This window comes from Achroia grisella, unplaced genomic scaffold, assembly GCF_030625045.1.
Source record: "Achroia grisella isolate CSIRO2021 unplaced genomic scaffold, CSIRO_AGI_Agris_v1 utg149, whole genome shotgun sequence".
Lineage (NCBI taxonomy): Eukaryota > Metazoa > Arthropoda > Insecta > Lepidoptera > Pyralidae > Achroia > Achroia grisella.
Genome location: NW_026712644.1, coordinates 2866416 through 3110294, shown reverse-complemented (window position 1 = coordinate 3110294; position 243879 = coordinate 2866416). Strand labels below are relative to the sequence as shown.

At 34.5% G+C, this 243879-nt stretch overlaps 13 protein-coding genes across 15 annotated transcripts; 6 read left to right on the top strand and 7 right to left on the bottom strand.

Moving 5' to 3' along the window:
• Nucleotides 1-6728: 6728 nt before the first annotated feature.
• Nucleotides 6729-90291, bottom strand: LOC131840700 (uncharacterized). Of its 2 annotated transcripts, XM_059188890.1 has the most exons (10): nt 90080-90291; nt 87822-87871; nt 86977-87150; nt 82640-82711; nt 82243-82377; nt 79909-80064; nt 78020-78141; nt 77238-77336; nt 10181-10234; nt 6729-9356 (listed from the first exon to the last, which is right to left on the bottom strand). In XM_059188890.1, exons 1-10 carry the CDS (start codon nt 90085-90087, stop codon nt 8406-8408), a joined length of 1821 nt encoding a protein of 606 aa, XP_059044873.1. In that variant the 5' UTR covers nt 90088-90291; the 3' UTR covers nt 6729-8405. The 2 variants fall into 2 exon arrangements, with proteins under 2 accessions (XP_059044873.1, XP_059044872.1); XM_059188889.1 differs by lacking the exon at nt 90080-90291 and having other exon boundaries at nt 6730-9356; nt 87822-88230.
• Nucleotides 59316-62329, top strand: LOC131840701 (balbiani ring protein 3-like). Its single transcript, XM_059188891.1, has 2 exons — nt 59316-59378; nt 60248-62329. Exon 2 carries the CDS (start codon nt 60258-60260, stop codon nt 61974-61976), a length of 1719 nt encoding a protein of 572 aa, XP_059044874.1. The 5' UTR covers nt 59316-59378; nt 60248-60257; the 3' UTR covers nt 61977-62329.
• Nucleotides 90292-91936: 1645 nt separating the features above from the next.
• On the bottom strand, nt 91937-105488 carry LOC131840658 (uncharacterized). The gene is made up of 4 exons (XM_059188834.1): nt 105332-105488; nt 102427-102577; nt 93933-94105; nt 91937-92268 (listed from the first exon to the last, which is right to left on the bottom strand). The coding sequence occupies exons 2-4, from the start codon at nt 102528-102530 to the stop codon at nt 92102-92104; spliced, it is 444 nt and encodes a 147-aa protein (XP_059044817.1). The 5' UTR covers nt 102531-102577; nt 105332-105488; the 3' UTR covers nt 91937-92101.
• Nucleotides 105489-106299: 811 nt separating this feature from the next.
• Nucleotides 106300-116061, top strand: LOC131840735 (uncharacterized). The gene is made up of 5 exons (XM_059188927.1): nt 106300-106588; nt 109001-109408; nt 111236-111277; nt 113174-113351; nt 114075-116061. Exons 1-4 carry the CDS (start codon nt 106410-106412, stop codon nt 113340-113342), a joined length of 798 nt encoding a protein of 265 aa, XP_059044910.1. The 5' UTR covers nt 106300-106409; the 3' UTR covers nt 113343-113351; nt 114075-116061.
• Nucleotides 116062-121333: 5272 nt separating this feature from the next.
• LOC131840746 (uncharacterized) lies at nt 121334-124204 on the top strand. Its single transcript, XM_059188937.1, has 3 exons — nt 121334-121399; nt 122666-122846; nt 124003-124204. Exons 1-3 carry the CDS (start codon nt 121356-121358, stop codon nt 124156-124158), a joined length of 381 nt encoding a protein of 126 aa, XP_059044920.1. The 5' UTR covers nt 121334-121355; the 3' UTR covers nt 124159-124204.
• A 3252-nt stretch (nt 124205-127456) lies between these two features.
• LOC131840744 (uncharacterized) lies at nt 127457-129474 on the top strand. Its single transcript, XM_059188936.1, has 2 exons — nt 127457-127522; nt 128211-129474. The coding sequence occupies exons 1-2, from the start codon at nt 127487-127489 to the stop codon at nt 128859-128861; spliced, it is 687 nt and encodes a 228-aa protein (XP_059044919.1). The 5' UTR covers nt 127457-127486; the 3' UTR covers nt 128862-129474.
• A 229-nt stretch (nt 129475-129703) lies between these two features.
• LOC131840740 (gastrula zinc finger protein XlCGF57.1-like) lies at nt 129704-132045 on the top strand. Its single transcript, XM_059188932.1, has one exon. It carries the CDS (start codon nt 129942-129944, stop codon nt 131694-131696), a length of 1755 nt encoding a protein of 584 aa, XP_059044915.1. The 5' UTR covers nt 129704-129941; the 3' UTR covers nt 131697-132045.
• A 3194-nt stretch (nt 132046-135239) lies between these two features.
• Nucleotides 135240-154968, bottom strand: LOC131840739 (uncharacterized). 2 transcript variants are annotated; one of them, XM_059188930.1, is made up of 10 exons: nt 154673-154968; nt 147249-147394; nt 145509-146349; nt 144626-144813; nt 143502-143638; nt 142564-142679; nt 140312-140430; nt 139771-139897; nt 138515-138673; nt 135240-137611 (listed from the first exon to the last, which is right to left on the bottom strand). In XM_059188930.1, the coding sequence occupies exons 1-10, from the start codon at nt 154734-154736 to the stop codon at nt 137499-137501; spliced, it is 2010 nt and encodes a 669-aa protein (XP_059044913.1). In that variant the 5' UTR covers nt 154737-154968; the 3' UTR covers nt 135240-137498. The 2 variants fall into 2 exon arrangements, with proteins under 2 accessions (XP_059044913.1, XP_059044914.1); XM_059188931.1 differs by having other exon boundaries at nt 135240-137608.
• A 1150-nt stretch (nt 154969-156118) lies between these two features.
• On the top strand, nt 156119-166204 carry LOC131840742 (zinc finger protein Xfin-like). The gene is made up of 11 exons (XM_059188934.1): nt 156119-156247; nt 156922-157033; nt 157880-157972; nt 158729-158927; nt 159641-159753; nt 161674-161801; nt 162217-162352; nt 163052-163185; nt 163870-164002; nt 164313-164524; nt 166066-166204. The coding sequence occupies exons 1-11, from the start codon at nt 156119-156121 to the stop codon at nt 166135-166137; spliced, it is 1461 nt and encodes a 486-aa protein (XP_059044917.1). The 3' UTR covers nt 166138-166204.
• A 5268-nt stretch (nt 166205-171472) lies between these two features.
• On the bottom strand, nt 171473-186985 carry LOC131840743 (uncharacterized). Its single transcript, XM_059188935.1, has 5 exons — nt 186697-186985; nt 185966-186155; nt 173820-173954; nt 173377-173448; nt 171473-172812 (listed from the first exon to the last, which is right to left on the bottom strand). The coding sequence occupies exons 1-5, from the start codon at nt 186771-186773 to the stop codon at nt 172261-172263; spliced, it is 1026 nt and encodes a 341-aa protein (XP_059044918.1). The 5' UTR covers nt 186774-186985; the 3' UTR covers nt 171473-172260.
• A 793-nt stretch (nt 186986-187778) lies between these two features.
• LOC131840741 (piggyBac transposable element-derived protein 4-like) lies at nt 187779-190655 on the bottom strand. Its single transcript, XM_059188933.1, has 3 exons — nt 190585-190655; nt 189494-189614; nt 187779-189416 (listed from the first exon to the last, which is right to left on the bottom strand). The coding sequence occupies exons 2-3, from the start codon at nt 189542-189544 to the stop codon at nt 187782-187784; spliced, it is 1686 nt and encodes a 561-aa protein (XP_059044916.1). The 5' UTR covers nt 189545-189614; nt 190585-190655; the 3' UTR covers nt 187779-187781.
• Nucleotides 190656-192887: 2232 nt separating this feature from the next.
• LOC131840828 (endocuticle structural glycoprotein ABD-4-like) lies at nt 192888-200038 on the bottom strand. Its single transcript, XM_059189023.1, has 4 exons — nt 200006-200038; nt 196017-196128; nt 194405-194505; nt 192888-193102 (listed from the first exon to the last, which is right to left on the bottom strand). The coding sequence occupies exons 1-4, from the start codon at nt 200036-200038 to the stop codon at nt 192953-192955; spliced, it is 396 nt and encodes a 131-aa protein (XP_059045006.1). The 3' UTR covers nt 192888-192952.
• A 30164-nt stretch (nt 200039-230202) lies between these two features.
• LOC131840652 (charged multivesicular body protein 7) lies at nt 230203-242734 on the bottom strand. The gene is made up of 11 exons (XM_059188827.1): nt 242371-242734; nt 240858-241077; nt 239410-239584; nt 238525-238691; nt 237637-237773; nt 236365-236452; nt 235395-235542; nt 234506-234676; nt 233120-233242; nt 231390-231540; nt 230203-230462 (listed from the first exon to the last, which is right to left on the bottom strand). The coding sequence occupies exons 1-11, from the start codon at nt 242640-242642 to the stop codon at nt 230312-230314; spliced, it is 1803 nt and encodes a 600-aa protein (XP_059044810.1). The 5' UTR covers nt 242643-242734; the 3' UTR covers nt 230203-230311.
• Nucleotides 242735-243879: the final 1145 nt, after the last annotated feature.

Below are 243879 nucleotides of genomic sequence, written 5' to 3'. Positions count from 1 at the left end.
CGTCACACATGGGGCGAGGAGGGGATCGATAGTGTGACATAGTGTGACAAAGTATGGGAGTTATAAGTTTCAAAATCTATATTTTAGTGTTAAAACTAGCAAAAAAAATTTTTTTAACGTAGGATGCGTTAACAATTTTTTTTTTTGCCAGCTACATTTTTTTTATTTCTAACCCTAATGTGTAATGGCCAGTTCGTCTAGCTACTTCAGTAGAGAAGAACTGGCAACAATTTTGTCGAATATTTTTCTATAGCTCGAACAGCGATTAAATAGTGTATACATATGTTCAATATATAAAAATAAATATGTCTAACATATTTAGAAATGAGATTAGTAACAATCCTCTTCCGCCCCAAATAAAGAGTTTACTAATGGTTTTGTCGGAACCCTGAGTTATTGAGCACTATTTTGCTTAGACCTTTATATATCTTCACGCCATGGCTCTTAGAAAATGTACCCGTAATACGTAGCAATAGGCGGGTGCAATGGGGTTTCCAAAATACCACAACGCAGGGCACGTACTCATACTACGTAACCCAGTCGGGGGGTCAAAAGGAGGGTGTTGAAAATGGCAATTTGGGTTTTTTTTTTTTTGGATGATAATGGAATGGTGGACCCGGCGGGTCACCAGTGGAAGATGATAAGATGAGCATGAGGTCAGGTCAGTTAGCCCATCGTGACAAGCTCACCAGGAATTTGTTGCGATGGTTTCCAAGGGGAACCGCGTGGAGGTCGACCTGACATTGTACATTGCTAGCAATGGGGTTATCAATCCACATTACAATCAATCCCCTTTCCCCCCTGGCAATTTGGGTTATAACCCTTATTGATATAATAAAAATCCCCCTCGAGCAGGGAAGGAGATTACGTATACTAGGGATGGTCAGTGATACGGGGGTAAAAAATGTAAATTTTTTTATGTTGTATAGGTGCGCCCCCTTACGAGGTAAATAGAGATCTACATTGGAGACCTCGTTAAAGTCAGTATCACTCAGTTTTCAGCCTACTGTCTACCCAATAACCGACCTGGCGTGAAGGTTGTTAAGTAAAATAGCTTGAACAGTAGAATATCCTAATAATTGGTAACATGATCGATGTATTATATTTGTAATATGCATTCGACTGCGTATTTTCTATTTTAACAAAGGTTAGAGTCTAACAATCTGTTCGTCAGGATGCTTTAGAAGTTACACACATTACAATTAACATGCACGATTTTACCGTGACGTGTATGAGAGATATTTGGTCGTGTATGGACCGCTTTATATGCATATGTTCTTCGGCTATAACGGGGTCCTATTCTGAAATGTTGTTCTCTAAATTTTATATCTAAAAGTTAAATTTTAATTTTGATATTTTAGCAGTTGTGCACACCGCTTTAATTACTACTGCGAGTTCGATTCCTCGCACGGTACAAACGTTTGTATTCATGAGTATGATTGTTTGTATCGGTTTAGGTGTTTTCTATGTGCAAAAATCTAAGTATTTATATACGTTGATTGTCACAAGCTCTGCTTACATTAGGACTAGATGGCGTTATGTGAATTGTCCACGGGTGTTAATATTATAAATGCTTTTAAGAATTGTACTTAATTTGTTTTTAATTGCCTCTCCTACGCTCTTCTCATAGTCATGATATTCAATATCATGACTATGAGAAGAGCGCGGGAACATACAATAAAATCTTTTGTATTTAATAATATTAGTAGAAATAAACCGGTAAATATTATTCTATAATGCCGACTAGAACAGAAAGGAAATTATTTAACACGTTAAAAACCTATGAATAAAAACCAACACTGGATTATATTTAGTTTGTTATGTGTATCCATAGCCCACTATTTTCACTTTAAGTATCAAATTAAAATTTCAGTTTTAAATAAAAAATGTAGAGAATGCCATCTCAGAATCGACCCTTAAGTCTGTGACGCGTGAGACATCCACCGTATTTTTTATATTATAGAAAAAAAAAAATGGCTTTTTGAATTGATGTCTTCACTATTAAGTTTTTTTTTAAGAAGCCAATTCAAAAGACCATACTTTTTTTTTTCGCTAACAAATTTATATATCTTAAGTTGTGTATTCGAACACTGTTTATCAGGCGTTGATATTTTTTTTAGTGGACGTTTAGTGACGTCATAGATTAGGTGTTTTTTTTTCTGATTTTTATATCTGTGAACGCTGGGAGTTGCAGCGTGGTTGTGTAAGCATGCTGTCTCTCTTTTATTGTATACATTTATATATAGTCGTCTCGTTCTAATCAGTTTGAATTATATATAGCAAGACTGAATTTAATTGAATAAGATTATGTTGTTTTGGATTAAAAATAATATTTAAATTATGACTCTGCGGTCCCATTTTGCTAGAAAAGCTTCTTTCAGTGTCAGGGCAAGTTAAAACCATGCCCCGTTACGGCTTTTTTTCGAATTTTTTAAAGTTAATACAGAACATTTTATAAACCAGATAATTTTTAGGCAGGGACGGCTTCTCCCTTGCTTCACAAACCTTCCCCTTCTGGGCACGCAGATGCCCTTTTCTTTTAGTTTTGTAATCAATATGTATTTTTTTTTTCAAAGCGTGCATCTAGTCTATGCGATAATTTCAACGAAACGTTTTCATAACTGCAACTCCTTGCAGGCAGTAATGGCGAGAGGTTCGATACCAAATTGAGTATCTACTGTTTGATTGAAGTGAATATTAATTCTCATACTTCGAGATGTCCTCTGTCTCACTCACACTACAACTTAGAAAGAGAAAGAAAATTATAGGGCCAATAATGAGAATTCTCATTAAGTGGCATCGATAATGAGAATTAAGTATTGTGTAACAGCAAGAATTTAAATGCTTCAATTATGAGAATTAAATTGCATTCGGTGGCGAGAATTTATTGATGTGGAATGGCGAGAATATAAAGACATCAGTTATGAGAATTAAATTGCGTGCAACGGAGAATGAAATGGGGTTAATGGCGAGAATTAAGGATCGTCTTCAATGTTGATTAGTTTCAATTTTAGTTACGATACAAACTCCATTTGGTTTTAAACATCTCGGCATTAACGCTGCCAGTGTGTGGTATGGATGCGGCCTTTCTGTAATTTTGTACAAACGAATTGTCATGCGGTTTTTTAATAAAAAAGACAAATCAGAAATTCCGTATGCTTTTTTTTTATTATTTATCTGTGGCCTAAATTACACGGAACTGAGATTTTATTATTATTTTATTAATGTGTAAGAACATTTTCATTTGAAAACACCAACTTTATAAAGTGCACAGTTTTGCAATATGTAATCTAATAACAGGGCAATATCGATAAATATAATTAAACAAAAATTAAAATTTAATATGATCTCGTTCCGTGGGTACCAATATTTTTTAGTTTATGTATCAGTATCAATGCTAGTTTCCGCTACCATTGACCGAGGTGTTTTTTAACTGGAATGGTAAGTTGCTATGCTACGTCATGGTAAGTAGTAACAGCAAATTAATACTAATCCATTAACTAGTGAAAATAACTTCCGCAAACATCTTATTTAGTAAACCACCAAGTTTTTTTAGAAGTTTATCGGTGCCCGTTTAGAGTAGCAATTACAAAATTCTCGAATTGTAAACAAAATGGCTAATTTTTTTTAATTATATTTTACCCCGCATTTGTACGTGACAATGAAAGTAATAATCATAGTATGGAATTAATTACGGAGGTATTATATAGATCTAGTCCGCAGTAATGGTAAAGCATGTATATCACGAGTGTGACATGATAACGTGATGGACGCGGTACGTTTATTTGTCATTTTATTTACTTTAAAAAGTTGATCATAAAAAAGAATTACGGCGTAAATATTTATCTAATTAATCAACATATTTATTGACTGTAATTGTAATAAAAAAGCAGTTTTATTCATTTCAGTAGTTCACTAAAATTACGAATAAAATACGATTACAATTTTTCGGCCATTTTGTTTACAATGTGTCAATTCAAAATGGCGCCATTAATTTTCGAACTAGAATTCTGGATCCGTCCGGAACGGTTTAAATAAGCAATACATTATTTATACTTCAAATGCAACGTCTCATTATGTATTATGATCATGACATTGTTTATTTATGTAGTTTATTCAGAATGGGCCCTCCGTAAATTATGTCATACATTAAGGGTTGATTTATTTGCATTAAGATGGCCTGATTTTACATAAAATTTGTGACAATGTCACACTTCCCGATAAAGTGTGACATTGTCACAAAGTTTATGTAAAATCAGGAAATCTAGGTCGTAACGAAACATTTCATTTTGAATGTTAAAGTCACGGGGAATTAGTGAAATGTGAAATGTGACATAATTTACTACTGGCCCCACATAAAGTATTTGTGTCGTGAAACATTTTGTAATAAGCATAAATAAAGAGCATTTTTCTGTAATGGTTTACATAAAAATGGACCGTATTTTCTTATATACACGATTTATATTTATACATGCACGATAATTAATAATAATAATCAAAGAAGTGTAACTGATAGAAAGAGATGCAAAACAACGATGAGTTATTTCCTGTCTATGCCTGCAGTTTAGCGTGTTTGAAGATTTATCTTTTTAGCTTCTATTTGTATTTATATATCTCGCATTTGGTTTTAAACTTTTTGTCTAAATATATTAAGGTGTATTATCGAATGCTGAAACGGTTGCAATAAAAAGTACAATGTAAAAGACAATGTTATAATGTGTCAAACAAATGTATTATTAATGTTTTAGTTGGAAAATTTACGGCGAATTTTGGAAATGATTGTAAAGCTCTCAAGGTTTTTGACGAATTGCCAAATTATAGTAAGTGTGGTGTTATGATCAGTGTTGCTAGATTACAAAATAAGATAAAATGTCAAAACATTTTATCCTATTTTGTAATCTAGCAACAGTTATAGCAGTCATTTAAATTCCTAATCGATATATATGTATTCAAATCTTAAACCGACCTAACAAAGTTATAAATTTTGTAGAAATATATAAGGATTTTCAGTTGTATCTAGTAACACTGTTCATTATTTTTTGACATAAATTAGAAATAAAACAAATTATGTAGCCGATTTCAATAATCGTTTGGCATGGCGCCATTTTTAAAAAAGGTTTGATATTTGAATTTCGAAATGGAACGTTCGGAAACTATCTAGTCATTCAAATATAGCTGTCATAAACAATGCAGTAACTAGCTATTAGGTTTTCATCTACAACATCATTACCTAATAAAATAAACATTACGAATCTTGAGAGCTCTTACAATCAAGTTATAATAAAATTGTACCCTATTGACAATTACTTTTAAGTCCATATTGCCATTTTAATTTGGAAGTGCATTTTTATTTGTCGCATAGTGTGTAAGGTTTATTTTTAATTTGCCTAGGTTATACCGCGGAGATTGTTTCGTACGATCATTATGTAAATATACTCTTGAAGGCAGAATATATTATTAGAATGTTCACTTTATGTTGTAGTTTTATTTTCAACCGACTCCAGAAATGGTAAAGTAATAATTCGACTGCATATTTTTTTCTTATCTCCTTTTTTCTACGTGAATCGAAATTGAGATTGTTAAATAATAATTTTTTTAAAAGCAGTTATTTAATATCCATTAGTAAATATTAGTGTCCATATAAATGTTATCCATAGCATAGTGAAGTTAACAATCTGACTGTATATTTTTTCGTATCTCCTTGAACTGATTTAAATAGTTATATTTTTGAGAGCTTTACTTCACGAAGGGTGTCATATAAACTTGATCAATAGCTGGCCAGTTTCTGCGGTATTCTTGAGGAAACATGGGTTTTTTAATACAAAGTTCTTCCCCTAACCAATGATATTGTATTATACTCAAAAATAAAATCCGTTCAATTTTAAGGAGAAAACGGGAATCACTATTTCTGCTATTCTCAGGATGTAGCTGCAGTTGTCTCATTTGCAATCGGATAAGTATGGAGTGTGAGAGGGATATGTAATATACATATATATATATATATATATATAATTGTCAATATAGGAGGAAGGAGATTGTTAGTAATGTGGATTGATAACCCCATTGCTAGCAATGTACCATGTCATGTCGACCTCCACGCGGTTCCCCCTGGAAACCATCGTGTTAAATTCCTGGTGAATTTGTCACGATGGGCTAACTGGCCTGACCTCACTCTCATCTTATCATCCTCCACTGGTGCCCCGCCAGCGTAAACCGTTAGCGCAGGCGGGTGCACCATTCCATTATCATCCACAAAAAAAATTGTCAATATATTTTTTTATGACTAGAACACGGTTTATTTTAATAAGCCTGAGGGGGCGTTAAATTAGTAATTTATGGATAACTGCCTCCTATATAAATAGCGAAAAATGTATGTTTCTCCATCCCCTCCAATCAATGCCCCGTCCAATTCAAACGGGAATCGAAATCAAGACTGCCTGAGAGGTTGGAACCCCTAGCGGTGCCCTCACACTAAAGTCGTATCCAGGCAAGAGTCGAGCTTCAGCCGCTACATAAGTCCTTTATTTAGTTTGGAGTGCCATCTTCACTCGCCCCTATCATGCGATGAAGCTGTAAAGGCCAGCTGTTGCATTGGAGTAATACGAAAAAAATATCTCCGTTAAAATTCTGAATGAAACTTGTTTTAGATAAAATACAATTCATACAGTGACAGTTTCACGGCCCTGGATAATAAAACAAAAGCTTTGTTAATATTGTATTTATTTTTAAATATATCCTATAATTAGAATAATATTTTGTTGGATATATTACGCATGTGGATGATAATGATCATTATGATGGATGATCACTTCCACGCTAATAGCAATCGCCGACACCAATATAAACAAATAAATAACATTGAAGTGTCCATTTGTAATTTCAAATTAACTACTATTCACTAAATATATATAAAAGTATATACAGTACTTACATAGAAAAATTAATTAAAAAAAAATTGCCTATGTTTGTCCTTGCGAATCAGTGAAATGGCTTGGCCGATTTCGACGGGTCTTTCACTCGCAGATGGCTAATGTTATAAGGAGTAATTTAGGCTACTTTGTTTTAGTAACCTTATTTATTTGAATAGAGTAAAAACGCAGACAAAGTCGCGAGTAACAGCTAGTAAAGATTTAAACAGATCGCTACGATTTATTAATGATTTTCAGAAACTGTAAATTGATATTAGTATTGAAGCCACTAATACTTATATATAACAATATCCTTCCCTCTATAATTTTTTGTATGTATACGGGAATGTTGCAACTGCCTGCGCTAACTATACAGACTGACTGGCCACCAGTGGAGGATTATAATAAACTAGGACTATTCACACAGCGCCATCTAGTCCAGAGCTTGTATTATAGGTACTAGACTACTGATATAAAAGCTATACACCGATATACATATATCGATAACACCCAGACTGATACAAACCTTTGTACTGTGCGAGGAATCGAACTCGCGATCACGAAGTGACGTGATTGATCACCAAGGCCGTCAGAGGCCGGAGGATGATAAGATGAACATGAACTGATCGGATAGCTCATCATGATGAATTCCCCAGGAATTGACTACGATGGTTTCTAAGGAAAGTATGTAGATATAGTCTTGATCAAATACTACTGGTATACTATATATATTGAATCTATATACTTGAGGTAGTCATGTTCGCTATAAAGTTTATACTTGTTGAAAGTGTTCTCTGTCGTGTGTGTCAGTTCATTCGTCATACTCGAGAACGGGTGCTGTTTGTGGGGACTGGTCTGTTCGGGTTACGAACACATTAAACTATTTGATTTTTACAAAATTGCTGTAACATATACTGATGGCCACTCTATTCTCCCAAATTTGAATTTAAAAATGAATCTTTATTATTGTAATCATATACAACATTTATTTGACAAGATTACGAGCTGAGTTTCTTGTCAGTTGTTCTCATCTCGAAATCATTACGAACTGACGGTAGATTTGACATATCATAAGAATCTGTAATAGATCTACATGAATAAAAATATTTTGATTGTTATTAGCATTGCTATTTCTATGTATTATTTAAACCGCATTTCTTGATTCATTGTCTTTCTCGTTTAGTCCAACTTCTTTTCTTGTCCGTGACAAATTAAATATGGTTGCATCTTTTGCATTAGTTACGGTAAATATCTCAGAACTATCTCCTTCCACAAATTCTGTTTTAATATGTATATTTTCTTCTAATGTCACTGATACATTAACCTTGCATTCTCCAACTTATTCCTTCCTTTCTATACCACTTCTTGTTTCTCCTCTTTCCTCAACTTCTTCATTTTTTCGTTGGTACATTACGCTGGTGTTTTAATTCTTAATCTTCTTCAAATCATGCTGGTACATTTAACGCATTTATATTCTTGTTTGCATTATCTTACCCATTATCTCATTCCTACTGCGTACCTTATGTCATCTTCTTCTTCTTCTTCTGCTTCATTCTCCTCAACTTCTGTTTTTATCTGTGATGAATTAATAAATATTGGTGTATCTTTAGTAGTAGGTGCAGCATGTGACTCAGGATTATCATCTTCTTCTATAACTTCGGTTTTAATTCGTATATTCTCATCAAATGTTACAGGTACAACTATAGTGCTTATATTCTTGCTTGCAAAGCCTTCGTTATGTTCGACATCCATATTATTAATTGGCAATACTTGAGTAGCAGTTCTAGAAATTTCTACATTTGTTTCAGAATCTTCAGGATCTTGTATTTCTGTTTTTATTTGAATACTCTCATTAACAACTTGTCTTTTCTCTTTAATATTTTTACTTGTCAATTCTTCAGCATTTGTAGAAGTTGAATCTCCTGCATCTACTTCTGTTTTTATTCTTATATTGAGATCCTTTGTGGTTTTTTCTGGGGTTTTCGATCCCTTTTTATGAACTTTTTGTTGCCGTTTTGTCTTTTTACGAGGTACGGTTTCATCATTCGAATCTGATACATCTTCTGCATATTTGATCGTATTAGCTAATCTTCTTGGTCTTGTGCTTCGTTGATTAGTACTTGCACCTTCTGAGTTATCATCTTCACTAATTTTACTTTTTTGCCTTTTTCTTACATTTGTCTCTGTCTCACTATTACTCTGCTGTTCTATGTTGTCCGTCGAAGTGTCTTGATCTTGTTCTGGGGTATTCTTACGACTCTTTATTCGCAGTTTCAATTGAGCGACTGACTGTTTCAATCTTGCGTTCCTTTTCTCCAAGATACAAACTTGTTCCCTTAATGTAATTATTTCGCGGTTTTTGTCTCTCATCATGCCATTGCACATCATCAGCAACTGGTCCAGCCTCCTCATCACCGGTCGAGTTGGATCAGTAATGTTGTCTTCCACCTGGAAAATATTTAATATCATGCTATTAGAATGGCAAGGCTATTCTAGGATACGTTCTATTAATATTGTTTTAATTATTATCATTAATATTTTAAATAGTGCCCTCTCTCTTCCCCTTTTTTACGTATATATATATATTTTTCCACGTTTTGGTGCCACTAAATGTTCACATAGGACATACAATAAAGCTGAGTGGAACCATTTCAGTGCCTATATGGATGTAAAAAATGATTATTTTATGTTTATTTTTAATTATCTACATGGTAAATTAAGTTTAATTATATATACATTTTATATAATCTTTTTTTTTCGTTTGTTTGTTTTTTATATTGTAATATTATTGAATAGCACTGAATAAATATTTTCTTTCTTTCTATTTATTGTATGTTTAGTTCTATTTAATATATTATTATTTTTATTTATACTCTTTATTGCGTCAATTACAGAACAAAAAAAATACAATAGAAAATAAACTGATACAGAAAACCTCTTCCAGACTACCTTTGGGTGGACAAAGAAATAAAAATAGGAAAAGAGTAAATTAGTCAGAAATCAAAATCTAAATAAAACTGGAGTATCTTTTTGTAATATTGAAATAACCGTTTTTTACTACATGCATATGAATTTAAATACGGTATATACACCAAAATATTTTTGTAACAATTCTGTCTGTTTGTTCTGACTTATCTCTGAAATGGCTGGACCGATTTTGACGGGACTTTTTTGGCAGACTTAGGCTATTTTTATTTTAGAAAAATTAAATTAAATTTCAAGCGGACGAGATCGCGTGTACAGCTAGTAAAGAATAAGTTTTCTATACTTACCATGGTCGACATAACATCAGTGGTTGCGCGTGGGTTACTCGATCCCGGCTGCGCCTGTTAACAATAATAGAGTTATAATAATAATAATCTCAGGACAATTCACACAGCGCCATCTAGACCCAAGTTAAGCTACCTAAAGCGTGTGTTATGGGTACTAGATAATTCAAATTCAAATTCAAATTCAAAAATCATTTATTCATGTAGGACATTTTAGCCGCTTATGAACGTCAAATTTTTACATTATAATTTTATTTTTTTCCCTACCGTCCAGTTCGGTATATAGATCCAATTGAGAAGAACTGGCAAGAAACTCAATTGAATTACTTTTTTTTTTAAAGCCAGTTTATTTACAATGTATATTTATATAGGTGTCTATGTCTAACATTAAATGAAAATTCAGTGCATGAACAACTATTGCCATGCACACTCGTCATTCAAGTAATCGTTTAGTGAGTAATAGGCTTTGCTCAGTAAATATGATTTAACAGATGTTTTGAATTTATTTAAGGGTAATTCCAACATATCCTTTGGTATCTTATTGTAAATTTTTATACCTATTCCCATAAAAGACCTATTAACTTTTTCTAAACGATACTTGGGGACAGCAAGTTTGTCTTTAAATCTAGTATTAATATTATGAATATTGCTGTTTTTTGGAAATAAGTCAAGATTTTTATGAACATATAGGATATTTGAATATATAAATTGAGAAGCAACGGTGAGAATATTTGCCTCTTTGAATTTCTCTCTTAATGAGTCACGACTCTTCATACAGTAGATCGCTCGAACGGCACGTTTTTGTAATATGAATATATTTTTAATATCTGCCGCTTTTCCCCATAGTAATATTCCATAAGAGAGTAAACTATGAAAATAACTAAAATAGACTAATCTAGCAGTATCAGTATCAGTGTACTGTCTAACCTTACGCACGGCAAAAGCTGCTGAACTTAGTTTCGCTGCAAGGCTTTGAATTTGTGCACCCCATTGTGTTTTATTATCTAGTGTGATTCCTAGAAAGACAGTAGATTCTATAAATTCGAGAGATTCGTCATTTAATTTAATATTGCAATTAGTATTAAAACTTTTAGACAGAGAGAAATTAACACATTTTGTTTTTTTAGCGTTTAACATAAGATTGTTAGTTGTAAACCAGTTGTAAACCAGCACTATTTACATCGTCATAATTATTAGTCATTCTATTAACTTTAAAAATCAATGAAGTATCGTCTGCAAATAATACTATGCCGCATCTATCCTGCATGGCATATGGGAGATCATTAATGTAAACTAGGAATAAAAATGGACCGAGAATAGATCCTTGAGGTACACCCATTTGCACAAGTGACCCGTCAGACGTAGCGTTGCTAACCTTCACTTTCTGTATTCTATCAGATAGATAAGATTTTATTAAATTTAAAGCATTGTCTTTGACGCCATAAAAAGCAAGTTTTTTTAGCAATGTATTATGATCAACGCAATCAAAAGCCTTAGAAAGGTCACAAAAAACACCTATCGCATCCATTTTAGTTTCCCATGCAGCAAATACGTGTCTAAGCAACTCTGCACCTGCGTCTGTAGTTGAACGACCTTTGGAAAAACCGAATTGACTATTGTGGATTAAATTATTTAAATTGAAATAACTGACAAGTTGCATAAGGATTATTTTTTCAAAAATTTTACTGAGTGCTGGGAGTATAGATATAGGTCTATAATTTATTGGGTCACTCCTATCTCCAGATTTAAAAAGCGGTATGATTTTACTAATTTTCATTATGTTAGGAAATTTACCTTCATCTATACATTTATTGAAAATAAAAGCAAGAGAGGGCGCAATAATTTCCATTATACTATCCAGTATTTTAACAGATATACCCCATAGATCCTCTGTTTTTTTATTATTAAGCTGTTTGAATATTTTCATTATTTCTACTGATGATGTATGTCTAAAGTTAAATACAGCTGATGACTTGCTAACATTGTCTGTTAGTAAAGTTTCAGCAGCAGACGGGGAAGATTTTAGAGCCTGTGTCGTAATTAATGGAATATTAGTAAAATAAGATTCGAATGTATGCGCGACCTCTGTGTCGGAATTTACCAATTTGTTATTAATATTTAAAGCTATTTTGCTATTTTGAAAATTAACTTTTCCAGTTTCGCTATTTATTACTTTCCAAGTGGCTTTTATTTTATCTTTAGATTTAGTTATTATTTTACCTAAATAGAGAGACTTAGCTGTATGACAAACCTTTTTAAATATTTTCGAATAAGATTTTACATGTTCATGAAATAAGGGATCGGATATATAGCTTCGTTTTTCGTAAAGTTCGTAAAGATTAGCCCTAGACTTATAAATACCAAACGTGGCCCAGTCACAAAACTTTGATTTTACACTAGTTGAAAATGTTTTTGTTTTAAATTCACTGCTAGCTTCATGTTCAATTAAATTAAAAATATGTTCACATACAATGTCCGGGTCATATTGAGGTACTATGACACTAGATATTTTATGTTCAATTTTATTTTTAAAACGTGCCAAATTCTTTTGTGTTATTTGTCTGCATGTAATTGTTTGAGTCCCTTTGGATCCCTTAGTTTCAATTATAACTTTTTGTCCGTAATGATCAGATCCAAGACAGTCGAAATTCATTTTCACCTTTACTTCACAATTACAAAAAACATTATCTATACAAGTGGCAGAATTTCCTGCGACCCTAGTGGGTTCTAAAAAAAGATTGTGCAAATTAAATGATTTAAATAAGTTAATCAATCTTAAGCTTATTGAGCATTCCGATAATAAATCAACATTAAAATCGCCACATACAAATAATGTTTTATTCCGCCGTGCGACTCGTCTCAATGCTTCCTCCATAGCCAGTTCAAAAGAATCAAAACAAGCCGATGGCGGACGATAAACGCAAATTATTATACAAGTAACTAATTCTACGCAAGATAGTTCAATTGTTTGCTCAATAGAAATATTTACAATGTCTTGACGGTTTTTATATTCTACATCATTTTTTAAAATAATAATTGACCCGCCATGAATGGCATTGTTCCTAGCAAAAAAACTAGCTATATTATAATGTTCAAAAGGACAAATTATTTCATATTGTTTAAGCCAATGTTCTGTCAGACATAACACCCGTACATTGTTAGATTCTAAGAAAAGACTTAATTCTAATTCTTTGCTGGAGAAGCCACGAATATTTTGATGAATAATGACCATATCCTGTGGCTTAACCAATGTCGTAGATGTTAGTTTAAATTAACACATGTCACATTATTAGTATAATTACTAATATTACTAATTAAATCCGTTATACTACTTATAATGGGATCATAAATGTTATACGCTAGTAAACTAGCAATAGTCTTTTTTTGTTTTTTAGGAAGATAAAAATTACCTCCCGTCATATAATAATTTGTAACAAATTTGTTACTTTCAAAATAAAATATATCATTACAATGATATGTCATCGAATAAATTAAATTATTTATACTATAAATGAACTTATTCTGTTCATTAGTCAGGGATTGAGAGTAGGGAAATGCACATAATAATATTTTACCTATACCAAGCTCCACTATATTATATAATGATTTTATTAAATTAACTATATCAGATTTACGCATATGCAAACAATTCCCTAACGCTATTACTAGGGTCGTGTGAATATCATATTTTTCATTTACTATATTTTTTATAATCTTATATATACCTGATCCCGGAAAACAATTATTTATTACTTGTTGCGAGAGGCAGTTCGATAATAAACTACCTAAATCCTTGCCAAATTCATCTGAATAAATAATTGTTCTCCTGATGGTTTCATGTACAGTGCTGCATTTATTTACTTTTGTACTGTTTCGTGTGGGTAAACATGAAACGTCTGGCTCCGTGACGGATGAGATATCAATGTTCAACTGATTATGGTGGGACGGTTGGATATAGTTATCAGACTCTGGTGAATTACCGTGACATCTATCCGTAAGAGAAACAAACCGCTCCATGTTGTAGTTACCTAATTTTATTAAATTATCCAACTGATCAGAATATTCATGTATTTCATTCTTAGCTGATTCGTATTTCAAAGATAAATTGGACAACGAGTTCTCTAATAGTTTAATTGATACAAATACACAGATATTTTTTTTGTAAATACGTACATTACAGCCAGACTGATCATATTCATGAATACAAATGTTTGTGAAGTGCGAGGAATCGAACCCGCGACCATCGGAAGTAAGGTGTGCTAAACGACTAGACGACTGAGGCCGTTAATAAATCATTATGTAGTATATAAAACTTAATATGCTATCGTTGTTGTCGATCTCACATTGTATTTTACTGATAAAGGCTATAACAGAATAGCAGAGAGGGTGGACTCACTGCCCTCACTGAGTTATAGACCGTTTTGTCTCATTCATTAGTTTTTAAATTATATTATTGTATGGGCAATAGTTGTATTGTGTAAAATGTTTCTGTTTGTGACAAATAAAGACTATTATTATGATTATATTCTCTTTTTCGCAGCTTAAGTTGGTTATTTTTTTTATATATATATATAACGAGGGTAGTTCCTCTATTTGGGATACCTCGTCATCAGAACCCATGTTGGGCATGGTGTAGGCACGAAATAATAGTCTTGATTTAAAGTATAATAGTCTATTAACTCACTCCCGATAACAAAATAATAAATTTAACAACGATCAGCCAGATGCAAACGGATTAGTCAGGGAAACGCGGCAAGTTCGGTACAGAGTGCAGAACAACCTCTCGCGCTCGCCCCCAATTCAAAAGTGCCGTTTCGTAATTGCCGTTAAAACTGCTTTACCCTGTACCGACCTCACCCAAGCAAACCGCTTGACGTTTCCAACAACGATAATAGATGGCGCTATTCTAGTAGAAACTAATCAATTGAGCCTCTTTGTTGATTCTGCGACACGGCCATCTTGACATTTCACACGTCCTCGTGTGAAGCATCTGAAACAAGAATTCACGGAAAGTAAAACGTCCTTTGCTCGGCCTCCCTGACCGACATGTAATGATGATGAAAACAAAGTCACACAATTTTATTTTGATTCACACAGTCTCTCTAAATCTTATAAAGGGAATCTCAATATCGCAAATAATCACCACAGTGTGATAATTTCGCATAAGGTTCATAATCATAATCAATATTCAGAACAATACGTGAAACATTCCAACCAAATCCAGTATGCAATGCTCTGTTAGGTACCAAGTCTCTGTAACACAATGCCTCCATCTGGCAATTCAACGGGACCTCCATCCGGTACCCGATCACAACACAATACATTGCCTCCATCCGGCAATTCAACGGGACCTCCATCCGGTACCCGATCACAACACAATACATTGCCTCCATCCGGCAATTCAACGGGACCTCCATCCGGTACCCGATCACAACACATCACATTGCCTCCATCCGGCAACTCAACGGGACCTCCATCCGGTACCCGATCACAACACACTACACCTACTTGGCACCCCAGCAGTTACTTACATCACCATGCCGACGTTGGCCACCAACCTTAAGTAAACACTTAGGCTCGCAGCCACGGACAACATCGAAATGCACGCAATCCGAGTCACTTGCATACTGTATTTGCTTCTTCCCATTCCTCACATAAGGTCACCATCATTGTCAGCCGGTCCTGTCTCGTCAGTCGGAATTGTCTCGTCAGTTTTGCTACAGTCATGGTCAGAGTCAGTGTCAGAGTCCTTGTCGTCAAAATTATCACTATCAGGCATTTTTCGAAGACGGTCGTGCGCATACTTATACGTCCGATTCGAATTGAGAGCTTTGAGTACATACCGGTCTCCTTCCAGTAACTCTACAACTTTAAAAGGCCCTTTGTATTTAGGATCGAGCTTTGTCTGATTTCGTTCTTCATTTTGCAGGAGTACAAAGTCACCAATAGTAAATGGTTGTAATTTAGCTTTGGTAGAATCAAAACGTACCTTATCATAAGCTGAGCCGTTCTCCATATTCTCCACAGCCTGTGACCTTACCTGCTCGATATCGACTACGTGGTCGTCATCCAATACTGATAGGACATCTAAAGGCCTCGCAACCCTCCCAATGAGAAGTTCTAAGGGGCTGGCTTGTGTGACTCGATTCATCGTGCAGTTGAGAGCCAGCTGCACGTCAGGCAAAGCATCTTGCCACGAGCGACTACTTGTTTCTATTGCAGTAAGCATGTTTTTCAATGTGCTCATGACGCGCTCCACCTGGCCGTTGGCCCTCGAACTACCTGTCGCTATTAGGTGAAGCTTAATGTTAACAGACTCGCAATAGTCCTTGAAGTCTTTGCTGGAGAAGCACCTACCTTGGTCGGCGATTACACGGTTGGGCGCACCAAATAGTGAAACACTAGATTTCAAAGCCCTAATACTACTAGCTGTGTCAATGTTTAGCGTATGGTGAAGTAATACGTACTTGGTGAAGGCATCTACAAGCACAAACACATACTCCTTCCTGTCATTCTTGCCGCTTAGTTTTCCCGTAGCGTCAATATGTACGGTGTGCCAGGGTATAGCTACCTTAGGAATGGGGTGCATTTTTGCCTGTACTTTGCCAGAATGTGACTTAGAAATTTTGCACGTAGCACAGCTGTCTACAAACTTTCGTACAAACCTCGTCATTTTGTCAAACCAGTAAAGTTCGTAAACCTTTTCTAAGGTTTTTTCCCATCCCAAATGCAGCAAGCCTTCGTGTACATTGTTTATAATAGACCACCGAAACGTCCTTGGAATTATTGGAAGGCACAGAGTCTTACCACGTCGTTGAATTTTACGATGCAAAACGCCTGATCGAAGCTCATAGGTCTTAGCTACATCAGGAGGAAGTTTTCCGTCCTTCAAGTCGGATAGGAGCTTCGAAAGCTCCCCATCTTTCTGTTGTTCTGCAATCAGCCAGTTGTCGTTCAGTTCGGCTAAATTAATTTGTTTACAGCTTACCTTCTCGAAAGGATCGCTCTCTCCGTCATCTGGTAATGGATTCCTTGAAAAGAAATCTGCATGAGACATTCGCTTACCACTACGATGAACAACGTCGAAGTCAAAGGCTTGCAAGAAGGCCCACCATCTGTGAACACGTGGCGTTAGGTCGGTTTTCTTACGAGTCGACTGCAACGAACTGCAATCTGTGACCACGTCAAATTTGCGACCATGCAGATAATGTCGGAAATGCTTAACTGCGTTGACTACAGCGAGGGTCTCCAATTCGTATGAGTGATACTTAGACTCTGCAGCTGTAGTGCGCTTACTGAAATAAGCAACAGCATGTGTCTTACCTTCTTTTACCTGGACAAGAACGGCTCCATATCCAATCGCACTCGCATCCGTATGCAACTCTGTCTTTAGTACTGGATCATAAATCGATAACACTGGCTGACTAGTTAGAATAGAAATTACCTGTTGTCTTATGGTCTCATACTCGGGTTTCCATTCGATCCGACCATTACCGGAGGTCAAAGTATACAGCGGGGCCATAACTTGAGAAAACTTTGCTATGAACTGACGAAAGTATGAGGCTAAACCAATAAATTGGCGCAATTGCGTCACCGTCTGGGGTGGTGGTAATAAAGTCAAACAACTCACCTTGCGAGGATTAGGTCGTATCTGCCCTTGACTGACTTCAAATCCGAGGTACTCCACTTTCTGTTTTAGGAAGGCACATTTCTTATGATTAAGCGAGAATCCCTTATCTGAAAGGACCCCAAGCACTATCTGAAGTCGCTCAAGAGCCTCGTCAACGTTTTCTGCGACAATGAGCACGTCGTCCATGTAGACTACAACATAAGTATTCACCAAATCCCCAAGCGCATGAATGAGAGCTCGCTGGAACACCGAGGGAGCGTTTCGAAGTCCGAACGGCATGGTCAAATATTCAAATTGTCCGTCGGGTGTCACGAAAGCTGTTCGCTCTATAGATTCATTTGAAATGCGGATTTGGTGAAATCCTGACGCCAAGTCTAAAATGGTGAAGAAATGGCCTCCACGCAACCTGGCTATTTGGTCAGAGATAAGCGGTAATGGGAATCGATCAGGTACCGTATTGTCATTCAGTTCGCGGTAGTCCACACACATTCTATCCGTGCCATCCTTCTTTTTAACGAGAAGAATAGGACTCGCAAACGGTGATGAACTACAGCGAATTATATTGGCCTTAAGCAATTCATCGATTTTGCTACGTACAACCTGTCGTTCCTCGGGGCTCAACCTATAGGGACGTCGATTAACAGTCTTATGGGAGTCTATAAGGCGAATTTGCATGGGTTCAGTATCTGCAGGGGATGTAGGTACACCGGAAATAAAACAATTTTTGAAAGATAGCAAAATATCCAATAATTCAGATTTTCTTTCAAGAGGAACGTCAGTGTCTATCGTGTCAAAGTCTTTATAGTCAACTACCAGGTCACATGTCTGAACTGTCCGTATTTTCTCAAATCGTATCTTATCTGATGATATATGAACTATTAGACCAATTGATAATACCTCACGTCCAATCATAATTCCATATCGCAAAAAAATGTCAGGTAAAACGTGTAAAAGAATTTCAAAAATAATTCCGTCAATCTCAACAGTAGTCAAAATTTGTACAGTTGACCTAATAGAAGTCTGTCCAATACCAGTCAATGTCACATTTTCATAAATTCGTTTACCACTAAATTTACAGGACATTCTTTAACAAGCGAACACTCAGCACCAGAGTCATAATAAAAATAAAATTGCTCACCAGAATGCCATAAGGATCCAGTAGGTGTCTCCACAAGACACACATCAACTCGCTTCTCCTTGGCGGGATCAACCGTGGTGCTCCTCTTAGGACAGTTGGAGGCGTAGTGTCCTTGTTCGCGGCAATTGAAGCAGGTGATCCAATCGGCTCTCCCTGGTGTCTGGTTACTTCTGCCGCTGCTAGACGCCGACGTCCTCGATTGCTCTTCATGTGCCTTTGGGTCTCTTCTCGAGCGACATTGCGCCAATCTGTGTCCTGGTTTCCCACAGTTGAAACACTTGGGCACAGCGTTGGGCCAATTCGGTGGGTTCCTTTTCGCGTCAGGACCTTCACGTTCATCACCACCAGATGGGGCGCTCCTCTTCAGAAACGAAACAGCCTTCAGTTCTCGGTGTAGATCGTTGCGGGTTTTGATGTCGGTAGTAAAAGACAATCGCTGAACCCGTGTATCATTCTTCGCGATATGAGCCAGCACCGTCGCGATAGCAATCTGCTCCATCGTGAGGCCGTTCCATTTCGACATGATGGTTGTCATGAGGGTAGCTGCATATGCAGCCAAACACTCGTTCTCCTTAGGTTTGTTTCCATGTAGATTGATTAGAAAGGAAGCAGTAGTCTCAGGACAATCATACCTGGCTATAAACAGTTCCTTGAAATCGTTCCATTTCATCCCAGGGTAAGATATGGACGACAACCATGATGAGGCTTCTCCCTTGAGTGCGCGGCTCAAGGCAATCATTAATGACGCACCTTGACTACTCGGATCGGACACACACATGTCTGCTGTTGCCAGCTAAGCACGCGGTTCAACATTCCGTTTTTCAGGGTCAAAATCCGGTAGCCGAACATCTACAGTCGCAGAAGGAGTTTTCATGGCCTGCACGATAGCCATAAAGTTTCTGTTTTGCTGCTCTAACAGAAAACGCCATTTTTCCGTCTCTGTGTTACCTTCAAGCACGTGCGCACTGTCTTTGCACTTTTCTTGGTTAGCACTGTCACTTACACCACGTGGGGCGTTTGAGTTGCATCCCACTTCTGATAACGAGGGTAGTTCCTCTATTTGGGATACCTCGTCATCAGAACCCATGTTGGGCATGGTGTAGGCACGAAATAATAGTCTTGATTTAAAGTATAATAGTCTATTAACTCACTCCCGATAACAAAATAATAAATTTAACAACGATCAGCCAGATGCAAACGGATTAGTCAGGGAAACGCGGCAAGTTCGGTACAGAGTGCAGAACAACCTTTCGCGCTCGCCCCCAATTCAAAAGTGCCGTTTCGTAATTGCCGTTAAAACTGCTTTACCCTGTACCGACCTCACCCAAGCAAACCGCTTGACGTTTCCAACAACGATAATAGATGGCGCTATTCTAGTAGAAACTAATCAATTGAGCCTCTTTGTTGATTCTGCGACATATATATATATATATATATATAAACACCTCTTTGGGCACTTTGTTGATCACGCCACAACCTAAACACTTGCTGATTCCACCTTTTGCACTGAATAACTTGACTCCTATCGCGTATATCTCAGGCGGTATGGCAACGTCGCATTCTATTTTGCGATGTGGCCATATATATTCATCGATAGTACGATATACTCGACACATTTTTTACTAATAATTCGTGCATGACTGGCTCCGAACGGCTAAATTTTTGGTATACACAAAGACTTTTTGGCTCTGAATATATTTCAAAAATCAATTAATTATGTTGATCACTTTATATACTCGTCCTTACTGCGATACTTATTTTCATCCGAATATATATAGATACCGTAACGGTCTATCAATTATGAATTTATTAATTTACTAATCTAGATATTTTATATTCGCAATGCTCCATACATAGTAACTCCACCGTTGCAGGGGGGTGCACCGTACACCGCACCCCGCGCACACAAACAAATTAGATATTTTTTGAATACACAAAGACTTTTTGGCTCTGTATATATATTTCAAAAATCAATTAATTGTGTTGATCACTTTATATACTGGTCCTTACTGCGATACTTATTTTAATCCGAATATATATAGATACCGTAACGGTCTATCAATTATTAATTTATTAATTTCCTAATCTAGATATTTTATATTCGCAATGCTCCGTACATGCAAGCTCCAGCAACGGTGGAGACAGGGTCCCCCCTGCACAGTACACCACACCCCGCGCACACAAACAAATTAGAATAAATTAAATTCATAAGATTATTTATATATTTCGACTGCCTCGGTGGTCACACCGCTTTACATCCGATGGTCGTGGGTTCGATTTCTCGCACGGTGCAAACAATTGTACTCATCGGTCATCGATTGTTTTCATCGGTCTGGGTGTTTTATATGTATATTATATATGTATTTACAAAATAAAAATATCTATTTATATCAGTTCAGTATCAGTCTGTGTTAATTGTCCAGGGCTATTTATTATATTTTTATAAACGGTTATCTTTTTCCATCGCACCGCTCGCTATCGACAGTGAATTCATAGAAATGTCACTCTAAAAACAAAAATAGTTTTGTGTTTTGTATTTCAAATACTAAATGCAAAATAGGTATTTTCAAAATACTTTTTCAAAATAAAGTACCTTTTAAATTTTTGTCCAAACCTCAGATATTTTATTTATTTTAGGTATATCAATCATTACATAGTGTAGTATAAAACAAAGTCGCTGTCGCATCTAACAGTACATAAACAAAGAAGGAAGACTTTTTGGCTCTGATACCGTAACGGCCTATCAATTATGAATTTATTATACCTAATCTAGATATTTTATATTCGCAATGCTACATACATTGTAATATCCGCCTCCATTCATTGAAACGGTGGAGGGACTAAATAGTTGAATAAAACTGAATAAGCAGTTGCTCCACTCTATAGGTACTGCGTCGTCGTCGTATGCTGTTCATTTTTTCACTCGTTTTGGCGCCAAGAGAGGGTCACATAGTCGTGGTCAAGTTAAGAACTTATAATTTAATTTTGATAACAATAGATACAAGTAAAAAGTAGGTATTATATTAATGTACGTAAGTACTGTACTTAAAAATATTTATTCTTTATTGTACATTTGAAAAACTTAACACTTAAGGACTTGTACATATACACGTACATACTGCCATTTTCTCTTAAAGACATCCAGAGAAGCACTATTTATCAAATACGCGGGGTGCACCGACCTTTGACCTTATAACAGCTGATTCGCGCGTAACGGATTACATTGCTACTTTTTGGTATTTTATAGTGGATATATCACTATAAAATATTATTATTTCTTTAGATTATGACATAATAACATAGTTTACATGATTTTAAGGGAAACATACGATAAAAAAAAATCCCGTATAATGTAAAAGATAACAAATGGTTATTTTTGGTTATCCTTAAGAGATAGACATATACCATCACGGACTTTTTTGTTGACCTTATTTTGATACATCTCAAAGCACTAGACAATACGCATTTTCATTAAACAGTATTGTATTTTTTTTATTTCTTTAACTTTAATGCACAAAAAAATTTGTACATGTGGCGGACTTAATATTTTGCCGCGTTATTTACCAGGCAACCATGAGTGGTGCAGCGAAAGATTATTGGCGGTGCACTAATATAAATAAGAAATGTCAAAAAAAGATTTATAAAGATAATAAAGATAAGCAAAATATACATTTCTATAAAAAAATAACAATATACATACATAAATATATATGTAAATATAACCCATAAATGTATAAATAAATACATAATGATCCGATAATCAAATTATAAGTACAGCCTCAAATTGAAAGTAAGTAAAACAGAAAATATAGAGAGAACTATAGGGATATAAAAGAAAGATGTGAAAAAAGGAGAAGGACAGTAAAAAAGTTACAAATTTAAATAATGTTGCCGCAATTTCTGTTTAAATGAATTTATTACATTATTATATATATTAGGCATACGACTATCCTTATGACTGTTACTTTTTTTTTAATCTATACATCTATACATGTAAATAAAATTGGAGTGTCTGTTTGTAATATTGAAATAACCGTTTTTTACTACTTGCATATGAATTAAATACGGTACATACACCAAAATAACATATTTTACAAGTTTTGTCTGTCTGTCTGTCTGTCTGTTTGTTCCGGCTAATCTCTGAAATAGCTGGACCGATTTTGACGGGACTTTTTTTGGCAAGTAGCTGATGTAATAAGGAGTAACTTACGCTACTGTTATTTTAGAAAAATAAAATAAAATTTCACGCGGACGAAGTCGCTAGGGCCAGCTAGTCTATAGATATACCGAGATTTAATGTTTAAGTTACTATTATGTTGTTGACAAAATTTTACTGTAATGTTACTATTACGTTATCCTACACAATTTGTATTATTTTGGATGAATAAATAAATAAATAAATAATAATCTATACATCTATACATATAAATAAAATTGGAGCGTCTGTTTGTAATATTGAAATAACCGTTTTTTACTACATGCATATGAATATATATAAGGTACATATACCAAATTAACAATTTTTATATTTTTTGTCTGTCTGTCTGTCGGTCTGTTTGTTCCGGCTAATATCTGAAATGGCTGGACCGATTTATAAGGAGTAACTTAGGCTACTTTTATTTTAGAAAAATAAAGTTAAAAACTACGCGGACGAAGTCGCGGGAATAGCTAGTGTATAATATATTAGAGATACCTACGTGTTTTTTTTATTGATGAGTAGCTGTACACGGGATTTCGTCCATGTGGAATTTAAATTTATTTTTCTAAAATAAAAGTAGCCTAAGTTACTCCTTATTACATCAGCTACCTGTCAAAAAAGGTCCCATCAAAATCGGTCCAGCCATTTCAGAGATTAGCCGGAACAAACAGACAGACAGACAGACAAAAATTGTATAAAAATAAATTTTTGTATATGTACCGTATTTCTATTCATATGCTCGTAGTCAAAAACTATTATTTAAGAAGTTACATTCCACGCGAACGAAGTCGCGTGTACAGCTAGTTGTCGGTAGTCTAGCGATTTAGCTAGCACACCGCTTTGATTCCTGCTTGGTGGTCGAGGGTTCGATTCCTCGCACGCTGCAAACATTTGTATTCATGAGTATGATTGTTTGTAACGGTCTGGGTGTTTTCTACGTATAGATAATATATATTAATTTACGAAAAAAATCTTTGTATTTGTATCAGTTGTCTGGTACCCATAACACAATGTTCAGCTAGCTTAACTTGTGTCTAGATGAAGCTGTGTGAATTGTCCTGAGATTACTATTATTACTATAATAAATCTTTTCAAATCAGCCGATGTTTATTTTTGCCATAATACGTGCTGTTACCATGTGATAATATTACGTACTTACTGTTTGATAATGTGATAATATTACGTACTTATTACTGTTTTAAATGTGATGCGTTCATTATTTATATTTCCTTTGAATTAAAGACAAGTGTATATATATATATACGCGCACTTAGTTGCACACTTATGTTGATCCAGCCACGACCCGTAGATACATTTGCTGATTCCACTGTCTCTCTCTTTCTACCTCTATAACGGTATCGTGGCGGAACGGCAACATGTTGCCGTTCCGCGTTCCCGCGTGTTCCCTAGATAAAGTATTCGTCGATAGTACCTGTACTCGATATATATTTTTTCAACAATTTCCTGCAATAGTGACTCCGTATCAGCAAAATTTTTTTAATGCACAAAAACTTTTTGGCTCTGAATATATTTAAAAAATCATTTACTTGTGTGTTGATGAATTTATATACTAGTACATGAAGTACCTGAAATACTTGTTTTGATCCGAATAGGTAGCGATATTATGAATTTATTATACGTAATCTAAAGATTTTGACGAAATAAGAGTAATTAGTTATCTGTTAACCTTGACTTCATACTGGCACCAGTATTATCAGATGATGAACATACTCTTCGAAAACTTACAGCAGAAATATCGTGTTTGGACTCATTAGATTGGTCTCGATGAATAGAGTTTAAAAAACTTAAAATAAATGGTAAATTAGAAATGACGTATAAAAACACTCTACGCAAAATTCAACCACTTTAAAACTTAATAATAATAATAAGGAAAAGATCAAAACTATAAGTGCACTGAAAGTAATTGATGGATGGATTGATTGATTGATATCCACATAATATTTTCAGTACTAAACAACTCTGTTTGTTCAGTAAAAGTGTAAATACACTGGTAACCTTTAATCATATTTTATATGCAAACATTACATATGCAAACCCTGAAGTTTTATTTCAGAATGGCCAGTAGTTTTGAAGAAATAAGCCTTTGAAATTGTACGTGTAACTTATATGTATACTAGTTTTTTCACAAGAATGAACAAAAGTAGAATGGCCTAGTTGGTAGTGTACCTATGTACCAATTTACACACCCCGGGTTCGATTCCCACCATTGACTATTGTTATTTATTTCTTTTTGTTTTTTTAATTTAATATTTTAATAATTAAATTAATTTATACGAGAAAAACGTAGTTAAGTATTAAATTAATTTTACTAGTTAGGAGTGTACCTGTGTACCAACTTACCACACAGACACCCCGGGTTCGATTCCCACCATTGACTATTGTTATTTACTTCTTTTTGTTTTTTAATTTAATATTTTAATAATTAAATTAATTTATACGAGAAAAACGTAGTTAAGTATTAAATTAATTTTACTAGTTAGGAGTGTACCTGTGTACCAACTTACCACACAGACATCCCGGGTTCGATTCCCACCATTGACTATTGTTATTTATTTCTTTTTGTTTTTTTTTAATTTAATATTTTAATAATTAAATTAATTTTTACGAGAAGAACGTAGTTAACTATTAAATTAATTTTACTAGTTAGGTGTGTACCTGTGTTCCAACTTACCACACAGACACCCCGGGTTCGATTCCCACCATTGACTTTTTTTTTGTTTTTTTTTTAAAGTAATATTTAAAATTAACTATTTTAATAATTAAATGAATTTAATCGATAAAAACGTTGTTAAATATTAAATAAATTTTAAGTGACATTAACTATTATAGCATGCACAAAAAATATTTTGTAATAATAAAGAAAATACATTTGAAATGTTGTTGTGTTAATTATTTATAAGATCTTACTATAATTGTTAGCTGCTTTACAATTTAGAAAGTATAATAGTTAATGTAAATTAAAATTAATTTAATACTTGACAACTTTTTGTTCGATTAAATTCATTTAATTATTAAAATAGTTAATTTAAATTATAAAATTAGTCAAAACAAAAAAAAATAATAAAAAAAGTCTATGGCGGGAATCGAACCTTGAGCGTCCGTTTGGTAAGTTGATTTGAAATTCAAAGGCTTATTTCTTCGAAATTACTGGTCATTTTGAAATAATACTTAGGGTTCGCATACCCTTATCGGATACTACTACTACACGGAGTTTCGTCAAAATAAAATATCTAGGTTAGGTATAATAAATTCATAATTAATAGACCGTTACGGTATTTGTATATATTCGGATCAAAACAAGTACTATGAAATAAGAACGAGTATATAAATTGATTAACACAAGTAATTGATTTTTGAAATATATTCAGAGCCAAAAAGTCTTCTTTCTTTATTTATGTACTTGTTAGATGCGACAGCGACTTTGTTTTATACTATACTATACTATGTAATGATTGATATACCTAAAATAAATAAAATATCTGAGGTTTGGACAAAAACTCAAAGGGTAATTTATTTTGAAAAAGTATTTTGAAAATACTTATTTTGCTTTTAGTGTTATAGTACTTTAAGTGTTATATTTTAAGTAACAATGTTTAATTATAATTAATACCACTGCACCAACACTCCGATCGTGCAAAAAATTTAGCTGTTTCATTATTTTTTAGTTCAATTAGTGGTCTACCTAAGTCCTGGGCTAAAGGGGGGGAGAGTCATGACCCCCCATGACTCCCAAGACCTCCATGACGCTCCCCCCTGGATCCGCCGTTACGTCTTTTCTTCATTCGCTCAGTACGTTGTTACAAAAGGAAAAATTCCCGTCCAAAAAATAACAAGTATTGAGTTTTGATCTGGAGTCACGTTACTCCAGACTGATTTCAATAAATATTTAGATTAGATAGACTATTATTCTTGAAATACTAGCTAGACATTATTAAGTTACTGTAGCCATAATGTAGTAGCCCAAATGTGCCAATGAGGAAGCCCTTGGCAAATGCTGCACCCTGATTGGCCCGTTTGAATTGGATCAAGAACTGCTCGTATGCCAAAAAGGTGGATTTGTATAAAATCGTGTATAAATCGCTTAATTATTATTATTACTCGTCGTGACAGTTGTGGCTCAAAACGGATCAACATTTACATATGGTCAGCCGGCATTAGATCAACAAAAGGCCTCCGGATCAACAAGTGAAAATGGATCAACAAAAAACTACCTATACGGCACGTCTGAGCCACAAAGTGCCCAAGGGGATATTTATATATATATATATATATATATATGTATATATATATATATATATATATAAACATTTTCATCTCCTCAGTGTGACCACAAAATAGTATCTACTAATATCTACTATAATTTTATTTTAAACGTTTACGACACGTAACCGACGATATTACCGCCGAATACTTTTTTTAGCAAATAACTTCCGCGTATTAAATTACTACGAGTATAGTCAACAAAGAATATTTGTATTTATTGTAATATAAAACTAATCGACTACCTTGTTTTCCGGTCTGAGGTCATGTATAATAATAACGTAAAAATGTGTAAAATGCAGCTTTTATCGTAAAATCAGGTAATTATGAAAATAGTTTACTTATATTACAGGTTTTGATTTACTGAGTAGTAAAAATATTATAATCATATTAATATAATTTATAAATATATTAGCATATGTTAAATTTGTACTATACAGCGTTAGAGTATTACTATGATTCATCTCGGTACTCGTAGGTTGATACATAAAAATATTACCACGTATTTTTGGTTTCTTGACATCAGTAATAACAGTTCAGTAGAATATAGTTAACAGTTTTATTACTCATTGAGGTATCTCAACCACAAATGTCACTCTGTCATAGCAATAGGGTGCTACCGAATTATCTGTATTTATTTCTACATAGCATAGTATTATAAAATTTCATGTTTATTTAAAAATAGTCGTTGCTGTCTCAGTCACTTCGGTAAATGCATGACTTGGTGCAAAAGGCTTTGTTTAGGTAATAAATAAGCTAGAGTATTGAAATTTGTCGTATCTAAATAAAGGACTCTGGAAATTTTTGTATAAAATATATATATATATATATATAAATATCCCCTTGGGCACTTTGTGGCTCAGACGTGCCGTATAGGTAGTTTTTTGTTGATCCATTTTCACTTGTTGATCCGGAGGCCTTTTGTTGATCTAATGCCAGCTGACCATATATAAATGTTGATCCGTTTTGAGCCACAACTGTCACGACGAGTAATAATAATAATTAAGCGATTTATACACGATTTTATACAAATCCACCTTTTTGGCATACGACCACTTCTTGATCCAATTCAAACGGGCCAATCAGGGTGCAGCATTTGCCAAGGGCTTCCTCATTGGCACGTTTGGGCTACTACATTGTGGCTACAGTAACTTAATAATGTCTAGCTAGTATTTCAAGAATAATAGTCTATCTAATCTAAATATTTATAGAAATCAGTCTGGAGTAACGTGACTCCAGATCAAACCTCAATACTTGTTATTTTTTGGACGGGAATTTTTCCTTTTGTAACAACGTTACTGAGCGAATGAAGAGAAGACGCAACGGCGGATCCAGGGGGGAGCGTCATGGAGGTCTTAGGAGTCATGGGGGGTCATGACTCTCCCCCCCCCTTAGCCCAGGATTTAGGTAGACTACTAATTGAACTAAAAAATAATGAAACAGCTAAATTTTTTGCACGATCGGAGTGTTGGTGCAGTGGTATTAATTATAATTAAACATTGTTACTTAAAATATAACGCTTAAAGTACTATAACACTAAAAGCAAAATAAGTATTTTCAAAATACCTTTACAAAACAAATTACTTTTTGAGTTTTTGTCCAAACCTCAGATATTTTATTTATTTTAGGTATATCAATCATTACATATTATAGTATAGTATAAAACAAAGTCGCTGTCGCATATAACAAGTACATAAATAAAGAAAGAAGACTTTTTGGCTCTGAATATATTTCAAAAATCAATTACTTGTGTTAATCAATTTATATACTCGTTCTTATTTCATAGTACTTGTTTTGATCCGAATATATACAGATACCGTAACGGTCTATTAATTATGAATTTATTATACCTAACCTAGATATTTTATTTTGACGAAACTCCGTGTAGTAGTAGTATCCGATAAGGGTATGCGAACCCTAAGTATTATTACAAAATGACCAGTAATTTCGAAGAAATAAGCCTTTGAATTTCAAATCAACTTACCAAACGGACGCTCAAGGTTCGATTCCCGCCATAGAATTTTTTTTGTTTTGACTTTATGTTATATTTTAAATTAACTATTTTAATAATTAAATGAATTTAATCGAACAAAAAGTTGTCAAGTATTAAATTAATTTTAATTTACATTAACTATTATACTTTCTAAATTGTAAAGCAGCTAACAATTATAGTAAGATCTTATAAATAATTAACACAACAACATTTCAAATGTATTTTCTTTATTATTACAAAATATTTTTTGTGCATGCTATAATAGTTAATGTCACTTAAAATTTATTTAATATTAAACAACGTTTTTATCGATTAAATTCATTTAATTATTAAAATAGTTAATTTTAAATATTACTTTAAAAAAAAAAAAAAAAAAAAGTCAATGGTGGGAATCGAACCCGGGGTGTCTGTGTGGTAAGTTGGTACACAGGTACACTCCTAACTAGTAAAATTAATTTAATACTTAACTACGTTTTTCTCGTATAAATTAATTTAATTATTAAAATAATAAATTAAATAAAAACAAAAAGAAGTAAATAACAATAGTCAATGGTGGGAATCGAACCCGGGATGTCTGTGTGGTAAGTTGGTACACAGGTACACTCCTAACTAGTAAAATTAATTTAATACTTAACTACGTTTTTCTCGTATAAATTAATTTAATTATTAAAATATTAAATTGAAAAAAAACAAAAAGAAGTAAATAACAATAGTCAATGGTGGGAATCGAACCCGGGGTGTCTGTGTGGTAAATTGGTAAACAGGTACACTACTAACTAGGCCATATTGGTGTTGTTTGCTGTGGTGAAAAAACTAGTATATATATAAGTTACACGTACAATTTCAAAGACTTATTTCTTGAAAACTACTGGCCATTCTGAAATAGAAATAGAAATAGAAAATCATTTATTCAAATAAACTTACATTGAAGCACTTTTGAATAGTCATTACATTTTTTAATCTACCGCTCGTTCGGAAAGCTGTCTCATCACAAGAAGAACGAGCAAGAAACTTGCGTGTTGCTCTTTTAAATAATTTTATTATTACTTTACATTTTTAAGTTTAAGTGTGTGAATACAAACCAACAATTAGCACTAATTCAATTAAATACTCAAATAGAAAAAATATTGAATATATAACCAACTGGTTAAACAATTAATAAGAGAAAATCAGTCATAGTGATTAGAGCAGACCAGTCCCTACAAGCAGCACCCGTTCACGAGTATGACGGATGAGCCAGCCATCACTGCGCTCGACCATATTTTAGGGAGCCCAATGACCCGGCCCACCACGCCGCCACAAGTCTGGACATTTTAGTGAGCATGACTACTCAAAACACTAGACTACGTCAAAGCTACTTACAATTGCCATCTGATAGTTATAGTATTCACATTTTACATAAGAATGCATGCGGCAATCAATACAAAAACCGCTACGCTTTCATGTTTCTAAAATCAATCAATCAAGAAAGCAATGAGAAAATTAAATTATAACGTTGTATGCTAATAAACTAGTTATTTACTTGAAATAAAACTTTAGGGTTTGTATATGTAATGTTTGCATATAAAATATGATTAAAGGTTACCAGTGTATTTACACTTTTACTGAACAAACAGAGTTGTTTAGTACTGAAAATATTGTGTGGAAGCCATCAATTACTTTCAGTGCACTTATAGCTTTGATCTTTTCCTAATTATTATTATTAAGTTTTAAAGTGGTTGAATTTTGCGTAGAGTGTTTTTATACGTTATTTCTAATTTACCATTTATTTTAAGTTTTTTAAACTCTATTCATCGAGACCAATCTAATGAGTCCAAACACGATATTTCTGCTGTAAGTTTTCGAAGAGTATGTTCATCATCTGATAATACTGGTGCCAGTATGAAGTCAAGGTTAACAGATAGATAGATAACTAATTACTCTTATTTCGTCAAAATCTTTAGATTACGTATAATAAATTCATAATATCGCTACCTATTCGAATCAAAACAAGTATTTTAGGTACTTCATGTACTAGTATATAAATTCATCAACACACAAGTAAATGATTTTTTAAATATATTCAGAGCCAAAAAGTTTTTGTGCATTTAAAAAATTTTGCTGATACGGAGTCACTATTGCAGGAAATTGTTGAAAAAATATATATCGAGTACAGGTACTATCGACGAATACTTTATCTAGGGAACACGCGGGAACGCGGAACGGCAACATGTTGCCGTTCCGCCACGATACCGTTATAGTGGTAGAAAGAGAGAGACAGTGGAACCAGCAAATGTATCTACGGGTCGTGGCTGGATCAACAAAGTGTACAACTAAGTGCGCATATATATATATATATATACACTTGTCTTTAATTCAAAGGAAATATAAATAATGAACACATCACATTTAAAACAGTAATAAGTACGTAATATTATCACATTATCAAACAGTAACTACGTAATATTATCACATGGTAACAGCACGTATTATGGCAAAAATAAACATCGGCTGATTTGAAAAGATTTATTATAGTAATAATAGTAATCTCAGGACAATTCACACAGCTTCATCTAGACCCAAGTTAAGCTAGCTGAACATTGTGTTATGGGTACCAGATAACTGATACAAATACAAAGATTTTTTTCGTAAATTAATATATATTATCTATACATAGAAAACACCCAGACCGTTACAAACAATCATACTCATGAATACAAATGTTTGCAGCGTGCGAGGAATCGAACCCTCGACCACCAAGCAGGAATCAAAGCGGTGTGCTAGCTAAATCGCTAGACTACCGACAACTAGCTGTACACGCGACTTCGTTCGCGTGGAATGTAACTTCTTATATTTTAGTAAAATAAAGTTAAATTACACACGGACGAAATCCCGTGTACAGCTAGTCATCAATAAAAAAAAAACACGTAGGTATCTCTAATATATTATACACTAGCTATTCCCGCGACTTCGTCCGCGTGGTTTTTAACTTTATTTTTCTAAAATAAAAGTAGCCTAAGTTACTCCTTATTACATCAGCTACCTGTCAAAAAAGGTCCCATCAAAATCGGTCCAGCTATTTCAGAGATTAGCCGGAACAAACAGACAGACAGACAGACAAAAATTGTATAAAAATAAATTTTAGTATATGTACCGTATTTATATTCATATGCAAGTAGTAAAAAACGGTTATTTCAATATTACAAACAACAGGCTTCAACATTCTCAAGTACCACAAAAAACATGTTTTTTCTATCGAATAAACCGTTTTTATTAAAAACAAGCTGGGAACAGCGACTTCGTCCGCGTGGAATTTAACTTTATTTTTCTAAAATAAAAGTAGCCTAAGTTACTCCTTATAAATCAGCTACCTGCCAAAAAAAGTACCGTCAAAATCGGTCCAGCCATTTCAGAGATTAGCCGGAACAAAGAGACCGACAGACAGACAGACAAAAATTATAAAAATTGTTATTTTGGTATATGTACCTTATATATATTCATATGCATGTAGTAAAAAACGGTTATTTCAATATTACAAACAGACACTCCAATTTTTATTAAATGTATAGATGTATAGATTATTATTTATTTATTTATTTATTCATCCAAAATAATACAAATTGTGTAGGATAACGTAATAGTAACATTACAGTAAAATTTTGTCAACAACATAATAGCAACTTAAATATTAAATCTCGGTATATCTATAGACTAGCTGGCCCCAGCGACTTCGTCCGCGTGAAATTTTATTTTATTTTTCTAAAATAACAGTAGCGTAAGTTACTCCTTATTACATCAGCTACTTGCCAAAAAAAGTCCCGTCAAAATCGGTCCAGCTATTTCAGAGATTAGCCGGAACAAACAGACAGACAGACAGACATATGCAAGTAGTAAAAAACGGTTATTTCAATATTACAAACAGACACTCCAATTTTATTTACATGTATAGATGTATAGATTAAAAAAAAAGTAACAGTCATAAGGCTAGTCGTATGCCTAATATATATAATAATGTAATAAATTCATTTAAACAGAAATTGCGGGAACATTATTTAAATTTGTAACTTTTTTACTGTCCTTCTCCTTTTTTCACATCTTTCTGTTATATCCCTATAGTTCTCTCTATATTTTCTGTTTTTCTTACTTTCAATTTGAGACTGTACTTATAATTTGATTATCGGATCATTATGTATTTATTTATACATTTATGGGTTATATATTTATGTATGTATATTGTTATTTTTTTATAGAAATGTATATTTTGCTTTGTATGTATATATCTTTTATTGACATTTCTTATTTATATTAGTGCACCGCCAATAATCTTTCGCTGCACCACTCATGGTTGCCTGGTAAATAACGCGGCAAAATATTAAGTCCGCCACATGTACAAATTTGTTTGTGCATTAAAGTTAAAGAAATAAAAAAAATACAATACTGTTTAATGAAAATGCGTATTGTCTAGTGCTTAGAGATGTATCAAAATAAGGTCAACAAAAAAGTCCATGATGGTATATGTCTATCTCTTAAGGATAACCAACAATAACCATTTTTTATCTTTTACATTTTACGGGAATTTTTTTTATCGTATGTTTCCCTTAAAATCATGTAAACTATGTTATTATGTCATAATCTAAAGAAATAATAATATTTTATAGTGACATATCCACTATAAAATACCAAAAAGTAGCAATGTACATAATTCGTTACGCGCGAATCAGCTGTTATAAGGTCAAAGGTCGGTGCACCCCGCGTATTTGATAAATAGTGCTTCTCTGGATGTCTTTAAGAGAAAATGGCAGTATGTACGTGTATATGTACAAGTCCTTAAGTGTTAAGTTTTTCAAATGTACAATAAAGAATAAATATTTTTAAGTACAGTACTTACGTACATTAATATAATACCTACTTTTTACTTGTATCTATTGTTATCAAAATTAAATTATAAGTTCTTAACTTGACCACGACTATGTGACCCTCTCTTGGCGCCAAAACGAGTGAAAAAATGAACAGCATACGACGACGACGCAGTACCTATAGAGTGGAGCAAGTGCTTATTCAGTTTTATTCAACTATTTAGTCCCTCCACCGTTACAATGAATGGAGGCGGATATTACAATGTATGTAGCATTGCGAATATAAAATATCTAGATTAGGTATAATAAATTCATAATTGATAGACCGTTACGGTATCAGAGCCAAAAAGTCTTATTTCTTTGTTTATGTACTGTTAGATGCGACAGCGACTTTGTTTTATACTACACTATGTAATGATTGATATACCTAAAATAAATAAAATATCTGAGGTTTAGACAAAAATTCAAAAGGTACTTTATTTTGAAAAAGTATTCTGAAAATACCTATTTTGCATTTAGTATTTGAAATACAAAACACAAAACTATTTTTGTTTTTAGAGTGACATTTCTATGAATTCACTGTCGATAGCGAGCGGTGCGATGGAAAAAGATAACCGTTTATAAAAATATAATAAATAGCCCTGGACAATTAACACAGACTGATACTGAACTGATATAAATAGATATTTTTATTTTGTAAATACATATAAAACACCCAGACCGATGAAAGCAATCGATGACCGATGAGTACAAATGTTTGCACCGTGCGAGAAATCGAACCCGCGACCATCGGATGTAAAGCGGTGTGACCACCGAGGCAGTCGAAATATATAAATAATCTTATGAATTTAATTTATTCTAATTTGTTTGTGTGCGCGGGGTGCGGTGTACGGTGCTCCCCCTGCCTCCACCGTTGCTGGAGCTTGCATGTATGGAGCATTGCGAATATAAAATATCTAGATTAGTAAATTCATAATTGATAGACCGTTACGGTATCTATATATATTCGGATTAAAATAAGTATCGCAGTAAGGACCAGTATATAAAGTGATCAACACAATTAATTGATTTTTGAAATATATATACAGAGCCAAAAAGTCTTTGTGTATTCAAAAAATATCTAATTTGTTTGTGTGCGCGGGGTGCGGTGTACGGTGCTCCCCCCTGCAACGGTGGAGTTACTATGTATGGAGCATTGTGAATATAAAATATCTACATTAGTAAATTAATAAAGTCATAATTGATAGACCGTTACGGTATCTATATATATTCGGATGAAAATAAGTATCGCAGTAAGGACGAGTATATAAAGTGATCAACATAATTAATTGATTTTTGGAATATATTTAGAGCCAAAAAGTCTTTGTGTATACCAAAAATTTAGCCGTTCGGAGCCATTCAGTCACGAATTATTAGTAAAAAAAGTGTCGAGTATATCGTACTATCGACGAATATATATGGCCGCATCGCAAAATAGAATGCGACGTTGCCATACCGCCTGAGATATACGCGATAGGAGTCAAGTTATTCAGTGCAAAAGGTGGAATCAGCAAGTGTTTAGGTTGTGGCGTGATCAACAAAGTGCCCAAAGAGGTGTTTATATATATATATATATATACCGCCGATTCCACCTTTTGCACTGAATAACTTGACTCCTATCGCGTATATCTCAGGCGGTATGGCAACGTCGCATTCTATTTTGCGATGTGGCCATATATATTCGTCGATAGTACGATATACTCGACACATTTTTTACTAATAATTCGTGCATGACTGGCTCCGAACGGCTAAATTTTTGGTATACACAAAGACTTTTTGGCTCTGAATATATTCCAAAAATCAATTAATTATGTTGATCACTTTATATACTCGTCCTTACTGCGATACTTATTTTCATCCGAATATATATAGATACCGTAACGGTCTATCAATTATGAATTTATTAATTTACTAATGTAGATATTTTATATTCGCAATGCTCCATACATAGTAACTCCACCGTTGCAAGGGGGAGCACCGTACATCGCACCCCGCGCACACAAACAAATTAGATATTTTTTGAATACACAAAGACTTTTTGGCTCTGTATATATATTTCAAAAATCAATTAATTGTGTTGATCACTTTATATACTGGTCCTTACTGCGATACTTATTTTAATCAGAATATATATAGATACCGTAACGGTCTATCAATTATGAATTTACTAATCTAGATATTTTATATTCGCAATGCTCCATACATGCAAGCTCCAGCAACGGTGGAGGCAGGGGGGAGCACCGTACACCGCATCCCGCGCACACCAACAAATTAGAATAAATTAAATTCATAAGATTATTTATATATTTCGACTGCCTCGGTGGTCACACCGCTTTACATCCGATGGTCGCGGGTTCGATTTCTCGCACGGTGCAAACAATTGTACTCATCGGTCATCGATTGTTTTCATCGGTCTGGGTGTTTTATATGGATATTATATATGTATTTACAAAATAAAAATATCTATTTATATCAGTTTAGTACCAGTCTGTGTTAATTGTCCAGGGCTATTTATTATATTTTTATAAACGGTTATCTTTTTCCATCGCACCGCTCGCTATCGACAGTGAATTCATAGAAATGTTACTCTAAAAACAAAAACAGTTTTGTGTTTTGTGTTTCAAATACTAAATGCAAAATAGGTATTTTCAAAATACTTTTTCAAAATAAAGTACCTTTTGAATTTTTGTCCAAACCTCAGATATTTTACTTATTTTAGGTATATCAATCATTACATAGTGTAGTATAAAACAAAGTCGCTGTCGCATCTAACAGTACATAAACAAAGAAAGAAGACTTTTTGGCTCTGATACCGTAACGGTCTATCAATTATGAATTTATTATACCTAATCTTTTATATTCGCAATGCTACGTACATTGTAATATCCGCCTCCATTCATTGTAACGGTGGAGGGACTAAATAGTTGAATAAAACTGAATAAGCAGTTGCTCCACTCTATAGGTACTGCGTCGTCATCGTATGCTGTTCATTTTTTCACTCGTTTTGGCGCCAAGAGAGGGTCACATAGTCGTGGTCAAGTTAAGAACTTATAATTTAATTTTGATGACAATAGATACAAGTAAAAAGTAGGTATTATATTAATGTACGTAAGTACTGTGCTTAAAAATATTTATTCTTTTTTGTACATTTGAAAAACTTAACACTTAAGGACTTGTACATATACACGTACATACTGCCATTTTCTCTTAAAGACATCCAGAGAAGCACTATTTATCAAATACGCGGGGTGCACCGACCTTTGACCTTATAACACCTGATTCGCGCGTAACGAATTACACTGCTACTTTTTTTTTGGTATTTTATAGTGGATATTTCACTATAAAATATTATTATTTCTTTAGATTATGACATAATAACATAGTTTACATGATTTTAAGGGAAACATACGATAAAAAAATTCCCGTAAAATCTAAAAGATAAAAAATGGTTATTGTTGGTTATCCTTAAGAGATAGACATATACCATCACGGACTTTTTTGTTGACCTTATTTTGATACATCTCAAAGCACTAGACAATACGCATTTTCATTAAACAGTATTGTATTTTTTTTATTTCTTTAACTTTAATGCACAAAAAATATTTGTACATGTGGCGGACTTAATATTTTGCCGCGTTATTTACCAGGCAACCATGAGTGGTGCAGCGAAAGATTATTGGCGGTGGACTAATATAAATAAGAAATGTCAAAAAAAGATTTATAAAGATAATAAAGATAAGCAAAATATACATTTCTATAAAAAAATAACAATATACATACATAAATATATATGTAAATATAACCCATAAATGTATAAATAAATACATAATGATCCGATAATCAAATTATAAGTACAGTCTCAAATTGAAAGTAAGTAAAACAGAAAATATAGAGAGAACAGAATATAGGGATATAACAGAAAGATGTGAAAAAAGGAGAAGGACAGTAAAAAAGTTACAAATTTAAATAATGTTGCCGCAATTTCTGTTTAAATGAATTTATTACATTATTATATATATTAGGCATACGACTAGCCTTATGACTGTTACTTTTTTTTAATCTATACATCTATACATGTAAATAAAATTGGAGTGTCTGTTTGTAATATTGAAATAACCGTTTTTTACTACTTGCATATGAATATAAATACGGTACATACACCAAAATAACATATTTTACAAGTTTTGTCTGTCTGTCTGTCTGTTTGTTCCGGCTAATCTCTGAAATAGCTGGACCGATTTTGACGGGACTTTTTTTGGCAAGTCGCTGATGTAATAAGGAGTAACTTACGCTACTGTTATTTTAGAAAAATAAAATAAAATTTCACGCGGACGAAGTCGCTGGGGCCAGCTAGTCTATAGATATACCGAGATTTAATGTTTAAGTTACTATTATGTTGTTGACAAAATTTTACTGTAATGTTACTATTACGTTATCCTACACAATTTGTATTATTTTGGATGAATAAATAAATAAATAAATAAATAGTAATCTATACATCTATACATATAAATAAAATTGGAGTGTCTGTTTGTAATATTGAAATAACCGTTTTTTACTACATGCATATGAATATATATAAGGTACATATACCAAATTAACAATTTTTATAATTTTTGTCTGTCTGTCTGTCGGTCTGTTTGTTCCGGTTAATATCTGAAATGGCTGGACCGATTTATAAGGAGTAACTTAGGCTACTTTTATTTTAGAAAAATAAAGTTAAAAACCACGCGGACGAAGTCGCGGGAATAGCTAGTGTTATACACTAGCTATTCCCACATATAAAAAAACACGTAGGTATCTCTAATATATTATAATATATTAGAGATACCTACGTGTTTTTTTTATTGATGAGTAGCTGTACTCGAGATTTCGTCCGTGTGGAATTTAAATTTATTTTTCTAAAATAAAAGTAGCCTAAGTTACTCCTTATTACATCAGCTACCTGTCAAAAAAGGTCCCATCAAAATCGGTCCAGCCATTTCAGAGATTAGCCGGAACAAACAGACAGACAGACAGACAAAAATTGTATAAAAATAAATTTTAGTATATGTACCGTATTTATATTCATATGCTCGTAGTCAAAAACTATTATAAACATTTGTATTCATGAGTATGATTGTTTGTAACGGTCTGGGTGTTTTCTATGTATAGATAATATATATTAATTTACGAATAAAATCTTTGTATTTGTATCAGTTGTCTGGTACCCATAACACAATGTTCAGCTAGCTTAACTTGGGTCTAGATGAAGCTGTGTGAATTGTCCTGAGATTACTATTATTACTATAATAAATCTTTTCAAATCAGCCGATGTTTATTTTTGCCATAATACGTGCTGTTACCATGTGATAATATTACGTAGTTACTGTTTGATAATGTGATAATATTACGTACTTATTGCTGTTTTAAATGTGATGCGTTCATTATTTATATTTCCTTTGAATTAAAGACAAGTATATATATATATATACGCGCACTTAGTTGCACACGATGTTGATCCAGCCACGACCCGTAGATACATTTGCTGATTCCGCTGTCTCTCTCTTTCTACCACTATAACGGTATCGTGGCGGAACGGCAACATGTTGCCGTTCCGCGTTCCCGCGTGTTCCCTAGATAAAGTATTCGTCGATAGTACCTGTACTCGATATATATTTTTTCAACAATTTCCTGCAATAGTGACTCCGTATTAGCAAATTTTTTTAAATGCACAAAAACTTTTTGGCTCTGAATATATTTAAAAAATCATTTACTTGTGTGTTGATGAATTTATATACTAGTACATGAAGTACCTAAAATACTTGTTTTGATCCGAATAGGTAGCGATATTATGAATTTATTATACGTAATCTAAAGATTTTGACGAAATAAGAGTAATTAGTTATCTGTTAACCTTGACTTCATGCTGGCACCAGTATTATCAGATGATGAACATACTCTTCGAAAACTTACAGCAGAAATATCGTGTTTGGACTCATTAGATTGGTCTCGATGAATAGAGTTTAAAAAACTTAAAATAAATGGTAAATTAGAAATAACGTATAAAAACACTCTACGCAAAATTCAACCACTTTAAAACTTAATAATAATAATTAGGAAAAGATCAAAGCTATAAGTGCACTGAAAGTAATTGATGGCTTCCACACAATATTTTCAGTACTAAACAACTCTGTTTGTTCAGTAAAAGTGTAAATACACTGGTAACCTTTAATCATATTTTATATGCAAACATTACATATGCAAACCCTAAAGTTTTATTTCAGAATGGTCAGTAGTTTTAAAGAAATAAGCCTTTGAAATTGTACGTGTAACTTATATGTATACTAGTTTTTTCACAAGAATGAACGAAAGTAGAATGGCCTAGTTGGTAGTGTACTTATGTACCAACTTACACACCCCGGGTTCGATTCCCACCATTGACTATTGTTATTTATTTCTTTTTGTTTTTTTTTTTAATTTAATATTTTAATAATTAAATTAATTTATACGAGAAAAACGTAGTTAAGTATTAAATTAATTTTACTAGTTAGGAGTGTACCTGTGTACCAACTTACCACACAGACACCCCGGGTTCGATTCCCACCATTGACTATTGTTATTTACTTCTTTTTGTTTTTTTTTAATTTAATATTTTATTAATTAAATTAATTTATACGAGAAAAACGTAGTTAAGTATTAAATTAATTTTACTAGTTAGGAGTGTACCTGTGTACCAACTTACCACACAGACACCCCGGGTTCGATTCCCACCATTGACTATTGTTATTTACTTCTTTTTGTTTTTTTTTAATTTAATATTTTAATAATTAAATTAATTTATACGAGAAAAACGTAGTTAAGTATTAAATTAATTTTACTAGTTAGGAGTGTACCTGTGTACCAACTTACCACACAGACACCCCGGGTTCGATTCCCACCATTGACTATTGTTATTTACTTCTTTTTGTTTTTTTTTTTAATTTAATATTTTAATAATTAAATTAATTTATACGAGAAAAACGTAGTTAAGTATTAAATTAATTTTACTAGTTAGGAGTGTACCTGTGTACCAACTTACCACACAGACACCGCGGGTTCGATTCCCACCATTAACTATTGTTATTTACTTCTTTTGTTTTTTTTTTAATTTAATATTTTAATAATTAAATTAATTTATACGAGAAAAACGTAGTTAAGTATTAAATTAATTTTACTAGTTAGGAGTGTACCTGTGTACCAACTTACCACACAGACACCCCGGGTTCGATTCCCGCCATTGACTTTTTTTTTGTTTTTTTTTTAGAGTAATATTTAAAATTAACTATTTTAATAATTAAATGAATTTAATCGATAAAAACGTTTTTAAATATTAAATAAATTTTAAGTGACATTAACTATTATAGCATGCACAAAAAATATTTTGTAATAATAAAGAAAATACATTTGAAATGTTGTTGTGTTAATTATTTATAAGATCTTACTATAATTGTTAGCTGCTTTACAATTTAGAAAGTATAATAGTTAATGTAAATTAAAATTAATTTAATACTTGACAACTTTTTGTTCGATTAAATTCATTTAATTATTAAAATAGTTAATTTAAAATATAAAATAAAGTCAAAACAAAAAAAAAAAATAAAAAAAATTCTATGGCGGGAATCGAACCTTGAGCGTCCGTTTGTTAAGTTGATTTGAAATTCAAAGGCTTATTTCTTCGAAATTACTGGCCATTTTGAAATAATACTTAGGGTTCGCATACCCTTATCGGATACTACTACTACACGGAGTTTCGTCAAAATAAAATATCTAGGTTAGGTATAATAAATTCATAATTAATAGACCGTTACGGTATCTGTATATATTCGGATCAAAACAAGTACTATGAAATAAGAACGAGTATATAAATTGATTAACACAAGTAATTGATTTTTGAAATATATTCAGAGCCAAAAAGTCTTCTTTCTTTATTTATGTACTTGTTAGATGCGACAGCGACTTTGTTTTATACTATACTATACTATGTAATGATTGATATACCTAAAATAAATAAAATATCTGAGGTTTGGACAAAAACTCAAAGGGTAATTTATTTTGAAAAAGTATTTTGAAAATACCTATTTTGCTTTTAGTGTTATAGTACTTTAACTGTTATATTTTAAGTAACAATGTTTAATTATAATTAATACTACTGCACCAACACCCCAATCGTGCAAAAAAAATTGCTTTTTCATTATTTTTTAGTTCAATTAGTGGTCTACCTAAGTCCTGGGCTAAGGGGGGGGACGGAGGAGTCATGACGCCCCCATGACTCCCATGATCTCCATGACGCTCCCCCCTGGATCCGCCGTTGCGTCTTCTCTTTATTCGCTCAGTAACGTTGTTACAAAAGAAAAGATTCCCGTCCAAAAAATAACAAGTATTGAGGTTTGATCTGGAGTCACGTTACTCCAGACTGATTTCTATAAATATTTAGATTAGATAGACTATTATTCTTGAAATACTAGCTAGACATTATTAAGTTACTGTAGCCATAATGTAGTAGCCCAAACGTGCCAATGAGGAAGCCCTTGGCAAATGCTGCACCCTGATTGGCCCGTTTGAATTGGATCAAGAAGTGGTCGTATGCCAAAAAGGTGGATTTGTATAAAATCGTGTATAAATCGCTTAATTATTATTATTACTCGTCGTGACAGTTGTGGCTCAAAACGGAGCAACATTTACATATGGTCATCTGGCATTAGATCAACAAAAGGCCTCCGGATCAACAAGTGAAAAAGGATCAACAAAAAACTACCTATACGGCACGTCTGAGCCACAAAGTGCCCAAGGGGATATTTATATATATATATATATATATATATATATAAGACAATAGTGAATACAATATTTGTGACTATATCGGTGCCTCTTTTTGTTCTCATGGCATTACATATTAGTCTTGGATCTCCTTCCTTTATAACTATTTATAATGAAGCAGTGCTTTCATTGTTTAGAAACGTTTAAAGATAATTTTATATTTCGAGAATTATATAATAAGAAATGTAGAGATAATATAATTTTAAAGAGATATATAAGTTACTATGTAAGACATAATATGTTTATAAGTGTATCGACCAATGGCTCAGTCGGTATACGTGGGCGACTGTATTACCGGTTTCAATAATGCAATCGACTTCTAGGAATTAAGATTATAGTAATTAACATTTGAAGAATTAATTAAAATAATAAAATCTAGGACAATTAACTCATCCCTATCTAATCCCAAACTGAGCAGAGCTTGTACTATGGGCATTAAAAAACTAACTAAAGAAATACTTGAATTCATATTGTATGTATTTACATAAAATATTTTGAATACCTCGATGTTCTAGCGGTTTAGCTCGGTCCCCGCGACCGAGCTAAACCGCTAGAACATCGATTGCTCTCAAGGTACAAAAATTTGTATTCATGAGCATGATTGCTTGTATCGGTTTGAGTGTTTACTATGTAATTATATTATGTATGTATTTACGAAAAAAAATGGATCTACTTATCTATCAGTTGTCTAGTATCCATAACACAAGATCTGATTAGATTGAGATTAGATGGCGTTGTGTGAACTGTCTGAAGATATTATTTTATATTAATATAATATACCTAGAATATACATAGACTAACAAAAATACTACTGAATACAAATGTTTATATCGAGCGAGAATCGAACCAGTTACCATAGAAAGTAAGGCGATTGTGGCGAAGGCTGCTAAACCGCTAGACTACTGGCATAAGTATACATTGTAATAATTAATAGTGCAGTATTAGTACATCTTATTATATATATTGAACTAGAATACACACCATGGCTTGCACCATACTCGCTTTTACAACTGCAGACATTAATAATGTGTGTGCTAAGTTGCGTGTGCGTCGGATTCCCAGGAAAATGCACTTGGTTTTCACATAAATAACATTACGATACACTGAACTAGTTTTCAACCAAATGAGAAAACTTTTTTAACGGTATTGTATTTGGTATTTTGCTAGGCACTCCGTAAAGGGTACGCTAAAACTGAAGGTTTATTCAAGATTTCTTTCTCTAGTCCATAAGGCAATGTATACGTTTAGGTAATGGATGATACATACGCATACATACATACAAACTAAAAGCTTTTCATTACACATTCACGAATATTCAACTTCAATCGTGAATATACTACATGCATAGAGCTAAAGAGTTTGTTTGTTTGGTTGGTTGAACGCTCTTAGGAACTAATAGAGAGAATTTTAAAATTCTTTTAATATTGGATAGCTCATTTATCGGTTAAGAATATGAGCTATATAACATCACGCTACAACTAACAGAGGCGGAGCAAGAATGAAAAATGTTGGATAAATGGGAAAATAATTTTGAGAATTTCCGTTGCTTCTTCCTCACGTGATGCAGACAAGTTAGCGCAGGTCATCTAGCATTAATATTGATTTAGAATTTGCAAGATATCGATATCTTAATATACACATTAAAAAAAACAATAGAGTTTCGAATCCTTTACTGTTGAAAGTCAGACTAAAAGTTCAATTCGAACGTCATTAATCATATCATTCTTCGGCGTCACGCTTTCAAATGGAATCAATTACACAGGTTAAATATTCCCGGGAATACTCATAGACTTATAGTCCAGTTATGTCAAGGGCCACAACACCAAATGTCAATCGTCAAAACTGGGTCGGGTTCACACTGACAGGGATGGGAACCTCACAATCTTACTTTCATCGCCTGACCTCACGATGTGACCTGGAGTATTAGCTTTGCCTTCGTTACGACACAGACTTTAGGATACAACCTTAAATATTCTATTGTTGTGGTACCGAAGAGGGTCGTTCGTTTTAAAAAGTCGACAGGACTGTGGTTAATTGTGTAGATATTCATATTCCCGCGCTTGTGTTACTATTTCTAATCGAATGATGACGCTCGGTCGATTATAAACTAAACATTTAAATATCGCCATTAGTTGTTAGTATTATAAAAAAAATAACTAATTAAATAAATTGGAAAATGAGTATTTCATGACGGTGTATTTGTGTATTAGTGTACAAACAATATGTTTGTGATACTGATGGTTTAGCACACCGCTTTACTTACTTACTTGATCACGGGGATCGATTCCATGCATGATACAAACATTTGTATTCATGGTTACGTTGTTTTCTATATAAGATCACGCTACGACTAACAGAGGCGGAGCAAGAATGAAAAATGTTGGATAAACGGGAAAATAATTTTGAGAATTTCCGTTGTTATGTCAAAGGCCACAACACCAAATGTCAATCGTCAAAAATTACGTCGTTTTCTATATGAATGTATTTACAAAAAAAATTGTGAGACTACTTTTTTAGTGTTTTTTGTCATCACCTATACCCATTAGTACAAGCTCTGGTAGTATCGGAATAGATGGTGCTGTATGAATTGTCCTGGGTTATAAAGTTTTATTCCCATATATCAAGATACAACTCCATGAGATTATATGAATATTTATTATATGTAGTTTAATTTTATATTTTATTTATATGTAATCCATAAACTTATATATTTTATATTGGTTTATTAGTATTTTTATATATTTGCATATGTATATATATAATATTTTTCTGTATCTATCCGTTATAATAATTGATTTTTTTTTCTTTTAATTAATTATTAAAGTGCACCGCCTTGTTATCTCTGATCAACGCGACGGTTGACTGGTAGAGAATGCCATCAGGCATTAAGTTATGTATACATTTTTGTGCAAAAGAATAAATAAATAAATATATTCATATAAATAAGGATGTATACATCCAGATATATACATTCTCATTTAGTATTTATAAAAACAGCGTTTTGTTACACAAATTGTGTATATACGGCATTGGAATGAGTGAACTAAGTATGCGTGGGTTTTACTGAAGCAATAAAACCTTAAACAAAATCTTGTACAATATTTTAAGGAATATAGTTCTTGGCTTTCAATGCAATTGGAAAGGTGTTGTTTGTGGTTTTGTCCATATTTTAATTCTGTTCTTTTTATTTATTTAAGAGTTTTAATTAAAGTTGATTTAGTTTTATTTCTTGTCTGTTTCTGTATCTTTTCTAATTTTATATCTATACTAACTAAAACTACCTCGCTTTAAACCCAAGAGGTTTTTGGTTCTGGCCGGCACCTAAAAACTTTGAGAAGAATATAAATTCTCGATTTCTTTAAGTTACGTTATCGTCGTTCTCTCTCTAATAGAAGAATTCCTAAGGAATTTTCGAGTTAACAAGATGGTAGGCTTCTCTTTAAGGAAAGGAGTCGGGAAAAAAGTCTACATATACGTGACTGTGCTCTGAAACTTTACTCCGGTGGACTCGTTCTCTGCTACGTTGCAATTAAATACATATACTCAGTGAAATGTGGGCAAGAGTTAAGTTATCTACAATATAGACAGTTGACAATGCCTCTAACTACCCATGTTTTTTTATAGATAATAAAATATCCCTAAGTATCTTTACAACCTGTTCAAATATATTGACCGTGGATCTATGGTTAAATATTCTAAACTGACAACACTGTATTATTAAAAACAGACCAGAAATGTTCGCCATTTCCACATGTTTAAGATTCTATACGTATACATAAAGAATTTACTTACGATTGTATTCGTAAGGTGACTGCCCCCAACAAGTACCTGGAAAAAAACATAAAAGGTTAAGTTACAAATTTAATCACGTTTTTGTAACAATTTGTATGTACCCAACGTGCGTAGGTTCACATTAAAATAATTAATAATGTATAACTTTTATATCGTGACTTTTATATTAAAATTCGCACAGGTGCAGTAACGAAGAAAATATATTTTTTTTCGGACTACTCTAATGCTGTTGGCCGCAGCTGGGCTTTACAGCTCCACCGGACGATAGTGGGCGAGTGCAGATGGCACTCTAACCCGCGGAAGGACTTATGAAGCGGCATAAGGCCAACTCCCACCTGACGGATACGACTTTAGTCTGAGGGCACCGCTAGTGGTTCGAACCTCAGCTCAGGCCGTCGTATTTTAGATCCACGTTTGAATTGGACGGGGATCGAACGAAGGGGAAGAAAATGAAAACAAATGTTCCCTTTATATTACTATGAATTGAGATTTTCTATAGGTACCAATCTTTTTTGCCGTTCTGAATTTAGCATTTGATTTAACAATTATAGGTTGAAACAATATTAAATAAAGATGTTGAGGATCCTCGCAACCGATGTATGAATGTAGTCGGATCAAAATATTCATGTAAGGTAAGAATAAAGGCCTTTGGTTTTTTTAACTTGCACAGGCGACAATAGCTTTATTTGCAAGTTCCGTCCCGGCTTGAAGCGTTATATACGAGTATTATATAGATACGACGGTATAAATAGGTCTATTGATATGGCAACAAATAAAAGGTAAAGCCCTTAAATATCTTGTGTATTATGTACATTAAATGTGGCAGTAGATTGGTATGAAAGTATAACGTCTTAGTTCTTTGGGATGGCAACGCATTAATATCATGAGGTTATAGTGTATTTGACCCAAAATTGTGTTCGAGTGCCACGGCTTTTGCATACTCGTATAGGCGATGGTAACCCTTTGTATCTTTTCTCAAGACCATCAGCTTCCAAATGCATAAAAAATTAAACATTTCACAGTATTTCTGAGTCATTAAAAACGCCAACGTAATAAAAAACCACCTACCTTTCTTAACTAAGGACGAGAACAACAAAAAAAAAGACAAATAAGCAAGAACTGTATAAATAATCAATAGCCATTATATTCCTTATTACAAACTCAATACAACCAAATGAATACATTGAAACTCATTCCCAAACAGCGCCATGAATGAATGCCTACGTCACGGATGAATATGGTCACAGAAGGTCTTATAAGTGTGCCGAGGTTGTGCTGAGTAACGTCTAGAATATTAATACAAGTTTAAACTTTATTGCTATCGATTCATTTACTTACGCATTGTAAATATATATCAGCATATACAAGCGAGATGAAGTTCAGAAGTAATTGTGATAGAGATTGGTTTAGTTAATTGGAATAGCAAACAAGCTGACAGCTCATTTGAATGAATGAATGGATGATTTATTTAACGTGGAAATGCGGTAAATACGTATATATTTTTGCAAAGAACAATCGTGCGCAAAAATCTGACATGCAAAATTAACGGTCTTGATTGATTCTCCGTCCAATTCAAACGGGGATCGAAATTACGACGGCTTGAGCCAAGGTTCGAACTCCTAGCGGTGCTCTCAGACTAAAGTCGTATCCGTCAGGCGGAATTGGCCTTTAGTCGCTTTTTAAGTGATTCCGCGGTTTTGAGCGCCATCTGTTCTCGCCCCCTATCGTCCGTTGAGGCGAAAAGCGTTAGAATAAACCGAAAAAAAAAGAATGACAGCTGTCGGTTAATACCTACATAAATAACATCACGGAAATTAAGTCATTATGTGATCAAAAAAGTACTTTTTAGTGATGAAAATATTATGCAATGTAATTTAAAATGCTATTTAAGCGAACGTCTTCATCATAGTAGCTCCAATCTTTAGTTTCAGTTCAATCAGTCGAAAATCTTAAAGATTTATGAGTGTAGGTATAGGGTGGAATTTATCAAAATCCTTTCTTAGGGGATGCCTACGTCATAGCAGCTTTATGTATGCACAGTCTCAGCCCGATCGGTTTAAAATTGACAAAGTTTCATACAAACTTTCATCCCCCATTTTATCCCCTTGGGGGTAGAATTAATCAAAATCCTTTCTTAGTGGATGCCTACGTCATAACATCTACCTGCATACCAAATTTCAGCCTGATCCGTCCAGTGGTTTGGGCTGTGCTTTGATAGATCACTATGTCAGTCACCTTTGAGTTATATATATTTAGATATGAATGTCTTCGTGAAATTTTTAAATGAAGTATAAATTTATCTTCCTATACCGTCTTCTCTGTATTTAAAATTAACATAGGTTATCGTTTATCTCATAAAAACAGGAAAAGTCGCGGCAAATAGTTATACAAAAACGAAGTAAATTATACGTAGTTACGTATAATGAAGTTTTATATTACACGAGAAGATACAAGTCACACAATATAACAATCAGGAACAGCAATTGCGGCACAGCCTAGTTGGTTATCCTTTTGCGGTCGTCGACGCACTGGCGTTACGCAATAGCGTTTCGCATGCAAATTTTTTACGTACCTACCTATCCGCACTTTCTCCGTACACCTAATTTCTCTTTCGACTGTACACTATTGCAATGTTTCTGTTATTCATTATACGCATATACTTTCTGTAATATACTTCATACTAATACTGTTAGAGCACAAAACTCTACTGCAAAAATGTATCTATTTATTTATTATTTTTGCACAATTTAATTGTAGTGAATTTTTCGTGTCGTTTCGTCTATGTTTACACTATTTATTATTATTATTTATTAATACAATCAGTGTTAATTATAATCTCAAGACAATTCACACAGCGCCATCTAGACCCAAGTTAAGCTAGCTAAAGCTTGTGTTATTGGGGTACTAGACAACTGATACAAATACATAGATATATATTTTTTTTCGTAAATACATCCATATTATACATAGAAAACACCCAGACCGACACAAACAATCATACTCATGAATACAAATGTTTGTGCCGTGCGAGGAATCGAACCCACTACCATCGGACGTAAAGCGGTGTGCTAAACCACTAGACCACCGAGGTCGTCAAAAAGTGTTAGTTGCCATACTTCTCCAAAACCGCTTTCTCTCTTTACTTTACTCTCGGTAGGACCGAGAATAGGTTGTTATCTATTGTTTATACCTCTAAATGATAACGGTGGCCCAATCCAATATATATCTTTTTTTTTTGGCGGGTAGTTGCACTGTGCAGTCAATAAAATATTCCATCCTCATTATTAATTTATATTATTATCAAAATTTACATATTATTACTTTTATATCAATAATTCCTGTATATTATACACTGAATTTCACCTACCAGCGTTTGTAGCCACCTACATGCATTTATAGTTAAATTATTTTGCACTAACCCGCCTGCCACTGCAACTTATTTCTCAAATTCACTACTTTGGAACAATTCACAAGTTATTCACCATACCACCGGATACAATGGCCAGTGTTGCTGATGTAGCTTCCATTCAGAAGTCCATGGAGGCTGTCTTACTCAAGAAGATGTCAGAGCTCGAGAGTCAGCTGAAGATTGCATCATCTCCGAGTCCAACCATCACTCAGATGCAGCAACAGTTCAGTGAGTTTAAGGAGCTCATGCTCACTATTTTCACTCTACTAAGACAACAAATCACTGAACTCATTATTTCCAATGATGACATTGAGATGCGTCACCGTCGCAAACACCTTATTCTGAGTGGTGTTCCTGAGAGCAATGATGTCAAGCTAACCACTGCTGTAACTAAAATACTACAGGATCATATTGGTGTTACAGTCAGTGAAGCTGATATAGTTGACTGTTATCGGATGGGAGCCATCACGGAGGGGCGATATAGGCCAATTGTTTTTAGACCCTGCAATCCCACTCTTAAGCAAGACATATGGTCGAAAAAATCTCAGTTGAAGGGTACCCAGTTTGTTCTTGCCGAGTTTTTGACCAGACGCAGACAACTCTTATTTATTGAAGCTCGAAGACGGCTTGGTATTACAAAGGTTTGGACATTCAACGGTAGCATTTATGCCAAGACTGCTTCTGGAGGACGTCAGCGTATCTCAAGTTTTGAGAATCTCGAAGCCATTTCAACAGTGTCAAGTTTGCCTGCATCGGTAGTTGCTGATACTGTCAAGCCAGCACACGCAGCTAATGCGCGCTCTAAGCGCACCGTGAGGTCAAAACAGTAGTTTTACTCTGTTATTACGGTGATTATTAATCTTTTATTTTGTTTTTGTCTCACCCACTTTATTTTTGTTTTGTATTCACATAAAAGTAGTTAATTTAAATATTTTATGTCATGAAGACAATGACCACAGATCAGTGACAGTGACGCTTAGTTACAACTTGTCATTTTATGTCAGCAGCACGCTGTCACTTGTGATTGATACCCAATAATGTCGTAATTCTTTTGGTGTTTGGATACCCACACTTTTGAGACTCACTGACTGTATTTTATTAATTTATTATTATTTAAATTTTAGTGTAATGTAGCTTAAAGTTTTCTATGAATATTTAATTCATGTGGGCTTTCTGTATGTAATTTTTAAGACGTTTCTCAGTTATTGTAAATTGTTTTTTATATTGCAGTTGGCCGGCGGTTAGTGCAAGGTATGAGTGTTGGTGCAACGCGTTCTTTTTATCTTTACTTATTTTTGTTTTATATAGTGTAATAATATTATTTTTATTTTATTAAGTATTTATATATATATACATATATTTCTAATTTATTTACATTTACATATTTTAATGTCTGACAATGAATCCTTTTACTCGGCCCACAGTTCTAATGAATCTTTTGAGTCTCTTGATATGTCCCTGTTAGATGCATCTCTTTCTACAAATATTTGCAATGAATTAGTAAACACACACCGTAATCTAAACATTTGTCATATTAATGCTCAAAGTTTACCCCAACATCATAGTGAATTGATGAATACCTTTAATATGAATACTGTCGACGCGATCTTGGTTTCTGAAACGTGGTTAAAACCCTCTGTGATGTCCACTTCTATTAGTCTACCGGGGTATTTCCTTATACGGAACGATCGTATTGACAGGCGAGGTGGAGGGGTTGCTATTTACTTACGCAGTGGCTTCTCTTATAAAACTTTAGCTACCTCTGCCGCGCCCGGTGGTGCTGAATATTTATTCGTGGCGGTTGATGTTAGGGGAAGTAAGATTGTTCTCGGTGTTATATATTGTCCCCTTCCACTGATTACTTCCATGACGTCGAGTCTATTTTCGAGAACATTATGGCGGAGCACGCACATCATGTTATCATGGGTGACTTCAACACTGATTTGCTCAAAGACACTCACAGATCTCGTAAGCTACGCGATATTGTGCAGTCGGTGGGCCTTTCAGTGTTACCCCTTAGTGCTACCCACACTAACAATGACTCCCATGACACCTGGCTTGATCATATTTATGTGTCCTCACCTGAGTTCATATTAAAACATGGTCAATTTCCTGCTCCTGGATTCTCCAGACACGATCTCATTTACATCTCCTACAACATAAAAACCTTCAAGCCCAAGCCTACCGTCGTTCGTCTGCGTAGTTTTGCTAAAGTTGACACGGTTAGGGAAGGAAGTGACTGATTTAGATTGGTCATGCGTACTGTCCGCCTCTTCAATAAACGATAAGGTGTTCGTTTTTAACCAATATATACTCCAAATCTTTGACAAGCATGCTCCGGTTCACCTTGTCAGAGCTAAAAAACAGCCAGCTCCCTGGATAACTACGGGAGTGCGCATGGCTTTGAGAAAGCGTAATCGTGCATTTAGAGTTTACAAAAGGGATCGTTGTGAAGAGAACTGGAAGGCTTTCAAAATTGCGCGCAATCGTTGCAACTATATGGTAAGAGCTGCTAAACGCCGTCATATCCACTCGAACATTCTAAATACCTCTTCGGCCAATACCTGGAAGTTTCTAAAGTCACTTGGGCTGTGCAAACAGTCTGATGATTTTTCCTCATCTATCTCATTAAATGACCTAAATAGGCACTTTTCCTCAGTTCCCACATTGAATGATTTTCAGAAATCTATTTCTTTAGCTGAAATAACTTCATGGCCTAAACGTCCTATTGATGAATTTTTATTTTCGCCAGTTACTGATGATGAAGTCCACAAGATAATCTCCTCAATTAAATCCAATTGTATTGGTTTTGATGATGTGAGTAGGATTATGATTATTCTCTTACTCGAACATTTGTTACCTATCATTACTCACATCATCAATTCTTCTCTACATTCCTCCGAATTTCCTACATCCTGGCTTAAAGCATTTGTGCTTCCCCTTCCTAAAGTTTCCTCCCCACAACTCCCTAAGGACTTTAGACCTATTTCAATCCTGCCCTTCCTCTCAAAAATTTTAGAAGCTGTTGTCCACAAACAATTATCTGCTTTTGTATTGACTAACAAACTGTTGAGTCCTTACCAATCAGGTTTTCGTCCTGGACACAGCACTACTACTGCTCTACTGAAAATCACTGAGGATGTGAGGGAGGGCATGGAACAATCCAAATTAACTGTTCTGGTCTTGGTTGATTTTTCCAACGCATTTAACACGGTTGATCACGACATCCTACTCGCCATCCTTGCACATCTTGGGATTTCATCATCAGTCGTGAAATGGTTTGCCTCTTATCTTCGTGGTCGTCAGCAAGCAGTCCGTGTAAACCAGTCTTTTTCTGACTGGTGCGAGCTTGTCGCTGGCGTTCCGCAAGGCGGAATTTTGTCTCCTTTACTTTTTTCTATCTTTATTGATTTTATCACTACAAATCTCAAATGCTCTTACCATCTATATGCGGATGATCTTCAGGTATACTCTCAAGCTGTAGCTTCTGAGCTTGGTGAGGCCATCGATCATCTGAATATTGATCTCGATCATATTCTCAAATGGTCCAAAAAGTTTGGTGTTTCTATTAATCCTTCCAAGTGTCAGGCTATAATCCTTGGAAGCAAACAACAACTTAGCAAAATTGAGTTTGGCACTTTGCCTCCAGTTCTCTTCGGCAATCAAACTATTACCTACAATGCGCATGTTAAAAATCTAGGATTGTTGATGGACAGTACTCTTAGCTGGAACAAACAAGTTAACGAGATCAGTCGTAAAACTACAGTGATACTACGTAACTTATACAGGCTTAAAAATTTCCTCCCCATAAGTACCAAAATCCTGCTTATCCAATCCTTAGTCCTTCCCACCATTGATTACGCCGATGTGTGTTGCTCTGACATGAATGTAGATCTTTTAAACAAATTGGATCGTCTTATCAACAACTCTATCCGGTTTATTTTTAATCTCCGCAAATTCGATCATATCTCTTCTTATCGTTCTCAGCTTAAATGGCTACCTATCCGCTATCGTAGGAATGTCCGTATGCTTTGTACCCTCTATTCCATTCTATACGATCCAAATTCTCCTGATTATATTAAGAATAAATTTCATTTCCATGGGGACAACACCAATCACTGTATTCGTACATCCAGAAAATTTTTACTTCATATCCCGGCTCATTTGTCCGGTTTCGTCCACTATTCTTTCGCCATTCAGGCAATCAAACTTTGGAATGACTTACCTCCTGATATCAAAACTGCTACGAATAAATTGTCTTTTAAACGTAAACTACGGGAATATTATTTGAATATATAACTTTCTCTCTTCTCTGAATTCACTTTTTTTTCCATTTAACTCTCTTTAGTTCTGTGACTGTCAGACTTTTGGTATATATTTAAGTTTATTGCATATATATGTATGTATTTATGTGTATATAGGTATCATATTTGTATATATTTATGTTATTATATATATTATTGTATCTCTTAAGTAATATATATATATATATATATATTGTATATATATATATATTTTGTTGCTTTTTGTTTATGTTTATAATTTTGCACCGCCAACAATTATTCTCTGCACCACCGATGGTTGACTGGTAGAAAATGCCGCATGGTGTTAAGTCCGCCAAATGTACTATACTATATATTATATTGTGTGCATTAAAGTTAAATAAATAAATAAATAAATATATATATATATTTGTATATATTATACAAAACAAGCTATGAAAGCGGGTGGACAGACTTATATTCTCGGAATAATCGTTTATAATTCTGTTAGTCAACCCTTAACCAACGGAATATCGGGAGCTTATTAATAACCTAATCGCGATAAATAACCTATTTATATAACATTTACAATTGTATTTTCTAATTGGTTTTACCTAAATCTCAGAGGATCGGTTACTGTTGAGTCTAGAAATTGTAGTACTTTCTAGGTAGACAAAAGACTGCATAAGTTGGCAGTAACGGGCAAAAACTTGTACATGAAGCTGGGATGTGCCCTCAGGTATTTCATTGTCTAGTTTCTTATACAGTACAGGATAGCCTACTTAGAGTGTTACAAGATCGGTGAGATTAAATGGTATATATTTATATGTATAGAAATTCTATAAGCAGTATAATGGTAGTAAAGTAGGTGAAGAGATTGTTAGTATGAAGTCCTTATTGACTCCAATGTACTATTATAGGTCGAAATCCACGCGGCCCCCTGGAGCCATTAGCAATTAAGTTCACCAGGATTGACCTTGTGCTCGTCCTATTATCTTCCACTGGCCAGCGTATATCCAGGTGTATTATTTATTAACGCAGGTTTCATATTAATTTTTAATTTTATATCATCTCTAGCTGTCCCGGCAAACGTTGTTTTGCCTTAAAATAAAAAAGAAAATTTAGGGATGGACTACCCCTAACATTTAGGGGGATGAAAAATAGATGTTGGCCGATTCTCAGACGTACTCAATACGCTCACAAAATTTCATGAGAATCGGTCAAGCCTTTTCGGAGGAGTATGGGAACGAAAACTGTGACACGAGAATTTTATATATAAAATATATGTATATAATACATGTACACCCGTGCGTAGCCGCGGCGAGTCGTCTATAAATGAAATAAATGATCACTTATTCATATAGGACATTTTAGTCGCTTATGAACGTCAAGTTTTTTGTATTAATATTTTTTCCCTATAATCCAGTTTAGAATACACAATAGAAACAGACTCAATTGAGAAGAACTAGCAAAAAACTGAGCTGAATTTCTTTTTTTTATAGCCAGTTTTTAACATTGTTTAGGTACTTATGTAGGCATCGATGACTATCACATCACGTGCATGAACAACTACTGCCTTGTCATTTTGTTTGTTAAATTGTTAAACTATTAACATTTATCAAGTATTTTCAGAGTTAAGTTATAAACCGATACGATATTGAAACCTTCAAGAAAAGAGCTTATTCCTTTTTAAAAGGCCGACAACGTACTTGCAATTCCCTGGTGTTGCGGGTGCTCATGGGCGGCGGTAATCACTTACCATCAGGTGAGCCGCATGCTCGTTTGTCCCCCGTGTTATAAAAAAAAAATTAAGTTGATAAGCTTGTGTTCATGCCGTCGAAATATTTCACTCTCTCACTACCCAACTGAGATAACTCAGCGAAGGTATATCATTATGTTACTAAAGTGCCAGTTTATCCATTTATTCATTGTAAAGTTGGAACTAGTCAGAATGCAATTAATAATATTACGAGTATACAGACGGACAGATTGCAAATATTCCGGAAAGCGTGGGTGTTGTTGCCTTGAGATTTTAAACTTATATGGGTGGGAGAGTAGCGTGTATAATAAACTACTTAAATGTCATACAATAAATAACATAATTTGTTATATATATGAAACAATTAATAGCTTTATAGGAGCTGTGATATTTTTTTTCAATACTAGCTGACCCGGCACACGTTGTCTTGCCATATATATCGCTATTAAGAAATAGGCGTTGATCGTAGAATGGTATGAATTTTAGGTTGAATTTGTTAATGCATAATCGAAAAATACAAAAATAATTACCCTTATCACTTCGAGGTATGAAAAATAGTTTATGTCCTATGCTCAGACACAACACAAAATTTCAAGGTATCGGTCAAGGCGTTTCAAAGCAGTTTTGTTGTAAACAATATTTGCATTTATTTCTATGTACAGTAAAGAATAAGTGTTCAAGAACATTTTACGTTTAATATATTATTAAAATTTTAAAGCTTATTTTGATAAATATTCTTGATCGAGTAAAGACTGGATTCAAACCACTTACGGTAAGTATATTTCTTAAATAAATACCTTCAGCGTATTTGATATGACCAATTGGAATTATATCGATATTGAGAATAGATTCCAAAGTGCATTTGCCGGTTAGGAAGGTACTTTAAACTACAATTACACTACGAAGTTGCAAATGCCGCCCGTCCAATTCAACGGGGATCGATGTTACGTTGGCCTGAGCCGAGGTTCGAACCCCTAGTGGTGCCCTCAGACTAAAGTCGTATCCGTCAGGCGAGAGTTGGCCTTCAGCCGCTCCTTAAGTCCTTCCGCGGGTTTGGAGTGCCATCTGCACTTGCCTCTATCGTCCGGTGAAGCTGTAAAGGCCATCTGCGGCCAACAGTATTAGAGCACTCCGAAAAAAAAAACTGTATGTCACAGCACGAGTACAAACTGACTTATCTAATTCCTTCCACACGATACTAAACCAACGACGCGACGCGACGTGTAAAGATATTATACTAACCATGTTATCTTATATATAAAATGCTCGTGTCACAATGTTAGTTACCATGATGTTCCGAAACGGCTTGACCTATTTTTATGAAATTTTATCTCCAAATCGGGTATATCTGAGAATCGGCCAACATCCATTTTTCATACTCCTCAATGATAAAGCTGACCCACCCCTAAATATAAAAAAAATAGCAAATTTTATTTTATTATCATTTAGCATTGAAATATACATACAACTTCAAATTTTCAAACTTTTACGATCAATCCCTGTTTTTTATAGGGATATTAGTTTTTCAATTTTTATGGCAAAACAGCGACGGTCAGGTAATCTTTTTATAATTTAAATATTTTCGAATTCCTATTCACATGTTATCCTCTAGAAATTTCGATTTTTAAATGCACTATGAAGTTTTTCCATACAAATAGTTCGGGTTCTATCGTGTGCATGTACTATTTGCAAAATGACTCACGTAATTCCTTCCGCACGACACTAACCAACGCGTCACCGTGTGACATTAGGTTATACATCGGATTTCTAGAATTATTGATTTTTTCTGGAATTAAGATTATGGGTTGTTTGCAAATATTAGGATAAAATGTATGATCTAGCTAGATAGCTATCTATCTATAGATAGATACGATAGATAGATCTAGTAGATACGAGTACCAAGTTTCATCCGTATTATCTAGTTCCTTCTGTGTGTTAAAATAATTAACATTTAAACGTCTCTTCAATTTTTACTCTCTACTAGAGTCTTATCAATAATGGGCTGGACATGCAAGTCCAGTTTCATTTCCAACACAATACCACTCATGCGAAGACTTGATATTCCGGAGGTCTAAGATGTCACAGCGACAGCGACTTTGTTTTATACTATGTAATGCCTCTTCATTACATAGTATAAAACAAAGTCGCTGTCGCTGTGACATCTTAGACCTCCGGAATGTCTGTCCCTATGTATGATTAAATTTTTAAAACTACGCAACAGATTCTGAATCTTTTTTTTAATAGATAACCTGTGACGATAATTTCATAGAGTTTACATAGCTTGTTATTTAATAAAGTTTGTCTTTATACAGTTATTACTAATATATTATACTTCACGCCTGAGTGATTCAACAGGAAGGTTTATATATACATAATACACGTACACCCGTGCGAAGCCGGGGCGAGTACCTATAATATCACCTTTCAACCGAAATACAGTTTACAAAGCAAAGAGATTGGCGGAGGTCTCTACGATGATTTTATTAATATTATAAACACGAAAATTTGTGATGCTGGATGTTTATTACTCTTTCAGTCTTTCACGCAAAAACTACTGAACGGATTTTGATGAAACCTTACAAAAATGTAGCTTATATATCAGAGTAACACATAATTTAATGATAAATATCAAGTAAGTGTGATGCAGACAAAGTTTCGCGAGTCAGCTAGTATTTTATAAAATTGACTTCAACAATAATCTTCTAGAATATGGAAGACTAGGATGTAGTGCAATGCATTAAATAGTACATTCTAGAAAATTCGATTTCACGTCATTTATAGAAATAAACTGTAAATAAAATATTACATTCTAGAAATTTCTAGTGACATTCAACTGACATCGAATTCACACGCTACTAGTGACGTCATATGAGTCATTCACGCGGCCCTTGCACACGACACGGGCGGAGCGCAATTGTTTTGCGCACGGTATCATTATCAAATGAATATAAACGGCCCCGGGCATTATCACTATCAGTGTACAACCTGCTTATCATTCGAACGACACGGACCAGCGTATCAGAATACGTAAGTAATTGTTATACTATGTTTAGATTTTGTGTTGTTAGCGCTTATCTCTTATAGATTTGTTTATTTTATTTACTCAATTCAGGCGATGTTATCGGTCTGATTGTGTTTTTTGTATTACGTTATTAGGGGATTTCTCTGTTTTTTTTTTTAGATAAAATAGTACATGTTTCTTTTGCTGTTACAGTTTCATTTCAAGTCAAATATCATTAAGATTCGTTTAAGTCGTGTAAGGGTACAAACAGACACACTTTCGCTTCTATAATAACTCTTGAACCCTTCTTCACAAACTTCACATGATTATTTTTAAATAAAAATATAGCCCATATCCGTGCTCATTGTTTAATCTATCATTATGTCAAATTTAATTAAGATCCGTTTAGTCGTTTAGACTTGAAAAGGTATCAGAGTTTATCAGACTGACAGCCACCCTTTGCATTTATAATACTACTATGTTCATTTTTGTATGTTATGTATATACTATACATTAGATAGTATAATAGCCTCTCTCGATAAATGATTTTAGTGTGAATAACACTAAAATAACTTTCATAATCGGTTCAATACATCCAGACATTACCTCCTACAACATCACAAATTCTTACTTTACCTCTTTATAATGGCACAGATGGCTCGAATGTTTAAGTTTTTATTATTTACCATTTGATAAATCAATAGTAACGATTTGTAGATATATAACTTACAATATAAATTACTATATACGTATGTATTGTATTTTTATTCTTTTTTTTAATTTAGGGAGTTTTGTACTGTACTTGTATACATATAGTAATTTATATTGCAAAGATACTTGTAAGTATATGGTAACAATAATAAGTTATGAGCAAATATTTTATTATTGTCAACAGATTCTTCAAGATGCCGTGCTGCAACGTAACTGTCGAAAAGAACCGTCTCTGTGACATGAAGTGTGACAAGGCTGGATGCGTCTGCATTCCCACTGATGGGAGATCTTGCATCTGTGTGTGCCAAAATGAAGAAGGGAAGTTCATTCGCTGCGATGACTGTAAATGCACAAAGAGTCAAGATTGTAATTGCAAATGTGACAACTCTAATTGCGTTTGCATTACAACCAAAGGAGCTGCCTGCATTTGTGTTTGCCGCGACGAGAAAGGAAACATAACATCCTGTGATGACTGCACTTGTTACTCTGAGAAGAGTGACATAGCTACGGGTTGTGACAAGAAGTGTGACAAGGCTGGATGCGTCTGTATTTCGACAGGTGGAAAATCCTGTATTTGCGTATGCCAAAATGAAGAGGGTAAGTTTATTCGCTGCGATGACTGTAAATGCACAAAGACTCAAGACTGTAATTGCGAATGTGATAACTCGAAGTGCGTTTGCATTGCAACCAAAGGAGCTGCCTGCATTTGTGTTTGCCGCGACGAGAAAGGAAACATAACATCCTGTGATGACTGCACCTGTTACACTGAGAAGAGTGACGTAGCTACGGGTTGTGACAAGAAATGTGACAAGGCTGGGTGCGTCTGCATTCCGACAGGTGGAAAATCCTGTATTTGCGTGTGCCAAAATGAAGAAGGGAAGTTCATTCGCTGCGATAACTGTAAATGCACAAAGAGTCAAGACTGTAATTGCGAATGTGATAACTCGAAGTGCGGTTGCATTGCAACCAAAGGAGCTGCCTGCATTTGCGTTTGTCGCGATGAAAAAGGAAACATAATATCCTGTGATGACTGCACTTGTTACTCTGAGAAGAGTGACATAGCTACGGGTTGTGACAAGAAGTGTGACAAGGCTGGATGCGTCTGTATTCCGACAGGTGAAAAATCCTGTATTTGCGTATGCCAAAATGAAGAGGGTAAGTTTATTCGCTGCGATGACTGTAAATGCACAAAGACTCAAGACTGTAATTGCAAATGTGATAACTCGAAGTGCGTTTGCATTGCAACCAAAGGAGCTACCTGCATTTGTGTTTGCCGCGACGAGAAAGGAAACATAACATCCTGTGATGACTGCACTTGTTACTCTGAGAAGAGTGACATAGCTACGGGTTGTGACAAGAAATGTGACAAGGCTGGGTGCGTCTGCATTCCGACAGGTGGAAAATCCTGTATTTGCGTGTGCCAAAATGAAGAAGGGAAGTTCATTCGCTGCGATGACTGTAAATGCACAAAGAATCAAGACTGTAATTGCAAATGTGACAACTCGAAGTGTGTTTGCATTGCAACCAAAGGAGCTGCTTGCATTTGTGTTTGCCGCGATGATAAAGGTAATATAATATCCTGCGATGACTGTACTTGTTACTCTGATAAGAGAGACGCAGCTACATGCTGTGACAAGAAATGTGACAAGGCTGGATGCGTTTGTATTCCAACAGATGGAAAGTCTTGTATCTGTGTGTGCCAAAATGAAGAAGGGAAGTTCATTCGCTGCGATGACTGTAAATGCACAAAGACTCAAGACTGTAATTGCAAATGTGACAACTCGAAGTGCGTTTGCATTGCAACTGGTGGGAAATCATGTGTTTGCATCTGCAAGAATGAGAAAGGAGATATTGTAAGTTGTGCTGACTGCAACTGTGCCAGCGCTGCCTGCGCAAGCACATCGAAAAATTAAAAAATATATCAACTAATATGTAATTTTTCAATAAATGTAATGCAAACTATGCAAACATTATTAGTAATATAAATAATACAATATGTTATATTATTAATAATGTATGCATAATTGTATTTTCAGTTTTGACATAACAAAATATAATATTGTAATATTTAATGGAACTTTTGGATCGGGTAGGAATAAGATTTTTCTTCAAACTAGCACACTGTTAATTGTATTTATTATTATAACTATTCATATTCTTCAACTTATATAATTTAATGTAAAACTATAAGGAAGAAACTATATATTGTTTATTTAATAATAGAACATCCACATTGTTTAATTTACGTTTTTTGTAATTTATATCACCAATTATATAGCAATAAAGTTATTCACAATATTCCTCTTGTATAATTTCACAACCTACACACTGGGAAGTTGGAGTAAACTTTTCAACACTTATATTTCCGAATGGATTTACCGAGTTTCCCAAGATGGCGGAAATAATAAGTACCGCTCGGAAAAAAAACCAGGGAATCAGTTACGGCTTGAACAGTATAAAATATACGATTGAATGATTTCATATTAGTTTCACTGTCAATTACTTATTTTTACAGCATAATTGTATGTGTTTATGTTAGTGTTATATATATATATATATATATATATATATATATAAATATCCCCTTGGGCACTTTGTGGCTCAGACGTGCCGTATAGGTAGTTTTTTGTTGATCCATTTTCACTTGTTGATCCGGAGGCCTTTTGTTGATCTAATGCCAGCTGACCATATATAAATGTTGATCCGTTTTGAGCCACAACTGTCACGACGAGTAATAATAATAATTAAGCGATTTATACACGATTTTATACAAATCCACCTTTTTGGCATACGAGCAGTTCTTGATCCAATTCAAACGGGCCAATCAGGGTGCAGCATTTGCCAAGGGCTTCCTCATTGGCACGTTTGGGCTACTACATTATGACTACAGTAACTTAATAATGTCTAGCTAGTATTTCAAGAATAATAGTCTATCTAATCTAAATATTTATAGAAATCAGTCTGGAGTAACGTGACTCCAGATCAAACCTCAATACTTGTTATTTTTTGGACGGGAATTTTTCCTTTTGTAACAACGTTACTGAGCGAATGAAGAAAAGACGTAACGGCGGATCCAGGGGGGAGCGTCATGGAGGTCTTGGGAGTCATGGGGGGTCATGACTCTCCCCCCCTTAGCCCAGGACTTAGGTAGACCACTAATTGAACTAAAAAATAATGAAACAGCTAAATTTTTTGCACGATCGGAGTGTTGGTGCAGTGGTATTAATTATAATTAAACATTGTTACTTAAAATATAACACTTAAAGTACTATAACACTAAAAGCAAAATAAGTATTTTCAAAATACTTTTTCAAAATAAATTACCCTTTGAGTTTTTGTCCAAACCTCAGATATTTTATTTATTTTAGGTATATCAATCATTACATAGTATAGCATAGTATAGTCTGTCTGTCTGTCTGTTTGTTCCGGCTAATCTCTGAAATAGCTGGACCGATTTTGACGGGACTTTTTTTGGCAAGTAGCTGATGTAATAAGGAGTAACTTACGCTACTGTTATTTTAGAAAAATAAAATAAAATTTTCACGCGGACGAAGTCGCTGGGGCCAGCAAGTCTATAGATATACCGAGATTTAATATTTAAGTTGCTATTATGTTGTTGACAAAATTTTACTGTAATGTTACTATTACGTTATCCTACACAATTTGTATTATTTTGGATGAATAAATAAATAAATAAATAATAATCTATACATATAAATAAAATTGGAGTGTCTGTTTGTAATATTGAAATAACCGTTTTTTACTACATGCATATGAATATATATAAGGTACATATACCAAAATAACTATTTTTATAATTTTAGTCTGTCTGTCTGTCTGTCTGTTTGTTCCGGCTAATCTCTGAAATGGCTGGACCGATTTTGACGGTACTTTTTTTTGGCAGGTAGCTGATTTATAAGGAGTAACTTAGGTTACTTTTATTTTAGAAAAATAAAGTTAAATTCCACGCGGACGAAGTCGCGGGAACAGCTTGTTTTTAATAAAAACGGTTTATTTGATAGAAAAAACATCTTTTTTGTGGTACTTGAGAATGTTGAAGCCTGTTGTTTGTAATATTGAAATAACCGTTTTTTACTACTTGCAGATGAATATAAATACGGTACATACACCAAAATAACATATTTTACAATTTTTGTCCGTCTGTCTGTTTGTTCCGGCTAATCTCTGAAATGGCTGGACTGATTTTGACGGGACTTTTTTTGGCAGGTATCTGATGTAATAAGGAGTAACTTAGGCTACTTTTATTTTAGAAAAATAAAGTTAAAAACCACGTGGACGAAGTCGCGGGAACAGCTAGTGTATAATATATTAGAGATACCTACGTGTTTTTTTATTGATGACTAGCTGTACACGCGATTTCGTCCGTGTTGAATTTAACTTTATTTTTCTAAAATATAAGAAGTTAAATTCCACGCGGACGAAGTCGCGTGTACAGCTAGTTGTCGGTAGTCTAGCGATTTAGCTAGCACACTGCTTTGATTCCTGCTTGGTGGTCGAGGGTTCGATTCCTCGCACGCTGCAAACATTTGTATTCATGAGTATGATTGTTTGTAACGGTCTGGGTGTTTTCTATGTATAGATAATATATATGTATTTACGAAAAAAAATCTTTGTATTTATATCAGTACCCATAACATAATCTTCAGCTAGCTTAACTTGGGTCTAGATGAAGCTGTGTGAATTGTCCTGAGATTACTATTATTACTATAATAAATCTTTTCAAATCAGCCGATGTTTATTTTTGCCATAATACGTGCTGTTACCATGTGATAACATTACGTACGTACTTATTACTGTTTTAAATGTGATGCGTTCATTATTTATATTTCCTTTGAATTAAAGACAAATGTATATATATATATATATATATACACTTGCTCACTTAGTTGATCCAGCCACGATCCGTAGATATTGCTGATTCCACTATCTCTCTCTTTCTACCACTATAACGGTAGCGTGGCGGAACGGCAACATGTTGCCGTTCCGCGTTCTACCACTATCTTTGTATTCTAATATGCGATGTTGCCGTTCCGACCGAGACCATGCATTGTTGCCAAATGTATTCGTCGATAGTAGTAGATACCTATACTCGATATATATTTTTTCAACAATTTACTGCAATAGTGAATCCGTATCGGCAAAATTTTTTAAATGCACAAAGATTTTTTGGCTCTGAATATATTTAAAAATCATTTACTTGTGTGTTGATGAATTTATATACTAGTACATGAAGTACCTAATACTTGTTTTGATTTGAATAGGTAGCGATATTATGAATTTATTATACGTAATCTAAAGATTTTGACGAAATAAAAGTAATTAGTTATCTGTTAACCTTGACTTCATGCTGGCACCAGTATTATCAGATGATGAACATACTCTTCGAAAACTTACAGCAGAAATATCGTGTTTGGACTCATTAGATAGGTCTCGATGAATAGAGTTTAAAAAACTTAAAATAAATGGTAAATTAGAAATAATGTATAAATACTCCTTACGTAAAATTCAACCACTTTAAACTTAATAATAATAATAATTAGGAAAAGAGAAAAGCTATACATGCACTGAAAGTAATTGATGCCTTCCACACAATATTTTCAGTATTAAACAACTCTGTTTGTTCAGTAAAAGTGTAAATACACTGGTAACCTTTAATCATATTTTATATGCAAACATTACATATGCAAACCCTAAAGTTTTATTTCAGAATAGCCAGTAGTTTTCAAGAAATAAGTCTTTGAAATTGTACGTGTAACTTATATATATACTAGTTTTTTCACCATAACAAACAACACCAATATGGCCTAGTTAGTAGTTTACCTGTGTACCAATTAATAATAATAGTAATCTCAGGACAATTCACACAGCTTCATCTAGACCCAAGTTAAGCTAGCTGAAGATTATGTTATGGGTACTAGACAACTGATATAAATACAAAGATTTTTTTCGTAAATACATATATATTATCTATACATAGAAAACACCCAGACCGTTACAAACAATTTAATAATAAGTTAATAGTTTAATAAGTACGTACGTAATATTATCACATGGTAACAGCACGTATTATGGCAAAAATAAACATCGGCTGATTTGAAAAGATTTATTATAGTAATAATAGTAATCTCAGGACAATTCACACAGCTTCATCTAGACCCAAGTTAAGCTAGCTGAAGATTATGTTATGGGTACTGATATAAATACAAAGATTTTTTTTCGTAAATACATATATATTATCTATACATAGATAACACCCAGACCGTTACAAACAATCATACTCATGAATACAAATGTTTGCAGCGTGCGAGGAATCGAACCCTCGACCACCAAGCAGGAATCAAAGCAGTGTGCTAGCTAAATCGCTAGACTACCGACAACTAGCTGTACACGCGACTTCGTCCGCGTGGAATTTAACTTCTTATATTTTAGAAAAATAAAGTTAAATTCAACACGGACGAAATCGCGTGTACAGCTAGTCATCAATAAAAAAACACGTAGGTATCTCTAATATATTATACACTAGCTGTTCCCGCGACTTCGTCCACGTGGTTTTTAACTTTATTTTTCTAAAATAAAAGTAGCCTAAGTTACTCCTTATTACATCAGATACCTGCCAAAAAAAGTCCCGTCAAAATCAGTCCAGCCATTTCAGAGATTAGCCGGAACAAACAGACAGACGGACAAAAATTGTAAAATATGTTATTTTGGTGTATGTACCGTATTTATATTCATCTGCAAGTAGTAAAAAACGGTTATTTCAATATTACAAACAACATGCTTCAACATTCTCAAGTACCACAAAAAAGATGTTTTTTCTATCAAATAAACCGTTTTTATTAAAAACAAGCTGTTCCCGCGACTTCGTCCGCGTGGAATTTAACTTTATTTTTCTAAAATAAAAGTAACCTAAGTTACTCCTTATAAATCAGCTACCTGCCAAAAAAAAGTACCGTCAAAATCGGTCCAGCCATTTCAGAGATTAGCCGGAACAAACAGACCGACAGACAGACAGACAAAATTTATATCTAGAATTATTTATTTATTCATCCAAAATAATACAAATTGTGTAGGATAACGTAATAGTAACATTACAGTAAAATTTTGTCAACAACATAATAGCAACTTAAATATTAAATCTCGGTATATCTATAGACTAGCTGGCCCCAGCGACTTCGTCCGCGTGAAATTTTATTTTATTTTTCTAAAATAACAGTAGCGTAAGTTACTCCTTATTACATCAGCTACTTGCCAAAAAAAGTCCCGTCAAAATCGGTCCAGCTATTTCAGAGATTAGCCGGAACAAACAGACAGACAGACAAAACTTGTAAAATATGTTATTTTGGTGTATGTACCGTATTTATATTCATATGCAAGTAGTAAAAAACGGTTATTTCAATATTACAAACAGACACTCCAATTTTATTTACATGTATAGATGTATAGATTAAAAAAAAAGTAACAGTCACAAGGCTAGTCGTATGCCTAATATATATAATAATGTAATAAATTCATTTAAACAGAAATTGCGGGAACATTATTTAAATTTCTAACTTTTTTACTGTCCTTCTCCTTTTTTCACATCTTTCTGTTATATCCCTATAGTGCTCTCTATATTTTCTGTTTTTCTTACTTTCAATTTGAGACTGTACTTATAATTTGATTATCGGATCATTATGTATTTATTTATACATTTATGGGTTATATTTACATATATATTTATGTATGTATATTGTTATTTTTTTATAGAAATGTATATTTTGCTTATCTTTATTATCTTTATAAATCTTTTTTTGACATTTCTTATTTATATTAGTGCACCGCCAATAATCTTTCGCTGCACCACTCATGGTTGCCTGGTAAATAACGCGGCAAAATATTAAGTCCGCCACATGTACAAATTTTTTTGTGCATTAAAGTTAAAGAAATAAAAAAAATACAATACTGTTTAATGAAAATGCGTATTGTCTAGTGCTTTGAGATGTATCAAAATAAGGTCAACAAAAAAGTCCGTGATGGTATATGTCTATCTCTTAAGGATAACCAACAATAACCATTTTTTATCTTTTACATTTTACGGGAATTTTTTTATCGTATGTTTCCCTTAAAATCATGTAAACTATGTTATTATGTCATAATCTAAAGAAATAATAATATTTTATAGTGAAATATCCACTATAAAATACCAAAAAGTAGCAATGTAATTCGTTACGCGCGAATCAGGTGTTATAAGGTCAAAGGTCGGTGCACCCCGCGTATTTGATAAATAGTGCTTCTCTGGATGTCTTTAAGAGAAAATGGCAGTATGTACGTGTATATGTCACACACAAGTCCTTAAGTGTTAAGTTTTTCAAATGTACAATAAAGAATAAATATTTTTAAGTACAGTACTTACGTACATTAATATAATACCTACTTTTTACTTGTATCTATTGTTATCAAAATTAAATTATAAGTTCTTAACTTGACCACGACTATGTGACCCTCTCTTGGCGCCAAAACGAGTGAAAAAATGAACAGCATACGACGACGACGCAGTACCTATAGAGTGGAGCAACTGCTTATTCAGTTTTATTCAACTATTTAGTCCCTCCACCGTTACAATGAATGGAGGCGGATATTACAATGTACGTAGCATTGCGAATATAAAATATCTAGATTAGGTATAATAAATTCATAATTGATAGGCCGTTACGGTATCAGAGCCAAAGTCTTCTTTCTTTGTTTATGTACTATTAGATGCGACAGCGACTTTGTTTTTATATTACTATGTAATGATTGATATACCTAAAATAAATAAAATATCTGAGGTTTGGACAAAAATTCAAAAGGTACTTTATTTTGAAAAAGTATTTTGAAAATACCTATTTTGCATTTAGTATTTGAAATACAAAACACAAAACTATTTTTGTTTTTAGAGTGACATTTCTATGAATTCACTGTCGATAGCGAGCGGTGCGATGGAAAAAGATAACCGTTTATAAAAATATAATAAATAGCCCTGGACAATTAACACAGACTGATACTGAACTGATATAAATAGATATTTTTATTTTGTAAATACATATATAATATACATAGAAAACACCCAGACCGATGAAAACAATCGATGACCGATGAGTACAATTGTTTGCACCGTGCGAGAAATCGAACCCGCGACCATCGGATGTAAAGCGGTGTGACCACCGAGGCAGTCGAAATATATAAATAATCTTATGAATTTAATTTATTCTAATTTGTTTGTGTGCGCGGGGTGAGGTGTACGGTGCTCCCCCTGCCTCCACCGTTGCTGGAGCTTGCATGTATGGAGCATTGCGAATATAAAATATCTAGATTAGTAAATTCATAATTGATAGACCGTTACGGTATCTATATATATTCGGATTAAAATAAGTATCGCAGTAAGGACCAGTATATAAAGTGATCAACACAATTAATTGATTTTTGAAATATATATACAGAGCCAAAAAGTCTTTGTGTATTCAAAAAATATCTAATTTGTTTGTGTGCGCGGGGTGCGGTGTACGGTGCAGGGGGGACCCTGCCTCCACCGTTGCTGGAGCTTGCATGTATGGAGCATTGCGAATATAAAATATCTACATTAGTAAATTAATAAATTCATAATTGATAGACCGTTACGGTATCTATATATATTCGGATGAAAATAAGTATCGCAGTAAGGACGAGTATATAAAGTGATCAACATAATTAATTGATTTTTGGAATATATTCAGAGCCAAAAAGTCTTTGTGTATACCAAAAATTTAGCCGTTCGGAGCCAGTCATGCACGAATTTTTAGTAAAAAATGTGTCGAGTATATCGTACTATCGACGAATATATATGGCCACATCGCAAAATAGAATGCGACGTTGCCATACCGCCTGAGATATACGCGATAGGAGTCAAGTTATTCAGTGCAAAAGGTGGAATCAGCAAGTGTTTAGGTTGTGGCGTGATCAACAAAGTGCCCAAAGAGGTGTTTATATATATATTATATATATAAACACCTCTTTGGACACATTTTTTACTAAAAATTCGTGCATGACTGGCTCCGAACGGCTAAATTTTTGGTATACACAAAGACTTTTTGGCTCTGAATATATTTCAAAAATCAATTAATTATGTTGATCACTTTATATACTCGTCCTTACTGCGATACTTATTTTCATCCGAATATATATAGATACCGTAACGGTCTATCAATTATGAATTTATTCATTTACTAATCTAGATATTTTATATTCGCAATGCTCCATACATAGTAACTCCACCGTTGCAGGGGGGAGCACCGTACACCGCACCCCGCGCACACAAACAAATTAGATATTTTTTGAATACACAAAGACTTTTTGGCTCTGTATATATATTTCAAAAATCAATTAATTGTGTTGATCACTTTATATACTGGTCCTTACTGCGATACTTATTTTAATCCGAATATATATAGATACCGTAACGGTCTATCAATTATGAATTTATGAATTTACTAATCTAGATATTTTATATTCGCAATGCTCCATACATGCAAGCTCCAGCAACGGTGGAGGCAGGGGGGAGCACCGTACACCGCACCCCGCGCACGCAAACAAATTAGAATAAATTAAATTCATAAGATTATTTATATATTTCGACTGCCTCGGTGGTCACACCGCTTTACATCCGATGGTCGCGGGTTCGATTTCTCGCACGGTGCAAACAATTGTACTCATCGGTCATCGATTGTTTTCATCGGTCTGGGTGTTTTATATGTATATTATATATGTATTTACAAAATAAAAATATCTATTTATATCAGTTCAGTATCAGTCTGTGTTAATTGTCCAGGGCTATTTATTATATTTTTTATAAACAGTTATCTTTTTCCATCGCACCGCTCGCTATCGACAGTGAATTCATAGAAATGTCACTCTAAAAACAAAAATAGTTTTGTGTTTTGTATTTCAAATACTAAATGCAAAATAGGTATTTTCAAAATACTTTTTCAAAATAAAGTACCTTTTGAATTTTTGTCCAAACCTCAGATATTTTAGGTATATCAATCATTACATTGTGTAGTATAAAACAAAGTCGCTGTCGCATCTAACAGTACATAAATAAAGAAAGAAGACTTTTTGGCTCTGATACCGTAACGGTCTATCAATTATGAACTAAATAGTTGAATAAAACTGAATAAGCAGTTGCTCCACTCTATAGGTACTGCGTCGTCGTCGTATGCTGTTCATTTTTTCACTCGTTTTGGCGCCAAGAGAGGGTCACATAGTCGTGGTCAAGTTAAGAACTTATAATTTAATTTTGATAACAATAGATACAAGTAAAAAGTAGGTATTATATTAATGTACGTAAGTACTGTACTTAAAAATATTTATTCTTTATTGTACATTTGAAAAACTTAACACTTAAGGACTTGTACATATACACGTACATACTGCCATTTTCTCTTAAAGACATCCAGAGAAGCACTATTTATCAAATACGCGGGGTGCACCGACCTTTGACCTTATAACAGCTGATTCGCGCGTAACGAATTACATTGCTATTTTTTGGTATTTTATAGTGGATATTTCACTATAAAATATTATTATTTCTTTAGATTATGACGTAATAACATAGTTTACATGATTTTAAGGGAAACATACGATAAAAAAAATTCCCGTAAAATGTAAAAGATAAAAAATGGTTATTGTTGGTTATCCTTAAGAGATAGACATATACCATCACGGACTTTTTTGTTGACCTTATATTGATACATCTCAAAGCACTAGACAATACGCATTTTCATTAAACAGTAGTGTATTTTTATTTATTTATTTAACTTTAATGCACAAAAAAATTTGTACATGTGGTGGACGTAATATCTTGCCGCGTTAATTACCAGGCAACTATGAGTGGTGCAGAAAAAGATTATTGGCGGTGCACTAATATAAATAAGAAATGTCAAAAAAAGATATATAAATACAAAGCAAAATATAAATTTTTATAAAAAAATAACAATATACATACATAAATATATATGTAAATATAACCCATAAATGTATAAATATTCTATATAAATAAATACATAATGATCCGATAATCAAATTATAAGTACAGTCTCAAATTGAAAGTAAGAAAAACAGAAAATATAGACAGAACTATAGGGATATATCAGAAAGACGTGAAAAAAGGAGAAGGACAGTAAAAAAGTTAGAAATTTAAATAATGTTCCCGCATTTCTGTTTAAATGAATTTATTACATTATTATATATATTAGGCATACGACTAGCCTTGTGACTGTTACTTTTTTTTTTAATCTATACATCTATACATGTAAATAAAATTGGAGTGTCTGTTTGTAATATTGAAATAACCGTTTTTTACTACTTGCATATGAATATAAATACGGTACATACACCAAAATAACATATTTTACAAGTTTTGTCTGTCTGTCTGTCTGTCTGTTTGTTCCGGCTAATCTCTGAAATAGCAGGACCGATTTTGACGGGACTTTTTTTGCCAAGTAGCTGATATAATAAGGAGTAACTTACGCTACTATTATTTTAGAAAAATAAAATAAAATTTCACGCGGACGAAGTCGCTGGGGCCAACTAGTCTATAGATATACCGAGATTTAATGTTTAAGTTGCTATTATGTTGTTGACAAAATTTTACTGTAATGTTACTATTACGTTATCCTACACAATTTGTATTATTTTGGATGAATAAATAAATAAATAAATAATAATCTATACATATAAATAAAATTGGAGTGTCTGTTTGTAATATTGAAATAACCGTTTTTTACTACATGCATATGAATATAAATACGGTACATACACCAAAATAACATATTTTACAATTTTTGTCTGTCTGTCTGTTTGTTCCGGCTAATCTCTGAAATGGCTGGACCGATTTTGACGGGACTTTTTTTGGCAGGTAGCTGATGTAACAAGGAGTAACTTAGGCTACTTTTATTTTAGAAAAATAAAGTTAAAAACCATGTGGACGAAGTCGCGGGAACAGCTAGTGTATAATATATTAGAGATACCTACGTGTTTTTTTATTGATGATTAGCTGTACACGGGATTTCGTCCGTGTGGAATTTCACTTTATTTTTCTAAAATATAAGAAGTTAAATTCCACGCGGACGAAGTCGCGTGTACAGCTAGTTGTCGGTAGTCTAGCGATTTATCTAGCACACCGCTTTGATTCCTGCTTGGTGGTCGAGGGTTCGATTCCTCGCACGCTGCAAACATTTGTATTCATGAGTATGATTGTTTGTAACGGTCTGGGTGTTTTCTATGTATAGATAATATATATGTATTTACGAAAAAAAATCTTTGTATTTATATCAGTTGTCTAGTACCCATAACATAATCTTCAGCTAGCTTAACTTGGGTCTAGATGAAGCTGTGTGAATTGTCCTGAGATTACTATTATTACTATAATAAATCTTTTCAAATCAGCCGATGTTTATTTTTGCCATAATACGTGCTGTTACCATGTGATAATATTACGTACGTACTTATTACTGTTTTAAATGTGATGCGTTCATTATTTATATTTCCTTTGAATTAAAGACAAATGTATATATATATATATATATATATACACTTGCTCACTTAGTTGATCCAGCCACGATCCGTAGATATTGCTGATTCCACTATCTCTCTCTTTCTACCACTATAACGGTAGCGTGGCGGAACGGCAACATGTTGCCGTTCCGCGTTCTACCACTATCTTTGTATTCTAATATGCGATGTTGCCGTTCCGACCGAGACCATGCGTTGTTGCCAAATGTATTCGTCGATAGTAGTAGATACCTATACTCGATATATATTTTTTCAACAATTTCCTGCAATAGTGAATCCGTATCGGCAAATTTTTTTAAATGCACAAAGATTTTTTGGCTCTGAATATATTTAAAAATCATTTACTTGTGTGTTGATGAATTTATATACTAGTACATGAAGTACCTAATACTTGTTTTGATTTGAATAGGTAGCGATATTATGAATTTATTATACGTAATCTAAAAATTTTGACGAAATAAAAGTAATTAGTTATCTGTTAACCTTGACTTCATGCTGGCACCAGTATTATCAGATGATGAACATACTCTTCGAAAACTTACAGCAGAAATATCGTGTTTGGACTCATTAGATAGGTCTCGATGAATAGAGTTTAAAAAACTTAAAATAAATGGTAAATTAGAAATAACGTATAAAAACACTCTACGTAAAATTCAACCACTTTAAAACTTAATAATAATAATTAGGAAAAGAGCAAAGCTATAAATGCACTGAAAGTAATTGATGCCTTCCACACAATATTTTCAGTATTAAACAACTCTGTTTGTTCAGTAAAAGTGTAAATACACTGGTAGGGGGGAAATGGGATTGTTAGTAATGTGGACTAATGATTACTAGCAATGTACCATATCAGGTTGACCTCCACGCGGTTCCCCCTGGAAACCATCGTGTTAAATTCCTGGTGAATTTGTCACGATGGGCTAACTGACCTGACCTCATGCTCATATTATCACCCTCCACTGGTGCCCCGCCAGCGTAAACCGTTAGCGCAGGCGGATGCACCATTCCATTATCATATACAAAAAAAAAAAATACACTGGTAACCTTTAATCCTATTTTATATGCAAACATTACATATGCAAACCCTAAAGTTTTATTTCAGAATGGCCAGTAGTTTTGAAGAAATAAGTCTTTGAAATTGTACGTGTAACTTATATATATACTAGTTTTTTCACCATAACAAGCAACACCAATATGGCCTAGTTAGTAGTGTACCTGTGTACCAATACCACATTACCACACAGACACTCCGAGTTCGAATTGCTTTCCGTCCGTTTACTTTTATTATTTATTTTTTTGTTTTTTTTTTAATTTAATATTTTAATAATCAATTTAATTTATACGACTATTAATTTATAATAAAAACGTAGTTAAGCATTAAATTAATTTTACTAGTTAGGAATGTACCTGTGTACCAACTTACCACACAGCCATCCCGGGTTCGATTCCTACCATTGGCTTTTTTTTGTTTTTTTTTTAAAGTAATATTTAAAATTAACTACTTTAATAATTAAATGAATTTAATCGATAAAAACGTCGTTAAGTATTAAATTAATTTTAAGTGATATTAACTATTATATTATGCATAAAAAATATTTTGTGATAATAAAGAAAATACATTTAAAATGTTTTACTTGTTGTGTTAATTATTTATAAGATCTTACTATAATTGTTAGCTGCTTTACAATTTAGAAAGTATAATAGGTAATGTAAATTAAAATTAATTTAATACTTAATAACGTTTTGTTCGATTAAATTCATTTCATTATTAAAATAGTTAATTTAAAATATAAAATAAAGACAAAACAAAAAAAAAATAACAAAAAAAAAATCGGTGGCGGGAATCGAACCTTGAGCGTCCGTTTGGTAAGTTGATTTGAAATTCAAAGGCTTATTTCTTCGAAATTACTGGTCATTTTGAAATAATACTTAGGGTTCGCATACCCTTATCGGATACTACTACTACACGGAGTCTCGTCAAAATAAAATATCTAGGTTAGGTATAATAAATTCATAATTAATAGACCGTTACGGTATCTGTATACATTCGGATCAAAACAAGTACTATGAAATAAGAACGAGTATATAAATTGATTAACACAAGTAATTGATTTTTGAAATATATTCAGAGCCAAAAAGTCTTCTTTCTTTATTTATGTACTTGTTAGATGCGACAGCGACTTTGTTTTATACTATACGATGTAATGATTGATATACCTAAAATAAATAAAATATGTGAGGTTTGGACAAAAACTCAAAAGGTAATTTATTCTGTAAAAGTATTTTGAAAATACTTATTTTGCTTTTAGTGTTATAGTACTTTAAGTGTTATATTTTAAGTAACAATGTTTAATTATAATTAATACTACTGCACCAACACTCCGATCGTGCAAAAAATTTTGCTGTTTCATTATTTTTTAGTTCAATTAGTGGTCTACCTAAGTCCTGGGCTAAGCGGGGGGAGAGTCATGACCCCCCATGACTCCCAAGACCTCCATGACGCTCCCCCCTAGATCCGCTGTTGCGTCTTCTCTTCATTCGCTCAGTACGTTGTTACAAAAGGAAAAATTCCCGTCCAAAAAATAACAAGTATTGAGTTTTGATCTGGAGTCACGTTACTCCAGACTGATTTCTATAAATATTTAGATTAGATAGACTATTATTCTTGAAATACTAGCTAGACATTATTAAGTTACTGTAGCCATAATGTAGTAGCCCAAACGTGCCAATGAGGAAGCCCTTGGCAAATGCTGCACCCTGATTGGCCCGTTTGAATTGGATCAAGAAGTGGTCGTATGCCAAAAAGGTGGATTTGTATAAAATCGTGTATAAATCGCTTAATTATTATTATTACTCGTCGTGACAGTTGTGGCTCAAAACGGATCAACATTTATATATGGTCAGCTGGCATTAGATCAACAAAAGGCCTCCGGATCAACAAGTGAAAATGGATCAACAAAAAACTACCTATACGGCACGTCTGAGCCACAAAGTGCCCAAGGGGATATTTATATATATATATATATATATTTATATATATATATATATTATATATATAAATATATGATCAGTCTATTACCCCTTTTATGGGGTAATAGACTGATCATTGCGGGTAAAAATCACCAAACAATGATAGTATAAATTATGAATGATGAGGATGGATAATTTTTAAGTGGAAGACAAAAATTTGCGGACTATTCTACAAGTGTTTAATATTACAGCTTTTTGGAGAAGGATGAAAGTAAGTGGGTGAAGTTGTAATATCTTGAGGCTAGTGTGTAGGGATGTTGGGATGACACCTGTGGACGAGATAATAATTGGGAGAGTGTTCATTGTTTCTACCTGCCATTGTATTTTTAGTTCTATTGCTACTTAGTAATTTTTTCTGTATGTGTTGATAGAAGATTATGTGTATTTGGTATTGCAATATCTATAAGGTAAACTATTTTATTATTATTATAAAACAAAGTCGCGGTCGCTGTCTGTCCGTCCCTTAAATCTTTAAAACTACGCAACGAATTCTACCTTAGGACTAGATGGCTCTGTGTGAATTGTTCTGAGATATATTATTACATTATATTACTTACAAGCTGAGATTTCTTTCCTATGGCGCGATGGGAGATCCCTTCACTAGATTCTCCGCCTCCTTCAGTGTCAGAATCGGGCTCCGAGGTTGACATGTAGCCCTGTTTAATAGAACATATAATATTATATATAAAATTCTCGTGTCACGATGTTAGTTACCATACTCCTCCGAAACGGTTTCACCGATTTTTATGAAGTTTTATACGCATATTCAGTAGGTCTGAGAATCGAATACTTTCTATTTTATATAACCCTAAGTGATAACGGTTGTCCACATATAACATATTTTTTGTTTTTTGGACAGTTGAAATACCTTGAGGTCCTAAGGGTACATAATAAACCAAACACTTGTGTTTTATTGGTTTATTGCTCATTCACAAATACAGGTACACTTAGGTCGATAGAACCGTACAAAATTCTCGAACATTCTACGATTGAATACAAAACCTGGCAACACCTCAACTGATTTTGCACAAAACGAAACGATGGCGCGTTTTACTTTTCTGACAGCGCCATCTAGTAACATTTGTGAGAATTAAACTTGCTTTATATTTCTAACAACAGTTTTCATTCATATTATTTAATAATGAGGCATTAAAAATACATACAACCCTAAATTTTCACCAATCACTATTTTTAATAGGGATTTTAATTTTATTTGATTTGAATTGAATTATTACATACATACAACCCTAAATTTTCACTATTTTTAATAGCGATTTTAATTTCATTTGATTTGAATTGAATAATTACATAAAAAACCATTAATGACAAAAAATCATACTTCGAATTTAAAGTGCGAGACAGGCGTCGAATTCTGTTCCTGTAATTTCGGAACAATCTTCTTTGGCACGTAACACTTGACGGGCGGTTTCACTTTCAATGTTTCTCGCATTTCCGATACTTCTGAAACGGTCAAGAATTGAAAAATACAATACAAACTTATTTACATATATCACGACTATTATACTAGACTAGCTTTTGCCCGCGGCTTCGCTCGCGTTAATTTATCCCCTTGAGGGGTGGAATTTATCAAAATCCTTTCTTAGGGGATGTCTACGTCACAGTAGCTTTAGGCATGTAAAGTCTCAGCCCGATCGGTTTAAAATTGACCAAGTTTCATACAAACTTTCATCCCCTATTTTATCCCCTTGGGGGTAGAATTAATCAAAATCCTTTCTTAGCGGATGCCTACGTCATAACATCTACCTGCATGCCAAATTTCAGCACGATCCGTCCAGTGGTTTGGGCTGTGCGTTGATAGATCACTATGTCAGTCACCTTTGAGTTATATATATTTAGATGGGGGGTAGCGAGTGGAATCGACTGGTTGCGAAACAGCAGGAACAAAATCGAAAATTAATCGTAGAGATAGTTATTCCTGCACCGGATATTAAGTTAGGAATCTAAATTTGTAACGGCTAAATTTAAACTCATCTTAGTATTTCAGATGCTCCAATTTACCAAAACGCCGTAGCCCTGGAAAACATCGCTGTTAATTCCTGATGAATCTGCCACAATTCACTCACTAACCTGACATGCTCATCCTATCATCCTCCACTGGTGCCCCGACTGTATATAGCATTAGCGGAGACGGGTGCACCATTCTATTATGGAAGACCTTCGGTTCTATAATATATAGAGTCCCAACCGTACCCGTACATGAACAGTAGCAAACACATCACCCAACTGCCTGTAACTTCATGTTATCCTGGTACTTTCACTGTATCACGCTCATTATACTATAAGAGCATGGCACAGGCCTGACCCCATTCTCATCTAGTCATACTCCATTGGTGCCCCGCCAGCACCTGTGTCTGTTTCTATATTTCTATCGGTCCAAGTGTTTTCCCTTCGGTTCTATATTATATAGACAGTGTCAACCGTCGCCTATATACATGAACCAAAGGCATCATCCAACTGCCTGTAACTTCATGTTATCCTGGTATTTTCACTGTATCACGCTCATTATGTTATAAGAGCATGGAGCAGACCTGACCCCATATAGTTCTCATATAGTCATCCTCCATTGGTGCCTCGTCAGCATCTACCTGTGTCTGTCTGTATATTTCTATCGGTCTAAGTGTTTTCCCTTCTGTTCTATAATATATAGACAGTGTCAACCGTCGCCTATATACATGAACCAAAGACGTCATCCAACTGCCTGTAACTTCATGTTATCCTGGTACTTTCACTGTATCACACTCATTATTTTATAAGATTATGTAACTGATCTGACCTCATTCTCATCTTATCATCCTCCATTGGTGCCCCGCCAGCACCTACCTGTGTCTGTTTCTGGTTCTATATTTCTATCAGTCTAGGTGTTTTGTATTTAAAAAAAATATCTATATATTTATATCAGTTGTCTAGTACCCATAAAACTCTGCTTATCTTGAGACTAGATGGCGCTGTATGAATTGTCCTGAAATATTATTATTAATACTAGTAGACCCGACCACATGTTGCTGTGGCTGAGGTTCTTGAATAAAATAATATTGCGACTATAAATTGAGATGTAAGCTATCCTATCTTTCAAGTTGGATCAAATTGCACACAATGTGCAAATCAAATTTGCAATCGATTCAATAGTTTAAGAGTCCATCGCGGACAAACAACGTGACACATAATTTTTATATATAAAGATATTTACTTTGACCAATATTTTCTTACCTTCCCCGGCTAGTTCAGAGCAGGGATGAGGTATCGCTACCCCCAATAGACGGGGGCGGCTGCCCGCAAAATGTATCAACTCTGAATCGAAGTGGTCAGTACATAGGAAACGTTTGTACAGAATCTCTTTTGGCAAAGCTGCGAATTCACAATTTCCTGAAAGAAAAAAACAATATAATTTTATATAATTTAAATTTAAATTAAGTGGCCAGTCTGTCGGTGTTTTATAGGATACACTTTGGCGAGTGCTCACAGGACCTGCATAATTTGATCTTGCCTTCTTTTTTTACCTCCCAACTACACGACGAACACTGAGACTTCATCAGTACGTCGTGGAAATTCCGCACAATCGCACTGAGCGGTTCGCATCGTCCTTCCTAATACGCACTGCCAAAGAGTGGAACACACTTCCAGCTTTTGTGTTCCCGGAGAAATACAACCCCGGATTCTTCAAGTCTATAGTGAATAGATATCTTCTGGGTAAGAGCGCTACATCCTAGGTCTTGCCATCATTTACCATCAGATGAGGTAATACCAAGCGCAAACCCATTATTAATAAAAAAAAATACTAATATCCTTATTAAAAAATAGAAGTTGGTGGTGGAAGGGTGAAAATTTAGGGTTTTTTTTTTGTTAGAAACCAACAGCGTTACAATTTAATTTACATTAACGTATGTTGTAATATTAAAGCTACTATAGGTTTCACTGAATTAACACAAAGTATGTAGTATTGGCTTGCGCTAAAACAAAATAACAAAATAGGAAATCAACGAATTAAACTGAATACATAAAAAAAATGAATTAAATAAATGATTGAATGAATGAGTGTGGAAGCTATACATCTCCATATAATATATACTACACACTGATGCCGGTAATTTGTCCATACAATGCAGTGTGCATATTATATAGATACTAGACTATCGCTTCGTAACTGTCACTTATATATTTAACAACGTGCTTTTTAAATGTACCTTTTGTGTGAAAAAACAAGTCCACGTCATGAAATTCGTTATTGTATACACGAGGAATTCTAGCGAGGGGTGAGTTAGTTGCATAGTTTGAGGCACGGCGAGGTACTGCCAAAAGCGGGGTGTGCCGTGTGCGGCGCGACGGTGTACGGTAAGACACGGCAGCTACCAGCTCCTCGCAGTCAAAACGACCCCGTACGATATAGGGTTGTGTGTAGGTTTATTAAAATGTTAGAAGTGAACAACCCTTATCGCTTAGGGGTATGAAAAATAGATCAGACCTACTGAATATGCATATATCATCATCATCACATAGTATAAAACAAAGTCGCTGTCGCTCTCTGTCCGTCCCTATGTATGCTTAAATCTTTAAAACTACGCAACGGATTCTGAAGCGGTTTTTTTTAAATAGATAGAATGATTCAAGAGGAAGTTTTATATATATAATACATGTACAGTGTACACCCGTGCGAAGCCGGGGCGAGTAGTAATTTCATAAAAATCTGACAATGAAATATCTTCCAAATTTCTTTTGTTTTAAATTCTTAATAATATTATGGAATGCAAGGATTATTGAGTATTGAGAATAGAATAGAAAATCATTTATTCAAATAAACTTACATTGAAGCACTTTTGAATAGTCATAACATTTTTTTAATCTACCGCTCATTCGGAAAGCTGTCTCATCACAAGAAGAACGAGTAAGTAACTTGCATGTTGCTCTTTTAAATAATTTTATTATTACTTTACGTTTTTAAGTTTAAGTGTGTGAATACAAACCACTAATTAGCACTAATTCAATTAAATACTCAAATAGAAAAAATATTGAATACATAACCAACTGGTTAAACAATTAGTAAGAGGAAATCAGTCATAGTGATTAGAGCAGACCAGTCCCTACGAGCAGCACCCGTTCACGAGTATGACGGATGAGCCAGCCATCACTGCACTCGACCATATTTTAGGGAGCCCAATGATCCGGCCCACCACGCCGCTACAAGTCTGGACATTTTAGTGAGCATGACTACTCAAAACACTAGACCACGTCAAAGCTACTTACAATTGCCATCTGATAGTTATAGTATTCATATGTCGTCACATAAGAATGCATGCGGCAATCAATACAAAAACCGCTACGCTTTCATATTTCTAAAATAATTAAATCAAGAAAGCAATGAGAAAATTAAATTATAACGTTGTATGCTAATAAACTAATTATTTACTTGATATGTTGTCTTCTATGAATTCGTCTATCCTGTAATAGGCTTTCTTACACAAAAATTGTTTAATATAAGATTTGAATTGCCTCTCTGTCAGATTTAGTGCACATTCTGGCAGTTTATTATTATTGAGTTAAACTTACCAGAGTTTAAAATCCACGCGTCTGCTCTATCTGGATCCTTCACGGGGAATCTGAACATGGAATGTGTTTCCGTTGTGTTCTTACATTTTTGGTATGAACATTTTGTATAATACACTTTCGGCGGAGCCGTTGTAGCTGTAACAAAGGTTTTTTTTTAATTTCAGGTATAATAATTACTAATTTTAAATCGCGGCTTCGCTCGCATTGAATCAAACATTTCTTTTTTAAATAAAAAGTATCCTATGTTCATTCTAATACGTCCAAGAGCATGTGTACAAAATTTCATGATGATCGGTTCGGTAGTTTTTGCGTACTTACGGGCCGAAACCAAGTAACTGCAGTGTGTGTGTGTGTGTATGTGTGAGTGTGTACGTGTACTTATTATTATGATACCGACCTGTCGGCATATCCGTCGGAGATTCTATAACAGCACCACAAACTTTCTGTTCGGCAGCCATCGTAGATTGCGCTGCAAAAATAACAATTCTTAATATTTGACGGTCTCTGTGGTCTAGCGGTTTATCACACCGCTTTAAAAGTCGCGGGTTCGATTCCTCGCACGATGCAAACATTTGTATTCATGAGTATGATTGTTTGTATCGGTCTGGGTGTATTCTATGTATATTATGTATGTATGGATCTATGTAAGTCGTAGTGTTACAGGTCTTAGCACCTAACAATACTCCAAAACCCTCGATAAATAAAAGGCAAGTTGTGGGTAACTGCTAATTTGTGATAAAGGGATTGAACAAAAGTAAATAAAACAATATTAGTGTTGAAAATTGTATTTATTTCACATATTTTTGTGTTCTTAAAATTATTTCATATATAGTACGACCTCCATGGATTAGCGGTTTAGCAAATCTTGACTTACAGGTCACAAGTTTGATTCTATGCATGACACAAACATTTGTATTCATGGCTATAATTGTTTGGATCAGTCTCGACTTTTTTTTTTATTTATTTAATTGAGGCTACTAATGGCCAATATTATAAATACCTTACAGACTAACATACATATAAATTATATTATAATTAATCTATAAGCTATCAAACAGTCTGTTTGTAATATTGAAATAACAGTTTTTTACTACATGCATATGAATATAAATATGGTACATACACCAAAATAACATTTTCTACAATTTTTGTCTGTCTGTTTGTTCTGGCTAATCTCTGAAATGACTGGACCAATTTTGACGGGACTTTTTTTGGCAGGTAGCTGATGTAATAAGAAGTAACTTAGGCTAGTTTTATTTTAGAAAAATAAAGTTAAATTCCATGTGGGTGAAGACGCGAGTGCATCTAGTATCTCTCTAAAAAAAATGGCTGAATTCCGTTATAATTAATTAAAAAAACAATACATGACACTATCTGTCTCTAAAAAAATTGTAATATTCTTTTATACCTGGCATATAAGTATATGGGTGACTTAAATCCTCGGAGATCTTATATGAATTTGGTACAGCATTTTTCCGGAGCCTCTTCCTATGTCCACTTTCATTTGATATATATTTCTTGTCAAAATGGTCTATACACAAATATCTTGACCGCAAACGTTTCTCTGTCATATGGCTGATAGTCATATTACCTAAAGCCATAAAAATTTGCAAACTCAATAAAAAAAAATTTGTAGTAATAAAAAAAAAGTTGTAAGACAAATGTTCTAATTTTCATGGATTTGTTATCTATTTATTAAATGAAGTAACTACTAATTTATTTAATTACTGTTGTAAATTGTTTCTATTTTAAACAAAATATAAAAAATATTTGAACTACTAAACCTGAATATCATTGTTTAAAAGAACAACAGGAATATTTTTTGTTAATTCTTCTTGTACTGATTCTGAAATGGCGGCAAATTAAAAAAAAATAGTACTATTTAAAACTGTACAATATTAAGTTTTAATATTTAAATAAGATTATTAATATATGAATTAAAAATTATTACGTGAACATCCTTCTATATTTACATAAATTAATATATATTAAAATTAATATGGACATATAAATATAAACTAATAAATACATCGTTTCAACAGAATTTATTGTTTTTGTTGTTTATAATAATCGCCAAATGCATAAGCAAAGGTTTCTACACTACACAGTCAATTAAACTAAAATAGAATGTAATAAAAGTTACAAGTTTCTCGAATTAAAAAAAATATATTACCGGGCTTATTTTTTAATAAATTCTATTGGAACTGTGTTCTAAATTTAAACTATAAATAAATGTAATCGCTTACCGCAATTATTCAGCCACACTTTCAAGCGATTCGCCTGATTCCAAGGAAAACGAAACATTGATTTCGTGTCCGATGTATTTGAGCACATAAAATAGGAACAAGAGTGTGAAGGCATTATGTTTTTCACAAATATCACGCGTAAAACTTAATTTGAGTTGCAAAACAACTCGAAAAACGTACTGAAAAATGTATAATCACTGACAGCATCCACAGATAATAACCACAACAAAAACCAATGTTGCCAGGTAACCGTTTCGTTTTCGCCCAAAATATTGCTTAAATATCTCCGAAATTCCAAAGTCGATTGTTTCACAAAAATGAATGTAAAACTTATTTTTTTACCACGTCACTTTTGTTTCGTTTTTAGGTCATAAAATATAAATACTATAGTTCTATTTCGAAGCAAACATGACTGCTCCGTCATGATTGCTTAGGTTCATTTATTAGTCCTAAAAAGCAAAGGCCTTTCTGGTGTAACAGTTTAGCACACTGCTTTATTTCTGGTTGTAGCTGGTTCTATTCCTTCAAATTCCAAATTTATCGTAAATTTGTATTCATGTCTAATTGTTTGTTTGTTTGTAATACTTTATTGTACAATAATATTATAAATAAAAGGACACAATTGACTTAGAAAAAAAAAAACATGCGTACAATGGCGGACTTATCCCAGAAGAGGGATTTCTTCCAGTCAACCTTTGAGTTACTGAGAGGAACTTGAGTTATTGTTTGTATCGGTCTAGGTGTTTTATGTATTTATTTAAAAAAAAAGTATCCATGTATTTATATTACTTGTCTAGTACCCTTCCCGATCCCGATCGATCCCCCGTCCAATTCAAACGGGGATCGATATTACGACGGACTGAGCCGAGGTTCGAACACCTAGGTGCCCTCAGACTAGTCATATCCGTCAGGCGGGAGTTGGCCTTCAGCCGCTCCATAAGTCCTTCCTTTGGTTTGGAGTGCCATCTCCACTTCGCCCCCTATCGTCCGGTGAAGCTGTAAAGGCCAGCTGCGGCCAACAGCATTAGAGTAGTCCGAAAAAAATCCTATAACACAAGCTCTGCATAGATTTGGACTAGATGATGCTGTGTGAATTGTCCAGGTGGCCAAAATTACCATATAATTATTATTACTAGTTTTCTCGAGTGGTTGAAATTCGACCATAATTAATTTAACATTCATTAAGAGTACAGAGAAATAATATTAAAGACAATATTAACCCATTCTCAATTTAATCACAAAAAAAAAGGGTACATATGCATGTGTGTCAAATACATGGTAATATTTTTATATTGATTTGAAGTATTTTTTAAACATAATATTAATGTTTTTTTTATGAATGATAAAAGAATCGAGGATGCTCTCGCCTGCGCTGGCAGAGCATCAGTGGAGGATGACAAAATGAGCATGATGTAAATTCAGGTACCCCATCTTGACACACTAACCTGTCTGCCTGTTGCCTGCGCTAACGGTTTACGCTGGCAGGGCACCAGTGGAGAATGATAAGATGAGCATGAGGTTAGCCCATCGTGACAAGCTCACCAGGAATTTGTCACGATGGTTTCCAGGGGGAGCCGCGTGGAGGTCGACCTGACATGGTACATTGCTAGCAATGGGGTCAACAGTCCACATTACTAACAATCCACTTTCCTCTTTAAAGAAATATTAGCATTCTGCACTCCTTCTCTATATAAACTATAAGTGTAAGTAATTACTCTTCTGTCTGGGGGGAAAGGGGATTATTAGTAACGTGGATTGATAATATATACAGTACATATACCAAAATAACATTTTTTATTATTTTTGTCTGTCTGTCTGTCGATTTGTTTGTTCCGGCTAATCTCTGAAATGGCTATATCGATTTTGACGGGACTTTTTTTGGGAGGTATCTGATATAATAAGGAGTAACTTAGGCTACTTTTACTTTAGAAAAATAAAGTTAAATTCCACGCAGACGAAGTCGCGGGTCCAGATAGTATTAATATAATGACAATAAACAATAAGCAAGACCCACACAGTAAACTATTACTTGAAATACAAGGTGAAGGCCTCGGTGGCCTAGCGGTTTGGCACATCGCCTTACTTTCGATGGTTGCGGGTTCGATTCCTCTCACGGCGCAAACATTTGTATTCATGAATATGATTGTTTGTATCAGTCTGGGTGTTTACTATATATGGTATGTGTGTATTTACGAAAATATCTATGTGTTTATCAGCTGTCTAGTACCCATAACACAAGCTTTAGCTAGCTTAACTTGGGACTAGATGGCGCTGTGTGAATTGTCCTGAGATTATTACCTACATGGATAAAGATATTTTGATTAGACCTTCATAAGCAGCTAAAACATATTACATCCACAAATGTTTTTAATTTGACTGGATGGTAGGGAAAAAATTAAAATTATAATGTAAAATATTTGACGTTCATTAGCGACTAAAGTGGCTAACATGAATAAATAAATAAATGATTTTTTAATTTGATACTTACAAGATTCTACATTAGGTTCATCAGGTTGTACGTCCTGACATTCAATGGGCACTGCTCGTCCAATAAGTCTATTCCGTTCAGCTCCCTTATGTATACTATCCTCTGTGAAATGTCGACTGCAAATATATCTTGTTTTCAATTGAGAAATTGTACAGGACAACAGTTTTTTGTTTCCTAAAAACAATGACACAAGTTTTCAATCACCATTTAAGAGAAGAACTCAACCAATTATTTAATTTAATATTTTGACTCAGATAATTCCTGATAGTTTGGTGGTCTGTATTAAAATATAATATCTTAACATAATATAAAATGAATTTGCTTCTGCTGACTCTTTGCTTAGATCTATTAAACTATGCAAGGGATTTTAATGCCGATTTTGGCAATTGATAGTGACTTAAGAGAAAAGTTTATATGTATAATAAATGACCACCCATGCAAAGCTGGGGCGGGTAGTTAGTATATTATATAAGCTTTTATTGAAAAAATACAAATTTTTTCCTTTATATTATAAAATCCTTTGTACACATTTACACACGCTAGCTATGTTTGGTTTGTATTCACAGAGTCTTAAAAATGCAAAGTTCAACAAGATTTGTTTAAAAAAGGAACAAGCTAGTCTCTCGTTGATTCATATAGTGAAAATGATTTCCAAACGAGAGACAGATTAAAAAATATGTAACAATTAAATAAAGAACATTGCTATTCTATAGAAGCTCGACTGATATTCGAATTTAAATGAAAACAAACATTTTATTACAATACTAAAAAAAAATTAAAAAATAAAACTCAGGATCCCAGCAATATAGTAATTACAGATTATAAAAAAAATTATTGAAACTGACCTGAATTCTTTATCCAAGTTTGAAGCCGTTCTTCATCATATATTGGAAACCTAAACATTGAATCAGTACTATTGTATTTACAGTTGTAGTAAGAACATTTTTGCCTTGATTTCACGGGGCAATATGTAGAAGAGCAATCATAGCAAAAACGATGATTTTTCAAAGACATTTTAATATTTTTTTAATTAAATTGGATCAACAAGCTAAAATTGAACAATTCCTAGATTCCTCACAGAAAAGAGTAGAGGAGTAATTTGATTTCTTTTTTTGCTTGAAGTTTTATACCGTTTTAATAGAAGAAGCGAAACAGAAACAAACAAGTATAATATATTGTCTATACAAAAATGTACATATATGAGTTTTATTAAAATCAATAAACATTTCGAAGTAATATTTGTTTGCAGCTGAATTGAATGAATTGAACGAAGTTCATGGAAGGAAGAGAAATCATAGTTTCATTCTTTGTTATGTCAATTGCAATGTCATTCACTGTTTTTTTTTTATTTATTCTTTAATGCACAAAAAAAACTTGTACAAAGGCGAGCTTAATGCCATATGGCATTCTCCACCAGCTAACCTTTAGGTATACAGAAAGCGTTGTGGGGCAGTTATGTCAAAAACAAACACAAAGTTACTAATAAATATTATATAATACATATGAAATGCAAATAAATATACACAAATAATAATATATATAGTATACCTGATATTATATAATGTCATACATTAATGTTAAATATAGATAAATATAATACTAATACAATGCAATACAGTTATAACTCATTTTTCAGAAGAAAATTAAATAATTTATTTTTAAAAATGGGCTTACTCGATGCTTTTCGCAGGTTTACAGGTATTCTATTCCAGAGGCTAATAGCAGTGACGGTAAACGAATTAGACATAAAACCTGAGTGATGGGAAGGGGTTGAGAGAAGGAGATTATGGGATGAACGAAGAATACGGGAATGAGAGTCACTGATGAACTGAAATCTATTTTTCAGATAAGAGGGAGACGAAGGATCAAAAAGTATGGAGAAGAGAGTACACAGGATACGCAAATCTCTGCGATTTCGGATAGACAACCATTTAAGTTGAGAACGAAAATTAGATACGTGGTCAAACTTCCGCAGCCCAAAGATGAACCGAATACAGTTGTTGAGCAGACGGTCCAACTTATTCAGCTGATCCTGAGAGAGGTTAGAAAGACACACGTCAGCATAGTCAAAGTGCGGAAGTATTAGAGATTGGACGAGGAGCAATTTAGTGGAAGAAGGAAGGAAGAATTTAAAGCGATATAGTATACGGAGAATACCTGTAACCCTGCGACACACCTCAGCCACTTGCAAGTGCCATCGAAGAGTCGGATCGATTAATAGGCCTAGGTTTTTAACACTGGAACAAAAAGGGATAATATTATTCTCAAAACGTACGTTTAGATTTGCCGAGTTGAATTTTGAGAGAAGTTTTGAGCTCCCTATAATTATTGCCTGGCATTTATTCGGATTTACCGATATACCAAAACGATGGGACCAGCGGGCTATGTTTTCGAGGTCTACATTCAGACGACCCAAGGCTGCAGTGACGTCGTTAACCTCCGATTGAACATACAGTTGTAAATCGTCTGCATATAGATGGTAAGAGCAACTAAGATGGGAGACAACAAGATTAATAAATAGAGAAAACAGAAGAGGAGAGAGAATACCGCCTTGTGGAACACCTGCGACCAAATCACTCCAGTTAGACAAGTCCTGCCCAGAGCGAACAGCCTGCTGGCGACCACGAAGATAAGAAGAGAACCAATGCAGTGCTGACGGCGAGAAGTTGAGGTGAGAAAGTAACATCAAGATCAGGTCATGATCGACACAGTTGAAGGCATTGGAGAAATCTATTAGAACTAAAATAGTAATTCGAGTGTTCTCCATGCCCTCACGGATGTCTTCAGTTACATTAAGAAGTGCGGTGGTGGTACTATGACCAGCCCGAAAACCAGACTGATAGGGTGTTAAAAAGTTACAATTGGCTATAAAGTACGAAACTTGTTTATTTACAATCATTTCAAGAACTTTCGAGAGAAAAGGCAAGATAGAGATGGGTCTGAAATGATTGGGAAGAGTTGGATTGGAGATTTTGGCAAGAGGAATAACGAAAGCTTTTAGCCATAATTTAGGGTAATTACCAGAAGATAAAGAGAAATTGAAAATGTGAGTAAGAATTGGAAGAAATGTATCTAATAAGAAAAGGATCATAGTCTTACTCACTTCGTCATAACCCTTAGCGTTTGATTTGATGGAAAGAACTGCTTTGCGTATGTCGTCGTCAGTTACTGGAGAAAACTTGAAAAGGTCAGATGAAAGTGCAGGCATGGATGAAATTTCCTGTAAGGTGGATTGTTTAGTGATTGCGTCGAGTGGTGTCACAGAGGAAAAGTGCTTGTTGAGATCATTTATTGGGACGTTAGAGTTGGAGATGATTGGGGACTTTCCAAAACCAAGAGCATTAAGGAATTTCCAAACATCTTGTACGACTTGTTTTTTTGCATCCTTTTTAACTGTTCAGGGTGCAAGTTCCAAACTCAGCGGATGCTAATTTCTGAAAAGATGGATTGATTTGTTAGCGACGTTAATAATTATTAGTTATCGTCAGTAATCCTCCACAACCTCTGGAAAGCGTCGTGGTTAATTCCTAGTGAATCCGTCTCGGTAGGGTAACTAACATTATGAGGATCATCTTCCGTTGGAGCTCTGCCAGCGTACATCATTAACACAGGCAGGTGTTAACGGTGTACGCTAACATTATTGAAATAAAATACTATTAAGATCTATCACTTCCTACAACTACATCCAGCACTTCGTACAACAAACTTTGAGTATTATACTTTTAGCGAATACGTTTTTTTTCTTTCGAAGTACTCTAATGCTGTTGGCAGCAGCTGGCCTTTACAGCTTCACCGGACGTTAGGGGGCGAGTGCAGATGGCACTCCATACCCGCGGAAGGTCTTATGGAGCGGCTGAAGGCCAACTCCATTTTTTTTTCCTTTTTATGGCTTGGCACGTTGGTGCATTTGCCAAAGACAAAATTAAGAAAACTTGTTTACTTTTTATGAATTAAATAAATTTAGGATAGGAGAATTTGGTAGTTAATAAAAAAAAAGTAATAGATAATTCGCCACATACTCGGTAATAACAGATGCAATAATATCATATCTTACTACTCTAGCGCCATCTTGGACAGCCTGTCGTTTAAAAATAAGAGGTGGATATTCCACTCATTCCACTCACCATATACCAACCTTATGATCATTCTCGTACAAGTGATTTTTAGACGAGGATTTTTTCATTGTCGTACAAGTTTGTATGAAAGTTTTGTTAAAATACATATTTTGACTTTCGTAGGACAAAATTAGGCAGATTGTTAATGTACTTGTCCAATTTGAAAACATGCCCGTAAACCTTGCACTATAAAGCAATTCACGATATTATTTTAAATACGCATCTGAGCGCGTTATTTCAAATCTTAAACCATGTATGTCATTCATAAGAAAACAATGGCCGAGTACGCGTCTCCAAAACTATCAAACTCTTCGCTCTCCGTGCGGCTGTAGATGCCCTCGCTCCGCAGTCACCAGCCTTTCGCTCACAACGCCATATTCGTTAGAAAGAGAATGGCTGGTGTACTCTTACATTCTTACATACTTAACTAGCTACTCGCCCCGTCTTGGAACGGGTGTACATGTATTATACATATAAACCTTCCTCAGGAATCACTCTATCTATTTAAAAAAAACACTTCAAAATCCGTTGGTAGTTTTAAAGATTTATACATAGGTACATAGGGACGGACAAACGGCAACAGTGGCTTTGTTTTATACTATGTAATAACGCATATCGCGTCGTGAGAGAAAGAGAAAGTTTGGTGTATATATAATCTATCCCTTTCACGCGACGGTAACACTTTCTCGTGACTCCGAAAACACAACTCACTCCGTCCATACAGAAGTTTCACTTCATAAAAAATCTGCTCCATCCTAGAACATTGGGTTACAAGTAAATGAAACTAATATTTCAAATATAACAAGCTTTAATGGCTTTAAAACTAGTGTATAACAATTATATAGTAACAATAATATCAATTTTAAAAAAGAATATAAACAAAATCATATTATTAAATTATATATTAAATTAATTACTTAACAATAAAAGACCAATTTTTATGTATGTAACATTATATAATTTTTACATATAATAAAATCTTAAAATCAATGCTATAAACCCGAGTATGGTTAGGTTTTAAGTAAAAACGAGAAGAGAGAGCTCTCAAAGAAAAAAAATAAAGCATAATAATAATAATAACACACACAATCACGCATACATACACGCGCACACACACATACACACACTCTGCATTTACTTGGTTTCGGCCCGTAAGTGTGGAGAAAACCAGCAAAAGCTGAAAAAATAAAGAATAATAATAATAATCTTTACTTGTCTCAAACAAAAACTAATATAATTGTTGCCCATACAATAATATAATTTAAAACTAATGAAGGAGACAAAACGGTCTATAACTCAGTGAGGGCAGTGAGTCCACTCTCTCTGCTATTCTGTTATAGCCTTTATCAGTAAAATTCAAATTCGGAGTATCTTTATTCATGTAAGTCTATTACAGATGCTTATGACCAATCCAATGAACGATTTATTTATTTATTTATTTAAACTTATTGACCATGTGACGTCTTGACGTAGAAGCAAAAAAACAATGAAGAAGGTAGATCAAAAATAGAAAAAAGGAAATGTGAATGATTGTGTCTGTTGAATAGAATATAATGTATGTGATACAAAAAAAACTTGACGTTCATAAGCGGCTGAAATGTCCTACATGAATCAATGATTTTTTATTACGTGCAGGTTGGAAATCGTGGGGGTGGTATCGGTAAAATCATTAAAAAATATCACGCGCAGGTGGGGTGTTCTTTGTTTAGTCAAGGTCACTATTTCACGCGGACGATGTCGCGTGTGCAGCTAGTTCACGATAGGTTATATATACCTGTTAAAACCCATTTTAACTATGTATCGATACTACTAGTAAATGTATGATACGCAGTTAAGAGAAATGTAATGTTTATTTATAAATATTACGTATCACGTTGTTTGTCCGCGATAGACTCTTAAACTTCTGAACCGATTGCAAATTTGATTTGCACATTGTGTGCAATTTGATCCAATTTGAAAGATAGGATAGCTTACATCTCAATTTATAGTCGCAATATTATTTTATTCTAGAACCTTAGCCACAGCAACGTGTGGCCAGGTCTGCTATTCATTACATTGTATAAAACAAAGTCGCTGTCGCTGTCTGTCCGTCCCTATATATGCTTAAATCTTTGAAACTATGCAATGTAAAATACATCACTTTTTTTTTAATAGATAGAGTGATTCAAGAGGAAGGTTTATATGTATAATACATGTACATACGGACATGTGCAGCCGGGGCGAGTAATTGGTTATTGATATAATGTTATATGCATAATTTAAAAAATATATTATATTTCTGCACTCCTTCTCTATATAAACTATGTGTGTGAAATTTCATAGCCCTTATTCACACAATTTTTGTAATAAGGAGTACAAAGTTTTTGCTTCATGTATTAATATATATTGTAGATACTGTATTCAGGCAATTTGTAGTTTTTTTAATAGATGATAATGAAATGTTGCCTCTCCATGCACTAATGATATATGCTGGCGGAACACCAATGGAGGATGATACAATGACTGTGAGGTCAGAGCAGTTAGCTCAATATGACAAATTAATAATACCAAATAACTGATACAAATACATAGATTTTTTTTCTTAAATACATACATAAAAAACTCCCAGACAGATACAAACAATCATAGTCATAAATACAAATGTTTGTACCATGCAAGGGATCGAACCTGCAACCATTGGAAGGCTGTGTGCTAAACCATTACATGTACATGTACACACGGGCGAAGCCGGGGCCAGTAGCTAGTAGTTTATAAAAGGAATAACTGTAACTACGTTAAAATATATATAGTTATATACCATGTATTGTAATTTTAAGTATTTTGCATTCAGATGTACTGTACCTAGTCGGTCTTTGGTCTTCTCTGTCCATATGCAGAGTATGGTTCGTTTGGTACGTTCCGATGACTCCACCAGTCCTTGCTGAACAACGCTGCCACAACTGCCACTATCACTGCAGTCACTGTCACCACAGTTTTGACCACAGTTGATGGCATTTTGTTTATGCGAAGACAACCTGAAATGTTAGGGGAAACGAAATTGTTAGTAAGGTGAACTACTAACTTAATTGTTAGCAATGTACCGTGTCAGGTCGACCTCCACGCGGTTCCCCCTGGAAACCATCGTCATAAGTTCTTGGTGAATTTGTCACGATGGGCTAACTGGCCTGACCTCATGCTCGTCTTATCATCTTCCACTGGTGCCCCAGTGTAAACCGTTAGCGCAGGCGGGTGCACCTTTCCTTTATCATCCATAAAAAAACCTGAAATTTTAGGGGAAACGAGATTGTTAATAATGTGGACTAATAACTTAATGGCTAGCAATGTACCATATCAGGTTGACCTTCACAGGGTTCCTCTGAAAAACTGTATAAATTCTTGGTGAATTTGTCACGATGGGTTAAGTGACTTGACTTCATGCTCATCTTATCATCTTCCACTGGTACCCACGCTTAGCCGAGCCCTATATTTTGAACTTGTGCTAACAAGACCCTCTTGTACTGTCAAAAATTAGTAAAAAAAAAAGTAATACTAGCTGACCCAGCAAATATTGTTTTGTCATATATATTAGTGTAATTGAATAACAGGTGGTAGAAGGGTGAATATTTAAGATCCTATGTATTTTTAATGCCCAATCATAAAACATTTTATCAACAAAAACAATATAGTTTTGGGGTCACATTATGACTTAGTGGTTTGAAAAACAGTTGATGTCCTATTCTTAGTCATACTGAATATAAACACAAAATTTTATAACAATCGGTCAAGCCGTTATGGAGAAGTTTTGTTACAAACACTGTGATAGGAGACATATCTTAGAACAGTGATTCCCAAAGTGGTCTATATCAACCCCCAGGGGTCTATGACAAACTGCAAGGGGTCTACGACAGTGGTCATCTTGTTTTTACTTTATGTTTTTAACACTAAACTTTACTACAGTTAGAAATTTACAAAAAATCAATACCAGGTAAGAATGGGGTGTCTACCCAAAACCGGAAAATATGGCAAGGGGTCTACGACACAAAAAAGTTTGGGAACCTCTGTATTACAAGATTATAAAGACATAAGTTTGGGGTAACCCCCAAAATGGCAACCTTAGCCTACATAGTTATTTTTAAACTTTCCTGTATCCTAATAATAAATATATAGCCTATATATAAATAGCATCACTATTATGTGTTGCCAGTGCTATTCCTGCATTGCCATTCCAAAGAACTAATATATTATAAGATAGATGACAATAATATCTAGCAAGAATAAGTTTATTTGCGGGCAACATTATAATTTTTCTTACTACTTTCTTGAAATATGATAGTGTAGCGGTTTTGTATTTTTTTTAATATGGTATGATAAAGGAAAGGTGCACTTACCTGCGCTAACGGTTTACGCTGGGCACCAGTGGAGGACGATAAGATGAACATGAGGTCAGGTCAGTTAGCCCATCGTGACAAATTCACCGGGAATTTATCACGATGGTTTCCAGGGGAACCGCGTGGAGGTCAACCTGACATGGTGCATTGCTAGCAGTAAGATCACCAGTCCACATTACTAACAATCCCCTTTCGTCCCCCCAGCGGTTTTGTATTTTTTTTTTATAGATGATAATGGAATGGTGCACCCGCCTGCGCTAATGGTTTACGCTGGCGGGACATCAGTGGAGGATGATAAGATGAGCATGAGGTCAGGTTAGTTAGCCCATCATGACAAATTCAAGAATTTATCACGATGGTTTCCAGGGGGAACCGCGTGGAGGTCAACCTGACATGGTACATTACTAGCAATAAGATCATTGATTGCATGCATCCTTATGTAAAGTGCGAAAACCTACAACTACCATATGGTAATTTTAAGTAGCTATGATGTGGTCGAGTGGACTGAGTAGTCATGCTCACTAAAATGTTCAAGCATGTGGCGGCGTGGTGGGTCGGGTCATGGAGGTCCCTAAAATATTGTTGAGAACAGTGATGGCTGGCTCATCATGGCCGTCATACTAGTGAACTGGTCTGCTCTAATCAGTACAACTAATTTAGTCTTATTGTATATTTATATTTGACCCTAATAAATTAATGCTAGTTGGTAGTTTGTATTCACACATTTCCTCTTAAACATGTAAAATCACAATGATTATTTAAAATTGCAACACACAAGTTTCTTGCTCATTCTTCTTGTGATGAGACAATTTTCCGAATGAGTGGTAGATTAAAAAAATTACGATTACTATTCCAAAGTGTTTAAATTGAATTTATTTTAATAAAGGATTTTCTATTCTATTCTATTCTATTACAACTCTGTACCCTGTACTTTCACTCTCAAAACTGCCAAAAACATATGTATTAACATTTAAACTGAGACAATTATGTACTTTTTATGGCAACACTAGACTATTACTAGTCTATGGTTGGGTAATAACTTGTTTACTTTTTAAAAATTTTTGGTAATGGAGTACAGTACATTCTTTGCACATGTATACACAAATTATGAATAAATTAAGTAGCTACACCTCATCACATTACAAATAATGCTTCAGAAGTGAAATCATCTCCATTACACTATAGAATAAATATAAAATAAACACTTGAAAAATCTGTTTTTTTTTCTGTTCCGTATTTTGACAAATAATTCACAAACAGTTTGCGGTAGTTATTACCTCACCACTGTAGCGTTATATATGATGTGATGAGGTGGCACTACATAATATATTGTCTATTGTAGTATATAGGTAGTGAGTATACAGGTGTAATAATTGTACTATTTATTGTCCATTAGCAGCTTTGTATGGTAGTGTGCTACATGACTTATTAATAACGCGTACATTCGACGCGGAGGCGGGACGTAGACTGATTTTACATTTAACTTAAATCTATGTTAGTGTAGACGTAAACTAATGGAAGGGTTTCAAGTGTTGACAGAAATATTACAAGGGTAATCTTTTTATTCTGTTGTGCCTACGCACAACAGAAAAAAAAGATTGTATAATTGTTTGGTAACAATTATATAACCTTTACTTTTTACATATCCCAATAATAAGAAAGATCAAATAGCATAAATATATAAGAGATAGTAATAGATAGACATAATGGTGTGATGGTTGTCGTCAGGCCCCTCTTCCCAACTGGGCACATGGGCATGTGCCCAGGGCCCCATAGTGATTTGGGTAGTCCCTACTCCCTTACTACCAAAACAATAACTGATAACTACTCTACTATCACCTGAAAATCAGTCATAACAAATGCTTACCGACTATGGTCAAATTGTCTGTTTTTGTTACTCTTTTTATAAATCTCTAGCAAGAACTTAAACCCCTCATCACATAACAACTTATTAAAAATATTTTTGCCTGGTTTGTTTTGAAGTTCATTCTTCTTCTTCTTCTTTCAGCATATATTTGTCCACTGCTGGACGTATGCATCATGGCATCCCCATATACATCCAAAACAGGCATGTTCAATAACGACTTTGTCTAATCTAACAAAATTGTGCTTTATTACCATAATCATAGGTCTATATAACTATAATGTAGGTATAAGTAAAGTCGTCGTAAATATGCTTTGCCATTCCGAAGGTCTAAGGTATCACGCATGGATATCGTTTTATTTTACGACCCTTAAAGCAAATCACATCGCACAAAGCAACGTTCGAAATAGATACTAAGGGGCGCAAAATCTTGATAACGTAGAAGCATATGAAATGTAAAAATTAACGATAATTTACCAATTAATAAAGAGCTTGAAACGTTGATACCAGGAGGTATATTACACGTAGCTTTTAAACGATCCCGTATCTGCCTTGTTGAATAAATATTGAATAGAAAAATGAGAAACAAAAATTAATACAACAATACCAAAAATGTACACAAACAGTACTGAGCACAGAGCATTTAGGATATTGGATATTGGTGTTCTGTGGCACAGAGCAATTAATAATATTACGTAGTAGTAGTGGTATATTTTATCCACAAGTGGATAGGCAAAGGTACGAGACCATACAGCCTAATCTTCAGTAGTATTTCCATGAAATTCAAAAATTCTTCAAGGCGATATCGCCAAATCTTTTCATTAATTATAAGTTTGTGTTAAGTCCTTGTATGTGTCCATAATTGAAATGTTTATAATTCTCCGATAGTTGCTATGATAAAGTCGTAAATTGGTTTAAAAGTTGCAGTGCATTTGAATAGTTCTTGAAGCGATGGCGGAATAATCTTATATAGTTCTTGAAGCTTGGCAATGAGCAAAATTCTGTTTAAATTGAAGGCCGGGCAATAAAAAAATATATGTTCTAATGTTTGATTTTCGTTACTAGAGCATAAAAGACAAATCGGAGAATTAATGATCTTCATTCGGTGTAAATGTGCATTGAATTTACAATGTCCAAATCGCAGTCGACAAATTTGAGTATAAAATCTTCTCTCTAAAAATATTTTTCCCTGAATAAACCAGGGTTTTTTGCCAATAGTACTGTTTATACCTGCATACCAAGTACCTTTATCTTTGGTAGTACGTTTCCAATCTTCTTCCCAATTTTTTAATAAGTTTTTCCTAATTTCAGGAATTAAATCTTGCCAAGGTAAGAAAATTTTTTTAGACTCGCCACCCAATCTATTGACAGTTTTGACAAGGTAATCTACTTCTTCATTACCTGTCACACCTTTGTGTGCCGGTATCCAAGTAAATATAATTTCTTTTCCTTTATTAAACAAAACAGTCCATAGTTCTTTAATTTGGTAAATAATATAGCTTGTTTTGGCACTAAATGAATGATTTTGCAACGCTGATAAGACTGACATGTTGTCACTAATAATAAGCCACTGATTATGAGGTTTAGCGCATACGTCTTCGTTAATAGCTTGCAAAATAGCCAAGGCTTCGGCAGTGAATATACTAGTAATGGTAGGTAATCGAAATCCATAACCAGTTTTTATGTCGCTATGGTAAAAACCTAATGACACACCTTGGTCATTTTTTGAACCATCTGTATATATTGTGTTAAATGAAGGCCATTGAGAAAGATGTTCATAAACTTCTTCTTTACATTTTAAGTTCTTATCTGTTTCTATTGTCATATTGCAAAATTTACTGTCATATGTCCCTTCATAACATGCCCACTTATTATTTGCCACATGAATATTATTTTGCTCAATTATAGTTTTCATTGCAGAGAAATCAAGGAGAATGTATGGGAATTTTATGGAATTAGAAGAAGAAGCAATGGTTTGAGAATCTGTAATTTTTTGTAACAGTGAATTATTGGAAAAGCTATGTAATTTTAGCAAGAATTTAAATTTAAGAAATTTGAATCTTAATGACAGAGATGGAATGTTGCATTCTACTTGGAGAGAGACTATTGGAGTTGTTTTCATTGCACCAGTGATTAGATGCAAATTATTATTTTGGATTGTCTCTAATTTTTTTAAGAGTGTGGGGTTGGAAGCAAAGCAAAGGTAACTGTACTCAAAGTGAGAACGGACTATGGATTTGTACAACATAAGTAAAATCTTTGGATCAGCCCCCAAAATGTTTTGGAAAGGCATTTTAAAATATTAAAAGCTCTAGAAGCTTTATCAGATATATTACAGACATGCTTATTCCAAGATAGATTTTTTGTTAATGTTACACCAAGAAACTTGGCTTCAGCTACTACAGGCAGTATGCTACCATTATAATTAATATTAGCATGCAAAGTTCTTGATCTACTGAATATAACAACTTTAGTTTTATCTAAACTAATATCTAATTGTAAATATTTAAAATAAACATTTAATTTCTTTAGAGCTTTGTTTATTTTATTTTCTACTATATGAATATTTGAGCCTGAACAGTAAACTGCTAAATCATCAGCAAACTGTAAATTGCTGACTTCATTACCAAGAATAATATTAATTTTATGAATATACAAAATAAATAACAGTGGACTCAATATTCCCCCTTGACATACACCTATATATGAAGATTGTGGACCATATAAATTATTATTGTACTTAACATAGACTTGTCTATTATGTAGGAAATTAAAAATCCAGTTAATCAACTTATCTGGTATTCCTAGTGTTTGCAGTTCATTAGTTAGAATATGATGATTAACATTGTTAAAAGCACCAACTATATCAAAGAAGACAGAAACCAGTATATTGTTACTAGAAAAAGCACGATGAATATCTAGGTTTAAATGATTTAAGCTCTCTGTAGCTGAAAAACCTTTCCTGAAGCCAAACTGATTTGAAGGTAATAACTTATTTGATTCTATATAAAATTCTAACCTTTGTTTAATCATTTGTTCGAAAAGTTTACTCATACAAGATGTTAATGCTATAGGTCTATAGGAGTCTGAATGATTTATCAATTTGCCTGGTTTAAGAATAGGAATCAGACAATCTGTTTTCCAATCGGGTGGTATTTCTGAAGTATTCCAAAGAGAGTTAAGTAACATTAACAAAGTGTTTTTAGAATTGGGTGATAATGTCTTTAACATTTTGTAAGAGATATTCTCAAGACCGAAAGCTGTGTTACGTCTGCTGTTTAAGGCACTGTAAAATTCTGTTATAGTAAAAGGGTTTATAATGAAGCTGTTATTATTATTTAATGATACCTGTATGTTGGGTCTACTTTTAGCTGACGGTTTGGATGTAAATTTACTTAAGAAAGGAGAAATCCAATCAGTGTCTGAAGATATAAGTGAACAGTTGTTATTAAATGTTTTATTAAATTTTTTCATTTTATTCCAGATAACTGATAGAGGAGTTTGCCGATTGATCGACTCACAGAATTTTAACCAGCTGGCATTTCTATCGTTTTTGAGAGTAAGTTTTTTGATTGCCTGTTGTCTTTTAAATCTTATGTAATTTTCTTGATTGGGATTATTTTTAAAATCTATGTAAGTTTTCTTACATAATTCTATTGCTTGAGAACAAGTATTGTTCCACCATGGCAAAGAAAGTCTTGTCTTGTGATTACAGACTAAAGAATGTTTTAAATTTCCATGTGAATTATTAGCTGTGTTAATGCTTTCTATTAAAATATTGCACATTTGTTTATAGGAGTCTAAAGGGGTGGAAGGATCGTAATTAAATTCATTACATAATTTATTATCAACAGTCTCTTGGTATACAAGCCAGTTTACATTATTGTAATTTGGCCTAAAAAAATTACTATGATTAATGGAATTGTTATTTGTATTTACAGTGTTACATAAAAGGTGGGTGATGGTTGGAAGATGATAGCTCCCTAAAGGATTATCATGTACAGACCAATTGCATCGGAGTGACAGAGAGGCAGAAACAATTGTAAGATCCAGAGCACTTGGACTCCATATATCAGAGCCTACAGTAGTGGGTTGACCATTATTAATTATACAAAGATCATTGTCTTCAATAGTATTAAGAAGAATAGTGCCTCTAGAATCGGTTCTAGAGCAACCCCAAGTGGTATTGTGGGCGTTAAAGTCACCCGCTATTATCATAGGTGACGGGATAGATTTAAATAAGTTATCTAAATGTAAATGTGTAAAGTTACGTGACGTTGCGGATGTAGGGCTGTAAAAACTAACAAAAGAAATTGTTTCATTTTTCAAATATAATTTTAAAGCGATATTTTGCAAAGAATCATCGTGATATGTATTTAATCTGTCATAATTCAATTTGTTTTATATTAGAATGGCTACACCATTATGATTATTACCAATGTCTAATCTTTCTATATTGTAACCTTTGATATTAAAGTTTTTGAAAGGCTTTAGCCAAGTTTCAGAAAGAAGGGCGATATGTATATTGTTGTTATATAAAAAATAAGTAAAAGCAAGTCTATTATTTATCAAGCTCTGGGCATTCCACTCGATAATATTTAAAATATTATCCATTAAAGAGATACTATTAATTAGTGTTAGTACTGGAAATCTTAAAAGTATCTAAAATTATGTTTTTTATGCCTTCTGAGTTTAAGGGAGAGTCATCTGTTTTATTAACAGAAATAATTTTAATAACTGATGCAATGATTAGTTTTAAAAAGTCATCATTTTGCAATAATGTGTTAATATTGTCAGTAGGTTTAGTTTTAGTGTTTAAAGATGGAAAAGATTTTTCAATTAATAAACTAGAGAAAGGAACAGTCTTGTGTTTTATTTTGTTTTCTTGTATTTTCTTCTTTTTAATTGGGCATTCAGCTGAGATAGCTATATGGTTACCATTACAGTGAAGACATACAGCTTCTGTGCTATTTTTAGTGCAATCTTTAAAATGATGGTTTTCTCCACATATTGAGCAACGTTGAGTATTTTTGCAAAATTTACCAATGTGGCCATATCTCAGGCACTTTAAACATTGTGTTACTGGTGGGGTGTAAGCGCTTACCTCGAAATACCATGAGTTGATATCGACATTCGTAGGGAGTGTGGGACAGGCAAAGGTAATGGCGACTGATTGGGTGGGCAGAAAACTTGTGTTACCATCTTCATCACGACTTCTTCGCATAAACCGGCGCACCGAGACGACGTCTCTGGAGCTGGAAATACCATTGTAAATACTTTTGTTTGACATGTATATAGGTACGTTTTTTATGACCCCTGTTATTTCTGTTAATGTTGCAGGTATTGTGGCTTTAACATGTAAATCTTTTTGTACTTTGGTGTTATTTAATGCTATGTTGGCTAAACCTGGCCTTTCAAAAATGGCTCCAACTTTATATTTATTAATTCTCTTGAAACGTTTTATACCCTTGCTTTGGCGCTTAAGACAGGCGCCAAGGGACATAAGGTCTCTGTCGCCTAAAGGCCTCGTATCGGTACTTTCATAAATAACTATATATTCAAAATTTCCTCCATCCTCAGGATATTGGCGACAGTAATTATCGATTTTAAAAACTTTATACTTATCCTCATCCATTGAGGAGTCAGAATCTGGACTGTCGACATCCCTCGAATTTTCTGGGGAGCAATTATCATCGGCTTTGCGCTTTTTGCGCTTACTTCCCATTTTAGGACTGTAATTAACTACAAATTATGTTAGTTGTACCTATATATACAAATTATTGAATATAAATAAAATATAAAATAAAGGAAAAATATTTAAAACACCCGCTCTATTTGACTTCCCGCCAAAAAGTCCTTACGTAAATAAATACTATATACCTATGTTTTCTAATTGTCAACTGCCAGTATCTAGACACGCGGCAGCGTGTCAAGCCGAGTTTCAAGTAAACTGGCTTGCAGCACCGTGTGTATATTTACACGAACCATTTGGAGCCACTTTTGACCCCCTCATAACTCAAAAACTCTATCACACAAACCTGTCAAATTTGGTTCATATATTGAGACTTGCGAGATAAATATGTGTTCCAAATTTCATAAACATATCTCAAACGGTTATTTAGATATTAATGTCCAAAAATCGTCATTTTTATCACTGATCAACTATAGATCAAAATTATAACCCACTTCCAGATGACCTAGGAAGTTCAAATTTGGCATGCAGATAGGTAATTAGGTGAATATAAAGGAAAAAATCTGAAACTGGTAAATTGTTATCATTTTACTACAATTTTTCACTTTAATTGATTATATTTCAACTTATACTGGACGAATACTAAAATTCTATGAAAACGTCGATAGCCACCAATTGACATTGATCCCTGGCGAAAAATTTCATCTTGTACTGGACGGAAAGTAATATTGTATGAAAACGTCGATCTATACCAATTTACGTTGACCCCTTCACATCAGTGTCGATAACTAGCAAACTTCAAATATTGCATTGAGCGGTAAACACTAGTTGCTATAATTTAGATTCTGTCTGAAATATATACTCGTACTTATAACTAGGAGTATAGTCGAATTTCGTATTTATTATGTTATTAACTGAGATTTGGTATTAATTATTATTTCAATATTTAGCGCACATCGATGGTGTAAAATCATTATTTTTATAAATAATTATTAAATAATAGACATTTCGGTATAGGGCGCCGCGGCGGCGCCGTGTGGGAGCGGTGCGATAAAACGTTGACGCGAACCTGTCCGAGCGAATGGCAGCCGCCCTCATGTCTCAATGTTTTGTTTCTCGATATCTAACCTATAAGGTTGCGATTTATGCTACGAAATTTATAGCTTTCTTAAATTATACTTATATATTTGTGGTTATATTATTATTACATTATTTTAGTAAATACGTATGGTATAGACAATAGTTTAAACCAAAAATTAATAACAATTTTAGTATAGTTATAAGTAGGAATGTATAGTTAACTCGAGAATGAGAACTCATTGGTAACAAATTGTTTTCTTGAGAATTCAATAGATAACAGTCAATTTGTTACATAATCGTCTTTACGAACTATAACGTGTCAATACGAAGTTTCAGATATTAAATAATGTATATGTTGAAAGAGAACAATTCCGTATTTGCTTAACATATGCTATTACTATCCACAAATCACAAGGCCTTAGTTTTGGCAGTCCTCTTCTCAACATTGGCTCCTCCATATTTAATAAAGGGCAGGTTTACGTTGGACTCTCCAGAGTTAAAACCTTAGATGGGGTACGTCTTAACAATTTAGATCCAAGTCACGAGAGCTCTATTGTAGAGTACAACCATCTGTGGACGTTATACCGCCCCGATTTGCCCAAAAATTCCTGATACTGAATTGGCTTTGGACTTCAACATTTAAAAGTTACAAGAAAATATAGAAAATAACACAAAAAAAAGACAATTATACCCCGTAAATATACGAAAATACAGTAATTTATCAAAAATAATTTGGTATTAATTTAGTTATAAATATGTACCTAGTATAATTTATGTACAAAAAGTAATGATATCCCATCAAAAACATAAATGTGAAATGATAGCCGAGTTTAATATTATGATATATGCCTTGATTGTTGACTTCTACGACAAAAGAGATGAGATCTAAATGGGTGCCAAGTTCAATGGTCTGTCCTGAAATGTATTTATAACAATATAAAATATCATTTCTTCTTATAACTTAGGATAAAGGTCTAACTTGGCTAGTTTTCATATACGAAATATACTGTAGCCTTCGCAAGTTCTAAACATGTTACTTGTCGGTTCCTATTTTAATATTAATAGTAACTAGCAATCGAAAGTAATAATTGGTATATGAGAACTGGCCAAGTTAGACCTTAGGCTACAGTATATTATCCTAAGTTATAAGAAGAAATGATATTTTATATTGTTATAAATACATTTCAGGACAGATTTTTTTTTAAATAATTAAAATAATCTTGGGCAGAAGACTTACGTAACAAATTAGTTCGAAATAACACTCCCAAAAACAAACTACGCGAACCAACTCGCAGCGCTTCTGGTATATAAGTCGTTAGTTTATTTAAAAAATACCAAAGAGGCCACGCAGGAAATTTAACGAAATAAGTAAAATAAGAACATTCTTGTACGTATAAACTGTATTAGTAACTTTGCTCTGACTCGAGAGTTTATTTAAAGTATTTAATGACGAGCAGCTGATAACCCATTAGATGATAAGTGGTAATCGTCGTCACATTATTATTATAACGCCCGTGATATCATATCATTCATGTGTTGCCTGTTGCCATTCCGGAAGACAAACATGTTATATTCTGTATCCTGTAATTTCATTGCTTTGTTTCGGTTGAGGGCATTCAACCAAAATATAGCTTACCACGTTAAGTAACGGCTGAAGTAGATAAAACAAAAAAGTTCCACAGTGTTTCTTTACGCTAAAAAGGACCGTGACTATAACGGTTTTTGGTATCGTTTGTATACCAGCCTTGTTTTATCAGTTGTTATATTTTAAGGCCGCAGAAATCTGCTAATTCTTTATAATAAGTAAGAAATCCCCACTTTTTTCCTTGTCTTTCGCCGCAAATTCCCCCAAACATTTTCCATTTAATTATGGTATAATTGCCACTATTTCAATCTCTATGGGGAAATTCCCAAATATAATCTGGCGCCACTGAATAAATTGTATTGCACCGGCCAGTGTTGCTACATGCTTTCTACTTGCTTACCTCAAAATTCGGCAAAATACTCCCTAACGAGATTAGTAATCCTAACTGTTTTTTAGTAGTAGACATTAGTTAGTCCTAAAAATATCACGATATGTGTAGTTCTCGTATGAAAACGACGTGTCTAGAGACAAATGGAGCCAACTGACAATTTTTTTACTCCTATATATGTGGGAAAAAGATCTAAGGTTGGTAACTTTCTGTCAGTCCATCAGTTCACAAAATCACAGCATCACAGATTAGATTACGTATATAAGAATTCGACAAAACAAATTTTTACATTCCGTTACGTGTTCTGTCAGATGTTTATTATTGCGTTTTAATTTTATCAAAATGAATTTTAGTAAAGATCGTAAAAAAAATACTAGCACAAGCAGCGGCCTCGGGCTGGCAGCTGCAGCTATAGGTGTAGGAGTAGGGGCTGCTTTGTACTACTTCTGTACCAGGCAATCAGAAAACCCTAACGGCCAAGGATCAACCAGCAATTGGACATGCGAGCAACCTAGGACCTTGTGAGTAATATCATACAGCTCATTTTAATATAACAGCGCATACGTTTTCTCTTTATTTTTTAAAATAAAAATGTCGTAATTTCTTTGCATCTTTACATACGGGTACGTTTTTTTTATGTGGGTACCCTAAATCGTAAAATGTTGAGGATATTTTTTAATCAATAGCAATGGGTAGCTGCACTAAAAATATATAGATGACCGTGAAGTCAAGTCTTTCAGTCCATCATGACTAATGCAACATTTTAGTTTCGACAGAGCTGATCGATCGAATCCCCACCCCTTCTATTGAGAGTATTGTATTTATAAATATAGATTGGAAATTTTCTTAAATAATTACAATACATACTATTGGGGGAAGGAAATTATTAGTAATGTGGAGTAATAATCACATGCTCCCTGGAAGCCATCATGTTAAATTCCTGGTGAACTGCGATGGTCTCAGTGGTCTAATGGTTTAGCACACAGCCTTCCAATGGTTGCAGGTTCGATCCCTTGCATGGTACAAACATTAGTATTTATGAGTATGATTGTTTGTATCTGTCTGGGTGTTTTATATTTATGTATTTAAGAAAAAAATCTATGTGTTTGTATCAGCTATTTAGTATTATTAATTTGACATAATGAGCTAACTGCTCTGACCTCACACTCATTGTATCATCCTCCATTGGTGTCCCGCCAGCATATATCATTAGTGCATGGAGAGGCACCATTTCATTATCATCTATTAAAAAATCTACAAATTGCCTGAATACAGTATCTACAATATATATTAATACATGAAGCAACAACTTTGTACTCCTTATTACAAAAATTGTGTGAATGAGGACTATAAAATTTCACGAACATACTTTACATAGAGAAGGAGAAGGAGCGCAGAAATATAATATATTTTTTAAATTATGCATATAACATTATATCAATAACCAGTTACTCACCCCAGCTTTGCCTGGATGTACATGTATTATATATATAAACCTTCCTCTTCAATCACTCTATCTATGAAATAAACCGCTTCAAAATCCATTGCATAGTTTTAAAGATTTAACCATACATAGGTAGAGACAGTGACAGCTTATTTGACAATTTATTTTATACTAGTTTTTGCCGGCGGCTTCGCTCGCGTTTATTTATCCCCTTAGGGGTGGAATTTATCAAAATCCTTTCTTAGGGGATGCCTACGTCATAGTAACTTTATGCATGCAAAGTCTCAGCCCGATCGGTTTAAAATTGACAAAGTACATACAAACTTTCATCTCCTATTTTATCCCCTTGGGGGTAGATTTAATTAAAATCTTTTCTTAGCGGATGCCTGCATCATAACATCTACCTACATGCCAAATTTCTGCCCGATCTGTCCAGTGGTTTGGGCTGTACATTGATAGATCACTATGTCAGTCACCTTTAAATTATATATATTTATAATATGTAATAAAGAAACAATTACCCACACTACTATGTATTTGACACACACATAGAAGTAGTAGTCTTTGACAAAATCCTTAATAATGTTCAAACTTGGAATATAAAATTAATCATGGTTGAATTTTGACTATTGGGGGACAACTAGATATATTAATTTGCCAATTTATGAATTAAATTCAATGAGCGGTAGAATCAAAAAACTTCACTATTCAAAAGTGCTTATATTAAGTTTATTTGAATAAAGATTATTTCTTTAATTTCTTTCTTTAAGAATTTGTACTTCATCCTTACTTATTTCTGCCATCTAGTAGTGGGGTGTGATTTGGTGAAATTACAAAATGGCAGGAATGTCATCTTAGTCTTCTGAAATGGCACACACCACATTATCAGGATGTTACCTTATACTGTGATATACCCATAATGCTATTCTCATAAATAGCATTATGGACATCCCAGTATGAGATATTGATCATAGTTATTGCTTACAATGATGTGGCCTAAACTGAGGAAAAAAAATCGTTAAGGGGTGTCACCCCCATTATACCCTTACTGTAGGGGTTAGGGGTGTGAGATTGAGTGTATGGCAATTTTAGATAAAATACAATAAATAGAAGGTAAAAACCTTTCATCAGATGCGAGTGCAGTTTTCATATGCTTAATCTGCTAGATCCTTTATCATCTTCCTTACTTAATGGATTTGGATTATTTTATTTAATTCCGCTACTAGCTACAATTAACATGTGATGTGAGACCACAAACATTCAATGCGGAAAAGTGACTACCAGATACCGGAAACATTAGGACCTTCCCACTAGTGATTAAACTCCGACCACTATCGGATCTACACCCATATTGCGACAAATGTTTTAGGCGCAATAGGCAATTTGGATACAGTTTCAAAGCCTAGTGTTGATTGTTCAGCGACCAGACTACGACTCTGACCATCCTCCTTCCGCTATCTCATATTGCTTTGCATGTATCTCTCTCCAGACCATTGCACGACTTCAATTCATCTTACACCACCATATCCGAACATAGTACTACAGACACCAGCATGGATACCACCGACCAATCAGATTCCGAAGAAACCGATGAATCGAATGAATCTGAGTCAGAAAGCGAGACAGACTTTGATACAACAGAGTCCAGTAATAACTCGAGTCATTCCTTTGATAGATCCAATGAGAGTTCGGAAGAAATATCAGATGTTGATTACTTGTACCTACCTGCAGTTAATGTTAGCTCTGATTCAGAAGTGAATGATGAGTGGGATGTCACGCATTCGTCCGCGGATATACCTATGAACGTGTCCGGAGCGTCAAGTGAACAGGGTCTAGCATTGTCCCCATTTATTTCACAAATTTCGGGCATAATCATTAACAAAATACATAGAAAACCGTAAGTTTGTTCATACATTTCATTATTTCATCTCATTGTTCCGATGTTACCAGAGGTAGACAATAAAAAGTCGTCTGCGTGTACCTTAGTCTCACCTATTTCAGCCGACCAGCAGCTTGTATTGTAAGCTGTGTTTCGGTTGTAGAGTGCAAATTAGTTAGTGAAATTACTGGATAAGAAGCATAACGTAGAAAATGTATACCTAAATTTCACTTATTTTTACCATCTTGCAGCACCCTTTATCAGATGTTTAATGTTTATCTGTTGTAGAGTGTGATTAGGTGAGGTTACAACACGGCAAGCATAATATCGTTGCCCTCTGGAATGACAACGTATGAGTGGTATCATAGGTGTCACATGATAAGTGCTGTTTATGTACCTATATAGGTTACCACTTACCATCAGGTGGTCAGCTTGTTTGCCATTCCACTTGCATAAAATGTTTTAATATCCTTTACCATGAGAAACTTTAATAAGAAGTTATACATGAGCGTATTCAGCTTCTGGCCCAGTGATGGGTAAGATTTGCCTCTGAACCAAAGAGTAACGTGATTTTTTTAAACTTAATATATGAAGGAGGACGGGAAGGCAAATCTGAGTCTTCCTTTGTTCTACTGCGAAGGAAATTTGTTATAAGCGACTTTGTATTAGATCATAAATATTTACAAGACCTTGACAATATATTTGGCGCGAATTCGTAATGTCGTCATATTATTCGTATGAGAACATATTATTAGTTTGACTACGTGCGTAAACTTATATTATATTATATACTTAGTATTATAAATGCAAAAGTATCTGTCTGGCACTTACCTTTTCACGGCTAAACGGCTCAACTTCACGTGAATACGTAAAAAAACTTATCAAATCATGGGTTGTTATATAGACGTTTCAGCATAAGTACCTTATATGAGAAATTATTGACTCCTTATACGGACTTTCAAATAAAATTTCTCGGCGATGAAATGGTAGATCCCTTTCACCTCCTTGAAGTTTTATTTGCGCGACAGAAATTAGACTATGCCCAAATTCCATTGTACCAATACTGAAATTAATTAAAACTCCCAGTAGTTATAGGCGTAGCTTTAATCTATTATTTCATCCCTTCAAGATTATGCTGACTTCATATGCCGAGGTTTACTCAATAGACCAGAACATGGGGTTTTTCAAGAAGAGTTTATTAAGGTTTCTTAAGAGTCGGCAACGCGCACTTGCACACGTGTTTCAGGCGGTAACCATTTACCATCAGATGGGCCGTGTGCTTGTTTACCACCACCGTAGTATATAAAAAAATACAATCTACTTGACATCGAATTTTAGTAATTCGTTCAGCCGTTTAGTAATAAATAGGATTGTCATTTCATGACGAACAAATAGACATACTTATGCATTAATAATATTAATTCGAATACGAGATTCTCTCGTATACTCTCTACTACTATAGAGAGTATACGAGAGTAATTGGAAAATAGGGTCATTGAAGCCAAAGAAACGTCAGCTCGCGTAATCCTGGACTGCGTAGCAGTGGCTACATAACGTATTCAAATCCTCGAAATGGTGAGATCGCTCTATGAAGCCTGTGAGGACTCCAGGAGGCTTCTGCGCATTTGGGAAGAGCTAGGAGCTTTACTTTAATAGTCTCGTCTCTAAACGCATAAGGGCCTAAATGAAAGACAAAACGCGGAACACAGACTCCAACATACAATACAATATATGCGACGGTTACCTTCTACAGCCAACTACTTGTTCGTTTAGTAATGGCTCTAAATAAAAAAAATATACATAAAAAATTCTAGAAGAGTCTACAATAGTCTATTAATATTTCAGAACTGAGGAAGATCGAATAAGAAAGCTCAGAGAGCAAGCGTTGTAAGCCAATTTTATTTCAGTTTTGTGTTGTTTCAAATTAATAAACACTAGTTACTATTAATACTAACCGTATGTAGAGTATACCAAGCCGAGCTGCCAAACTTTTGAATTCATGTAATTGAACCATTTCCCAGTAGTAAAGTTGATATGATTTTTTTAACCAAAAATAGTATGAAAGGTTTTAATTTTTTTTTCAGACTATTTGTTTCCCCGGGAAAATATTTTTCCCCGTATTTCAAAACTTTTTCTATTTGATTCTTCTCTGAGGACGATATCCGGGACAGGATTAAGTAGCGGAGTAAATAAGGAAAGGTGACACCACCATCTTGTGAGATATATAGCTAGGAAGATAGAGATTTCAACCCCTTTTTAATAAATATATGGAAGCCAACGTCAGTTCCCCGTGATATAGTCTAACTTCAAGTCTTTCTTAAAGATTCGTTCAGCCGATTCGTAACGAAAATGTAATAAGTAGCCAGATAAGTTTTCGCATATAAATTTTATAAATTATTTCTTGGTGAAAGTGGTTCAGTTTTATAAGTATTTCATCTAGCTATTCGGTTTGGTATACCATTTACAACTAACCTAGTAGTGTAACAAGACTTTGTGTATTTTAGTCTAGTAGCTAGTTGCGTTTGGTTTATACTGGTCTAAGATACAGCATGACAAATAATATAATAACATGTATGCACGTAATAAGATGTTTTACTGCGGAAAAATGTGCCAATATATTATGACTGGACTCTAGGATTTTTCCTCAAACTATATATAGCGAGACAGACGGCCTAAAAGCAGATCTGTTCCACCCAAAGTGGGATGGATGCTTACATTAACCATCATTACAACCCTTATAGTACGGACTGATGCATCGGAGGTCTGTTCGAGTTACGGACTATTTGCTTTTGACGAAATTGCAATATCATATGCTGGTGATAACTCTGTTCTCCCACATTTGAATTTAAAAATGAATCTGTATTATTGTAAATATCTACAACCTTATTTGAAAAGAATACGAGCTGAGTTTCTTGTCAGTTTTCTCAGCTCGAAAGCATTCCGAATTGACGGTAGATTTGACATATCACAAGAGTCTGTAATAGACTTATATGAATAAACATTTTTTTATTTGATTTGCATTGAGAGATGGATTATAGCAAATGGTGATCCATAGAACCACCAGCAAGGTAAGGCAGAATTGGTGCGGTCCTGGCTAAAGTACTGCTTTACTGAGCAGGGAACGACCTCGACTTGTAGTGATTGACGTTTTTCGGACTACTCTAATACTGTTGGCTGCAGCTGGCCTTTACAGCTTCACCGGACAATAGGGGGCGAGTGCAGATGGCACTTCAAACCAAAGGAAGGACTTATGGAGCGGCTGATGGCTGTCTATACGAATATATGCCTAGTTAAATATTAATCTAGGAATCCCTTGATATGTTACCCATTGAATCCACAGATTGTAACAGGTATACCTCCAGTCATATGGAAAACTGAAGTGGACTTTGTACAGTTGTCTACGTGTGTACATCAGTCTCACCTATTTCAGCCGCCAAATAGCTTGCTTTGTTTCGGTTATAGGGTGCAGATTAGGCAGTGAAATTACAGGATAAGAATGTTTTTTAAGGTTTCTTAACCGCTGGTGTTTCATAGGCTATGGTAACCGTTTACCATTAGATGTGTGTTTGATGACCACCATCGCAGTAGGTATAAAAAAATAAAGAAATAAATATATGGAAGGATCCTTAATGTGACGCCGTTTAAAATTTGTCGCCCCCTTGTGTGGTCCCTATGTGACATCTCCTTGTGCGATATTCCCTACGTGACGCCCTTTAACATGTGTCACCCCCTTGTGTGACTTAATATATTGATGGTTCCTGACATAAAAAAACTTTTTTCCAGCCGCGAACGTTCATGGAGCCTGGAGCAATGTTCCATCTGCTTCGAAGTGATGCTCATGGATCAGAATTTGATCACATTGGCATGCACCCATAACTTCCACTCGGCCTGCATCGAGCCCTGGTTGCAGGAGCAGAAAACATGCCCCTACTGCCGGAAGCCCACTGAATGATGATTAAGCGTAAGTGTTTTTATTGACGACCTTGGTGTTTAGCACACCGCTGTACTTCCGATGGGCGCGGGTTCGATTCCTCGCACGGTGCAAACATTTGTATTTATGAGTATGATATGTATATTTAGTAATCTAAGAGTCTAAAAATGACTAAGGCACCATTGAGTATTTCTGAACTTCCCAAAGGTTGACTGGTAGAGAATGCTTATAGCTTTAAGCTTATAGCTTTAAGCCATATTTTATTGGTTAATATTTAAAAAAAAATGTTTCAAAAATGACGTATTTCCATACAAACTTTTTATTCCCTTTAAGGTACAATTTTTACAAACTTTGAATGTCATAATTATTTATATTTAATCGACAGCCTAAGATATAAGTTTCAAGCTTCCAACTTTAAAAATGGTTTTGCTTCCGTACAACCTTCCATCTCCCATTTGAACCCGTATGAAGAAGGAGGAAGGAAGGAATATTGCTATGTTTAAGTTGTTATAATATTGAAATAAAAAAAGGTTATTGTACACTGAATGTAGTAGTGACGCCACGGAATGTTCTAGAAGAATTGAAGAAATGTTATGAGTAACACAAAACAACATCGACGTTCCATGCGTGACATTCCAAATTTGAATTTTATAATTTTATTTCTAAATGTATTATATGTCTATTTGCGATCGCAAACACGAGATACAAAATATACCTTACCGTCTAGTGCTTTAGATTTATATTTCTTTACAGATGTGAACACCAGTTTAAGAGGCTCAAGAGACGCTGGATAGGCTGGACCAGTACTGCAACTCTTCATAGCTGATGGAATCTGAAGGCGATCCTAATTAGATTAAGCACTAGATGACAGCTAATAGATAATAATATAAATATCTTTATTTAAAATGTAATAATATATTCTTTAATTCTTTAGACTTTGGCGACCCGCTAAGTTGTGATAGTTATTCATAAATAATAATTTGTTTTATAAAAAAAATATTTTAATTTGTTACTCTGTGGCGAGAAGTCAATTAAGAACCAATTGTAGATAATATCAAAACTTCTAAATTCAACCACAGGCTAAGCAGGACACAAAAAAAAGATAAAAAAATTATAATCTGTGTTTGGTATTGTCTTATCATTTTAGGCTGAGTGAAAACCAAATATTTGTTTATGATATCAGCACTTTGTGGTTATTGATTAGTACTATTTATTATCTACGTAGTTCTTTAAAGGTTTTTTTTCAATGTTTAGATACTTAAAGCATCTTTCTATTTAAAACAAACTGTAAATATTATGTATAACAATAATTTTATAATTTGTTTATTATAGCATGTATATAACTTGGTCTAGTCTTACTCAAAGTCACTAGAAACATAATAAATAATATCTTTAAATTTTAGATTTATGTGTAGTCAATTAAAAAAATAATAAAGAAATGGCGCCAAAATCATTCTTGTATCTGTCAGTTACTACTCTGCTATTTAAATAGAAAACGATATTGTATACAGAAAGTTTGTGTTACTAAATATACGGTTACAGTTCCTTCATTAGCACACTATATATTTTATTAATAATATATAACAGCGATGCAACTGAAGACTAAAGCTGTATACGGTGAGATATTTTGCCTGGTGACAGGTAATGGATCAAAAAAAAATTTAACAGCTGTCACTTTACGCACTTTTGATTTTCATCAGCCACGACTCGCCTATTATAATATCAAATGTTAGTTATATATGTATGTACCTAGGTTAAATCTCATGACGAACAATTTGACCAAATCTGTACGCAATAAAAGCTCTATAAACGTTTTTATATGTAAAGAAATTAATGTATAAATGACATAGTGATAATATACTCAAGTTGGGTCTGGATTAACCATGACGGGGTCCCTAGACAAAGCAAAAAATGCATACTCTACCTTTTTTGTCTATAAATTGATAGATTTTTTTTTAAACAAGACTTGAATATGATGAAGGAATTTGAGTAAAATTTAAGATTCTACCATCTGTATTATTTATTTTATTACTTGCTGGGTTCCATTTTGTTTGACATATAAAGTAGTTCATTAACAGACAAGATGTGTGGAAAAAAAAATATCTACTGTCATTGAAGATATAAATTTTCTATTCAATTTTCACTCTATGGAACGTTTTTATTTTTTTTTATACATGAATGTGTGCAAGGCACTAAGCATGATGGTTAATCCGGCCCTGGTTATCTAAAGATAAAAAAAAATTGAAAATATATATGTAGTTAATAATAAATATAATTATGTAATATAATGTATATATTATTAATCTAACATATTTGAATCCAAACGCGCTTTAATAAATATACTACATTTTTTTTTAACTAGTGTTCGGTGGATCAGCTGTTTAGCACACTGCCGTACTATCCGACGGTCGCTGGTTCGATCCCCATACAATACAAACATTTGTATTCATGACTGTTTGTATTGCTCTGGGTGATTTCTTATGTATTTATAAATATATATTTAAGTATTTCAATCAGTTATTTAGTACCCATAGTAAACTCTGTTTAGTTTGGGACTACATGGCGTTGTGTGAATTTGGGTTATTATTATAAATACATATTTTTTATTATTAAAAAAATTACACAGCGTCATTTAGTCCCAATTCGATTTTCTAATGTTTATACTTTCCTAAACTAGAAACTCAACAAATGAAAATTATTGGAAAATCAACTTTATTTATAGTCACTTTAAAGACGATTTAAAATGCATTGTTTCACAATGAAGAATTTGGAAAATCTACTTTACTTATCTTAGCTTTAAAGTTCGTTTTCCAATGTGTAAACTTTCCTAAACTACTATTTAAAAACCGAAAATTTTTAATTACGTAAAATCTGCTCTCTACTTTATATACATAGATTTTAATATTGACATAAAGAAAAATTAATAAAGTAAATTAAAAGGCATAAAATATACGTAGATTTTAGTATTGACATAAAAAAATATTAATAAAATTAAAGGGCAAAAATGTATATTAAATAATAATTAATTATGACACTTTTTTAAATAGCAGGTACAGCAATTATTTCTAAAAAAATCTTTATATAACAAATATTATTAACAAATCGTACTTAAAGATACTAGGTCTACACAGGTCGCAGTGTTACAGGTCTTAGCACCTGACAATAGTCAAAACCTTCCAATACATAAAGTTAAATAAACTTGTAAGTTTCTTAAGAAGTTAATATAAATTTAACCATCACTTTATAAAAATTGTAGGTATATCAAATGTCTATTAGAGTATTGTAAAACATAGACAATATATTTTTTTTCATAAATTGGTTGTATTATTGTTAATCATAGATAAAGTAGGAATGGATAACATAGTATATTTGAATTTGTAAATTATATGTGATAAAATCTGAAATTAAAGAGTTAATTATGGAATCAACTGGTTTTATTCATAACTAGCTGTTCCCGCGACTTCGTCCGCGCGGAATTTAACTTTATTTTTCTAAAAAAAAAGATTTTTTCTAAAGTAAAAGTAGCTTAAGTTACTGCTTATTTAATCAGCTACCTGCCAAAAAAAGTCCCCTCAAAATCAGTCCAGCCATTTCAGAGATTAGCCGGAACAAACAGACAGACAGACAAAAAATGTTATTTTGGTGAATGTACCGTATTTATATTGATAAGTATTTAGTAAAAACGGTCATTTTAATATTACAAACAAACACTTCAATTTTATTTATATATATATAGATTTTTCAAAATCTACATACATAATATCTTAGTAATATTATAAATGCGAAAGTTTGTAAGTATGGATGTTTGGTACTCTCACACAAAAACTACTGAACGGATTTTGTTGAAACTTTACAGTAATATAGCTTATGCATTAGATTAACATACAGGCTACATTTTTAATTAAAAAAAAACGCTATAGAAACCGCGGGCACAGGTAGTAAGCAATATTTCTAAAATATGTAGTGGTACACCCGCCTACGCTAGCGGGGCACCAGTGGAGGATGATAAGATGAACATGAGGTCAGGTCAGTTAGCACATTATGACAATTTCACCGAGAATTTATCATGGTCGCTTCCAGGGAAACTACACGGAGGTCAACCTAACATATGTGGCGAAATACTATCATTGTGCGGCAACACCGTTGCCTAGTTACGATGGGGCAAGAAGAATCAAACTTTTCATTCGAGACCGAATCGCTTTCTTGTACATAAATTTTTTTTTTTTTAATATAGATGATAATGGAATGGTGCACCCGTCTGCGCTAACGGTTTACGCTGGCGGGGCACCAGTGGAGGATGATAAGATGAGCATGAGGTCAGGTCAGTTAGCACATTATGACAATTTCACCAAGAATTTATCATGGTCGCTTCCAGGGAAACTACACTACTACTTTTTTTTTTTCGGACTACTGTAATGCTGTTGGCCGTAGCTGGCCTTTACAGCTTCACCGGACGTTATGGGGCGAGTGCAGATGGCACTCCAAACCCGCGGAAGGACTTATGGAGCGGCTGAAGGCCAACTCCTGCCCGACGGATACGACTTTAGTCTGAGGGCACCACTAGGGGTTCGAACCTCGGCTCAGGCCGTTGTAATTTCGATCCCCGTTTGAATTGGACGGGGGATCGATCGGAGGGGCGCCCGGGGGCGCCGGTGTGGAGCGCCCGGGTGAATGCGCGATATTGTGTGTACTCCACATTATTAACGATCCCCCTCCCCTATAAATATTATTATTACGGCTATTTCATTCCAAACTAGCCATACACGCGTCTTCAGCTGCTTTTTTTAAAGATGACAGATAAGCTTTGTTCGACATCATTCCATTAAGATCTTTAGCTGTTTAGCCTTAAACAATTAAATTAAAGTGTGTTTTCATATATATTTTATGTTTTTTTATTATTGCTTATTGTTGCTTGTATCGAAAATACATATTTTCTTTCTTCCTTTTCGCTATAGTTACCTGATTGATTTGGAAACAGCTAATTATCTAATACTTTCTAATTCAAAATATAAAAATATAATCGTGTGGGAATAAGACACTTATGAAATTCATATTTTTATTATTATTATTTCAACTGTCCAGTTCGGCTAGCTACTTCAGTTGAGAAGAACTGGCAAGAAACACAAACGAGACATCTCACATGGCTACGCAGCGGCTTTCTCCCTATGATCGCATCGAGCATATGCGGCAGACTTTCTGGAACCGCTGGTGCAAGGAATACATTTCGGAGCTTCAAAAGAGAACTAAATGGCAGACAAATAAGGATACTATACTTCCAAATACTGTAGCTCTAATAAAGGAAGACAATCTGTCTCCATTGAAATGGCATTTTGGGAATTTCACGTGTTGCCATCATTCGAACAGCGACCGGCAAGATTCAAGGAGCTTTTCCACGAATATATCCACTACCTCTACTCAATGAAGCGGACCGTTCCAGCTGATGTCAAGCAGGCTGCGACTACATGTTCCTGTTAGAAACGGTGTTTCCAAGGCCGGGGGCATGTCTACTCATCAATCGAACGTTAATTAATCGGCCAATCGCGGGTAACCTGGGAGCAAGAGGCGGGGATGGATGATCGTTGAGTCATTCCAATTCAACAATCAGATTCGACGTCACGTAGCCTCACCTATTATTTCACAATTTAAAATATCAATGTTATACTTCTATTCGCACAATATTTTTTTTTTTGTAATATTTAAAATATAAAATTAATTGAAGAGAACCTAAAATTCCTGTGGAACACCTGACCAGAGCTAACATCACGATCAACCAGTAACCCTGTAAATTTTAATTATTAGTCAAATACCGTTCGCTCAGTATACAAATAATAATAATAATAATCTCAGTACAATTCACACAGCGCCCAAATCTATTCATCTAGTCCCAAGTTAAGCTACCTAAAGCTTGTATTATGGGTACTAGATAACTGATACGAATACATAGATGTTTTTTTTTGTTAATACATAAATATTATACATAGAAAACACCCAGACCGATACGAACAATCATACTCATGAATACAAATGTTTGTGCCGTGCGAGGAATCGAACCCGCGACCATTGGAAGTATGGCGGTGTGGTAGATCGCTAGACCACCGAGGCCGTCAAAATCTTAATATAATAAGAAAGTTGTGTAGCAGAATTATTTAATTGAACACACAATTATTTAATTGAAAACAAACTAATAATGTTCCAACTTATAATCCTTACTCCTTACTAATATTATCAATGCGAAAGTAACTCTGTCTGTCTGTCTGTCTGTCTCGCTTTCACCCCAAAACTACTAAACCGATTTATATGAAATTTGATATACGGATAGTCTAGACCCTGAGAAAGGACATAGGCTACTTTTTATTGCTAAAAAAGGGTTGTAAGGAGATTGAAAGAGGGGATGAAAGGTCGTATGGTAGAATCGTCGTTTTTGAAGCTAGAAGCTTGCAATTTATTTTTTAAGGCTATTGATTGAAATGTATGGAATTCTGTATCGTCATTTTTTAAACTAAAACGATGAAACTTTTTTATTTGGCTTTTATTGGATTAGGTAATTAATATTCTTTCATTATTTGGTCAAGGTCACTATTTTACGGACGAAGTCGTGGGTACAGCTAGTTTAAAATATTTGTGTTCAAATTTCGACCATTGGGCGACCACTACGCAGTTTTTATGGTTAGAGAAGGCGCCGCAATTACTGGCTTTCGTCGCCGCACTTGAAGCAGTATCTCGCGACACGCTCATAAGCACGGTCGCTTGTTTTATTATTAATAAAAATAATAAAATATTTATACAAAATATGCCAGGTTGTGCATTAAGATACTGTGTAAATAATTCGAGGAATGTCAACAAGTGCAAAGGAATCACATTTCATCGGTAAGCAAGTGAAATAATAATATTAAATGATTTTATTACGTCAGTTGTCGAGACGCCATTTTGTATCATTGACATAGATTAGGAAACGGATCAGATAAGCCGTGTTACGTTTGTTACAATGAGTATGTATTTAGATATTGTTAGTTGACATGCTTGAAGTGTAATTTATCTATATAGATAAAAAAAAATTGAAGTGTCTGTCTGAAATTTCATATTAATAGGCTTATACTAAATGCATATGAAAGTATATATAAATAGTATTATAAGTATATATCGTATAAGTAATACCGTATATATATATAGTATATACGGTACTTACATCAAATAAATATATAATAAAAAATTGTCGCTCTGTCTGTTTGTTAGTGATAGTCTCGGAAGCGGCTGAGCCGATTTTGACTGGACTTCCACTCACAGATAGCTAACGTTATAACACTAATGTAATGTTAATTAAATGTGTGTGAATTAATTCATTGTAAACCATAATTGTGTAAAGCAACGTAAATAAATAAATAACCAAAAATAAACAGTTTTACAACCTTATAAGGAGTTAAATAGGCTATTATTATTTTTAAAATTGTATAAATAATTCACATGGACGAAGTCGCGGGAGCCAGCTACTGTTTATTTATATTTTTAGTTTGATAATATTTCATTTATGTCATTTTCTTAGTCATCTTATGTTAAATGGGCATTCCGAATGAGTGGTTGAATAAAAACTAATATAACTATTTCCTACTTGTCTATATAAATATGTATAAAATATTATAAAAAGATGGATTTTAATTTATTATCTGTAATGGTTGAACTGTATAATAATATAGATAGATAGAAATACTTAGATGCATTTTTTAAATACGCAACAGATAACACTCAACTCAATCCAAACAATCAAAATGTGTGCGAGGAATCGAACCCGCGACCATCGAAACTAAATAGGTGTGTTAAACTGCTAGATCACGGAGGCCGTCAATATTATACTCGTAAGTATAAAGAATAATACCAACTGATATTTTTTCTAAAGGTTTCCACGACAGAACCACGCAAATAGGGCAAAATGGATTAAATTCGTACAAAAGAACCGGAGTGAAAACAGCTGGTTGCCGTCCGACCATACATACATATGTTCGTTGCATTTTCGCGACAAAGACAAATACACCACAAAGAATGGAAGGTGGTTTCTCAAAAAGACTGCGGTGCCGTGTGACGATGTAAGTAATACATTACTATCTCCTTCCAGCAACGGTATTTCCGAACCGATACGATATTGAAACCTTCAACAAAAGTGCTTATTCCTTCTTAAAAGGCCGACGACGCACTTGCAACTCCACTGGTGCTACGGGTGCTCACGAGCGTTAATCAGTTACCATCAGATGAGCAGCAAGCTCATTTGTCCTTAATACTATAAAAATAAAATATGATTTTGTACCTACATCCTTACTAATACCACCAGTACCACAGAATAAATAATATTAGTAGTCGGCCAGTGCTCGAAATTCGACCTTAATTAATTTAATATTCAGTAAGACTATAGAGTATAGAGATCTTTGGGAGAGGCCTATGTCCAGCAGTGGACGACTTCCGGGCTGCGATGATGATGATGATGATGATGAAGACTATAGACAAATAATATTAAAGACAAACTATATTAATAGATTCTCAATTTGACCACAGACTTTAACAATAAAAAAGTGTATATATGCGTGTAGTGCAATACGAAAACTTATCCGAGTCAAGGGGTCCTAAAATTAGGTTTATATAATAACTATTTTTTAATTATTAATAAATCGATTTTTTAAATCGATTATTAAATAATAATGGATTAATTTATACAGACTGACGTCTGTAATAAGGACTAGGTAATAATGAAGGACGTAGTTACATCGATTCGTCGTCTTATTCTATATTGATGTTCTTTCATGTCGCTCAATGTGGTTAAAGCAGGCAAGCAATACATCGAATATCATGAGTGCGAAAGAGATGGCACGTTTTCTACTACGGTCAATAAAGCTTCGGCGAATAACGCCTCACGAAGGATGAGTTCTTATTCTATTTTAGTTCGCTTACGGTAGCCCAATGGTGTTGTTATAATGCCTCAATGTGCGTTTAAAACATGCAAAAGAAACTATCGAAACGAGAATGTATCGAATGGAATATCATATTTTCGGCGAGTAAATTTCATATTAGAAATCATCTTAAGTAATTATAAAATTGTATTTTATTGTGATATGAGTAAAGTAGTTTTTTAATCAACCGATGAGTTCATATTACCAATATTTGATCAAATGTTTGATTATAGTACAGAGCACATTGCACTTTTAAAAATACAGTGCATTAACTTAAAAATTTATAACATTATTCGAAATACGACTTTATAATTCAATTCTTATTGTCTATTTCACTTTGTAGTTTTTGAGTGGAGTGTTTTATGTATTATTCTTTTTTCAAAAATTCTAATCTTGTCCTATGATTTATAGATTTCCCGCCAATCCAATTTATCGTGCGCAATGGATTTCTATAGTCTCTAAAGAAAGACGAGAGATATTATTTAAACCGCGTAAAAATTCTGTTCTATGTTCAATACATTTCGACAAAATCGATATTGTAGGGAAAGCACAGAGACGACGACTGCGTAGAACTGCTGTTCCTAAGTTTCAGGTAAAAATTAGCTAAATTTAGGTACGTTCCGATACAAGCAACTGTAAGATTTTAATGTTGTAGTTTCAATACTAGGGAGCTATCTAGAAATGACGTCACACCAATGTCAATAAGACTTGCTTAATAATCTTAATAAATATGTATACATATAAATAAAATTGGAGTGTCTGTATGTAATATTGAAATAATTGTTTTTTACTACATGCATGTGATTATAAATACGGTACATACACCAAAATATTTTTTTACAATTTTTGTCTGTCTGTCTGTCTGTTTGTTCTGGCTAAGCTGGTGTAATAAGGAGTAACTTAGGCTACTTTTATTTTAGAAAAAATGTTTTATTTAAAAAAAAAGATAAACTCCACGCGGACGTAGTCGCGGGTACAGCTAGTTTTAATAGAAATAGAAATAATCTTTATTGAAATAAACTCATTACAAGCACTTTTGAATAGTCATATTTTGATTGTACCACTCATTCGGAACGCAGATTCATCACAAGAAGAATGAGCAAGAAACTTTGAAAAGAAATTAAATAAACATATTTGCGTTCGCAAATAGAATAATGTATTTATAAATAAAAATGTAAAATTTGAAAACAGAACATCACGTAAATACCAATGTTCTATACATTGGTATTGATTTGTTTATTTTAAGAAATTTTTCACTTCTCGAACATTCCGCGGCGTCACAATTGAATCCAGTGTACAAACAACTATATTTTTTTATTTTACTATTATCTAAATATATATAACTCAAAGGTGACTGACGTAGTGATCTATCAACGCACAGCCCAAACCACTGGACGGATCGGGCTGAAATTTGGCATGCAGGTAGATGTTATGACGTAGGCATCCGCTAAGAAAAGATTTTGATTAATTCTACCCCCAAAGGGGTAAAATAGGGGATGAAAGTTTATATGAAACTTTGATAATTTTAAACCGATCGGGCTGAGACTTTGCATGCATAAAGCTACTATGACGTAGGCATCCCCTAAGAAAGGATTTTGATAAATTCCACCCCTAAAGGGCTAAAGCTAAAAGCTTGTTATAATATAAACACAGGAATATTTCTCCATCAAACACAGTATATGATCACACAATCGTCTTAGGGGTAAGCATTGTAAATATGGTGTAATAATATGAAGTTTTTGTTTTAGATCGCAAATGCTAAATCAGATACGGAATCTATGTCGTACGATCAAGATGTTGTTGAAGATTCCGTAGCGCAGCAAATAGATGGCAGCACAAAAATTAAACGCAAAAGATCGTACCCAGTAAGTGTGATAGTAATCATGTCTACCTTTTTTTTCTAATTTTTTACAGCTCTAGATCCAAGCCGTTTTATCCAACTTTTAATGACTATAGAATTGCGACTTTGAAGTGGCAATGGGCAGGTCACATAGCTTGTAGGACAGATGGCCGTTGGGGCAGTAAAGTCCTCGAGTGGCGACCACGGACCGGAAGACGCAGCGTGGGAAGGCCTCCAGCAAGGTGGACCGACGATCTGGTCAAGATCGCTGGAAGGCATTGGATGCGGGCAGCGCAGGACCGATCGTCGTGGAGATCTTTGGGGGAGGCCTATGTCCAGCAGTGGACGTCTTCCGGGCTGCGATGATGATGATGATGATGATGACTACTAGTAATAGTACTAGTGTACAATACACAAAATACACAAGTATAGTACTAGTAATAGTGTACTATAGTACACTAGCTGTTGCCGCGACTTCGTACGCGTGGAATTTAACTTTATTTTTCTAAAATAAAAGTAGCCTAAGTTACTCCTTATTACATCAGCTACCTGCCAAAAAAATTCCCGTCAAAATTGGTACAGTCATTTCAGAGATTAGCCGAAACAAACAGACAGACAGACAAAAATAAAAATAAAATATTTGGTGTATGTACCGTATTTATATTCACATGCATGTAGTAAAAAACTGTTATTTCAATATTACATACAGACACTCCAATTTTATTTATATGTATAGACACAGAAGTCAAAATGTAACATACTATATACATCAACAACTATTTGATTTCAATTTAACAGTCATATAACACTAACGTAGTTACTGGAAACACGAAAAATAAAATAATCTTCAATATAGACTCACCTCGAACCACGTGATACTTTTAACCGACTTCAAAAAGGACATTCAATTTTGTTGGCTTATGATTTATTTGTCAACAGTCTGGTGCTGGATCGAGTAAAGAACGCAGAAGAAATTCTAGAAAAGTCAATACTGACGTGGTAAGTGATATTAGACTTATGAACATTGAGGTATTATTTACTATTGTGGTAGAGAACAGGTGATACCAGTATTGGCATATTTTTTTACAAATATCTGCCAATATTTGACCCAAAAATTTGTGCTGGTTGGTAGTTTGTATTCACACGACTTGTAAATGTAAACTTACAAGGATTATTTAAAAGAGCAACACACAAGTTTCTTGCTCGTTCTTCTTGTGATGAGACAGCTTTCCGAACGAGCGGTAGATAAATAAAATACATTTACTATCATGATAGAGAACAAGTGACGTAGAGAAAAATCTGCCAATACTGGGTAGTATTGGCAGATTTTTTTTACTAAAGTCTTGTCAAAAGTAGGCGTGGGTATATAGATCCCACGCAGCTTTGTCGTTTCTGTTATCATATATATTTATGAATTTTTTTTTATACTACTATGGTGGCAAACAAGCATACGGCCCATCTGATGGTAAATGGTTACCGTAGCCTATGGACGCCTGAAGCACCAGGGGTGTCACGTGCGCGTTGCCGACCCTTAAGAAACCTTAATATACCCTTCTTGAAAAACCCCATGCTGTAGTCTCGTGAGAAAACCTCGGCAGGAAGTTCATTCCACGATCTAAGTGTACGCGGGAGGAAGCTCCTCTGAAACCGCACTGTCCGAGACCACTTAGGTTCCAGCGTGTGGGGATGAATTCCCTGTCGATGGCGAGCGGTGCGATGGTGAAAGGTGGCCGTAGGCATCATGTCGAACAATTCCTGAGAACACAGTCCGTTGTATAATGAATAACTTATAACTTTACCTGTGCCCGCGATTTCGTCTGCGTGCAATCTAGAATAAAACATTTAATAATCCAATCCAAAGAAAAAGGTTCATTGGTCTAGAGTCAAATATTAATAATTTACATACAAACTATCATCCCAAACATCCCATCCCAAATCCCAACAACATTCCCAAATTTATCAGCTTAATGGTAAAATTTTAACAAACTTTGAATGTCATATTTGTTTAAATTTAATCAACAGCCTAAAAAATTAGTTCCGTACATCTAGATTTAAAAATGTCATTACTTCCATACAATTTTTCATCTCCCTTTTCAACCCCTTACAACCCTTTTTTTGCATCAAAAATTTGCATGAGGATCTAGATAAGAGGTTCTCAAACTTTTCTGTGTCGTAGACCCCTTGCCATATTTTTCGGTTTCGGGTAGACCCCCCATTCTTACCAGGTATTGATTTTTTGTAAATTTCTAACTGTAGTAAAGTTTAGTGTTAAAAACAACAAGATGACCGCTGTCGTAGACCCCATGCAGTTTGTCATAAACCCCTGGGGGCTGATATAGACCACTTTGAGAATCATTGGTTTAGACTATCTGTGTACCAAATTGAATTTTGTATCTATGCCATCTAGGCTAAAAATGTCGAATAAATTCGTTATGTATAACATCTCTTTAGGGCCTCAGTGGTCTAGCGATTTAGCACACTGCTTTACTTCCGATGGTCGCTGATTCGATTCCTCGCACGGTACAAACATTTGTATGACTATGATTGTTTATATCGGTCTGGGTGTTTTCTTAAGTATTTATATTAGGGGTATTTATTTTATTCATTATAATCACACATCATCATCATTACATAGTATAAAACAAAGTCGCTGTCGATGTCTGTCCGTCCCTATGTATGCTTAAATCTTTAAAACTACGCAACGGATTTTGAAGCGGTTTTTCTTAATAGATAGAGTGATTCAAGAGGAAGGTTTATATGTATAATACATGTATACCCGTGCGAAGCCGGGGCGAATAGCTAGTGTTTTATAAAAACATTGTTTCTCTCTCTGATAAATATTTCTTTAATTTCTTCCATTCTTCAGTTTCTTCTCTCTTGTACAGGTTCCCCAATCATACTCGGACGCAGAATCGGTGATAACTGAAGATGAAGAAGCAGGTGATGAAGTGGAAACTTCAATAGATGGCAGCACTAGAACAATCAGCTACAGGAAACCGTCCCTCGTAAGTGTGACTTTAATAATAATTTCAGGACAATTCACACAGCGCCATCTAGGCTCAAGTTAAACTAGTGTGTATACTAGATAACTGATACAAATACATAGATATTTTTATCATAAATACATACATATAATACATAGAAAACACCCAGACCGATACAAACAATTATACTCGTGAATACAAATGTTTGTGCCGTGCGATGAATCGAACCCGCGACCATCCGATGTAAGTTATATCGAATATAAGTTGTTTAGTACTCATACCACAAGTTCTAGCTTGGGACTAGATGGCGCTGTGTAAATTTTCCAGGGTTATTGTTATAATAACATAATATAATTTCATTGTAATCAATAGACTGTGGCGAAGTCGAGTGAAGCGCTCAGGACAACTATGAAACAAGTGGCTACTGACGTGATGGGAACGATGGTAAGTTTATTGGCTTTTAAAAGTCATCATCTCAGCCTGGAAGACGCCTGAACAAAGGCCTTCACCAATAATCTCCATGAAAATTGGTCCTGCGCTGCTCGCATCCAACGCCTTCCGGCGATCTTGATCATATCGTCGGTCCACCTTGCTGCAGGCGTTAACCTTAGGAATAACGGTGGGAATTTGATCACCAAGAAGGTCGTAACGCTTCCAGAAGAGGTGGTCAGGTGTTCAAACCAAGGTGTACGTACACAAACAATATTTGTGGTCTCACACATGCTAGTGGTAGCGGAATGTAACAAAAACCAAAGGGATTTAATTGATCATAATCTAAAATTGTGCTAAATGCACAATTGCAAATTGCAAGTTGCATGCATTTAGTATTGAAAAAACTAATAATTGCTCTGAATCTAGGAAAATCTTCAAGGAAATCTGAATTGCGCTCCTCTCTCCGTCAACCTCTTAACTCTTCTGTTACAAATTTAGTACATTTATGAAGTATACCATCAGCTATATAATTATATTACCAGCCCATTGCAGTCCACTGCTGGACATAGATCTCTCCTAAGGCACGAACTTCAGCCCTTCTCGTATTCATTCATTTTATCATATATTACTCGTAACCCTACGTATGTCGTCGATCATTAAATATTACAGCATATTACAGTCCCATAAAAATCTTTTTCAGGTAATCGACGACATCACAAATCCCTCCAAACCTGTGAAAAGACGCATCGACGTATTACTAAAGATGTGTCGCAGTATGATGAGGGAGAAGGACCACGAGATATCCATATTAAAAGAACAAGTGGAGGAGTTGACAAAGAAGAACGTTCGATTGAGGAATGCTTTAGTCGATATGAAAGGAAAAACTAGAATTGATGCAGAAGATTCTCCCGAAGAAACACCCACGAATACTCCAGCACCAAAGTTGGTTAAAGAAGTTAAAAAGGTCAAAAGAAAACAAACAAAACGAACAGAATCAAACGAAGTAACACGAGGCGCTTTCCCAAAACAAATGAGACTTAAAGATGAACCAATTGAGATGGAAATTGAAATTAATGTAGAGAAACAACATTTGAATAATGATAACGATAGGAACAATCCTTCAGAACAGATAGCACAAGAAATTGACCCATTGGTAATAAAAGAGGAAAGAGAAATGGATTGTGAAGGGGATATTAGAGATGTTGAGGCGATGGATGTACTACCGATATGTACTGAACAAATGTCGTGTGAGAAAGCCAACCTATCGCGTACTAACATTATTGTTCAAGAAACTAGTGGCACTGAATTGTGGACAATTATCAAAGAAGAGGACGTGGACTTATCAGAATAATAGATTGCACTAATATATACTGTATTTGTCTGAAATTACATGATAAGATCCGACGATGATGTCTTATTCCTCGGGAATAGCAATGTATATCTCACCTTACAACCGAAGTAGCTTACAAAGCAAGCTGCTAGAAAACGGAGAAAATGTGGGAACAAGAAAGAAAATAGTGGAAAATAAACCAGAAGACGTGTATAATGAAGCATAAAGGTTGAATATTGTTATGAAAAGAACTGATATTATCTCGATGCAGTTGTATAATGGACTGTATTATTACGACAATAAGATTATGAGCAAGAGATTGATAATTTAGAACGCATTCACCTTGTACTGTGAGGATTGCTAGTTTGGTTTCAGCAAGGCTTCTCAGAACTTCGGGCTCGTCCGAAGTTACCTTTTGAACGGATTGCTTGTTTACCGCTAAAACTGACAATAAATGCCCACTGTAAATAAACTAAGAATATATATATTCACGACTAATTTATTAAACAAATATGCGTCAAATGAAATATCAACAATATAATTGTTGAAAATTACGACAACGATAATGCAAACTCTTTTTAAAAGAAGAAGAAAAAAGAAGCTTTCCATTAAAAATTAGGTTTTTTGTAGTCGACGTTTTATAAGAAAACTGAATTAGTTTACGGAAAATTGCTATATTAGAAGGACAAAAAATTCTACATTCTACAATTTTAAACAGACAGAAAAAAATTGATAAAAATATTTCAACGATATTATTGAATTATGCTTATTTTTTTCTATAGCAACATTAGTAACTGTCAGTAAATTAATCAATCCAATTGTCAGTACGACAGTCATAAAGTACAATTTAAGTCAGTCGCACGTGAGAGTTTGTTTTTATTTATATCTTCTGACCAATCAGTAATTTTTATATACAAAAGCTAGAAAAATGTAATTTAGTCAACATTCCTGTATTTCTCACTGTGGCGACCACTAATATCAAGAATTAAACACTTCTAATTTGACACGCAACATTTCAATACTCAAACTTTTATATGGTTATTACTGAAAATCCGTCTTCGTGCTGCTACATTCGTATTGCCTGCCAGTAAAACCGGCGAGATGTATTCAAAATCAGTATTCTATGAACAGACAAATAATCAACTGGATTGCACGATCACAGTTGTCAAAGAAGAATGTATTGATTCACAGTCGGATGTTGGAAATATAGAAGATAATAGACGTATTTCTAACACAAAAAACATACTTTCTATCTATGACACGTCTCTATACGAAAGAGATGGAAATATCGTAGACAATGAATTGATAAAGCAAGAAAATATAAAGAATGAAGAATTTGAAATTTTAAAAATGGAATATGACAATTATGTTTTTTCAGACACAGGAATTAGTGTAAAACATGAAACTGAGAATGATGTAGACATCGGACCTACAATTGTGCAAATGAAAGCTGTACAATCATCTGATACTTTTTTTTTAAATAAGGTTGATATCAACAAAATGAGTAGGCAAAAGAACACATCCGATTTGTTAGATATGACTGATGTACCCAATATATTTAAATTCTCAAACAGAAGACATCTGTCAACAGATACAGGTGAAAAACCACAGTGTTCTAAACAGACAATATGTTATAAATGCAACCAGCCAGCGCCACATACTAATGATTCCTCATTTATTTATACTGGGGTTACACATTATATTTGTGATATCTGCCGAAAATGTTTTAAAACTAAATTCTCATTGCAGCAGCATTTAATAATACTACATTCAGGAAAGAAACCATACAGCTGTGATGTCTGTGAAATGAGTTTCCCTAGAAGTTCACAATTGGAGAATCACATGTTTCTCCATACTGGGAAATATCCATACACTTGCAATGTCTGTAATAAATGTTTTAAAACTAAAAACTGGTGGTTGCAGCATGTGAAAAATCACACTGGTGAAAAGCCATATGGATGTGATGCATGCAAACGATATTTTAGAACAAAACAGGACTTAAAACAACACATACAAACTCACAATGTGGACAAGCTATACACATGTAAAGTGTGCACGAAGAATTTTAAAACAGAAAACAGCTTGAAACAACACACAAATGTGCATAATGGGGTAAAGCATAGCTGTGATATGTGTAAAAAATCATTCAGAACAAAACACAACTTGAGGGGCCACTTGTTAATACACAGCAATGAAAAACTATACAACTGTAATGTTTGCAACAAAGGTTTTAATAGAAAAACACATTTAAAACGACACATGTATACACATACGGATGAGAAGCCACACAACTGTGTTGTATGTATGAAAGCACATGCAACAAAACATGATTTGAAGCTACACATGTATAAACACACAGGTGAGAGGCCATACAACTGTGTTGTATGCCGAAAAGGCTTTGTTACAAGTACATGTTTAAAATTACACATGCGAATTCACAACGGTGAAAAACACACATGCAATGTATGCAATGAATGTTTTAAATCAGTCAAGAAACTGAAGCAACATACAAATGTACATCACCCAGATGAGAGGCCATACAACTGTGTTGTATGCCAAAAAGGCTTTGTTACAAGTACATGTTTAAAATTACACATGCGAATTCACAACGGTGAAAAACACAAATGCAATGAATATTTTAAATCGATCAAGAAGCTGAACCAACATACAAATATACATGTAATGGAACAGACTGATAATAAGGGTAATAAATGTATGGCAATAAATGATTCAAACAAGGTAATATGTAGTCCAGAGAAGCTGTATAGTTGTGATGCGTGTAAAAAATATTTTATTAAAGATACACACTTGAAAAGACATAAATGTGTAAATACTAATGTATGGGATGTTGATTGATGTCAGAACTGAATATGAATATATTACTATTTTATTTTAATCATAATTGTTACATAGTATATAACAAAGTCGCTGTTGTTGTCTGTCTGTCCCTATATATGCTTAAATGTTTAAAACTTTCCAACGGATATTGAAGCAATTTTTTAAGTAGATAGTGGTTCAAGAGGAAGTTTTATACAATAATACACATGCGAAGCCGGGGCGAGTAGCTAGTTACTAATATTGTTTAATTAATGCAGTTATTAAAAAATAGGGATTGATAACGGAAGGATGAAAACTTACGGTTGTATATATTTTAAGTGTATAATTATAAAAAAATTAAATTAAATCAAGACCTGACCTTTAACATATTGTGTTTCAAAATTTAATATGTGAGTGATTGTAGATGAACGTTTATATATATATAATACATGTACACCCTGGGGAAGCTAGATTTCCTATCCAGAAGCCAGATTCAGATATTTTGGATAAAAAATTTTAATAGCTCCGATTCTCATGCAAACCTGAGATGAAGCATGAGAACCGGAGCTCTTAAAAATTGTTACCTAATAAATCTGAAAACTAGAATTTTCAACCTTCAAGAGCTTATTTTTTTATTTTCTGTACGACCATTTTTCACTGTTATAGAGCCTGTTGAAAATCACCCATACATTTAGACAAAAATGCTGTACCCTTAATTTTTGCGAGAAGTGTAGACGGGATGTAGGACTTTTCGGTTACGAAAAAGCGTTACCATCGCATGAAGGACTGGTGGTGGCGGAGAGAGGACCTCAACAACGGAAAGCGGGGAGGCTGCGTTGTGAGAGAAATAGACGTCTGTAGAAGTTTCACTTCTACCAGTTAAAATGTCTCTTCTCATCTTGAAAACATCCGAAGAAACTTCTTGAAACATGACGGTAGATTTGACATATCATAGGAGTCTGTAATAGACCTACATGTATAAAGATGTTTTTATAGACTGTCACCTAGTACACATTACTTTTTTAAACTATGACATTATCATACAAGCGTCGTATGCTTGAATGATAATGTCGTAGTATAAAAAAAAAGGATCTGATGGTAAACGGTAAACAAACAGGTACAGGTAATAATAATAATCTCAGGACAATTCACACAGCGCCATCTAGACTCGAGTAAAACTAGCTAAAGGTGTCTTGGGTACTAGACAACTGATACAAATACATAAATATATTGTTTTTCGTAATGACATATATTATACATAGAAAACACCCAGACCGATTCAATCAATTATACTCAAGAATATAAATGTGCCGTGCGAGGAATCGAACCCGTGACCATCGGAAGTAAGTGGTGGTCTAGCACACCTGCTAGACCACCGATGTCGTCAAAGAGGTAAATAAATAAAAACGCATTATAATAAATAAAATATATTACTCAATGAATGTATAACATTTCCATATTTTTTGGACATTTTGATTGGTAGTCTCATAACTCTCATAAAATATTTTGTTCTTTTGGTTGTAACAATATTTTGGCGCCATTATATAGTTATTTGCTCAGTGGTCGAACTGACAAATAATGTTACAATATTTATTTAATTAAAATTAATATTATTTTGGCAAAAAAATTGCAAGTATACTCATTATTTAATTATATTAATTTATATTTCATTTCTGCTGCACCAATATCATACTTTACATAAAAATATGTTATATTAAAATCAAACGTAATATTTATCTATTAGGCTGCTGATATACAGTTGTCAGTTATCAGTTTCATGTATAAAGAGGGCGGGACGTAGCTATCAAATACGCCAATTGGAGTCCATCGGAACGTAAGTCGCATTTCGGAAACCTGACGACTAACCGACTGTATATTACCAGCTAAAGTCATATTAAAATACGATAGACTAGCTCAATACTAAACTACAAAATGTTTCATCATCACGACTCAACCCAGATGAGGTTATCGGAAGCTTCGTCAACACTGAATTGAACACATTTTGCTTTGTGATGTAGAAATAATTATGTTCAACGGAAAAAAATGATCATATTTGACTCGTACTGACCATAAAATCGAATTCTAAACTACTATGATTAGATTCTTTTAAAGTATAAAAAAATGCTTGTACAAAGCTACATTAGTAAATAAATAATTAAAAAATAAAACAAAAACATATTACAGTATCTGTGGTTAGGTACTCTGTGGCTAATGGCACGTACTATATCACTTATATTATAACTTATCATGGGCGTACCCAGGGGGATGGAGAGCATGGGGACAGCAGCTGGTCCCACTTACAATTGTATTCGTTGTAATATTTTATTTATTACAACTAGCTGTACCCGCGGCTTCGCGTAAAATAGTGACCTTGACCAAATAATGAAAAAAATATTTAATGACTTAACCCAATAAAATCTAAATGAAAAAGTTTCATCGTTTTGGCTTCAATAATGACGAATTTACACCAAAACTTTCATCCCCTATTTTATTTTACCCCCTTAACTAACTAGTAACTAAATTAACGGGTAACTTTTACAAACTTTGACTGTCATATTCATTTATATTTAATCAACAGCCTCAAAACTAAGTTTCATGCTTCTAGCTTCAAAAATGACGAATTTACATAAAAACTTTCATCACCTACTTTATTTTGCACCCTTAAGGGTAACATTTTTACAAACTTTGATGGCCTATTTATTTATATTTAATCAACAGCCTCAAAAATAATTTTCAAATTTCTAGCTTCAAAAATGACGAATTTACATAAAAACTTTCATCCCCTAATTTATTTTACTTCCCTAAGGGTAAAATTATTACAAACTTAGAATGTCATATTTATTTATATTTAATCAACAGCCCCAAAAATAAGTTTCAAGCTGCTATCTTCAACAATGACGAATTTACATTAAAAATTATCCCCTAATTTATTTAACCCCCTTAAGGGTAAAATTTTTAAAAACTTTGTATGGCATATTTATTTATATTTAATTAGCAGTCTCACAAATAAGTTTCAAGCATCTAGCTTCAAAAATGACGATTCTTCCATACAATTCCCGATTTCAACCCCTTACAACCCTTTTTTCGCATTAAAAAGTAGCCTATGTCCTTTCTCAGAGTCTAGACTATATGTGTACCAAATTTAATTTAAATCGGTTCAGTCGTTTTGGCGTGAAAGCGAGACAGAAAAACAGACAGACAGACAGAGTTACTTTCGCATTTATAATATTAGTAAGTGGTTGATATAAATCTACTAATTTCTAGCCAACTTGCAATATGTTACTACCCTAAATCCTACTCCTATTTTTATCCACCAAATCTGGGGGTAGCATCTACAAAATGAGTCGTTCGTTGTACGTCGCGTCGAGCACACGCAAATCAACATATTCTCCGCGAATCAACGTTAACGGAACCATCAGCCGCGATCTTCGCGCAATCATCTGATTAGTACATCATCCAGTGAAATTCATCGTAGTGTTGTGCGTTTTTAAAGTGAAACGGCTACGCGTATAATAAGACCTGCACGCGGGGACGACACGAACCAGGTTGGTCCTTAGTTTCCCTTTTTTTCCCAACAGTAAGAAAGTAAGGATTAAAAAGTCGCATAACGGTATAAAAAGCCTGCTCTTCTCCATGAACCAGAAGCAAAGCTGACTTGCTCACCGTTGGGACAGAAGCAACGCTGACTTGTTCGACCCATGAGATAGAAGCAAAGCTGACTTGTCCTCCACCTTGGGACAGAAGCAAAACCAACTTGCTCGACCCATGAGATAGAAGCAAAGCTGACTTGTCCTCCACCTTGGGACAGAAGCAAAACCAACTTGCTCGACCCATCAGATAGAAGTAAAGCTGACTTGTCCTCCACCTTGGGACAGAAGCAAAACCAACTTGCTCGACCCATGAGATAGAAGCAAAGCTGACTTGTCCTCCACCTTGGGACAGAAGCAAAACCAACTTGCTCGACCCATGAGTCCGCAGCAAGACAGACTTGCTCTCCACCTTTAGGGCCTGAAGCAAATCTGGCCCCTGCTAGATACTCCCATGTCTATTATAATTATGAAGTTAATAAATTCGATATACGATACACAAGTATCGATTAAAGTTATTTACAACATTGTAAAAGTTCAAAAGAATAACATATATATCTCTGAGGACACTCAGACATTATTAAAACAAATCGGACGGTTCGTGCCGCTGACCCTGTTTGATTCGTATTGATTGCTACGCCCCGTCCTCTTTTAAAACGTGATAATCGAACGGTAGTCGTCAGCACGAATCGTCCGACCGATACTATTAAGCGCTCGTTTTGTCTACAAACGATCTGTGTAATTCATCAACAAGCTCCGTAAAACATTACCGGCAGGTGTAAAAGAGATAGAAGACAACGCAACTATTGAATATTCTACGATTATCACAGATTTATAGATAAAAATGGATTGGTACATGAATTTACAATTTTAACATAAAAACTATACGATTTGCGCATGCTACAGTAATTCCCGTGTAAGCGAGACAAAAGATAACATAGTTATTATATTTCTATATATCATATCACAGATTAATACCTATAACTTGATACGTAGATTAATAATATAATTACAATGTAATAACAACATTATTTTGTAGCGTATTACGCTTCACTAATTACCGTGTAAGCGAGACGGAAGACAACGCAAAGTTCAATCAATTTCATTATTAATAACAATATTAGGGTTATCTTTAGTTAGCTTCTAGTGTCTCGATCCATATTAAAATATATTATAATAAAATAAAACAACATTATGCAGTAGACTATTAGGTTACACTAATAACTGTGTAAGTGAGACGGAAGACAACGCAAAGGTCAATTCGAGTCTTCGTCTTTTAAAATATATCAAATTAACATAACAATTACAATATATAACTATATTTACGAATAGCGTTATGCTACCTAAAATAACGTGGAAGCGAGACGGAAGACAACGTAAATTTCGTACAAAGTTAATACTATTAGGATTGCATCTTATTTGTTAGAGCGAGATGGAAGACAACGCAAAGTTTATACGCGTTCAATGTGAATAATAAAATAAGATTGCAATCCTTAGTAGCTCCTCGCTTCACGTTATGTTAATACATTAGGCATTTGTGTTATTGCTATCAAGGCTCTGATTGTATAACAATGTTATTAACAATTTTCAGTTAAAACAGATTAATATCTACATTTTTTTTATTATTTATGGAGGAATTAAAAGTTGCAATTGCGAACATTACATGTTAGCTCGCGTTTACAACTCTGAAATGGCTCATAGGAAAGAGGTCTTTATAATTTATGTCACACTTTGACTAACACCCAGCGAGGGTGTTAGTCAAAGTGTGACATTGTATAACGTAGAGTTAGAGGTGTCACAAATTTCGGGTAAAAAAATCTGATATAACGATGAGGATTAAGGTCTTATGTCTTAAATATATAACGACGTTAGTTCATTGAAAACAGATTACAATCTGCAATTTTATAGTCATGTACTGAGTACGTAATTGCGAACTATACAACATAGCTCGCGTCGGTAACTCTCAAATGGTTTATAGGACCTTTCTTATTACGCACGTACGTTTCTTATGACGTAAATTATTATATAGTTACATAATATACGTCACATGTTAATGTCACACTTTGACTAACTCTCTCGCCATTATAAACTACATGTGACCAACATGTGACAGAGTACGGGGAGGAGGGGGATTAAACAATTACTTAAATTATGACCCAATATATCACAAACCCACAAATTTTAGTCCCTTACTATTGATAATTGTTAATAGCATAGTTATACATATAAAACACGGATGGCTACCTTCGGAATGCTATTTCTCGTTCAGTGGTACTGTCGTGCTGCAATAGATGGCGTTAGCGAATTGATTCTCTCTCTTTAGAAACTTCTCTCCTTCCGGCAGCGATCCTTCGACTCCACCGACTTCTGGTGGTAAAAAATATTAAATGGTATAAATGTTAAGGACTGGTTTTGGGGACTGGTATGTTCGGGTTACGAACACTGATTAGACTATTTGCTTTTGCAATAGCATATGCTAGTGGTCACTTTATTCTTCTAAATTTGAATTTAAAAATGAATCTGTATTATTGTAAACATGTACAACGTTTATTTGAAAAAAAATACGAGCTGAGTTTCATGTCAGTTCTTCTCATCTTGAAATCTTTGCGAACTGACGGTAGATTTGACATATCATAAGAGTCTGTAATAGACCTACATGAATAAAGATATTTTGAATTCGAATTATTATTATTTGCAACTCGCGGTTTATTTGTTTACTACCCCGATTTATATACAAATGGTCATGGTTTCAAACATGGCCAATATAAAAAAAAAATCAGATAAAAGTATATATGGATATGTCCAATATTAGTGTTTGTTAATTTTTCGTTAATTTATATTTTTTAAATACCTACATAATATACATAGAAAGCACCCAGACTGATACAATCATACTCATGAATACAAATGCTTGCACCGTGTGAGGAATCGAACCTGCAACCATCGGAGATAAACCACTAGACCATCGAGACCGTTAAATTGTAACTAACATTATATACAACAATCTGAATTAAACATTACTATTATTATTAAAATATAACTTTGAGATATTTGGCCTTTGATCCGGGCTGTTAAAACAGTAGTAGCAAATCGACAATCTGGTCAAGATCGCTGGAAGGCATTGGATGCGAGCAGCGCAGGATCGATCGTCGTGGAGATCTTTGGGGGAGGCCTATGTCCAGCAGTGGACGTCTTCCGGGCTGAGATGATGATGATGATGATGATGATGATGAGATGATGATTATTATTAAAATAAAACTAGATACTCACTGGTATCCGTTTCCTTGTCTGAGTATCGGTTAAGTAGGTAGAACACGCCGGCGTGTATCGCAGCGGAGACTATGGCGCTCGCTGCAAACACTTGGAATGATCTCCGCCCGCCCATGTACGCGTACAGCAGCCCGCCCAACAGCGATCCCACCGCGAAACCTGCAATTATTTATTCATTTTATTTTCTACTAGCTGTACCTGCGACTTCGTCCGCATGGAATTTAACAATAAAAGTTAATTAGATAATTTTTCTAAAATAAAAGTAGCCTAAGTTACTCCTTATTACATTAGCTACCTGCCAATAAAAGTCCCGTCAGAATCGGTCCAACTATTTCAGAGATTAGCCGGAACAGAACTAGATGTACTCGCGACTTCATCTGCGTGGAAATTAACTTTATTTTTTCTAAAATAAAAGTAGCCTAAGTTACTCCTTATTACATTAGCTACCTGCCAATAAAAGTCCCGTCAAAATCGGTCCAGCCATTTCAGAGATTAGCCGGAACAAACAGATAGACAGACAAAAATTGTAAAAAATGTTATTTTAGTGTATGCACTGTAAGCGTTCACATCAATATTGTAGAAAAATCTGATATTAAAAAATATATTAAAAGAAGGTAGTTTGTGTTTAGTACTAATTAACTACCCAATGTAAAGATTATTACAAATATTGTAAATAGCGCCATCTAGTATTTATAGACCGAACTAAGTTGTTAGTCATAAGATAACCGTTACCCTCGTTTCTCTGCCTACTACACTGACTTCGGTCTATAAATACGGAGGTCGGTAGTTGAATAATTCTCTTTCGTTGAATAAGTCACGGCATTCAGTCAACAAGCACAGAACATGCCGTTTGTATTTCGGATACTAAAGTGGATTGTATGCCAACTAAGTCCTGGATAAACCCGTCTCCAGGGTTTATCCAGGACTTAGTTGGGCCTGGGCTAGCTGCAAGTAGTGAAGGTGAGTGTTAATGCATTCTAAAAGGGCCTTTTAAACCTACACCCGTGTCACAAGTCACGGGCGCTACTTGGGGTTTCTCTTCCGGTAGCCGACTTCAAAGCCTAAGTCGTCATTATTAATCAGTGCTTCTTACAGTATCGTATTTATATTCATATGCATTTAGTAAAAAACGGTTATTTCAATATTACAAACAAACACCAATTTCATTTATATGTATAGATAAAGTTATATCTCTTTCTATATAATTTAAATAATGTATATTAAACACGAAAATGTATAACTGTATGTGTACTCACCGAGCCCGTCGTCCATGCCGGCGACGACGCCCTGCACGGTGGCGGAGTACCCGGGCGGGGCCACGTGTGCGGCGTACTGCACTATGGTCGAGTAGCACAGCGCGAACGTGGGGCCCTGCATTATGGACTGGAACATAACAACGTACAATATATAATTGTGTGTGTATATTTAAAAATAATTTATTAATAACTAATAACTTCTGCTGGGGGTAAGTTGCCATCTCCTCTCCTTAAGAGGGGAGATGGATCTTTAATCTCCCCTAGATGAGAATTTTTGTAAAATAATAATAATAATAATCTCAGGACAATTCACACAGCGCCATCTAGACCCAAGTTACGCTAGCTAAAGCTTGTGTTATGGGTACTAGACAACTGATACAAATACATAGATATATTTTTTTAATACATACATACTATACATAGGAAACACCCAGACCGATACAAACAATCATACTCATGAATACAAATGTTTGCGCCGTGCGAGGAATCGAACCTGCGACCATCGGACGTCCACCGAGGTCGTCGAAATAAATAAACTAACCTCAATAACAACCAGGTCCCACGGATTACGTATGAATGATATGGCAAACATTCTCAAGCCGTAGCAGAAGAGGCAAACTGTCATGGTGGTACCGAAACCCAGACGTTTTATTATTCTACCTGAAACAAAACGAAATTAAATAAAATTCACTTTTAATTTGACGGTCCCCATTGCTGCCGGGGCACCAGCAGAGGATGATAAGATGAGCATAAAGTCAATTTAGTTCCATGCTCTAATAAAATAATAAGTGTGATACAGTGAAAGTACCAGGACAACATGAACTTACAGGCATTTTAGTGATGTGTTTGATACTGATCATGTATATAGGCGACGGTTGACGGAAGGTCTTACATAATGGAATAGTGCACCCTGCGCTAACGGCATACGCTTGCGGGGCACTAGTGGAGACTGATAAGATGAACATGAGGACAGGTCAGTTCCATGCTCTTATAAAATAATAAGTGTGATTCAGTGAAAGTACCAGGACAACATGAAGTTACAGGCAGTTGGGTGATGTGTTTGGTACTGTTCATGTATATACGGTACGGTTCACACTTTATGTATTATAGAACCGAAGGTCTTCCTTAATGGTATGGTGCACCCACCTGCGGTATCAATGGAGGATGATACGATGAGGATGACGTCAGACCAGTTCCATGCTCTTATAAAGTAATGAGTGTGATACAGTGAAAGTACCAGGATAACATGAAGTTACAGGCAGTTGATGTCTTTGATACTGTTCATGTATCCGAGTTGATACATTTTGCGGGCAGCCGCGTCCGACTACTGGGGGTAGCGATACCTTATCCTTGCTCTGAACTGTCCAGCGAATGTAAGAAAATATTGGTGTCTCAGGACAATTCACACAGCGTCATCGAATCCCTAGCTATATATGGGTACCAGAAAACTGATATAAATATTTAGATTTTTTTTGTGAAAACGTATATAATATACATAGAAAACACCCAGATCGGTAGAAATATAAAACCAGAAACAAACAGATACTGGCGGGGCACCAATGGAGGATGATAGGTTGAGCATGACGTCAGACCGCGGTTCCAAGCTCTTATAAAATAATGAGTGTGATACAGTGAAAGTACCAGGAGAACATGAAGTTAGAGGCAGTTGGGTGATGTGTTTGGTACTGTTCATGTATATAGGCGACGGTTGACACTCTATATATTATAGAACGGAAGGTCTTCCATTATGGTATGGTGCACCCGCCTGCGGTACCTGTGGGGGATGTTATGATGAGCATGAGATCACGTCAGTCCCATGCTCTTATAAAATAATAAGTGTGATACAGTGAAAGTACCAGGACAACATGAAAGTACAAGCAGTTAGAAGATGTCTTTGGTACGTTCATCCTATCATTCCCCACTAGTGCTCCAACAGCGTACACCGTTAGCGCAGGCGGGTGCACCATTCCATTATCACACATTAAAAAAAAAGATTAATATATTATGTATATATGTAATTATATATGACAATACCAGGTTATTAAGTAAAATAATTTTTATCATTTTGTACATAATTGTATTTTCTGTGAGAGGAACAATAAAGAGTTTCATTCATTCATTCATTCATTCAATAATTTTTGGCAGCCGTACTGTAGAAGCTGAGCAGACAGTACAGCAGACTTAGTTTCATAAATTTAAATTTCATTTAGTCCTAACAAACTTACAGAGGTTTGGACGCTTTTGGCCTTTGTAAATATGAAATGAGTCATCTACGAAATTGCTACACTTTAAACAGAGTCCATGTGTGTATTGTTTATTTATTGTATACTAGCTACGCGCCCCGACATCGCACGGGTGTACATGTATTATATATATAAACTTTCCCTCTTGAATCACTCTATCTATTAAAAAAAGGCCTTTTAAAATACGTTGCGTAGTTTTAAAGATTTAAGTATACATAGGGACGGACAGACAGCGACAGCGACTTTGTTTTATACGTAATGATACATGTGTAATCATAAATAAACTAGTTGACCCGCGCAACTTCGTCTGCGTTTCATTCCCTCACCTTTTGCAATATTTTTCATTGCAGCTCCGCTCCTATTGGTCGTAGCGTAATGTTATATAGCTTAAAGCCTTCCTCGACAAATGGACTATCCAATACAAAAAGAATTTTTCAATTCGAACCAGTAGTTCCTGAGATTATCGCGTACCAACAAACAAACAAAGAAACTCTTCAGGTTTATAATATTATTATATAAGTATAGATAAATAAATAGGTATAATACCCACCCGAGTAATAGAAGAACACTAGTTCACCAATAAAGCTCTGTGCCGCGATCACGACGCCCTCTATGAGTTTTATTTTCGCCATGTAACCGGTCTCCTCTGCTACTTCCTCCAGAAACCTGCAATTGAAAAAAAATTGTATTTGTTATTTGGTCTGACGACAAATGTCTCGCTTTCACGCCCAAACTACTGAACCGATTTAAATGACATTTGGTAGACAGATAGTCTAGACCCTGAGGAGGGACATAGGCTACTTTTTAATGTGAAAAATAGGGTTGTGAAGGGTTGAAAGGGGAGGTGAAAGTTTGTATGGAAGTATTGTCATTTATAAAGGTAGAAGGTTGAAACTTAATGTTTAGGCAGTTGATTAAATATAAATAAATATGACATTCAAAGTTTGTATAAATGTTACCCTTAAGATGGTAAAATAAAATAGGGGATGGAAGTATGAATAGAAAATAATTTTTCATGCATTATGAGGTATAACATATTGGGACATTATATTTTACAATGACAATTAACTGTATATTGTGAGAGGAATTGAACCCACAACCATTGGTGTTAAGGCGTTGCGTTAAACTGCTACACCACTGGGGGTACATATATAAACATAACATATAATGTAAGTTGGACTGCATTCTCCGCAATTGGCCTCTCATTTGGGCCGTTGTGCGTGTGGAGCCAGGCTACTAAACTAACCAGCCAAGTGCCAAGCTCCTCCCAAAAGCGCAGAGTCTCCTGGTGGCTTCACGAGCTTCACGGAGCGACCTCACCGTTCCGAGGATTTGTTTACGTTGTGTGGTCACTGCAAGCACTCCAGGATTACGTGAGCAGCCGTTTCTTCGGCTTCAAAGCAGCCCCGACAAAGTGAACTGTCAGTAGCACATTGTGTCCAGGTGTTGATTTAAGGGACGGTGGAACATAACATATAATATACTCACCAAAACATATAATAGATAATGAAGCTATCGAAAGTTCCAGCAACAACTGCAAATACTATGAAAAGTACCATTCTAGGGTACTTTAGTAGTGCAAGTAGTGCCTTCCCAGAATCCTCTGGACTGGACAATGGTGGCAACTGTGAATTAGAATAGAATAGCCAATTATGTATTCAAATAAACTTAATTTAAGCACTTTTGAATAGTCATCACATTTTTTTTAATCTACCACTCATTTGGAAAGCTGTCTCATCACAAGAACGAGGAAGAAACTTGTGTGTTGCTCTTTTAAATAATCCTTGTAAGTTCACATTTTACAAGTCAAAACGTGTGAATACAAACTACCAACCAGCACTAATTTATTAGGATTAAATATATCTAAGTTTAAATCAGTCGTAGTGATAAGAGCAGACCAATCCCTACAAGCAAAACTCGTTCACGAGTATGACGGATGAGCCAGCCATCACTGCGCTCGACCATATTTTAGGGAGCCCAATGACTCGACCCACCACGCCGCTACATGTCTGGACATTTTAATAAGCATGACTACTCATTCCACTACGACCACGTCACAGCTACTTAAAATTACTATATGGTAGTTACAGTATTCGCACTTTATATAAGGATGCATGCGGCAATCAATACATATTATGCATTTTTAAGCATCTAGTCAAATCCTATTTTCTCTCTTTGTAAATATGTTTCCTTCTTCTACACTGTTATCTGTGACTTTTTAACTAGTATGATATATTTTTTTTTTCTGGTTTATATGTGTAATATTTGATTATGTATAATTATTTGATGTATACTATATTATTATATTATATTATTGTGTATTCATATGTATGTATATATATGTAAATTTGTGTATGTACTATATTTTATTTTGTTTACATAAGTGTATACAATTTTTGTGTTTCCACTAATGCGCCACCTACTCTATTTTTTTTTTGTAAATACTCTCTTTCCAAAGGTTGTCTGTAAGAGATTGCATTAGCGATAAGACCGCTTTTGTACTGAGTTTTTTTTTTTGTTTTTAATTTGTTTATGTCCTTTATATGTTGGTGCAATAAAGTGTTATAATTTAATTTAATTTAATTAATTTATTTAATCCAAGATGTACTTACGCTCAATTTCTTGCAGCTGATCAAATCAACAATAGTAGCCAATATGGCTATTATAAAAGCGGGTGTGAAGTCCTTCACCCCATTTCCGGAAACTACATCTACGAGCCAACCGCCCAGCAGGGCCGTTACACCGTAGCCAATTGTGCCCCAGGCTCGTTGGGCACCGTATTTGGAACTACGTTCCGCTCCTGAAATTATATTTATTTACGTCATACTAAGCAAGCTTTAGAGTTTGCCAATATACCCTGATGGAATAAAGGAAATTGTATACATATAACCCACTCAATAATTACACATTCATTCATAAATCTAAGAGCTCCACTGACTACCGACACCGACGACCGAGATCTAGAAGAGACGAAAACTAGAGAGATCTAGAAGAGCTCCACCGACAAGAGAGTTCTTCTAGAGCCACTTTCTACGATCTTCCATACTCTTTAAACCTTGAACGCCACGACTCCAATTCTGTCTTTCATTTGCTTGATGTAGCTGTGCCCTGGTCTTCCTCTCCCCCTCTTTCCTTCTATCTTTCCCTCAATAAATTATTTCATAAATTCATCGTGCCGTATCAAGTGTCCTAACATTTTCCTACAACAACATCTGCCTTTTTTCTTTCACCCTGTGCAATACTTCTTCTTTTCTTATTTTACTAATTACACATGGGAAAATATCTTAATTTTCCATACTACATAAATAATCTACTGCCATCCTACGAAACTCCAACAAATTACAAGTAAATATGTCTAGATCTGGAAAGCGACTAACTACATAGGGACGGACAGACAGCGACAGCGACTGTTTATACTATACTATATTTATTATATATTATATACTATAAGTATTGTCTGTCATTTACGTATGAGTAACAAATGAACACACTTACCCAAAACATCAAAACATATTGCGTCTCCTATACAGTTGGCTACATTGAAAGCCACAGTTCCAATACACGTAAGAATAACGAACGCCCAGAATGTGACGGTCATATAAAAACTGCCATCACCCTCATCATCAACATTCGACGCTTGTTTCGACACGTTCACTAAATCCGACTCGTTCATTAAATGTGACTCATTCATTAAATGTGTCTCATTCGTTAAATGTGTCTCATTCGTTAAATGCGTCTCGTTAATTAAATCTGATTCATTCATTAAATGCGTTTCGTTCATTATTTGTGAGTCATTCATTAAAAGCGTCGGGTTCATTAAATGCGTCTCATTCATTAAATTTGACGTATTCATTAAACCCATGTCTGAAAATAGTTGTTTCGCTGCATCTTCTATCACATTATTTAACGAATTAGAAACTTCTCGTTTACTCCTGTTCATTTCTGCAAAATGCTCGTCGAAACACAACATATTGCAATTCTTGATCGGTGTACATATTACTTGTCCCGCTCTCGCATCATCAAACCCCATATGCAAGAGCGAGCACGAGTCGTTCGTCACTTGCGCGTCAATGTAAACGGTGTTTACGAATGTTGAGTTGGAGAGAAATACATGAAAATCGTCTCCTTTATAACAGTTCCATTGGCAAGTGTATTTGTCTAGGAACGGATCGTTGTTGTATTGTTTTAAATAGATCGTTTCGTTCAGGTTGTATATGTATTCGGTTATAGGTGGGTCAGTTGTCTCTGGTTGCTCCGGCATGGGCAAGAACCATAAAAAACAGTACGATCCTGTCATTATTACAATTAGGAGCATGAATACTAATTTTCTGTGAGCCTGAAAAATAAATAGGTTCAGTTTTTTTTTATTTACTAGTGAACGGGTGCTGTTTGTTCTACTCTGGTCACATTGCTTTTATTTTGTTACTCGACTATGTTTAGTCCATGTGGAATTTAAAAAGTAGTCTAAGTAAAACTGCGAGTAAAATCCCATTAAAATAGTCGTTTCAGAGATTAGATAGAACAGACAAACAAGTGTTTTAATAATTTTTTGATGATTTACTGTATATACTTTCATATGCATTTAGTGAAAAGTTTTGAAATTACAAAAAGACACTTCAATGTTATTTATTCGTATAAATGCAGTCTGTATCCAAATTCTGGAGTAGTCATTTGCTCTCACAATAGCTATTATTACAAGTGTTCATCAGGGGGAAGTGGATTGTTAGTAATGTGGACTAATAACCCCATTGCTAGGAAAGACCATGTCAGCACCACCACGCGGTTCCCCCTAGAAACCATCGTGGTAAATTACCATTTGCCAAGTCCTGACTTCATGCTCATCTTACCATCGTCCACTGGTGCCCCGCCAGCGTTAACCGTTAGATGCATCATTTCATTATCATCTATACATATATATAAAATAATATTGTTGTAATATTGAAATAACCGTTTTTTACTGCATGCATATGAATATAAATACGGTACATCACGAAAATAACATTTATTACAATTTTTGTCTGTCTGTCTGTCTGTTTTTCCGGCTAATATTTAAAATAGCTGGACTGATTTTGACGGGACGTTTTTGGCAGGTAGCTGATGTAATAAGAAGTAACTTAAGCTACTTTTATTTTAGAAAAACAAAGTTAAATTCCACGCGGACGAAGTCACGAGTACAGCTAGTCTATAATATAAAAAATAGATGTTCATCGACCGGAGAGTTGTACAAACACTTACCGGCCAGTAGTCCACTACGTAGCCAAACAACGGCTTCGCTACTGCCCACAGCAGGGGTAACACCGCTGTCACCAGTCCCATGACCCCCGGTGATACCCCCAGCTGACGGCCGAATACATTGATTTGGGGTAAGAGTGGACCAAGAGCTGTGAACAAAATTATTTATTTATTAATTACAATCGGATACTTATGATTTCTATTATATTATGGGGTAATCGTGGACCTACGTGGAGATTTGAGAACAATGTTATTTATTTATTTAATTTGGATACTCATTATTAATATATTATGGGGTAACAGTAGACAAAGAACTGTGAATAAATTTATTTTCTTACTAGCTAACCCGCGCAACTTCGTCTGCATTACACTTGCATGACATTTACCATCATATCTTTTAAAATATAGCCTATGTGACATTTTGATATAAGCTATATTACTGTAAAGTTTCATCATAATCCGTTCAGCAGTTTTTGCGTTAAAGAGTTATAAACATTCATCCATACTCACAAACGTTTGTTTATAATTTTATTAAGATTAAAAAAAAAGTTATTTATTTATTTCATTCAGATACTCATGTTCTATATTATGTTATGGGGTAACAGTGGACCAAGATCTATGAATTCATATATTCATAATCATTTATCAAGAGTCTTAACTAATTAGTTACTTGTGATTGTGTATTTAATATTTTGACTCTAATGAATAAGTGCTAGTTGGTAGTTTTTATTCACACATTTCAACTTAAAAATGTAAAGTTACAACAATTATTTAAAAGAGCAACACGCAAGTTTATTGATTTATATTATTATTAATGTAAATTTAATTAGAGTACTTATTGAATTAAAGAAAAACTCTTTATTGTTCCTCTGACAGAAGGAAAATAACAATTACATAAATTAATATGTATAGCAAGAGAAAACATTTATTTGTGCGTGTGTGTTTATTTGTACCTATGTATTTGTAAAATAATTAAAAATGATATCCAAGGTCATGACATCGAAGCTGCAGTCTATTTATAATTATTTCATCCATCTATCAGATATAGCAGTACTACAGTGTGTAGGGAGAAAGGAATTGTTAGCAATGTGAATTAATTACTCCATCCCATAATGTACCACGACAGGTTGATGTCCACGCAGTACCCCCTGGAAACCATCATGATAAATTCCTAGTGAATTTGATACGATGGGCCAACTGACCTGACCTCATACACATCATCCTCCACTGGTGCCCCGTCGTAAATCTATCTATACATATAAATAAAATCGGAGTGTCTGTTTGTAATATTGAAATAACCGTTTTTTACTACATGCATATGAATATAAATACGGTACATACACCAAAATATTTTTTTTTACAATTTTTGTCTGTCTGTTCCGGCTAATGTCTGAAATGGCTGGACCGATTTTGACGGGACTTTTTTTGGCAGGTAGCTGATGTAATAAGGAGTAACTTAGGCTACTTGTATTTTAGAAAAATAAAGTAAAATTCCACGCGGACGAAGTCGCGGGAACGGCTATCATAGATAAAAAGACAGTACATTATAGTCTGTGATGCTGGGTACAGACCGCAATAAGATGGAGCCTTGAATCTTTATCATTAATTGCAGTCACTTTAATCTCGATAGAAGGGAAATGTTTAATAAAACAATTAAACGTCTTAATCGTAGCCAGTTCAAACAATTACCACTTAACATACTGCGTTCTAGAGTTTATTGTATTTATTCAGATCTTATATAACGTTAAGAATTTTCCCAATTGTAATGTTTTATAATTTTCACATACAATGCTGAATTCTAATATCAGGTTTAACGCGCATGAAATTTGTAACAAACTACAGTAATACATCAGAATAACATTCTGACGTATAAGCTATATTACTGCAAAGTTTCATCAAAATCAGTTAGTTTTTGCGTGAAAGAGTATATTAGTAAGATGAAAATTTCGCGGACGGATGAGTATGAAATTTCCCACACTTATAATTTATATAGAGGCGTGTAAAATGCATTTTTTTTAATTATGAATAAAAGTTACATTAATCCATAAAAAAACTCACTACCATGTATTTGACACGCATAGAAGTAGTCTTTGACAATAGAACCTTACTAATGTCGAACATTCGGTGACCACTACTATATATACACAATTTCCTAAATAAGAACTGAAATGGACTGTATAAAGTCTATTATTATTAAAGATCAAATTATCACTACCTTCAGCTGACGAGTATCCCATCACATTACATGCCTTGACAACCTCTGTGGTGTTGTTTAGCATGCCGCCCTACTTCCGATGGTCAAATGTTTTTTTTTTTTTTTATATTTAAATACATTTTTCCACAGTCATATTCGTCCGTGCCTTTTTTAATTTACTTTAATATTATAATATTGATTTAATTTCCATTTTTGTACAACTCCAGCCGAGATGTTACAATTTGCCTAACAGTGACACCGAGGCAGACCTTATCCGTCTGGCCCAGAACCACCGCTGGCCGGCCGGGTGAGTTGACAACATGCAGTGTCACCCATCTTTATTTGGAAGATTAGATTTATCAATATGCATATACATGTGGTCAAATGATGATGGTCAAATGTTCGATTTCTCGCACGGTACAAACTTTTGTAGTCATGAGTGTGATTGTTTGTATCGGTCTAGGTGTTTTCTATGTATAATATTATAAAAAAAACTATATCTATGTATTTGTATCAATTATCCATAACACAAACTTTAGCTAGCTTAACTTGGGTCGAGATGGCGCTGTGTGAGTTGTTCCGAGATTATTATTATTTTCATACAGCTGACAATATTATTTATTCAAAATCTTTACTTAATACGTCTGTTAAATCATATTTACTGAGCAAAGCCTATAACTCAATAAACGATTACTTGAATAACGAGCGTGCATGGCAATAGTTGTTCATGCACGGGATTTTCATTTAATGTTAGACATAGACACCTATATAAATATACATTGTTAATAAACTGGCTTTTAAAAAAAAGTACTTCAATTGAGTTTCTTGCCAGTTCTCAATTGGATCTATACTGAACTGGACGGTAGGGAAAAATCATATTCATAAGCGGCTAAAATGCCCTACATGAATAAATTATTTTTGAATTATAATTTGTACATATATTTTAGCATAAATTAATGTCCGCGCCACTGTCTGTTCGTTTCTGTCTTTTACTGGAAACCAGATCACCCAAATGATGAAGGAGGACTACTGGCCGAAGGGTGTGGTGTATCGGCGCTACCATGGCAGATTGCCGTCGTCAGTGCCGTGACCACATAGATAAGATCAATATATTAGTTTTAAAATATTGTTTCATATGTTAGTCTATAAGGTATTTACGATATGGGCCTAAATGATTGAAATTAAATAAATAATAATTGACTCGACCTGGCTCACGAGGTGACCGAAATGTGGGGGGTGATATCCACCGAAATCATTCTAATCGTTATATCGGTAAACAGTCTTATCCCCAACCAGTCTGGAACAACATTTCAGACGGTTGGGATTCCGAGAAAGATCACTCCCGGGAAAGATGCAGAAAGCGGTGCTCTTAGATTCTGCCCGCATTACGGTTTCTCTCCCTGGGGCCTTGAACCCCGGCCGACTGTGCTTCTGCCGGGGGTTTGTTGCCATCTCCTCTCCTTAAGAGGGGAGATGTGAATTTTATTACAGTTTAAAAAATAACAATAATCATTGTTCGCTTGCCAAATTCTGTAGATAATTTAAAAATGATCAATCGAGGCGTGATCATGACTGGCCGTGTCATTATGCAATTTCGGGAGGAAGTGGCGGGGCCTTCAATCTCGCGCATGATGCTGCGTCACAGTATTATAAACTACACGTGTATATCTCGAGTTGAAAACATTATTACGATATTTTCTTTACTGGCAACTTATTTATTTTTTATTTATTCGGAAAGCAACTCTATCTATTGCTGAAAAGTGCATTAAAATTAATAAACAGCGGCTGTGACTTTGTTTTATACCAGGGATGTTAGGGAGCTTCGTTACCGTAAACGAAACTATCGGATATCCGATATAAAAAATATTCGTAACCGGAACCGAATCCGAAATAAAAGTTTCGGATAACATCGGATAGGGGCCCTAATTGAGACACGTTATGTAACCATTTTATTAGCTATTTATATTTTACTTTTGAAATTCCTTAAAGAAATAATATCCGTAGCCGAAATTATTCGAAACTAACGGATAATCCGAAATAATTCACATCCGCATACGTATCCGTATCCGGTATAATAATCATTCCTATATCCAAAACCTATCCGTATCCAAAATTTCATATCCGGAACATACCTGTTTAGTGTTAAGATTTTGATTAAATAAAATTAACAGCTGGATAATAATAATAATATAGTTCAGGATAATTCACACAGTGCCATTCAGTTCAGCGGGTTCAATTCCTCGATACAAATATATATTCATGAGTACGATTGTTTGTATTATGGGAGGAATCGAACCTGCGACCATCTGAAGTAAGGCTCTATAATAAACCTGTGTACCATTCAGACATCCTTACTTAATATTATAAATGCAAAAGTATAAGTCTGTCTCGCTTTAACGCCAAAACTACTGAACCGATTTAAATAAAATTTGGTATACAGATAGTCTAGACCCTGAGGAAAGACATAGGCTACTTTTTAATGCGGAAAAACAGTTGAAAACTGATACAAAAGGTTGTGTGAAAGCATCGTCATTTTTTAAGTAGAACGATGATTCTTTTTATGGGTTATAATCTAACTAACCATATAATTTTTTTTTATTTGGTCAAGGTCATAATAGCGGACGAAGTCGCGGGCTCAGCTAGTACGGATATATAGATGTCATAATTTTGTTTTATCACAGTGATTACTATTATGTTTATCACATTATAGTCGTACCTAACAATTATTAAGATATAAGATATTTCCGACAATTTTATGATAGTGTAATAAAGATATATAAAGATTATAATGTAACCATCCTGACTATTTTTACCGAGTTAGTACTTTTTCTTTTATTTGTTTAATATTTATTTAACGATCTCGCTGGTCTACAGGTTTAACACACGGCATTACTTCCGATGATCACGGAGGAAAAAATTCAAGACAAAAGTTTATATGTATAATACATGTACACCCGTGTGAAGCCGGGGCGAGTAGCTAGTAGACAATAATGAAGAGGTACTGTAGTTTACTTTGTAAATACTCACTTTCCAGAGGCTGTCTCGAAGTGATTGCATTAGTGATAAGACCGCCTTTTGTACTTAGTTTTATTATTTGTTTGTTTTATTATTTGCTTTCTTGATTTAATTATTTTAGAAATATGAAAGCGTAGCAGTTTTTGTATTGATTGCCGCATGCATTCTTATGTAAAATGTGAATACTATAACTATCAGATGGCAATTGTAAGTAGCTTTGACGTGGTCTAGTGTTTTGAGTAGTCATGCTCACTTAAATGTCCAGTCTTGTGGCGGCGTGGTGAGCCGGGTCATTGGGCTCCCTAAAATATGGTCGAGCGCAGTGATGGCTGGCTCATCCGTCATATTCGTGAACGGGTGCTGCTTGTAGGGACTGGTCTGCTCTAATCACTATGACTGATTTCCTCTTATCAATTGTTTAACCAGTTGGTTATATATTCAATATTTTTTCTATTTGAGTATTTAATTGAATTACTAATTGGTGGTTTGTATTCACACACTTAAACTAAAAATGTAAGAGCAACACGCACGTTTCTTGCTCGTTCTTCTTGTGATGAGACAGCTTTCCGAACGAGCGGTAGATTAAAAAAATGTAATGACTATTCAAAAGTGCTTCAATGTAAGTTTATTTGAATAAATGATTTTCTATTTAACTAGCCAAAACAGAAGCGAAACCGACCTGGCTACGCACGGATGCAGTACAAATTTGCAGTAAAACTTTGAACGTCTCGGCTTGTTCTAAACTATAGCACGCATGTATTATACATATAAACATTCCTCTTGAATCACTCTATCTATTACTGAAAACTACATTAAAATACGTTGCGTAGTTTAAAATATATAAGCAGCGAACATACAGCGAAATCGACTTCATTGACGACCTCGGTGGTCTAGCGATCTAGCACAACGCTTTACGTCCGATGGTCGCGGGTTCGATTCCTCGCACGGCACAAACATTTGTATTCGAGAGTGTGGTTGTTTGTGTCGGTCTGAGTGTTTTCGTCTATGTATCTGTATCAGTTATCTAGTACCCATAACACAAGCTTTAGCTAGCTTAACTTAGATGTACAAAGACACTGGTTTTCAATACAATTGTTAGTTCTAGTAATATTTTTTATGACTAGTATTGAAGTAACAAATATTACGAGATATATGGACCTACATTCTACCTACATACACCTACATTCTACATAATATAGACCTACACATCACTGTGCTATTAATTGTAATAATAATAATAAATCCGAAAATTCCTGGAAATAAATGTAAATGACAAAACACCTATCACATAACTTAAAGGGCTCACAATATGTATTTGTGTTGCGAGTGTAGTGTAATGTAATTAAAAAACTCAAGTGTTTCAAGTCGCCGATACAGCTCATCAACAAACTATAATTTTGTGCAATTTGGGTGAGTTCCTTAAGTTCCCTTTTCCTTCGATCACTGCAGTGTGGATAAAAACTACATCAGCGCCTAAGGTGTTACAGAAACATTAAGAATTGTAACACTAGCTATACTGGTATAATAACAATATAATATCTAAGGATAAACTCACACAGCGCTATCTAGACTCAAGTTAAGCAAACCTTGTGTAATCGGATTAAATATTATACATAGACAACACTCAGACCGATACAAATAATCATACTCATGAATACAAATGTTTGTACAGTGTGAGGAATCAAACCTGTGACCATTATAAGCAAGGTGTGCTAAACCTCAAGACCCTGACACTGAATTATTGCTAGATCTGTCTGTAATGCAAATAAATGACTTGCTCATCAGAGAGTTCTTATGGATGACAATGAATGCTGCATCTACCTGCACTGATGGTTTATACTGGCGGGTCACCAGTGAAGGATGATAGGATGAGCATGAAGTCAGGTCAGTCTTTGGGCCAAATTTAAAGAACTTTACCATAATGTTTCTCAGGGAAGGCTTAGTGGAGGCTGACTTGTCATAATACATTAGTTATGACTGAATCCACTATACCCATTACTATTAAACCCATTTCCCCTTTTGTTTTTAATATTATAATTATTGAATTTTAATTACAGTTTAATAGAATTAATTATTTCTTAGAATTTTATTATCTAAATATTTATCACCTGATAAGCATCAATATATTTACGTAAGTAACAGTGATGGAGTGGAAAATAAATAATTAATATATAAATAAATGACTTAAAAATCTAATCAATTTAAAAAATATACTCACCAGCAAAGAAGAAAAAAAAGTGAACCTTGATAGGCAAAAGACCTTTGTCGACTTTAAACTTCATTTTCTTTTAATACAGACAAAGACTTGTTACATTTATTTTAAATGAATTATTTATATATATTACACAAAAGATTACTGTTTACAATATTTTAACACTGTTCACGAGTACATAGCAACGAATTTAAAGGTCAGTGACCGATAATTATATTCGCGAACTCGTACAACCACTTTCGCTCTTGTAACAATATCAAATGAATAGGAATTTAAATTTTATTTACACAACAAAGCGATGAAAACAGATATCAAAAATGACAAGTGACTGCGAGACGGCAAGTAAATAATAGCACAGAGCAGACAAAACGGACAGAATTAAAAACAAACTAATTTTGTTCCAAGAGCGAGACTTGAAGAGTAGTGTGCCTATATCATATTTACAGATAGTGCTCTGTGTCAAACTATTGTACTAATTAATTTTATTAAAATTAATAATAACGACATTTGTTCAATATTAGGTCATACAAAAAATGTAATACATCCATTGCTAATAATATAATTTTCATAAGTATTGTTTAAAATCCAGTAAAGTATTAAAAGTATGGAGATTTTTAGGGGTATTAAAAATATGACACACAAATATCATGTTTTTTAAAATTACAAATAAACTATTATTACAATAAGTATCTCAAAACGTTTAGATTTCTAAAACTAATTTCATGTCTGAAATGGTTTTATAGTGATTGTCAGATAATACCTTTCTATAAATAAATATTATAGATAAGTACGTACCGTGTAGAGTGTAATATTTAAGTGATACAGTATACTCTTCCACAATAGAAAATATGTGCTAAAACAATTTGAAAATGCTAAGAATGGCAACATTGTAAACGAGAACTGACAATCCAGTTCAACATGATAAAACAAAAAAAACGAATGTCAAAATTGTTAAATTATTCTGTACATTATAACACAATGACGCCCTCTATCTGGATAAATTAACGATTTAGCAAAAACGCATATTTATCACAAATAATACTTCGTTAAGTACAGCATTTGCAATGTAAATATACATGCAAAACGTCCAATTACATTATATGACCATCAAAGCAATGATAAAATGTTTTACTAAATAAAACCCGCCAAGTTTAATACGCATTTGGCATTTCTTATTAATTAATTGACTAGTATTTCAATCAACGGGTTTACTGCAATTTTTAGGCCTTTCGATGTTTCGCTAAACTTTTGTAATCTATATTTTTATACGATATTGTATAAAAATATAGATTTTTAAATTTTATTTAAATATACATGGAATCGATATTGTTTTTTATTTAGAACAACACTGTTTTAGTCGATCGTCAATTATTTAAAATATTTGAAAATGTCCTCCTTTGTAGAAATAGTTGTTGCAGTTTATTAGAAAAGTGATTTAAAAAAAACTGAATAATGGATGAGGAAGAGATTGTAGGTTGTATCAGTTGCATGGGCAGCAGCGATTTATGCGACCTATTTGCTGTTTATTCAGAAAATGAAGATACCTACGCGAAAATGTTCGAAACCTGTTTCGATATAAAGGTTTTAGTTTTTAATACTTTTTATTGTTGGTATATATACTAAAATTTAAAAGACGTATTATTAAAATACATTCTCTAATTCGTGTTATTAAATAAGAAATATTAAACTTCGTTCAAGTATATATTCTTATGTACCTAACCATTTTTTATATATACCGAGTATACCAAACTCCAGGTGTTACTTAAAAATAAACCACTTTCTTCATGAAATAAAGTAGAAATTTGAAAATTATCTTTGAACTTTTAGTACTAAAATGATCGTGTGACCGTAAATTATAAATGAGTTTAAAAAAAAAATTAACTAGCTGCAACCGCGACTTCGTCCGCGTGGAATTTAACTTCATTTTTCTAAATTAAAGTAGCCTAAGTTACTCCTTATTACATCAGCTACCTGCCAAAAAAAGTCCCGTCAAAATCGGTTCAGCCATTTCATAGATTAGTTGGAACAAACAGACAGACAGACAAAAATGGTAAAGAATGTTATTTTGGTGTATGTACCGTATTTATATTCATATGCATGTAGTAATAAACGGTTATTTCAACATTACAAACAGACACTCCAATTTTATTTATATGTATAGATGTACAAGTTCTTTAGGAAAGTCTTGATCACCGGCTTTCTGCTTAGTGTACACTTTTCAACTTACCGTATACATTTTTTCGTTCAATTTTTAGGTTACAAATGGTATGAAATATTTATGTGCAATATGTATGGAAAAATTAGAAGCAGCAAATTTATTTAAAGAACAAACAATCAAAAATATGGCTGTCATACATAATATTAAAGGTAAATAACCTTCTAGAATCTTCTAGTTTAAAAAAATAAAATATCTGAATAATTATTAAAATGTTTACAAGTTTTAAATTCCCGCGCTTAAATCATCGGCGCCATTTTGATTATGTATCTGTAATTAAATCGTTTATTACTTTTGAACGTTTTAAATTACAACTGTGTTGAAAAAGAATTTACTAATTGTATTTTTGTAGTTTTTAATGGAAAAATATGGAACAAAATCCTGTTAATTCATGGCGGATGCACCGTCTGCTCTAGGAGTTGGCCTTCAGCCGCTCCAAGTCCTTCCGCCCGTTTGGAGTGCCATCTGCACACGCCCTCTATCGTCCGGTGAAGCTGTATAGGCCAGCTGCGGCCAACAGCATTCGAGTAGCCAGAAAGTGTTACATATATCGATAAAGTCAAACGCTCCGTCACACTGACATGATTGTTCCAAACCATGCTTACGGTAGACTCCACTAAACAGTAAAGTAAATATACCAAAAGGACTCCACAGATAAAAAAACCTCCTATTTTAAAGTAATTTGTTCAGACAATAATTGTTTTTTAAAACGTCAAAGATCGCAATGAAAAATCTTATTTCTCACAGTAACCTGCATTTTTTATTGTTAATTACGTATATTGTTTTTTAAATATGTTTTTATGTACATTAATTAGAGGTAGACATTATTTAACCCCTTTCATTTATTTTAATTAAAGTGCCCACAGGTGATCGCTCGGTCTCAACTTCCGTTGCGGAGTGACCCACCGGTGGGCATGCGGTCTTTAACGTGTTAATTGGTTTTTAAAATTCACTTTAATACTTTGTTAATGAGTATTAAACTCTGCTTTGTTCCGCAGAAGAGTACTTAGACGAATCCATACTGGAGGAGGCAGAGTCTCAGTCTCTACATAAGACTAAAAAAGACTCTGACCTCAATTACTATAATGAAGGTAACGGATCGTAGATAGATAGATAGCTTAGATTTCTTTGAACATTTACAGTGTAGATCAGTGTTTCCCAAAGTGGGGCCCACACCCCACAGGGGTACAAGTTATGGGGGCGATTCGAAAATGGCCTCTTTATTACAATTATATGGAATATGAATTTCTATTTTCATTATATGTTTAGAAAATTTACTCATAAACAATTTTTTAGTAAATTCTTCCTAAAACGTATTATTAAGTAAGTTAAGTGAGTGAAACTTAGTGGATAATTAATTTTTTTGTATGTTACTTCATTACATAGTACAAACCAAAGTCGCTGTCGCTGTCTGTCCGTCCCTATGTAAGCTTAAATCTTTAAAATTACGCAACGGATTTTGAAGCGGTTTTTTTAACAGTCTTGCACACCGCTTTACATCCGATGGTCGCGGGTTCGATTCCTCGCACGGCACAAACATTTGTATTCATGTGTATGATTGTTTTTATCTTATCTTCTGGGTTTTTCTATGTATAATATGTAGGTATGTATTTACGAAAAAAAATCTATGTACTTGTATCAGTTATCTAGTATCCGTAACACAAGCTTTAGCTAGCTTAACTAGGGACTACGCTGTGTGAATTGTCCTGAGATTATTATTTTATGACTTCACTTTACTATATAAAGATATTTAATTTTATTCATACGCTTTCAATAGTGTTATTTAAAAAAAAAATAAGAACCTCCATTTTTGAAGTCGGTTAAAATGTACGGGCGGTTCCTCGCAGGGGACATGGATGACGAGCACGCGATACAAGCTCTGGACGAGACCACCTGCATCTACTGCAACCTGCAGTTACCATCGGTTGAGGAGGTCCACGACCACGTGAGGTCCGTGCACGAGTTGGAGCCCAGGACGGGGCTGAAGCTGCGGGAGTGTACGCTCTGTGGGATCCCCATGAGGGATCCTGATGATCACATGCATAGGTTTGTTTCTTATCTTACTTTTTGTTTGTCTATTTGACCTCTCTCGTTAGATTGTGTTGATAGGCGTAATACTTTAGGGTAAAGGAGAAGAGGCCGATAAAACGTGACATTGTATAATAAGGGATAGGGGGAGGGGTCGACAAAGTGTGACATAACAAGGGGTAAGGGCCGATAAAGTGTGACATTGTATAATAAGGAATAGGGGGAGCGGTCGACAAAGTGTGACATAACAAGGGGTAAGGGCCGATAAAGAGTGACATAACTAGGGGTAAGGGCCGATAAAGTGTGACATTGTATAACAAGGGGTAGGAGGCGAGGCCGATAAAGTGTGGCATTGTATTATAAGGGGTTTATTATCAATGGATGATAATGGAATGGTGCTCCCGCCTGCGCTATCGGTATACGCTGGCGGGGCACCAGTGGAGGATGATAAGAAAACATGAAGTCAGATCAGTTAGCCCAACGTGACAAATTCACCAAAAATTTATCACGATGGTTTCCAGGGGGAACCGCGTGGAGGTCGACCTGACAATGGTATATTGCTAGCAATGGGATCAAAGTCCACATCACTAGTAATCCACTTCCCCCTTTATAAGGTATTTATATGGGCCACATGGCCTTAAACACAACAAAAAATAAACTACATAGCTTTAAATACAACAAAAAATAATGGGTAGTCAGTTGACTGTACCAATTGCCTTCTGCATCATCAGGTGTCATGGTATGAAGTCAGACTGTGATGGTAGACAGTATCCGTGCCATTTCTGCGACAATATATACAACAGCAAGAAGGCGTGCTTCACTCACCTGCGGATGAAACATGGACGTTAGTGTGCTTGTTATAAGATTTAAAGTCATTTGTCTTTTTAATGCATAAATCAAATTCCCCCAACTGCGAAATATGCAATACTGTAGAATGGCGTGTTCACATATTATCTGCATCTGTCACATATTAATGGAGTGTGTCCGAGAGGCAGTTAAATGGGAATTGTATTTAAAAAAATTTGGATTGAATCGGTTTCATGTTGGTATGTGGCACGGTATACTATCTCATCTGTTCTGTATCATCGCTGCAAAATTTTTGTTTTCATTGTACAGTAGAAAATGAGATACGATGGGACTGGCATCATCATACTCTCCATCAATACATGACGTGGTTTCAAAGGTAATCATTATATGTAATAGTTGCTTATACATGTATGTATTTGTTTAGGTATATATATGGTTATTTTATTATATTTATAATATAATATTTATTTATTACATTTATTGTATTAATGTTTTCTATTATTATTACTATTATTGTTTGCCACTGTTTTCCCATCCGTACATATATAACAATGTAAATAAGAAATGCACAATTACAAAACTATCCATGCATCAAGTCAAAAAAACTACAAAATGCTGGCTGATGAAACTAAATTATGACGAAACAGAACAAATACTTCCACCTTACGGCTAACACACAGTTCTGCAAAATGAACACACACACACACATATATTCATACATACACACTCATTCACACCAATGCTCACCTTTTCGATTATACATCCACAAATTTATTCCCTACATTTTACACACAAGTCCCATAGCTATTAATACAAAGGGTAAACATGTAAAATGAACACAATAATAAGTCACTCCAGTCTCTACAATACAGGCCTGCGAGCCTAGTGTAGAACTACAGTAAATTAAAATGTAAATGTGTATCATGAATAAATATTATTATTATTGTATTTAGTGTGTGTATGTTTTTTTTTTAAGTATACATTGGTATATCTATGGTTATGTATTACAAAAACTCAAGCACTATCGTTGCCCGCTAACCACCACCTCTGTCACAGCGCTAGGTTGGCTGGAAGAGATCTCTTGCAGAGATAAGCCCGCCCTTGCCCACAATTGAGTATAACTGTCTTTGTCTATTAATGTAATAAGTGCAATAAAGTATATATAAATAATAAATGAATCATATTATGATTTAAAATTCAAAATTCTTTATTTAGATAACACAATTTTACAATTACATTCTACAGTTGTTGAATGTAATTGTTTCCTGTGCCAGGAGGCTCCACTCTTCCATAGGTTATATCAAAACTTTTGTAAAATGTTTCTTGTTTATTATACTATAAATAATTAGTTATATAATTCAATCTTAAAATACATACATTATAGGAATATATATACATGTGTGTGTGTGTGTGTGTGTGTAATCTTGCACAACAGTTTTAGCATTGATAATAATCATGCAGAAGTAATTCAGTTTCATTATAATTTAATGTTTTTATCCACTGATAGATTCAGTATATTTTTACATTCACGATACTTTTTAGGGTATATAGCTAATATGATAAAACTCCCTAAATGCTTGTAAGAATAAAAAAAAGATTTAAAGTCATTTAACTCAACCTGGATGGTGTAGCGGTTAAGCCATCACCAGCGACCATCGGAAATAATGCGGTTTGCATTATTTCCGATGGTCGCTGGTTCGATTCCTAGCAAGGTGCAAACATTTGTATTCATGAGTATGATTGTTTGTATCGGTCTGGGTGTTTTATATATTATGTATTTACAAAAATATATATACATATAACACAAGTTCTGCTTGTGACTGTATGAATTATCCATAGTAAAAATAGAATTTTGTGTCGGTCAGAACTCAGATTTGAACTTACGACATCCCTATCGTAATTCAGGATAGTAAACCACTATGCTGTCCATTGTATATTATTAGCTTTAATTTTACAGTGAAGCTCTGCAATGATCAAATACCGAAGCACATGCCCAGGGAACGGAAGAAGTGTCACATGTGCAGCCGAGACTTCAGCCAGAAGCAAATCCTGAACAAGCACTTGTGGAAAGCGCACGGATTCGAGGTGAGATGATATTGAAACCTTCAAGCAAAGAGCTTATTCCTTGTTAAAAGGCCGACGCACTCGCAATGACCCTGGTGTTGCGGGTGTACACTTACCATCAGGTAAGCCGCAAGCACGTACATGTATAAAAAGAGTTAACCAAGGTACTTGTACTCAAAATTTCTAAAATCAAAGTATCCTAAATTACTCTTTATAACATTAACTATCTACGAGTGATAATCGGCCCATCTGTTTCAAAGATAAGCAAGAAAAACAGATAAAAAACAAACAGACAAAAAAAATATATTTTATGCTGTTTATTGCCTTTTCACTTTATGGGTCATAAAGCTACCTCTGGTTCTTTTATTTGTAGCATACTTATTCTGTCTGTAATTGGCCAATAAAGAATTTATCTATATATTTGTCTCTCCATAAGGTGGAGAAACGTAAAGCCTTCACCTGTCCATTATGTGATGAGAGAGTCAGCTACGGCTCCCACTTCAGCGCTCACCTTCTCCACGCACACAGAGTCTGCGAGCAGGTGGAACAGCTCGAGTTCTACAGCATGGATGGTGAGTTCCATTGTACCTCATATTAGTTCTACTATATCTATACTTTCATTATGATTCAGTTTAGTTCTACAGATGCTTTCATTATGACTCAGTTTAGTTCTACAGATGCTTTCATTATGATTCAGTTTGGTTCTACAGATGCTTTCATTATGATTCAGTTTAGTTATACAGATGCTTTCATTATGACTCAGTTTAGTTCTACAGATGCTTTCATTATGACTCAGTTTAGTTCTACAGATGCTTTCATTATGACTCAGTTTAGTTATACAGATGCTGTCATTATGACTCAGTTTCGTTCTACAGATGCTTTCATTATGATTCAGTTTAGTTCTACAGATGCTTTCATTATGACTCAGTTTAGTTCTACAGATGCTTTCATTATGACTCAGATTCTATAGAAGCTTATATTATGCCATCTCTTACTTTACAGTTTTTTTAATGACAATCAAGCTGACGATTTTATAGGTATTTATACCAAATTTAAATTCGATTAAGTGATTTAGGCGTACAAAATTCTTTGTGTGTTTTTTTTTGTAGAACGACATTGGCAAACAAGCTCATCTAATGGTGAACGATTACGTAGCCTATGGATGTCTGTAACAGCTGGTGTAACTTAAGAAACCTTAATGCTTATGTATACCATTTATGAAAAACCAAAACATGCGTATTAATGTTAAAAATATAACTAATACCAAACAGATTTCTTGCTATTCAAGAGTGCAATACAGGAAGAGACGAAGTTCCGTTTCCGGAAGACCACGGCCAGCAAACAGACGATAGAAGGCGTCAGGTCGCATTACATGTGCAGCCAGTCTGGTGTATATGTATATCAGGTAACTTAACACTTAGCATTACTTACAGCACTTAGCGTCTGATGGTATATATGATAAAATAATCCTGAATAATTCTTAGTTTTCATTTAATGTTGTAACTAATCCTGAATAATGTTTAGATTATATACATTTGAGTTTGTTATTGTCCAATCAAATTAGTTTGTAATCTTGTTATTGTCAATTTTTATGTTTACTTTGTTAGTTGTAGTTTAGAACTTAACTTAATATGCTATCGTCGTCGTCGATCTCACATTGTATTATTTTACTGATAAAGGCTATAACAGAATAGCAGAGAGGGTGGACTCACTGCCCTAACTGAGTTATAGACAGTTTTGTCTCATTCATTAGTTTTAAATTATATTATTGTATGGGCAACAGTTGTATTGAGTAAAAAGTTTTTGTTTGAGACAAATAAAGATTATTATTATTATTATTATTATTATTAATCTATACATATAAATAAAATTGGAGTGTCTGTTTGTAATATTGAAATAAACGTATTTTACTACATGCATAGGAATACAAATACACCAAAATAATATTTTTTTCAATATTTGTCTGTCTGTCTGTTTGTTTGTTCACTGTGATACACTCATAACACTTTTATGTTATTACTAGCTGACTGCCATCAGGAGGAGCTAGTCAGCTAGTCTAATAACATAAAAAAAACTGAATTACTTTCAGGGTAAAGGTAAGCGGCCAGCTCCCGAGCGTCAGATCTACAAGACGGGGAAAGCATGTCCGGCGCACATGATAGTGACTGAGACCATAGACAGGGTGTTGGTCACGTTCTACAAGACCCACGTCGGTCACGGGCGTAAGTGTCTCTAACAGACTCCATAAGAAACCACAGAATCAATTCTATACTTAGGTCGCTGGTTCGTATCCGGCTCGAAGGACCAAAAAATATAGAGGTTGATCGCTACACTTGGTTGATAATGATAATGTTGTTAATAATATACGGGAATGATTAAATAAAAGATGTCCTTTTCTGAGTACTTGTAATTACACACTGATTTTATTATAATACTTAGTAAAATGCATACTGCTGATTAACTAATGTACATAAATATATATTTGTTATTGTACCTTTAATGCAAATGTGTTATCTATCTATCTACAACCAGCATGCCCTTACTTCGAGCCACGAGAACCCAAGAAACAGCGGCCGGACACGCCCGAACAGGACGTGTTAGAAGATGAGATAAAAGAGGAGAACGATGGCATAGACTCGTATATTTGCGACACGTGCGGTATGGGGTTCCTCGAGAGGGACAAGTTCAATGTGCACGTCGCCAATCACGGCCTGAAGTTGTTCCCGTGTCAGTACTGCGAGGAGGTAATATAAAAGTAGATAGTGCTGTAAGAACAGAGTATGACAGTGTAGGACAAGGTACGGCAGAGTAGGATAGAGTAGGGCAGAATAGGATAGGGTCGGGCAGAGTAGGATAGGGTAGGGCAGAGTATGGCAGAGTAGGATAGGATAGGGTTTAAGTACGGCAGAATAGGATAATATAGGGCAGAGTAGAATAGGGTAGGGTAGTAGAATAGGGTAGGGTAGAGTGTACGTTGGAGTAGGGCTGAATATGAAAGGGTTTTTTTTTAGTGGATGATAATGGAATGGAAACCCGCTTGCGCTAACGGTTTACGCTGGCGGAGTACCAGTGGAGGATGATAAGATGAACATGAAGTCAGATCAGTTAGCCCAACGTGACAAATTCACCGGGAATTTATCACGATGGTTTCCAGGGGGAACCGCGTGAAGGTCAATCTGACATGGTACATTGCTAGTAAAGGCATCATTAGTCCACATTACTAACAATCCCCTCCCCCCGAATATGAAAGGGTTTTTTTTTTTTATTAAAGATGATAATGGAATGGAGCACCCGCCTGCGCTAACGGTTTACGCTGGCGGGGCACCAGTGGAGGATGATAAGATGATCATGAAGTCAGGTCAATTAGCCCATTGTGACAATTTCACCAGTAATTTATCACGATGGTTTCCAGGGGGAACCGCGTGGAGGTCAACCTGACATGGTACATTGCTAGTAAAGGCATCATTAGTCCACATTACTAACAATCCCCTTCCCCCGAATATGAAAGGGTTTTTTTTTTTATTAAAGATGATAATGGAATGGAGCACCCGCCTGCGCTAACGGTTTACGCTGGCGGGGCACCAGTGGAGAATGATAATATGAGCATGAAGTCAGATCAGTTAGCCCAACGTGACAAATTCACCGGGAATTTATCACGATGGTTTCCAGGGGGAACCGCGTGGTCAACCTGACATGATACATTGCTAGCAATGAGATCATCAGTCCACATTACTAACAATCCCCTTTCCCCCCGAATATGAAAGGGTAGAGCAGAGTAGGTTAGGCAGAGTAGAATAGGGTAGGGCAGAGTAGAATAGGGTTAGGCAGAGTAGGACAGCATAGGGTAGTAGACTTGTAGATCTGCGACACGTGCGGCATGGAGCGGGTAAACCAACCTCAGCATGAAACTGTTCCCTTGTGAGTACTGCGAGGAGGTAATGCAACAGGGTAAAATAGGGTGTAACAGAGTATTGCAGTGAGTACAGAGTAGAACAGTGTAGTACAGAGTAAGATAGATTTGAAATTGATTTCATTTAAAGAAACAAATTAATACAAATACATATTTCCATCGTTTTCTTGCAATATATGTTTTTAAAAGTTTGTTGGGCGTTGGCGGGGCATCAGTCGAGGATGATGAGCTTGAGGTCAGGTCAGTTACATCGTGACAATTCCCTACGAGTTATAGGACTCGAACCATAGTGAGGTGGCGTGCTAAACCGCTACTACGGCCAAAGAGACTACAGCAGATTTCACATTTATAACATTAATATTGCTTTTTCAACAGGATTTCCCAGATCTAGACGCTTGGACATGCCACGTTCGGAGCGATCACAAGATGGCGAGCTTATTTGAATGAAGCATACGTTAACAGTACAGACAAATCGACTTATAGACATAGGATCTAGCTAGCTAAATATTTAACAAATAAGATAAATTTTATTGCCAAGTATCACTTTAGGGGTCGGTAAAAAAACCACCCCCAAAAAATATAGTTATCGTTTTTTACGTTCTAACATTGCAAAAAAATCTTTAAAAAATATGTTATAATTAGTTTATTCATACGACAGTCGTATATGGTTTAAAGTTCTTGAAAATCTTGTATAGGTACTGTGAAAAATTAATTTTTCGTCAAGCGTTTTCACCCTCATTATCCCCCTACTATAGGGGTTAGGGGTGTACGATTGTGTGCATGGCTACTTTAGATGAAAATCAAGGTGAGAACACTTTATCAAACGCGAGTGCACTTTTCACTTAACCCTCTAGATCCTTTGCATTTTTATTAGTGTAATCAGTCTCTAAAACCGAAATAAACCAATGCTTTAATAAAAACTTCTTAGCATGCTATGGATTCACTGTGCGGGATCAGGTCTATCGTGACAGAGGGAAATTCCGAGCAGTTCTCGGGACTTGTGACCCGGGTGTCATCATCATCATCATCGCAGCCCGGAAGACGTCCACAGTTGACAGGCTCCCCCAAAGATCTCCACGACGATCGGTCCTGCGCTGCTCGCATCCAATGCCTTCCAGCGATCTTGACCAGATCGTCGGTCCACCTTGCTGGAGGCCTTCCCACGCTGCGTCTTCCGGTCCGTGGTCGCCACTCGAGGACTTTACTGCCCCAACGGCCATCTGTCCTACGAGCTATGTGCCCTGCCCATTGCCACTTCAAAGTCACAATTCTTCGGGCTATGTCGGTCACTCTGGTTCTTCTGCGGATCTCCTCATTTCTGATTCGATCACGCAGAGTAACTCCGAGCATAGCCCTCTTCATTGCCCTCTGAGTGACTCTGAGTTTGTTGATGGGGCCCATAGTTAGCGACCCGGGTGTAGTTTAATATTAATATTAACACTAGATTTAAAAACAAACTTGCTGTCCCCAAGTATCGTTTAGAAAAAGTTAATACGTCTTTTATGAGAATAGGTATAAAAATTTACAACAAGATACCAAAGGATATGTTGGAATTACCCTTAAATAAATTAAAAACATCTGTTAAATCATATTTACTGAGCAAAGCCTATTACTCACTAAACGATTACTTGAATGACGAGCGTGCATGGCAATAGTTGTTCATGCACTGAATTTCATTTAATGTTAGACATAGACACCTATATAAATATACATTGTAAATAAACTGGCTTTAAAAAAAAAGTGATTCAATTGAGTTTCTTGCCAGTTCTTCTCAATTGGAACTATATACCGAACTGGACGGTCGGAAAAAAAAATAGAATGTAAAAATTTGATTTGTTCATAAGCGGCTAAAATGTCCTACATGAATAAATGATTTTTGAATTTGAATTAGTTGTTCGGCAAACGTACGTCAACACTCACCTTCACCGCTCGTGTTTCTCTCCCTGTCCACACAAATCTGGTAGGAGCTGCACTGGTAGCAGATTTAGATACCCGTTCTAGTATAGAACATAATGCAGTTCTAGACAGGCCAGGATATTTTAGGAAATAGAAATAATCTTTATTCAAATAAACTCATTTCAAGCACTTTGGAATAGTCATATTTTGATTCTACCACTCATTCGGAATGCAGATTCATCACAAGAAGAATGAGCAAGAAACTTGTGTGTCGCTCTTTTTAATAGATGTTTTTTTATATAAATAATTACAGTATAACAAGTAAGAGGCATGCGATAATCAACATAGAAGTCGCTACGCACTCATTATTAATGTAATCAGATAATATTGTCAGTGCTATAGATTTAAAGTTTTTCTATAAAAACATTATTATCGTTAACGAATTCTTCAATTTTATAGTAAGCTTTTTTGCAAAGGAACTGTTTTATTTGACATTTAAATCTTTTTTCTGGCAGATTTATAACAGACTCTGGTATTTTATTGTAAAACCTTACGCAATTGCCATAAAACGAATTACTAACTTTAGCCAAACGACATTTAGGTAAAATCAGTTTGTTATTGTCACGTAAGCTTTTATTAGTGCAATCACTAACTCTTTTGAAACTGTCTATATTCCTTCTGGCATAGATGATATTTTCATAAATGTATTGAGAAGCAACGGTGAGGATATTTGATTCCTTAAAACACTCTCGCAGGAGATTGTACATTGCAAAAAAGCCTATTTCTGAAACGGATATTTTTTTCATTATGTACAGACTATTTAACAGTTGAATTTGCTAACCATACACCATACCTCGCGATTGCAACTCTAAAATGGTTCATAGAAACATTTTCGATAACTTACTTATTTCTGTATGTATTCATATGCTAACCGTACACTACTACTACAAACAAATAAATATCTTTAATTTTATTTACCTGTATCGACTTTATAATATTAAGAAAAAAGCTTGTATTCGTTTATGAAATTACTATTTTATTTCACGTGGAATTGAATTTATTTTATTGTCAATACAAATGATATGTTTCTGTTCTCAAATCGATTGTTGTTATAATAAATGTTTTTAAAAGTTCTTTTATTCATTTATGGTTTGCACTGGTTGCATAAAAAAGTAATTATTAGTAAGGAAGTAATTATTTTAGACTAGATGTTCCCGCGACTTCGTCCGCGTAAATTGTCGATACTTCCATATAACCTTTCAATCCTTTTGCGGATTAAAAAGTAGCCTATGTCCTTTCCCAGGTTCTAGACTATCTGTGTACCAAATTTCATTTAAATCGGTTCAGTAGTTTTTGCGTGAAAGCGAGACAGACGGACAGAGAGACACAGTTACGCTACGCATTTATAATATTAGTAAGGACAAGGATACCCCAATAAAGTATCTAATGATTATTTTAATGTATTAAGATTTCTCTTTCTCTCTCTCTCTCACACATACATACACAAACGCACTTCCCGTCTCCTCGTTCTCCGTTCTCTGTCCAATTCAAACGGAAATCGAAATTACGACGGCCTAAGCCGAGGTTCGAACCCCTAGCGGTGCCCTACAAACCATAGTCGTATGCGTCAGGAGAGAGTTGGCCTTCAGATGCTCCATAAGTCCTTCCTTTGGTTTGGAGTGCCATCTGCACCAGCGCCAGCTTCATCGAGCTATAGGGGGCGACCCCTATAGCTCGATGAAGCTGTAAAGGTCACACTACAAGTGAAAAAAACACGCTACAAGTAACTGAGTTTATATCTATTTTGATTTTCTTACTATTGTTTTAGTCAATTGTAAGTCCAATAATTGTAAATTGTAAGTTGAGGGAACTGTTACCTTAAGTACAGATTTCTACTCAGTTTAGGATCCACGGAATAATGTAAAACATAAATACTGGTGAAATAAATGTATTATTATTATTCATGGACTAGCTGTACGCGCGACTTCGTCCGCGTGGAATTTAACTTTATTTTTCGAAAATAAAAGTAACTTAACTTACTCCTTATTACATCAGCTACCTGCCAAAAAAAGTCCCATCAAAATCGGTACAGCCATTGCAAAAAATTAGCCGGAACAAACAGACGGACAAAAATTCTAAAAATGTTATTTTGGTGTATATAATATATTTATTCATGTGCATGTAGTAAAAAACGGTTATTTCAATATTACAAACAGATACTCCAATTTTATTTATATGTATAGATTATTATGTTATGGTTACCGTTACCACAGGAGAGGAGGGTGCTCCAGTGCTAACGGTTTACGCTGGCGGGGCACCAGCGGAGAATGAATAGGATGAGCATGAGTCGAGTCCGGTCAGTTAGCCCATCGTAACAAATTCACTAGGAATTTCCAACAAGTCTGTATTTAAAAATAAAACAAAATATCTTTAAAGTTTTAATATTAGAATAATTTACAAATTTAGTTAGGTACCTAAATTAGGTTTTTAAATTATAGACAGAAATAAGAAAAACAGTGTAAATTATATAATACTAGCTGTACCCGCGGCTTTTTCCGCTTGAAATAGAGGACAAATGACGAATTTACATACAAACTTTCATCCACTATTTTATTAAGAGATTTTTTTACAAACTTTCAATGTCATTTATGTATATTTAGTCAACAAAATAAATTTCAAGCTACTTGTATTAAAAATGACGATATGACTTCCATACAATCTTTTAACTCCCTTTTCAACCCCTTACAACCCTTTTTTCGTAAAAGTAACCTATGTCCTTTCTCAGGGTCTAGACTGTCTGTATACCAAATTTCATTTAAATCTGTTTAGTAATTTTGGCGTGAAAGCACGACAGACAGACAGACAGACAGACAGAGTTACTTTCGCATGTATCATATTAAGTAAGGATAATTTGAAAATTATGTATTATCGCCTACTTCTAATGAACTAGTGAACCGACATGGAGTTTTTTTTTAATTTAATACAACCAATTTTATAGTTGATAATGTAATATGTCTTATGACTATGTACGAGTATGTATTGAACTTACAGTTTTCGTCTTTCGTTTGTCGCGACTTTATCTGGAAGTTATCTTTAAGGAGAGTACGGCGATCCGTTATAGCGTCTCGCCTATAGTTGTAAAAAACCCGTTAGCTACCGTTATTTAACCAAATTTATGGTTAGTTACTGATAAAATGTGGTTATTAACGGTTACGTATCCGACTGCGACAAAGAAAAAGAATATAAAAAATGCGGTTAATTAACCGTTAATAACAATTATGCATTTATAACCGTTTGGTTAAAATCGTTAATAACCAACTTCGCATCTCACCATCTCGCATCTAACCAAACTCGCCTCGTCTCCAGTACGAAGTCGCAATAGACAGATAAACATATTAAGTTTATTACATTTCCTTACATAGTTATAAAATATTGCAATATAAACATAAGTTTTAAAAATAATATGTAATATTATTTTCAGGTAAACCGTGCTCGTATTATTAGGTTCAGCTCCGAAGGTCTATGCGCATTTTTTCTTATTAAAACATAGGGGACAAAAGAGTTTGCGGCATACCTAATGGTAAGTGATTACCTCCGCCCATGAGGACACGCACCAGGGGAATTGCAAGTACGTTGCTGGCTCTTTAAGGAATAAGCTCTATTCTTGAAGGTTTTAATATCGTATAGGTTCGGAAATACCATTACTGGAAGGTAATTTCACATATTAAACTTTTTTGTGAGAATGAGATTGGTAAACAAGCTGGTGGCCTCTGATGGTCACCTGTTGGTAAGCGGTAACCGTCGTCTCCATAGATACAACTGCACTACGGGTTTCATGGTATGATGAGACGTCCTTAATGCTGCCTGCTTGCCATTCAAGATGACTAAGATGTCACGCTTCTTATGCAGTAATTTCATTGGTTTATGTCAAACCATTCTGCTCCTTTGGACTTTATGGAACCAGCCAAAAATCTATCCCCAGATAACGGCTTGCTAGCTTATTTGGAAATTCCTTGATAGACTGCGTATCCAGGTGGGCCGCTGCAGGTACAACTTGGTGAAATGGGATGTCGCTTCAAGGGAGGCTTGCGATTGTGGAGCATTAACACAGATTATGACCCACCTACTGTCATTTTAGACAAAGATACCAAGGTCAGGTCAGAACAGTTTGCTCATCGTGGCAAATTCGCCAGGAATTTATCTTGATGGTTTCCAGGGAACCGCGTGGCGGTCAACCTGATATCGGACATTGCTAGCAATGGGGTTATTAATTCACATTACTAACCATCAATTTTCCCCCTGGGGTAACATTTAGTTGACGTTGAACCGACAGAAGAATCGATTAATTACCAAAGAGAGCGTAGCAAAAAACGCAAATTGTTCGGAAATGAACCTAAAACGATCGGCACTTACATTTAAGACTGTCCTTTCCACAAACTTTACAAATAAATATCTAAAAATATCACCGAATACGCTAAAGTCGTCACAACATTTAGTTGCCGAAAGTTGAACCGAAAGAAGAATAGATTCATTACCAAAGAGGGCAGGGCGTAGCAAAAAACGTGAATAGGTTGGAAATGAACCTACAATTTTAGGCTTTAACATTTAAGACTGCAATTCACAAAACAGTATTTAAACTATAAGAGATCATCAATTCGATATAACTTCACATATTTACATAACTGCATCATCCGCATCACAATCAAAATCAAAATCTACATCCACCTCTTTTTTAATATACATTTTGTCTATACTCTCCCCAGTTTCTTCTGAATCACTGTTAACTACGGCTTCATCGATCACTGCACTAGGTTCGACTTCTATTTCAATTTTTACTTCTATTTTATTGTCTAGCATTTGCAATGGGGCACCTGAATTTACTTGTTTACTATCTTTAACTTCTCTCCCACTTTGTCTATCTCTTTTTGCTGTCCCACTGTCTCTTTCTCTTTTTATGCATGACAGTGGTATACCCTTCGGCTTTTTACACGGAGGTTCTAAATCTTCTTTCCAATCTAACAAATCCTCTAAATTCACGCCTGTTCTTTTTTGTACTTCTAGCATTGTGGATTTCCACCGGAGGTTGTGTTTCGTTAACTTCTCTACTTGCTTCTTTAGTATTGTTATCTCGTGGTCCTTCTCCCGCATCATGATTTGACACATGAGTAGAAGAACGTCCACTCTTCTTTTCACTGGTCTGGTTGGGTCTGTTATATTGTCATCCACCTGCAAATAGCATTATTAGTTTAAGATTACGTACCACTTGATGGTAAGGTTAACCGTCGCCTATATAACGTCGATCATGTAATTTTGAAAAATGCCTTCGAAAATAGCCCCCAGCTTTATAAAAATGCGAGGAATCTAATCCGCTACCATCAGATGTAAAGCGCTTTGCTAAATGGGTCTGTATTCACATTTCTACTTTATTTTTTCGATTAATTATTCTAAGCGTAAAGAAGTAACAATCCATGGTTACTCACAAACCTTCGCGGTTATAATATTAAACAAATAATAAGATTTAGCTTTGGTATGTCGACTTGACTAACTTTGTGTGAGTAACTTGGTCTGCGGATATATAAACCTATACCTAGTATGAAAAGTCGCCGATGGTGTCTGTTCGCTTATACCTTTTAAATTACGCAACGGATTTAAATGCACTTTTCAGCAATAGATGGAGCGACTCAAGAGGAAGGTTTATATGTATAATACATGCATGTTATAGTATAGAAGAAGCCAAGAAATTCGTAATGCCGAATGCAAGCCAGTACGGTAGTCTAAAATAAAACTTACCATAGTTGCCATAACGTCGGTATTCGCTCGACTCAACCTCGCCGCCTTTGTTCTGCTCGCAAGTGCTCGAAACTGTTAAAAATCGGTACGTTTTGGTACACAAATTAATAGCGCTATAAAAAAATAGGGGTTGATGATAGAAGACTGAAAATGTAGGGTTATATGTAATTTATAATGCTGAATCACAAATAAAAAGAAATTTTGCCAAAAAAGTCAAAATATATATTCAGTGACCCTAAATATATATTTTTTATCTTTATCTTATCTTTGAGGGATATGAAAAATAGATATTGGCCGATTCTCAGACCTATCAGAATTACATAAAACAGAACTTCATAAACATAGGTCAAGCCATTTCAGAGGAGTTTGGTAACGAACACCGTGACACAAGACTTTTATATATTAGACATATTGCTACTTTGATTGTTCTGTTATTTACTTACTGGCCGCCGCGACTTGGGACATATGGGTAGATTCCTGCCAACCTTACTAATAACAGGCTGTCCATCTGTAGAATTGTTCAAGTCTCCTGCATTACTATTTGTTACTTGAGAATCAGCGTTTGACCATAGAGAATCCTGTAAACCATAAACCAAATAATTAAACTTGTGGAATTAAAAGCTTTTTTGTGAAACATGTACATCATTATCATCACACTTCATCAGATTGGAAGGTCATAGAGCTTCAGAACCGACACTTGGAATGATCCTACTAATTATGAAGCACTAGCTGTGTCCCTGGTTTCACACGCGTTAACTTTCAATAAAAAAAATATATATTATGTATTATTCTGATGAATAAGTTATATTACTGTAAAGTTTGTCACAATCCGTTCAGTAGTTTTTGCGTGAAAGTGTAACAAACATCCATAAATAAATACTTTTGTATTTAAAGAATACAACCAAGTTGAGATCAGAAACCAAACTGTTTATTTCACATTTACCCTCAATATACATAATTATAAATTGACCTTCTATTAACATAATCAATACATAACATACCTTTCTCTCCTAATGATTGGCTAGCAATATGACTACTATTAGAATATTTATTGAATACGAATAATACTTAATTAATTAATTATCTAGGTAATCTCAATCATAATTTAGATGATAGAAATACATATCAAATCAGTTATTAGATTTTGTAAATTTGACAATAACAATCATTCATTAACACTCATTGGGTATCCCTATAATTTCTGGCCATAATTCAGGAGGTGGAATGACTATGGATGGATGCTGTGATAGCTTAGAGTCAGACTCCTTCATGAGGTGACTGTCTAACTCGGAAAGTGCTCTTGTAGTTGCACTTGCTGGTCTTGCTAGAATTTGGTCTGTATGACGGCGATGCAACTCTCCATCTTCCGTTCTCACCCTGTAAGTTGCAGGTCCTTCCACTATCTCCACAGTGGCTCTGTGCCATTTGTCTCCTGGGCCATACATATGTATCAGTACTGGTTGGTTCACTGTAAAGTTCCGGGCAGGTGGATGGAGTGCTGCCGCTTCACGCTGATGCTCACTACGACTCATAATCGAGTCGGGATGTAGGGCTGAAACTGCAGTTCTATATCTCCGCCCATTGAGTATTTCGGCTGGTGTTTTGTTGGTGGAACTATTAGGAACTGTTCGTAAATAATATAAAACTTTACAGAGCTTTTCTTGCCATGGCCAATTTTGGCATTCCAGTTTTTTCATTTTATTTTTAAAAGTTTGGATAGCCCGTTCTATCTGCCCATTTGTTTCAGGGTGATATGGTGGTGAATACAAATGTCTAATTCCATTATTTTTCAAAAAAAATATTGAACTCCTCAGATGTAAAGGCGCGTCCATTATCAGAAACTAATACATCGGGAAGACCTTGCGACGTAAAGATTTTTCTAACAACATTTATCACCGTACCACTATTCATTGAAGGCACTATTTCAGCTTCAAACCATTTACTGTAGCTATCTACTAGGACTAAAAATGTTTTCCCCTGGAAGGGTCCTGCGAAATCAACATGTACTCGACTCCAAGGCTTTTCCGAGACAATCCAAGATTGTGGGTCTTTTGGTGGCTTATTTCGTACCAGTTGACATTGTTGACATGAGGCTACAACGTTCTCAATCTGACGATCCATATCCTCCCACCACACGTACCCTCTTGCATATGCTTTGGTTTGAACCATGCCTGCGTGTGGTGCATGCAACAATTTTAACACCTTCTCCTGTAAGGATGTCGGTATTATTACTCTATTACACCATAATAAACAATCTTTATTATGCGAAAGAGCTTCTCTCCTTGTCCAATACGCTTGTAACCTCAAATCTGTGTTTTTGCGCGGCCAACCATGCAACACATAGAACATTACTTTTTGCAGAACCACATCTTTTTTGGTCTCCTCAGCAATTTTACAAGCATCCAGTTGCCACTCGCTCAATTGTTCTTCCATCAACAACATATCTCTGGTCTCTTCTGTCTTTATGCATGATGTATTCGGAGCAGTCCATCTGCTTAAAGCATCCGCATTTCCAATTAATTTACCTGGTCTGTACTTTATTTTGTAATCATAACATGCTAGTTTTAGTGACCAGCGTAGCATTCTAGGTGAAATTTGCTCCGGTATAGGTTTTTCTGGATTGAATAGACCAACTAATGGCTTATGATCCGTCACTATAATGAATTTACGACCTGATAAGAACTCATGGAATTTAGTCAATCCAAATATAATTACCAAAGCCTCTTTATCGATCTGACCGTACCGCCTCTCATGGGCTTGTAATGTTCTTGAGGCCATCATCACCGGTCTTTCTGATCCATCCTGCATAACATGCGCAATAATTGCTCCTAGTCCATACTCCGAGGAATCACATATGAGAATTAGTTCTTTCTGCAAATCATATCCCACCAGCGTGAGATCCGAAGACAGTAAGCGTTTAGCTTCCAAAAAGGCTTTATGTTCTCCATCACCCCAGCTCCATGTCCTTTTAGATTCTAAAAGTCTATACAATGGCTCTAATATGGTGCTCTTACCAGGCAAAAATTTCTCATAGAAATTGTATAAACCCAGAAAAGCTCGCAGGGTTTCTCTGTTCGTTGGAGCTGGTTTCTCTTGAATTTCTTTAACCTTCGCAGGTGACGGGTGGAGCCCGTCCACATCTAACATGTGGCCTAAGAATGTAATGCTATTCGCTGCAAACACACACTTTTTGACATTCAGACGCAGTCCCATTTCTTCCAGTTTACATAAGACCTTCTTAAGTCTCTGGTTGTGTTCTTCGACGGTGGAGCCAGTTACGGCTACATCGTCTAACAGGCATGCTACTCCCTCCATACCTGCAAGCGCAGTTGACATAAGCCGTTGAAAAATAGCTGGCGCTGCGCTTACGCCGAACGGTAAGCGATTCATCTTCATTAGACCAATCGGAGTATTAAGTGTTAGCAGCATAGCTGTCGCATCATCTACTTTAAGCTGTGTGTACGCTTGCTTTAAGTCCAGTTTGCTAAATATCCTGCCCCCACTCAATTTCACAAATGCTTCATTCGACTTTGGCAATGGGTATGTATCTGTATCTATCGCGCCGTTTACCGTCACTCGATAGTCACCACACATTCGTATTGTTCCATCTTCCTTCATGACTGGTGTCAGTGGCGTGGCCCATTCCGAATATCGTACAGGTGTTAGTATGCCTGCAGTGACCATCTTGTTTAATTCCTCTATTACCTTCTGCTTGAGTGGGTAAGGCACCGGGCGGGCCTTTAAGAAACGAGGGATGGCATCTTGTCGTAAATGTAACGAAACTTTAGGACCCTTGTATCCTCCCAGACCTTCTTTAAATAACTTAGGATATTCTCTTTTATACTGTTCTATATCCTCTTCAGACCAGCACAGTCCAGAAACTTGGAGGCCTAGTGTTTGAAACCAATTTCTACCCAACAGGTTCGGCCCATTTCCTGATACTACTACAAGTTCACACTGTGCTTCCTTATTCGCTAATATAATTCGTACATTAGCTACTCCCAAAACTTTTATAGGATCTCTAGTCCATGTTACCAGCTTCAATGTAGTGGGTCTTAAAGGTGGGGGTGTCGACCATAGCTTTCTATATGTCTCTTCCGACATAATAGACCGAGAGGCTCCCGAGTCCACTTCCATTGATAATTGCACTCCGTCTATAATAACATCGGTAGTTATAGGAGGTGTGTAATTATCTGTACAGACATAAATCCCCATCATCTTCTCTGCCGACACGTCGTCACTTCCACTACATTCTCCACCCTCGTCAACTAGGTGTGTGCGTCTTGGCCTCTTATCGCATGCTGCTGCAATATGCCCGAATTTCTTACAATAGAAGCATTTTGCTTTCCAGAACGGACAGCGTTCGCCTGGCTTATGCCCACGTGTACACCGTCGACATTCATTGGATCTCACAATACCAATATCCATAGGTTCGGTTTCGGTAACATTTGGTGGAGTTTGGTTTGACGCACTAGCTGCATACGCAGGGTACAAATCAGGGAATGTCGCTTGATAATCCAGACAAGTCTGTAGTGCGACTTCGTATGTTAAATCCTTCTTCTTTAATAAATCGCGCCGTAAGCGATCATCCCGCACCCCCAGCACTAGTCGGTCCCTCAACTGGCGTTCCAGGTCTACAAAATTGCACTTTGCACCTAGTCGGCTCATAGCCGCTACATAGTCCTGTACACTTTCTCCTTGCAACTGTTGCCGTTTATGAAATTTTCCCGCCTGTAGTATTTCATTAACTTCTGGTTCAAAAAACTTATCCAAAACATTGAAAATATGCGCTAACGATACTTCAGTCGGCCGTTTAGGAACTAAAAGAGATGCGATTAACGCAAAAGTGTCTTTTCCACACTGAGAAAGGAACAGCGATCGTCCCCTATTGAGGTTATCTTCACTGACGCCCGCCGCGTCTAGCGCACACATTAATTGCTCCTTGAAATCACACCACTTATCAGTTTTTGGGTTAAATTGTCCGGGAAACACAATATTCGACACAGTTGCTGCCATTTTCACGTTAAATAATTTTAATTTATCTCGTCGCCAATAAAGAATACAACCAAGTTGAGATCAGAAACCAAACTGTTTCAAACAAAAAATCGTGCGCTGCGTGAACTTAGCGAACGATTTTTTAAAATTTGTTTTTTTTTAATTTAAACATCGGAACTATTTAAAATGATTATAAAGAACTCTAGAACTATTCAAAAGGATGTCAGAACTCTAAAAAAAAAAGTCGATTTTTTAATATCGTGTGCCAAGTTCACAGGACCGGGTAAATGTGAAATAAACAGTTTGGTTTCTGATCTCAACTTCTACGAGTTCTAGCCGATCTGATCGGAGTTCTGGGTAGCGCTACCTGAGTTCTATCGAAAAGTCTAGTAACTTTTTTCTGTAAAATAATTATTTTCCAAATTATCGCCATTTATTACTTTTCAAGACTGACTTGTAGGAGAATTTTTCTTTTGACGAGTTCTAGCCGATCTGATCGGAGTTCTGGGTAGCGCTACCTGAGTTCTATCGAAAAGTCTAGTAACTTTTTCCTGTGAAATAATTATTTTCCAAATTATCGCCATTTTTTACTTTTCAAGACTGACTTGTAGGAGAATTTTTTTTTTGACGAGTTCTAGCTGATCTGATCGGAGTTCTGGGTAGCGCTACCTGAGTTCTATCGAAAAGTCTAGTAACTTTTTTCTGTAAAATAATTATTTTCCAAATTATCGCCATATTTAACTTTTTAAGGCTGACTTATAGATTTTTTTTTACGAGCTCTAGCTGATCTGATCGGAGTTCTGGGTAGCGCTACCTGAGTTCTATCGAAAAGTCTAGTAACTTTTTTCTGTAAAATAATTATTTTCCAAATTATCGCCATTTATTACTTTTCAAGACTGACTTGTAGGAGAATTTTTCTTTTGACAAGTTCTAGCCGATCTGTGCGGAGTTCTGGGTAGCGCTACCTGAGTTCTATCGAAAAGTCTAGTAACTTTTTCCTGTAAAATCATTATTTTCCAAATTATCGCCATATTTAACTTTTTAAGGCTGACTTATAGGAGATTTTTTTTTACGAGTTCTAGCTGATCTGATCGGAGTTCTGGGTAGCGCTATCTGAGTTCTATCGAAAAGTCTAGTAACTTTTTCCTGTGAAATAATTATTTTCCATATTATCGTCATTTTTAACTTTTCAAGGCTGACTTATAGACTTTTTTTTTACGAGTTCTAGCCGATCTGATCGGAGTTCTGGGTAGCGCTACCTGAGTTCTATCGAAAAGTCTAGTAACTTTTTCCTGTGAAATAATTATTTTCCAAATTATCGCCATTTTTTACTTTTCAAGACTGACTTGTAGGAGAATTTTTTTTTTGACGAGTTCTAGCTGATCTGATCGGAGTTCTGGGTAGCGCTACCTGAGTTCTATCGAAAAGTCTAGTAACTTTTTTCTGTAAAATAATTATTTTCCAAATTATCGCCATTTATTACTTTTCAAGACTGACTTGTAGGAGAATTTTTCTTTTGACAAGTTCTAGCTGATCTGATCGGAGTTCTGGGTAGCGCTACCTGAGTTCTATCGAAAAGTCTAGTAACTTTTTCCTGTGAAATAATTATTTTCCATATTATCGTCATTTTTAACTTTTCAAGGCTGACTTATAGACTTTTTTTTACGAGTTCTAGCCGATCTGATCGGAGTTCTGGGTAGCGCTACCTGAGTTCTATCGAAAAGTCTAGTAACTTTTTCCTGTGAAATAATTATTTTCCAAATTATCGCCATTTTTAACTTTTCATGACTGACTTATAGGAGAATTTTTTTACGAGTTCTAGTCGATCTCATCGGAGTTCTGGGTAGCGCTACCTGAGTTCTATCGAAAAGTCTAGTAACTTTTTCCTGTAAAATCATTATTTTCCAAATTATCGCCATATTTAACTTTTTAAGGCTGACTTATAGGAGATTTTTTTTTTACGAGTTCTAGCCGATCTGATCGGAGTTCTGGGTAGCGCTACCTGAGTTCTATCGAAAAGTCTAGTAACTTTTTTCTGTAAAATAATTATTTTCCAAATTATCACCATTTTTAACTTTTCAAGGCTGACTTATAGAAATAGAAATAGAAATAGAAATAATCTTTATTCAAATAAACTCATTACAAGCACTTTTGAATAGTCATATTTTGATTCTACCACTCATTCGGAATGCAGATTCATCACAAGAAGAATGAGCAAGAAACTTGTGTGTTGCTCTTTTTAATAGATGTTTTTTTTTATATAAATAATTACAGTATAACAAGTAAGAGGCATGCGATAATCAACATAGAAGTCGCTACGCACTCATTATTAATGTAATCAGATAATATTGTCAGTGCTATAGATTTAAAGTTTTTCTATAAAAACATTATTATCGTTAACGAATTCTTCAATTTTATAGTAAGCTTTTTTGCAAAGGAACTGTTTTATTTGACATTTAAATCTTTTTTCTGGCAGATTTATAACAGACTCTGGTATTTTATTGTAAAACCTTACGCAATTGCCATAAAACGAATTACTAACTTTAGCCAAACGACATTTAGGTAAAATCAGTTTGTTATTGTTACGTAAGCTTTTATTAGTGCAATCACTAACTCTTTTGAAACTGTCTATATTCCTTCTGGCATAGATGATATTTTCATAAATGTATTGAGAAGCAACGGTGAGGATATTTGATTCCTTAAAACACTCTCGCAATGACTCCCTGGAACCCATACCATAAATGGAGCGAATGGCCCTCTTTTGTAAAGTAAATATTGTATTTATATCAGCTGCTTTGCCCCATAACAAAATACCATACGACATAATGCTATGGAAATAGCTAAAATAGACAAGTTTAGCCGTTGCCACGTCTGTTAATTGTCTAATTCTTCTTACCGCGTAAGCGGCAGAACTAAGTCGACTCGCCAATTTAGTAATATGAGCACCCCATTGCAACTTGGAATCTAATGTGATACCTAGAAATACAGTATCGTCAACAAAATTAATAGATTTATTGTCCAATACGATTTTTGAATCTACCGGCCTTACATTGGGGAGAGTAAATTTGATACATTTAGTTTTATTTGCATTTAGTAGCATATTATTTGCCGTAAACCATTTTAAAACATAAGAGAGAGAACCGTTTACTTCGTCCATATCATCAATATGTCGATTGACTTTGAATACTAATGAAGTATCATCAGCAAACAGAACTATGTCAGCTATCTTTTCTACCATATAAGGAAGATCGTTTATGTAAACTAAAAATAAGAAAGGACCTAGAATAGAGCCCTGAGGAACACCCATTTTAATACTAGTTCCCTCAGACTTTACACCATTTATTTCAACAACTTGCATTCTATTATTTAGATAGGATTTCATCATGCATAGTGCTTCATATCTAATACCGTAATATTCTAATTTGAGTAAGAGTGTTTCATGATCAACGCAATCAAATGCTTTTGAGAGGTCACAGAATACACCGATAGCATCCTGTGACCTCTCCCAACAGTCAAAAATGTGTTTCATTAAAGCTACACCAGCGTCAGTAGTATAGACTTTTTTTTTACGAGTTCTAGCCGATCTGATCGGAGTTCTGGGTAGCGCTACCTGAGTTCTATCGAAAAGTCTAGTAACTTTTTCCTGTGAAATAATTATTTTCCAAATTATCGCCATTTTTTACTTTTCAAGACTGACTTGTAGGAGAATTTTTTTTTTGACGAGTTCTAGCTGATCTGATCGGAGTTCTGGGTAGCGCTACCTGAGTTCTATCGAAAAGTCTAGTAACTTTTTTCTGTAAAATAATTATTTTCCAAATTATGGCCATTTATTACTTTTCAAGACTGACTTGTAGGAGAGTTTTTCTTTTGACGAGTTCTAGCCGATCTGATCGGAGTTCTGGGTAGCGCTACCTGAGTTCTATCGAAAAGTCTAGTAACTTTTTTCTGTAAAATAATTATTTTCCAAATTATCACCATTTTTAACTTTTCAAGACTGACTTATAGGATTTTTTTTTTATGAGTTCTACCCGATCTGATCGTAGTTCTGGGTAGCGCTACCTGAGTTCTATCGAAAAGTCTAGTAACTTTTTTCTGTAAAATAATTATTTTCCAAATTATCGCCATTTTTAATTTTTCATGACTGACTTATAGGAGAATTTATTTTTAACGAGTTCTAGTCGATCTGATCGGAGTTCTGGGTAGCGCTACCTGAGTTCTATCGAAAAGTCTAATAACTTTTTCCTGTAAAATCATTATTTTCTAAATTATCGCCATTTTTAACTTTTCAAGATATTTGGAATATTGCGATAATTTGGAAAATAATTATTTTACAGGAAAAAGTTATTAGACTTTTCGATAGAACTCAGGTAGCGCTACCAAGAACTCCGATCAGATCGGCTAGAACTCGTCAAAAGAAAAATTATCCTACAAGTCAGTCTTGAAAAGTTAAATATGGCGATAATTTGGAAAATAATGATTTTACAGGAAAAAGTTACTAGACTTTTCGATAGAACTCAGGTAGCGCTACCCAGAACTCCGATCAGATCGGCTAGAACTTGTCAAAAGAAAAATTCTCCTACAAGTCAGTCTTGAAAAGTAATAAATGGCGATAATTTGGAAAATAATTATTTTACAGAAAAAAGTTACTAGACTTTTCGATAGAACTCAGGTAGCGCTACCCAGAACTCCGATCAGATCGGCTAGAACTCGTCAAAAAAAAAATTCTCCTACAAGTCAGTCTTGAAAAGTAAAAAATGGCGATAATTTGGAAAATAATTATTTCACCTGAAAAAGTTACTAGACTTTTCGATAGAACTCAGGTAGCGCTACCCAGAACTCCGATCAGATCGGCTAGAACTCGTCAAAAGAAAAATTCTCCTACAAGTCAGTCTTGAAAAGTAATAAATGGCGATAATTTGGAAAATAATTATTTTACAGAAAAAAGTTACTAGACTTTTCGATAGAACTCAGGTAGCGCTACCCAGAACTCCGATCAGATCAGCTAGAACTCGTCAAAAAAAAAATTCTCCAACAAGTCAGTCTTGAAAAGTAAAAAGTGGCGATAATTTGAAAAATAATTATTTCACAGGAAAAAGTTACTAGACTTTTCGATAGAACTCAGGTAGCGCTACCCAGAACTCCGATCAGATCGGCTAGAACTCGTCAAAAGAAAAATTCTCCTACAAGTCAGTCTTGAAAAGTAATAAATGGCGATAATTTGGAAAATAATTATTTTACAGAAAAAAGTTACTAGACTTTTCGATAGAACTCAGGTAGCGCTACCCAGAACTCCGATCAGATCAGTTAGAACTCGTCAAAAAAAAAAATTCTCCAACAAGTCAGTCTTGAAAAGTAAAAAATGGCGATAATTTGGAAAATAATTATTTCACAGGAAAAAGTTACTAGACTTTTCGATAGAACTCAGGTAGCGCTACCCAGAACTCCGATCAGATCGGCTAGAACTCGTCAAAAGAAAAATTCTCCTACAAGTCAGTCTTGAAAAGTAATAAATGGCGATAATTTGGAAAATAATTATTTTACAGAAAAAAGTTACTAGACTTTTCGATAGAACTCAGGTAGCGCTACCCAGAACTCCGATCAGATCAGCTAGAACTCGTCAAAAAAAAAAATTCTCCAACAAGTCAGTCTTGAAAAGTAAAAAATGGCGATAATTTGGAAAATAATTATTTCACAGGAAAAAGTTACTAGACTTTTCGATAGAACTCAGGTAGCGCTACCCAGAACTCCGATCAGATCGGCTAGAACTCGTCAAAAGAAAAATTCTCCTACAAGTCAGTCTTGAAAAGTAATAAATGGCGATAATTTGGAAAATAATTATTTTACAGAAAAAAGTTACTAGACTTTTCGATAGAACTCAGGTAGCGCTACCCAGAACTCCGAACAGATCGGCTAGAACTCGTCAAAAAAAAAATTCTCCTACAAGTCAGTCTTGAAAAGTAAAAAATGGCGATAATTTGGAAAATAATTATTTCACAGGAAAAAGTTACTAGACTTTTCGATAGAACTCAGGTAGCGCTACCCAGAACTCCGATCAGATCGGCTAGAACTCGTAAAAAAAAAGTCTATAAGTCAGCCTTGAAAAGTTAAAAATGACGATAATATGGAAAATAATTATTTCACAGGAAAAAGTTACTAGACTTTTCGATAGAACTCAGGTAGCGCTACCCAGAACTCCGATCAGATCAGCTAGAACTCGTAAAAAAAAAATCTCCTATAAGTCAGCCTTAAAAAGTGAAATATGGCGATAATTTGGAAAATAATGATTTTACAGGAAAAAGTTACTAGACTTTTCGATAGAACTCAGGTAGCGCTACCCAGAACTCCGATCAGATCAGCTAGAGCTCGTAAAAAAAAATCTATAAGTCAGCCTTAAAAAGTTAAATATGGCGATAATTTGGAAAATAATGATTTTACAGGAAAAAGTTACTAGACTTTTCGATAGAACTCAGGTAGCGCTACCCAGAACTCCGATGAGATCGACTAGAACTCGTAAAAAAATTCTCCTATAAGTCAGTCATGAAAAGTTAAAAATGGCGATAATTTGGAAAATAATTATTTCACAGGAAAATGTTACTAGACTTTTCGATAGAACTCAGATAGCGCTACCCAGAACTCCGGTCAGATCAGCTGGAACTCGTAATTTTTTTTTTTGTGGATTTATATTTTTTGCAATAACTTGCAAAATAATTATTTTCCAGGAAAAAGTTACGAAGCTTTTCTGTAGAACTCGGAGAATGCTGCCCAGAACTATTATCAGATCGGCTAGAACTCGCGTCGGAAATTGATCTTATCTTATATGAATTATAATTTGGACGCGGCGAAACTTCAAAAATCGATTTTTTCGTTTTAATCGCTAGAACTATTGATATAACTGATAGAGAACTGTAGAACTATTGTAAAGCAAGCTAGAACTCCGAAAAAAATTTGTGATTTTCGTGATTTCGTGCGCTGCGTGAACTTAGCGCACGATTTTTTAAAATTTGTTTTTTTTTAATTTAAACATCGGAACTATTTAAAATGATTATAAAGAACTCTAGAACTATTCAAAAGGATGTCAGAACTCTAAAAAAAAAAGTCGATTTTTTAATATCGTGTGCCAAGTTCACAGGAGTCATTTACCCTCAATATACATAATTATAAATTGACCTTCTATTAACATAATCAATACATAACAGTATTTATAATATCTACTATACTATATATACAAAAATGAAATGCTGTTCATTAGTCTCGCTAAAACTCGAGAAATCTGAACCAATTTTGCTAATTTTAGTCTTAAAATATTCGTGGAAGTACAGGGAAGGTTTAAAAGGTGACAAAATACGAATAAATTGCATAGAAAATAATAAAAATAACAATTTTATTTTCCCATACAACAGGGTTCATTCAGTAATCTATTGCATAAATAAACTTAAAAAAATTACATATTACTTAATTCAGGGGCAGAACGGAGTTTCAACTTAGTCCTAAAACTCTCATTTGGACTTTGGCATCACTCTTTACATTGGCCCATTGATGAATAAGGTTGCTCACCCCTGATCTACATGAGTAAAGAAAAAAAGCTCATACTCACATCAAGCAGAGGAACCGCATCATCTAACAAGTAAATACGACCCTTCTCCAATTTTGAAAGAATTCTGTCTTCATTCCTGAAGTGCTTTGAGCATATGACTGTGGTGTTGGTTGCATTCCATTTAGGATCCTTTCGTAGTACTCTTATAACTTCGACCCATTTCTCACGACGTACAGGATCCTTGGGGATTCTAGAAGATTTGTTGCTATTTTTAATAAGCTGAGATACATGTTACTATTTCCAGGTTAGTAGTTTTATTTTTCTGTTATCATCTTGCAATCAAAGTCAAAGACTATGAGCAGATGTGGTATAGTAATTGATAATGTATACACCTCAGTGGTCTAGCGGTCCAGCACACCACTATACATCTGATGGTCGGGGGTTTGATTCCTCATATAGCACAAACATTTTGTATTCATGAGTATGATTGTCCTGTCTCCTGTGAATTCACTATGAAACTACGCCTGATTATTTTCAGGTGGTGTCAACCTGACATGGTATATAGCTATCAGTGCAGTTCTCAGTCCCCATTACTAACAATCCCCTCTTCCCTTAATCTGTGCTGTTCATTGACGAAGATTTCATCTTTACATCAGATGAACAGGCCGTGATTACGCCATTTAAAGTTGTATATAAAATAAGTTAAAAAAAATATAAAAATTAAATTCAAATTTCGAACACAATAATTTAATTTTTTTTTTTCATTTTAGTGATTTAGATACAACACTCACGTGTGAAAACTGATCCCGTCGCTTGCTTTATCCACTTGAGTACGAGAATTACATTGTTTCACAATACATTTACCCATTATAAGGTGTTAATTTGTATTTATTTCGGAATATAATATTTTCTAGTTACAAAAGAAATTAAATAGTTGTGCTTATCGACGCTTAATATTCAACATCATTCGGTCAAAACTCATTGAAAGTATTAAATTAATACACTTCGTAAAGAGAATTTGTAATAAATAAAATAAAAAATGAAACAAATCGAATATCAAATACAGAATTACAGACCCAAAGTAAAGCTATCGCGGACACAGAGTACTGAACTGAAGGATAACCTTAGTTAATGTCAATCACGCAGTCATGCATACAAATTTTGGTTATTACATTATCAAGTATTGTATACTAGAACCACTGAGAAAATAATCATTACGTTTGTATAATAGAATCATTCTCACAAATATTTACGGATGACTGATTATACTTTCGTTAGAGGGTTGTTATTATAAACTCAAAGGAAAGACTACTAGCAGACTAATTCGAAGTATGCGAAACACAGGCACCGGACGAAATGCCAGGAAAAATGTTTTGGTTACGCAATATTTTTATTATGTAGTAAGTAATAATAAGTAAACAGATACAATACATTTAATTATAACTATTTGAATTGAATATATTCCAATCAAAGTTTATTAAAAAAAATTCTAATTACGACAGTAAAAATGACGCTTTTAAGAGTACATGTTCAGATGTTCGATACTGTGTTTGATGTGTGTAAAATGGAACAAATGGTACAAATTTATTATGAATAACATTATCTGCAAAAAAAGCTACTACATCGCTGTTGACCTGAGTTCACGTCTAATAACCCCTTAATGCACCGCCAGCATGAAGACACCTTTCAATCGCAATCGTAACATAAAAAATATCAATAGAGGAAAATAAAAAATAGAATTGTTCAATCATTTTTATAATGACGTAATTAACACAATCTTGACAAAGAAAATTAGATTTCAATTGTCATAAAACAGAGATCAAAGTTATTTAACTGTATGATGGTCTTTATAGCGTTCACCAATGTACAAAAATACTTAATACCTTCTGCATTTTAGTTCTTTAGATTTATGCTTAGATAATTTTGGGCTATGGTTGTATTGGTTTAATCTCACTGACGAGGGAACAGGAGATGGTGCACTAGGTTTGGGATATTTCGACAACAAACCCTTACAAACTCCAAGGAAGTAATCCGTTTGAGACAGGTATCGCTTCGAAATCGGATTGTGACTATAAATAATATATCCATTCAAAATACTCGTATGAATTAAACTTCTGAATGCTCTAAAGTACCATTTCTGGGACCTCTTCTTTGCAAACAAATTAGTTGATAATATTTGGTCTTCTGTTTCTGTATCTAAGGTGTATTTCTTGTAAGTCTTCACGACTGCTGGTTGTCCGCGTTTGAAATCGTTTTTATGGTATGTGGATGCCAAAGTTAGCAGACCATAGTTATAAGAAGTAGTTACAGATATGTCCCCAGAATGTCTGCTGATATGTTGTCCTGGAGACGCCCGAATGATACCTTTATTAGCTTTTCTTACTTCCACAGGAAGTTCTTTACGACACCTTTTGATTGACCCTACCACATCTGTAGACCTTGTTTTTAAATATCTCATCAGAGATAATTGCCTGTACCAGTTGTCTACAAGTAACAAATGTCCCACATCTAAATAACCATCCATGAGTTCAACCACATTAGCAGTTTCATCCCCAAAACCATGAGGTACATTTATAGGTTCAAATGACTGGAATTTGTATCTAATTAGATACCCAGTCTTTGCTTCTCGCAGTTCTAAACATTTTATACATACTTCTGGGTCATATTTTATCCTACCATTCCAAGATAGTAAGGACTCTTCTAGCTTCAATACCCTCCTAGGTACATACAGCGCTGCAAATCTATCATTACAATGTTGTAGGATTGGCTCAATTTTCGCCACTTTGAGGGAATTGCTTTGTAAATTTGGAGACAGCATATAATTGTCTGTGAAGTGGATACATTTAAGCATTTGGCGGAATCTATCCAATGACATTATAGATTGTATGTATGGCATCCCAAAACCTTTAGTGCACCAATATTCTTTAATATCTGGCCTGTATAGTATTCCCATTAACGACAGAATGGCGAGGAATCTGTACATTTCATCAATTGTTGTGTCTACCCACGTTTGCAAATATATTGGAACTTTTCCTATCTCTGCATATGTATCAATAGATTGCCAGGCATACATATTTGTTTCTTCCACAATCAACATTACAATAGCTTCATCCCATATAAATGTGAAGAGTTCAGTAGGATCCTGTGAATATATTGTAGGCCCTGGAGATCGCATGTATGTCTTTTTCTTAGAAGAGAATGTATTAAAATCATCAGTCCAAGAATATACTTTTGAAAGTTTATCATCATTGTTTTCATCCAATCCACTAACTTTGGTTGCTTCATCATCAGACTCATCATCTTCATCCAGTATCTCTAAACGGACCATATTAGCAGCTTCACACAATGTCATGTATCCTGGACCAAAGTCCTCCTCATCTTCATAGAAATCACTGTAGCCTTCACTGGAAGAATAGCATTTAACAAGACGACTTGTTACATCATCTACTTCTAGAATTACACTAGATGATTCTTCAGTCGGCATTTGTAGTGCATTCAATGTTTGTGTTGCCTGAAATAAGCATGAAAACATTGATATTAAATCAGGGTAGTAAAGAATGTATAGATTATTTTAAATATGTCACATACCATCTCTTCATTTGAATTTCCATCTCGTCTCACTGAATTTAGATTTGACATTTTCTTTGCTTATTATTATACTTGACTTAATAAGTTGCATCTAATAGATGAAGGTGCTTAATTTCTATTTCTGAAATAAATATTAAGAAATAATAATAATAATCATATATAAAATTCTTATGTCACAATGTTAGTTACCATATTCCTCTGAAATGCCATTATCGATTTTTATGAAATTTTATATGCATATTCAGTAGGTCTGAGAATCGGCTATTATTTATTTTTCATACCGATAAGGGTTGTCAATCCCTAAAATTATTATTTAGTCAAAATTGTTGTGTCATATTTTTTAAATTTTCTTTCAATAATAATACATACAACCCAAATTTTCTCCCTTCTATTACCATTCACTACTATACTTCATATTACCCCTATTTTTTAATAGCAATTTTAATTTATACGGCAAAACAACGTTTGCAGGTTCAGCTAGTAATATATATTTAATTCAGATTTTTATCCATAGATTCAGTTACAATTTCTTAAATGTAATGTTAGTAGGGGCAAAAAATAAATATAACGTAACAAATGGACGCAACACTTAATATACAATAGTGACATTGACCATGGTAATCCATCCGCACCTCTGACACATGTTTATTTCTCCATATGCAGAAATATCCAACGCCGAAGCAGGGGAGAGTCCTAAAAGTATGTTTATCAGTCTGTGTGTTTTCTATGTCTATTATGTATGTAAAAAGTTATTTAGCATCCATTCAGACGGGGATCGAAATTACGACGACCTGAGCCGAAGTTAGAACTCCTAGCGGTGTATTCAGACCAAGGAACATAAACTAAAGAGATTCAAACTAAAGTCGCTTCAGCGGATCTATAATTCTGTATAAGCACTTTTCTGGGTTTCGAGTGCCTCTGCACTCGGCTGCTTTTTTCATTCGTTGAAGCTGTAAAGGCAGTTACGGCTAGCATCATTAGAATAGAACGAAAAAAGAATGTTTTACCGGTTAACCTACTTGCAAACTCTTTCCCTATAGGTACAAATAAGTACATAAAGTATAAATAAGTTTTAAATAGTTTTAACTTACTTTTCATAGCCCAAAGTGAAACCCATTGTGGTATTTATTTAAACTTAAAATACTAACGCTTCAAAATAGAAAACAAAATTGAATGATAGTAAACAATAATTAAATATTCATACATTGTTTTTATTTTTTTCATGACCATGGATACAAGCAAAATAAGGGTTACCAACCTTAACTTTTTGCCTTGTTTGAAGTTACAATTTCTTAGAAAAAATTGACTTTCTAGTAATCTTCAAATTTGAAACAGCGAAATAGTGTACTGTACGTCACATAACAGAAATAAACGTGCCATGTATACTAGGGATAACGATTTATTCAGAAAAAATATCGATTTTGAATCATTGAGATAGAAATCTGATGAGTCAATTAAATGTTTAAAAGACAAGTTTCTCAAAAAATGTTAATACACATTTTTTGAGATTTAAATTTATTTCGTGATTATCGCCTCACCACTGTAGCGTTATATATGATGTGATGAGGTGTCGCTACCTAATATATTGTATACTGTAGTATGTAGGTAGACGAGTATACAGGTACAATAATTGTACTATTTATTGTACGTCAGTAAGTTTATTTAGTAGTCATTTGACGCGGAGTTATAACGTGGACTTACTTTTATCTTAAATCTATGTTATCTGGAGAGGTACTAATGGCTCTCTCATTCTGTCGAGTGTTGACAGAAATATTACAAGTGTAGGCAGAATGATCAACAATATTAATTCTCATTAATAAATGCGAAAGTAACTCTGTCTCGCTTTCACATCAAAACTACTGTATCGATTTAAGTGAAATTTGTTTCACAAATGGTCTAGACTCTGAAAAAGGATATATGCACTGACCCTCAATAGACCTCCCATTTAGACATCCAGACGCTCCATAAGTCCTTCCTTTGGTTTGAAGTGCCATCTGTACTCGCCGTATCGTCCGGTGAATCTGTAAAGGCCAGCTGCGGCTAACAGCATTAGAGTAGTCGATAAAAACACACTACAAGTAACTGAGTTTATATCTATTTTGATTTTCTTCGAATTAAAACTGTACATTTGTCCGAAACCTAAGCGGGTTAGAAATCATAATATTAATAAAAAGAAAATTAATTTCAATATAACTTTATTGATATATATTAGTAAACTTACATCTATTTTGTACTATGTATGTATAATAATAAACCTGGACACTTCATACAGCGCCATCTAGTCCGATGATAAGCATAGCTTGTGTTATGGGTACTAGACAACTGATAGACAATTTTTTTTAAATATAAAAAACATATATAGATAAAGAATCGTACTGAATTATACATATAATTTTGTGGCCACCGTACAATGTCACACTTAAGGGTAGGTGGTGCTAGTTGCGTAGATACCTAGGGGCTAGGCGGGAGAGTGCCTCGGGGCCCTTGAACCTTTACCAGAAAACCTCGAACGAACTGAACTTTATAAAATTTCTCCCATTTTCAAAATAAATATGATAGGTTGCAACCCGACTTTAATCATGGCAACTCAGTTGAGAGAAATTCGAAAGTTATACCTTCGGAATTCCCCTAAATTCTTTCGGTTGGCAGTGTTGCCAATTTGACGGATAGCGATATGTGCGTTTTAATAAAACTGTAATGTAGGGCCCCACTGCTGCGGCCCCATTTTTTGATTTGCGGGTTCCTTGGTGACCTAACTACGCCACTGGGTGGCGCCGTAATGAACATAACTATACATATAACTTTGTGACCACCACACTTTATCAACCCTTTCCCCTGGGTATTACGTAATTTATGAATGCCCCCTTATCATTATTATTTATTTATATAATTTATTGCACAAAATTATAAGGTAAAAATACATATGGCGGACATAACGCTGCACGGTATTTACTACCAGGCAACCATAGGTTGTGTAGAGAAAGATTGTTGGTTATAGGCATTATAATTGTTGTCTAGTTATAATTGTATTTTTTACATTGCACTGAATAAAATAATTTTCTTTCTTTTTTCTTCTTCTTTCTTTCAGTCAATGATCAATACAAATGTCTGTGTAATTACGTATTTTGTACATAACAATCTATAGTTATAATTATTATAGACTAGCTGTTCCCGCGACTTCGTCCGCGTGGAATTTAACTTTAAGTTTCTGAAATAAAACTAGCCAAATTACTCCTTATTACATCAGTTACCTGCCAAAAAAGGTCCCGTCAAAATCGGTCCAGCCATTGCAAAGATTAGCCGGTACAAACAGATAGACAAAAATTGTACAAAATGTTATTTTGGTGTATGTACCGTATTTATATTCATAAGCATGTAGTAAAAAACTGTTATTTCAATATTACAAACAGATACTCCAATTTTATTTATATGTATAGATGTATAGATATAATTTTGATGTTATTTATATGTGCCGGCGATAGATGGCGTTAACGAAGCTATGTAGTCGAGAGCTCGCTGTATCGCTGGCGGTATAGGCGGTGGAGTAGGGAGGTGATCTCCTTGAGCCTGGAAACCGTTCTCGTCAGCTTTGTACAGCACATTTATTACCTGTAAATAAAAAATAATATATTTTTGCCGATTCAGTTTGATATTTGCTGGTTTTTATTTATTAATCACTGAAACTGACTAATAAATAAAAATTCGGGAGCACTTATAACCAGCGATCGGAGTAGCTAGAGCTTATGTACTTGCTATATGATACAATAATATGGATATGCAGAAAGAGACAAAAACAGGTGACACTACCTGTACGTGTGAGCAAGAACGCATTTTTTTTATATACGCTTTCGTCCTCGAAACCTTTATCAAAATGGATACAATAATCATAGTAACTGTTCACTATTCACAATAATACGCATGGCAACATTATCGCGATATCCAATGCCGTAAATAATAAAAAAAGTAAAAAAATAAAAAGAGATTACGAGGGTAGGAGTCGTTTCGCCTTTGTCGTTGTCGAAAAAGTGTTATCGCTGTCGTAATTGTCGATATTTTATATAGATTTGTTAACTAAATTCGTGAATATTATTAGTTTAAGTACGAAATAATAAAGGAACGCAAGAGTTGATATTGGAAAGCACCTATTGTCGGTTTTGGCGGTAAACAGGTAACCCGTTCAAAAGGTAAGTTCGGACAAGCCCGGAGTTCTGGGAAGCCTTGCTGAAACCGAACCAGCAATCCTCGCAGTACAAGGTGAGTGCCTTCCAAATTATCAATTTCTTGCTCAAATCCTATTGTCGTAAATACAGTCCACTAAAGACAGCTGCATTTAAAATTATACGTTAGCTGTTTTCATAACAGTAACGATTCCCTTTCCCCCCAATTGTCCAGGGTTTTTTTGTGGATGATAATGGAATTGAGCACCCGCCTGCGCTAACGGTTTACGCTGGCAGGGCACCAGTGGAGGATGATAAGATGAGCATGAGGTCAGGTTAGTTAGCCCTTCGTGACAAATTCACCAAGAATTTATCACGATGGTTTCCAGGGGGAACCGCGTGGTGGTCAACCTGACATGGTGCATTGCTAGTAATGGGGTCATTAGTCCACATCACTAACAATCCCCTCTCCCCGCACCATTCCATTATCATCCCTTAACAAAAAAAAACATCTATCCAAACATATAAAATTTAAGTATCTGTGCTTTTTACTTTATGTATATGAAAGTATTCTCTCTAAATCTCAGGGACCGCCATTTCCCTCAAAAAACAAAATCAAAATGAAAAATCATTTATTCGTATAGGACTTTTAGCCGCTTACGAGAGTAAATTTTTTTCCCTACAGTTTGGTCTCCGGTGGGAGACTTGTCAAGATTTTTGCACGTGTAAGGAAAATAAATTAGAGATACCTTACCTGGCCATCAGGAGCTGTGTATTGGTACTGGCCTTCCACCAGCAGACCCGACTCTCCACCGCCCTGCACCGAGCCACGTTGCTCGTGATATATCCCGCCCTCTGGTGAATAAAAGAAAAAGGTAAAACGTGAGTGTTCGAATAATTAGGATATTGCAGTAAATTGGGTACGGAGACGTAGTTCATTCTTAGTGTTCAAGACAATTTGAACCTAAAATAAATATAAATATTTTGTAGTATATATTTTCGTTTTGTAATGGCAACAATTAACAATTTAAAAAAGATTCATTCAAACTGTCACTCCCCCCTTTCTGTTTCTAACGATCAAGCCATACACACTGTACTCCTGTAAATCAAATATAAAAAATACAGTCCAAATATAATAAAAGCATATGTTGTTTTAATAATCCAACACTTAGCAATTCCCTGCTTTTAACTTTTGACCTAGTGGAGAAAGGCAGAAGTGAGGGGGTGCGGTGGGGGGTGGAAGTGAGTATCAGGTCGGATCGTAATGTTTTTCAAAGATTGTTGATCTAAAAAAAAATTTATTTTAGTCGCTTGTGATCGTCAAGTTTCATGAGTATGATTGTTTGTATTGGTCTGGTTGTTTGCTATGTATAATATGTATGTACAGTGGACCCCGGTAGTCCGACAATCATTTTGCAGTGCAGTGTCGGACTATCGAATTTTTCGGATTATAGAGTACTGCCTAAGACCTCTTATAGTCCGAATTTTTTTACAAAAGAGTACCTTGTAATCCGACAAATTATAGATCCAGTGATGATTCTTTATATTATATACATATACAGTGGACCCCCGGTTTTCCGACAAACGTTTTGCAGGGCAGTGTCGGACCATCGTATTTGTCGGATTATAGAGTGCTGCTTAAGGGTCCTCTGCTTATAGTCCGGAATTTTTTAAAAAAGAGTATCTTGTAATTCGACAAATTACAGATCCAGTGATAAGATTCTATGTTATATATGTATGTATGTATATGCACTCTGAAGTATATTGTCAAAGTAATATTCAATAACAAATAATAGACAATGTCGGATTACAAGGGGGGCCGGATTACCGCGGGTCCACTGTATTTACAAAAAAATATATATACAAAATGTATTTGTATCAGTTATCTAGTACCCGTAACACAAGCTTTAGCTAGCTCAACTTGGGTCTAGATGGCGCTGTGCGAATTGTCCTAAAAATCCGAACTCAACTGAATTTCTTTTTTTTTAAAGCTTATTTACATTTTTACTTACATAGAGTTTATGTCTTATGAGTTAAGTGATCATTTAGTGAGTAATAAGCTTTGCTTAGTGAATATGATTTAACTGATGTTTTAAATTTATTTATTAAATACCTTTAATATTTCTAGCATATAAAATTGAAGTGTCTGTTTGAAATTACAAATTAACGGCTTTTCACTATATTAATATGAAAGTATTATATACATACGGTACTTAAGATAAAAAATAATATTTGTCTATCTGTTCGTTCTTGCTGACCTCTGAAATGATTGGACTGATTTTGACAGAACTTTCATCCCCAGTTCATATATATAGACAACGGTTACTGTTTACCATACGGCCACGTAAGTAAATATAAAGTCTCACCAGTCTGCAGAGCCCACTTATACGAGCCGTCAGGATTGGGACCCTCGAAGTCATTCCTCACGATGGATTCCTGTTCCTGACAGCGGACAGTCATCACCATCACCATCATCACCTGTAAGTATAAAAAATCCACTAGATATAATTTTGACGCTGATAATGAAGGACATTGACTGGCGGCCTCGGTGGACTAGCGTTTAGCACATCATTTCTTTTTATGAGTATGTTTGTATTAGTCTGGGTGTTTTATATATAAATTATGTACATATTTAAGTATTAAAAATACAGCATAGGGTTGTTCAAGAGAGTATAAGGGTATATTAAGGTGTTTTAAGGGTCGGCAACGCACACGTGACACCCCCAGTGTTTCAGGCGTCTATAGGCTACGGTCAGATAGGCCGTATGCCTGTTTTCCAACGTCATAGTAAAAAAAGAGTATATCTATTACTTATTATGTATGGCCATAATACAAGCTCATTTTAGCTTGGGTCTAGATGGCGCTGTATGAATTGTCAAAGATTATTATAATTAAAATCCTTACTTCCTTACTAACATTATAAATGCGATAGTAACTCTGTTTGTGGCGCTTTTACGCCAAAACTATAGCCCATATATTGACCTGTCCTTTGTGCTCACTATACTGCACAAAGGAAGATCTAAAAAATGCGACAGAATGCGCAAAAGTCGTCGCAACTTTCTAGGGATAATATATTTAGTTGCCATTGAAACAAAAAAAAAAGAACCCAAACTTGCTGAAGCGATTTAAATGAAATTTGGTGCATAGATAATCTCGATAATCTAGAAAACAACCTTTTATCTTCAACCCTTTACAACCCATGTAAAGGGTTGAAGATAAAAGGTTGTATGGAATTATCGTTATAATTCGTTTTAAAGTTTGTTAAAAATTTACCGTTAAGAAGGTAAAATAAAATAGGGGATGAAAGTTTGTAAATTCATCATTCGTCGCGTATTCCACGCGGACAAAGTCGCACAGCTAGTGCAACTATAAAAAACGTGTCAAGTTGTTTAACGTAAATAAGAAAAAAATATAATAAAAGTATAATTATAGCCTGCTGTTAACGTGACCTTTGTCTGACAAAATAAAAAAAAACAACGATCTATTAAATGAACTTTAAGTATCGATTATGTAATACTAGCTGTGCCCGCAACTTCGTCCGCGTGTTATAATAACCTAGACAAATTAAAGAAAAAATATTAAATAATCTAAGCCCAAAAAACTAAAGCAAAAAGTTTCATAGTTCTAGCTTCATAAATGACGATTTTCCATACAAACTTCCATCCCCTATCCCCTTTATTTTATCTCCTTAAGGGTAACATTGTTAGAAATTTTAATGTCATATTTATTTATATTTAATTAACAGCTTAAAAATAAGTTTCAAACTTCTAGCTTTAAAAATGACGCTACTTTCATACAACCCTTTATCATTCATTCCATACTCCCGTTTCAACCCCATACAACCCTTTTTCTTTATTTATATTCAATAAATAGGATAAAAATAATTTCCAAGCTTCTAGCTTTAAAAATGACAGTACTGTTGCAGATTGACAGGTACTTTAATTTGTATGGAAAAATAAAAAGAAATGTCAAAATTATTATAATAAAAATATTTGTTGAAAACAGAGTATGTAATATCGCTTTATTCATTTATCTATGTTCTTATGAAAGACCGCACAAATTCGATTTTCAACAAGTAGGTACTCTTTTTCACATTAAAAAGTAGCTTATGTCCTTCATGGTAAGATACCGTGATTTCCATTATTTTTCGTATAAACATAAGCTTAAAAATAAGTTTTAATGTTGAAACACCGCCCACTCACTTCTAATGTCACGATATTTGTAACAGTAATAAAAGTTACGCAAAACGTTTTTTTTTTACAATTCTAATGATATTATAATACAATTTCATAATGCTGTTAAAACAAAAGTGGGTGAGGCTAAGGTCAAAATTAATACTGCTATTATTGTAATCGTAGAAGGAGATTAGTTAAAAGGAACAGTGGTCCCATTGCTAGTAATGTACCATATCGGGTTGACCTCCACGCGGTCCTCCTGGAAACCATCACCAACATTATCCTTAATTTATTTTGTGTATACACTGAATGGCGCCGAGTTTAGTTTTTTAATGGATGATAATGAAATGGTGCACACGCTGATGCTAACGGTTTACGGTGGCGAGGTACCAGTGGAGGATGATAAGATGATTATGAGGTCAGGTCTGTAACTCCATCGTGAAGGTCAATCCGACAATACATAATCGCCTTTCTCCCTAACATGATAAATTACTAGCCTAACAATGCACCGTATCAGCTTGACCTCCACATGGTTCTCCCTAGATAAATACTTGATGATTTGTCATAGGCTAACTGAGATATTACAATACTAGCAATGGGATAATCAATCCACATTACTAACAATCACCGTAACATTATGTTGCAGATGCTATCAATCATAAAAATGTAATACACTCATTATTTAGTAGGCCTACGTCTATTTTGTAATCACTCATTTAGGCTTATATATAAAACCGTATGTAATCTTTGTCGTCACCTCGGATTCAATAAAAGAAAAAAACATTAATAATTGACTGACGTATTGATAGATTAATGAAAAAGCGCGCGAAATGTCACAGAGTCACAGATAATAAAAGTTTTAATGGCGATTACGTAAGTGGTACGATCAAAATAAAGTTGTTAATTGGGAAGTCCATTTAGCAAAATATTATATTAATTTTGAAACAAAATGATAAATGTAGGTTCTTTGATTCAAATGTTTTATTAATTTATGATTTTGTTTACAAAGTCGGATGGCGTATTTTTATTATGAACTATATGTTACCTACGACTTCATGTAGAATATTTTTTTTTTTATTAATATAAATAATATTTCTAAAAGAAGTCATTTTTATAACATTAGTTGAAGTGTAGTAGAGTGAAAGTTCCGTCAAAATTGGACTAGCAGTTTCAGAACAAACAGATAGACAGATAAAAAATTTAAATTAATCTTTTGCCGTAGGTATCATATATACTTTCATATTAATGTTGCGAGTATAGTATCGTATATGTCTATACATATAAATAAAATTGGAGTGTCTGTTTGTAATATTGAAATAACGGTTTTTATTACATGCATATGAATATAAATACGGCACATACACCAAAATAACATTTTTTACAATTTTTGTCTGTCTGTCTGTCTGTTTGTTTCGACTAATCTCTGAAATTTGACGGGACTTTTTTTGGCAGGTATCTGATGTAATTCTGAGTAACTTAGGCTACTTTTACTTTAGAAAAAATGTTTTATTTTAGAAAAATAAAGTTAAATTCCACGCGGACGAAGTCGCGGGAACAGATAGTCATAAATATTTAGTGAAAAGCTGTTAATTTGAAACTATAAACTTTGTACTCAAAATCTTTGGCGTCGTAGTAGATTTATAAAGTGACCATATAGGTTCAATACACGAAGGTCTTAAATCTACAATTCTATAATTACAATAATGGACTATTTATGTTTAACAAACATAATGATCTAGTTTTATAACTACGAATGTAATAAAAAACCTGATTTTAGTATTTATTATTATATTATACTAACGACCTGTTCCGACTTCGTCCGGGTTGAACCATATACATAATTAAACATAGGCAGTCACCTCCGGGTCTAAGGTTCGTGTTAGATAATGGAATGGTGCACCCGCCTGCGCTAACGCTTTACGCTGACGGGGCACCAGTGGAGGCTGACAAGATGTGCATGAGGTCAGATCAGTTAGCCCATCGTGAAAAATTCACCAAAAAGCCATCACGATGATTTCCAGGGGGAACCACGTGGAGGTCGACTTAACATGGTACATTGTTAGCAATGGGAGTTACTAGTTCCCATTGCTATCCCCTCCCCCCTTTTGGGGGGGGGGGGGGTATGGGCCCAAGCTCCTGAAACTTGGAACTTGGCAGATGATTAAACATATCATCATTACCGTTTCACTTCTACGATGTGTCCCAGCACACATTTTGTCCCCTTTCGATCGATCCCCGTCCAATTCAAACGGGGATCGAAATTACGACGGCCTGAGCCGAGGTTCGAATCCCTAGCAGTTCCGTCAGGCTAAAGTCATATCCGTCAGGCGGGAGTTGTTCTTCAGCCGCTCCATAAGTCCTTCCTTTGGTTTGGAGTGCCATCTGCACTCGCAATCGTCCGGTGAAGCTATAAATGCCAGCTGCGGCCAACAGCATTAGATTGGGACAAAAAAAAATGGGACTTAACTGTGTGTTAACATTTGTATATAATATTATTATGTTAAATCCATAAAATTCAAAATTCAAAATTCAAAAATCATTTATTCATGTAGAACATTTTAGCCGCTTATGACCGTCAAATTTTTACATTATAATTTTATTTTTTTCCCTACCGTCCAGTTCGGTATATAGATCCAATTGAGAAGAACTGGCAAGAAACTCAATTGAATTACTTTTTTTTTTTAAAGCCAGTTTATTTACAATGTATATTTATATAGGTGTCTATGTCTAACATTAAATGAAAATTCAGTGCATGAACAACTATTGCCATGCACACTCGTCATTCAAGTAATCGTTTAGTGAGTAATAGGCTTTGCTCAGTAAATATGATTTAACAGATGTTTTGAATTTATTTAAGGGTAATTCCAACATATCCTTTGGTATCTTATTGTAAATTTTTATACCTATTCCCATAAAAGACCTATTAACTATTATTTTCTAAACGATACTTGGGGACAGCAAGTTTGTCTTTAAATCTAGTATTAATATTATGAATATTGAGAGAGATAGTTTATAAAGTCTATGGTTTCGTCTATATATTTTTGGTAACAACTTTAGATATCTAGGTTTTAGTACTAAATGGAATGTATCTAGACTTATCTACTGCACCTAATCTAGTCTCTGATATTTAGTGTAACGGAAGCTCAAATGTCACTGAGAATGTACTGGCATTTTAAGCTAGGGTTGCAAACATTGAAAATAATATTCTTACATTTAGTAATCTAGCATACTGCCTTACGTTCCAATTGTTGTTGGTTCGATCCCCGGCCAAATTTACGAATATTTAGATACTTTAATTAATTAATAGATATTTCTATTTAGTGAAAGATGTTATGATAAGATAGGGAGTAAATAATGAGATGATTACAAACAGGGCTGAATGGAAGGGAATAACATATTATTCCGAAATAAATGGGATAAAGAAGAAGCAGATGATGATATTTCTATGTAAATTTTGTGTATTTACAAAAAAGGTCTTATATATGAAATGAAAACTAAAGTATTTCGACTTAAATTAAAACTAAATTAGTATAGAATAATATACCTTTTCATATGTCTTATTTATCTATCTGTCCATTATTATTAAGGTAAAAATATATTAATACTAAGTTAAAAAATATACTTGATAAAAATTCGAAATATTCTAAAGTCCTCCTCTTCGAAGTTGGTTAAAAATAAATTAGTATACATCTAAAGCTGAATGAGAACAACACCTGAGCCCGTCCCTTTTAATGTGGCTGTCAACGCGTGACTTATCTACATGATTTGACATTTGTAACGCGTTCCCGCCAAAATGTCACGCGCCATTACACGAATGTGAGTTGACATCGATAGTGTGCTACTGTTTAGTAATAGATTTAGACTAAAGTGTAACAAATATATATTAAACATATTATTTATATATTTGACACTGTTCATCTACTGGTGACCATCCTAGGGGGTGAAAGTTGAGGCTTCGGGGCGAACCCCTTTGCCCCGGCATCAACTCCGGGGGCAATAACCTGGATTTAAGCCTCTTATGGCGGGAAACAAAACTAACAGAAATACTATTAAAGTAGATTTAACCTAATTTAAGAAGTAGTGCCTACTTGAGAATACTTTTTAATTGTATTTTTTTGTTGTTTATTTTTTATTTTTCTTATGTATTAAAAACTATTTGAGTTTCTAAACTTCATTCATACGTATGTACCTTCGCCAATTGTTGATTATAAATAAAACTATAATTACCACATATTTATGAATATCTATAGTTTATTAATTTTAATTTAATGCGTTAAGTTATTCACATTATTTATGAATAACTTATAAAAATGGGTAATTAATATTAATTTCCGATAGTGTCACAACCCTATTTAAAAAATGCAAAGACCTAGCAACATCGGAAATGTCAAATTTGTCTCCGGGATTAAAAAAAAAAACAGATTATAATTATACGTATGTAGACTCTAGTATTGTATCTACTGCCACAGATAATATAATTGCTACAACATGTAATACATATTTCCCCTCCGATCGATCACCCGTCCAATTCAAACGGGGATCGATATTACGACGACCTGAGCCGAGGTTCGAACCCCTAGAGGTGCCCTCAGACTAAAGTCGTATACGTCAGGCGGGAGTTGGTCTTCAGCCGCTCCATAAGTCCTTGGTTTGGTTTGGAGTGCCATCTGCACTCACCCCCTATCGTCCGGTTAAGCTGTAAAGGCCAGCTGCGGCCAACAGCATTAGAGTAGTCCGAAAAAAATACATATGTTATCTGTGCTCCTACCTACCAGCCATTACTACGCTTACTCTACGCCACCGTCACGCTCATTTGGCGGCAATATATTTGTAAATCGTTTAATAATTTGTAGTATGTATGTAGGGCAAACATCTTAGAACAACATTTGACCAAAAGGTCCGCCAAAGGTTAAGGTGAGGTTAGAGGTCATAAAACTATATTTTTATGTAAATTCCTGTTAATATGTAAATATAATTATTATATTACGTACATATATGGTTATTATTAAATGACAATATAATGTCAAGTTATACATTTTGGTTTGGTCACCGAAATGAATCTTCTGTGCTGATTAATATATTTAAATCATTTTATTTCATAACTACTGGCCCGCCCCGCGTTGTAGCGTGATTTATAGTCTGTGTCACTCTGGAGAATAATATTTTATCTGTGCACTGGAGTAAAAAGCGGTTTTTTTTTATTGAAGATAATGGAATGGTGCACCCGCCAGCGCTAACGGTTTACGCTGGCGGGGCACCAGTGGAGGATGATAAGACGAACATGAGGTCAAATCAGCCCATTATGATAAATTCACCAGAATTTTATCATGATGGTTTCCAGGGGGAACTGCGTGGAGATCAACCTAATATGGTACATTAGTAAAAAGTGGTTGCAGAGGAGCTTCCTCCCGCGTACACTTAGATTGTGAAATGTACTTCCTACCGGGATTTCTCTAGAGACTACAGCATGGGGTTTTCAAGAAGGGTATATAAAGGTGTCTTAAGGGTCGGCAACGCGCACGTAATACCCCTGGTGTTTCAGGCGTCCATAGGCTACGGTAACCGTTTACCATCAGATGGGCCGTATGAACTGTCAGCAAAGTTGTATAAAAAAATAGATACCTATAAGTATGTCGCAACCTAATACACAACCTTTCCAGTATACCACGCCTTTATAATTGTTATCAAGGCTAAATTAAATTATTTATTTTTTTCTATAACAAAAACAAAAATCTATAAAGATTTTTGTCTATGAATAATTCTGTCGTAAAATTGTCTATTATAAAAACGATTATTACAGATTATATCTATGGGTAGATGTCATAAAATGCTAGAAGCTATCAAATTAATATCGTTTTATATATAAAAAAAAACCTGGTATTCAAGGTTATATATATAGATATTTTGTCGATTGCTCTATGGCCTACGGCAAATAACTTATGGATAATAATGGGATGGATGCCATTATTTTTTTTTACGAGTACATAGTTTTATTGTTATTTTATTTTTCATTTCAAAGGACTTCTGAGACACCTATATATAGTCGACGGCGACCGTTTACCGTCGGTTGCACTGTCAGCTTATTTGCCATTATAATTCGCATCTCTTTCGCAATTTAGAGCTAAGCAAGCCGTTGGGAATTGCTTTTAAAATGATTTATAAGTGTTAATTATTTCGCTAACTGAAACGAATTTACATAACATCTGTAAACATAACTATTTACGCAAACACTTCAATTTGATAGTGTCGGGTACTTTATGCAATTTCTTGTTTATAGAAACGTAGCGGATCCTCCTGAGTTCGTTGTATTCACACACTTAAACTTAAAAATGTAAAGTAATAATAAAATTATTTAAAAGAGCAACACGCAAGTTTCTTGCTCGTTCTTCTTGTGATGAGACAGCTTTCCGAACGAGCGGTAGATTAAAAAAAAATGTAATGACTATTCAAAAGTGCTTCAGTGTAAGTTTATTTGAATAAATGATTTTCTATTCTATTCTATTCGTATTTGTTGAACAACTTTAATAACTAGATGCTCGCCTCTGCTTTGAACGATTTTTTTAACCTAATTTATTACTTTTTTGTTTTTAATAAAAATAAACTCTAATAAATCTGTTTGGAACATTTTTTTTTAATCTTATGGCATTCTTTTAGTGGATGTAAAAAATGATCATTTTATGTTTATTTTTAATTATGGTAAATTAAGTTTAATTATATGTACATTTTATTTGCTTTTTTTTCGTTTCTTGTTTATATTGTATTTTTTACATTGCACTGAATAAAATATTTTTCTTTCTTTCTTTCTTTTTTGTTTTTAGTAAAAATTATTAAAAATTTCAATATGCCACCTACAACTCAGCCTGACTTATGATCTAGTGCCATATTTAGGGATTTTGGTGAATAGGCAACTCAGCATAAAGCTACAGATAAATCTGCTTTAGTAATTCTTGTCGTTTGATTATCATCAATAGATTAATAAAATTTGAAATTAAAATTGAATTTGTATTTTTGTAAACATGTACCTATAAGTTCATTTGAAAAGAAGAGCTGAGTTTCTCGCCAGTTCTTCTCATCTCGAAATCATTCCGAACTGACGGTAGATTTGACATATCATAAGAGTCTGTAATATATCTACATGAATAAAGATATTTTGATTTAATTTGATGATCTACAAATATACATACTACGTTACTGACACCGTTTTTTTTTGTACCTGTATTATTTTTTATCTGTATTGTATTTTGTTGTCTGACCAATGTATTGTATATCTAAGTGTTTATTTTTGTTGTTCATATTACCACAGTTAACATAATATTACATTATGTTATCTGTGATATTACTATACCTGGTGTGTGTATGGATTTAACAAAAATAATGTATATATATATCTATCTATCAATAAAAAGAAACAAATAAACAAATTCATTTAGTGTGTTCATGTTAATATTATTCATAATATTTAAAATATATTTTGCCAATCATTAATTTTTATTATGCGTAACTCATTGACCGTATAGAAGCGCACACATCCATTAATGTTGTCATAAAACTCGTAATGACCTTTGCCCACGGGTTCTAAAACTTTTGTACGTCATAACGGAAGGAGACTTTATGCAAAGTCGCCTGCGTGGGTTGCTTTGTCTCATCTAATAGCTGCCAGGGGGGGGGGAAGGAGATTGTTAGTAATGTGGACTCATGACCCCATTACTAGCAATGTACCATGTCAGGTTGACCTCCACGCGGTTCCCCCTGGAAACCATCGTGATAAGTTCGTTGTGAGGTTGTCACGATGGGCTAACTAACCTGACCTCATGTTCATCTTATCATCCTCCACTGGTGCCCCGCCAGCGTAAACCGTTAGCGCAGGCGGCTGCACCATTCCATTATCATCCCTTAAAAAAAATAGCTGCCAGGCAGAATACAATAGGATAGAATAGGATAGAATAGGATAGAATAGGATAGGATACTTGGTTAAGCAATTATTGTCTACTAGCTGTATTCGCGACTTCGTCCGCGTCGGATTTAACTTTAATTTTCCAAAATAAAAGATTTTTCTAAAGTTAGACAAATTTAGATTTAACTAATTTAAATACCAGGTTGTCTGTAAGAAATTGCTGTTAGCGATAAGACCGCCTTTTGTATAACTTTTTATTATATTTTATTGTTTTTTGTTTGTCTGTGCGCAATAAAGAGTTATTATTATTATATATATATGTTTTATATATCTTCCTTTTTGCAGGGGTAATACATTATCATTATTATTATAAATGAATATGACATTCAATGTTTGTAAAATAATACTTTTTAATTATAAGTTTAACATTATGAAGGTTGTATTGTCAAAGACAATAGGCAAACAATATTAAAAACAAACAATATGAATTAATAAAGTTAGTAATTCATTTTATGGTAATTGCGTAAGATTCTATAATGAACTGCCAGAATCTACGCATAAATCTGACAGAGAGACAATTCAAACTTTATATTAAACAAATGTTATGTAAAAAAGCCTATTATAGGATAGATGAATTTATAGATGATAGCAATATATAGCAAGTATAAGTTTATTTGCGGACAACGTTATAATTTATTTTCATACTGCTTTCTTGATATATGATAGCGTAGCGGCTTTTGTATTGATTGCCGCATGCATCCTTATGTAAAGTGCGAATACTGTAACTACCATATAGTAATTTTTGTAGCTGTGACGTGGTCGAGTGGAATGAGTAGTCATGCTCACTAAAATGTCCAAACATGTGGCGGCGTGGTGGGCCGGGTCATTGGGCTCCCTAAAATATGGTCGAGCGCAGTGATGGCTGGCTCATCCGTCATACTCGTGAACGAGTGCTGCTTGCAGGGACTGGTCTGCTCTTATCACTACGACTGATTTAATCTTATTGTGTTTTTATATTTGACCCTAAATAAATTAGTGCTGGTGGTTTGTATTCACACCTTGTAAAATGTGAACTTACAAGGATTGTTTAAAAGAGCAACACACAAGTTTCTTGCTTATTCTTCTTGTGATGAGACAGCTTTCCGAATAAGCGGTAGATTAAAAAAATGTTGACTATTCAAAAGTGCTTAAATTAAGTTTATTTGAATAAATGATTTTCTATTCTATTCTATTCTATTCTAATTTTCCCAATAAACAAATTTAGTTTTAACAATGAACAAAAATGTGTGTCATATATGCATCGTAGTGTGTGTGATATTTTTTATTGTACTTTATTTATCTATCTACACCCCTTCTCCTTAATCATCGTCATCTGCAGAAGCAGATAAATGGGATAAGGAAGAATCCTTATCCCATTTATTTGTGGTCGTCGTAATATGTTTTTCTCTTCCATTCATCCCTGTTCGCAGTCATTTACTCCCTTTTTTTAGTCATTTAGTCATTTACTCGTTATTTACTCCCTTTCTTACCATATCATCTTTCAGACAGTCCATCCATCTCTTTTTCAGCCTTCCTCTGCCCTTATAACCATCCACATTCATATGTAACACCTTCCTTAAAATATTATCCTCATTCCTACGCATTACATGTCCATACCATGATAGACGATTACTCTTCAACCTCTCCGACACCGGCGTCACTTTCATACTTCCTCTAATGTATTCATTCTTTATCTTATCCATTCTTGTCACACCACACATCCACCTCAACATTCTCATTTCAGTTGCATGCAGTCGTCTTTATCCGTCGCCCGCTTCTCCTTAATAAGATATATTATTAATATTATAAACGCAAAAGTTTATAAGTATGGTTCCTTGTTATCCTTTCACGCAGAAACTAATATATATTAATAAAATAATATCAATGATAGTCTAAAAGAATTTATAAAAATTAAGTATTTATTTTAAGTTAAATTAAATCTTTTCTCTATCTGTTAGATAGAGAAAAGTCGCAGAAACTACTGAACGGATTCTGACGAAATTTTACAGTAATATAGTTTATACACCAGATTAACATGTAGGATATGATTTAAAAGGACATTATGCAAATGTGGCGAAATATAATGATAAATGTTGCAGACGAAGTTGTGTGGGTCAGCTAGTAAATTGTAACTGTGCGAAATTTCATACTCCTCCGTCCGCGCAATTTTTATAAAAAAGGTGTACCAAGTTTTTGCTTCACGTATTAATATATCCCATCAAAAACATAAATGTGAAATGATAGCCGAGTTTAATATTATGATATATGCCTTGATTGTTTGTTGACTTCTACGACAAAAGAGATGAGATCTAAATGGGTGCCAAGTTCAATGGTCTGTCCTGAAATGTATTTATAACAATATAAAATATCATTTCTTCTTATAACTTAGGATAATATACTGTAGCCTAAGTTCTAACTTGGCCAGTTCTCATATACCAATTATTACTTTCGATTGCTAGTTACTACTAATATTAAAATAGGAACCGACAAGTAACATGTTTAGAACTTGCGAAGGCTACAGTATATTTCGTATATGAAAACTAGCCAAGTTAGACCTTAGGCTACAGTATATTATCCTAAGTTATAAGAAGAAATGATATTTTATATTGTTATAAATATATTTCAGGACAGACCATTGAACTTGGCACCCATTTAGATCTCATCTCTTTTGTCGTAGAAGTCAACAATCAAGGCATATATCACAATATTAAACTCGGCTATCATTTCACATTTATGTTTTTGATGGGATATCATTACTTTTTGTACATAAATTATACGAGGTACCTATTTATAACTAAATTAATACCAAATTATTTTTGATAAATTACTGTATTTTCGTATATTTACGGGGTATAATTGTCTTTTTTTTGTGTTATTTTCTATATTTTCTTGTAACTTTTAAATGTTCAAGTGTAATGCCAATTCAGTATCAAGAATTTTTGGGCAAATCGGGCGGTATAACGTCCACAGATGGTTGTACTCTACAATAGAGCTCTCGTGACTTGGATCTAAATTGTTAAGACGTACTCCATCTAAGGTTTTACCTCTGGAGAGTCCAACGTAAACCTGCCCTTTATTAAATATAGAGGAGCCTATGTTGAGAAGAGGACTGCCAAAACTAAGGCCTTGTGATTTGTGGATAGTAATAGCATATGTTAAGCAAATACGGAATTGTTCTCTGTCAATATATACATTATTTAATATCTGAAACTTCGTATTGACACGTTATAGTTCGTAAAGACGATTATGTAACAAATGGACTGTTATCTATTGAATTCTCAAGAAAACAATTTGTTACCAATGAGTTCTCATTCTCGAGTTAACTATACATTCCTACTTATAACTATACTAAAATTGTTATTAATTTTTGGTTTAAACTATTGTCTATACCATACGTATTTACTAAAATAATGTAATAATAATATAACCACAAATATATAAGTATAATTTAAGAAAACTATGAATTTCGTAGCATAAATCGCAACCTTATATAGGTTAGATATCGAGAAACAAAACATTGAGACATATGAGGGCGGCTGCCATTCGCTCGGACAGGTTCGCGTCAACGTTTTATCGCACCGCTCCCACACGGCGCCGCCCGCGGCGCCCTATACCGAAATGTCTATTATTTAATAATTATTTATAAAAATAATGATTTTACACTATCGATGTGCGCTAAATATTGAAACAATAATTAATACCAAATCTCAGTTAATAACATAATAAATACGAAATTCGACTATACTCCTAGTTATAAGTACGAGTATATTTTAGACAATCTAAATTATAGCAACTACTGTTTACCGCTCAATGCAATATTTGAAGTTTGCTAGTTATCGACACTGATGTGAAGGGGTCAACGTAAATTGGTAATGATCGACGTTTTCATACAATATTACTTTCCGTCCAGTACAAGATGAGATATTTTCGCCAGGGATCAATGTCAATTGGTGGGTATCGACGTTTTCATAGAATTTTAGTATTCGTCCAGTATAAGTTGAAATAGAATCAATTAAAGTGAAAAATTGTAGTAAAATGATAACAATTTACCAGTTTCAGATTTTTTCCTTTATATTCACCTAATTACCTATCTGCATGCCAAATTTGAACTTCCTAGGTCATCTGGAAGTGGGTTATAATTTTGATCTATAGTTGATCAGTGATAAAAATGACGATTTTTGGACATTAATATCTAAATAACCGTTTGAGATATGTTTATGTGAAAGAGTTTTTGAGTTATGAGGGGGTCAAAAGTGGCTCCAAATGGTTCGTGTAAATATACACACGGTGCTGCTCGCCAGTTTACTTGAAACTCGGCTTGACACGCTACCGCGTGTCTAGATAATACTAGCAGTCCCGACAAACGTTGTATTGCCTTAAAATAAAAATAAAATTTAGGGGTGGACTACCCCTAACATTTAGGGGGATGAAAAATAGATGTTGGCCGATTCTCAGACCTACTCAATACGCTCACAAAATTTCATGAGAATCGGTCAAGCCGTTTCGGAGGAGTATGGGAACGAAAACTGTGACACGAGAATTTTATATATAAGATAATAATAATAATAATCTCAGGACAATTCATACAGCGCCATCTAGACCCAAGTTAAGCTAGCTAAAGCTTGTGTTATGGGTACTAGATAACTGATCCATATACATAGATTTTTTTTGTAAATATATACATAGAAAACACCCAGACCGATACAAACAATCATACTCATGAATACAAATGTTTGTATCGTGCGAGGAATCGAACCCGCGACCAAAGGTCGTAAAGCGGTGTGCTAGACCGCTAGACCACCGAGGTCGTCATATAGATATAATATAAGCCAATCTACGTTTAATATTACGTTACAGCTTTCAAACAGCTTTCAAGTAAGAACCTCTTCATCTCGAAAGGGGGTCACGCACGTGAAGTGTACTCGAGTGCACACTTTGAGAAGCACTGTTAATTTGTAACACTCACTCAAGGCGAGTAAACATGATATAATTTGATGATTAATCTTTGAATGTAAATTTTTTTAATCAATTAATTAAGTATACTAAAACGCTTATATATTTTAAGATTTTTTTATTGAGGGTTTTGGGCTTTTTCTGGTATTAAGATATGACTCTGCAACGTGCATAGATCTATTGCTCTCGCCCTTTTTCAGAATAGAATAGAATAGAATATACCTTTATTGCTAACTGTGTGGGTACATTCTTTTGTAAGTGGTATAACAATATATATATGTATCAACAGTTATACCCTATCGGGCAGAGCTCGCTACCAAGACCCGTCAGAGATACGAAATCATTACTCTTTGTGAAGTTAAGCAATTTAAATTTTTTTTTTTATATAGGATTTTGATTTTTTTCCAACTAGAAATATATTTATTTGGTAACTGTAGCCTCGATTCACATAACAATAAAATTGTTCAGCATCTTCTTACTAAAATGCGAAAGTAACTCTGGCTGTGTTTACCTTTCGCGCTAAAACTACTGAACCGATTTTAATCAAATTTAGTACACAGATAGTATAGATCTTGAGAATGAACATAGGGAAGGGAGAAGGGACATTTTTAATGTGAAAAAGTGTAGTAAGGGGTCGAAAGGGGAGATGAAAGGTTGTATGGAAACATCGTCATTTTTAAAGCTAGAAGCTTGAAACTCATTTTTTAAAGTGTATAATAATTTGAGATGGACATTATTTGACCCTTAGATTTATTTCAATTAAAGTGGCCACTATATATATAATTATTTCTCACATTGGGACCGCCATTTTTTATTACGTATATTATTTTTTATAAATTTATAAACATAACTCGAGTTGAAATTCAGGTAACTCGAGTTGACTCCATTTACCTGGAATAAACAGTTTTTATTTATATTTTCGAACAAATCTAAAGTTTTTGGCCGCAGCTAGCCTTGAAAGCTGCACTGAACCATAGGGGGCGAGTAGAAATGGCACTTCAAAGCCGCGGAAGGACTTATGGAACGCATAATCATTTTAATGATAACATAACTGGACGAATATGCGAAAAAATAAATGATAACGACCTCAAATCAATATTGAAACATTTGTGACGAGTGAAAATTGTATGATATGAAAGGATCGGAAAATTTCATGTCATTGTCGGTTCGACGACAGAATCATGCTCTCGCTCTTTCACTTGATTCGTTCAGTTACCAGTTGAATTCTTCCAACTCGAGTTGGCAGAATTCAACTCGAGTTAACTCGAATTCTCCGCAACTCGAGTTGATACATCTCTATTTTTAGTGTATAATAATTTGAGGTAGACATTATTTAACCCCTACGTTTATTTCAATTAAAGTGCCCACGAGTGATCACTCGGTCCAATGTGTAAATTTACTTTCGTTGCGGAGTGGCCCATCGGTGGGCAAGTTAACGTGTTAAATACATTTTTTTTGTAACTACACAAATAATATACATAGACAACATCCAAACCAATATAAATAATCGTATTACTTCTGAATGTTTGCGTCTTCCAAGGACTAGAACCTGCGACCATCGAAAGTAAGGGGCTATGATGTGAAAGTCCCGTCCAATTCTAAACGGGGATAGATATTACGACGACCTGAGCCTCGAATCTCTAGCGGTGCCCTCAGGCTAGTCGTATCCGTCAGGCGGGAGTTGGTCTTCAGCCGCTCCATAAGTCCTTCCTTTGGTTTGGAGTGCCATCTGCACTCGCCCCCTATCGTCCGGTGAAGCTGTAAAGGCCAGCTGCGGCCAACAGCATTAGAGTAGTCCGAAAAAAAGCTGACTGCCAAAACTCGTCTGCGTGTGTACCTCAGTCTCAGCTATTTCAGCCGGCAAGCAGCTTGCTTTGTAAGCTGTTTCGGTTGTAGGGTGCAGATTAGACAGTGAAATTACAGGGTAAGAGGCGTGACATCTTAGTACTCTGGAATGGCACCGCGTGAGTTGTATTATCAGTGTCACGTGATAACGAGATGTCTGTAGTGCTGTTCATGTATATATAGATAGGTATGTAATATTTTCTTCTCTATAGGTACATATATATAAAATTGGAGTGTCTGTTTGTAATATTGAAATTACCGTTTTTTACTACGTGCATATGAATATAAATACGGTACATACACCAAAATAACATATTTTACTATTTTTGTCTGTCTGTCTGTTTCTTACGGCTAATCCCTGAAACGGCTGGACCGATTTTGACGGGACTCTTTTTGGCAGGTAGCTGATGTAATAAGAAGTAACTTAGGCTACTTTTATTTTAGAAAAATAAAGTTAAATTCCACGCGGACGAAGTCGCAGGTACAGCTAGTCTGTAATATAGGCTATATTGTAATTTTATTTAAGTTTCATTCATTCATTCATAATTTAAGAGCTACGCTCTTGTCGGTGGAGCTCTTGCCTTTATTTAAGTACATAAAAATAATACTCTTGGGTCTCTGACCTCACTTTTAAAACCAGTGTCGTATTATAGCTTAAAGCAGTAAATTAGTCATAAGTATTAATAATGAGAATAAAAATCAAATAATATTTTAATATTCAATTCTACCCAGGCTCATTTATTATTTCTTAATATGCTAATAATATAATTAAAAATATCTATAGGTAAAGTACATTAAATATTCTGTTAATTTTATTTCAAGTATACATGTAAGAATACATGTATACAATATTTTATATTTTTTATGGTTATTACACTTAATTATAAACTGTAATAACCACCCAAAATATTTATTAGAAAATGGCCTTTAAAATTAAGTGCTTAGAGTCGATTATTCAAATGTGTTTTTCTGAGATAACGCATTTGTATAGCGTGCGTTATAGTTGACAAATGCAGTGATATTTTTTTTATTATATAGTTATAGAATGTGTATACAGATAAAAAAAAGAAACTATTATGATAATAAGTAAACGTAAAAATAATAGCATTTTTACCATCAGGCGTTCTTTATATTTTTTTAAATATTTATATTAATGGCAAAAGTATCATTAGAAAATGCCTTATTTTTAAAACGAAAATTAAGATCGAATTTTTATAAAAAAAAACACACATCAGTAAATTTTCTTCAGTGACATGAAGCGATGTTGATTTTTTTCTTTATTTGGATGATGTCGCGATGTTTGCGTTTTATGTATGTAGACCATGATAATTTGATTAATATCTGAACAATCGTTTTTGAGTTATCCTTTAAAATTTAATTTAAGTCGTATTCTTGTCGCTTTTACACGGCGTTATAATATTACTTTTTAGGTAAATAAAAAAAAAAACTTACCACAATCAGTGCAGCCATAAATTTCATCTTGCCAGTAGCAACAAATTTAGTGACAAAAATGTAATAATCTAATTATAAACCTATTAACTTAATTAAATTACTATTTATAATTAATTAATTAATGTAAGTAATCCGATATATTCACAAGAACCTTGTGACTTCTGTGATTGGAATTTTGACACTTAAAATTGAAGATTAGAATGTAAAATTAGTAATTTAAATGATCTAAATTTAAATTAACGACTCTTGAATTCCAAATCATAAATCATCGCCTACTTAATAAAAAAAAACCTGTCACTTGCGCTATTATTTACCGCCAAAACTGCAATGTCAATAAGAATTTATTTTTAAAAATATTTTTTTTTATTATCGTAAGGCTGAGGACTTCATATGAGTTGACACATGACTATTCATTTAGGAGTCTGAACGTGTACTACTATAATACGTCGTGTGAAGATGTTACATACATAGGTAAACGGATAATGGCAACCCGTGACCTCTCGCCGTTGATAGTGAATGCATATTATTTAGTAATCCTGTCAACTAGTTTTCCGCATGTGAACGGTGAAAGAATTGACATGTAACAATATTTTTAAAAATAGAATCTGTAGTTATTTTACAATATAACTACTCGTTCTATTTTCGAAAGTTTTAATGAATTAAAAAATATAGATATTTTGCCTTATTTTTCTAATAATTGCGTTCAGAAATATATGATTTCCAATTGATTATGCTTTTTTTTTTTTTCTTTTTGTATTCTGATAACTAGCTTTTGTTTTTCATACAACAGTCCAATCTAATGACTCTCTCTCTCTTTGAGTCAGTTCTGCGGATCTTTCCGTAGTTTCTGGATGTCACAAATTTTAAGTCAAGAGAATCTTATACTCCCTGATTCTTGCAGTTGTGCGCCCGTTCATTTCTGTGTCCATTGAATCTAGACTGGTAGCTTCTACTATAGTATTTCCTATTTTACAATGTTTAAATTAAGCTCAATCATTACACATAAAAAAAATGTGCTAAAATATTTTTGTAATAGGTACAATGGTGGAAACGGGCATACGGCCCAGCTGATGGTATATGGTTACCTATAGTCGCCTGAAATATAACGTAACAGTGATTGGGGAAAGCAAATTGTTATCTATTAATTGTCATTGCTAACACTGTACCATGTACCATGTCATGTTGACCTCCACGCGGCCCCCCTTGGAAACTATCGTGGTTAATTTGTCACTATAGGCTGACCTGACTTTAGCATCATATTATCTTATCATCGCACCCGCACTTGCTTGTTTAGTTAGTTCTTTCGATTAGTTTGGATTGTAAATTGTAACTTTTAAGAAAACTCAATGTTTAGAATCCAAACTAATCGAAAGATGTAAAAACATAAAAAAATATAGGTATTTTTAAACTTCGTGTTTAATATACATTATTTATATTATTAACCGGGTCTTAACACAAATAACTTTATGGCAAATAAAGGTATTTACGATTTTTCGACTTAGACTTAGATTTAGACGTTTCGACTAGGTTGCACTAGCCGCGGTCACGAGCGTCAATCTATAAATATAAATAAAATTGCAGTGTCTGTTTATAAAATTAAAATAACCGTTTTTCACTACATGCATATGAATATAAATACGGTACATACACCAGAACAATATTTTTTACAATTTTTGTCTGTCTGTCTTGTTCCAGCTAATCTCTGAAATGGCTGGACCGATTTTGATGGGACTTTTATTGGCAGGTAGCTGATGTAATAAGGAGTAACTCAGGCTACTTTTGTGTTAGATTTTTTTTTATTTTAGAAAAATAAAGATAAATTCCACGCAGACGAAGTCGCGGGTACAGCTAGTAGTCAATAAGTGTACGGATACCGTGAGTGCTGTGTGTCGCGAACTTTCGTTGAACAATCTAGTGACGGTAGATAAAAAAACTGTCTAGATTGACATCGCTGTTGCTCCAGTCAGCTCGTGACCACGGCTAGTGCAACGTTGAAACGTCGAGAGAGGTAAATACCTTTATTTTCCATAAAATTAGTTCGTGTCAAGATCCGGTTAATAATATAAATAATGTATAAAAAAACATTTTTCGACTTACGTCGCGTATTTCTAGAACCCAATATGCAGTAAGTACGAGAACTGCCTGTACGTGTTACGTTAAGTATAGTAAGTAAGTAAAGTTGTGTAACAAAATTACAAATCTTACACATAACTCACTGCCTCTTACGCGCCATATTTGAAGTGAATTCAAGATTTGTTACAAGTACTTACAAGTGATAGTCAAATAATGCCTGCTCTCCAGCAATTAACCCCCTCCGATAGATCCCCCGTCCAACTCAAACGGGGATTGAAATTACAACGGCCTGAGCCGAGATTCGAATCTTTAGCGGTGCCCTCAGACTAAAGTCGTATCCGTCAGGAGGGAGTTGGCCTTCAGCCGCTCCATAAGTCCTTCCTTATGTTTGGAGTGCCATCTGCACTCATCCCCTATCGTCCGGTGAAGCTGTAAAGGCCAGCTGCGGCCAACAGCATTAGAGTAGTCCGAAAAAAACGGACCGATCAGTGGGCGGAATTCACTATGATAATAAAATAAAAATAAATATTTTAGATCAAATAAATGATTGACGGGTTGAATTTATTAAGGGTTAATAAATACACATTTCCCTTAATCTGTACATATAAATAAAATTGTAGTGTCTGTTTGTAATATTGAAATAACCGTTTTTTACTACACGCATATGAATATAAATACGGTACATACACCAAAATATTTTAGATCAAATAAATGATTGACGGGCTAGGTCCAGCAGTTTAGCATACCGCTTTATTTCCGATAGTCATGGATTCAATACCTCGCATTAAATTAGGAGATTTTGCGGACACCAAGAGCAATACACACTGTGTCGATACTGATAAAATGTCCGAGTCGTTACATCAAATTACACTCACTGGTCGTGTCGTAAAAATATCTCACCGCCTAAACTTATAGTATCACAATATAATCGCGAACATAAACTGTACACTTATTATACAGTTTATGTTCGTGATTTTAGAAGTAATGTGTAATATAGGAAATTGGTAGTAGCACTCACCAGTATTAAGCAACGCCGGGATCAGGATCAGTGTTAAGGAAAACCAGGACTAGGATTTTGGATACCTACACTAGTTAATATTAGTCAGTTAGCAAGTTCAGTCAATGTTCATAGTATATAAGACAAAAGGGTAATCTTTCATAAAACAAATATTTTTTATTTTATTATTTTACATTGACAAGCGCTGCTAGAATGCATATCGCCTGCCATTAAACCAAGGAGGTTCTTAACAATGTGATATTTATTTTGTTTGTCTGTCTCGCGATATTGTCGTAAGGGGCGGAGTATGTTGAGATTTTGTTTGAAAAAAAGTGAATTTCGTATTTTTATGTGTCATTATATATTTAGAAATTTAGCAATAAACAATTTTTTCAGTTCAGCTTTTATATTAGTTTTTTTCCTTGACTAAAACGAGCCGATCACAGTTAATGTACTCTAACGACCCCTTTCCCCTAACGAAGTAGGTTATAGATAGAAAAGAACTAAAGCCAGTCAGTTTAGTCTTTTAAACATCATTTTAAAAAATATTTACTAAAAGTACAAAAATCTTAAACGTGGCAGATAAATACAGTAGTCATATATACATATATATTGATTAAATAAATAAATATATCAAGCTATATTATATTACACAAGTCTTTCTATCAACACATTTTTATCCTTATATATTTTTCTTCTATTTATCACACATACTTATAATTCATCCATTTAACTGATTCTTCATTTTATATATTTAAATTCATCACGAATGCTATTTCTGTTTCAAGTGGCTCCACTGAAAACCAGCGCTGTAGTGACACGCTGCGGCACCAGGTGAGTGGAAGCCTTTTCAGCGTAGATGATTATTAGTTTTTAAGTTTTCTTTTTTACTCTGTACTCTTTTTTATGTTGAATAAATGATGATTATTATTATTATAAAGGAAGAGAGAAAGAGATAAGGAAAGGCACAGCACGTACCTGAGATCGTAGTGTTGAAGTTCGGGATAGCTGCTGGATCCCCTTGACAAACTCTGATTTATTACCAAATAGTCAAGCACTTTCCTTGTATCACTCTTTCATGTGTTTAATATGTACTAGCTACTCTAGCTACCCCGGCTTCGCACGGATATACACGTATTATACATACGAACCTTCCTCTTGAATCACTCTATCAAAAAAAACCTATTCAAAATCCGTTGCGTAGTTTTAAAAATTTAAGCATACATAGGGACGGACAGACAGCGACAGCGACTTTGTTTTATACTATGTAATGATGAAATAGTCGATTCTTAAGCGGAGCGTCAGCGGAGGTCCGTCGAGATGACAATCGTATTTTTTCTTTAACTGATAACTCGATCATCGAGCGAGCTTTAGCAAGTAGGTTCATTATTGTTATTAAATAATTGAATTTATTGAGGGTTAATAAATACACATTTCGCTTAATCTATACATATAAATAAAATTGGAGTGTCTGTTTGTAATATTGAAATAACCGTTTTTTACTACATGCATATGAATATAAATACGGTACATACACCAAAATAACATTTTTTACAATTTTTGTCTGTCTGTTTATTCCAGCTAATCTCTGAAACGACTGCCCCGATTTTGACAGGTAGCTGATGTGATAAGGAGTAACGTAAGCTACTTTTATTTTACAATTTTTTTAGAAAAATAAAGTTAAATTCCATGCAGACGAAGTCGCGGTAACAGCAGCAGTCATGAACAAGTCTTCTAGAGCCGTAAAAATAAAAATTTTTGACATTTGACAGTTCATTCCAGGTTGCAGTTTTCAATCTACGATATTAAAACCTTCAAGAAAAGAGCTTATTCCTAAAAAAAGGCCGGCAACGCACTTGCAATTCTCCTGGTATTGCGGATGCTCATGGGCGGCGGTAATCACTTACCATCAGGTGAGCCGCAAGCTCGTTTGTCCCCTGTGCTATAAAAATGCAGTTTTCAGTATATAATGATTCCAGATGATTTATATTCCTTACTAATATTGTAAATGCGAAAATAACTCGGTCTGTCTGTCTCGCTTTCACACCAATACTACTGAACCGATTTAAATAAAATTTGGTATACAGATAGTCTAGCCCATGAGAAAGGGCTACTTTTTAATGCGAAAAACAGTTGTAAGGTGTTGAAAGAGGAGATGAAAGTTTATATGGATGTATCGTCATTTTTAAAGCTTTAAACTTAGTTTGTAGGTTACTGATTAAATATATATAAATATGACATTCAAAGTTTGTAAAAAATTTACCTTTAAGGGGGTAAAATAAAATGCTTCAAAGGTCGCTATTCCACGCGAAGTCTCGGACATAGCTAGTATATAATATATGCGTATTATATTTATAGTTACAGGCCGAGAAATTCAAAGATTTTTATTGCATCCGTACGATGCCGGGTCGGGTGGGTAGTATAGAAATAAAACAAACTTTTGGCACGTGGTATAAATAATATATACATCTCTATTTACAATACGCCTTACATTCTAATAAAAAAACGGTGCAATTCATGTCAACATATAAAAAAAAATCTACAATTACAACGAACAATAATTATTACAGAAAATAAACAGACGTAAATTATAACAAGAGAGTTAATCACTTGAGTATTGGGATTGAATACGATCCGAGTTGATAATTAAAAAAAAATTACTATCTACCCACATACCGGATGTTCTGAGGAGATAAAACCATCGCTCCTAAGAATATCCTTCAATTCGTCCCTAAAGAGCCTAGGCAGTGGACACTAAAAAGGGCGAGTACAATAGATCTAGGTGCTGTAGGTTCTAGGCACTGAATAATAGCTCCCAAATTTTTAATAAAACAAAAATACAGTATGCCATTTTTGCCATAATTTGAACATATTTGTTATATTAATTCCCAAAGACAATTTTTTTTTTAAACTGAAACTTAACCGACTCTATGGGTCTCTTGGATGAATCTATTTACTTATTTATTAATACTTAACGCACAAATACATGAACAAAAGTGCATATGGCAGACTTAACATCTTGAGGCATTTTCTCCCAGTCAACCATTAGGCAAACAGAGATTCATGTGGGCGGTGCAATATCAAATATTGTAAACAAAAATGAAAATAATTTATTAAAATAATTGTTCCCTTAAATGTTGCTTTCTTTAAGAACTGACTTTATAGTATGGAGTCAGTCCTAAAGCATTAGTTTTCAGTCTGGACTTGAACTTCAGAATCGATTTCATAATATGGAGTCGGTTTTAAGTTTCAGTATTCGGTCTGGGTATGGACTCTATACTATTGGGTCTCTAGGACTCCATACTGAGAAAGAGTTTGTTACAAGTTTTAACCCGCCACTGCCCGCAGGATCTAAAATACACTATTAAATCACAACGTTCTCAAATCAATTACAATACCAATTATAAAAATTAAACACATTAGGTAGCGATGATAGAGTATTGTTAGTAATGTGGACTAATGATCCTATTAGCAATGTACCATGTCAGGTTGTCCTCCACGCGGTTCCCCCTGGAAACCATCGTGATAAATTATTGGTGAATTTCTCACGATGGGCTACCTGACCTGACCTCATGCTCATCTTATCATTATCCACTGGTGCTCCGCCAGCGTAAACCGCTAGAGCAGGCGGGTGCACCATTACATCCATTAAAAAACACATTGAATACAACTAAACATTAACAAACAACGGATTATATACTTAATTTGTTCACTACGAAGGCACAAAATACAATACGATATATTACAAACATTTTTTTTGGTTTTTTCCAAAAATTTTTAATTGTCTACCTACTTATATTTTGTTTACAAATTTATTATTCTACCCTAATATATGTATTTATGTACAATATTTACAAGAATATTTCTCATATAATAATATATACTTATAATTAAATAGTAAGACCGTGACGAGGCGAGAGATGTATGTTTATTTTATTTTATTTTTATTTATTTATATAACTTCAATGCACAAAATATCAAGGTAAAAGTACATCCCATCAAAAACATAAATGTGAAATGATAGCCGAGTTTAATATTATGATATATGCCTTGATTGTTGACTTCTACGACAAAAGAGATGAGATCTAAATGGGTGCCAAGTTCAATGGTCTGTCCTGAAATGTATTTATAACAATATAAAATATCATTTCTTCTTATAACTTAGGATAATATACTGTAGCCTAAGTTCTAACTTGGCCAGTTCTCATATACCAATTATTACTTTCGATTGCTAGTTACTACTAATATTAAAATAGGAACCGACAAGTAACATGTTTAGAACTTGCGAAGGCTACAGTATATTTCGTATATGAAAACTAGCCAAGTTAGACCTTAGGCTACAGTATATTATCCTAAGTTATAAGAAGAAATGATATTTTATATTGTTATAAATACATTTCAGGACAGACCATTGAACTTGGCACCCATTTAGATCTCATCTCTTTTGTCGTAGAAGTCAACAATCAAGGCATATATCATAATATTAAACTCGGCTATCATTTCACATTTATGTTTTTGATGGGATATCATTACTTTTTGTACATAAATTATACGAGGTACTTATTTATAACTAAATTAATACCAAATTATTTTTGATAAATTACTGTATTTTCGTATATTTACGGGGTATAATTGTCTTTTTTTTGTGTTATTTTCTATATTTTCTTGTAACTTTTAAATGTTCAAGTGTAATGCCAATTCAGTATCAGGAATTTTTGGGCAAATCGGGCGGTATAACGTCCACAGACGGTTGTACTCTACAATAGAGCTCTCGTGACTTGGATCTAAATTGTTAAGACGTACTCCATCTAAGGTTTTAACTCTGGAGAGTCCAACGTAAACCTGCCCTTTATTAAATATAGAGGAGCCTATGTTGAGAAGAGGACTGCCAAAACTAAGGCCTTGTGATTTGTGGATAGTAATAGCATATGTTAAGCAAATACGGAATTGTTCTCTGTCAACATATACATTATTTAATATCTGAAACTTCGTATTGACACGTTATAGTTCGTAAAGACGATTATGTAACAAATGGACTGTTATCTATTGAATTCTCAAGAAAACAATTTGTTACCAATGAGTTCTCATTCTCGAGTTAACTATACATTCCTACTTATAACTATACTAAAATTGTTATTAATTTTTGGTTTAAACTATTGTCTATACCATACGTATTTACTAAAATAATGTAATAATAATATAACCACAAATATATAAGTATAATTTAAGAAAACTATGAATTTCGTAGCATAAATCGCAACCTTATATAGGTTAGATATAGAGAAACAAAACATTGAGACATATGAGGGCGGCTGCCATTCGCTCGGACAGGTTCGCGTCAACGTTTTATCGCACCGCTCCCACACGGCGCCGCCCGCGGCGCCCTATACCGAAATGTCTATTATTTAATAATTATTTATAAAAATAATGATTTTACACTATCGATGTGCGCTAAATATTGAAACAATAATTAATACCAAATCTCAGTTAATAACATAATAAATACGAAATTCGACTATACTCCTAGTTATAAGTACGAGTATATTTTAGACAATCTAAATTATAGCAACTACTGTTTACCGCTCAATGCAATATTTGAAGTTTGCTAGTTATCGACACTGATGTGAAGGGGTCAACGTAAATTGGTAATGATCGACGTTTTCATACAATATTACTTTCCGTCCAGTACAAGATGAGATATTTTCGCCAGGGATCAATGTCAATTGGTGGGTATCGACGTTTTCATAGAATTTTAGTATTCGTCCAGTATAAGTTGAAATAGAATCAATTAAAGTGAAAAATTGTAGTAAAATGATAACAATTTACCAGTTTCAGATTTTTTCCTTTATATTCACCTAATTACCTATCTGCATGCCAAATTTGAACTTCCTAGGTCATCTGGAAGTGGGTTATAATTTTGATCTATAGTTGATCAGTGATAAAAATGACGATTTTTGGACATTAATATCTAAATAACCGTTTGAGATATGTTTATGAAATTTGGAACACATATTTATCTCGCAAGTCTCAATATATGAACCAAATTTGATAGGTTTGTGTGATAGAGTTTTTGAGTTATGAGGGGGTCAAAAGTGGCTCCAAATGGTTCGTGTAAATATACACACGGTGCTGCAAGCCAGTTTACTTGAAACTCGGCTTGACACGCTACCGCGTGTCTAGATATGGCGGACTTAACGCCTTACGGCATTTTCTACCACAGAGAGAGAGCGCAGAGAAAAACTGTAGGCTTATTTTTTCGGACTACTTTAATGCTGTTGGCCGCAGCTGGCCTTTACAGCTTCTCCGGACGATAGTGGGCGAGTGCAGATGGCACTCCAAACCTAAGGAAGCACATATGGAGCGGCTGAAGGCCAACTCCCGCCTGACGGATACGACTTTAGTCTGAGGGCACCACTAGGGTTCGAACCTCGGCTCAGGCCGTCGTAATATCGATCCCCGTTGAATTGGACGGGCGATCGGAGGGGAAACTGTAGGTGGCGCAAATGTAATGTTGTATGTTTATCTATTTGTGTGTTAAAGTTTCACATACAATTATATACAGGAACTACGATAAAATTTTAATATATTTCATAATCGAATTAGATGTTATTTTGCGGAAGTCCATTTCACTACTTAGGGCCGTTTAAGTATTACGTAAGCAAATTTACAATACAATACCCCAATAAAGTACAATTATTTACCCCCATCCCCCTTGTCAGCAAAAGTAAGCAAAGCCCTCAACCCTCCTCCACGCTTAGGTAAACATTTTTCAATTAATATATTGTTTTTTTAGCAAACACAAGTGAGTGTGTGACGGTTGCCATTTTTGTAAAAAAAAGTAAACAACTACCGATGACCTAATCATCATCTAGACTCCCCCACCCCCCATGTCACCGAAAATAAGCAAAGCAAAGAACCCCCTGCCCCCCCCCCCCCCATAGTGGTTACGTAATACCTAAACGACCCCTTAATGGATTTATAATATTTTGTTTAATTCCGCTACAATTTGCATGTGTGAGACTACAAATATTGATTGATACATCAATTTTTTTTTATAATCTGTCACGTTAGAGAGAGACAGAGAAAGGTAGAGTTTTCTCTGTCTCTCTCTAACGTGTCAACTTTCGCGTGAAACCTTAACACACCAGTTTTTGCTTCATCAGGATCTTATTATATGTATAGATAAAGAATAAATATTGTCTGTTAAATACAAACAAATAGTTTTAACCTTTCGAACGTTTGACACAGATCTGTGCACCCCTCTTAAACCGTATTACCATCTTGTCACAGATCTGTGCCCGCAAAACCGTGACTGCTTTTTAACCAATCTAGTCCTTATTTGAAACAAAATAAGATTGAAACGCATTTAAAAAAATACAGCTGGCGCGCGCATACCGCCTGTTCACGTTCTATCGCTGCGACAGACAGACATTCGAAAGGTTAATATATATATTTATGCTATTTACAGATAAATTCGCGTTGTCCGTTCAACGCGTACCGCTAAAACATCATATTTTTTGCACTTTTTTTTATAATTTTTATTTCCTATTATAATAATAATTATTCTACAATTATTACAATATCTTTTATTTATTTGTATTAAACATCTTTTTAAACTTAATTTCTTTCTATATGGCTGAGGCACTAACGTGTCCATTTGTAATAAAAACATCTAAGTACAATTCACACAGCGCCATCTAGTACCAAGTTAAGCACAGCTTGTGTTCTGGGTACTAGACAACTGAAACAAACACATAGATGATTTTTTTTAAACATACATTAACCAGACCGATACAAACAATTATACTCATAAATACAAATGTTTGTGCCGTTAGAGCGAATCGAACCCGCGACCATCAGAAGTAAGGCAGTGTGCTAAACCGTTAGACCACCGAGGCCGTCTCTTTATGCCTTTGGATTATACATTATGACAACTGGTCGTAGTTTACCTTATTGAGTAACAGAATAATATTCTTACAGTTAATTTTAAACTTTCTGGTTTAGTGCACATTATTAATAATACTTAACAGGGTGTTAACACGAATAATTTTATGGTAAACTAGCCGTTACACGCGACTACGTCCGCGTGGAATTAACTTTTTTTAAAATAAAAATGCTTAAATAAAAGTAGACCAAACCAAGGCACAGTCCAATCAGACACAACTCCAATTTTGTTTTTAATTTGTTTCACATCAAACAATAAATAAAAAATAAAAAAAAGTAAACCAAGGCACAGTCCAATCAGACACAACGACTCCAATTTTGTTCTTAATTTGTTTCACATCAAACAAATTAAGAACAAAACTGGACTGAACAAACAAAAATGATGGAAGATCGTAGAAAATGGCAAATGCACCACTTCGACAAGAGACATGTCTTAAATTATGAATGAAATAAAAGTAACCAAGTTCTTATAACAATAGCTATCTGCGAGTGAAAGTCTCAGATATAATATATGATTAGCAAGAACAGATAGCAATAAAAAAACATTTTTTTATGTATATTCCGTATACATATATTACTTTAATATGCATTTAGTGAAAATCTGTTAATTTTAAATCACAAATATTTCAATTATATTTATTTGTAAGCATATATGCGACATTCACTTCTGTCTATGTTTCAACCAGTTAGACAACTTAATCGAAACAAGTAAGAGAATTATTCGTGTTAAAAACTGATTTATCTAAATATATATATATAACTCAAAGGTGACTGACTGATATAGTGATCTATCAACGCACAGCCGAAACCACTGGACGGATCGGGCTGAAATTTGGCATGCAGGTAGATGTTATGACGTAGGCATCAGCTAAGAAAGGATTTTGGTTAATTCTATCCCCAAGAGGATAAAATAGGGGATGAAAATTTGTATGAAACTTTGTTAATTTTAAACCGATCGGGCTGAGACTTTGCATGCATAAAGCTACTATGACGTAGGCACCAACTAAGGATTTTGATAAATTCCACCCCTAAGGGGATTAAATAGGGGATGAACGTTTGTATGAATCTACTTAGATTTTCGACTGACTGAACTGAAATTAAAGATTGGAGCTACTATGATGACGTTGGCTTAAATAGGATTTTGATAAATTCAACCCCCATGAGGATAAAATAAGGGATAATGCAGGATGTAAATGTACTAGTTTGAACCTATCAGTACCTAATGGAACGAATAAATTAATTAAATTGAACGAACAAAATAATTTTTAGTTCTTTAGGCTACTTTTATTTTAGAAAAATAAAGTTGAATTCCACGCGGACGAAGTCGCGGGAACAGCTAGTTACTTATAAATTACAATATCTATAGAATATCATTTATTTTCTACAAAACACAGTTTCCCCGAGTATTTATGGCAGTGATTTTATATTACTACTCATTATACCGGATGACTTAGTACCGCCCGAAAATATACACACAAATAAAATTGGTCTGTCTGTTTGTAATAAAGAAATAACCGTTTTTTTCTACATGCATATGAATATAAGTACGGTACATACACTAAAATAACATTTTTTTGTCGGATTATAGAGGGGACCTAAGGGTTCCCGTATAGTCCGGAATTTTTTACAAAAGAGTACCTTTGTAATCCGACAAAGTACAGATCCAGTGATATGATTCTATGTTACATATGCACCCTGAAGTACCCCCAAATGATACTTCATTATGTATGTCAACTACTAAAAGATTCGTTACGATTCAGGCGGTCTAAAATATCACATCTTTCTTTAATTGTCATTGTTTTGTGCTTTCGCTTCTGAGCTGATGTGTAATACACAATGAATAAACAGTAAACAATGAAGACATGCTATACTGCAGCGCTACCTCCATCACATGTAAGTAGTCAAATGCAAACTAAGCAATCATGATCACAACAATACTCTACGCGTCGAGTACAACAGTGGTGATGCGTACAAGTTCAAACTTGTTCAAATTTGTCCAATCATGCATTAGCGAAGATTGTGAAAAAAATAGTAAATAATAGACCATGTCGGAATACAAGGGGTCCGGATTACCGCGGGTCCACTGTACATATAAACAAGGATAATAATAATGGTGTGATATACGCCACAAAGCATAAAAACCAGCAAAAACTGTGAAAATTAAGCGAAATGCGAAATAATAATAATATTGTGATTTTCAGCCGCAGGAATAAATCTATTACCCTATCAAAAGGAGTATAAAATAAATAATAATTATATAGTATAATATCTCAGGACAAGTCACACAGCGCCATCTAGTGTTAAGGTAAGCAGAGCTTGCTTTATGGATGCTAGACAACTGATATAAATACATACATAGATACAGTTTTCTTTTGTAAATACAGACGTAATATATTTTGAGGTTGGCAACACTGCTTTATTACGTACAGTACAGGCTCAAAATGATATGTATAGCATAGCGCATGCCCTAATTTAATACCAACGCAATAAAAGTCATCCGGTATAAAAGTAGAAGAGCAATAAAACGTACTAATTTAAAAACAAAAATAAAAAACAAATCCACTTTCCTGTATTTAAGTCACTTTGAGGCGATATAATTATATGAACACCATGTATCATACATCGCCTGAGAATGGCTCATATACAGACTGTTTCTGTTATATTAAGTTGTCGCTATTTTGTCCGTAAATTTCGTTATTGCCTAAACTGAGTCAGTTTGAGACGATGTAATTTTTATGAATACCATGTATCATACATCGCCTGAGACTAGCTCATGTACAGGCTGTGTTTCTTTTACATTAAACTGTCGCTATTTAATGAGTAAAATTTCGTGATTGCCTGAATTGAGTCACTGTGAGGCGATGTAATTTTTATGAACACCACGTACCATACATCGCCTTAGAATGGCTCATATACAGGCTGTTTCTGTTACACTAAAATTTATAATCTATCTTATCGTAATATTAATATTATAATGCTTGAACTAAAAACTTTAAACGTTGGGAAATCGACTCTAAATCCTTTATTTTAAAGTCCATTTCTTCAATATGTAATTTTTGAGTCAGTTTAATACAAAATTGAAGACGTCGAAAAATGAACTCTACAGTTTTTATTTTAAAGTCCAATTCTCAAATATGTAATCTTTGAGTTTGTTCAACACTACATTAAGGGTATGTATAGGGTTAGTTGCGTGATAAACTAATTTCAAGCAATATATAATTACCCTCTAATTCATAAAAACGTAAAAAATATTGTCTATGTTAGCCATTAGAGTGTCTATTGTTACCAACCGCTCGAATGGGCTGTTTATTTGTATGTTGGTATTATTCCTTATTAAAATAAATTACTTCATATTCACCACTGCTTCAATACCTTTACATAACTTTTTGAATTTTTTCTTTATTTAAACCAAATGTTTTTTGAAAGTCAAGTGAGGGGGAGTTGTTCAGACATTATATTAATAAATCTATACATTAATCTAATTCTTATCCTATATATGACTTAGTGATTCTATATCTCAGTCCATCCCGTTTTAACAATACAGACACCGCATATATCTATCCTTGTCACACAGGATGTATCGGGAATATAAACAACAAATTTGATACGTCAAAAACTGTATAATCAACTTTTTTTTAAGAAAATTTTCTACAAATCAATTTATGTACATTTTCTACAAATGTCTCGTTGTTGTTATATAAATTTGTGAAGAAATGGTGGTCAATAAGTTTTTCTTTCTTTTCTTTTCTTTTGAAATGTAATAGTTTATGTGTATTATAATATGTAGATTAATTAACCGTTTTTCATTAAATATATTAACTGTACATTGTAATATTCTATTTGCGTATAGAACTCTTGCACTACCATTATCCGCTAAATACGTCCACTGTGGTGGAAAGGCGATTGTTAGTAATTTGGACTAATAATGCCATTGCTAGCAATGTACCATGTTAGGTTGACCTCCACGCGGTTCCCCCTGAAAACCATCGTGGTAAATTCTTGGTGAATTTGTCACGATGTGCTAACTGACCTGACCTCATGCTCATCTTATCATCCTCCACTGGTGCCCCGCCAGCGTTGGCCGTTAGCGCGGGCACAAAAAATACGTCCATTGTCACAGCGTTGGGTTAGCTGGAAGACGTATATAAGTCCACCCTTGCTCACATTTTTTTTTTTATAAATATGTTGTTTTTTATTATCTATATAAATACAAGAATATTATAAGATTTAGTTGATATTTTTATATCGTTAGCTGGAATAGGGATTAACTAAACACTAGCCGTGTTTAAAGTGGTCGCCCCGAGTGATCGAAATTAGACTATAATTAATTTAACATTCAGTAAGACTATAGACAAACAATATTAATCTATTCTCAATTTGACCACAGACTAACAATAAACAAAAGAGTATATATATGTCAAATACATGTTAGTGTGTGTAATACATATATTTGTATAGATTTAATGTATTTTTATTGCATAATAAAAAAAAAATAGCATTCTGTACGCCTTGAGATATTACAGTAACCAGTGATCGCTCAATGGTCGAAATCCGACCATAATTAATGTAAATTTGACCATAAGTATTGTAATATTGGATGCACTGTTGTATTGGGCATATGCCTGTGATGATAGTGTGTATATAAATCAATATATAAATAATTAATGTAAATTATAAGTTTGAACATTATTAAAGTTCTATTGTCAAAGACTATACTTGTATAATCATACGCACTAACAGACGCATATGCAGTAAACAAAAGAGTATATATGCGTGCGTGTGTCAAACACATGGTAGTGTATGTCATATTTTTTTTTAATAATTTAATGTGTTTTTTACGTAATGTTTTCAAAGAAATCTGCATTCTATATAAAGTATGTGATAATAAAATTTCAACTCCTCCATCCGCGGGATTTTCTTAAAAAGAGCTACAAAGTTTTTAGATCACGTATTTTTAGATATATGAGTGTTGCTGACAGCTTGTCCGACATTGTTTTTATAAATTTTGTATTTTTGATATCTGTTTTTTATGTTTTAGTTACTGAATGATTATTTATATTTCCTAAAAGGGCTCACTCTTGGGATGTAATATACATAATATATATTATAATATAAATATACATTTATAACAATTATAAAAGCTTTTTATTAACAGTCGTGTAACACTGTTTATTCCCGTTACATCCTGTATAATCGTAACATGTATCTTGTTATTATACGATTCCCGCTACACCCTGTACAATCAAACTATATATTACATAAATTTCTGAATACTTACAACTAAAAATATCATTGTAAATTAAAACCGCGTAGATTCTTCAATCGCCTCTCCAGATCTTCGACCTTCGCGTCTTCCCTGGGCCAGGATACCGGCTGCTTCTTCCTCTCACCGCCGGGTGCCATCTGGAAGTTGCCACCCGTCTTGCCTGGACTTTCGGAACTGAAAAAATGAATCATCATATAAATACATGAAAACTTTGTACCCCTTTTTAGGAGAATGCGCGGACGGTGGAGTGTGAAATTTCGCACACTTATTGTTTATATAGACAGGAGTGCAGAATGCTAATCAACAATTACAAAACCATAAATAGTGATATCAATAATCTCTCGTCATATAGACATTCACATTCACTTCATCACACCTAGTGACAAATTATACAACTTTACCTCACAAAAACATTTATTAGAATTATTACATAACAGTAAGTTCTCGGAGAGAGCCTGGAGATCTGTAGTACAGGTTTCGACTTAGTTCAGACTCCAGACTCTCACAAGGAATAGCTTGTAAGATTAAATACATACTTTTGTTACTTTGTTTAATATTGCAAGTTTCAAACAATACTCATTAATACAAATGTTAAATAATTACAAAGCGGTGTGCTAGACCGTTATACCACCGAGGTCGTCTTATATATTTATATCTATCGACTATATTTTATTTGATTATATTATTGTGTACTACATGTACAGTTTGTACTTGTGCAGGCGTACCTACATACGCCTGCACAAGTACAAACTGTACAAACACCACGAGCCAATCTAGCAATAGCTAAGCTTATACTTATTGCCTATCAGGGATGTCATCGATATGGAATTTCCGATACGGATAGGTTTCAGATAAAGGAATGATTATAATACGGTATTATATGGATATGAAATTATTTTGGAATATCCGTTAGTTGCGGATAATTTCGGCTACGGATATTATTTTTTTAAGGAATTTCAAAAGTAAAACATAAATAGCTAATGAAATGGTTACATAACGTGTCTCAATTAGGCTCCGCCGCGCGCGGAGTGGCTACGCGCTACATTTACATACAACATGCTTGTTTGCCTCTATCGTAGTATAAAAAAAAACTGTTATTACCTAAAATACTCTGTGCCGGCCAGTTCGGTGTTGCTATTATTATCTTTGCTGTTGTACAACCACACGCCGCCGTCCATTTTGTGGTCTCTGACCTGGAAGTCCATGCTGTACAGGCGAGGGGGACTAGTGAAGTCCACATTCAGGGGTTGACCTGGAAAATAAATTATTATATTATAAAAAATTAATAAGTGAAGCAAAAACTTGGTACTCCTTCTTATGAGAATTGCGAGGACATAGGAGTATGAAATTTCGCACACTTATAGTTTATCTTACTTTCTTTCTTATATTATAGTTTATATAAAGAACGAGTGCAGAATGCTAATATTTTTTATAATTATGTATATTTAAATTCAAATTCAAATTCAAAAATAATTTATTCATATATATTATTATTTTAGCCGCTTATGAACATCAAGTTTTTAGATTATAATTTTTTTTTCCCTACCGTCCAGTTTGGTATATAGATCCAATTGAGAAGAACTAGCAAGAAACTCAATTGAATTACTTTTTTTTTTAAAAGCCCGTTTAATTACAATGTATAGGTATTCATATAGGTGTCTATGTCTAACATTAAATGAAAATCCCGTACATGAACAACTATTGCCATGCACACTCGTCATTCAAGTAAATCGTGAGAATATGGTTTAACCGATGTTTTGAATTTATTTAAGGGTAATTCCAAAATATCCTTTGGTATCTTATTGTAAATTTTTATACCTATTCCCATAAAAGACCTATTTACTTTTTCTAAACGATACTTGGGGACAAAATATATTATAAAAAATATATTAAATGAATAAAAAACATGACACACACATAGTCTTTGACAATAAAACCTTAATAATGTTCAAACTTATAATTTAAATTCATTATGGCCGAATTTCAACCACTTGTAATAATAATATCTCAGGACAATTCACATATAAAAACTACATAGATGTAGTCTCAAGCTTAGCAGAGCTTGTGTTACAGATACTGGACAGAATAGAATAGAATAGAAAATCGTTTATTCAAATAAACTTAAGCACTTTTGAATAGTCACAGTTAGCCTTCTCTTAAGTTCTAGTTGGCTTTCATTGCTCCATAAGTCCTTCCTTTGGTTTGGATTGTCATATCCACTCGCCCCCTATCGTCCGGAGAAGTTGTAAAGGCCAGTTGCAGCCAACAGCATTAGAGTAGTCCGAAAAAAGGACTGCCGTCCGCCACTACACATCCTATGTGGTTGTAGCCCACTCATGCATAAACCTCAGAAATATTTGTTTTATTTTATATAGTTTATGCAATGTTTTTTTTGTGGAAATAAATATTATTATTATTATTATTATAAACGAAATATCTCCTTTGGAAAGTTTACACTCTTTCCCGAGGAGATAAAAACCACCGCTCCTAAGAATATCCTTCAATTCTTATCCCTGACGGATCTTGGTAGCGAACTTTGATAAAGGGCGAGCACAATAGATCTATGTAGTTCGCAGTGTTACAGGTCATAGCACCTGACAATAGCCCAAACAACCCAAACCAAAAATTTTTATTGTGCCCAATTCATTCTTCATTCATTCATAATTTAAGATCTACGCTCTTGTCGGTGGAGCTCTTGCCACTTTCCGCGATCCTCCATCATGCTCTTTAATTCTTGATACGACACGACTCCCATTTTGTCCTCAGTTTGTTTGATGTAGCTATTCTTTAGTCTTGTGCCCAATAACAAAAAAAAAATTGTGATTATATACCCGGATGTAGCCGGTCGTCTTGTCTGAGTTCCGCATAATCGCCATTGTTGTTACACCACCCGTCGGCCGGGTACCAGGGCTTGCTTGGTTTCTCTTTAACCGGTGGCTTCACCTCCCTCGTCACTGGAATGGAAAGTTGCATGTGATATGGTTGTATCAAATCAAATAAATAAAAAATAATTCATATTCATTCATCAATAATATTTTTTCCCTAATTATGAAAATGTAAAATATTTTGTTAATTATCAAATTATTTGAAACATGACTGGCCGGTGTCAAATTGAATTTCAGTTAGATCAGTTCCATCCTCATATAAAATAATAGGTGTGATACAGTGAAAGTACCAGGATAACATGAAGTAACAGACCATAGGTGATGTATTTGGTACTGTTGTTTTTTTTATATGATAATGGAATGGTGCACCCGCCTGCGCTAACGGTTTACGCTGGCGGGGCACCAGTGGAGGATGATAAGATGAGAATGAGGTCCAGTCAGTTAGCCCATCGTGATAAATACACCTGGAATTAATCACGATGGTTTTCAGAGGGAACCGCGTGGAGGTCAACCTACCTAACCAAATCAATGTAATTGGCTGGGGGGAAGGGGATTGTTAGTAATGTGGACTAATGATGAATATGATGAATAATGAAATAGTGCATACGCTGGCGGGCATTAGTGGGGTCAGTTCCATGCTCTTATAAAATAATAGATGTGATGCAGTGAAAGTACCAGGATAACATGAAGTTACAGGCAGTTGGGTGATCTTTGGTACTGTTCATGTATATAGGCGACGGTTGACACTCTCTATATATTATAGAACTGTAAGTCTTCCATAATGGAATGCATGCACGCGTGTAGGATAATGGTTTACGCTGGCGTGGCACCAGTGGAGGATAATAGGATGAGCATAAGGTTATCTATCTATCAGACTGCAGTAACAATGATGTCAATGTCGGTAGGTGTCAACTAATTTTTCTATAAGCGCGTAGCGGTTTCTGTTGATTGTCGCATGCCTAATACTTGTTGTTATAAATCAATATTTATTTAAAAGAGCAACACACAAGTTTCTTGCTCATTCTTCTTGTGATGAGTCTGCATTCCGAATGAGCGGTAGAATCAAAAAAATTGACTATTCAAAAGTGCTTATATTAAGTTTATTTGAATAAAGATTATTTCTATTTCTATTTCTATGACAGCCGACTGAAGTAACAACTCCAGTTAGTAGACCTAGACCACGGCTAGTGCAACCTAGTCGAAACGTCCGTAAATACCTTTAATATATTTATTTATATATTTATTATATAAAATTAATTGTGTTAAGACCCATTAAACAATATAAACAATGTACATTAAACGTGAGTTTAAAAATAACAGAAGTTTACCCACCGGGTGCAGTCCAATCCGCGACGGGTACCTTCGAGGGCTTGGGCTTCGGTTCCGGGCTGGTGTCTTCCACGTCCAGCTCGTTTAACTCGGCCAGGATTCGTTCCTCGCCGTCGAACACGAAATCGCGTTCAGATACCTTACGAGGCTGCGCCCGTTGGGGTATTTTCGGGGCTGTAATTATAAAATTTGTTATAATGTTAAAATAAATGTTGATTATTAAAACACGATTTAAGAACGCGATTGAAGAATACTAGTCGTCAAATCCAGACCCTCTGTTATGTTTGAACGACTCATATAAATACATATATATTTTTTAAATACATACATAATCATCATAATCTGCTTCTTCCTTATCCCATTTATTTGTGGTCGTCGTAATATGTTTTTCGCTTCCATTCATCCCTGTTCGCAGTCATCGCGTTATTTACTTCCTTTCTTACCATATCATCTTTCACACAGTCCATCCATCTCTTTTTCGGCCTTCCTCTGCCCTTATAACCATCCACATTCATATGTAACACCTTTCTTAATACATACATAATATGTGTTTAAAATGGCATATACCATTATTCTTATTTTGTCTTTGTAGATTATCTGTGTACAACTTATAAACAAAATAATAATTTGCATGCCATTGCTATAAAACATATGATACATATGATAATAATGAACATATGATATGTTCTACTTTGTCATTTCTTATACTGGTTTACTGTGCGAATAAAAATTATTATAGAAAACACTCAGTAATACAAACAATCATACTCACGATTAAAAATGTTTGTACCATCCGAGGAATCCTACCCGCGACCATTGTATACAAGGCCGTGTGCTAAATCACTAGACCACAGGTCGTCAAACATTAAAATCGAAGTCTTTCCATACAAACCTTCTTTTTGTGGTTTCGTGGGAGTGCCCCCACTGGCGCCCCCGTTAGTCTCCAGGAGTTCCTTCAGCTCTTGTTCCAGTTCTGCCGCGTCGAAGTCCTCCACAGTGGTGCCTAGAGCTTTCTCCACTTCATTGTATGTATCCATTACCTAATAACAATACGATGTTTATAATTAATATTTTTCCCTACCGCTCAGTTCATTATACAGATTTCAAATGTCTAACTTTAAGTGAAAATCTCGTGCATGAACTACAACTACCATGCACGGTTGTCATTCAAGTAATTGTTTAGCAAGTAATAGGTTTTGCTCAATAAATATGATTTAACAGATGTTTTAAATATATTTAATGATAATTCCAATATATGCTTTGGTATCTTATTGTAAACTTTTAGTCCCATTCCCATAAAAGACCCATTGACTCATTCTGAATGATACTTAGAAACAGCAAGTTTCGTCTTTAAAGCTAGTATTAATAATATTATTAAAGAATCTGTATACCAAATTACATTTGAGTTTAACAAACACAATAATATATACTCACAAGATTTAACGTTTATAATATAAATAGTATTAAATGGCTCTGTGGTCCCCTTCGATGGATCCCCCGTCCAATTTAAATGGGGATCGATTTACGACATCCCGAGCCGAGATTAGAACCCCTTGCGGTGCCCTCAGACCGTAGTCGTATCCGTCAGGCGGGAGTTGGCCCTCAACCGCTCTAAAAGTCCTTTGGTTTTGAGTGCTATCTGCACTCGCCCCTTATCCGGTGAAGCTGTAAAGGCCAGCTGCGGCCAACAGCATTAGAGTAGTCCGAAAAAATAGCCTCATTGGGATCAGGTTGTCGCATGATGAGGTGATAACCGTGCCGCTATTAACATATAGTTAATAGTTATCACTTACCATCAGGTAGAAGACTACCATTCCAATTAAAAAAAAAAATTACGAGTTCTGATTTATTTCTGCCCTTACCTCTTTCAGATCATCCAAGGTGTCGTGGACAGTTTCTTCTTCTAGTCCTCCCTCCTTCATTCCGCGCTTCATTGCTTGAGAACTTGTTCTAAACAATTTTTTTTATTAATTATTATACAGCTTAAGAAACTCTCTTCAATGCCTGATGATGCCTCGGTCAGAGACGAAACCCGTGTTGCAATATGAATGTAGACTCAATAATGATCAGAATTTGATCACCAATAGGGAAGGTAGCAGAATTAAACCAAAAATAAAACATCATTTAATGTTTTCATTTAAATTAAAATTTGGGATAGTATAGTATACTATAATAGTTTCTTATTTTTACTTCCTCAGTCTACCCACCCAAAGTTAATATGTATCTGTATTTCAACTTATTCCTAAGACAGTACAAGCTTATTTCAAAACTAAAATCTGAATTTCTTGTCAGTTAATCTTATCTCAAACTGACGGTAGATTTGACACATCATAAGAGTCTGTAATAGACCTACATGAATAAAGATATTTTGAATCTGAATTATTATTCTTTATTGCACTTTTAAATACAAGATATCAAATATATATTAGAAATTTTGTTAGCAAAGGAGGACTTATCTCTAAAAGAGATCTCTTCCAGTCTACTCAAAACAGGGACACCCAGGAGGCAGTATGTCGGCCACAGAAATGCATATAATATTTGTATGAAAGGACTAAAGTAAAATAACTAATCATTACATAGTATAAAACAAAGTCGCTGTCGCTATATGTCCGTCCCTATGTATGATTAAATCTTTAAAACTACGCAACGGATTTTGATGCGAATATTTTTTATAGATAGAGTGATTCAAGAGGAAGGTTTATATGTATAATACATGTACACCAGGGTGAAGCCGGGGCGAGTAGCTAGTTAAAACTAAAATTGTAAAATTAAAGTACTATATTAATTATCATCCAGTTAAAACACTGGCCATCAGGTTGGCCAAATGACTGTTTGCCATTCTAAATACAGAAAAAGAAATAATATTTATTCAAATAAACTCAATACAAGCACTTTTGAAGTCATATTTTTTTATTCTACCACTCATTTGGAACACAGATTCATCACAAGAAGAACAAGCAAGAAACTTGTGTTTCGCTCTTTGAATAGATTTTTTTTATAATAATTACACAATAACAGGTAAGAAGCATGTGATAATCAACATAGAAACCGCCACGCACTCATTCTTAGTGCAATCAGATAATATTGTCAGCGCTATGAATTTTAAGTTATCTACAAAAACAAAAAAAAATTACCTGTAGGTATCTACGATAGCAGCGTTGACGTCAACTTCCTTCATCTGCTGCAGTAATTGCCTTACATTATCAAGCGCGCCTTCGCAGCGCGTCAAGCGATTTTGGACGTTATGCTTGCGGCGTAGATGACTTTTTGCCTGTCAATAATAAACACTAGTGAACATTTAGGCACTAACTGTGTTAAACGAAAATAGCACTTCAATAGGCGTGATAGGGTTCCTTTGCCAACAATAAACATTTGTGAGCAATTAGGTAATGACGGTGTCAAACAAAAATAACTCTTAAATAGGCGTGATAGAATTCTTTTGTCAATAATAAACATTGGTGAACAATTAGGTACTAATGGTGTCAAATAAAAATAGCACTTTAATAGCAGTGATAGGGTTCTTTTATCGATAATAAACATTGGTGAGCATTTAGGTACTGTGTCAAACAAAAATAACTCTTAAATAGGCGTGATAGAGTTCTTTTATCAATAATAAACATTGGTGAACAATTAGGTACTAATGGTGTCAAACAAAAATAGCACTTCAATAGCAGTGATAGGGTTCTTTTATCGATAATAAACATTGGTGAACATTTAGGTACTGTGTCAAACAAAAATAACTCTTAAATAGTTCTTCATTCACTAATGACAGTCATATGGTCATACGGTAATCTAGCAGTTTAGTAAACCTTGAGTTCTAGCAGTTTAGTTGCTTCCTATGGTCACGGGTTCTATTCCTCGCAGGGTACAAACATTTGTAATAACAAGTATGATTGATTATATAAGTCTAGGTGTATACTATATATGCGGCATGAATTTAGAATTACAGCTTTCTGTAGTTGGCAATATATACTAGCAATATTGTTCTATTGAGTATAATAATATGTGCAAATGTGACATACGGCGAGTCTGTCCCCGAGCTGCAGCGAGGCTGCTGCCTGGGCGGTGGCGGCTGCGACATCTCGCGCCAGTCTACTGGCGTCGGCCGCCAGTCGAGTCTCCGCACTCGTGAGCTTCACCAGCGCTTCGTCCGTCTCCGTCACAGGCTGGGCCTTCTTGTGAGGCTCAGCTGGAATATACATTGTATTTAATTTTTTTTTTATATTCTATTATGGTGCCAAATAAGCACACAGCCCATCTGATGGTAGATGGTTACCGTAGCCTATGGACGTCTGAAACACCAAGGTAGATAGAGCATCTATTAATAGCTGAATCCGCGGTTAAAATTAAAATTTATAGCCTATATATTATTCTGATGTATAAACTATATTACTGTGAAGTTTTATCAAAATCCGTTCAGTAGTTTTTGCGTGAAAGAGTAACAAACATCCGCAAACTTACAAACTTTCGCATTAATAATATTAATAATAAGATAAGCTACCACTAATTTAAAAAAGGTTTGCTACACTATTGTATTAGGGTAAGAATTGTAAAATTAGTTGTAAGAGTGGAAATAAAATAAATGTAGGTTTATTACAGACTTTTACGATATTTCAAATCTACCGTCAGTTCGGAATGATTTCGAGATGATCAGAACTGACAAGAAACTCAGCTCATATTCTTTTCAAATAAATGTTGTATATGTTTATAATAATACAGATTCATTTTAAAATTCAAATTTGAGAGAATAGAGTGACCACCAGTATATGCTGTTGCAAAAGCGAATAGTCTAATCAGAGTAACCTGAACAGACCAAGCCCCACAAGCAGCACCCATTCACAAGTATGAGGGATGAGCCAGCCATCATTGCACTCAACCATATTGCGAGCACATTGCTGAGCAATTACCTATTTTGACGACATCATCCTTCTTCACGGCAGCTTCTTGCGATACCAAGTACCCCAGGAGTATCTCAAAGGTCTCCCTGCTCTGTTGGAAGTTGCAGTTGCGCATCAGCTCATCTATTGTGCCAATGTGTTCTGCTTCAGGTGGATAATTCTGGAGGAGTTCTGTGGCTTGTTCCTGTAATTAAAGAACAGAATAGTTTTTTACATACTTATAGAATCGAATAGAATAGAAAATCATTTATTCAAATAAACTTACATTGAAGCACTTTTGAATAGTCATTACATTTTTTTAATCTACCGCTCATTCGGAAAGCTGTCTCATCACAAGAATGAGCTAGGAACTTGCGTGTTGGTCTTTTAAATAATTTTATTATTACTTTACATTTTTATGTTTAAGTGTGTGCATACAAACCACCAATTAGCACTAATTCAATTAAATACTCAAATAGAAAAAATATTGAATATATAACCAACTGGTTAAACTATTAATAAGAGGAAATCAAAGTCATAGTGGAATGATAACTCAGGCCATCTGCTACCTGATGGTAAGTGGCACCACCATTGCTAGCGGGGGGAAGGGGATTGCTAATAATGTAATCTTAACTCCATTGAATGTACCATGTCAGGTTGACCTCCACGCGGTTCCCCCTGGAAACCAACATGATAAATTCATGGTGAATTTGTCACAATGGGCTAACTGACCTGAGCTCATGCTCATCTTATCATCCTCCACTGGTGCCCCACCAGCGTAAACCGTTAGCTCAGACGGGTGCACCAGTCCATTATCATATACAAAAAAAAAACACCATTGCTAGCAATGTACCATGTCCGGCTGAACTTCATGTGGTTCCCTCTGGAAACCATCATGATAAGTTCCTGGGTAATTTTCCATGATGGGCTAACTGACCTATCCTCATGCTCATCCCATCATCCTCTAATACTGAACTGCCAGGGAGAAGGGGATTGTTAGGAATATGGACTAATATGTTATATGTCAGGTTGAGCTCCACGTGATGCCTTCGCGCGATCGCGATTTAACAGATCCTATCCTCCACTCTTGCCCCGCCAGCGTAAACCGTTAGCACAGGCGGGTGAAGTGAAGAAAAAATGATGCACCGTCAGCAAGAATTGTTTGATATGATGCAACTGCTACCTTCTACCTTTGCACCACTTGCCATCGACAGGGATTTGATAAAATATTTCATCCCCACATGGTGAAACCTAAGTGGTCTCAGGCAGTGCAGTTTCAGAGTAGCTTCCAGCGTACACTTAGATTGTGGAATTACCTACTTGCCAAGGTTTTCTCGAGAGACTACAGAATGCAGTTTTCAATAAGGGTATAATAGGGTTTATTTAGGGTCGGCAGTGCATGCGACACCCCTGGTGTTTCAAACTTCTATAAGCTATGGTACTAACACTCTACACTAGTATAAAATATGTCTTCTTACCTTCACGATACTTTCAAGCACGAATCGCTGAGTAGAATCAATACTAGCTTTCGGGAGGCCATCGTTATCAAGCGCTTGTCGCGCTGGCAGCAGTGATGACACCGCTGTTATTGCAAATGCAGCGGGCTTGAAAGCGAGTCGCGCGCCCCACCGCATCCAGCCCTCAGGTCCATTGTGGAGGATTTGTGGGTATTTCGAGATAGGTGATAATTCACCATTGCTGGAAAAGATTTTTTTTTTTATTTTTGAATACTGCTAATTGGCTTTGTTTTGTTTTCAATATCCAATAGCCTTCTGATGGTTCTTTTTTTAAATTGTAAAAGGTAACTAGGTTTGTGTAAAATGTTGAGTGGAGGTAAATTGGCTTTTGAAATTTAAGAATTTTCAATAGCAAATTATAAATCTTATGTCATATTATGTTTTGTCTATTCTTATGAACATGTGTGTGATTAGTAACAAACAAATAAACAATATATCTATCTAGCACCTGACTTTTTTCAATCATGCTATGTCTATGGGAAACCTTTATGACTAACCCTTTTTCAAGGACATGACCCATTGGATTTTTTTTGAGTGGTAAATAATGGAGCTTTTAAGTCCGACCTATGATGAAATTTTAGTCTTGATTCAGTGCTGAGTGAGATAAGGACCACAATATATTTATAATTAATAAGATATGTATACCTTATATACTTAAAGTAAATATATAAATAGTAATGATGAGGATGTCCTTGGTGGTCTAGCACACTGCTTAACGGCCGATGGTTGCAGGTTTGATTCCTCACATGGCACAAACATTTGTATTCATGAGTATGGTTGTTTATATCAGTCTGGGTGTTTTCTATGTATAATATGTATGTATTTACAAAAAAATATCTATGTATATGTATCAGTTACATAGTACCCATAACACAAGCTTTAGCTAGCTTAACTTGGGTCTAGTGTGTGAATTGTCCTGAGATTATTATTATTAATGATTAAATCTAATTATAATTATGATATAAAATGTATGTTCTACAAGTTTCATACAATCATGTTTATTTTTGAGCACAAGATATAAGTTCTGATATGACCATAATGGTAGGACCTTTATGGTCAAATTAGAACTTATATCTTGCATATAATATTATTAATTTTATATAAACACTTTATTGTGCACATTGAAGAAATTCAATAACCACAACAGTAAGTAGAAAATTAAGAAAATGTAGATGGCACACAAGACACTATATTTCTTAAAGGAATAAATAGATATACATACATATATATTTCATACTGCAAGATTTCAGAAAAAAATATATAATACCTGCAATGCTTTTAAAGTACACAAATTGAAAACTCTTCAAAATTAATCTATGGAAGATAATGACTTGCAAGCCATGTCTTGTTTAATAATATTGATATCACAATTTCATAATAATTTTTTTTATTCTAGTGACGCCAGACTTATTTATGGTAGCTAGGCTAAATTTATTGACGTTCCATTTTTAAAATAAAGGGCAAATGTACTCACCGGTACAGTTCTTCGACTACAATGTCCATACAAGCGCAAGTGCGCCCCTTTCTTTGAAAAGCGAACTTCGCGTCTGCTGCTGAGACTATAGGATCCTTTTTGGAACGACACCATTGTCTCAACATATCAGACCAAAATTTCATTTTCATGTCCCAGGACTCTGGATTTGCAGTTTTAATCCTGAACGGAGCGAATAAAGCATTCATGCGAACGTCGTCCGACCAGCATTGTGGTAGCTTATTCTCGGGCATACCGCCCCCTGGTAAGCTCATTTCGATCACAGATATCAATTTATTTTGGCGGTTAACAAAAATAATTCCGATATGATTATAAGGTAAGAAAAAATTTATTGTAAGAATATGGCGTGAAGTGAAATGAAAGGTTTCATATATTTTTTCTTCTAAAATTTATATGACTGACATCCAGCATGACTATTTATATGAAGTTGACTGACGTTAATAAGCGTGTTTAGCTTTCCTGGAATGCGTTTTGTTTTGTCATTTCTACACAATATAAATATATACACAAGTCAATAAACAAACTTATGTAATATTATCTTATAATACGTTGCTATGCAAGACTATATGATTTTAGTGTAAATTATAAATATGTTAGACTTTCATTGAGCATTGAGCATAAACTCAAAAATATTTCAATGAAATATTTTTGAGTTTATATATAGTGGTAGAATATCCAAAATCTTATTTATATATAGTGGTAGAATATCCAAAATCTTATTTTATTGTACACTTCTATAATATGTAGAAATGTAGAAAATGATTAAATTATATCGATAAATTTAAATATTCCTTAAAAAAATAAATAACTAAGATAAATGGTAACAAAACGCTAATGGCTATTTTTTAATCTATGTGTATGCCAGTATCAGCTGTAAACTGCTGTGTCGAAATGTTTCTTGAATTATCTGTCAGTCATTCGATCAGTTACTTTGATTTTTGACATTTTACTTATTCCGTTCGTTGTTGCTTGGTAAAAACGTGATTATTCCAAACTTTTCATTATATTTTCATCTCATTTATCAGCCGTAAAACGTTCGAGACAGCCACACATTTTTTTTATTGTAAGTATTAACTTATGCTTTTTATTTTTTCTTTTCGAATATAAAGTTTTGTGCCAGTACAATTTGCACTGTGACATTATATTTTGAGACGTGTGTTTAGAAATTGCGAGAACTAAATAATTAATCGTAAGATCATTGTTTAAGAACATAACTGTAAATAGACTGATTGTAATCTTTGCATAACTGTGTATACAATTTGCGTAGTTGGTTTGAACCGCTACGATTCTGATATTATTGTTGTTTTCTTGATTCGAATTAACCTACATTCTATTAAGTACTTGCAAACCGGTTATTGCAAACTGCTTGCTCTCTTGAGATGTAAGAGATCACGTATACGCGATATATAACAGACTAGCGTCGCGCCCTGCCTTCACACGTATACAATTAATGTAGAAATCTTTATTCCCTTTATAATTGGTAGGTGGTCT

Excerpts from the sequence above, each read along its gene's own strand:
- LOC131840743 (XM_059188935.1), bottom strand. The coding sequence starts at position 186,773 with ATGGGTAAATGTATTGTGAAACAATGTAATTCTCGTACTCAAGTGGAT. Across the intron at positions 173,955-185,965 it reads ATGCGGTTCCTCTGCTTGAT|GATTCTCTATGGTCAAACGC; the intron begins GTGAGTATGAGC and ends TATGGTTTACAG. Across the intron at positions 173,449-173,819 it reads GTCCCAAGTCGCGGCGGCCA|TTTCGAGCACTTGCGAGCAG; the intron begins GTAAGTAAATAA and ends GATTTTTAACAG.
- LOC131840740 (XM_059188932.1), top strand. The coding sequence starts at position 129,942 with ATGTATTCAAAATCAGTATTCTATGAACAGACAAATAATCAACTGGAT.
- LOC131840742 (XM_059188934.1), top strand. The coding sequence starts at position 156,119 with ATGGATGAGGAAGAGATTGTAGGTTGTATCAGTTGCATGGGCAGCAGC. Across the intron at positions 157,973-158,728 it reads CCTCAATTACTATAATGAAG|GGGACATGGATGACGAGCAC; the intron begins GTAACGGATCGT and ends GGTTCCTCGCAG. Across the intron at positions 164,003-164,312 it reads GACCCACGTCGGTCACGGGC|CATGCCCTTACTTCGAGCCA; the intron begins GTAAGTGTCTCT and ends ATCTACAACCAG.
- LOC131840700 (XM_059188889.1), bottom strand. The coding sequence starts at position 87,990 with ATGTCTTTGAAAAATCATCGTTTTTGCTATGATTGCTCTTCTACATAT. Across the intron at positions 82,378-82,639 it reads TCCGACGGATATGCCGACAG|CTACAACGGCTCCGCCGAAA; the intron begins GTCGGTATCATA and ends CCTTTGTTACAG. Across the intron at positions 77,337-78,019 it reads TCTCGCACTTTAAATTCGAA|GGCTACATGTCAACCTCGGA; the intron begins GTATGATTTTTT and ends TCTATTAAACAG.
- LOC131840735 (XM_059188927.1), top strand. The coding sequence starts at position 106,410 with ATGAATTTTAGTAAAGATCGTAAAAAAAATACTAGCACAAGCAGCGGC. Across the intron at positions 109,409-111,235 it reads AACAAAATACATAGAAAACC|AACTGAGGAAGATCGAATAA; the intron begins GTAAGTTTGTTC and ends TTAATATTTCAG. Across the intron at positions 111,278-113,173 it reads AAGCTCAGAGAGCAAGCGTT|CCGCGAACGTTCATGGAGCC; the intron begins GTAAGCCAATTT and ends ACTTTTTTCCAG.
- LOC131840746 (XM_059188937.1), top strand. The coding sequence starts at position 121,356 with ATGGAAGGTGGTTTCTCAAAAAGACTGCGGTGCCGTGTGACGAT. Across the intron at positions 121,400-122,665 it reads CTGCGGTGCCGTGTGACGAT|ATTTCCCGCCAATCCAATTT; the intron begins GTAAGTAATACA and ends TATGATTTATAG. Across the intron at positions 122,847-124,002 it reads CTGCTGTTCCTAAGTTTCAG|ATCGCAAATGCTAAATCAGA; the intron begins GTAAAAATTAGC and ends TTTTTGTTTTAG.
- LOC131840828 (XM_059189023.1), bottom strand. The coding sequence starts at position 200,038 with ATGTGTGCTGGGACACATCGTAGAAGTGAAACG. Across the intron at positions 196,129-200,005 it reads CACATCGTAGAAGTGAAACG|GTGATGATGGTGATGGTGAT; the intron begins GTAATGATGATA and ends TTATACTTACAG. Across the intron at positions 193,103-194,404 it reads ACACAGCTCCTGATGGCCAG|GTAATAAATGTGCTGTACAA; the intron begins GTAAGGTATCTC and ends TTTTATTTACAG.
- LOC131840658 (XM_059188834.1), bottom strand. The coding sequence starts at position 102,530 with ATGAAGATGGTAACACAAGTTTTCTGCCCACCCAATCAGTCGCCATTA. Across the intron at positions 94,106-102,426 it reads TCAACTCATGGTATTTCGAG|GTTGTCTTCGCATAAACAAA; the intron begins GTAAGCGCTTAC and ends CTAACATTTCAG. Across the intron at positions 92,269-93,932 it reads GAAGACCAAAGACCGACTAG|CTTTTGCTGGTTTTCTCCAC; the intron begins GTACAGTACATC and ends TTATTTTTTCAG.
- LOC131840744 (XM_059188936.1), top strand. The coding sequence starts at position 127,487 with ATGAAACAAGTGGCTACTGACGTGATGGGAACGATG. Across the intron at positions 127,523-128,210 it reads CTGACGTGATGGGAACGATG|GTAATCGACGACATCACAAA; the intron begins GTAAGTTTATTG and ends AATCTTTTTCAG.
- LOC131840741 (XM_059188933.1), bottom strand. The coding sequence starts at position 189,544 with ATGTCAAATCTAAATTCAGTGAGACGAGATGGAAATTCAAATGAAGAG. Across the intron at positions 189,417-189,493 it reads GAAATTCAAATGAAGAGATG|GCAACACAAACATTGAATGC; the intron begins GTATGTGACATA and ends TGCTTATTTCAG.
- LOC131840739 (XM_059188930.1), bottom strand. The coding sequence starts at position 154,736 with ATGAAGTTTAAAGTCGACAAAGGTCTTTTGCCTATCAAGGTTCACTTT. Across the intron at positions 146,350-147,248 it reads ACGTAGTGGACTACTGGCCG|GCTCACAGAAAATTAGTATT; the intron begins GTAAGTGTTTGT and ends TTTATTTTTCAG. Across the intron at positions 144,814-145,508 it reads AATATGTTTTGATGTTTTGG|GAGCGGAACGTAGTTCCAAA; the intron begins GTAAGTGTGTTC and ends ATATAATTTCAG.
- LOC131840652 (XM_059188827.1), bottom strand. The coding sequence starts at position 242,642 with ATGAGCTTACCAGGGGGCGGTATGCCCGAGAATAAGCTACCACAATGC. Across the intron at positions 239,585-240,857 it reads TGCTTGAAAGTATCGTGAAG|GAACAAGCCACAGAACTCCT; the intron begins GTAAGAAGACAT and ends CTTTAATTACAG. Across the intron at positions 231,541-233,119 it reads AGACGACCGGCTACATCCGG|GTCAACCCCTGAATGTGGAC; the intron begins GTATATAATCAC and ends TTTATTTTCCAG.
- LOC131840701 (XM_059188891.1), top strand. The coding sequence starts at position 60,258 with ATGCCGTGCTGCAACGTAACTGTCGAAAAGAACCGTCTCTGTGACATG.